At 52.0% G+C, this 277,498-nt stretch overlaps 13 protein-coding genes, 1 non-coding gene and 1 pseudogene across 22 annotated transcripts; 7 read left to right on the top strand and 8 right to left on the bottom strand.

Moving 5' to 3' along the window:
* Window positions 1-17,325: 17,325 nt before the first annotated feature.
* NFILZ (NFIL3 like basic leucine zipper) lies at window positions 17,326-18,180 on the bottom strand. Its single transcript, XM_069491441.1, has one exon. It carries the CDS (start codon window positions 18,178-18,180, stop codon window positions 17,326-17,328), a length of 855 nt encoding a protein of 284 aa, XP_069347542.1.
* A 34,043-nt stretch (window positions 18,181-52,223) lies between these two features.
* ADAMTS10 (ADAM metallopeptidase with thrombospondin type 1 motif 10) lies at window positions 52,224-72,383 on the top strand. Its single transcript, XM_069479393.1, has 26 exons — window positions 52,224-52,248; window positions 54,345-54,450; window positions 55,795-55,980; window positions 56,238-56,584; window positions 56,948-57,104; window positions 58,812-59,029; window positions 60,741-60,824; window positions 60,912-61,057; window positions 61,475-61,518; window positions 61,662-61,767; window positions 61,861-62,007; window positions 62,115-62,256; window positions 65,228-65,335; window positions 65,746-65,891; window positions 65,983-66,046; window positions 67,341-67,443; window positions 67,730-67,863; window positions 67,956-68,079; window positions 68,488-68,568; window positions 68,654-68,817; window positions 68,922-69,048; window positions 69,144-69,273; window positions 69,730-69,934; window positions 70,134-70,310; window positions 70,392-70,551; window positions 71,639-72,383. Exons 3-26 carry the CDS (start codon window positions 55,893-55,895, stop codon window positions 71,746-71,748), a joined length of 3,312 nt encoding a protein of 1,103 aa, XP_069335494.1. The 5' UTR covers window positions 52,224-52,248; window positions 54,345-54,450; window positions 55,795-55,892; the 3' UTR covers window positions 71,749-72,383.
* Window positions 72,384-73,584: 1,201 nt separating this feature from the next.
* MYO1F (myosin IF) lies at window positions 73,585-104,675 on the top strand. Its single transcript, XM_069496419.1, has 28 exons — window positions 73,585-73,631; window positions 84,401-84,538; window positions 84,881-84,970; window positions 85,058-85,152; window positions 85,533-85,620; window positions 85,749-85,838; window positions 88,613-88,744; window positions 88,909-89,043; window positions 89,301-89,433; window positions 89,595-89,791; window positions 90,638-90,718; window positions 90,842-90,928; window positions 91,491-91,577; window positions 92,061-92,228; window positions 93,191-93,276; window positions 94,580-94,661; window positions 96,027-96,133; window positions 96,484-96,582; window positions 96,675-96,819; window positions 99,394-99,508; window positions 99,611-99,780; window positions 101,370-101,515; window positions 101,891-102,037; window positions 102,156-102,304; window positions 102,772-102,855; window positions 103,444-103,639; window positions 103,731-103,900; window positions 104,547-104,675. Exons 1-28 carry the CDS (start codon window positions 73,629-73,631, stop codon window positions 104,621-104,623), a joined length of 3,297 nt encoding a protein of 1,098 aa, XP_069352520.1. The 5' UTR covers window positions 73,585-73,628; the 3' UTR covers window positions 104,624-104,675.
* Window positions 104,676-107,849: 3,174 nt separating this feature from the next.
* ZNF414 (zinc finger protein 414) lies at window positions 107,850-112,032 on the top strand. The gene is made up of 8 exons (XM_069496413.1): window positions 107,850-107,952; window positions 109,192-109,501; window positions 109,885-109,992; window positions 110,089-110,194; window positions 110,701-111,053; window positions 111,134-111,184; window positions 111,618-111,791; window positions 111,886-112,032. The coding sequence occupies exons 1-8, from the start codon at window positions 107,950-107,952 to the stop codon at window positions 111,957-111,959; spliced, it is 1,179 nt and encodes a 392-aa protein (XP_069352514.1). The 5' UTR covers window positions 107,850-107,949; the 3' UTR covers window positions 111,960-112,032.
* A 10,153-nt stretch (window positions 112,033-122,185) lies between these two features.
* Window positions 122,186-127,416, top strand: PRAM1 (PML-RARA regulated adaptor molecule 1). Its single transcript, XM_069491426.1, has 10 exons — window positions 122,186-122,194; window positions 122,271-123,852; window positions 123,945-124,011; window positions 124,110-124,186; window positions 126,340-126,397; window positions 126,529-126,637; window positions 126,780-126,942; window positions 127,027-127,060; window positions 127,157-127,191; window positions 127,289-127,416. Exons 1-10 carry the CDS (start codon window positions 122,186-122,188, stop codon window positions 127,324-127,326), a joined length of 2,172 nt encoding a protein of 723 aa, XP_069347527.1. The 3' UTR covers window positions 127,327-127,416.
* Window positions 127,417-128,270: 854 nt separating this feature from the next.
* On the bottom strand, window positions 128,271-167,232 carry HNRNPM (heterogeneous nuclear ribonucleoprotein M). 4 transcript variants are annotated; one of them, XM_069479371.1, is made up of 17 exons: window positions 167,079-167,230; window positions 157,350-157,519; window positions 150,431-150,483; window positions 149,505-149,512; window positions 149,326-149,419; window positions 148,223-148,261; window positions 148,070-148,105; window positions 147,197-147,350; window positions 146,062-146,111; window positions 145,129-145,189; window positions 142,741-142,842; window positions 141,403-141,447; window positions 140,862-140,939; window positions 133,531-133,584; window positions 130,852-131,654; window positions 130,181-130,232; window positions 128,271-128,693 (listed from the first exon to the last, which is right to left on the bottom strand). In XM_069479371.1, the coding sequence occupies exons 1-17, from the start codon at window positions 167,189-167,191 to the stop codon at window positions 128,530-128,532; spliced, it is 2,076 nt and encodes a 691-aa protein (XP_069335472.1). In that variant the 5' UTR covers window positions 167,192-167,230; the 3' UTR covers window positions 128,271-128,529. The 4 variants fall into 4 exon arrangements, with proteins under 4 accessions (XP_069335472.1, XP_069335463.1, XP_069335480.1 ...); XM_069479353.1 differs by adding an exon at window positions 137,302-137,400 and having other exon boundaries at window positions 128,278-128,693; window positions 148,070-148,261; window positions 167,079-167,232; XM_069479362.1 differs by having other exon boundaries at window positions 148,070-148,261; window positions 167,079-167,231.
* A 2,691-nt stretch (window positions 167,233-169,923) lies between these two features.
* MARCHF2 (membrane associated ring-CH-type finger 2) lies at window positions 169,924-182,106 on the bottom strand. Of its 3 annotated transcripts, XM_069496395.1 has the most exons (6): window positions 181,991-182,097; window positions 181,305-181,440; window positions 177,717-177,944; window positions 173,215-173,410; window positions 172,206-172,415; window positions 169,939-170,544 (listed from the first exon to the last, which is right to left on the bottom strand). In XM_069496395.1, the coding sequence occupies exons 3-6, from the start codon at window positions 177,890-177,892 to the stop codon at window positions 170,386-170,388; spliced, it is 741 nt and encodes a 246-aa protein (XP_069352496.1). In that variant the 5' UTR covers window positions 177,893-177,944; window positions 181,305-181,440; window positions 181,991-182,097; the 3' UTR covers window positions 169,939-170,385. The 3 variants fall into 3 exon arrangements, with proteins under 3 accessions (XP_069352492.1, XP_069352501.1, XP_069352496.1); XM_069496391.1 differs by lacking the exon at window positions 181,305-181,440 and having other exon boundaries at window positions 169,924-170,544; window positions 181,991-182,106; XM_069496400.1 differs by lacking the exons at window positions 172,206-172,415; window positions 181,305-181,440 and having other exon boundaries at window positions 169,924-170,544; window positions 181,991-182,106.
* A 5,544-nt stretch (window positions 182,107-187,650) lies between these two features.
* Window positions 187,651-198,126, bottom strand: RAB11B (RAB11B, member RAS oncogene family). Its single transcript, XM_069496379.1, has 5 exons — window positions 197,853-198,126; window positions 190,358-190,553; window positions 189,334-189,527; window positions 189,013-189,093; window positions 187,651-188,511 (listed from the first exon to the last, which is right to left on the bottom strand). Exons 1-5 carry the CDS (start codon window positions 197,890-197,892, stop codon window positions 188,366-188,368), a joined length of 657 nt encoding a protein of 218 aa, XP_069352480.1. The 5' UTR covers window positions 197,893-198,126; the 3' UTR covers window positions 187,651-188,365.
* A 5,632-nt stretch (window positions 198,127-203,758) lies between these two features.
* Window positions 203,759-209,560, bottom strand: ANGPTL4 (angiopoietin like 4). Of its 2 annotated transcripts, XM_069496357.1 has the most exons (7): window positions 209,089-209,560; window positions 208,811-208,921; window positions 208,561-208,678; window positions 206,438-206,551; window positions 205,737-205,832; window positions 205,366-205,647; window positions 203,759-204,386 (listed from the first exon to the last, which is right to left on the bottom strand). In XM_069496357.1, exons 1-7 carry the CDS (start codon window positions 209,419-209,421, stop codon window positions 204,205-204,207), a joined length of 1,236 nt encoding a protein of 411 aa, XP_069352458.1. In that variant the 5' UTR covers window positions 209,422-209,560; the 3' UTR covers window positions 203,759-204,204. The 2 variants fall into 2 exon arrangements, with proteins under 2 accessions (XP_069352458.1, XP_069352469.1); XM_069496368.1 differs by lacking the exon at window positions 206,438-206,551.
* Window positions 209,561-216,355: 6,795 nt separating this feature from the next.
* LOC138381070 (U6 spliceosomal RNA) lies at window positions 216,356-216,462 on the bottom strand. The gene has a single exon (XR_011233017.1). It is a non-coding gene; the product is annotated as a U6 spliceosomal RNA (small nuclear RNA).
* Window positions 216,463-220,853: 4,391 nt separating this feature from the next.
* On the top strand, window positions 220,854-233,386 carry KANK3 (KN motif and ankyrin repeat domains 3). Its single transcript, XM_069479339.1, has 11 exons — window positions 220,854-220,891; window positions 224,234-224,295; window positions 224,964-226,226; window positions 226,310-226,409; window positions 226,609-226,803; window positions 226,898-226,982; window positions 227,371-227,587; window positions 231,198-231,343; window positions 231,468-231,668; window positions 231,752-231,850; window positions 233,111-233,386. The coding sequence occupies exons 2-11, from the start codon at window positions 224,262-224,264 to the stop codon at window positions 233,261-233,263; spliced, it is 2,493 nt and encodes an 830-aa protein (XP_069335440.1). The 5' UTR covers window positions 220,854-220,891; window positions 224,234-224,261; the 3' UTR covers window positions 233,264-233,386.
* Window positions 233,387-233,608: 222 nt separating this feature from the next.
* On the bottom strand, window positions 233,609-234,494 carry RPS28 (ribosomal protein S28). The gene is made up of 4 exons (XM_069496345.1): window positions 234,430-234,494; window positions 234,296-234,343; window positions 233,868-234,002; window positions 233,609-233,692 (listed from the first exon to the last, which is right to left on the bottom strand). The coding sequence occupies exons 1-3, from the start codon at window positions 234,466-234,468 to the stop codon at window positions 233,880-233,882; spliced, it is 210 nt and encodes a 69-aa protein (XP_069352446.1). The 5' UTR covers window positions 234,469-234,494; the 3' UTR covers window positions 233,609-233,692; window positions 233,868-233,879.
* A 117-nt stretch (window positions 234,495-234,611) lies between these two features.
* NDUFA7 (NADH:ubiquinone oxidoreductase subunit A7) lies at window positions 234,612-240,441 on the top strand. 3 transcript variants are annotated; one of them, XR_011236411.1, is made up of 5 exons: window positions 234,612-234,686; window positions 235,067-235,116; window positions 237,611-237,760; window positions 239,666-240,150; window positions 240,253-240,314. XR_011236411.1 is itself a non-coding variant. In XM_069496332.1 (4 exons), exons 1-4 carry the CDS (start codon window positions 234,636-234,638, stop codon window positions 240,341-240,343), a joined length of 342 nt encoding a protein of 113 aa, XP_069352433.1. In that variant the 5' UTR covers window positions 234,612-234,635; the 3' UTR covers window positions 240,344-240,441. The 3 variants fall into 3 exon arrangements, 1 of the variants encoding a protein (XP_069352433.1); XR_011236410.1 differs by having other exon boundaries at window positions 239,539-240,150; XM_069496332.1 differs by lacking the exon at window positions 239,666-240,150 and having other exon boundaries at window positions 240,253-240,441.
* Window positions 240,442-242,942: 2,501 nt separating this feature from the next.
* On the top strand, window positions 242,943-247,238 carry CD320 (CD320 molecule). The gene is made up of 5 exons (XM_069496318.1): window positions 242,943-243,080; window positions 245,473-245,586; window positions 245,999-246,223; window positions 246,481-246,630; window positions 246,779-247,238. The coding sequence occupies exons 1-5, from the start codon at window positions 242,954-242,956 to the stop codon at window positions 246,919-246,921; spliced, it is 759 nt and encodes a 252-aa protein (XP_069352419.1). The 5' UTR covers window positions 242,943-242,953; the 3' UTR covers window positions 246,922-247,238.
* A 20,390-nt stretch (window positions 247,239-267,628) lies between these two features.
* LOC138401055 (zinc finger protein 333-like) lies at window positions 267,629-271,016 on the bottom strand (annotated as a pseudogene).
* Window positions 271,017-277,498: the final 6,482 nt, after the last annotated feature.

The following is a 277,498-nucleotide window of genomic DNA, read 5'->3' as shown; positions in this document are numbered from 1 at the left end:
CACACCAAATCTACCTCTTCATTGGTTTCCCCCAGAATCTCCCCCCAACAAGGGCTGAACCCCCACATCTGCCACAGAGACTCATGTTCTGACTCTTGAGGGTCCCCCCTACAATGACTCACTAAAGGATACCCCTGCTACCCAAAGATCATCCCCAAGTTCCATGTTCCCCCAAAATTCTCCCCTGTGTCCCCCCACCCCACCTACCAGGTGCTCCCATAACCCGTCCTCCATCCATACTCCCAAAGCACACCATGTTCTGAGACCCGCCCAAATCCCCTGGATCATCCCCGTTGCTCTGAGACCACCTCCTTGCCCCACATCTCCGCCAGAAATACTCCCGCACGTTCTGTCTCACAGAGCCCATTCTCTTTCCCTCAAATCCTCCCAGAAAGGCACCAGCCCCCAGGACCATCCCATAATGACTCCAGGAGACCCTAGGCCCTCCAACTCCCTCTCCACAGACACCCTACAAAAATGCCCTCCCAGGGCCACTGCATGATGAACCCCAAGACAGCCCACACTGGGGCTTTCACAGACTCCCCAGAGCCCACCCACAAGACCAGTCCCCAGTCGTGACTTGGACACCAATGGGTGGCAACATTCCTAAGGACAGCCCAGTCCACTTGAAAATGCAGGTGAGGGCCTCACATGGACACTGGCTCTCTCTGACAGCCCCTTCACAGGTGCCTAGGGGACGCTCTTCCTGGGCCCACTATCCCCATCTCCCTCCATCCCACTGGAAGTTTATCACTCTGCCTATTCCTGCGACACGGCCCCAGGGGCTTTCTCTAGGACCTGCCCTGGAGACGCTACTCAGGATAAGGAGTCTGGGCATCCTCCCCCCACGGTGCCTGGGGTCTCCTCCAGAGGCAGGACCCTCTGTCTTCCCGCCCTCCTGGGGGACGTCAGGACCCCCAGCCAACAGTCTGGACACGTTTCCTCCAATTTATCAACACGATAAACAGGAACCTCTAGAGCTTACCTTTGTCCATGCCGTGCCCTCTTCTCCCCCAGCCCAAGCTTTGGGGGCTGGGGCACACATAAGCCAAGATACCCAGATCACAAACATGCAGGGTTGGACCTGTCATCCCCTTCTCCCTGGAATGGGCACCCTCCTCCCAGGTTGCAGGGTGTTGAGACACTTCTTCTTCTTCCCACCAGGGGGCAGCACCTCCAAGCTCAATGTTGGGAGGGCTGCATCGAATTTAGAACCACCATGCTTGAAGCAAGCCAGGTACCCAGACCTCAGGGGAAACCCACACATGCACAGAAAGAGTGTGAGTCAGGCTGAATCTCAGACGCCACAGGAAGTGAAGGGAATGCAGAAAAAAATCCCACCTCCCCTTTTGCTGGGAAACCTCAAAGACCCTCAATTGCGACCAAAGTTTCCCCCAATTCCAAACCTTCCCTGGGGCATAAATTTCCCCCACAACCCTCTGGACATGTGTCCTACCCGCTTACACACTCCCAGTGATGGGGATCTCACTACCTCAAAGCTGTTGTTAGAAATCTCAACTCCTTCTACAAGCCATAGAGATGCTTCTACACACCACCTGCTCCCCCAACCCCAAGTATCAAGCCCCTCTCTGCCAAGCCAAGTCCCCAATTTCTTTAATTTCTGATTTAAATCGTTCGTGTGCTCATCAAATAAACATTCATTGATTACTCACCGTGAGCCTGGCACAGTGCCAAAATCTAAGGACACCACGGCAAACAAGACCTGGGATCTCTGCCCACCATACCCTCCTTGAAGGCTCTGAGCAGAGAAGGTAGATCGATCACTTCCCTTTTGCAGACACATTTCTTCTATCAACTTCCAACTGGTTCCTGTCTGTTTCACTCCCTGATCCACAATGCCTTTCCTTCTAAATGCCCCCAAAGCTGTCCACCTCTCTCCCTCTTTCCAATACCAACCCTGGATTTATTGCTAACCTGGATGATAGTAGGAACCTCCTCCTTGGTGTCCCAGTCACCCTCTCAGAGGACCCTTGCAGAGGGCTTTTGCAAAAAGTAGCTTAAAACATATTGTTTTCCACTCAGAACATGCTGGTGGTATTTCATCACATGCAAACAAAACCAAGTGTTTCCTACGGCCCTGAACCCTCTGCCAATCTCTGCAAACCTCTCCTTGACTATCCATCTCAGCCCCCTTCACCCTGGCCAGACCAACCACCTTTCTCTTTCCATTGAAGGATACATTTTGGTCCCCCAAAATTCATATGTTGAAGCCCTAACCCCCAGTCCCTGAGAATGGGACTATATTTGGAGATCAGGACTTTAGAGAGGTAATTAAGTTTAAATGAGGTCATTAAGTGAGCCCTACTCCAACAAGACTTTATAAAAAGAGGAGATTAGGACACAGACACACACAGTGGGGTGACCATGCAAAGACAGAGAGAAGATGGCCATCTACAAGCCAAGGAGAAAGGTCCCGGAAGAAACCAACCCTCCTGACACCTTAAACATGAACTTCCAGGCTCCAGAACTGTGACGCAATACATTTTTGTGGTTTAAGCACTTTGTCACGACAGCCCTGAGTAAACTGAAACAGATTTGGGTACGAGGAGTGGTTCTGAAAGGAGTTATAAGTACCAGCTACAACCACATGACCAGGTACAAAAATGAGGACTGAAATTCTCACCCATATTTCTTCCCTAATTTGTCATGAATATGTTCGTACCTGTGTGTACAAAATATCTTTGTTTTCCTCCCTCTCTTATCCCCTGTCATGTAACATGAGATGCATTGACTGTGTATCATAGCATTTGAGTATTGTTAACTTTACATCACACCATTCAAGTTATAAATCAAGGAGAGGAGTGAACATCACCGAGGACTTCTGAAGAAACCGTGTGTTTCCGGTTTACGCAGGATAGCTGTATCACATTAGGTGGAAGTATGAGGTCATTATTGTCTTTATTTGGAAGTGAAGCATGATTTAAGGAGATGCATATGGGTGCCAAGTTGACAAGGGGTGGATGTGTGCTGGTGAATTTTACGTGGCAATTTGGCTGGGCTACCGTACCCAAATATTGCATCAAACGTTATTCTAGATGTTTCAGTGAAGGCATTTTTTTTTTAGATACACTGAACATTTAAGTCAGTAGACTTTGAGTAAAGTAGATTACCCTCCATAATGGGGGTGACTTTTACACAATCAGTTGAAGGATAAGAAGGAATTCTGCCAGAAGCCACCTTTGGACCCAAACTGCAGATTTTCCTGGGTCTCCAGCATAGCAGCCTACCCTGAAGATCTTGAACTTGTCAACGTCCACAATCACATGAGCCAACTCCCTAAAATAAATAAATCTCTCTATCTCCCTCTCTCCCTCTTCCCCGCCTCCTTCCCCCCTGTATACAGCCTGTTGGTTCTGTTCCTCTAGAGAACCCTGGCTAATACACCTGCCAAGCCTCTTTCTACCTCAGGACCTTTGCATCTGCTAAGGGGCTCCTTCCCACCTCCCACCTTGATTAAAGGTAGCCCCACTTCTCAGTAGGACACAAAGCCCAGATGCCACAAAAGAAATGTTTAAAACAGTTGTCTTCATGTAAACATCCAAAAAAAAAAAAATCCGCAAAGTTAAAAATCACCCCCACATGAAGTCAAACGATGATTTAAAAAAAAATAACAGATAATTTTTAAAGACACATGACAAATGGAAAAAAAAAACTATCTGTAATTCATAACCCAAAGGGATAATGTCTGTCATAGATAAAGAGCTCTTGGAAAGAATCAGCAAGAAAAGTTAGCAGAAGACATGAATGGAGAGCTCCCAGACAAAGAGAAACAAATGGTTCTTAGACACAGGAGATGTTCGATTTCACAAGGGAAATGAATATTTTAACTGTAGTGCGATATCAGTTTTAACCCGTCAGGTTGTCAAAGATCAAGAGGTTTGATTACACCCACCGTTGGTGGGGTTCTCGGGAAACTGGCACGCATTTACCTTGCCAGTGAGAGCGGAAATTGATACAACCCCATGCAGGGCATGTTACCGTGTCTATTGAAATGACAGATACACACACCTGGCCCAGCTATGGCACTTCCAAGAATTTCTCCTTCAGATACAATCAGCTCATTTGCAAATTGATGTCAGTGCAGTTTGCCATTCTGCGTGGCGGCAATTTCTGGCGGCAAAACGTTGGAAACGAGCTAGACGACCATCCGCACAAACTGGCGTCCAAAATTGCATCCTGACACAGCAGAAATACTACCAATAAACCACCAAGCTTTGTTTATTGATGGGGAGTGATCTCCAAGATATATTTTAAGTGAAAAGGAAAAAAAAGGAAGGCCCAGAACGGTATGTTATCATTAACATAAAAAGAGGAGTAAATGGGTGTGTGGACGTTTGCTGCGAAATACCTCCAATATCTCTAGAAGCTCACAAGAAACCCAAATGGTGGCTACTTCCAGATCAGTGTTTCTCAATGTTTATTTCATGATTTCTCACTAAACAACCTTTTTTACACATTTTTTCCCTAAATGCCGCCCAAGAAAGTTTAATGGGATGAACATATTGGAACTATGTGAAATTTTAACCATGTAAATATGTTTTTTAAAGTAGGGATAGTCCTCAAGCATCCACCTAGACCACTCTGTTTTCTTTGTAATCTTCTCCCCATCTGTGATCGCCAGACTCATATCAGATTCCTTGTTCATGGCTGGTGTCACCCGCTCCATCGTGAGTTCCAGGAGGACAGGGGCCACCAGCACATTCCCGGCTTCCCACACAGTACTCACCACACAGCGAACATTTGTTGAATGACTGAAGGACCCACAACGTTCAGACATTTATCAAGCAGCCAAATGAATAAGCCATGATGTTCAAACGTTTGTTGAATGACTGAAGGAAGGAGCCACGACGTTCAGACATTTGTTGAATAACTGAAAGAGTCACAGCATTTCAAACATGCATTGAGTGACAGAACGAATGAACCGTGACTTTCCGACGTTTGTTGAGTGACTAAATGAATGAGCCAAGAGGAATCCTCCTCTGTGAGGGGTGAGAACCCCCCTACTCCCTCTCCTCCTCCAGCATTGGAGTCAAACAGGCCTGAGTTCAAGTCACCTTCCTCACACATTGGGTGACCTTGGATGAGTGATCCGAGCCTCACCCGTAAGTCGGAGCAATATCAGTGCTCAATTCAGGGGGATTTTAGAAGGATGAAGTGAGATCACCCAGGCACTCCCGGAAGTGTAGAAGAACACATCTCAAATTTCAGTTGCCTTTGAGATGTGTTTATGTGCTTAGTACACAGCAAGCACCTACACATGGTATCAACATGCTGCTGCAACTAGAACATGCCAAAGACAGCCCTGCAGTCCAGCTGCAAACTCCCCGTTCCAACAGCCAGCCACCAGGGGCCCGGAGACCTTCCCCTGAGGGTTTGAGCAGAGAGAGAGGCCCCCATCCTTTAAGGGACCCAGGAGAGGAAGTATTTGGGGTCATCCTACCAGGCAAATCATGAAGTGATCTGAGATGATGCTGAAGTGAGTGACACGGGGTTAACAAACACGGGGGCAGAGCTTGTCTTCCTTGTAAAATCTGACACCTTGTTCATCATAGAACTTTCCGAATTCTTTTTCATTTTTTAAATATTGCATCAATTCCAGGGGCTGGAGGTAGGGAGGAATAGAGGGTAACTGTAGTGGGTAGAGATTTCTTTTTGGGGTGATGAAACTGCTCTGGAATTAAGTAGAGGTGGTGACATTGCACAACCTTGCCAATGTCCTAAATGCCACTGAATTTTACACTTTAAAAGAGTGAACGTTATGATACAAGAAGTAATCACAATTTAAAATATTGTCTTGGAAGAGCAAGATGGCTCATAGTTAGCCCAGGAATAAATTCACATGCAACATAAAATAAAAATAAAATAAAACCTGTTATGGACTACAGAAAGAAAGAAAGAAATTGACCTCCGTTACTGAGATTTTTGATGCCCTCTTAAATTTCGCTTGGGTGACAGGGAAGACTCACTGCCCTCGCCGCAATCCCAGCCCCAGGAGGAAGACACCAAGCAAGTGGACTTGCAAGTGTCATCATTGGAGATTCAAGGAGCTGAGCCCATCAGAAGTGGCATGAGGCTGGCCCAGAAGGACTTGTCAAGAGGCAGAACTGTAGAGCCAGCTTCCCATGGAACCCAGGAAATCCCCCCCCACCTCCACTTGCAGCAGGGGAAGCTCCAGCTCCTGGGCCCACTCCGCCCAGGCCACTGTCCCAGGAACAAGAGGGACCCAGCCAACACCTCACCCCAGCACAGCAGAATCAAACCCAACCTGGGGAGGAAAAGTGTAATTCCCAACAGACAGGGAATTCTGGTTTTATTTTTGTTATGGGGAAGTTTGTTTAGGGAGAGCATGGGTTTTTTTGAAATGGGGCATTGTTCTGTCGCCCAGGCTGGAGTGCAGTGGTGTCATCATAGCTCACTACAACCTTGAACTCCTGGGCTCAAGCGATCCTCCTGCCTCAGCCTCCAAAGTAGCTAAAGTAGCTGGGACTACAGGTGCCACCACCATGCCGGGGTACTTTTTTTCCTTTTTTTTTTTTTTTTTTTGTTTTTTTGTTTTTTTGGTAAAGACAGGGTCTTGCTATGTAGCCCAGGCTAGTCTTAAACTCCTGTCCTCAAGCAATCCTCCTGCCTTGGCCTCCCAAATTTCTGGGATTCTGGGTTCAGCAGGATCATTCTCACACACAAACACACACACACACACACACACACACCCCTATACCCTCACCCTCAGCTGTGCACATAGGGTCTCCTAAAACTTCATTGGACAGATGTGGCTGCCAGATGTGGGGAAGAAAAGAAAGATCTGGAGCTAATGGATTTTTCCAGAACCCCACTGATGGCTGGCCAAGGTGGGCAGTGAGTAGAAGCCAGGCCTATCGCACCTGGTTGGCAGTTACCAGTCACCCCCAAGGGACTCGTCTTACCTCCTGCACCTCCATCCCTTCCATCCCCTTCTCCCCAGCCCCACACCTCCCCCTAGACCAGATTAGACCTCCTCCTCCTCCTCCTGGGCACCCAGAACCCCTTCCTTCCCCTTTCAGTCTACCCCCCACCTCACAACTTTGTGAATCTCTTCTCCAAAAGCAGATCTGACCATGCATCTCTCCCGTTCAGTATCATTTAATGGCTCTCCATGGCCCTGGGGCTAATCAGTTTTCCCAGAGCCCCACTGATGACTGACACCCTCCCTGTTCCCCACTGCATTCTGCATTCCAACCCCCTCCCTGGCCTGCTTTTATTTCCTCAAACTCAGCACCTTCTCACCCACCTCAGGGCCTTTGCATGTGCTGTTTCCTCCACTGGGAATATATTCTTTCCTCCCTTCTGTCCCTAGTTCACTCCTATGCCCACTTCAGATCTCAGGGAAGCTCTGTGTGACCATCCAGGCTGGTCAGGTCTACATGGCACCAAGCTTGAGGCCACCCTAACATTTATTAGGATGGTACATTTTGCCTACACAGGTGATCCAAGTCAGGTCAGCCTCTGCCAGCAGACTACCACTTCCAGAAGGGCACAGGCTGTGGGTGCCTTGTTCACTACTGTGTCCAGGAAGTTGCACTTACTTGTAGACAATCTCAGAGCTTTCCATCCAGTGAGAAGCACAGACAATAAACATGGAAAGAAGAATTTCAGGTGGCAAAAAGTTCCCTGAGGAAAACTGAAATGGGACAATGTGACAGGTGATCACAGAGGACCTGAAAGGTTGAAGAGGAAGAGATTTCTAGGCAGAAGGAACTAAAAGGGCAACAGTACAGGGGTCTTTGAGAAACAGGAAAGGGACCAGTGTGACTGGAACAGAGTAAGTGAGAGGGAGAGAGGCAGAAGGTGATGCCAGCAAGGTGACAGGAGCAGGTTGTGGGGGGCCTTGGGGGCCATGACAATATTGAAGTTGACCCAAGCCCTGTGGTCCCAGAAAACAGTGAAGGTTAAGAATTCCCCCACCCTTTGTGTTCTGAGAAACCGTCTACTGCACAGAACACACATGCCCACTGTGATTGTTAATATTATGTGTCAACTTGCCTGGGCCATGGGGTGCCCAGATATTTGGTCAAATATTATTGTGGGTATTTCTGTGAGGGTGTTTGTGGGGTAGTTTAACATTTGAATCAGTAGACTGAGGAAAGCAGATTGCGCTCCCTAATGTGGGTGGGCCCCGCACAATCCGTGGAAAGCCTGAATCGAACCAAAAGGCTGGCCCTTCCCCAAGTAATGGGGAATTCCTCCTGCCTGACTGTCTTTGAGCTGGGTCATCAGCTTTTTCCTGCCTTCAGAGTCAAACTGAAACAGGGGCTCTTCCTGGATCTTGAACTTGCCACTCTTTCAACTGGAACTACACCATCGGCTCTCCTGGGTCTCAGGTCTTTGGACTCAAGACTGGAACCATCAGCTTTTATGGGTCTCCAGTTTGTTGCCAACTGCAGCCTCCATAATTGTGGGAGCCAATTCCTTTTAATAAATCTCCCCCTTCCACCCCCCTGTTCTGTTTCTCTGGAGAACCCTTTATTTTCCCATGACAAGGCTAGACCCAAACCCTCCAAATTCCCATTTTTGCCTCATAAATAAATACCTGAACTGCTTGTCTCCACTGATCAACTGGAACAAAACGTTTGTCAACCAAACTTTGGTTAGGCTTCCCTCCTTCCCCAAACCCCTAAACTTTGGTCTATCCTCACTCTGAGCTAGCTGATGGCCCCTTCTGAGAACAAACTGTCCTCTGGGTAAAATAGCCCCTGACGGACTATCCTATCACATCCTCTCATCCCACTTCCCCACACCTGGTTTTTTATAGCCTTGCTGACTCCTTTCTGTAAGAGAAAAACCCTTTTGCCTGATTTTTGAGATGCTTGCAGACTTTATAGTCAGAAGGTTTCTGCTATTGCAATAATACACACACACACACACACACACACACACACGCACACACCCCTTGCAATAATTTTTTGGAATAAAGTTTCCCTTTACTCAGCCCAGATTTGTTTTTTATTTGGCAGCCATAGGAAGGACTTTGGATTTTTTCTTTTCTAGGAGCAATAGGAAGCCATGGGAGGATTGAGAGCAGGAAGTGGCGTGGCCTGCAGCAACCAAGTGGATTCAGGGAAACCAGGAGGAGGGAAGAGGTAGTGGCAGAGCTGGGAAGCGGGCAGACTCTAGCTGCATTTTGGAGGGTGGCTGGGCAGAAGGATGAGAGTTAGAGGCAGGTCTCTGGAAGTCCCCAAAACCTCTAGCACAATAAACTTTACCAGTTTCACGATTTGATAGCTACAAGCCCAGCCAACGACAGCGGCTCAGCACTGGAAGAGGGAATAAGCTTGAGGTGGAGGGTGCAGGGGGAGAGCCCCCTGGAAGGTGTAAGATCATAGAGCACTGAACCCAAATGGGGAAACTGAGGCACACAGCGGTGCAGTGCCCTGCCCACAGCCATTAGCATGCCCGTGGCACAGCTGGTGTTACCGAGCAATCGATGGGCTCGTTTCCCAATATGCATAGAAACCAAGACCATGGCACCAGCCTTTGAGCAAAAGAAAAGCTTTACTGCAAGTCAACTGGCAAAGAAACAAAAAACACTCAAATCTGTCTCCCGGAGCTGGGCGCTGGGGCCTGCGTTGGGTTTTATATGCATAGGGTAATAAGGCGTGATCTGATTGGCTCTCGCAAAGAGGGGATACCAGAAGGCATGATCTGATTGGCTCGTGCCGTGTGCCATGCCGTATCCGCTTCTTAATTCAGTCCCCGCTGCTCCTCCGCCGGTGAAGCACTTAGGTTCCACCTATGATTGCCAGCTTAGTTCATCTGGGTATGCCCAGGTTACCTGGCCTTCAGCGTGGTGGGGGTGGTCCATGGTAACTGACAAACAACTCGCAACTTTGTTATGTAAAAGTTGAGCCAGATTGGTCTGATGTAGTTACACTGGGGTTCAAACCCAGGTTTCCTGCCTCCCAGATCTGGCTTGTCCCGCCACCCTCCCCTGTTTCCTGAGCAAATAGGATTTGAGCCAGGAGTTGCGTTATTGCTGGGTTTGCAGAGTGGGAGAGGGATGAGGGCATTCTGGGTGCGGGAACAGAGGGGCTACAGGTGTGGAGGCTGGAATGAGAGAAGCAAGATGCAGGGAGTGAATAATGGTAGAGCCAGCGTGCAACAGTCACTGCCGGACTCTGCTGTAACCACCCCACAGCCCTCTGAGGCAGGAACTATCAATGGAAAAAAGCCAAACGCTGTAAAATAATTTAAAGAGATTTATTCTGAGCCAAGTTTGAGGACCATGACCCGGAGCCACACCCAAGAAGCCTTGAACAAGTGGACTCGCCGTGGTTGGGTTAGTTTGATTTTATACATTTCAGGGAGACAGGGATTACAGGTAAAGTCATAAATTAATGCACAGAAGGCATACCTTGGTTTGGCACAAAAAGGTGGGACATCTCAAAGTGGGGGCTTACAGGTTACAGGTGGGTTTAAAGACTCTTTGACTTGTAATCGGTTAAAGAAATGAAGCTTTGTTGAAAGGCTTGGAATGTTTTAAGTTAAGACATTTAAAGCTTAAGGAGAAAGAGAGGTTGCAATTAAAAAGATGTTCAAATGAATATCAGTAAAATACTTATAAAGTTATTATAATTTTGGATCAGACAACATGGGTATGAATTTCAAAGGATTACTGGAGACTAAAAATGTCAAAAAAAAAAAAGAAAAAAAGGATAAGGAAGTCTGTTAATCAGAGACAAGCCATATATTTGTTGTGTAAACTGAGGACCTGCAGTTTTGACTTGCACAGCCTTAGGCCTGTTAATGAGTTACAAAGGTGTCTCCGAGAAGGCAGGTGGGCATGATGAGGCATGTCTGACCTCCCTTCCCATGACAGGCAACTCAGTTTTAGGGTTCTCATGGCCGAGAGGGGGTCCATTTAGTCAGCCAGTGAGTGGGGAAGCCTTAAGGTTTTATTTTAGTTCACAGAGCTATGATTGTCCCCATTCTGCAGATGAGGAAACTAAGGCCCACAAAGGTGAAGCAAAGTTGTCAGGAGCAGAGCCCTCTCCCCTCTCTCTGGGGACCCAGACTGGAATGAGGGTTCCTAGTCTTTCCCCCACAACCAGGCCCAAGACAGGAAGATGGTGGCCAGGGCAGCCCTGCTGGGTGTGGGTGCCGGCAGGGAGGAGCCAAGCCAAACCACAGGACAGCATTTCTCAGAATTTACAGTATGGGAGGAGGCTGGGGCTGCCCCACAGCCTTCACAGCGAGCGGGCAGAGATGAGATGATGGGTGACCACACTAGTGGCCTTAGGGGAGAGGGCTCTATTCTCCCCCCCTGCACCTCATCCTTGAGGCTTCAGCCCCACCACAGGGCATGGGGAGAGCCACATATGGAGACTTGAGGGGGTTCCCTGCACAACCAGGCTGGAGCACACACGTGTGTACGTGAATATGTGTACACATATGTGTCATGCCCGTACCTACACACCCTGACCTGAGAACACATGTGTATATGCATGTGCTGTGTCACACGTGTACAAATGGGCCAGAGCAGGTATGTGTGTGTGAGTCACATCCCTACCCAGGCAGGTCAAGGTGCTTCATACCTGATCACCCATGCATGCCCACAAAGCCGGGATGGCTGGGGTCCCTCAGCCGCATCCCCGAGTAGGGGCCAAGGAGGGGCACCTCTTCCCACATCTTTGTCACACTCTGCACCCAGTTCCCTTATCTCTCTGTCCCTTTTGATCTCTCAGATGCCCATATCATCAGAGCATGGCAGACTCACTTGAATTTTTTTTTAGTTAAGATGAAATTCACATAACATAAAATTAAGCATTTTAAAGTATACAATCCAGTATGGTCTTTAGTACATTCACAATGTTGTGCAACCAGAACCTCTATCCAGCTCCAAAACATTTTAATCGTCACAAAAAAAAAAAAAAAAAAAAAAGCCAGCCGGGAATGGTGGCTCACACCTGTAATCCTAGCACTCTGGGAGGCTGAGGCAGGCGGATCATTTGAGCTCGGGAGTTTGAGACCAGCCTGAGCAAGAGCGAGACCCCGTCTCTACTACAAAAAAAAAAAAAAAAGAAAGAAAGAAAGAAATTAGCTAGACAACTAAAAATATATAGAAAAATATTAGCCAGGCATGGTAGCGCATGCCTGTAGTCCCAGCTACTCGGGAGGCTGAGGCAGGAGGATCACTTGAGGCCAGGAGTCTGAGGTTGCTGTGAGCTAGGCTGACGCCACGGCACTCTACCCCGGGTAACAGAGTGACACTCTGTCTCAAAAAAAAAAAAAAAAAAATCACCATCCCCATGAGCTGTCACTTCCCATTCCTCCACCCCCTGATAACCACCAATCTGCTGTCTCTATGGATTTGCCTGCTTTGAGCATTTCGTATAAATAGAACCAGGCAACATGTATTCTTTTGTAACTGCTGTCTTTCACTTACTCATGTTTTCTAGCCTTGGTTCAAATGTCACCTCCTCAGAGGGACCTTTGCTGACTTGCCCAGTCCCTGAATGTCCCAGCCATCAGCTCACAACCCTCAGTGCCTCTGACATAAACCCAATCATCTATTTGTTCACACAGACATTTGTCCATCTCCTTCTCAAAAGGGTAGGTTCTGAAAGGCAAGGTATAGGTTTCATTCTCTCTGGAAAAGTTGTGAATGAATAAATGGATGGATGGATGGATGGATGGATAAAGGGATAGATGAATGAATGGACGGATGGATGGATGAATAATTGAATGAGTGGATGGGTGAGTGAATAAAAGAATAAATGAGGGATGAATGAAGGACCTAGGTGACAACCTCCTTTCTTATCTCCCTCTGCCCCATAACTCGGTCCCTGATTCCTTCTCAAATCTCAGATTCATTTTGACAATGTTTATCCCACACCCCCTGCATGACAGGTCCTGTCACAAATAGGGGAGCTTTTGCTGTGAACGTGACAGACAGCATCCCCATTCCCATGGCACCTTCATCCTCCAGGCGGAGACAGACCATAAAACCTGGATTTAGCTACAGTCAAAGCTGATACTAGGAGGATCATCTGATCCTTTTCAGTTCATTGACTCGTTTAGCAAATATTTACTGAGCACCTACTATGTGTAGGGTCGATGCAAATAACAGGCTATTTCAGAGTGGGCGTTCAGGGAAGGCCTCTCTGAGGAGGTGGCATTGGAGCCGAGACCTGAAGATGGAAAAAGAGAGTCATTTAAAGAATTGGGGAAAAGCATTCCAGGAACAGGGAACAGCAAGTGCAAAGACCTGAGGCAGGAAAAGACTTCAAAGAACAGAAAGTTGGCCAGTGATGCTGGTGTGGTAATAACAAGGGGAAAAACAGCCCAATCACCGACTATGTGATGTTAGGCAAGATATGTAACCGCCCTGAGCCTCAGTTTCCCCTCTGTTAATGGGTAACATAATAATGAAGCCTTTTTCAGAGGGTCCAAAAAAAAAATCCAGGACAAATCACCGGCACAGTCACTGGCCCAAACCTGACATCTGGGAAATGAGCCCTCCTCTACCCTTGTCATGGGGGACAGACTCTTGGGAGTCACCATAATTTTAGGGCAAGTTTAAGCCTCTACCTCCTTCCTACACCCAGGTTTTGTGTGGCCACTCCTCCCAGCGTCACCAAGTTATCTCCAACTTATCTTCCTGTTTACCTGAGCCAACCACGCACCGCCGCATGGGCTGCCTATTCCTGGCCACTTCCTCACTGACCACCCTTCCACTTCAGCAGCCCTTCCCCCTTCCAGCATCCCCCGCGTGCACCCAACGCTCCCCCCTCCCACGCTCGTCAAAAATGTTTATTTGATGGGAGGCTGCTGTATAACGAAGACAAGAGAAACATTGGTGGGTTTTGGTTTTTTTTTCCATGATTCCACTTCATGGAGCAGCTATACCTGCCCTTCCCCTCATATCTCAGCAAGGCTCAGAAACAGAGATGGGATGACGGCAGAGAGTGTGCGGCCACTCCTGAGGAGATGAGTCACAGAGACACTGTGGTTGGTCACCCTCCTCCCCCACCCCCAGACAATGAGCCAGCTCTCTCGCACTTCTGTGGTGGATTTATTTATTTTCACTCAACCTCACGCACCACAGGATGGGGGTGGGAGGATGGGTACAGCAGACATATGCTCAGAAACTCCTCCATCACCCCCATCTCACTCAGAAAGGAAGCCAAAGTCCTCACCTCGGCCCATGGGGCCCTGCACGACCTGCCCCCATCACCTCCCTGCCCTCCCCTCCTCCCTCTCTCCCCCCCACTCACTCTGCTCCTGTCTCACAGGCCTCCTCGCTGTTCTTCCGACATGCCAGGCACCGTCCTGCCTCAGGGCTTTTGCACAAGCTGTTTTATCTGCCTAGGAAATTCTCTTCCCCTGACACATGCATGACATATTGTCTATGGCTGCTTTCATGCCACAACAGCAGAGTGGAAGAGTCACACCAGAGGCCATCTACCCCGCAAAGCCAAAAATATTTACTCTCTGGCCCTGTACAGGTAATGTCTTCCAACCCATACTCTGGAATAAGGCTTCTAAAACTTGTAATGGGCATGTGGATCACTCGGGAATCGTGTTAAAAGATAGTTTCTGATTCAGCCATTCTGGGAGGAGCAACAGAGTCTGCACTTCTAATAAGCTCCCAGGTGATGCTGGTCCGTGGACCCCAATTTGAGTATTGAGGATCCAGGTAACTCAGGGTTCATCCGGGATGTGTCTGAGAACCTTTGTAGACAAGACAGAAAAACACGACCCCATCAGCATCTTCAACTCATTTTCACCTCTCTGCCTCTGGCGGTCACCGAGCAGAGCAGGCAAGAACTTTCATTCAACATTTATTGCACAGTCTACATGGACCAGACACACCTGAAGCGAGAAAAGAATTTGACACATTCATATCCAGAGAGATCTCACCAGACTGGAAGGCTGGATTGAAGAGGAAAGGTAACATACGGTTGCATAACATGCTAATATTCCGTTCCCATGTCAATCATGAATCTAATAGACATAACTAGAGGGTCATGTGGATGTCCCGGTGGGAAGTGGCTCCAGAGTTCTTACGGCAGCAGCTTCCAGTGGCTCTTGGAGGGCAGAGGCCAGACCTGTGGCCCCAGGGCTCAGCACAGGAGGAGAATAATTGACATATCTTGGACGAATGTTCTAGATTTGTGCAAGTTTCCTCTTCCTGAATCACTTTTTCCCTCACCCAGTTCCTGCTTGACACATAGTAGGAGCTCAGAAATATTTATTGGAAAAAATATATATATTTAATGAATGAAAAAATGATTCATATTCCATTCCAGGAGCCATCATAGATAAATAGCATTGACAAAAAATAATAAGAGCCAGGCCAGGGTAAAAGGAATGAATTTTCAAGAATGAGTGGACATTTCCCCTGAAGAGAGAGCACTACTCTGGGGATGGGAACATGAGAGCTTTCTAGAAAGGAAAGAAAGGGGAGTTAACATTTGCTGAGTGCTTACTGTGTGCCAGGCTCTGTACAAAGTGCTATGCACAGAATAAATGAGACTTAATCTTCTCAAACCATCTGAGGTAAGTGTGGTGGTCTCCACTTCAGAGAGGAGGAACTGCCACCATGCCAGCCATCTCCAAGCAGGGGAAAGGAAGAGGGACATGGGGTCTGAGTGAACCCCTGTATTAAGAACAGAATCAGAGGTGGAAGTTTGCAAGAAATGGGTTTTGGCTCAAGAGAAGGAATAGTGGGGTGACTTTGGAGGAAGTGAGTTCTCCATCTCTAGAGGTATTCAAGTAGACTGGATGACCACTCATCAACAGACCTTAGGGGACCCCTTCAGATGTGGAAGTTCTGATTTGCTTTAGATGGATCTTTCTCTGGACTTTTCCAACCCGGACCTACCCACATCCCCAGTCTACCCCCTCCCAGCTGTGGATGCTGGCTGGGGCTGCCCCCTCCAGGCAGGCCTCCTTCTTGCTTCCCTGGGATGCTCTGGAGAGATGTGAGTCTCCAAACCAGGACCAGAGGTAGGGGATAAGGCAGGAGACTGAGCCCCTGTCCTACGCACACCCAGGGCAACAGTTGAGCTGGCAGTGCACGTCCTCAGAGGGGAAGGGGATGACCACTGTAGCTGTGACCAGCACAAAGTGCAGGGTCCTGGCTAGGTCTTTGCTCTCTGCTCCCGCTGGAAGGCCACAGATGGGGCAGGACGTGAGGCCTGACCTTGCCCAGTTCTTGCCCTGGACAAGAACCAAAGGGTTAGTAGGCAGAGGAGGGCCCAGCAGTGATGTGCAGTGTCCCAGGGCCGCCCAGTGAGAGAAGGGCCCCTGGTGACACTGCCCACCTATTGTACCAGTGAGAGGGAGGCAGCCCACATGTCCCCTCCTGCACATGTTTATGACAGTGATAAGCCAGGAAAGTGTCCTCACACTTTCCACTAAACTGGGCACAGAGGGACTGTCCAAAGTGGGTGGGTGAGGGGACAAGTGAATTGTAAATAAAAGGAGTGGGAGAATGAATGAATGATAAACAAATGAGCATACGAGTGAGTGACTAAAAGAATAAATGAAAGGATAGGTGAACAGATGGATGGATGGAAGGATGGATGGATAGAGAGAAGGAAGGATGGATGAATGGATGGATGGAAGGATAGATGGGTGAACAGTTGGATGGGTGGATAGATAGAAGGAAGAATGGAAGGATGGATGGATGGATGGATGGACAGATGGGTGAACAGGTGGATGGTGGGTGGATGAATGGACAGATAGAAGGAAGGGTGGGTGGATGGATAGATGGATGGATGGACGGATGGGTGGATAAAAAGATGGTGGATGGATGGATGAATGGACGGACGGACAGATGGGTGAACAGGTGGGTGGGTGGATGGATGGGTGGAAGAATGGATGGATGGATAGATAAAAAGATGAAGAATGGATGAATAGATGGATGGTTGGATGGACAGATGAGTAAACAGGTGGATGGATGGAAGGATGATGGATGGATGGATGGATGGATGGTAGGAAGGATGGATGAATAGATGGATGGATGAACAGATGAACAGATGGATGGAAAGATGGAAAGATGGAAAGAAGGAAGAAAGGGAAAAAGTGACAACCCAAAGCATAGATTTTAGGGCAGGGCATGAACCATGGTAGAATCCAAGGTGGGACCCCTAGAGGGCCTCCTAGAGGCCTGGCCTGGAACTGAAAAGTGGACCCTCACAGCCAGGGGACCCCCCCCACCCTTCCTACAGGCCTTGCCCAAGGCCAAGCCCCTCATTCCCCAGATAAACCCACGCTCATCCCCAGCTACACCCTTGCAGGCCTGGCCCTGCCCAGGGAAAGCCCTCAGAGGGTGCCACGGCCACCCTCTCTTCCGGAGGCTTGGGACTTAATGCGCAGTTTGTGGGGCAGAGAGGGCTGAGTCAGACCCTCAGGACTGTTCCCTGGGATAGGGCAGGTCACCCCGGGAGGCAGCCCCATGGGGTCAGCAGTGGGTGTCAGCAACACACCCGAGGGCCCTGAGGCCTGGCATCCGGGGAGCATGGGTGACCACAGCCCCCAGCAGGGCCTGAGCTCTGGTCTGGGCCCCACATGCCTATCCAAGAGGTGATAGCTGAAGAGGGCGGCTGGAAGGGCAGTCTGCAAGGCCATGTCAATTCTGTTGGGGACAGGGGATGCAGGGTCCTGGGGGGACCTGGGGGACGCAGCTAGGCCAGTCCACCTGGGAGCCAGCACACAGCTCCGGCATCCCGAAAGCCCAGCATCCAGGGAACATGGCCTTAAGAAGCAGCTGTGGGAGGCAGACAAGAGCGAGAGCGATTCAGCCCCAGGGCGGGGGTCCCCAGTCCAGGGGGATTCCCATAGCAGAGTCTGCAGGGGCAAAGCCCGGGGGCCACCCGTGGGCTGCAGGGGGCCAAAGTGAAGCTTGAGCGCCCGCAGCTCAGCCCTGAGCAGGGTGTTCTCCTCCATCAGCGCGGCCAGCCTGTCCTCAATGGCCGCATCGTTGAGACGCCGCTTTTCCCGGGATCTCTTGGCTGCCTCATTGTTCTTCCTCCGCTTCTCCCAGTAAACCGTGTCCTTCTTCTCTTCCGGCATGAACTCCCGCTGCCGACGCATGGCGGGGCCCCTGCCCCGAGCCCCCCACAGGGTCTTGCCACGACCCTGAGATGCGTCTGGCAGGTCCAAGAGAGCCACATCCATAGCTGCTTGGGGGACCTGGGGAAGAGGAGAGAGGTCTTGGAGTGGATGATCCTTCCCTCTAATCCAGCCTGTGTCTCCACCACCACCAAAGGAGGGGGCAGGTGGAGTGGGAATTGGGCTGGAGAGCAGGGTGCAGACAGAGAGGGGAGCAGTAAAGAGAAAGTGGAGCTGAAGGGATAGTTTGATGCCCAGTGAGGAGTGGCTGCTTGGCTGGGAGAGACTTAAGAGCAGACTACAGTCACCCCAGAGAGCTGGTTCAGCCCTATGTCCTCAGGAGGACACGGGCTCCTTCCGGGGGCATTCTCCTTACCACTGAGAAGGTCAGCAGATAGGCCAGGGGCTCAGTTCAATCAGAGCTCCAGGGCAAGATTCTTGGAGGCCCAGCGGGAGAGAGAAGGAAGGCTGGACCTAGACAGAGACAATGTGTGTCCACGGAGTTAAACTGGGCCAAGTAGAGGTCAGAAAATAAACTGCTACTCACCTGAGCAGTGCCCAGATCATACCCCAAGATCTCCTCAATCTATGGCCAGAATTTTGTACCTACCCATCCATCCATCCATCCATCTACCCCTCCATCCATCCATCCAAATACCCACCCATTCATCAGATCATCCAATCACCCATCTACTCACTCATCTGTCCATTTGTCCATCCCTCTACCCACCCACCCAACCAACTCACCATCCATACATTTATCCATTCATTCACCCGCCCACCATCTTATTTTTCATCCATCCACTCGAACATTCACCCGTCTCCCCATCTAATTGTACAATCAATCATCACATCTACCACTCACTCTCCCATCCATCCATCCATCCATCCAACTGTTCATTCATTCACTGATAGAGTCATTTATTAAATAATATTATTCCTTTATTAGGTATCTTTTCATCCATAGATTCATGCACTGGTTCCATCCATCTACCCATTTTTTTATTCATCCAAATATCCTTCCTAAGTATCAGCCATCCTTCCACAAATCCATTCATTCATCTATGTGTCCATCCATGGGTCCATTCATCCAACCAACAAGAAAGCAACTCTTGAGAACCTCCCGTGTGCCTAGTGTTGAAGAACCTGAGTGTTAAGGTTCTTAACCTTAGGACAGAGAAGAGAATCAAAGTTATAATATTAGATTCCCAACTCCCAGGGTGGAGCCCAGAAATGATGCCCAGTGTCCCAGGGATGTCCCAGGGATGTCCCAAGGATGGGGTATCACCTCCTTTGCCTTAGCCAAGTTTCCCATATTGGTTTCCTGAATATTCTAACACAAAGATCTTGGTTCCCTGTGACCCGGATGGTGATGTCAGCACCTACTATGATTTTGATACAAAACAAGCGGACAGAAAAACTGCAGCAAGATGAAAGGGTTCCACCTAAGAGTTCAGAAGAACTTCAAGAAAGAGGGGACACTGAAGGCTGGCATCTTTATTCTGAACACCCCATGACTGTAACCTCTATAAGGGAAAGTATTACATCACTCTGACCGTGGTCCTAAGTCCACATTTCCCAAAGTATGTTCTCAGGAACCCCAGTGATGAGGGTGTTCTGCCAAAACAAAACAAAACAAAAAAAAGCAAAAAAAAAAAAAAAAACAAAGATATTTGAGAAATACCACATACCTTATTCCTTATTCCTTCAGGGAAAATCACAAAGTACACTAAAGGCTCTGAGAAGTCCTGCAAAGAAAAAAACAATGATAGTTTTGTTTGACTTAGAAGTTCTCAAACTTATTTGCCCATAAAATATTTATACTTTACAAAACACCTGGAGTGCGTATTTATTCATTCATTCATATAACACCGTGCCATGTCCTAAAGTGAACACTTGGACAAAAGAGGAAAATCAAACTGCCTCGCTGCCTTCACAAAGCCCCCAGTCTCATGGAAAATGTAAGAGTGAAATAATGAAAGAGAAGGAAATAGGCCCAGAGAAGGTCTTTTTATCTGCCCAACTCACACGGTAAGTCAGTGGCAGGGCTAAGATTCGAACCCAAATCTGCCTAATCCATGAGTTGATTCTGCCGCACCACGTGGTCTGATCATGTGTTCAAGAGACCTCCATGTCTGGAAATCTTGGCTGGGCTTGAAGAATGAAAACTAAAAGCCTTGGTCAGGCGCGGTGGCTCCGACCTGTAATCCTAACACTGTGGGAGACTGAGGTAGGAAGATCGCTTGAGCTCAGGAGTTCAAGACCAGCCTGAGCAACAGCAAGATCCCATCTCTACTAAAAACAGGAAAAGTAGCCAGGCACGGTGTTGTGCACCTGTAGTCCCAGCTACTTGGGAGGCTGAGGTGGGAGGATTGCTTGAGCCCAGGAATTTGAGGCTGCAGTGAGCTATGTATGATGACTCCACTGCACTCTACCTGGAGCAACAGAGCAAGACTCCATCCAAAAATAATAAATAATAAAAGCCTTGTGAGGTTCTGTAGTCACCTAAATCAGTGAGAACACCTAGTCACTGGAGGGTGTCCAACACCTGTGCCCTGGATCCCCTCTGGGAAATCCTAGCCACTGGGGAGACCCCAGTGCCCGATTGCAGCACCCACTCTGAGGCCTGACAGGCGTCTGGGCCACCTCTCCACCTGCTGTGGCAGGCAGCCTCACACCTGCCCACATCACGTGGGCTGAGGAAGCATCTGCAGGCGCCGGGTGGGGCGCCCTGGGTTTGCACTCGCCTGTGGCCATCCCTGGGCTTTGTTCCCGGCAGCCAGGCTAAGAACACAACTTGGCTCAGGTGTCCAGGTTCACGGAGCTCTTTGACACCTCAGTCAGCACATGCCAGGGCCCCGGGGCCAGCGTTCAGAATGCACCACCTTGGCTCTCGGAGAGAGGACAGGGCCAGCAGGCAATCCCCGAGATGACCAGACCAGAGCTGGGCTGGAAAGGGAAGGTGACATAGCCCGGGGGTCGTCAAACGCCAAGCCGGAGCCAGCTGATGCCTCAGTAAGAAGGCCAAGCGTGGGATGGTAGACCAAGGAGGGACAGGCCAGAGCAGCTCTGGGGCAACGAGCTCTCACACCAAGCCAGGGAGGAAGGGGAAGGCTAGTCTCGCTGTGGCCTGAGTCCCTCCTCTCTGTGGCTTGGCCTGAGCCCCCGTAACCACCGCCCCCAACACCTCCACAGGAACCCAGAGGGAGATGGGGCAGCAGATAGCTCCGCTGCCCGTGTTTATTTAGAGAAAACGCAGTGAGAGCTGGGCTGGGCCTTCCTGTGGTCGCAAAAGCGCTTATGGAGGGCAGTGAGACCGGGGCTGGAGGGGGATGAGGAAACAGGAACAAAAGGCTCCCTCGGAGATGGCCCAGGCTAACTCCACCTCAGCCTCAACAGCCCCGCAGCCTCCCTGACCGGTGCAATCAAAGTTCTGCTTGGTTCCCTTGTGTGACAGGGAGCTCACCCCCTCTAAAGTCAGCCTCTGTCATGACCTCTGCCTGAGGTAGTGCAGCCAGAATCCAGGTGCAACAGTCTCCAGAGTGCAAACCTTTTCTAACATACCAGGTTAAACTTCCAGAAATTTCCACTTCTGTCACTGAGGACACAGTTTTGAGTTCAGGTATCCCCTCGGAAGGGTAGAGGTTCATCTCCACAGAGGAAAAAACAGGAGTCCAAAAACCACACAGCTAACAACAGGGCAAGGCTGAGATTAGCACCCACTTTGTCGGGATGTGACGGAAGGGTCAAGGTTAACACATTAACTGCCACGCGAGTTGTATTTAAGTCACACTACTTTTGAGCCCGGGGCCTCGAGAAGCATATGTAACTCACACATATCTTCACCTTGGGAGCCGTGAGAACTATTTTTCAAGTTGCATATAACTCATGCACAGACAACAATAAAAAAAAAACAAATTTTTCATTAAATTAGAAAGGGTCATTTTGTTTTCGAAGTTTTTATTTTATTTTCATGATAAAACACCGTGGCTCCAAAGGAAAAAAAATTTTTTTTTTCCAGCATGGCAGTCAATGTGTTAAGGGCACCTGCTTTTACCAGGTTCAAATTCTCTTTCCTGGCTGAATTTGCTTGGGCAAGTCAGGTCGGCTCTGTGGGCTTCCAAAACCTCACCTATAAAATGAGAATAGTAGTACCTATCTCATGGGTTATGGAAAGAACAGAGGTTACATGTGTTAAGGACTGGTACCTACTAATAGTAAATGACCCACTTGGCTATTTTTAATTTGTTATTATTATGTTATTATTGTTAGAATCCTCTCTCCCTAGAGTTTTGCTGCCAAACCCTGTGTTATCCGTGTTGAAAATATCTATGAGGGCCGGGCGCGGTGGCTCATGCCTGTAATCCTAGCACTCTGGGAGGCCGAGGCGGGTGGATCGCTCAAGGTCAGGAGTTCGAGACCAGCCTGAGCAATGAGCGAGACCTCGTCTCTACTAAAAATAGAAAGAAATTATCTGGCCAACTAAAAATATATATAGAAAAAAAAAAAATTAGCCGGGCATGGTGGCGCATGCCTGTAGTCCCAGCTACTCGAGAGGCTGAGACAGGAGGATCGCTTAAGCCCAGGCGTTTGAGGTTGCTGTGAGCTAGGCTGACGCCACGGCACTCACTCTAGCCTGGGCAACAAAGCGACACTCTGTCTCAAAAAAAAAAGAAAGAAAGAAAAAGAAAATATCTATGAGAACCTTCAGCGATCACCCAACACGACTGTATCCGTTCACAGAAGACGACATCAGACTTCCATTCAAGATGGCCAGCCGGGCGCGGTGGCTCACACTTGCATTCCCAACACTTTAGGAGGCAGAGGCGGGAGGATCACTTGAGGCCAGGAGCTTGAGACCAGCCTGAGCAAGAGCCAGACCCTGCCTCTACCAAAAATAGAAAACTTAGCCAGGCGTGGTGGCGCATGGCTGCAGTCCCAGCTACTGGGGAGACTGAGGCGGGAGGATCGCTTGAGTTCAGGAATTTGAGGCTACAATGAGCTATGATGCCACCACTGCACTCCAGCCTGGGCAACAGAGAGAGACTCTGTCTCAAAAAAATAAATAAAAATAAATAAATAAATAAATATATGAGAGAACGTGCACAGGTTATATGCAAATACTATACCATTTGCTACCAGGAATCTGAGCATCCCTGGATTTTGGGATCCAACGGAGGTCCTACAATCCCTGCAGCTACTGAGGGCTGACTGTAGTTGCTAGAACACTCGAGAGATGGGCTGCCTATAGAAGGGAAAAGACCCAGCCCTGGGAAAGGACTTACCAAGCTCACATGGGATTTAGGTGGTAGAGACGGAACTAGGACCTGGAGCCCAGAGGGAAGCAGCCCAGAACGAAGGTCTAGCCCAGGAGCTCAGCCTTGGGGCCATTTGCAGCCCTCTAAGGGTTTTCTGTGGTTTCCCCTCCCTCTTTCCTGTTTTCTTTTCTTTCCCTGCATCATAAGGTGGATGCTGAGCTGGACAATGGCTACAGAGAAATGGCCAGTCTCCTCCCAAATTAGAATTGAATTAAATCTTAATGTCAGGCTGGGTGCGGTGGCTCACACCTGTAATCCCAGCGCTTTGGGGGGGCCCAAGGCAGGAGGATCGCTTGAGCTCAGGAGTTCGAGACCAGCCTGAGCAAGAGTGAGACACCATGTCTACTAAAAATAGAAAAAATTAGCCGGGCACGGTGGTGCTCAACTGTAGTCCCAGCTACTCAGGAGGCTGAGGCAGGAGGATCGCTTGAGCCCAGGAGTTTGAGGTTGCAGTGAGCTATGATGATGCCACTGCACTCTAGCCCGGGTGACAGAGCGAGACTCTGTCTCAAAAAAAAAAAAAAAAAGAAAAGAAAGAAAGAAAAGAAAAAATCTTAATGTCAGAAAAGGAGTTGATTGAATGAATCTAAGAGAAACAACCAACACTGGCCGTGGGTTACCAAGTTGGTGACTTAGTTTCTCTGAATCTCAGCTCCTCATCTATAAAATGGGTTGGAGAATACCATCACATGCAGACTTTGCTTTAGAATTAAATGACAAGGTGTGTATAAGACACCCAGCGTCTCAGTGTGGTCTCCCTGGGGCTTGCCAACCCTCTGCCTTGAGCCCTAAGATACCCCAGGTGAAGACAAAGCAACAGTTACTTGGAAACCCAGTGGCCAACAGAGGAAAGAGAAATGTAAAACTTTGAAAGGACAAAAAAAAAAAAGTGAGGAGGGGAAAAAAAGGTCTTAATAAATCAAAGGAAAGGGGTGCCTCTCAAATTCCCCACCCATGCAACCAGAGGGCAGCCCACAAGCTTTCCATTTGCTCTAGGAGGGGAGTTAGAAGTGACCACAAACTCTCCAGTGGGTGTCAGCCTTTTTAGCACTTGCAGGCAAGAGGTGGCATTTGCGAGGCCAAGGCCCATCTGGAGAAACTGTTTACCCTTGTCATTTTCAAGAGAAATGCTCGTTTGTTTTTGTTTACACGAGATACCCATTTTTCCCCCTGAAATGGGCAAAGATTTTTTTCAAAAGCCCAGTGCTGGCGAGGATGCAGTGAGATGGGCACTTGTGTATCTAGAAGGTGGGGGTATAAATTGTTTCCTGGAAATGCAATCAAGTCATATGAAAGGAAGTTGTAGGAGGGCATTGCTTCCCCCCTACCTAGGTCCCTACTCCGAGTTTGCCCCCGTTCTTTTTTCTGGCCTCAGCAGCCCCCATATCCCTCCTCAAACACACCACTCCAGCCACTTAGACCTACTTCCATTCCTAAAAGGATATTATCCCCTCACCCCCACATTAGATGTTACCTCCTACAGGAAGGCCACCAGCTTGACTCCTACCAGGTTGACCAGGAGCCTCTTGTAGGTTCCCAGGACCCAGTAGGATTCCAGCCATCACTCTGGGTCTGCCCCCTGTGTGCACAGATCTCCAGAACAGGCACTCAAATAAATATAGAATGCGTGAAATATTTGAAGGATAGGGTGTGCTCTGTGTGGTCCCAGGAGGCTGAGCCACGGGGGGGGGGGGGGGTGTGAAGGTACAGGTTTGAGACAACATCTGAAAGAATCTTCTAAGAATTCTGTCTCACTAACCCAGCAGAGGTTGCCTGGATAGGTAATGAGCTGCCCATCACGGGAGGTATGCAAGCAAAAGGTTGGAAACTACTTCTCTAGGTCTATCTCTCTGTTTTCTCCACCCTCCTGCCTGGATCCAGTGCTTTTTAAGCTCTTAAATTGTGGTGCATAAAAGGCAAAACTTATACCTGAGATATATATAGTATTTCCACTAAAAATTAACCACTGGCCTTTTCAGGGTAGAAAGGAGTCTAATGTAATCTCCGTGCCACCAAGTAAACTGATTTATTTCCTTCCGGTAGGATGCTATGTCCAGACTTGTTGGTCTTTGGGTCGGGCAAGGTGGATGTTTAGCAACAGGTGTAACTAAATCAGATTTGTTGAGTGGGAACTCATGCAGTTGGCCCCTGCATCCTTTCACCTTACCGCCCTGGGTCCTTCGTGAATGCATCGTGCCTGCTCTGGGGCAGGCAGTGACAGAGGCTGGCTAAGGCGGCGTCACTAGTCGAGTAATCCTGCCTTCCCAGTGATTTAGTGCCCGTTTTGCAGCAGATACTCTTTGGTGGGCGTTAATAAACAAGAGGGGGGCAGGATGGAGAAGCTGCCTTCCACCCCAAGCTGTTCCACGCTGGTTCTCCTCTGACTCAGAAGGCTGCCCAGGGAGGACAGGGCACCCACAGGGGACTGTTCCCACGGCCCCGGGGCAGCTCAGCCAGGTTCCCAGAAGGGCCGCAGAGGCTACACTCTCCCGAGGTTCCCAGGAGCCCAGCAGAACCTTGAGGCTCTGCCTCATAAAAGCCCCCAACGAAACCGATCTCTAAAACCGAGAAGCTTCGTGGGAACGCAGATCTCAATGCAAGGCACGCCGGGACCTGTGGCCGGCCCACCCCCTCACCTCAGCCCCCTCCTGGGGCTCGGGGGAGAGGCCGGAAGCCGTTGGTACCTCCTGTGCCCAGCCCACAAGCCCAGCTGGAGTCCTGAGTGCCAGGAACAAGCTGACAAGCAGGAAGCGGGGGTGGGCAGGAGTCCGATCCCTGCTCTGCCCGTGACAGATTCAGGGAAGCGCCTCTTCTCTTCTCTGAGCCTCACTTTTTTCAACTGTCCAATGGGCACGAGGTTGGCACAAAGGCCGAACAGTTAACCCAGGTGCATGCTTCGTCTGCAAATGCAATAGGTGTTCAGTTCTTGGGCTCCCCAAGCTCCAGGGAAACACGCCCAAGGGCTCAGGGTGTCTGATCTAGTGACAAGACCATATCACCTGATGGAAATTCACCTCTCAGTCCCTGGCCAGACGGGTCCTTCTTCAGCCCAGACTGCACCAATCCCCCAAAAGAGAGAGGCCCTGGATTCCCTCCTGGCCCCAGGGGTGGGCCAGGATCCTCCGAAGGACAATTATTAAGCGCCACCCAATGGGCCGGGCGCGGTGGCTCACGCCTGTAATCCCAGCACTCTGGGAGGCCGAGGCGGGAGGATCGCTTGATCTCAGGAGTTCAAGACCAGCCTGAGCAAGAGTAAGACACTCTCTCTACTAAAAATAGAAAAATTTAGCCAGACGTGGTGGTGGCACCTGTAGTCCCAGCTACTCAGGAGGCTGAGGCAGGAGGATCGCTTGAGCCCAGGAGATGGAGGTTGGTTGCAGTGAGCTGTGATGACACCACTGCACTCCAACCTGGGTGACAGAGTGAGACTCTGGCTCTTTAAAAAAAAAATCTAAAATTCTTCCACCTGTCACTGCCTCCTGGGTCCCCCTTACAGCTCGCCTGGACTGCTGTGGTCCCCTCTCCCTGCCCTCCCTCCTTTCTCTCTTCCCCTCCTCACTCTACTCCAGCCACACAGGCCTCCTTGCTGTGCCTCCAACACACCAGGTACAGTCCTGCCTCAAGGCTTTTGCATGGGCTGTTCCCTCCACCTGAAATGCTGTTCCCCACATACTCACATTGCTCCTCCCTCACCCCCTTCAGGTCTCTCCTCGTGTCACCTTCTCTGCGAGGCCTGCCCTGACACCCAGGCTAAATAGCCACCCCCGCCCCCCCCCCCACACACACACACACACTTACTATCTCTCCTTACCCTGCCTTGTGTGTATTCAGGAAACTATCACTTCCTTCCTTTATTTTATTTTTGTTTTTTTAACATTTTTAATTGACAAATAACAATCGCATACACCATCCGGAAAGTATCCAGCCAGATAGAGACCTTGATTCTACCACCAGTGGCTGGGATGCTTTCCAGACAGCCCTTGTGTGTCTGCAAGGTACGAAGTCCTGTTTTGACAGACGTCTGCAGTTACGTCTGCGTGTAGGACGTAGGTTTACAGGTGGGATGCTCAGATCAGGCTGATCTCAAATGCAGCACATACTGCAATCGGTAGGAAGAGCTCTCTGCACTCCCCTGTTGGTTGCAGCATTATTCACAATAGTCGACATGGGAGCAGGCTAGGTACCCACGAATGGATGAAAAAAATAAAGAAAATGTGATGTATATTCACAGTGGAATATTATTCAGCCATCAAAGTGGGGCGGTGGGGGAAGCCTGTCATTTGAGACACCATAGATGAACTTCCTTACTTTTTAATTATTGACTGATAGATGTGCTTGAAGTCTGTCTCCGCCACTAGAACGCCAGCCCCTCTGCGCCCTAGGACAGCACCTGGCACACAGTAGGTGCTTAATAACTAGTCGTTGAATGAATGAATATAAACAATGTTGTTTAATTCTCACAATGCCCCTGGGAGGCACCACACCTCTTTTTCTTTTCTTGCCCAGTGTCACACAGCTAGTCCTCAGGTGGATTTGGGACCTGGGCAGCTGGAGCCCAGAGCCTGCACTCTCAAGCCTGAGATGGGACCAGAGCTGTGAACAGGTCCCCAAAATGCCTTCGAGGCCCAGACGCCACTCCTCTGGGACCTCCTAATGAGGCAGAGCGTGTGGCCGGCTTTGCAGTTCCGGACTCAGTGCCCATGAGTTCCGGGGCCTCAGTTCTCCCCGCGGTGAAATGGTCCCAGGGAGCGCGCCGAGAAGAGCGGTTTCCGGCCCTCGGAGCCCTGCCCCGCACCCCAGGGCTGGCTGTCCCTCCCCCATCTTCAAAACTATGCTCAAAACAGGAACATCCAACTTTTCCAGCCCCCCGCTCCGAGCCTAGAAAACATCATGATTCCTGGGGACAGGCCGGAGCTGCTTCCCCAAGGACCCAGAGGGAAGAGATGGGACCCTGTGACCTCGCTGAGTCCCTGAAATAGCCCATTGGCATCATCCAAGCCCTTTCTGGGCGCCTGGCACCACCTGTGCTAAGCACTTTACAGACACTATCTGCCAGAGAGATCTTTTCACCATAAAGATCAGATTATGCCACTTTCCTGCTTAAAACCTTCAGCAGCTCAAGGCCACACTCCCTCTCCCCACCCCGAGGGCCGTCGAGGTCCAGAGCTGGTCCCGGCCCCGCTGTAGCCACGCTGGCCTTCCACCCGTCCCAGCTCACCACAGAACCTTTGCACGTGCAGCCCTCCTGCCCGGACAGCTCTTCCTCCCTTCCCCTGGTCTCTTCATTCTCATCCTTTGATCACAACTTCTCGGGGAAGCCCTCTAGGAACCCCCAGGGTAGGTCAGGTGCCCCTAATGAGCACTTACTGAATACCAAGTGTAGCTGCTTCTTAGCATTTACTATCACAGTAATGCTTTGACTAACGTCTCTCTTTCATGACGCCAGTGCCTGTGTTTTCTGCCTGTTCTATCCCCACCACAGGGCCTGGCACATAGTAGGTGCTTGATAAATGCTTGTTGAATGAAGTGGTTCTAAACCCAGGGGATATTTGTGCATGTCTGGAGATGGTTTTGGTTATCACGACGTGCAGGGTGCTACTGGCATCTGGTGAGTAGAGGCCGGAGCTGCTTCTTAAACCTCCTATAATGTACAGCACAGCCCCCCAGGACAAAGGGCCATCTGGCCCCCAAATGGCAATGGTATGTGGCGTAGAACCCCTGCTTTAGGGGAAGCGCCCACATAGGAGCTTGTTAGAAAGGTGTGCCCCCCAGGTTGGCCTGGGCCCGGGGCCTGCTGGCTCAGAAGTGGTGGCTGTACCTCTGAACTCACCAGCTACCTCTGGGACCCTCTGTTCCCGCCATATGGGCCTCCTCCCTGTTCTCCTAGCAGGCCAGGCACAGCCTGCCTCAGGGCCTTTGCACAGCCCAGAACACCCTCCCTATATTTATATAATATCTGCAGGGCTGGTCCCCTTTCCTGAGGCCTGTAACCCTCTCTGTTCCTCCCCACCAGGGGAGAGTCTCTGCACCCACCCAAGACCCCCAGGCCTGCCAATGTCCCCAATCCTGTCCCCCAACCTCAGCAGTCTGAGCCTTGAAATTTGGAGAATGAGGCCTGGCCAGGGTGCGGTCTCTGAGACACAGACATCCAGCCCTTTTGGTCCAAGTGAACCGATGATTCTCACCCTCAGTGTCGACCACAGGTGGTGGGGAAGGGAGGGGGTGTCTCACCTCCTCTTGTCATCTGAGCAGGGCCCAGTGCCCCCCGCAGGCTGCGGAGGCCAGGTGCTGGCCACACAGTAGTTACTGCTCGACAAATGTTTGAATGAAAGTGCAGCATGGAGGGACAGAGAAAAAGAGGTAGAGATGGAGAGAGACTTACAGAAAGGGAGAGGGAGAAAGAGGAGATTGCCACTAACCCACTCAGTACAACCCCACACACGACAATCAGACCCCAGCAAACAGCGGCTAAAAGTCTGTAACCACCAATTTGCCTGCAACAAATACTCCCGATCTCTGTGGCAACTGGGACCTCACAGCGATCACGCTCGTTCCCAACTATCAACCCGGGAACAACATGACCCTCCAGCAGCCAGAGCCCCCCATCAGCCCCTTGCAGATGAGAGCAATCACCCGCCTCCCCCAGGGACGCTCCCCACTGGGCCCAGACCTCCCCACACCGACAAAACCACCCCAGAGGCTGAGTGCAGTGGCTCACGCCTGCCATCCCAGCTACTCGGGAGGCTGAGGCGGGCGGATCCCTTGAGCCCAGGAGTTCGAGGCTGCAGTGAGCTGTGATGACGTCACTGCACTCCAGCCTGGGAGAGAGAGCGAAACCCTGTCTCTAAAAAAATAATAATAGTAACCATCCCAAAGGGGCAGAGGATCCAGACTCGTGCAACAGCGGAACCCCCAGAAATACCCCCAAATTTTTACAACAACTGGACACCCACAATAGTCAGATCTCAACAAACCCTGAGGACAGACACCCTGCACATGGCAGCTGGATCCGCTAACCTCCAGATCCCAGCACAGAGCTGGACTCTCCAGCCCTCCCCTACAGCAGGCCCCAAGAATAACGACCCCCTAAGGCCACACAACAGCCAGACTCTCCCTGGTCCCCGAAGCATCCTCTTGGGAGACCTTCAGACACCCCTCAGGTTCCCCCACTGCCACACGCACACACACGCACACGGGCCTCGTCACCCGGGAGGACCACAGACATTAGACGCTTCGCAGAGGTGCATGGAGCCTGCACTTCTCCACTCAAGCAGGGCGACAGGCTACAGCTGGTGACCAGCGGCGACAGCAGCTGTGCTGTGTGGGAAGCCGGGCTGGGTGTGAGGGCCGCACCCACAGAATAAGAAAGACGCAGGACAGGAGATCAGAGCCTGGTGACAAGAAAGGACAAGGAGAGCAGTGGGGAGAAGGTAGGCTTCAGGGGGAAAGTGGCCCACTCTGAAGGGCCTCCCCCAGTGGAGGCCAGCACGGGGGTCCTCCGGAAGCCGGATGCTGCCTCCACCGGCCCCGTGGGGTGGGCCACACTCAGCGCCCAGCCCTGGGCCCCCGCCCCACCCAGCCAGCCCTTCTGGCCCCTTCCTAGGGCAGCGCCTTGTTCTCTCTCTCAGGGACCGGGTGTCAGAGGACACGGAACCCAAGAAGAAAGAGGAGGGGACCCTCGGAGCGGGTAGAAGCCTGTTCCCCACACCCCAAGAGAAGGGGCCGGCTGGGCAGCAGAGACAGTGCTAAGGAGGAAGACAGAGAGAACCGAAGACAGACAGAGACTCCCAGAGACAGAGAGGGAGACACAGAGAGTAAGAGACACAGGAAGAGGGAGGAAAGGTGTAAGAGAGGGAAAAAGACGCAGGCAGAGAGAGACAGCAACGCAGGGAGAAGGGACAGAGCTGATGGGGACGGGAGGAAGAGACAGAGAGACAGGGTGGGAGAGAGGGGGGCTGAGAGTGGCAGGGGGACGTGGTGCGGGGTCCCCGAGGTCCTCCCCCTGCACGCAGGGCTCACCTCCTCCGAGTCGCTGTCGCTGTTTCCCCAGCGAGTGCGCGTCAACCACATCAGCCCTGTGGGGCCTCCAAACTCCCCCACGGTGGAGGGAGTCACCAGTGCTTCCGTAAAGGTGACACCCGGGCCCCCAGCCTGCAGCTCGTGGCCTTCCCTCTGGGGCTGTCCCCCCCACCTGGTGTCTGCCCAGGGAGCAGGTGCCGTGGGCTGGCCCAGGCTCTGGGCGATCACCGAGAGCAAATATCCCCACCAGGAGGGTACGCAGGGAGGGTGACAAGCTGGTCTAGCCCCTGGGAGCCTGAGGAGCAAGGTCTGGGCTGACCAAAGCTAGAGTCTCTCCTGCCGACCCCCTAAGACCTAGAAAGGTCCAGGGCCAAAAGGAAGAGGGCTCTTTGTCTCCTTCCATAGGAGGATGCTCTCCTGTTCAAACACCCTCTATAGCTCCCCATTGCCTTTCAGATTTTCTAATTCCTGACCCTGGGCTTTCCCTGGATAAACCCTCTCTGTCCAGCCTACCCATCAGAGGAAACTGAGGCATGGAGCAACGAAGTAATGTGCCCCCAGGGGAAATTGTGGGTACATCGTTAAGTATAGTATGAGTTTTCCCATGGGCATTCCAGGCAGATGGAACAGCACGTGCAAAGACCCAGAGGTAAGAGTCAGCATGGATATGTCTGGGGAACCCAGGAAGAGGTGGACCAGACTGCAGGGGCAGGGTGGGGGCCTGGGGCTGAGGGAGGAGCCTGAGCCACGCTCCAGGCTGGAAGAGGCCGGGCTGGATTTGAGGAAGATGCCGCGCTCTGCAGCTGAGCGGGCCTTTACTTGGGAACAGCGGCTCCTGGTGGGCGATTTGTAGAACTGCACTCTCCCTCATTGATTCATTCAACAAACGTTTATTGCCAGCTCAGAGCGTTCCCGGTGAATTTGACATCCAGACGGGGATCCCTTTTTAATTCCCCCTTCCACTAAAAGAAATTCATCTTCCAATAAGATGAAATTAAAAGAAAAAAAAAGAAAGTAAAAGAAAAGATGAATAATTTCATTACACAGAGAGGGTAATTGGGACATTTTTAGGATGATAGTAATATTTTGTTTCTTGATCTGAATGTAAATATGCATCAAGCTGTACCCTCATGATTTATGAATATAGGTTATATTTCAATAAATAATTTATTCTTGAACAAAAAAAAAAAAAAGAAACTCATTTCCGAAATAGTCATGAAACAAAACCATGAGCACACAATAAAAGCAGACACTGAATATTTCGTTCATGTCTGCTAGGAATAGTATTTTATGTAAATAACTGCCCAGTAAGTGAACTTTCATAAAACTTTTATATCTGCAAACAGTACCATTTGGGCAGCTATTAAATCGATGATGTATAAGGATGACAAAACATTTTATTATCTTGCTTCGTTCTTTAGTGTTAAACAATGAACAATTTTTTAAAATAAGTTTCCACGTTAAAGATATTTGAATTCAGTACTATAGTTCACGTAGGAACTAAAACTTACACTTGCAAACAAATGCTATATCTCATGGTTTGCAATGCATTGCTGTTTTTAATGCAAATGAAATCTCGAAGGGGTCACAGCAAAACACAGAATTTAATTCGTGCAAGTTCCGTGTCTCTGTCAATACAATTACTGTGCTCTTTCATCTAAATTCAGGAAGATGTGGATGAACTATAATGAGGGTTAGAGACACTGAAACCATTGTGTTGCCCCAAATCAAAGTGGATAGTTGAGTCCATGTGTGTCTGGGCTGCCTGTATAACTGGGAGTTCTCAGAATTAATTTTCATGCAGAACACAAATTCAGTAAGAATAAGTAAAAGAAATGTGCTCATTTAAAGTTTACATATAAATTATTCAACCTCAACAGTCACTGGTGAGATCCAAATAAGGTCTGTACCTGAGTGAATAGTATTCTATCAACATCAATGACCTGATGTTGATGGTGGAGTATAGTTATGTAAGATATCGTCATTGGAGCAAGTTGGGTACCAGGTACATGGAAACTCTCTACTATATTTGCAACTTCGTATGAGACTTAAACGATTTCAAAATGTAAAAGTTATCAAAACAAACAACAACCAAAAAAGAAAACCCTCCGCTGTAACCATAGCAATTTTTTTAGAACCAAGAACAATAAAAAAAAAAAATTGTTGCGGGATATTTTATCACTAACATTCTTCAGAATTGTGCGCACATTTGAATGATAAAAAGTAGACTGCCTGTTGAGGAGTTTGATGACTGCTTTTCAATTCTTTACAGACACTGTTATGGAGAAATCTGCTCCCACCACCCTGCCTTTGCTAAGTTGCCCGGAGCCCTCTTGCATTCCGATCACTAGGGGAAGCCCAGGAGAGACAAAAATAAATATTAATAAAACAGGTCCAATGCCTGTCCCCGACAAGTTCAGAGTCAAGTGAGTAAGACGGGAACTCATCAAAGAATCATGCTTTTAAAATGCTTAATCACCGGGTGAGGTGAGCAGCTTGAAGGAAAAGATAAGAGTTTCCCAAAATCATTACTGTTACTATTATTATTAGCTGCCTGAGTGACTGCTAAGTGCCTGGCATTGTGCTAATTCTGTTACTCTTAATAATAACCTCCTCTAACCCTCGCCCAGACCCATAAGACAGGCAACTGTTATTATCCCATTTTGCAGATGTGGAAACTGAGGCACAGAGAGATCAAAGTGCTGAACCAAGTCAGCAATGGAACCAGATTTGAACCCTGCTCGGCTGCCTGCAGGGCCCGTGTTCCTGATGTCTGGGCTCTACTGGCGTAGAACGAGGGTCATTAGGGACAATTCTCTGAGGATGTGCAATTGCCCTGGGTTTAGGATGTCCAGCCAGCTTAGCCAGAGGGAATAGAGCAGCCATCCCCAACCTTTTCGGCCCTGGGGGCCAGTTACAGGGAAGACAACTTTCCCACAGGGGTTGGGGTGGTGGCGGAGCTCAGGTGGTGATGCGAGCGATGGGGACTGGCTGGAAAGACAGATGATGGAGCTTCGCTCGCTCACCCGTCACTCACCTCCCGCCCCACGGGGGTAACAGGTCACGGACCAGTACCCGTCTGCGGCCTGGGGGTTGGGGAACACAGGGGTAGATGAGGGGCATTTTAGGCAGAGGGAACAGCGCAGGCAAAGTCCCCAACGCTTTTGGCAAGTTGGAGAAACAGAAGAGGAGCCCGTGGGGGAGGAACAAGGTGGGAACAACAGTAGGACAAGAGACGGAAGGTGACAGTAGGAGTCCCACTGCCACTGCAGGGATTATGGTCTTTACCCCAGGGGACCCAGGGAGCCACTAAAGGTTCTAGGCAGAGGAGGAGTGGCTCTTATTTCCTCTCTCCCGTTGCACAACTTCTGGCACCACCAGGAATCAGTCAGGGCTCCTTTGGGGGTAAGAAACAGAAACAGGAGGCAGAACTGAACTCCAGGTGAGGGGTCCAGGCATCCTGACTCTGCCCTCCCCACCTGTGCAGTGGGAATCATAATGACAACAGTACCTACCTCAGAGCGTTGTTGGGAGAATTAAATTAGTAAGTACATGTCAAGTGGTCAGAATAAGGGTTTCAGAAACAGTAAGACCTATAAAATGTCACATATTATTATCATTATTATCACAATTAATATGGACTCCCATTACTGAAAAGTCCACAGCTTCAGGCGGGGCTTGATCCAGGCACCCACAGGATCTCGCCAAGTCTCTGGTGTCTCCCCTCTGCCACCACAGGCTGCTTGGGCTTTACATTCAGGTTCCGATCCCACCCCTGTGGGCCACAGAGCAGCCACTGCCATTTCTCCCATCCTCATCCCATACCATCGAGGACCAGATTGGGGGCGGGGGGGGGGTCTCTTCCAGTAGCTTCCAAGAAAGAAAAAAGAAAATATGCCGTCCCGCTGGAATCCCCAGCCAGTCTCTTTGCCTCCCATTGGCTCTGAGGGGGCTAAATGCTCACCCCTGAGCCAGCTGACCAGTCCTTGTGGCCATGAAGGTGAAGTGTCAGCCGGGAGTCGGGGTTGGAACAAATCGTAGCTGAAGCTGGGGGAACGTGGTCGGGAAAGAAAGGCGGGTTCTGGCTCCGCTTCACCTGACCTGATGGCTTCTGTGCTGGAGTCACAGAAAGAGATTCCAGCTCTCCCATTTAGGGAAACTAAGGCAGCAAGAGTTCAGGGACTGGTTTTCTCCCGAGCAGGACTGATCAGGTATTTGGGGCTACAGGTGGTGAAAAACCCAGCTGTGACAGGAGTCGGGGGTCTGTGTGGTAGAATCACCTGAAGAGACTCCAAAATGCTTCAAAGTATTTCCCTCGGTCCAGGGTGGTGGTTCGGGGGCGGTGGGAGAGGGTCTGCGTTTGTTAGCAGCTCCCCAGGGAACCCTAACATGCAGCCAGTGTGGAAAACTACCCTCTTCATGCCGCTCATCCATTTCTGCAAGTGAAGAGGCTGAAACTCGGCAGAACGTGACACCCTTCTGTCCCCTGTTAACTGAAAAAGAATCACATAACATATATCTATTGAGGTTGCAGTGAGCTATGATGATGCCACGGCACTCAAGCCTGGGAGACAGAGTGAGACCGTGTCTCAAAAAAAATCCAGTAGTAGCCCATTGTAGTACTAGGTGTTTTCTGATGTAGCTGAGTTAACAGGCATTGGAGAAGGGAGCGCACCCAGAGAGCTGGGCCTTGCCCATGCACACGCATTCACTGGACAAATATTGATTGTGCCAGCCACGTGCCAGGTGCTATTCTAAGGCAAGTGGTGGACAAGACAGATGTCCACTCTCCTTGCCAGTGGGCCCTTTCTTAAGCCAAAGAACAGAGAAATAGTCCCTAAATCACCGTGGCAGGACCTGGGTGGAGGATGAGACTATGAGTGTGACATTATCATCTGTCCCTTAGCAGCACGTTTCTACTGAGAACAATGCAGGAAAGATGACAGAGATCCCAGCTAGCCCACAATTTAACCCATAAGGAGGGTGAAATGTAGCTCTCTAGGGCAGGGAATGGGCTGGGTGACAGGGGAGCACAGAAGGATGAGGAAGAGAATCCCACAACAAAGAAATGCAAATGTCCCATCGAGAGGAAGTCACTTTTCATATGGAGACTAGTGGGCTAGCTGGAGTTTATGGTCTCTGATTATAAAATCCATATTAGTCTGCTCGGACTGCTATAACAAGATACCATATGCTGAGTGGCTTAAACAACAAAAATGTATTTTCTCACAGTTCTGGAGGCTGGAAGTCTGAGATCAAGGTGCCAGCAGGGTAGTTCTTGATTGATTGATTGATGGATTGATGTAGATCTCCAGAATAAGATTTATTACAAGGAATTGGCTCATGTGATTATGGAGGCTGAGCAGTCTTAGGATTTGTTTGCTGTCTGCAAGCTGAACACCCAGGAAGCCCAGTGATGCAGTTCAAAGGTTGGACAGGCAGAGATCCAATGGTGTAGATTTAGTCCAGGTCTGAAGGCCTGAGAACCAGGGACACTGAGGGCAGGAGGGGATCGATGTCCCGGCTAAACAGTCAGACAGGGAGAGAATACAATCACCCTCCACGCTCTTGTTCTATTCAGGCCCTCAACAGCTTGGGCGGGGCCCACCCACATTGGGGAGGACTCTCTGCTTCACTCTGCCCACCAGTTCCACTGCTAACCTCTTCCAGAAACACCCAGAAAGGTTTAACTACATATGTGGGCACCCTATGGCCCAGTCAAGTTGACACATAAAATTAACCATCACATTTCATATAGAGGAAGTCATTTTCAATAATAAGACCGGTGGGCTAACCTGAAAGTTATGGTCTCTAATTACAAGTTCTCTTCTTTTCAGATGTGAAAACATCTCTTAGGAGCCAAAACCCTTTGTGTTTTAAACTGCCAACTCTATGGCCAACTGTTCACCAGCAAACGTGTGGTAGGTTGAAGGGGAGAAAAAAAATAGCCACCATATTTGACAGTTTGTTCCATCCAGAGATAGATTCTGTTTCTCTGCCTCCCGAGTCTGGGTTTGACCATATGGCTTGTTTTAGCCACTGAGACATTACTAAATGTGACACAAAGGGGAGTGTTTGCACACTGAGGCTGCTTTTCCTGGCAACTCTGCACCCACCATGGGAATGAGCTCCAGCTAGCTTACTGGAGAGGCCACATGGAGCAGAACAAAGCCAGCCCAGCCAACAGCCTGCCACTTGCCAGACATGTGAGTGAAGCCATCCAGGATCATCAGCCCCAGCCAACCCGCCAGCTAACTGCAGCCCCGTGAGTGAGTCCAAGCAAAGCTAGCAGAAGAACCACCCAGCTGCACTCAGCCCATCCACAGAATCAAGAGTTCATAAGTAGCTACTGTTTCGAGCCATATGTGTTTTGGGCATTTTGTTACACAGAAAAAACTAACTGATACAATGTATAAACATACTGGCTTTGGAAAGAGAAACAGCCACTAATTCCCCAGCAATAAGCACACAGGCAAAGACATGGGTGTGTTTCAATGCCACAAGGTCTACTTTATTCACCACAGAACCACTAGTTCAAACTTCCAGGGCAGCTATGGCTAAGGAATGAACTTAAGTCTGTACTTAAAAAAAAAAGAAAGAAAGAAAGAAAAGAAAACAAAAAGAACTTGATTAAAAGAAAAGCTACTCAGCTGGGTGCAGTGGCCCACGCCTGTAATCCTAGCACTCTGGGAGGCCGAGGCGGGAGGATCGCTTGAGGTCAGGAGTTTGAGACCAGCCTGAGCAAGAGCGAGACCCCATCTCTACTAAAAACAGAAAAAATTAGCTGGGCCTGGTGGTGCAGGCCCGTAGTCCCAGCTACTCAAGAGGATTGCTTGAGCCTGGGGAGTCTGAGGTTGCTGTGAGCTAGGCTGACGCCACGGCACTCTAGCCTGGGCAACAGAGTAAGACCCTGCCTCAAAAAAATAAATAAAATAAAATAAAATAAAATAAAAGTAAAAGCTACCATTTATCAAGGCATTCATTCTAAATGCTTCATGTGTGTGTCATATAATCCTCATAGCATCCCCTCCAAGTAAGTACTATTACTTTCCCAATTTTTCAGATGAGGAAACTGAGGCACAGAGAGAATACATCTCCTGCCAGAATTTCATGAGCTGGAAAGGGGGTGGATCCAGGATTTACATCTAGTTCTGACTCTGAAATTAACTGCTACGTTGGACTGACACCCAGCTCTGTCACTGACACCCTGCGTGACCCTGAGCATGGCTATATGCCCTTTGCCTGTTTCCTCATGTGTGAAATGAGAGAACCAAACTAAATCAGAGGTTCTTAACCCGGAATCAGAGTGGGCTCCGTGCATGAGGTTCCAGAACAACCGTGATACTGTATAACTGTCTACAAAATCTTTTGGGTAAATACATTTGGTGGGGAATGGGTGGGAATTGGGTCAGTGTATCACAGGGGTGGTCTTCAGATTGGACTGGATTTCCAAATGAGTCCGTGCTCCAGAAATATCAAAGAAGTACAGGGAAATATATTCTTAAAGGTCCATTCTGGGGGTCAAGTTTTTTTACACTCAATGCTGCAATTACAACGGTGCAGGAAAAACCAAGCCCTCCTCTGCAGAGAACAGTCTTGGGTAAACTGCCATCCCTATCACAGCAGCGCTGAACTGAAGTCAAGGTCAAGAGCAGTAACCTTGGTCTTCTTCCAGACCTGAGTGGAATGCATCCTTCCAACACACCCCGTGCCCTCGTCTTGGAACCCAACCAGTTGTGGGCTTGTCCCATGCATCGTAACCCGCCCAGGGAGGTTCTTCTCACCCCTGCACCGTTCAGTTCAAGGTTCTGTTGCTATAACCCTGACCTCTGGTCCCTGACTATGCACACCCTGAGAAAGCAGTCAGTGATTACAGGAACTGTGAAAAGGAATCTACAACACATTCCATTGGCACAGCAGCCTTTGCTTCACTTCCCAGAAGTCTGGCTCAGCGTGGCTGGTTTCTGGTCTCTTGATGTTTGCCCTGGCGGGGACATGAGTTGATGTCCCTTATAGCACCACTACCTCTGCTCCTCTGGACTGTGCCAGCTTCTATATGCCTCCCACCGCCGGGCGCAGCATTCCGAGCAGTTTGACAACCAGAGCACCTCCAGCTGCTCGCAGGCAGCCTTTGGCCCTGGGTGTCCTGGTGGAGTTTCCTCTTCACACGACAGCCCGGTGAATGCTAAGCCAGTCACAACACTCTGCTGTGTTATGCAAGAAGCGGTGCAAACTTTTCCTGCTGGTGTTGGAATTCTCTGTCAAGCAACATCTTACATGCAGGAGCTCAAACAATGTTTTTAAAAAAAAAAAAATCAGCATGGCAGGATCTTAGGGAGGGCGATGCATCTTGCAGGGGACCCACCAGCAATCCGGTGCCCTTAAGAACACAGGGTTGGTTCCCCCAAAGGATCAACCCGGGGAAGGTGGGTGAGAGCAAGGGTTCAGCAGGGCAGGAACTCGAGCCAAGAAGCAACCATGAGAACGGAGGCCCTGGGAATTCACAGACATCTCAGGGAGGGCACTGGGCTTCCCGCAGGTCGTGGGAGAGAGGCAGGCGCCAAATCTCTGAGGCTCAATTGACCCCAGCTGACATCTGGGGAACATCTGGTATACAAAGAGCCCGTCCTGGGGCCAAAACGCAGCAACCTCAGCAGGGCCTTCAGACACCCGGCAGGGTTTTTAAAATAGCGTTAGAGAGATTCTTTCTCAACAACAAACTCACTAATGGCCACCTGGCCCGGCTGTGGCTGAGACGCACCCCAACACACACACACACCCCCACCACACATAATAATAGCCTCATATTCAATGCATGTGTAGTATACGCCAGACACTGCTCTGTCACTCTACACCTATTAATTCATGTAATCCTTATAACAACTCCTCAGGGCGGCACGATTATCACCCGCACAGCAGACAGAGGGGGGTTGCTTCAACACATCCCAGGGTAAAAGCTGGAGTCCTCTCTGCAACTCTTTTTTTTTAATTTAAAATTTTAAAATTTGGCTGGGTGCGGTGGCTCATGCCTGTAATCCCAGCACTCTGGGAGGCCGAGGCGGGTGGATTGTTTGAGCTCAGGAGTTTGAGACCAGCCTGAGCAAGAGCAAGACCCCATCTCTACTAAAAACAGAAAGAAATTAGCTGGACAACTAAAAATATATATGGAAAAAAATTAGCCGGGCATGGTGGCACGTGCCTGTAGTCCCAACTACTCGGGAGGCTGAGGCAGAAGGATCGCTTGAGCCCAGGAGTTTGAGGTTGCTGTGAGCTAGGCTGACGCCACAGCACTCTAACCTGGGCAACAGAGTGAGACTCTGTCTCAAAAAAAAAAAAAAAAAAAAAAAAAAAATTTAAATTTAAAAAGTTCAGAATATTATGGAGGTACAAACATTTAGGTTACATATATTGCCTTTGCGCCACCCAAGCCAGAGCTACAAGCGTGCCCATCCCCCCGACAGTGCACACCGTACCCATTAGGTGTGAATATACCCATCCCCTCCACCTCTCTCCCACCTGCCCAGCACCCGATGAATGTTACTACTATATGTGCACATAAGTGTTGATCAGTTAGTACCAATTTGATGGTGAGTACATGTGGTGCTTGTTTTTCCATTCTTGGGATACTTCACTTAGTAGAACGGGCTCCAGCTCCATCCAGGATAATACAAGACGTGCTAGATCATCATTGCCTTTTGTAGTTGAGTAGAACTCCATGGTATACATATACCACATTTTATTAATCCACTCATGTATTGATGGGCACTTGGGATGTTTCCACATCTTTGCAATTGTGAATTGTGCTGCTATAAACATCCATCTGTCTTTATGATAGAATGACTTTTTTTCCTTTGGGTAGATGCCCAGTAGTGGGATTGGTGGATCAAATGGTAGTTCTGCTTTTAGTTCTTTGAGGTATCTCCATACTACTTTCCACAGAGGTTGTACTAGTTTACAATCCCACCAGCAGTGTATGAGTGTTCCTATCTCTCCGCATCCACGCCAGCATTTGTTGTTTGGGGACTTTTTGATAAAAGCCATTCTCACTGGAGTTAAGCAATATCTCATTGTGGTTTTGATTTGCATTTCCCTGATTATTAGAGATGTTGAGCAATTTTTTTTACATGTTTCCTGGTCATTATTCTGTCTTCTTTTGCAAAGTTTCTGTTCATGACCTTTGCCCACTTTTAAATGGGGTTGTTTGATTTTTTTCTTGTTGATTCTCCTAAGCTCTATAGAGAGTCTAGTTATCAGCCCTTTATCGGATGTGTAGCATGCAGCTCTTAAGATCCTGCAAGCTCTGCTCCGTCCCCTCCCTGCCCTCCCCTCCTACCCGCCCCTCTGCTCCAGCCACGTGAGGCCCCCTCCTTGCTGTTCCTGGAACAGACAAGCAAATTCCTGCCTCAAGGCCTTTGCACTTACTCTTCCCTCTGCCAGAAGGACCCTCCTGTTCTCACCACCAAGCACTGCACTTTCTTCACGTCTCAAAGTCACCCTCTCAGGGACCTCTACCCAATCTAAAACTGCAACCGCCTCCCCGCACAGCACTAACACCATCCCATGTGCTGTGGACTTGATCTATTCTACCTCTTTACCGTCTGCCTGCCGGGCCCACCAGGGCAGGGATTTGTGTCTGTTTTGTTTGCTGCCGCCACCCCCAGTGCCTGGAACGGAGCCTGGCACACAGGAGGTGTTCCGTCAATATTTGTTGAATGAATGAATCCACACTGAGAGAGGAAACAAGCAGGAGAGCAGTCGGGCAACTTGCCCAAGGCCCACAGTCCTTGAGTGGCAGAGGCGAGCCTGGAACCCGCACAGTCTGACTGCACATGCTCCCTCACCACCGTGCAACTTTTCCCCTTTGCACACAGGCAAATGCACACAATGGCTAACACACGTGCTCACTCGTAAACCACGGGGCTCCAATACGTTAATTGTGGAATCTAGGGGTGGGTGTGCCGGTGGGCAACTCTTCCCACTTCTCTGCATGCTGGGAAGGTTTTCTAATGTGGAGAAAATTCGTCTCCTCATAGCAGCGACAGGTCACTTCTCTGTTCAGGCGGCCCAGTGAGGCACAGAGCTGCGTTGGGGGCAGGTCTGTGCGGTGCTGCTCAGTTCTGCGGGTGTAAAGGAGATAGGAGGAAGCTTCTGTAGATTGCTGGCCCCCGGATGCCGTAAGACATGCAGGGTTGGAGCCAGAGCTGAGGGGAAGATACCGAAGCTGGAGTAAGGCAAGGTCTGGGTTACAGGAGCTACAAGAGGGGCTAGAACCATCATTCTAACCAGATCTTTGCCCGGTTAAACAATATGGGCAAAGGATCTGAATACACATTTCTGCAAAGGAGGTACACTAACAGCCAACATGAACAGAAGTTCAATATCACTGGGAAAGGTGATTTAAAACCTTTCCCATTAGGGAAAGACGAATTAAAACCACCATGAGATCCCACGAGGACGGTCATCATTGTCAAATAGTAACGAGTGCTGGCGAGGACGTGGAGAGATCAGAACCTTCCTGTACTGCTGATGGGAACGTAGAATGGTGCAGCCACTGTGGAAAACAGGCTGGCAGTTGTATTGTATGAATATATCTCAAAAATGAGAGAGAGAGAGGTAGGAGGATCACTTGAGGCCAGGAGTTCCAGACCAGCCTGAGCAAGAGCAAGACCTCATCTCTACAAAAAATAGAAAAATCAGCCAGGCATGATGGTACATGCCTGTAGTCCTAGCAACCATGGAGGCTAAGGCAGGAGGATCATTTGAGCTCAGGAGTTGGAGGATGCAGTGAGCTATGACGGCACCACTGCACTCCAGCCTGGGCGACAGAGCGAGAATGTTTAAGATTCATCTATGTTGTTGGCATATCAGTATTTTGTGGGGGTTTTTTTCCCTTTTTGTAGAGACAGGGTCTCACTGTGTTGCTCAGGCTGGTCTCAAACTCCTGGGCGCAAGCGATCCTCCCACCTTGGCCTCCCGAGTCACTGGGAGTACAGGCACCTGTCACGGTCACCCGGCTTCTGTGTATTTTATTGAAAGAAAGAAAAGAGCTAGGAGGAAAAGACAACAAAATAATAACAACTGAATAGGAAAGGAAGGGTTGTCTATACTCCCCAAATCCACTTCTTCCCCTCCCACCACCTCCAAGTCAGGCCCCGTCCTGCCAACTCTGCTCCCTTGACTGCCAAGGTGGGGGGCTTGTCCCACAGCAAGAGTTGGGGACGGGAAGAGCTCAGCTGGTCTTCAGGGAAGGAAGTGGAGGCACAGTGTGGGGGGCATTTCTCCCAGGCTGGTAGCAGGCGCACCTCCAGGAGCCAGAGGAGGGGGCAAGCGGACAGACCAGCCCAGGGCCCAAGGTCAAGGTGTCCCAGAGAAGATGCATTCCCTGTCCCACGACCACTAACACTGGCATGGCCCTGTATCTGCCTCTGTCTCCTCCAGCATGTCCCTGGGCCTGGAGTGACCATGTCCCTAGAGTCCCCACAGCCAGAGATGTTTGGAAAGGCCAGAGAGGGCGGACAGAGGAGGCAGAAAGTGAAAGGCCGGCAGAGGTTGAGCTGCTGCCGCACAAACGGGGCTGAACCAAAGCCTGGCAGCCGGACCCGGGGGACGTCATGCCAGCATGGCCTGTTTACTTTCGGAAGAGCAAGAAGCAGGGGCCAATCTGTGGTCTCCTGCCGTGACCCCGGCTAGGGAGGTGGGGGGACAAGATTCAGATGTTTCTCTGCTGAGCTAATCCCTGGGCTTTGTCCCAGGGGACTCCGCCGCAGCCGTCCCAGAAGACACGCCTGCCTCCGGACCCCCCAGAGATCAAGGGTTGGGGACCGGGGCACTCTGTCTGCACCACCCTGTGCACCCCAAGCCCAGCCCCCAGCCCTGCCGGGGCTGACCCCAGCCAGCCTCCCCTTAAGTTCCTAATTTGGCCTGCCCAGAATTTGCAACCCCACTGGGCCACCCGAGAGACAGCCGCAGGGTGCCAGCCTTGTTCTCATTACCCAGGTCCTGGGAGGAGGAGGAGGAGGAGGAGGAAAGCTTTGATGCTTAGCCAGAAGTCTCTGCCTAAAATCCCACCCTTCTAGCGCCCCCTTTGGGTTAAAGCAGTATTTCCTGTCTCTCTTCCAGACATCCCTTAGGACCCCAAAACTGCTACAGAGGGGGACAAGATGTCGAGGGGTCAAACAAGTGTTGGAAAGCTGAGCAGAGAGCACAGGAGTGTATTAAAGGCTCTGAGAAGAACTGCAAGGTACAGTCCTATTTAAGCTTTGTTTAATCCCCTGCCTTGGCTGAGGTTCGATGGAGCGTACCCTGAGCCTCCAAAGTCCCAATTAAATGCACGTCATGAGAGCCCAGAGGGGAGGCGGAAGCAGGCAGGCTGCAGAGAGAATGAGCCGATCCGACTGCGCCCAGGTAGGGGCCACCCTGAGTCAGAGACCAGAAACGTCACCCCCACGGCACCAGCACCAGAAGCGGGGCTCAGCCCCTCACTGCTACCACCTTGCTGCCTGCCGCAGCTCCTGGCTCTCTGAACAGAGCTCCAGTCTCCTTCCCAACCCCTCACGTTGATCCAGAGCCGTGTTTCCAGCTCCTTAACCCCAGCCGGGGCAGAAAATCCTGTGCCCATCAACAGAGCCATAATGAAGGCATCAAAGGCGTTGTTGCGGTGATGGTGACGCACATATCAAAGCCGGGGTTTGCATTTAGGTGAACACAGGGCTCATAGACAGTAGGGACACCCTCGTATATCACTCCTGAAACCAGGAGGGCACACGGGTGTGGATTCGAGTCACGGATCCTACCGTTTGGTAGCTTTGTGACCCTGGGCAGTGAGATCAACTCGCCAGACTTCATTTGGAAAACAGGGAGAGAGAAGAAAGTGTCCAACGTCAGGGGATGGGGGGATTTTACTAGATCCTGACTCCAGGGCCTGGCCTGCCTTTAGTGCTATCCTGTCCTTCTCTGGGGTTTTATGTCCTTCCTCTGCCTACAACCCTCCATGACTCCCACCTCCCACAAGATAAAAGCCCAAGTCTTCCTCATAGCCTAAAACGCCCTGTACCACCTGTCCCTGTCACCTCCTTGCCCTCACACACCACCCCGTCCACCACGCTCTAAAACCTAAACGGGGTTAGTGTCTCCTCCCCCAAACCCATGCCCACTTATAACCTGTGAATGGGACGTCATTTGGAAATACAGGTCTTTGCAGATATGACCAGGTTAAGACGTGGTCATTCTAGCTTAGGGTGGGCTCTACTCTAACATGACCGATGTCCTCGTAAAAAGAGGGAAATTTGTTTTTTAGAAGCAGAGAGGCATCCCTGTCTGTCACCCAGACCGGAGTGCAATGACATGATCATGCCTCACTGCAGCCTCAAAGTCCTGGGCTCCAGCGATCCTCCTGCCTCAGCCTCCCGAGTAGCTGGGACCATAGGTGCAGCTGCCAAGTCCGGCTCAGAGGCGGGATACATAGACACAGACACACACAGACGCACACGAAGACAAAGTCTATGCAACCACGGCGGAAGCAGAGGTTGGAATGGTGTAGCGACAAGGCAAGGAACACCAAGGACTGCCAGGCACCCTCAGAAGCCGGGGGGAGGCAGGGAAGGATTCTCCCCACAAAGCCTTCAGGGACAGCCTGGCCCTGCCGACACCTGAATTTTGGACTCCGGGCCTTCTGATCTGTGAGACAACGAAGTTCTGTTGTTTTAACTCACCGGTCTGCGGCATTTTGTTACAGCAGTCCTGGGAAGCTAACATACGCCCCCTCTCCTTCTCTCTCTGTCCCCAAACCAGCTTCCTTCCTCCTCCCCCCTGCCCCCCACACAATGATCATCACGAATTGGCCCACTCACTAAAATGTATTTGCAACCCCAAAATCAATGCCCGCGGGGTTTTCGAGGTCATTCTCAGACACGCGCGGGAAGAACTGCAAAAAATTTGAGTGGCCCAACACGCACGCTCCCAGCTAAGGTCAAACCAGGCGACGCTCTGTCATCTTGTGTTAGCTCTCTTGCTGTCAACAAGCGTCCCCTTCGAGGCCTGTTGAGTGTCACACTTTTTGCATATCGGTGCTTTCTCTCGGTGATGCCGCTGTTGAAACTGGCGCTCCCAAGCTGAACGATGATGATCCTGCGTTCCTAGGCACAATGTCTTAGTCCCTTTTGCATGGCTGTAAAAGGATACCACAGACTGGGCAATGTGTAAAGAACAGAGATTTATTTCTTCTCGTTCTAGAGGCTGGGACGTCCAAGGGCCAAGGGCCGGCATCTGGAAAAGGGTCTTCTTGCTGTGTCATTCTATGGCAGAAGGGCAGAGAGTAAGAGAATCACAGAGATCGAACTCATAGCTTCAAATCCTTTCATAATCAGCACTAAGCCAATCACGAGGGTGGAACTTCATGGCCTAAACACCTGCCCCGGGGCCCACCTCACAACACTGTTGCATGGCGGATTGACTTTCCAACACATGCTTTTGCGGGGCACATTCAGGCCATAGCACACAAGAAAGCTGTGAGTTGCCTCGCAGAGAAAGTATGTTCATTAGAGAAGCCCGGCTTTGTTTAGGCCGCGCACAGTGGCTCACGCCTGTCATCCCAGCACTCTGGGAGGCCAAGGCAGGAGGATCACTTGAGGCCAGGAATTCATGACCAGCCTGGGCAACATAGTGAGATCAAAGAACAAAAAATTTATATATATATATATGAAAGGCATAGTCCTAGCGTTGCTGGGTTGGGGGTTAGGGGTCACTTGACAATCAAAACAGTCTTGGGCTGGTCTTACAGAAGCCACAGACACCACATACCTGGAAAGATAAAGATATGTAGCCCACTGGGATGGGCCAGGTCACTTCTGGGTTTCTCTAGAAACTGTGCCTCATGGCAAAGGATGAAAGACCATGAGGGCTTCCATAGCTTAGGGGTGAACAGTGGAGCCAGAGACTTCCTCCAGTCATGCTGAAGATGTTGTACAGGCTGTTCCCTTACACTGCCTGGAACAGTACTCACACTCTTCTCTGGCCTGGCCACATGTTTGAGGTCCCCCAGCTCAGTAGTCACCTCTTCCGGGAAGTCTTCCCTGATTTCTACTCTTCCTTCCCCACAAGCTGAACTAGGCATCTCCTCTGGGCTCCCAGGGGGCCGTGAGGGGCACATACAACCAGGGCTCATTTGCCCCTCTGTCTTACCAAGCAGAGCTCCCAAGGCAGAGCCCCTGGCTATCTCAATTCCCACTCAAACCCCTGTTTCCTCCCAAGAAATAGCTGTCAAATGAACAACAATCATTATAATAGGCTGGGCACAGTGGCTCACGCCTGTAATCCCAACACTTTGGGAGGCCAAGGTGGCAGGATCATTTGAGGCCAGGAGTTAGAGAACAGCCTGGGCAACATATGAAGACCCCATCTCTAAAGAAAAAAAAAAACAGGCCAGGCGCGGTGGCTCACGCCTGTAATCCTAACACTCTGGGAGGCCAAGGCGGGTGGATCGCTCGAGGTCAGGAGTTCGAGACCAGCCTGAGCAAGAGCGAGACCCTGTCTCTACTAAAAATAGAAAGAAATTATCTGGCCAACTAAAAATATATAAAAAAAAAATTAGCTGGGCATGGTGGCACATGCCTGTAGTCCCAGCTACCCGGGAGGCTGAGGCAGTAGGATCACTTGAGTCCAGAAGTTTGAGGTTGCTGTGAGCTAAGCTAACGCCACGGCACTCACTCTAGCCCGGGCAACAAAGCAAGACTCTGTCTCAAAAAAAATAAATAAATAAAAATAAAAATAAATTTAAAAAAATAGAAAAATTAGCCAGGCATCATGATGCGCACCTGTAGTCCCAGCTACTCAGGAGGCTGAGGTGGGAGGATCCCTTGAGCCCAGGAGTTCGAGGCTGCAGTGAGCTATGATGATGCCACTGCACTCTAGCACAGGTGACAGAGTGAGACTCTGTCAAAAAAAAATTTAATAACCCATTTATTCCTCATAGCCACCTATAATTAGGCCCATTTTCCAGATGAGAAAACTGCAGCACAGGGAAGTTTAAGTAAGGGGTGAAGAATGGCAAGGTGAGATTTAAACCCTTAGCCCAGGGCATTGAAGAAGGAAATATTGGTTGCAAAATGGTAGAGGGGGCTTGAGAACAGGCTGCAGGTGGCGCTGCAGGTTGGAGACTTCCCGCCACTGGGACCTTCTAACCTCCACAGGGCACTGGCCCAGCAAGCAGCCACCAAACGCTTTTGGGCCCCAAAAGTGCAAGGGAGAAGGGGGAGCGAGACGGAGGAAGGGGACCCAGCCCTCAGAGCATCCCGGGTTCCGCCTGCAGCGATGATCTTCCGCAATACCCGCGCGCAGGGAGACGAATGTGCCTTTTGAGTTTCTAGAGGAGGGGGGCGGGAAGAGTTATATTGCCTTTGCCAGGAGTGGGTTGGGGAAATATTTACTGCAGGAGGAATCTCAGGGGAAACTGACCACCTGCCCTTCACCATCCCACCCCCCAGGCCTTTGCCCATGCTGTGCTGAGCCTAAAAACTCTATCTTACCCTCTTTAACTGCCCGAGCCTTCCCTGACACTCCCCCCTCAAACTGGGAGTGGGAAGGGGGGTTTGTCCATTCCACCTGACCTCAAGCAGGCACAAGTTGTCTCAACATTTAAGGGGGATACCAAGCCATGCATCTGGGGAAGAACATCTGGCAGATGGGCTAAGAGACGGGAAGTCCAGCCACTTGGGGAAGGGGTCACCCCTCGCCACAGTGATCCCAGGGCCCCTGCAGGGTTTCCCCCAATCCTGGCAGTTAGGGGGCAGGGCGGGGTTCAGCCTGGAATTTCACCCGCCTGCCACCTAAGTCGTCAGATCATTGGTGACTTTTATCTTGGTTGTCCTGTCCTCATTCTGCCACTCCTAGCTGAGTGAGCTTGAGCAAGTTATTCAACCTCTCTGGGCCCGTTTCCTCATTGGGGAAATGGATGCCAATCTCATAAGGCTGTTTTGAAGCTAAAGCAGTCCCCAAAGCCACTTCTCCATCATCACTATTATCATAAAGATCATTATTATTAATACTTCCTCTATTTTCCCAGTTCCTACAGCCTAAAGGTAACAATGGGGTTCCATTGCGCCCTCCTGTGGCAAAACTGGAGTACTGCATCCCCTCGGGCCCAGCATCACTCAGGATTCTAAAGGTTACACCCCCCCGCCTCCAAAAAAAATTTTTTTTTTAAGTCAGTCCAAGCTGGTTTAAATCAAAAGAGAGTGTAATGGAACCGCTGGAACCTTGGACTCACTGTGCCCTCCTAAGCATGCCTTCACCCCGGCTGCCTCCTTAACATTCAAACCACAATGTCAATGTCACCTCCTCTGAGAGCCTTTTTCCAGCCTCCTATTTATTCAGTACCGAGCACCGACTTGTGCCAGACCCTGCTCTAGGTACCAGGGACATGGCTGTGGACCACACAGATGAAAAGCCCTTCCCTCACGGAGCTGACGTTCCCCGGGGTGGGGCGGTGGGGAGGGATACAGAAAAATCAACAAAAATAAGTTTTCCATAGAGTATGTCAGGTAGGGACTCGTGCCAAGAGTAAAATAAATCAGGAAATGGGAGAGGAGGTGTGTGGGTGGTGTAATACAGAGGTGGTGAGTCGGGGTAGGGGGGTGATATCTGAGTTGAGACTTAAAGGACAAAACAAAGCTGGCCAGGGGAACATCCGAGGGAAGAGTGTTCCAAGCAGAAGGAACAGCAAGTTCAAAGGCCCTGAGGCACGACAGTTGATCTCAGTGGGGTGGAGACTTGCTGTTCCTGGTCATGTCCCCCATACATATCAGCACATATGCGATATAGTGTCAATGAGAGTGTGTGAATGGATGAAAGCCCAGCTATGGGCTTCAGGAAGGGCTTGCTCAAGGCTCAAATGGCAACCGCCCCAGGGTCATTACCTTCCTCCACCTGGTGATTTCATTCTTATTAGAGGCCTCCCCCTGTTGTCTAAGATGGGGACTCATTTTCCAATCCCACCCAAGGGTCCCTGCTTAGGTGGGTACCATGCCATCCCCTAACCAATCTGTCAGGCCACATGCCCCAGAGGGGAGGAGACCCCCACAGGAAGTCCGGCGCTGTGCTGGGAAGGAATGGATACAAACAGCCCAAGTTTCACAGAATAATTATAATAAGAGGTTTCACAGCTAGTAAGTGGCCTGGGAGTGCCTGGCTCAATGCAGCCCTGAAAACCCCAATGCGGTCTGGAGGCCACCCATCACCAGACTAGGGACAGGTGGCTGGACCAGTCACTGGGCTGACAGTGGGAGCTTTTAGCACTGAGGGCAAACTGAGAATGCAAAGGAAGCCACCTCTTCAACGGAGGAAGAGGGACCTGGAAGGCAGCCCAGGACCAGCTCCCAGGAGGCCAGCAGGTAATGAAGGAACAGCTAGCTGAGGCCGGGCACAGTGGACTTGGACTTGTTCCCCAAACAGGGCGTCGAGGGGCCCTGGGAGGAGGTGGGAAGCAAACACAAGGGTGGGCTGCCCCTCTGGTCTGGCCTGGAGTCCCAAAGAGGCTGGGGTGAGGTAGGGTGGTGGGAGCTCCAAGAGGAGTCTGGTATTTGTGGAGCGCCTGCTGTATGCATGAGCCCTGATTAGATTCAAGTTCAAAAGGAAGTTCAGGGTTGGGAGGCTGTGCTGCCTGGTCTGTTACTACCCCAACTCGGGGTGAGTAAGCCCTGGCTCAGAAAAGGCCAAGACTCTGCCCAGCTCCCTGGAGGACATGCCTGGAAAATGCCTGGAATTGTGTGGTTTGGGGGTCACTGCCACCCTGCCCCTTCCTGGCTCCAGCCAGGCATCAACCCTGGCTACCCGGGGTCGGAATCCCACCCTCATTCATGTATTAGCTCGTCATTTTTCGAGCACAGACCCAGGGATGACCAAGACCCCAGAGGACACCTGCTCTCTGGCCTTACTCTCCTCATCTGTGAAATGGGACCAGCCAAAGCCTACATCACAGCAAAGGAGTTTAAAGCACCCAGAGAGGCCAAGGGCAGGCCCAGGGGGTTACATCAAACCCCCCAGAGGGGAGCTCTGGGAGGGTGGGGCCCAGTTGGGACTTACTTGCTCAGCCCCGGGCATCGTGCCTGGCACACGGGAGGCGCCCAATAAATGCTTGTTTGAGTGAGGACCAGCCCTCAATAAATAACAGCTGTTGTTGATGCTGCCTAAGCTGGCGAGGAAACGGGCTCTCCCCTCCCCCACCCGCCATCCCGTTCTCCCATCCCCCTCCTGCCCCATTCCTTCCCCGGCCCCATGGCTGCTTCCCCTAGACCCCCACCCAACTTTGCCCCTTCCTCCACGCCCCCACCTCCTCCCACCCCTTTCCATTGAAACTTCCCCTCCCCCAACCACCCCGTTCTCCTCTTCCTCCTTTTCCCCTGAGCCCCCCACTTCCCCCTCCCCCTCCCCCACCTTATTCCTTCTCCCCTCCCCCCGATCCCCGCCCCCACTCGGTCTCCCCCACCCTCCCCCGCCTTCCCCGCCCCCTGTGACTCTTCTGCCCCCCCTGCCGCGGCGGGGCGCCGGTCCCGGGCGGGCCGGCCTGCGCTCCCGGGCCCCTGGCTCGAGTCCAGCCCGCGGCCCAGGCCGGGCGGCGGCGGGCGGCGGGCGGGGTTTCTGGCCGCGCGCGGTTTGGGGGTTTTTTATAACCCTGGCAGGCTGCTCAGGAAGTGCCTTCCCCGCGCCCCCTCCCCCGGCCACGCCGCCGCGCTCGCTCGCTCCCTCCCTTCCTGCGCGCGGGGCGGGAGTCGGCGGCGCGACGGAGGCCCCGGGCGCCGCGCAGGTAAAGGCGCGCGATCGGCGTGGGTGGGGGGCGCGGAGGGGGCGGCGCGTGGCTTTGCGTGACTTTGCGTGTCTGCGTCGGCCGGTGTGGCCGTGGCCCACTGGACTGTCCCGCCCGCGGAGTGCGTGGGGACGGTGCGTGATGTCCCCAAGGGTGCGCGCCACGGAACGCGCCGGGGCTCGCGGGAGCGTCTGCCTGGGTTTGTTGTGTGTGTGTGTATGTGTGTGTGGCCATCCACGTATGTGCAGATGGTCGTGCAGGACATGTGTGTGTCTGTCAGTGTCTGGAGAGGAGTCTCTCGTGTGTCTGCCTGAGTGTGCGTGTGCACATAGGTGTCTGCTGTGTGTGTGAGTGTCGAGGTGCGTGTCTGTGTGTCGGGGTTTGTGTGTCTGTCTGCGGGCATCCCTGTGTGTGTGTGTGTCTCTGAGTGTGATGAGCATGGTAATGAATGCCTGTGTGTGTGTCTGGTGGGGGGATCTAGGTTTGTGGGACTTGTAAATTTGCCTGGTGTGAGTGTGTAAATGAGTGTGTCTGCGTGTAGGCCCCGGGTGTGTGTATGTATGTGTCAGTGTGTTTGACCTGGGTTGTCGTGTGTGTCTGTGCCCGAGTGTGAATGAGTGTGTATTTGCACACAGAGGTCTGGGCAGTGTGTAGTTGTGTGTCTCCATGTGTTTGTCTCTCAGTGTGTACTGAGTGTGTTTGTGTGTGTGCTGGAGGTGAGAGGGGGTGCTTTGTGGGTCTGGGGTGCCCGAGTGCCGGTCCCTGGCTGTGGGGGGGGGAGTGTTGCTGCCAGTGTGTGTTTGTGTGTCTGGGTGTGGGAGTGGCGCCGCCCACTTCCCCTGAGTCTGTCTCAGGGTGTCTCCAGTGGTCAGGCTCAGGGCCTTTAATTAGCGGCTGGTTTGGGGGGGCGACCAGTCGGGGCGCGGGGGAGGGCCGGCCCCCTCCTTGCACAGGCTGCCGCTGCGCTGGGCCTTTGTCTGCTCTCCGGGCAGGGGCTGCCTCCCGCTGGCTGGCCAGATGTGCAGGAGGCCGGCGGCCGGGCCTCTGCCTGGGCAGAAGCGGCCTTGGCCTCCACTGGGATGTCCCGCAGCCCTGTGCCCCGGGAGCCGGGCCGCAGAGGGCTGACTCTGGAGCTGGTGGTTCTTCCGGGATCCCCAGGACGGGACGGAGGGAGCGGAGCCTCAGTTTCCCAACCATTTCCGTGAGGCATTTCCTCCAGTCCTGGCACCCTCCCCCACGCAGGCCACCTCCCTCCTGCCTTCTGGGAGGAGGGCCTGGGAGGGTAATGGTGGGGCCTGGGTGTACACACAGGCACACACACCTGCAGCAGTGCACATACGGCGCCGATCCCTTGCTGACATCCTGTTGCTCACATGGTCTCTGCCCCTAACTGGCTGCCCCCGCCCCACCATCTCATCTCCCCCAGACGTACCCCAGAGCCACCACCTTGGTTGTAGTCCCCCCCACCACCAGCCAGCGCTCTGGGCTATGTGACACCTTTCAGCTGCCCTGGGGACTGGCCCCGGCTCAGACACCTGTGAGCCCCCTGCAGACCCATGTCCTCCCCATCCTGTGCACAGGGGACTCCCCGACCCCCGCCCCCACCCACCTATTCCACGTCCTTCCACGCTGTTCCCTAGCCCCAGGCTGAGCCAGAAGCCCAGGAGGGGGTATGAGGTTTTTGAGAGGAGAGTCTCCCTGCCCCACAGGAGGAAGCTAGGGTGCCAGGCCTGGCAGTGGCAGAGAGGGGAGACACAGCCATGGGCTGGAGGGACAGCTCCAAGCCTTGCCATGCTGCCACTTGGGGAGGGTGTGATTTGAGACAGGAGTGGGGCCAGGAGAGCCAGACCTGGAAGGGCCCTGATCCCAAAATTGGTTGAGGCCTCCAAGGAAGGAAGAAGGAAGCAGCAGCAAGAAGGGATGGATGGGGGAGGAGTTTTGGGGGAGCAGGGGTGAGGGAGGGTATTAAGAAGAGAAGATAAAGTCCGAGAAGAGGTTCCCCGGGGCAGGAAGAGGATCAGAGATTCCTGAGCAACCCCTGAACTACAGACCCAGCTCAGTGCTCCAGACCAGCCTGGCGACTCCTCGTTGCCCAGGGTCTCACGGAAGAGGCGACTAAGGCCCAGAAAGGCTCAGGGAGCAGCGGAGGGAAGGATCCGCACAGGGGCCCCACACCACGCCACCAACCGAAGCCCCCACAAGGTAAAAGGAAAACAAGGAGTGGACATTAGCCCAGCCAAACAGAGCAGCAGGGTCACACAATATCCGTGAGTGAGCTCCCCATCACTGGAGGGGTCCAAGCAGAAGCGGGGAATGTAGGGTTCTCCAGTCAGCAGCTCAGAAAAAATACCCAGTCTCCCTCCCTCTGGGGCCAAACTGCCCTGTTTGGGGATCGACTCTCAGACTTGGCTGGGCTGCAAAAAAAACAAGACAGTGTGTGATTAAGGGGGATTTTGCACAGAGAAGGAGGAGGAGGAGGAGGGCGGAGACGGGAGGGCGTGGGGGAGGAGGATTTGGCACAGGGTGGTGGCCCAAAATGGTGTCTGCTGCAGGCTGGCCTGGGGCAGATGCCGGAGAAACAGATCTGTCCAGCGGGCCTGGAGGTGGCTCGGGGGACAGTGGTTTCCAGCCCCGCCGGTGGGGTGAATGGTGCTACCTGTGGCAGAGGATCCAAGGACAGGGTTGAGGACGTGGATGGGAGTATGGAAAGCTGGGGGACCTGAGCACTGGCCGTGGCTTGAATCGGCCTTGAAAATTCACACTCACCGCCCCAGCCTTCCAGTGTATCCCATGCCAGCCTCCCCTTGCCCCGCCCCTTGCACCTGCCCCGCCTGGGTCCCTGGACGCCACACCCCACCTCCAAGCCTGTGCCTTTGCTGCTTGCCTGCCTGGTGCACCTTCTGTCTCTTCACACGATTGTTCTCTTCTCAGCCTTCCAACCTCTGTTTCCCAGTCTCCCCATTAAGATCTCCTAGAGAACATGTCAAAATCTGGACTATTCTCCATTGACCCGTCTGTCATCTGTGGCTCCCAGGAGACTGAGCCCTACAGGGCCAGGGCGGTGGTGGTGGTGGTGGTGGGGTACAGAGGGTGACTGTCCCTATCATGCACAGCCGCCGTCCCCCTAAAGCTCATCAATAGTGCTTCCCCAAGAATGAGTCCGAGGGTTCACTGCTTTCTAGCCATGTGACCCTGAGCAAACTCTTATCACCCCAAATCTGTTTCCTCATCTATAAAAGGAGAATGGTGCCGGTGGAGCTCTCAGATATATTTTGGAAACAGAATGCAATGGTGTGAAAACTTTGGGGCCAATAGCTGGCACCTAGGAGGTACTCATGGTGACATCCCGGTCCCTGCCTGTCCTCATCTGGGAGTGCAGGGAGCATTGGATGGGGAGATGGGGAGAGGGGGTCTGCTGAGAGAAAAAATGCATCTGGAATCTCAGGGAGGGGTGCCTTGGCCGGCCTCGGCCTCGGGGCCTCGGCACTGGTTATGCTGGCCAGAGGGACCAGGCCCCCACCTCTGACCTGGCTCTCCCCTCCCAAGACCCCAGTGATGCTGCCCAGGCTGTGAACAGGGGAGGTGGCACCGTGGGGGCTGCCGGCAGCCGGGGCTGGGGAGAGACATGTGGACACGTGGCCTCTATGGCTCCCGCCTGCCAGATCCTCCGCTGGGCCCTTGCCCTGGGGCTGGGCCTCACGTTCGAGGTCACGCATGCTTTCCGGTCTCAAGGTAAGAGCGGTCTGGGGGCGGCAGTGGGGGAGGAAAAAGAAGTTGAAGAGGCCAGTCTGGCTCCAAGAGAAAGAGGGGTTGATGGGCGGGGATGGGGGTCGTGGGAGGAAGGCCCTGGGGTCACTTAGACTGGAGCCTTACAGCCGGTGACTTGCATTCGGGGGTCAGTAAGGCCAGCACCACCTGCGCCAGCAGCCAGGACGCAGAGGTCAGCCGAAAGCAGGGCCCACCCAGTCCTCTCTGACCTTCACCCACAGATGAGTTCCTGTCCAGCCTGGAGAGCTATGAGATCGCCTTCCCCACCCGCGTGGACCACAACGGGGCACTGCTGGCCTTCTCGCCACCTCCTCCCCGGAGGCAGCGCCGGGGCACGGGGGCCACAGCCGAGTCCCGCCTCTTCTACAAGGTGGCCGCACCCAGCACCCACTTCCTGCTGAACCTGACCCGCAGCTCCCGTCTACTGGCAGGGCACGTCTCTGTGGAGTACTGGACACGGGAGGGCCTGGCCTGGCAGAGGGCCGCCCGGCCCCACTGCCTCTATGCCGGCCACCTGCAGGGCCAGGCTGGCAGCTCCCATGTGGCCATCAGCACCTGTGGAGGCCTGGTGAGCTGAGAATTCTGGAAACAAGGGGAAATTCCCACAAGTTTGAAAGTTAAGAAAAACCCTTCTAAATAGAAGTCAGAGAAAGACTCATAGTGGGACATTTTTTAAGTATTTTGAGCTAAGCAGGACTTTGGGGATGCAGCTAAAGCAGTACTTAGAGGAAAACGTATAGCCTTATGTAAGGCTGAAAATTAATGAGCAGACCATCCACCTCAAGACATTAGAAAAGGAATAGCAAGATAAACCCAACAAGATAGATTAGATAGGTAGATAGGAATGAAATGATAAAGACAGAGAGAAAATCCTGGGGTCCCAGGATTCAGAACCTGATCTGAGCTTTCTGTCCCACTCCTCAAAACCCAGCATGGCCTGATTGTGGCAGACGAGGAGGAGTACCTGATTGAGCCCCTGCAAGGTGGGCCCAAGGGTCCCCGGGGCCCAGAGGAAAGTGGCCCCCACGTGGTGTACAAGCGTTCCTCTCTGCGTCACCCCCACCTGGACACAGCCTGTGGAGTGAGAGGTACATCTGTCTTTCTGGGGATGAGCAGAGGGAAGGTACAGCATCTTCCCCTTGAGGCAGAGGCAGACAGGTAAGCAGTGGGGTGGTTGTATCAGATACTCAAGCAGTTGTACCGTCAAAAGGTCAGATTTACAACCAGACTGGTAGAAGGACAGTTGTACACTCAGACATTTAGGGAACAGGAGAATAGGAAAGTTATACAGCGATAAAATATTTACCAGCACCGTCATACAGTTAGAAAAACAGATCAATGTTGGGTGGAAAAGCAGAACAGTGAGACACTGAATGGGTTGTATAACTGGATAGTCTCTGAGTAGGACACTCGGATAGACATACAGCCACAGTTGGTTGTGCAAGCAGCAAAGGCAAGTGATGTCACAGTTGAGCGGTCAGTGGGACAGTCCGGTTGTAGTACAGTCAGGCAGTTGGGCAGTGCGCTGATTGGAAAGTTGGTTGGAAGGACACAAGTTGGACGAGTGCGTAGTTCAGACAGTGAGACAGGCTGCTGCACGCCAATACATCAGGCAGTGGAATTGTCAGGGGGTCATATGATCATGCCAATTGTAATGGGACGGTTGTTCAGCCAACTAGCATGGCAGCAGTACAGTTCTGCAAGTGTTCTTTGTTTGTTTGGTTGGTTGGTTGGTTTTTTAAGACAGAATCTCACTCTATTGCCCAGGCTAGAACGCCGTGGCGTCAGCCTAGCTCTCAGCAACCTCAGACTCCTGGGCTCAAGCGATCCTCCTGCCTCAGCCTCCAGAGCAGCTGGGACTACAGGCATGGGCCACCATGCCCGGCTAATTTTTCTATATATATTTTTAGCTGTCCATATAATTTCTTTCTATTTTTAGTAGAGACGGAGTCTGCTCTTGCTCAGGCTGGTCTCGAACTCCTGAGCTCAAACGATCCTCCCGCCTCGGCTTCCCAGAGTGCTAGGATTACAGGCGTGAGCCACTGTGCCTGGCCTCTGCAAGTATTCAGTTGGACATTTGGGCGTTGAGGCAGTGTAGTTGCTGAGCAGGTGAGCATTCAGGCAATGGGACAGCTGGATTGTTCTACAACCAGACAATAGGGCCGGGCATGGTGGCTCACGCCTGTCAGCCTAACACTCTGGGAGGCTAAGGCAGGAGGATCGCTTGAGCTCAGGAGTTCAAGACCACCCTGAGCAAGGGCGAAACCCCATCTCTACCAAAAATAGAAAAAATTAGCCGGGCTATGGTGGCATGTGCCTGTAGTCCCAGCTACTCAAGAGGCTGAGGCAGGAGAATCACTTGAGCCCAGGAGTTTGAGGTTGCAGTGAGCTATGATGGCACCACTGCACTCTTCCCAGGGCAACAGAGTGAGACTCTGTCTCAAAAAAAAAAGAAAAAAAAGAAGAAGACAATGGGGAAGTCAGTCTCGTATTCAACCCAACTATTTGGCAGTGGGACAGTCATTGTAGACCCAATATTCAGGTGGTGAGACACTGTAGAACCAGACATGGTACTGCCAGGATGCCCGATAGCAAAAGAATGAGGTGTTTGGCAGCCTGTTGGGCGGATGGACCATCAGACAGGTAGTCGGACGACAAGAGCAGGCAGCAGAATGGCAAGAAATTGTCTGTCCAGCTGTTGAGTGGAGAGTCAGGGGTTGCACAAGGCAGTTGTCAGGCAGCTGCGCACCCCACTAGCAGTGCATGGCTCAGTTGCTCTCTCCTGGGTTCCCCAGACGAGAAACCGTGGAAAGGGCGGCCATGGTGGCTGCGCACCCTGAAGCCACCGCCTGCCAGGCCCCCTGGAAATGAAACAGAGCGCGGTCAGCCAGGCCTGAAGCGATCGGTCAGCCGAGAGCGCTACGTAGAGACCCTGGTGGTGGCTGACAAGATGATGGTGGCCTACCACGGGCGCCGCGACGTGGAGCAGTACGTGCTGGCCATCATGAACATTGTAAGTGCCTCCCCCTCCCCGGGCACGGAGCCCTGAGGACCTGGGGCCAGCCTCCAGGTGGCGAAAATGGGTGGCACCATCCCACCCCCAATCCCTGACCTGGGGACAGGGTGAGGAAGGAGGGTTGCACTTGGCAATGGATGAGGAAAGGTAGCACAGCACCACGGCTAGGAGCAAAGGTCCTCTGGGACAGAGGTAGCCTGCCTGACCTTAAGTCCCATCTCTGCCACTTTGTAGCTGAGTGCGCTTGAGTGACTTACTTTACTTCTCTTCCTTGGCTTATCCATCTGCAAAATGGGGGTAATAATGGTATCTACTTCATAAGGTACCTACCTCGTAAGGCTAAGGTAGATTCAGTGCATTGATAAAGTGCTTGGAACAGTATGGTTGGCACACAATAGGTGCCATATAAGTGTTTTCTGTGTATAAAAATAAACATAGACCAGGTACAGTGGCTCATGCCTATAATCCCAGCTCTTTGGGAGGCCAAGACAGAGGGATGGCTTGAAGCCAGGAGTTTGAGACCACCCTGGGCAACATAGCAAGACCCCATCTCTACAAAAAATAGAAAAAGTTAGCTGAGCATGGTGGCTGCATCTGTAGTCCCAGCTACTCAGGAGGCTGAGGCGGGAGGATGACTTGAGCCCAGGAGTTTGAGGTTGCTGTGAGCTATGATGATGCCACTGCATGTTAGCCTGGGCAACAGAACAAGACCTTGTTTCAAAAACAAATAAACAAACACACACACAGCTTGCAGATATTCCTTGAGGTTAGCCGTACACACACAGGCACACATTGGTATGCATGCAGAGTTCTGCCCAAGCAACCACTTATAAATTCATACAGGCTGACCTCCGTGGCCCACTCAGATATACTCAGTTCCCATCCTAGATCTCAATCAAGACCTCTCTCAGCCTCAGCTTCCCCCTCTGTGAAATGGGGTTATAATGGTATCTACGGCAGAGGGAAACCCAAGTATGGCACTTGGCACACAGTTAAGGGCTTGATGAATAGTGCTCGTCTTTCAGTGAAGCAAAAGGGAAGACAAAATGTTTAACACACAGAGACACCGCAAGATGTTGACATGACATCATCTCTGATACCATTATGTTCTGCCCAAGCCTGGCCTCCCTCCCTTGGGCTCTCAAAGTTTCCTAAATTCCCGGGGGTTTCCAGACAGGGCAATGATAGCCCAGGGCTCCAAGATCCCTGCACATCAGCCGTGCACACTCATACCCCAAGACACTTCCTCTTTCCCTCTGACCACTGTCTCCAGAGCATCCTGCCCCCACAGTTCCACCTTCCTGTGGTGATGCTCAAATTGCTACCTTCATAAAGCCGTGGGGTGAGCCAGGCACATCCCTCAAGCCACCTCTGGGCAAAGACATTCAAGGCAGTTGGGGATGAGCAGGGATTGGAGGATGAGCAGACAGATAAGCTGAGCCCCAGGGAATTGGAAAGAAACGTGCTGGTACGCAACAGACTTGGGTCCCACTTATGACACCTAACCTTTCTGTGCTCAATTTCCTCGTCTATGAAATGGGGATGAAAATAGCATCTACTCATGAATAGATAAATACAGCAGGTGTAGTCTAGGACCCAGCATATAATGGGTACTTGATTAAAACAAGCTGTTGTCATTGTTTTGCTTTTTTGTTTTCTACTCTGGGCTCCTCTTAAGACTCGGTCTCTCTTGTTTCTTGGAGGTCAGGTTGCCAAACTTTTCCAGGACTCAAGTCTGGGCAACACCATTAACATCCTCGTAACTCGCCTTATCCTGCTCACAGAGGACCAGGTGCGGGGGTCGGGGGGCCCCTCCCGTCCCCTCCACGCCATGCCCAGGGTGGTGGGCGCTCATGCACCTCACTCCGTCCACCCCCAGCCCACTCTGGAGATCACGCACCACGCCGGGAAGTCCCTGGACAGCTTCTGTAAGTGGCAGAAATCCATCGTGAACCACAGTGGCCATGGCAATGCCATTCCAGAGAACGGCATGGCCAACCATGACACAGCGGTGCTCATCACGCGGTGAGGGGCAGGGAGGGGCTCCAGGACTTGGGCAGAGGGAACAAGTGGTCCAGGGGACTGTCACAATCCAAGCAGAGATCACTTCTGCTGGGGGGCTAGGAGAGGGGTAAGCTTTGGCCACCCCTGGGGGAGCCAGGGATGGAGAGGGGCTGCTTGCAAGTGAGGGAAGGGAGGTATTGGATCATCCGGGCACTGATGCACTATTCACTCCTTCTCCCATTCATTCATTCATTCATTCAGTCATTCCCATACCCCCAGCATGCACACTATCAGCTGATTGGCTCCAGCTGCGGGCACAGTGTGAGCTAGAGGCAGGTGACGCCTCCAGGCAGGGCTCAGCCCCCAGAGCTGGGCATGGTGGCATCAGCCGGGCTTAGGGAGGCAGCCCAGAACCCTCACCTTTGTCTCCTTTTGCAGTTACGACATCTGCATCTACAAGAACAAACCCTGCGGCACATTAGGTACCTGAGCCCCGTAGGTTTCGGGCACCTGTGAGGGATGAAGGCAGTGGGCTGGGGTGACCTTGGCCCTGGGGTGACATAAGACCTGGCAGGGTGGATGGGGCCGGCTAGCACGAGCCCACCCCACACACCCGTTTTCCCAGGCCTGGCCCCGGTGGGCGGGATGTGTGAGCGAGAGAGGAGTTGCAGCATCAACGAGGACATTGGCCTGGCCACGGCGTTCACCATTGCCCATGAGATTGGGCACACGTGAGGCTGGGGGACACAGGACGGGGAGGACGGGAGGAGCTGGGCGGGTCCCCCGCTCCCGGCGCCCGGCAGAGCCAACACCCCTCTCCCCAGATTCGGCATGAACCACGACGGGGTGGGGAACAGCTGCGGGGCCCGTGGCCAGGACCCAGCCAAGCTCATGGCCGCCCACATCACCATGAAGACCAACCCGTTCGTGTGGTCATCGTGCAGCCGAGACTACATCTCCAGCTTTCTAGAGTGAGGACGCACTTCCCTGCCCTGCCTCCAGGGTTGTGCTCGTGTGGCAGGGCCAGGGAGGCTCTAGAAACTGGGGATCCCCTCCATCCGGCTTTCTCTCATCGTAGCTCGGGCCTGGGACTCTGCCTGAACAACCGGCCCCCCAGACAGGACTTCGTGTACCCAACCGTGGCGCCCGGCCAAGCTTACGACGCGGACGAGCAGTGCCGCTTCCAGCATGGAGTCAAATCGCGTCAGTGTAAATACGGGGTAGAGAGAGCCTTCCTGCTTTCCTTCCTGGGAGGGGATGGGGCCGCAGGGGGGCCGGGAACTCCACCAAGACACCCCCCCCCCCGGCTGGGCATTTGAGGGTATGGGAAAGCTAGCGGGAGGGTAAAGTGAGCCCCGTGGGGACCTGGGAGGGCAGAGGTGCATGGGCTGTACAAAGTGTCCCAAGCAATCCGACAGTGCCTGGGGACAAGATTGGGACCTCCTGCTTCTTCAAATTGAAAGCCTGGGCTTGGGGGGGGGGGCCACCTTCTGTCTGGCACATCAGCAAGACCAAAGTCCCAGGACCTGTCACTGGGCAGTTTTTAACTAAACATCCAGACTTCATTCCCTGGGGCTGGTCATCTTCCTCACTTGACAAACAGCCGGACAGAACCTTCCAGGCACTCCCTGTCTTCATTCCCCACATCCCCCACTGACTGGTTCACGAGCTCTCCCGGCCCCAGTTCACCGCTGGGTGGGCTCTGAGCTTCCTGACTTTGCCTCATTCTTCCCCACGACTTAGGCTTCCTAAGCCCCACCCGTGCACAGGGCAGTGAGCAGCGAGGGGTGGCGGGGTCCCACCTCCAGCTCCCCCACAAGACGCTGAAGACCTGCTGGCTTCCGCCTTCAGCCTCCAGGGCTCAGCCAGGGTCTGCCCCTCCTCTGCCCACATTCGCTCGGTTCTCTAAATACACTCCCCGCACAGCCTAGGGGCCCGGAGCCCAGGCCCAGCTCTCCACACCCTCGCGACTCAGAGGGATCTGAGTTCGCGTGGCCATGTGCAAGCTATTGCCATGTCAAATGCAGAGCTGCCAAAATGCCCTCACTTCATTCCACTGCAAGACAAGGAACCAAACCCTGAAATGATCTCTATTTCATTGATTTTCCACTCTTGCCCCCTGCCCACACCACCGCCCTAATTTAGCTGGTAACCACCCTCTCATGAGCTCCTAAAGAATTCCGAAGCTACCCCTGAACGTGTTCTGTGTCCCGGGCATCCTAACAACGACGACAATGTCTGACACTCACTGTATGCTCAGTATGTGCTAAGCATGTGGTATGTTGTCATCTCATCCAGACTCCTGGCAATCCTGTTACCCCCGAGTTACAGACGAAGGGCATGAGGTTTAGGGAGAGTGACTTGCCCACGGCCACAGTGTGAGAATATGGCAGAGCTGGGATTTCAGTCCGGGTCTCTGTATGATCAAATCTTATAGGGGTGGAAGGGGAGCAGCTGGCAGAATATTAAGTGTGGGCTGTCACCGGCTATATACTGAATTGAGCCTGCCTTTTGTTTTTTGAAGGAACATCTTTCTGGCCCTCCTTGCAAAGGGAGGAATTACTTGTAAACTGGTTAATATATGTAAAGATCTCAGTGCAGTGCCTGGTCCAGGTATAGCTGTGGTCATTGTTACCCCGTAACAGGGCATTTATACAGCCCTTTCCTATGTATCCTGTCACATGCCTCACAGCTGTTTATGCAGGCAAGGCAGGCATTAGGCTGCCCATCTTGGAGATGAGGAAACTGAGGCCCAGAGAAGGGAAATGTGTTGCAAGTCAGTGGCAGAGTTGAGGTCTCCCAGAGTGGCTTAGGGCTCATTCACATGTACCACAGCGCCTCCCTGTGGGAAGGAGGTCAAAAAGCAGGACTCATAGTTCTCTTTAAGAGGCGTCAGAAGGGAGACTGGGGCTGAATTGAGGTGTCAGAAGTGGGATTGGGGCTGGAGTGATGTGATAGTTTTAGAAATGGCCAGGAGGACACAAGCCAAGTGAAGCCAGAAAACCAGGCTCAGTTTATAGCTGAGAAGTGTCCTCTGTGAGGCAGAAGGCAGGGACTCTCTGGAGGAGGTTGGAGGGAGTATGTTTGAGGACAACTCTTCAGACTCTCACATGTGTGCAGGTATCTTTCAGGGGCTGACTCAGGAAGGGTCCCTTCCTATGGCCATGGATGGATCCAATCCCAAATCATCAAAGCTTACAAGGATTCTGTTTGAAGAGGGGCTTGTGCCTGATTTTAAGAATGAGACAGAAGGATCTCTACTTCTCAGGGAGAAGGCCCTGGGTGGTTGGTCAGGATGGACACCAAGAGAATCCTAGATTTGGCCACCTTGAACCCAGTGGAGCTTCTCCAGGGATTTTAACCTGGACCTAAAGGGTCAGAATGAGTCCCTGGGACTGGTCCAGCTTCCTGCTGTGGACAGGGCCTGGGCCAGCCTTAGCAGAAGTCAGGCAGGAAGAGAATTGGGCTGACTTTTCACTGGGGGAAACAGAAACATCCCACACAGACCCAGCCTGGTGGTGTCCCCTCCCAAACTCCCACCACCCTCCCCTTTCAGCTTAAAAGTGTGGGGGGCTTCTCCAGTTGAGGTGGGAGACTAAAGAGAACCATCAGATGGAAAAAAAAAAATTAGAGGTGGGGCCCTTGACCTGAGTCACCAACCAGGCCTGATTTCTCAGAACCTCCACTCTCCCCTGGGCTGCTTTGCCGCTTCCAAAAAAAGAAGCTAGAATCCTTCCTATGCATTCCTCAGCAGGCCCCAAATTTCCTTCTAGAAACTCCGAAGTTGTCAGAAGCTGAACTGCAGAGTTCCTTAGGGCACACACCCTACATCAAAGATCCAGGGTTAGACTCCAGGCTGCCCCTTAGTAGCTGCCTGACCTACCTAGCGAGTGACCTTACCTGTCTGCAGCTTGGTTTCCTCGCGGTAGGATGGGAATAGTCATGCCTACAGGAGTTGGTGGCATACTTAGGTGGCCCATAAATGCAGCTTATTGGCAGAGGATAAGGCCCAGGCCATGTCCAGCAAGGGAATCCAAGACGACTTGTTGAGACCCAGGAAAAGGAGCGCTTTGGGGGACAGCCCCCAGCTCCGGGCCTGCAGTGAGCGGGGCGCCTGGGTCCTCCCGAGCCGGGCGGGCTGCCCCAGGGAGGAGGGAGGGGGCGAGCCTGAGCGGGTGCCTCGGCCCGCAGGAGGTCTGCAGCGAGCTGTGGTGTCTGAGCAAGAGCAACCGGTGCATCACCAACAGCATCCCGGCCGCCGAGGGCACGCTGTGCCAGACGCACACCATCGACAAGGGGGTGAGCGCGCCGGGAGACCCCCAGCCAGGCCCCGCCCCCTGCCCTTGGGCCACCCCCCCTCGAGCCCAGCCACTTCCTGCACAGGCTCTGCCCGCCCGGGCTGGTCTCGCTCGGCTCTGGCCACGCCCATCGCCCGCAGGTCCCGCCCCCGTCTCAAGACACGCCCTGAGAGCTTGTCCTGGTACCATCCTCACCCCACACCCCGCTGTTCATGACCCTAAGGGTAGGCCACGCCTCTAGCCTGAGCGGTGTCCGGCTCCCTAGCTACTGCGCCCCTGTCCCCAGCTTCGGACCCGCCTTTGTCCAGGGGCTGAGACCCTTGTCTGGGACGTGGAGCGGGGGGAAGGGGACACGGAGCCCACGCGTGTCCGCGGAGCCAGACCCACTCGTCTCCGTCTATTCCCACCCAGTGGTGCTACAAGCGGGTGTGTGTCCCCTTCGGGTCGCGGCCAGAGGGCGTGGACGGAGCCTGGGGCTCGTGGACCCCGTGGGGCGACTGCAGCCGGACGTGTGGCGGCGGCGTGTCCTCTTCCAGCCGTCACTGCGACAGCCCCAGGTCAGCCTCCTCCCCCTCCCCCGCCATCGCCCACGTCCCCGTCCCCACCTCCCCCTGCCTCATCTCTGTCCTGGCCCCCCACCCCTTCCAGGCCAACCATCGGGGGCAAGTACTGTCTGGGCGAGAGAAGGCGACACCGCTCCTGCAACACCGACGTGAGTGCCCCCAAGACCCCTCTTGGTGCGCGGAGGAAAAACGCATTTTAAAAAGCTAGCAAAACCCACTGCTAAATTTGACTGGCTTTAAAAAAAAAAAAAAAAAAAAAAAAAAGCTAGCAAAGGCCGGGCGCGGTGGCTCACGCCTGTCATCCTAGCACTCTGGGAGGCCGAGGCGGGAGGATCCCTCGAGGTCAGGAGTTCGAGACCAGCCTGAGCAAGAGCGAGACCGTGTCTCTACTAAAAATAGAAAGAAATTATCTGGACAACTAAAAATATATAGAGAAAAAAATTAGCCAGGCATGGTGGTGCATGTGTGTAGTCCCAGCTATTCGAGAGGCTGAGGCAGGAGGATCGCTTGAGCCCAGGAGTTTGAGGTTGCTGTGAGCTAGGCTGATGCCACAGCACTCAACAGAGTGAGACTGTGTCTCAAAAAATTAAAAAAAGCTAGCAAAGTGCTTGGCGCCTGCCACCTTCTCGGGAGCCTGCTGTGGCCACCCCTCTCTTCACTGCCCTCCCTCTGCCACCTGCTCTGGACACCCACCATGCACCTCCCCAAAGATGTGGCTCTTTCCTACTCTCTTTTCTTCCTGTTTTCAGACTCCTCCAGGAGATGAATCCCCCACCTCGAAATCGTTGCTGGGCCCTTACAACACCCTGCAATCCAGTCGGTCCCCTCCCTTTGCCGGCCAAGTCCCCCCTGAGAGCCCTGCTCTCTGTCACCCTCCAAAGCTGTACCTGGGTTTCCTCTCACCAAGCCCAGTGGCACATTTCTGTTCTCTTTTGCTCGTGCCCTCATCTGACCCGGCACCACCTGCCATCACCTTTCTGAAACCCCTGGCTTGCCTGCCTCCCCGTTACAGCCTCTCTTGGGCTTCTCTGCTGCTCCTTCCTTGAATGTTGGGGTTCCCCATGGCAGGGCCCTGGGTGTAGTAGACACCCAGGTACATACAGAATAAGCAAGAGGCTCACTGGAGGAGGGGGGTTCAGAGGGCAGGGAGAACTTTCGGGTGGGCAGTGGCTTTCCCAGCTCCCCAGCTGGGGGAAGGGACTCGTATCCCCATAATCTGAAACCAGAAACCTGGGTGTCATCCCCAGCATGCCCCCAGACCTCGAATGCATCACCCAGGCACCCTTCGATCCCTTGGCCAAGTCCATTCTCACCTGGTCCATCAGAGCCTCCTCCCTGGCCTCCCTGCCTCCAACACATCCAGCTCTGAGCGCCACTTCTCTGCCCTAACTCCGTGCCCCACGCACACCTGGCATCCCTCCCTCTCCCCTCTCGTGCCACCAGGACTGTCCCCCGGGCTCCCAGGACTTCAGGGAGATGCAGTGCTCTGAATTTGACAGCGTTCCTTTCCGTGGAAAATTCTACACGTGGAAGACGTACCGGGGAGGTGAGCGGGGCACTCTGGAGGCCAAGGGCGGTGTCCGGCGGCAGGTGCATGGATACAGCATCACGGGATCTATCCGGAACCCTGTCCTCACCCAGAGAGCCAGCGTGCCCGGGACATGGTTCCACTGTGCCTTGTCTGGACGCTGGGAGCCCCCTACTCCCTCTCCCCGAGCTGCCCATTCTGTTGGGTCTGGGGTCTGTCCTTTTTGGCCTCACATACCCCCAGGGAGTGAGCAGAGGGTCCCAGGGCGGTCTGGCCCACAGAGTGACGGAGCCGTGCCCCCCAGGGGGCGTGAAGGCCTGCTCGCTCACGTGCCTAGCGGAGGGCTTCAACTTCTACACGGAGAGGGCAGCGGCTGTCGTGGACGGGACGCCCTGCCGCCCAGACACAGTGGACATTTGCGTCAGCGGCGAGTGCAAGGTGGACTCCCGGGGAGGTGGCGAGGGCATGAGGGGGTCAGGGAATGGGGGGCCACCTTGCTCACCCCCACCCCCACTGCCCTCTCCATGCAGCACGTGGGCTGTGACCGGGTCCTGGGCTCCGACCTGCGGGAAGACAAATGCCGAGTGTGCGGCGGTGACGGCAGTGCCTGTGAAACCATCGAGGGAGTCTTCGGTCCAGCGTCACCTGGGGCTGGTGAGCGGCCCTGAGCTTCCCTCCCTGCCTGGACCAAGGGACTCGGGGCTGGGCTGAGCCCACTGCATTAGCAAAGATCAGTAACTCTTCAGAGCCCAGGGTCCCTGTGGGGTAACTGGGATCCCAAGAAGTCCCGGAGGCACAAACATCAATGCCCCAGATCTGGGTCAGGAAGAGCCCTGGAGACTGGCTTGGGCTCTGGTGCCTAAACCTTGGCAGTTAGAGTGTCATCTGTCAAATGGGGGTGCTGGTACATCCGTCACAGGGGTGGGGGAGGGACGCAGTGGGATATCCCTCTGTGCACTTAGCGCAGTAATAGTTAGCTGTTATCATCGCAGCCAGGGACTGGGGAGACAGGCAGGTCGGGGGGACATGCCAAGTGGGTGACATCTGGGCTCCATTGTCCAGGGTATGAGGACGTCGTCTGGATCCCCAAAGGCTCTGTCCACATTTTCATCCAAGACCTGAACCTCTCCCTCAGCCACCTGGGTGAGCAGATGGGGGAATGAGGGGCGTGGGGAGTGGGAGAGTCAGGGTGTCTAGAGTTCTGACCCCTGTGCTGTCCTCCCCCCAGCCCTGAAGGGGGACCAGGAGTCCCTGCTGCTGGAGGGGCTACCTGGGACCCCCCAGCCCCACCGCCTGCCCCTGGCCGGGACCACCTTTCAGCTGCGACAGGGGCCAGACCAGACTCAGAGCCTGGAAGCCCTGGGACCCATTAATGCCTCTCTCATCGTCATGGTAACAACGAGGCTGGGCCTAGGGGTGGCGAGGTGCATCCTTTGGGGATGGAGGCTCCATGTGACCGTGCGGCTGGCTGCCACCTTCCTCCCCCACACGCCCAGGTGCTGGCCCAGACCGAGCTGCCCGCCCTCCGCTACCGATTCAATGCGCCCATCGCCCGCGATGCTCTGCCCCCCTACTCCTGGCACTACGCGCCCTGGACCAAGTGCTCTGCCCAGTGTGCAGGGGGTGAGGCGGGGGCTGGGGCACGGGGCACTGGGCACAGGGGCTGAGGTTCTCCGGGCCCAGCAGGGCTGAGCGGGCCTCTCGCCGCCCTCCCCCAGGTAGCCAGGTGCAGGCAGTGGAGTGCCGCAATCAGCTGGACAGCTCGGCCGTGGCCCCCCACCACTGCAGTGCCCACAGCAAGTTGCCCAAGAGGCAGCGCGCCTGCAACACGGAGCCTTGCCCGCCAGAGTGAGTGCCCACCAGGGGGCAGCATTGCTCAGGGTGGGGTGAGGGTGCTCCCTGGGGTCAGGGTGAGTGCTCCAGGGGTGGAGAGCAGGTGGATTGCAGGGATGGGGGGCGCCCAAGTGCTGGGGCGATAGTGCTACAGGGCTAATGGGAGTCGGGGTAAAACTGCTCCCCCAGGTAGAGGTCAAGTCTGGATGGCCCCGTTGTCAGAATGATGGTGCTCCCTAGTCGAGCTAATTGTCCAAGGATTTGTCTCTCCTGAGGGTGATGCACCTCCCTGCCCTCAGTCTAGGTTTAGGGTCATGATGCTCCAAGTATGAAATGGGGGGTCCTCCCTGCTGGGGTCAAGAGCTCCCCAAACTACTGCCAGTTCCCATGTGATGCTGGTTGTTGGGAAGGTGTGGGTAGCGTACTAACCTCAGCTCCGGGGGTGGGACCCCCTGCCTGCATCCCCCACAGCTGGGTTGTAGGGAACTGGTCCCGCTGCAGCCGCAGCTGTGACGCGGGCGTGCGCAGCCGCTCGGTCGTGTGCCAGCGCCGCGTGTCAGCCGCCGAGGAGAAGGCGCTGGACGACAGCGCGTGTCCGCAGCCGCGCCCGCCGGTTCTGGAGGCCTGCCAGGGCCCCGCCTGCCCTCCCGAGTGGGCGGCCCTCGACTGGTCTGAGGTCAGCCGACCCCCTCCTCTCAGCTCACGCATAGCCCACGCCATGTGCGGAGAGGGGCAGGGACTGGGATGGCCCTGTGGGGTGCCACCGACGCGCCTCTCCCGCAGTGTGGATATTAGCTGACCCCCTCCGCCCCTCCCACTGGGCCTGCACCCTGCCCACCCACTAAGCATGAAACGAACGCCCCCTCCAACTGCAGTGCACCCCCAACTGCGGGCCGGGCCTCCGCCACCGCGTGGTCCTTTGCAAGAGCGCAGACCACCGCGCCACGCTGCCCCCTGCACACTGCTCGCCTGCAGCCAAGCCGCCCGCCACCATGCGCTGCAACTTGCGCCGCTGCCCACCGGCGCGCTGGGTGGCAGGCGAGTGGGGCGAGGTAGGCGGGCAGGCCCTGGGGGGCGAGAGCGGGCACCCGGGCCGGGGTAGGGGACGGCGGCTCAGCAGCGCCTCTCCGCAGTGCTCCGCGCCCTGCGGCGTCGGGCAGCAGCAGCGCTCCGTGCGCTGCACCAGCCACACCGGGCAGCCATCGCAAGAATGCACCGAGGCCCTGCGGCCGCCCGCCACGCAGCAGTGCGAGGCCAAGTGCGACAGCGCGCCCCCAGGGGACGGACCCGAAGGTATGTGGGCGCCAGGCCAGCGCGCACCGGGAGGGCCCTTGGCCTGGCCAGAGGAAGCCATCAGAGGGCGTGGAAGTCCTCACCGTTAGTCCTAGAGCTTCTCCAGCCTCTGAAATGCCTTGCTCTGGCTCCACCTGTAGCATTATTTGCCTATATTTTTTCTTTAAATCAGAGTTTCTGAACCTCAGGTGCCACTGATATTTTGGGCTAGACGTTTCTTTGTTTGGGGACGGGGGAGGCGGCCCTGTGCTTGGTGGGATGTCTAGCAGCACTCCTGGCCTCTACCCACTAGGTGCCAATAGCAGCCTTCCCCCAGTGTGACAACCAACAATGTCTCCAGACATTGCCCAGTGTCCCCATGGGCGTCAAAATTACTATCCCCTGAGCACCACTGCTTTAAATACACCCTTTGTTTTTTTTGGGTTTTTTTTTTTTTTTTTTCTGTATCTTCATACATTTATTTTCTATAAAGAGCACTGTGCTCTGGGCACTGGACTCAAAACTATCCGGTTCACCTTCCAGCTCTGTGCCTAGACTTCCTTATCTTTCAAGGGGGAGGAAATAATATATTCATGGGGGGGGCATTAGGGAGATGGAATTAAATAATCCACGTGAGGCTGGGCACAGTGGTTCACGCCTGTGACCCCAGCGCTATGGGAGGCCGAGGGAGGAGGATCACTTGAGCCCGGGGGTTCAAGGCTGCAGTGAGAGCTGTGATCGTGCCACTGCACTCCAGCCTGGGCGACAGAGCGAGACCCTCGTCTCTAAAAAGAGAAAAGAAAACGAATGGGGCTTTACAGCCCCAAACGCATGTTCTCTCCCGTTGGTATCAAAAGGATCTGTGGAACAGGAATACTTTTCTCGGTAATGATGAGTCCACGTTGGTCCAGACCCTGCACTTTGTAAATCCTCCAAACAGCCTCATGGCATAGGTACTGTCATAAGCCCCCTTTGACAGTTGGGGAAACTGAGGCACGGAGAGGCAGTCACTGGCTAGGAGGCAGTGTGCAGGTAGCAGCGGGCGCGCCCCTGCGGGGAGGGCGGCGCACACCTGATTTTCCCCGTTCTCCTGCCCCTCCTCACCCAGAGTGCAAGGATGTGAACAAGGTCGCCTACTGTCCCCTGGTGCTCAAATTCCAGTTCTGCAGCCGAGCCTACTTCCGCCAGATGTGCTGCAAAACCTGCCAGGGCCACTAGGGGGAGCGCGCGGCACCCGGAGCCACAGCTGGGCGCCGGCTGGGGGGATGGGGGAAATGGGGGGGGGTCCCCGCTCCTCCCCTCCCCCAGCCCTGCCGCTGGCTGGAGGGGGCCCCAGGAGGGCGGGAGCTGGAAGCGAAGGGTGAGATGGAATCGGAAGTTATTTATTGGGAACCCCTGCAGGGCCCCTGGCTGGGGGAAGCGGAGGGGCTGGTTATCCCAAGGGGTCCCTCTTCAGCCTCTCTCCCCGTCCACATAGTGAGACCCCCCCCTCCAGGGTGGGTCTGGGGAGGGGACAACCGTTCACCCCAGCGCCCTTTGCGCCCACCCTTAGGGAGTCCTGAACACTCCCCCACTCCCACCCCTGGATGGGATTATGTACTGTGAAGAGTGGGGGTGGGGCGGGGGCCTGCCAGTGCCCTGCCCCCCAGCACTGCCCTAACCCCCCCCACTCTGAGCAGAGGGGGGTCTATGTCTGCTATGGGGGAGGGGAGTTAGCACCACCTCCCTGACACCCTCCCCCTCTAGTCCAGGGGGAAGATCCACCCCAACTTCTGCCCTGCCTGCCCCAGGGGGACCCCAACATCCAAGCCACCCCCTCATGGTGCTACAGACCCTGTCCTGGGGCCCACACACTCCTGCCAGGAAGCCCTCCATCAATAAAGTTCTGTCTTGTGTAGACTTCCACGTGTAGGTGTGTGTGTGTCACCGTGTCCACCTCTGGCAGCCCCCGTCCAGGGTTGGAAGGGGGGAAGGGGTCACACCCAGCAGCCAGAAGGGGGCTTTTAACAATGCAGGCAAGAGCCCAAGGATCTTACAACGAAAGTACAGTTTCTGAAGGAGGTTCCAGATGATGGTCTCCTGCCCTCCCAGCTGTGGCCACTGCCAGACGCGGTGTCTAGGCGACCTCTGGGAGGAAGGTGTGCGCGCACGGCCCGGTCCTAAGACCTGGGCCACAGATACATCTGAACACACATGCCCGCCCGGCTCTGCCAGGGTCGGGTTCTGTCTCAGCCACCCCCTCGCTGGGTGGCGTGGGCAGGTGAAAACCTCTTGGAAATGTCATTTCCTCCAGTATCAAGTAGGGACTTCTACATGGTCTGCTGCTCTCCCAAAGATCAGGACACGGAATGGGCATTGCTGGGGGGACTGGCGTTCCCGTTTTACAAAGAGAGAAGGGGGTGGCCGAGTCAGACAGGAGGCAGGAGAGCTTCGGGTTGTTAAATGCACATCTGACATCCAAAGCTGGGGACCTGAAAGGTGCACCTGGCTGCTGGTACCCTCCACTCCCCGACACAAGCGCACATGGTCGTGCTGGATCTCGGGTCGCTCTGGAGCCAGGACCAGCAGAGAGGCAGACGGAAGAGAGGGAGTCTGCCGGGGCCGCCTGCGGGAGACACGTCTGAAGTGGTGTTTCCCTGCCCTGGTTTTGGAAACCGGACGGCCCCAAAGCGTCCTGGGATTGCCCTGAAAAGAGGTGGTCAGCCCTGCAGCTGACCCAAATGCCCTTCACCGTGGTCCTTGTCCCCAGGGAGATGGGGAAGGGGCCTTCTGGGGTCCGGGAGTGGCTACCGTCCATCTTTGACCTCTCCCCTCAGGCTTAGCACCCCCAAAAGCCAGCTCCCCGAGCCCTGCCAGAGCTCTCTCCCCGCCCCTCCCTGCCCCCAAGGCCGGCTTCCCTCCCCCACGGGGCGCGGCCCCTCCCGCCAAAGGAAGTGAGAGAGGGGCTGTTGTAAGAGGAACTAAAGCCAGGAGTCGGGTTAAGGAACAGGAGTACGGCCATGCCCGAGCCGCCCCCGAGAGCCCCCTGAAGCTGCACCCCTGTCACGACCCGTTCGGGTGCACCCCCCACCCCAGGAGCTCAGACACCAACTCTCAGCATGGTAAGTCCTTCAAGGGTGGGTTCTGGAAGCGCAAGGCTGCGGTGCAGCAGCCAGGGGGAGGCGTCCCGAAAGCTGCCATCGGAAAGTAGGGCAAGGGAGAAGGTCATGGAGGACCACCTGGGGGCTCCCTCGGGGCAGCTCACCTACCCCCTGCATCCTTACCAGGGACCGAGCTCCCATTGTGATGGCAGAAAGGATGCCAGGGTGGTAATGGTGACCAAAGATGGAGCAGTGACTAGAAGACACAAGTGGCCCTGGCAGAGTCACAGAATCTGCAGAGATGGGGACATACCCCTTGGCTGGGGCTCAGGGCAGATGAGGGACTCATCTCCCTGTGTGGCCTTGGGCAAGTCACTTCCCCTCTCTTGGCCTCAGTTGTGACAGACAGCATATTTGGAAGTCACTCTAGATATAGAAGTTGTTCTTCGGGGGGCTTCGGGTTGGAACATTCAGAGGGTCTGGGAGTTCGGCCTCTCCGAGGCCACACTGAGAGAGGAGACTGTGTCTAACAGGCAGTAGGGGTGCAGTGACAGCCTGCCTGTGTGGGGGATGGGGCTTTGACTGTAGCAATCCCAGAGGTGGGAGATGGTGACGCTGAGTGCCATCCCTGGTTGTCATCCATGCGGGGATGGCAGTGGAAAATACCGAAGCCAGAGACGTCGATGCCTGTCGAGGTTGGGGTCTGTTGGTGACAAGGTCGGGGAGATGGTCGTGATCCTGCGCGTAGACCCTGCAGCAGCAGAGCGCGCACAGAGAGAGGCAGCCGGGCTGTCTCTAAACTTCACCCCACAGCTTCGTGCATCCACAGGCCACTTCAGCTTTCATTTCTCGTCATTCTGTCAAGGAGGACGAGGGCGTGTGCCTGGGACCGGGACAACTGCAGGGTTCTTGGCAGTTGCAGGAGACAGCTAACCGGGGCAGAGGCAGGGAGGTGGGGCAAGAGGTAGAGGTCCTGTCAGTCCGAGAGATAACGTCTCCGGCTTGCAGCAAGCCAGTGATAAATAGCATATCCTTGGCCAAAGACTCCTCTGGGTGATTCACAGCCAAGCCGGCTGCAGCTCTGAGCGTGGGGTGGGAACACTCCCAAGCCAAGCCAGGGAGGCTCAGGCGTTCAAATGGGCAGATTTGGATCAAAAGAACACAGGAAGAGATTTGCTACTTTAAAGAAAAGCAACCCCTCCCTAAGGAAGCCGTGTAAATGCTTAGTCAACAGTCTACTAGGCAGATCCGCTCTGGGAGGGAATAAATGCATTGAAGAGGCCGGTGGGAGAGGTAAAAAGTGAAGCCCATCTGTGAGGCCGGGACTTCTGTCTGGAGGTGCTGGAACCTTCCTGGAGGGGCGTGGCGGATGCCAGGAAGATTGTTGAAGGATTCAAAGAAATGACGTTTGTAATGTCCTTTACAGAGCAAGTAACATGCACCCGATATGTGACAGCTGCCCTTACCAAGGACGCGCATGCACTGCTGCCTTTAGTGACGGGGATGGGTGGAGGTGACATTCTTGGTTATTGCGCAGAGGTTGCTGTGGGTGGTTGTGTGTTGGGCTGTCGGTGGCATTGGTTATGATGGTGGTCGTTGCTGTTGGTTGCTGGGCGTTGGTGATAGTGGCGGATGTCTTTGGTGACAGCCAGTACTTGACACTGGTCATTGGTGGTAGGTTGTTTTCAACTGGAAACATTGGGGATGCTTGGCGGCCGACGGGCGGAATGATGGCAGTCAGCGGGTGCTGTTACTTGCAGTTGGATGGTGCTGGTAGTAGTGTTCATTTGCTGTTGGTAGTTAATTGTTGGTAACAATTAATAAATTAATTAATCACCGATTAATTAACCACCAATTAATTAATCACCACCCAGTGATGGTGGTAGTGATTCAGTGTTGGGTTTTTGAACAGGCTATGGCTTCACGGGGTTGCTAGTGGTAGTCAGTTGTGTGTAGTTGTTGATGGCTAGTTTTGGGGTCTTGGGGGTTTTTTGTTTTTTGTTTTTTGAGACAAGGTCTTGCTCTATCACCCAGGCTGGAGTGCAGTGCCAGGATCATAGCTCACTGTAACCTCAAACTCCTGGGCTAAAGCGATCCTCCTGCCTCAGCCTCCCCAGTACAGTAGCTGGGACCACAGGCATGTGCCACCACACTCGGCTAATTTCTCTATTTTTTGTAGATACGGGGTCTTGTTATGTTGCCCAGGTTGGTTTCAAACTCCTGGCCTTAAGCCATCCTCCAGCCTTGGCCTCCCAGGGTGCTGGGATTATAGGCGTGACCTAGTTTTGTTGATGGTGGTTGGTGGTTATGGGTTGGTGGTGGTGGTGATGGTGGTCGTAGGGGAGGGTGACGGTGGGATTGGTTATGGTCTCTGTTCAGTCTTGGCTAGGGGTGCTGGCACTCAGGTTATTACCAGTTTCTGTTTGGCTTTGTGGGGGGCTGGAGAGGGTGAAAGGGGCACATAGTTGCCCTTGGTTGTTTGTGATGGTGGTAACAACAGGGTGATGGTGGTTGTTTTTTTGTTTTGGTTTGGTTTGGTTTGGTTTTTCTTGAGACAGAGTCTCCCCTCTGTTGCCCGGGCTAGAGTGCAGTGGTGTCAGCCTAGCTCACAGCAACCTCAAACTCCTGGGCTCAATCGATCCTCCTGCCTCGGCCTTCCAAGTAGCTGAGACTACAGGCGTGCGCCACCATGTCCGGCTAATTTTTTCTATTTTTAGTAGAGACGGGGTCTGGCTCTTGTTCAGGCTGGTCTTGAACTCCTTACCTCAAATGATCCTCCCGCCTCGGCCTCCCAGAGTGCTGGGATTGCAGGAGTGAGCCACCGCGCCCGGGCGATGGTGATTGTTTTGAAGGTACAGTCACAAAGCAGGGAGAACAGTGACGTGGCTGCTTGGTCCAGAGGCGGTGGCCGTGAGGAGGGACAGACGAGGGACTTAGGAGGAAGACTCAGGAAAACCTGCAGTTCATCAATGCAAAGGCTAAGGACAGCCATGAGTCGGGACAGGCAGGTTTCTGCCTTGGGGATTCGGGGGACCTCATCCCAGAGGCCCTTCCCGGAGAAGCAGACGGAGTGAAGCTGGGGTTCCCCAGCTCCAACCTCTGCGTGGGGATGTTTGAAGAGGTGGTGACTGACCCTTGGGAGTCTCCAGCGGCTAAACAAAGAGCTCTAGAAAGAAAGCACAGCCATGTTGGATAATGACCTCCAGCCAAGTCAAAAAAGAAACTGAGCCCCACCGCTCCCCCAAAAGAGGAGGAGACCCTGGGAGTCCTTGGGGGTGAAAATATTGTTTGCACAGTGCAGAGATGCAGGGTGTGGCCTGAGAGCCCCGCTGAGCTTCAGGGGCACACCCCGGGGGGAGCCGCGGCAGGGCCTCGGAGCTGGGAGCTGCTTCCAGCCGCAGCTGCTGCAGGTTCACATCTTCTGCCGACAACCACAGCTCGCCGGACCCCGGCGAGGAAGGAAGTGGCTATTTCGTTGCTCTCCCCAGTCTGAGGCACTTGTGCATCACCGCGAGGAGCAGTTGAGGCGAATTGCAAAAGCTGCCTCGTCCGGCCCTTCCTCCTGGCCCCTGGGGCCCGGGCCAGTGCGACTGGCCGGCTCGAGTTGACGCTTGAAAACCTTCGTCTCATTGCATCCTCACAGCAGCCCCGTGAGGTCTGCGACCCTCCGTGTCCCCATTCTCCAAATGAGGAAACTGAGGCAGAGAGGTTAGGTAAGGGCTGCACAACCCAAAGTGGAAGAGGATTTCAACGCCATGAAGGTCCCAAGGTCACCCCGTTATCAGCCACCTTGACCTCCTACGAGATAAGAGACCCCTGGGGTTAGGAGCTGACCCCCCTACACAACCCGGGTTGGTCCGTTCCTCCAGCCTTGGACCTCTCGGCTGATGGTTCCTGCTGTCACCACCAATTCTGCCTGGGAAGTTCATGTTGGAAGACCTGCCTCCTACAGGAAGCCCCCCACCTCTCCTCACTACTCCCTTGGGCAACTCGAGACACCACTTGTGAGACACTGAACCCCCCAAAGACAGGGTCCAGGCCCGGTCCACCTAAGCCTGGTCTCCACCTAGCTCCATGCACACAGTAGGGGCTCGGGAAGCGTGTTCACTGCAGGGCTTGAGTGCCCCAGCCCCACAGAAGCCATCACCTTGACCGCAAACAGCCCCTCCCCCCTTTAGCACCAGGAAAACTGTCCCTTTCTGCCCTGGGCTAAGGAGACCTCTCTGAAGAGCTGAAGGAAGAAGCTACCCCTCCTTCCCACCCCAGCCACCTCAAGCCCCTGACAGCCTTTCACAAGAGCCCCAGCAGGTTGAGTCATACTTGGCTTGTGGTCTACTGTGACCACAACCTCTTCGTTGCACCCCCACCCCCACCCCCAAGGAAGGGACTTCGGAACAAACATTTTCAGCTTGACCCATGGAGACTTGAGGGCCACAGGGAGAGAGATACCTATGAGACAGGGCACGGGGCAGCCTCATCCTAAGGGTACTTCATTCGTTCATTCATTTATTCAACGAATATGTACCAACCAGCTCCTATATCCAAGCCCTCTGTCAAACACCGATCACTTAAATGTTTTGGGGGTCATTGGCTGCCATTTCCTGGCTTCTTGGTGACTCCCATGGAGGAGATCATTACAGAAACCATTTGACAGATGGGGAAACTGGGGCTAGCAGAAGTGAGGTGGCCTCCCCGGAGTCACATAGTCAGTCAACTATCAAGTCAGGCCTGGAACCCAATCCATTACACGCCAAAATTCTTGACTGTCTTCTCCCATAGTGTGCTAACTTGCACAAAACTGCCTCTCTCTCCTTTTGATGCAAACAACCTGTAATTTTTTCTTTCTTTCCTTTTTGTTTTTTGAGACAGGGTCTCTCTCTGTCGCCCAGGCTGGAGTGCAGTGGTGTCATCATAGCTCCCTGCAGCCTCCAACTCCTGGGCTCAAGCGATCCTCCTGCCTCGGCCTCCCAAAGTCCTGGGATTACAGGCGTGAGCCACTGCACCCAGCCACCCTGTGATTTTTATGATTGGCCGGAGCTTGGAGTAGCTGGGCAGCCTGGGGGCCTGGGACAGGATAGAAGGGAGAAAATGGTAGATGCCACAAAAGCAGAGAGCCACACAGCCGGATGAGGGAAAAGGGGAAGGACTGGAAGAGGAACCAAGTTCTCAGGCCCCGGGGAGCCAGGCGGGCCAGTGGGCCCACACGGACGCAGCTGGCCTCAGGGCCTCTGACCCCAGCAAGGGGAAGTGGCCTCGGTTCTCAGCTCAGCTCGAGGGACCTAGTAGTGACAATTGGGCTGGGGAAGGACAGCCTCGTGTGTCCTCCCCTGAAGGTCCTCTCTGCCTGCACCCTCATGTTCCTGCTGTGTGACCTTGAGGAGGACACCTAACCTCTCTGTGCTCTGGTTTGCTCTTCTTTAAAACGGACCCACCCATAGGACTGACCTCAGCATTTGCGTTGAAGGGATGAAATGAAGTTATTCACCTCAAAAGCTTAGACCACCAACACTTTGGGAGGCCGAAGCGGGAGGATCGCTTGAGCGCATGAGTTTGAGACCAGCCTGAGCAAGAGCAAGACCCTGTCTCTACAAAAAATAGAAAAATTAGCCCGGCGTGGTGGTGCGTACCTATCATCCCAGCTACTCGGGAGGCTGAGGCAGGAGGATCGCTGGAGTCCAAGAGTTTGAGGTTGCAGGGAAAAAAAAAAAGGCCAGAGATGAGAGTGTCTGCCCAGAGTAAGTGCTAGCAGGGTGCTGACTTTTGTTGTGCCATCTTGTTGTTGTTTACCACTGTTACCATCCAATCTCCACCCTCCTGCTCTTCAGAGAGAGAACCCACTTCCTGTCCTCCCCGCCCGCTTACGGGGCTGAGCCTGTCCGTGCCCTCTCCCCAGATACCCGCTCAGGGAAGAAGCAGGACCCCCCCACCACCTGCCCCACTGGGCCCTTGAATGACACCATTTCACCCCCAAGCTTCCCCGTCTCTCTTCACCAACACACTCTGGCCTCCCCCTCTGAAAACAGGAAACACAGACCTGACCCCACCTGTCCCCCTGCCCACCCCCCACCCCCGGCCTCTTCCCCTCCTCCCCTTCTCAGCCAGATAGTCTGAAAGCCATCCTCTCTCCCCATCTACACCTCCTCACTGCCCAGTCCAAATTCAGACCCTGGGGCCACCAACACACCCCCCCCCTCCGGGTGCCTCTGAGCCTGCAGGAGCTTGGACGCTCTCTGGGTTGCACTGGATGGTTGTCCCCGACCTCCCTGGAGGCTCCCACTTGGCCTGCCTGCGGTGGGCGACATCCTCAGCCCCTGTGCCCAAGCTGCTCCCCATGGCTTTGTTCCCTGCCCCCTTCTCAGTGCATGTGCAGCTCCTAATGCGTCCCACCCAGCAACCCCTGCTAGTGACAAACACATTGTCAGGCCCCTCTAAGTCCCTACGTGAACCAGGCTGCAATGGTTCATGCCTGTAATCCCAGCACTCTGGAAGGCCAAGGTGGGAGGATCACTTGAGGCCAGGAGTTTGAGACAAAAATTTTTTTTTTTTTTTTTTTGAGACAGAGTCTCACTCTGTTGCCCGGGCTAGAGTGCCGTGGCGTCAGCCTAGCTCACAGCAACCTCAAACTCCTGGGCTCAAGCGATCCTTCTGCCTCAGCCTCCCGAGTAGCTGGGACTACAGGCATTCCCAGCTAATTTTTTCTATATATTTTTAGTTGTCCAGCTAATTTCTTTCTGTTTTTTTAGTAGAGACGGGGTCTCGCTCTTGCTCAGGCTGGTCTCGAACTCCTGAGCTCGGCCTCCCAATTGCTAGGATTATAGGTGTGAGCCACTGAACCCGGCCAAAAAAAAAAAAATTTTTTTAAATCAGCCAGGCATGGTGGCACACAACTGTAGTCTCAGCTACTCGGGAGGCCGAGGCAGTATCGCTTGAGCCCCAGAGTTCAAGGCTGCAGTGAGCTATGATGAGGCCACTGCACTCCAGCCTGGGCAACAGAGCAAGAGCCTGTCTCAAAAAATAAATAAATAAAAATAAAAAATAAATAAAAAGAACTTAAATCCTGACATGAAATCCTCAGACAATGGAACACACTGATCGATGGATCCCCTGTAATCTGGACCTTAAAATAAAACGTGTGTGCAGATAGGAAAAAGTGCCGAGGCCAGGGGACCAAGAAGGCCCAGGGGAGCCTCCGCGTGCTCCCACCTGTACACAGGTGTGTCTCAATAAGCGCAGCAGCCACTACCCCACAAAAGCCACCCCCAAAGCCACCAGCACCCTGGCCTTCAGCGATGAGAGCTTCCAAAATACTGACCTCTCAGTGAAATCTGAACAAGACTAAAATCTCCCTTCCTATGTGGTACTCACAGTCCTGTAAAATGCAGTGGGTATCAACTGTGTGAAGAATAAATAGGTTTTCAGCTGGGTGAGTGGCTCGCGCCTGCAATCCCAGCACTTTGGCAGGCAGGAGACCAGCCTGGGCAACATAGTGAGACCCCATCACTACAAAAAATTTAAAAATTAGCCAGGGTTGGTGGTACACATCTATATTCTCAGGTACTCAGGAGGCTGAGGCAGGAGGATCACCTGAGCCCAGGAGTTGGAGGTTGCAGTGAGCTATGATGACGCCACTGCATTCTAGCCTCAAAAAAAAAAGAAAAGGAAAAAAAAAAAGAAATTATCTGACCTACTTTGTTGGCTTGTAGACCCCCATACCAGAGAGGGCCCCGCCGCACACCCAGAAGGAAGGGACACATGCTCAGAGAGGCCTGGAAGAATGCAGGCACACAGGCCTTGCTGGGATCCGCCATGCAGCCTGTTGGCATTACATCATACTCTTTCCATCCAATCATCTTTCTACACACTGTCCCTACTTTGTTGAACCTACCCATAAAAATGGACAGCCTCCCCTGTTGCCTTGGGTCTTCCTTCTAAAGGCTCCCGTGTAGACGCATGAAATAAATTTGTATGCCATTTTGTTTCCTATTAATCAATCTGGCTCGTGTCAGTGATTTTTCAGAGAACCTTTAGAGGGCCAAGAGCCTTGGTCCCTGCATTATCAAAACCCTTCTCAGCACAGCACAGCCTCTGGTGGGTGAAAATGCAAGATCCTGTTCTTTGCTGCCGGGCGGATCTGGGTCCAAATCCCAGGTATTTGGGAACGGTATCGCTGTGTCTTTAGTCGGGTGTCCTTAGTCAAGCCACGAGAGCTCCTGAGCCTCACTTTCCCTCCTCATTTGCATCACACTGAGATGACCTGTGACAGTCAGGCATGACTAGGTGCTTGGCGAATGTTAATTCTGTCAGATGCTCCTCAGCCTGTCAACTCCTCAGGCAGGGAAGGGGCCCAAGCCCTGCACCCCAACTTTATTCCCCAGAGTGGTTCATCCTCACAACAACCCTGGGAAGGGGGGAGGCTGCTCCTCCCATTTTGTAGATGACGCCATTAAGGCTAAACCACAGCGTCAAGTCAGCCAGCAAGGATTAGAACCCAGATCTACCCCCGCACCAAAGGCTGGGCTCATTTCGTGTGCATAGGCATTCCTCAACAAATCCTGCTTCTGGCCGTCGGCATGTCCAGAATCTGACCGTGCACCTCCCCTGCTCAAGAATGTTGCATGGCTCCCCAGTGCCCCACAGGAGAGACTGGCTCCATCTGTGCCCTACAGTTGCCCACACTCACTCTCCTGCTTGTTCCCAGCCTGTGTCCTCTCTGCCCAGGACACCCACCTCCTTTTTCTGGAATCCACTGGCAAACACAAGTCCTCTCTAAAGAACTGATTTCAATCCCCAGCATCCTTTGCTCTAGGGGTTTTCCTCTGAAGCTGGGTTTCTTTCTTTGCCTTGTTCCCTTGTTCATTCAACAGATCCTCCCTGCTAGGGCTGAGAAAAGACTCCCCTGTTCCCTGCCTCCATGAGCTCCTGTTCTGGGGGTAGTGGGGCTTCCTGAAGGACGACATCTTATCTGAGCAGGAGTTCATCAGATGCAGGTGCTCCGAGTCGCCTTGGTTAGGGTGTGAGTTCATCCGTGGGTTTGAGAAAGAATTCCCAACACAAAGCTTGGAATAGAAAGAAGTAAAAAGTTTATTTTACGAGAGAGAGACCAGGTGCAGTGGCTCACGCCTGTAATCCTAGCACTCTGGGAGGCCGAAGTGGGAGGATCACTTGAGGTCAGGAGTTTGAGACCAGCCTGAGCAAGATCGAGACTCTGTCTTTACCAAAAATAGAAGAAATTAGCCGGGCATGGTGGCTCATGCCTGTAGTCCCAGCTATGCAGGAGGCTGAGGCAGGAGGATCGCTTGAGCCCAGGAGTTTGAGGCTACAGTGAGCTATGATGATGCCACACCACTCTAGCCTAGATGACAGAAGGAGAGTCTGTCCCAAAAGAGAGAGAGAGAGAGAGAGAGAGAGGTGGGCACGGCACACGAAAGGAAGAAGGGGGAAGGGGATGTACTGGGCTCCAAGCAGGAGAGGCTCAGAGTTTTTATAGGGAAAAAGGGTAAAGAAACAGTCAATGTTCTGAGCTGGCAGCAGAAGAGAACTGAAGCAGCTGTGTCTGGTTTTTTCCTTTTTCTTTCCTTTTTTTTTTTTTTTCTTTTCTCCGTGAGGCTGGTTTATCAAGGTCCTTGAAATGTGGTTCTGGCAGGAGGCAGAGAGCTTGCACCCCTCCTGTCTGCTCAGGGCTCTTCAAGGCTGTTTAAAAGGAACTCTTAAATAAAACAATTTAAGCCACAGGTGCTTGACCAAACAAAGGGACAGTTGTGTTGAGATATTTCCCTTCAAAGGGGCAGTTAGGTGCTGTGAGTCTGTTCCTCTCTCTTACTGTTACATAGTTTATTTTTTTCTGTTAGATGATTTATTAGCAAGGCCGTCCTTTCAGCCATCCTTCCCCCTGTTTGCTGTGCTCCTCTCTTGCAGCAGTGTACTGAATGGGGACAGCGTGAGCCTGAGAGAGTCAGGGTGTTTAAGGCACTAAATGAATTCAATCAGTCTAAAAGGAGAGAGCATCCCAGGCAGGCTTCCTGGAGAAGGGTTTTTTTTTGGAAAGGCCCATGCCTGAGTCTCCTCCACCAGGCCTAAAGTGGGTGTCGTGATGAAAAACGGAGGGAAGAAAGTGAGAGCCTGGGAAAGTGCTGGAGTTTCTGAGGGACAAGGCAAAGGCACCCGCAGACAGGGAAGACCTTGGCAGAGGCGGCAGGGACACTGGGCCAGGAGTGGAGGGTGGAGCTGAGGAGCAGGGTCACCGGCAGGCAAAGAGGGCAGAGGCCACAGTCATATGATGGCCTGGAGGAGCTCGGAGTGACAGGCTGGGTGGCAGGACCACAGGAGAGGAGGAGGAGAAGGAGTGGGAGGAAGGAGGCCATCTCACAGCAGGTCAGATGCCACCGAGAGGTCAGGGACTCAGCCCAGGCCTGGGGAGGGAGAAGGGAGCTGGGGAAGTGAGACGCAGAGTGGGCCGACTCCCAGACAAGCCTTCCTGTCTCCCTCGTCCCCTGCCACAGCTGTTGGAGCCACCGACCAAGAGCACCCTGTGCCCCACCAAGCCTGGCATCCTTCCTGGTGGGGCAGTGGGTGTAATAAGTGGAGGGATGGACAGAGGGACCAAAAGAGAGTGCTGAGGGACAGATCTGAGCCGTCCTTCTGTCTGGGGCAGGGAGCGTGCCCTGGACCTTGCCCACCTCTTAGTGTCCCTGAAACGGGGAAGGAGGAACAGAGGTTGTGGAGGAGGAGAGCCAGGCGCCATCATGCCTCCCTGCGGGGACTCACCCCCACCCCGCCATCCCCACCCCCAGGGCAGCAAGGAGCGCTTCCACTGGCAGAGCCACAACGTGAAGCAGAGTGGCGTAGACGACATGGTGCTGCTGCCCCAGATCACCGAGGACGCCATCTCAGCCAACCTGCGCAAGCGCTTCATGGACGACTACATCTTTGTATCCTGGGCCGTGGACAGAGAGGCTGTTGAATGAACAGAGGGAGGGATGGGCAGTGAGGGCACCGGCTGGTGGGGTGGGGGACAGATGGAGGGACAACAGGGCTCTGGTTGGGGGCCACTGTGGCTGCCACCGATCGCTCTGCCCTGGGGTAGCCCAGCTGTACGCTGCAAATCCCATTCCCCTCCGTCCAGACCCAACCATGGGAGACTTGAGGTGCATCTGAGTAACCCCATCTCTTCTTCCAAGCCATGGGGCTCTAGGAAGCCCCAGGGGAGCAGGATGAGGGGACAAAAGTCCAAGGGAGTGACATCCAACCAGGACACCTTAACCACCTCCCAGACGTACATCGGCTCCGTGCTCATCTCTGTAAACCCCTTCAAGCAAATGCCCTACTTCACTGACCGCGAGATCGACCTCTACCAGGGCGCGGTGAGGCCAGGGGCCAGATGGGGAACACAGCCCCAGTACCCCACAGCACCCCTGAACCCTGGGCTGAAACCCGATCTCCCCCGCCAGGCCCAGTATGAGAACCCCCCGCACATCTATGCCCTCACGGACAACATGTACCGGAACATGCTCATCGACTGTGAGAACCAGTGTGTCATCATCAGGTACAGGGGGGAGGACATGAACCCCGCTGCCTGGGCCCTCTGCTCAAACACCATCGTCACCTGCAGGGAGATGTGCCTGGAACTCCCAATCCGAACAGAGCCTTGCTGTCCCTCTCTGCCCAACCCCCCATTTTACTTTCCTTGTCACCATCTGACTCATGATATATTTTGTTTATTCATTCTGTTATTATCCATCCATTTCCTCTAAATTTCAGCTCCATGAGGGCAGGAGGGCAGGGATTTTTATTTGTCTTGTTCAGTATTATATCTCCAGTATCTGGAATAGTGCCTGGTACACAGTAGGTGCTCAATGAATGACTGAATGATCAGGCACTGAATGGTCAGGCACTAAAAAGGGCCCTTCCTCCATCCGCCCCCAGTGGAGAGAGTGGAGCTGGGAAGACGGTGGCAGCGAAATACATCATGGGCTACATCTCCAAGGTGTCTGGCGGGGGAGAGAAAGTCCAGGTGAGGCGAGGGAACGAGGAAGATGGGTTGGATCTTCTACCCAAGTGCACGGTAGTTCAGCCCCACCCATCCCCACCCACACGTGCCCCAGCCTGACCTCCTGCCACCTGACCCGCCTCTGCCCCCAGCACGTCAAAGACATCATCCTCCAGTCAAACCCGCTGCTCGAGGCCTTCGGCAACGCCAAGACCGTGCGCAACAACAATTCCAGCCGCTTTGTGAGTCTCGGCAGTCCTGCTTGGAGCAGCTGTTCCCTCCATACTCTCCTTCCCTCCCTCTTCCACCCCCCCGCCCCGCCCTCTCTCACACACACCCCTGTATTGCCAGGACAAGAGCCTTGGGGAAATCCAGCAAGAAATACTTGCTTCTGGATGGGGGACTCACTTCCTGCTTTTGGTCCGTTTGAAAAAAAGTCCCCCATTGGCAGAACAATGGAGGCCATGACACCTCTGTGTAACATCTTTAAATACTCCCCCAGTCGTGCCACATCTGTTCCCATTTACAGTTCAGATCCAATTTCTTCCCTCATTCATTCCTTCTTTGTGTCGTGTTCTGTGCTGGGTGGGCCCAATGGAAGACAGAATAGGTAAACAGATCTGGATTTATAGTCCAGTTGTGTCACTGTTTACCTGTGTGGCCTGGACAAAAACAAAAACAAAAAAATACCAGTGTAACTTCCTGAGGCTCCTCTGCTCATCCATAAAATTGGGATGACGTTAATATCCATCTATAGACCTCAGTAATTTCAGCACAAAATCTGCACGTGGAAATGGCTTAACAAATTCCCTACACTAAGACTTTTTCTAAGACAGAGTCTCACTCTGTTGCCTGAGCTAGAGTGCCGTGGCTTCAGCCTAGCTCACAGCAGCCTCAAACTCCTGGGCTCAAGCAATCCTTCTGCCTCAGCCTCCCAAGTAGCTGGGACTACAGGCATGAGCCACCATGCCCGGCTAATTTCTTTCTATTTTTTTAGTAGAGGTGGGGTCTTGCTCTTGCTCAGGCTGGTCTCAAACTCCTGACCTCAAGCAATCCTCCCGCCTCGGCCTCCCAGAGTGCTAGGATTACAGGTGTGAGCCACTGCGCCCTGCCACACTAAGACTTTTTTGTTTCCCTAAAATATTAGTTTTAAGTTATATTTTTATTTTGTAATATTTTATCATATAATTATATTTTAAGGATTTGTCCCAACATTTTATTAGAAAAATTTTCAAATACACAGAGAAGTTGAAAAAATAGTACAGTGAACACCTATGTGCCCACCTCCTAGATTCTGTCATTACCATTTTACTATACTCGCTGTGATGCCTTCCCACCTATTCATTCACGCACATTACTTTTTGACACACTGCAAAGTAAGCTACAGACACCATGCCTTTCCCTCAAACACTTCAGCATGGAGATTATTCATTATTGTCCAATATAAATGTGCAGCTCTCTTTTATTTCTTTGTATATAGCAAAATATACACAGTATCTGTAGGGTATTGACTCCCTTCTGATACAAAAATCCAAGGAGGCTCCAGTTCGTTATATAAATAGTGTAGTATTTGCATGTAACCCTCACATATCCTCCCATATACTTTAAATCATCTCTAGATACTTATAATACCTAATTCAAGGTAAATGCTATGTAATGGTTATTATACTGTACTTTTATTTGTATTATTTTTATTGTTGTATTATTTTTATGGATTTTTTAAAAATATTGTTGAGATGCAATTAGTTGAATCTGTGGACATGGGCGCTCAGATATGGAGGGCAGGCTACACCCAAAGTTGACCATTCGCTGAGTTTGAACAAATGCATACACCTACCTGTGCAACCCAAACACCTGTCAACATACAGGGCATCAAAATCACCCCAGAAAGTTCCCTTTCGTCCCTTCCTAGTCAATCTCTGCTCCCACCTTACCCCAGAAACAACCATTCTCCAGATCTTTTTCACCATAGATTAGTTGCAACTGTTCTAGAACTTCATCTATAAACGGGATCACATAATATGTGTTTATTTCAAACTACTGATATATGCAAAAACATGGATGAACCTCAAAAAAACGTATGTTTTATTTTATATAATTTTATTGTGCAATAGAATGAGCATGTGTTATATATTACAGGTGTCTAATTGTGTAGCACGATGATATAATTTGTGTAGTTATTGGAAGGAGGTGGCAGAAAGGAGAAACAGGGAACTTTCCTGCCCTTCAACCTCTGGCCAAAGCAAAATCCACACGGTGTCAGAGACTAGAGAAGGCACCGGTGGAGCCCTTGCTCTGGGCTCGGGAGGGGATGTGGGAGACACCCAGAATCATTGGGATCAGTAGCATCCCATAGACACATGGAGGCCTATGTGTCGTGGTGGAAGGACAGCAGAACTCGCCAATAAAATGTGATGTTTCTGGCGGGGCATGATGGCTCACACCAGTAATCCCAGCACTTTTGGAGTCCGAGGTGGGAGGATCAGTTGAAGCCAGGAATTTGAGACCAGCCTGGGCAACATAGTGAGACCCTATCTCTACCAAAAAAAAAAAAAAAAATAGAAAAATTAGCCAGGCGTAGTGGCTCGTGCCTGTAGTCCCAGCTACTCAGGAGGCTGAGGTGGGAGGATCACTTGAACCCAGGAGTTGGAGGCTGCAGTGAGCTACGATGGCACCACTGCACTCCAGCCTGGGTGACAGAGCGAGACCCTGTCTCCAAAAAAGTGATGCTTCTGTGTGCCAGGCACAGGGCTGTGTACCCAGAGTAAGGGCTTGGAGCATCAGAGAGGGAAAGGGGGGCATTCCTGGCCCAGAACACAAGCTAGTGGGTAACAGCCGGTAAAAAAGGCAAGTCGTCAAAAAGTGGGAGGTGGGGAGGGAAAACGGAGTCAAGGTCACATGGGAAGAGGGGAAGAGGGGCCGGCCATATAAGAACCCTCCCCAGTCCTTCCCCCACTTGCACCCATGGGACCCGGCGGGGGCGAAGGGGGAGCTGACGTGGTTCTCTCGGACTCAGGGCAAGTATTTCGAGATCCAGTTCAGCCGAGGCGGGGAGCCGGACGGGGGCAAGATCTCCAACTTCTTGCTGGAGAAGTCCCGCGTGGTGATGCAGAATGAAAGCGAAAGGAACTTCCACATCTACTACCAGGTGCAGGGAAGGGGCCATGGGGCTGGGGCAGAGGGAGACCAGCTGGACCCTGGGGGGAGATGATGGGAAGGTCGGTGTGCGGGAGCCCGCGACAAGGAGGACCGGGCGGCCACAGGGGCTGTGCCAGGCTGGCACCAGATGCGTGAGCATCACACACCCTCCAGCTGCTGGAAGGGGCCTCCCACGAACAGCGGCAGAACCTGGGGCTCATGACACCAGACTACTATTACTACCTCAACCAATCGGACACCTACAAGGTGGACGGCACCGATGACAGGAGTGACTTCGGTGAGACTCTGGTGAGCACCCGCCGCCACTCCAGCCCCCAGCCAGACCCTCAGCCCGGGGAATCCTCTCCAGTTACAGATCAGGAAACCACAGCCCAGAGAGGTGCAGGCACTTGCGCAAAGTCACATGGCAAGTGGGTGAAAGAGAGAGACAGGGGAGGTGTCTTGACACTCTGAGTCTGTGCTGTGGCCCCAGAAGCCCAACACCCGGAGGTAGGGTGGGGGCCAGGACTGCAGAGGCTCAGTTTCTGTCCCCGCTGTGCCCACAGAGCGCCATGCAGGTCATCGGGATTCCGCCCAATGTCCAGCAGCTGGTCCTGCAGCTGGTGGCGGGGATCTTGCACCTGGGGAACATCAGCTTCTGCGAAGACGGGAATTACGCCCAGGTGGAGAGTGTGGACCGTGAGTGTGGGTGCCGGTGGAGGGCTGCACGTGGGTGAACCGCTTCCTCCTAGTTCAGCCCCGGGAGGGTGAAAAAGTCACAAGGACAATGCTGGCATCACTGGGCAAGATGAGGAGGGAAGGAGGTCCCCACGATGCCTTCTTTTGTCCTGGCCTGGCAGTCCTGGCCTTTCCCGCCTACCTGCTGGGCATCGACAGTGGGCGGCTGCAGGAGAAGCTGACCAGCCGCAAGATGGACAGTCGCTGGGGTGGGCGCAGCGAGTCCATTGACGTCACCCTCAACGTGGAACAGGCGGCCTATACCCGCGACGCCCTGGCCAAGGGACTGTACGCCCGCCTCTTCGACTTCCTTGTGGAGGCGAGTGGGGCCCGGGGCTGGAGTGCTGGGTGGATGCTCTGGGGCAACAAGCATTTATGGAGCACCTGGTGTATGCCCAGCCAAGTGGAGGAGAAGGATTGACCATCATAATCTCACCAACTCCTGGGCATGAGGGGCTTTCAGGGAAGGCAGCAGATGGATCAGATGGAAGATTTAGAGACTCCTTCTGGCTCTGGGAAGAGGCGGTTGCTGGAGCCGCCCAGGCTCTGGGACTGGGATAGGCAATACCGGGACAGAGAGGGGTAGGTGCATTTGAGAGCCATCAGCAGGGCTTTCAAGGGGACAAAGTGAGGGATGGAATGAGGGAAGAGGGGAACAGGAAGTGTATACAGCACTTAGTGTGTGCCAGGCATGTTCTAAGTGTTTTATGTGCACCGACTGCTTTAATCTTCAAAAAAAAAAAGTTCAAGACCAGGCTGGGCAACACAGTGAGACCCCATCTCTACAAAAAATTTTAAAAAGTATCAGGGTGTGGTGTCGTGCACCTGTAGTCCCAGCTACTTGGGAGGCTGAGACAGGAGGATAAATTGAGCCCAGGATTCCGAGGTTGCAGTGTGATATGATGATGCCACTGCACTCCAGCCTGGGTGACAGAGCGGGACTCTGTCTCAAAATCAATCAATCAATAAAGGGGAGAAAATAGAGGCACCAAGAAGTTCAGCAGCAGAGCGGCTCCCCGGTCAGGAACCCCGATGCGCTAACACTTGGGTTTCTCCTGTGGGTGACTGGGAGGAGGGGCCATCGCCCGTGAACTTGGCTGAGAGCATATCTAGAGGGTGGCGGTCCGGGGGGTGCAGGTCTGACCTGTCCCCACCCACATCCCAGGCCATCAACCGTGCAATGCAGAAGCCACAGGAAGAGTACAGCATTGGCGTGCTGGACATCTACGGCTTTGAGATCTTCCAGGTATGGCCCCTGCCCCTGGCTGGCCCCATCCTGTCCTCCCCCGAACTCCCGGGGCAGCCCAGTGGCCACAAGAGCCTCCAGCATCAGCCCACCAAGGGAAGGACCCTTTTCTTCCCTCCGCAGAAAAACGGCTTTGAGCAGTTCTGCATCAACTTTGTCAATGAGAAGCTGCAGCAAATCTTTATCGAGCTCACCCTGAAGGCCGAGCAGGTGCGCAGAGCTGGCCAGGCGGCCAGGCACAGGGAATTCTGGGGAGGGACTGTGGGGGTCGCTAAGCAACTGGGAGACACGTCAGCACCTGCCCCACTCCCACCTCTCTCTGCCTGTCCGTCTAGGATCCCAGTGAGACTCCTCGGGGATATTTCCTTCTGCTTCTAAAGCTTTGCCAAAGGCTGGGCAACAGCCTCTTTGTTCATTCATACGACAATGATTTACTGGGCACCTGTCATGTGCCAGGCGCCACTTGGGGTGTTGGGGGAGAGACAGCCCGTGAACAAGAAGACAAGCGTCTCTCCTGTATTCCCAGGAGTTCACGGCTGCAGTGAGCTATGATCGCGCCACTGCACTCCGGCCTGGGTGACAGAGTGAGAACCCCCCATTGCTTAAATAAATAAATAATTTTTATTTAAAAAAAAAGTTAAGGACATAATTCCCTGGCACGTCACTCAAGGGCAATGAGCTCGGTTGCCAGACACAGTCCTAAGTGAAGAGGTGGGGGAGGGGGGAGGGTCGGGGGGACAAGGGCCCTTCACCCTGCCATCCCTCTCCCCAGGAGGAGTACGTCCAGGAGGGCATCCGCTGGACCCCCATCCAGTACTTCAACAACAAAGTCGTCTGCGACCTCATCGAAAACAAGCTGGTGAGGGCTGGGCCAACTTTGGGGGGGTCTCACTGGGTCCCGGAGCTGAGCCTCAGAGACCTGCAGGGACCCTCTCTCCCCAGCAGATGGAGCACTACTGAAATGCCCCTCAGCCACTTCATCCATTCATTCCGCCCACATGCTCACCTTTCACTTAGTCACTCAACAAACATTCCCCTTGGGCAGCCCTGCTCAGGGTCAGAGGGGTCAAGGTCACAGGTCCCCCACCCCCCCCATCCTGAAGGGATTTCAGTCTTGGGAAGGGGCAAAAGGGCATGGATCCCTTATGGGGTGTCCCCCACCCCCGCCTGCACCCCAGTGAGCTTCCACATCTGTCCCCCACCCACCATGACCTTTTGCGCTTGTGTTTGGAAACCCCTCCCCCACACACCCAGCGCTTCGCAACCTCCGTGCTGGCGAGCAACGGGATGGGGCAAACCGGGCCACACTGAGCCCCCGCCTGCCTCCCTGCGCCCCATGCAGAACCCCCCGGGCGTCATGAGTGTTCTAGACGACGTGTGCGCCACCATGCACGCCACGGGCGGTGGCGCCGACCAGACGCTGCTGCAGAAGTTGCAGGCAGCCGTGGGCACCCACGAGCACTTCAACAGCTGGAGCAGCGGCTTCGTCATCCACCACTACGCGGGCAAAGTGAGCCTCTCCCCGCCCGCCCCCTGCGCCCCGACAGGGTGCCTCCCCTCGGACCCCAGGGCTCCCAAGTCACAGCCCCCGGCACCCAGACTGGAGCGAGCCTGCTGGGGACCCCCGCAGCCAGGGCTGCAGAAACCGGCTGGCCCCTGAGCAAGGCCACAACTTCCCCTATGAATAGGGCAGCTCCCCTAACAGACAGAACAGAATCCCCCACCCCCACCTCAATTACCCTGACTTGGGCAGCGGACCACCAAGGGGACCCTCACCTATGCCCACAGATCCCCCCAACCCTCAATGTGAGCTGCAACCCCCTGACCAGGACACAGCCCCTGCCTTCTAATCCAAATTTGCAGAGCAAATCCCCAAGGCGCCACAGCCCACGCTGTAAGCCACCACCCTTCGAAACGGTCTGGCTCCCCTTTGGGAACCTTACCCAAGGCTACAGGAACCCACTGGCCTCTGACCCTGGCCACGGACCCCCCTCCCCAATTGCCAGGACTATAGACTCTCGCCTGGTGCTTCCATGATGCCAATGTGAGCAGCAGACGTTCCCAGGGGCACCCCTAAAATGGCTGGGGGTGCAAAAGCCCTGACCAGGACTGCAGAGACCCCCACCCTAGGCAGCAGACCCAGCCCACAAGCCCGGCCGAAGCCCCCCACCCACAGCAATCCCTAGCCAGCAATGGAACACCCCTAACACAGTCCCCCAGCTCCCTAACTGACCAGGACACAGAACCCCCACCGTCCCCTTCACCTCTGACCCAGGCTGCCACCCCCTTCCAACCTCAGCCTGGACATCAGACCTCCAGGGAGCCTAGCTCCCTACCCGCTATTGGGAGAAATCTTAGATACCCCCACCACCAGAGCCGTAGGTACCCCCTGATCCTCTGACCCCGGACCAAACCCCATGGGACCCCCGATCACTAGGGCTCTAAGCACCGCCCCCCAACTCATCCACTTAGGTCTCCTACGACGTCAGCGGCTTCTGCGAGAGGAACCGAGACGTTCTCTTCTCCGACCTCATAGAGCTGATGCAGAGCAGCGAACAGTGAGTGGTCCCGGGTGTGGGAACCAGCACATTCTCCCCAGAGCGCCATCACCTGTGCTCGAGTGTCTCATTCATAGGTCAGGACTGGGGCCCGACAATGTCTAACAAGTTCCCAGGGGATGCTGACTGCTGGCCCAGGAACCCCACTTTGAGAACCACTGCTCTAGTTCTGTACTTTCTAGTATGGCAGAAACTGGGCCCAGGAGTTTGAGACCAGCCTGGACAACATAGCGAGACCCTATCTCTAAAAAAAGAAACAAAAAACCACTAAGTTGCTAAAAGGCTAGATTTTTTTTCTTTTTTTTTTTTTTTTACTTTCTTTTAATTGTGGTAAAATACACATACCATAACACTTGTCTTTTATTCTTATTTTTTTTTTTTATTTTGTGGAGACAGGGTCTCACTCTGTCACCCAGGCTGGAGTGCAGTGGACTGACCATTCATAGCTCACTGCAACCTCAAATTCCTGGGCTCAAGCGATCCTCCTGCCTCAGCCTCCCCAGTAGCTGAGTCTACAAGTGCACGCCACCATGCCTGGCTAATTTTTTAATTTTTTGTAAGGGGGGGGGGGGTCTCACTATGTTGCCCAGGCTGGTCTCAAACCCCTGGCCTCAAGCCATCCTGCCTCCTCGGCCTCCCGAAGTGCTCAAGTGAGCCACTGTGCCCAGCCAGCATTGATCATTTTAGCCATTTTAAAGTGTACAATTCAGTGGTATTAAATGCATCCGCACAATGTTGTACAGCCATCACCACTACGTAGTTCCAGAACTCTTTTATCACCCCAAACAGAAACCCCATATCCACGAAGGAATCCACTCATTCTCTGTTAGGCAGACTCAGGGAAAGTCTTACTGAGATGAGAGAGGCGTGAATGCAGCAAAAGTTGATGGTGGACACTTAGGATGCTTCCTGTCTTTGGCTGTCACACACAGGGCCACAGCAGTGAGTGTCTCTGTACGTACTTCTTTGCACACACATGCCACCATGTACAGGTAGAGTGGCCACTACCAAAGGGACCTTCCCCTGCTTCCTGAGATGCTGTACCCATTGATGTAATTTACTATGTTTATTGTGTCATTTAACTTTATTCTGTTGCATGATCTCAGAAGTTGTAAAAAGTACATGTAAATTAAGGAACCAAAAAGACAAAACCAGCCTTTCCAGTCTCACCCATCACAGCACACACGCCCCTCGTATTCAGAGAACCGTATTTTTGCATCGCGCCACCGAGGCAGCCCCACTTCTGGAGGAGGGAGCCTCAGAGTCTGGCTACACCTCTAACCCTGACCCTTCCCCTGCCCAGGGCCTTCCTCCGGATGCTCTTTCCCGAAAAGCTGGATGGGGACAAGAAGGGCCGCCCCAGCACCGCCGGCTCCAAGATCAAGGTGGGTGCCACCCCTCCCCCCACCTGGTGTCCGGACTCTGCTTCTCTCCCCGTTCCAATGTCTGTCTCTCCCCGTTCCCCAGGGGCCTCTGCCTGTCTGTGTCATCCTCTGTCCAACGGGGTCTTCCTCCAGCTCTGGGGCTGGGGGCGTGGACCAGCTTCCCTGAGGTCACCCTCAACTCCTTAACTCCAGAAGTGAACCGTCATCCTCATGCATTTTTTTTTTTTTTTGATATTTTGGTTATTTGCCACTTTATTATAAATTGTGGTAAAATATACACGACGTAAAATTTGCCATCTGAACCATTTTTTTTCAGTGGCGTTAAGCACACTCACAGTGCTGTGCAGCCGTCACCACCCTCCACCCCCAGAACTTTCTCATCTTCCCAAACTGACACTGTCCCCATGAAACGCTCACTCCCCGCCCCCTCCCCAGCCCCTGGCACCCACCACACTACTTCCTGTCTCTGTGGATCTGACGACTCTGGGGACCTCCTGTGAGTGGAACCACACAGGATCTGTCCTTCTGTGACTGGTTTATTTCACAGAGCACGATGTCCTCAAGTTCACCCACGATGTAGCTGGTGTCAGAATTTCCTTCCTTTTTCAGGCTGAATACTATTCCAGTGTGTGGATGGGCCACACTGTGTTTATCCGTCCGTCCGTCCGTCCGTGGACACTCGGGCTGCTGCCACCCTTTGGCTCTTGTGAATAGTGTTGCTGTGACTGTGAGGTTCCCAGTTTAATAACCACTTATGGAGCACTTACTCAGTGCTGGCAACAAACATGGGACCCTTTACACACGTGAGGAATTAACTTAGCCTGACCTGGAAGATGGGGACACCGAGGATCAGAGAGGGGTGACCACTCACCCAGGCCACACAGCAGAGCCTCACTTGACGTTCTCCCCAGTGTCACCCCCTGGAATGGCTCCTTTGCTGGTCTCCCTCCCTCCCCGAGTGACTGAAATCAACAATCCAAGGCCGACCTCTCAGGGACGCATGCACACACTCGCATACACGAGTCCCGACGTCCAAAGCACCCATCTCCCGAAGGACAGGCAGAAATGTTCTCCCGAGTGCTCTGTTAGTCAGTAAATGTTTCCTGAGAACATACTATGCGCCCAGCTAAGTGGCGAGTGCGGCAGCTGTGAGCATGCCTAGTCTGGGGGTCGAGGGTCGAGGAGACACCCAACATCAGTCCCACGTGCTGTGCACTGATGGGGGGTGCACAGACCAGGGGGACACCCAGCCCCTGTGGTTCATCAGCTGCTAGTCCCCACCCCCCCCTTGGGGCGGGATCCAAGATGGGGAGAAGGGAGGGGCCAGAGGGGCCCATCTGTGTCCCACCTTCTCCTCCACCTCAGAAACAAGCCAACGACCTGGTGGCCACGCTGAAGCGGTGCACGCCCCACTATATCCGCTGCATCAAGCCCAACGAGACCAAGAGGCCCCGGGACTGGGAGGAGAACAGGTGACGGCCTCCCCACTGCCTGACCCCAGGCTGATTCCCGGCCAGGATCCAGCCCCAGACTGACTCGGCTGAGCCCGGGACCCCCACAAAACCCTTCACTGCCCTAGGGTACACCTAGAACTGACCAAGACGTCCCCAACGGCCAACTTCCAGGGACCAGCACAGCCCCCCAGCTTCCCAGGCCCAACCTCCAGAACTGACTCCCAGGCTGACCCCTGAATCACCCCCAGACCTCAGAACTCACCCCCCAAACTTCGCTGGACCTCCCCCCAGGCCCCACCTCCAGCATCTCCCACACCCCCAGGACAGGTGAGACCCTGCTGTGGGGACTCAGGCTGCCCTTCCCACAGGGTCAAGCACCAGGTGGAGTACCTAGGACTGAAGGAGAACATCAGGGTGCGCCGGGCGGGCTTCGCCTACCGCCGCCAGTTCTCCAAGTTCCTGCAGAGGTGAGGCGCCCCTGCCCCTGCCCCCCACCCCAGAGTGACCAGCCAGCCCTGTCTGCTCCAAAGCCTCACACGCCCTGGCCCTCTGCCACCAGGTATGCCATCCTGACCCCTGAGACGTGGCCGCGGTGGCGTGGCGATGAACGTCAGGGTGTCCAGCACCTGCTTCGGGCGGTCAACATGGAACCCGACCAGTACCAGATGGGCAGCACCAAGGTCTTCGTCAAGAACCCGGAGTCGGTAAGAGTGTGTGTGAGACAGAGAGGCAGCAGAGGAGAGAGAAAGACAGGGAGAGAGATGTATGAGCACTCTGGGATCCTAGCACTCTGGGAGGCCGAGGCGGGAGGATTGCCTGAGGTCAGGAGTTCGAGACCAGCCTCAGCAAGAGCGAGAGCCCGTCTCTACTAAAAACAGAAAGAAATTAGCTGAGCAACTAAAAATAGAAAAAATTAGCTGGGTGTGGTGGCGCATGCCTATAGTTCCAGCTACTCTGAAGGCTGAGGCAGGAGGCTCGCTTGAGCCCAGGAGTTTGAGGCTACAGTGAGCTATGATGACACCACTGCACTCCAGCCTGGGCAACAGAGTGAGACCCAGTTTCCAAAAGAAAAGGGAAAAAAATCCTCAAATGTCTTACCTGCCTGTTGGCCTTTATGACCCATAACCCCAGGTGTACTGGCCTGCTAGGGCTGCTGTGACAAAGTACTACAAACTAGATGGCTTCACACAACAGTTCATTCCCTCGCTGTTCTGGAGGCCACAAGTCCAAACTCAGTGTGTCAGCAGGGCCACACTCTCTCTGAAGGCTCCAAGAATCCTTCTTTGCCACTCCCTAACTTGGCTGCCGGCAACCTTTGGCCTACCTTGGCTTACAGACGCATCACTCCAATCTCTGCCTCCCTCTTCATGTGGCCTTTTTTCTGAGACAGACTCTTGCTCATTTGCCCAGGCGAGAGTGCTGTGGCATCAGCCTGGCTCACAGCAACCTCAAACTCCTGGGCTAAAGCGATCCTCCTGCCTCAGCCTCCTGAGTAGCTGGGACTACAGGCATGTGCCACCAGGCCCAGCTAATTTTTTTATATTTTTAGTAGAGATGCAGTCTCGCTCTTGCTCAGGCTGGTCTCGAACTCCTGACCTCAAACGATCCTCCTGCCTCAGCCTCCCAGAGTGCTAGGATTACAGGCGTGAGCCACTGTGCCCAGCCGGCCTTCTTCCCACTGTGTTATTCGGGTCCAAATTTCCCTCTTCTTACAGAAATCACATTGGATTGGGTTTATATTGAATTTAGGGTCCACCCTAATGCAGTATGGCCTCATTTTAACTTGATGACATCTGCAAAGACCCTGTTTCCAAATAAGGTCCCATTCACAGATTCTGGGTAGGCACGACTTGGAGGGGACACTGTTCAATCCAATATACCCCGAATAAGCTCAGATTTTTGTAGGTCTCCTGCCTCTTAAGCATGCAAAACCCAGCCTCCCATAGCAAGAAGGAGATGCATTTTAAACTCTTTAGACAATGAAGATTCATTTCCCAAACTGAAAACAGATCCTCTTCACTGGGCAGAAATAACCTCTCAGCAACCCACATGATGCACTTATGACACCTCCAGCCGTGCTACATGGGGCCCTGCGCACAGACCCACAGACTGCTGCTCTGAGAAACAGAAGATACAAACTCTGCTCAGCTCCCTGCAACCTACGAAACTGCAGTGCTGTTTTTTTTCTTCCTGGTGGGACAACTTCCCACTTTTTAGAAATACTTATAAACCCCTACAGCTTTGAAAGTCCCCTAAGATAAACATTTTAAAATGCATTTGAACTAAGTATCTCCAGGATTCTTGCAAGGAGCTCTAAGGTTTCTTGGAGACATCAGTTTGAAAACCACCTTGGCCAGAAAAGCAGGCAGCTGGGCTCTTAGCAGCAAAGTGGTAATTACGTACTTGAGAAATCCCTCTGGGTGAAATGCTAATTATTTTTCTAAATAAAGCTCAGTTTTATGTTCAGTAATATTTCCCATCTTCACTGATTGACAATGCTGTCCCTTTTATCCCTAAATTTGTTTCAATTAGGATGTTTTCCAGGCACCTGCCCTATTCCAGCTGATGGTTCTATTCTCTGGCCAGCACCTCATTGTTTTTATTAATGTAGATTTATAATATTTTAATATCCAATAGGTCCCTCTCTTTGTTCACTTGTTATTATCATCAAATACAAATGAACAGACATTCTTCACAGCGTTTCCACTTTGGCTTGTTCTGTGTAATTTATCCTTTAAGTCCCCTCCGGGCCTGGGCCTTTTCTCTGCTTTCTGCAAAAGCTTCCTTTCTGGGGCTGCCATGTATGGATGTGCAGGTTGCATACTGCACAAGCACTGATTGCCAGTCACATCAGTCCTATATATCAGATTTTCATATTTACTATATTTTATTGGTTTTCAAAGATGCATACTGGTTCTCATTTCTACCACGTCTGAAATTGGGGTGCACCTTACATGGATGGTGTGTATTAGCTTTGTTAGCAGTGTGAGAAACCATGATGTTATACTGTTTCTGGCAAGGCCACACAGCTGAGAAGTGGCAGAGCTGGGATTTGAAGCCAGAGAGACAAACTCACCGCTATAATTTAATGCAGAAATGTGTACCCCATTTTGGAAGGGTACCCCAGGTCCAGTCAATTGGAGGAAGAAAAAAAAAAATTTGACCACATGTGTTGGGGCGGTGTGAGCAAAAGCATGTGAGTGGGGTGGGCCCAGGGGAAACCAGGGACTGCAGCCCCTGGGGAGGCACCAAGACCCACCACCCAACCTCTTGCCCAGCTTTTCCTCCTGGAGGAGATGCGAGAGCGAAAGTTCGACGGCTTTGCCCGCACCATCCAGAAGGCCTGGCGGCGCCACGTGGCAGTCCGGAAGTACGAAGAGATGCGCGAGGAAGGTGAGAGGTTTTGTTCAGGTGGGAGGCTCAGGGCTGGGACAGACAGACCCGGAGAAGCCCGGCCACAATCTCCACCCCCACCCCCACCCCATGTCCCCATAGCTTGCAATATCCTGCTCAACAAGAAGGAGCGGAGGCGGAACAGCATCAATCGGAACTTCGTTGGGGACTACCTGGGACTGGAGGAGCGGCCAGAACTGCGCCAGTTCCTGGGCAAGAGGGAGCGGGTGGACTTCGCTGACTCGGTCACCAAGTATGACCGTCGATTCAAGGTGAGGCACTAGTGGGTAGGAACACCTGAGACCCTGGCTCCGGCCTGGCACCCGCACCAGAGATACACCCTCACCTGGCCCAGATGTACCTGTCCACAGGTATATATTCCTCCAGCCTAGATCCCATGAGAGATACGTTCTCACCCAGCACAGACATACCTGCCCCCCAGATACACACTCAACTGCGGTAGATACAGCTGTCCATCAAACATGCCCCCATGTAGCCCAGACATACCTGTCCACCAGATACACCCTCACCTAGCCAGACACATCTGTCCACGATTCACACATTCACCTTGCCCAGAAGCCCTGACCACAGGGCCACCCTCATCTATCCTGAACACATCTATCCATTAGGTACACACCTTCACCCAGGCTAGACCACCTGCCAATAAGATATACCTTCACCTGACCCAGATACACCTGTCTACAGGTACACTCTCACCTGACTCAGGCAGCCTAGTCTATAGGTACATGCCCAACTGGCCCAGACAGCCATTGACCAGTTGCATACTCTCAACCTGGTCCAGACACTTCTGTCCACAGGGATATACCATATGACCTGTGCACTCACACTTGGCCTAAACAGGTGGGGACCTCCACCACAGATACACCTAATCACCTAGCCCGGACATTCCTGTCCACAGGTACACCCACACCTGGCCTGTGTACTCTCAACAGGGCCAGACATTCCTGTCCGGCAGGTACGCTCTCACTTGGCCCTTACCACATCTCACATCCCAGACACTGTCATCTAGCCCAGAAACTTGCCCTACCGCCACTTTAGAGAGCCCTACGTGGGAGTCACGTGCTGAGATAACCTATATACCTTTACCTGGATAGACGCTCTCGCACGGCCTGGACACCGCCACCTTGCCTTGGACAGGTTTATGTGACAGGTACATCCTCCCGTGGTCTGTACAACCTCAGAACCCTGACCTCCTTACCAGGCTTGGGTACCTTCACCTGACCCATACATCTTTACCTGCTTTGGACAGGAGTATGTGGCAGGTATACCCTCTCAGCTGACCTGTATACATCATCTAGGATATGTGCACCTAGGTGGGTACCCAGCTGTGCCCACAGGCACGGCTCAGCAGACTTACATACATATTCACACCTCCACCAGGTACACCCTCACCTGCCTTCCTGTACAAAACCATATAGGTCAGACACACACCTGCTGCTTACTACCTTTCATGACCCAGAGGTCCTATCTAGCTACCTGACTTGCACACCCTCACCTGAACCATATCTTTACCTGAGCTGGCTACAGTCATATGACTCAAGCACTTTCACCTGCTCCAAGGGTTCTCATTGGCCTAGACACTCGTGTCCAGCAGACGCTCCACCTACCCTGTACCTGTTCACTGGACCAGACACCCCTTTCTAGCCAATACAGCCTCACTTGATCTCTTCCTATTTTTTATATAACTTAACAACTCATACACCTTCACCTGGAGGGACCCCCCCCCCACTCACCTGACCTGGACACCTTCCCCTGACCTGCCAGCACCGCCCCTCTGCCTGGGGTTGACCCCCTGGGGCCAGAGCTCCAGCCACCAGCCTCTGGTCCTGCGTCCTCACAGCCCATCAAACGGGACTTGATCCTGACACCCAAGTGCGTGTATGTGATTGGGCGAGAGAAGGTGAAGAAGGGACCCGAGAAGGGCCAGGTCTGTGAAGTCTTGAAAAAGAAATTGGAGATCCAGGCCCTGCGGGGAGTCTCCCTCAGGTGAGACCAGGCTCCTACCTGCCCCACAGTCACCCTCACCTGTCCCCTTGTGATCATAGCTGCCTTCATTCCTGTTACCCCACCTCTTACCCTGACAACCTTACCTGCTGCTATACCTGCAGGCGTCTCTTGGCCCTACCTGACACGTTCACCTGTCCCTACACTCATGATCCTTACTTGCCAACAGCGTCAGTCACCGCACCTTACCCTCCTCTTACCACACCTCACCTGGCCTTGCCACCTTCCTTCCCCTGCTCCCCGCCACCTGTGTTGCCCCCTTACGTGGCACTATCCTGTTGCATCTATCGCAGAAGTTCGTCCTCCGGCCTACCTTCCCTGTCGCTCTCACCTGCCTTTCCTCCCGCCCCTCCCCAGCACGCGGCAGGACGACTTCTTCATCCTGCAAGAGGACGCCGCCGACAGCTTCCTGGAGAGCGTCTTCAAGACCGAGTTCGTCAGCCTGCTGTGCAAGCGCTTCGAGGAGGCGGCACGGAGGCCCCTGCCTCTCACCTTTAGCGACACGTACGGGCCCCAGCACAGAGTCCCTCTCGCCCACCCCCCGGACCCCGCCGACCTGTGTCCCTGTCCCGGCCCAAGGGAACCCCCGCGGGCGCCCCCAAGCTTCCTCCTCTCCCCACAGACTACAGTTCCGGGTGAAGAAGGAGGGCTGGGGCGGAGGCGGCACCCGCAGCGTCACCTTCACCCGCGGCTCTGGCGAGGTGGCGGTGCTCAAGGCCAGCGGCCGAGCCCTCACGGTCAGCGTGGGGGACGGGCTGCCCAAGAGCTCCAGTGAGTCTGCGCGGAACCGGGAGGTGGAGACGAAGGGGCTGTCGGGAAAAGCCGGGCCCTTGGGGGGGGTAGGCGGGACCAGAGAGGGAACCAATCATGGCTGTGGGGGCGGGGCCAGTGGGGCTGCTTAAGAGTGGGCGAGGGCCATAGAGAGACTTGTAAAGACAGGAGCGGTGACCAATGAGTGGGCGAGAAATGAGGAGGGGCGCGGCCAGAGACGCAACCGTGGACCTGGCTAACAATGAGGGCTTAGCCTGTAGTAGGCGGGCCCAGGGAGCGGGGGTCTGTGATTAGGAGAGGTCGGGCGGAGCCAGCGTGCCAATAAGTAAGGGGAGGTGCGGATGGGCCAGCCAGTGTCGCTAAGGGGGCGGAGTCAGGAGGCGGAGCCACAGTGGACTGGGCTTGTGGACGGGGCCAAGAGCCTGGTCTGGCCGCCACTCAAATCCCTGCATCCTTTCCTCTTCCAGAGCCTACGCGGAAGGGAATGGCCCAGGGAAGACCCCGGAGGTCGGCCCCGGCCCCTACCCGGGCGGCTCCCGGGCCCCCCAGAGGTGAGGAGACGCCCCTCACTAAGTGTCGCTCTAGCGGGCTCCAGACCTCCAGTCAACGGAATCCAACAAGCACAACTGACCACTGTCTTCTCTGTCCAGAACTCTCCATAGCTTCAGATCTCCCACAGAATAAAGGCTGAGCTTAGCCTGGCATTCAAAGCCCTTCCAAATCCAACCCCAGCTAACCCCTGGCCTCTTCTCTCCTTCCACCCTACTCTCCTGTCAGGCAAACTACATCTTATTTTGCCAACTCACCAAGTTTATTCTTACCTCCAGGCCTTTGCTTGGTGCTGTCTTCTCTGCTTGTCTCCCGAACTCCCACTGAGTTTGTTGAGCTCTTATTCATCCTTTAAGACCCACCCACAAAAGCCCTTCTACAGAGGAGGGGAAGGGGAAACTTCCCCCTGCAAAGCCTTCCTCTAGGCCCTCCTAGCCCCCCGGGTCTCTCCCTCTGGTCCATTAGCCCTTACCACACCGTGTTGAGAGTGTGGCTGCCTCCTGCCTCAGACTGGGGGCCTGGAGTTGAGTCTTCCTCACATGTTCCTAGCACCACCCTAATAAATGCTCTCATCCTTGCTCCTGCCACAGGCCTGGACCGAAATGGGGTGCCCTCCTCTGCCAAAAGGAGCCCCTTGCCACTGGAGATCACATCTGGAGGGGGCTCCCGGAGGCCTCCCCAGGGCCCTCCATCCTCAAACCTGGGGGCCAGCAGACGTCACCGGGCACAGCCACCCTCGGAGCACAACACAGAATTCCTCAACGTGCCTGACCAGGGCATGGCCGGGTAGGTGGGGTGGTAGGGCAGCCCCAGGAGGTGGGCAGGGGATAGGGGAGTGAGTGTCCGGGGCTGTGGTGAGCACCCACTGTGCCCACAGCATGCAGAGGAAGCGCAGCGTGGGGCAGAGACCCGTCCCCGGCGTGGGCCGACCGAAGCCCCAGCCTCGGACACATGGCCCCAGGTGCCGGGCACTTTACCAATACGTGGGCCAAGATGTGGACGAGCTGAGCTTCAATGTGAACGAAGTCATCGAGATCCTCATGGAAGGTGTGTGGACTGGGGCAGAGGTTGGGGTGAGGGGCGACATCAGAACCCTGATGCAGCCACACAGCCCCCCATCAATGCACACCCCTCCCATGGGAGAACAAAGATGACCAGTTCACAGCCCACCGCCCAGCAGAGATGCACTCTTCCATGTCAGCAGCTGCACAGGCTAGGTGGCCCTGGAGGCCACCTCCTAAGCCATCCTAGGGGTCAGGCCTCATTTTTCTCACCTGTCAAACATGAGGCTTATAGCAGAACCTGCCTCAAAATCCCTTATGGGTAGGAGAGGTGTCACAGCTGGATGGCCCAAGCCACCTCCTATTTTAGTCCCCAGGGGGTCCAGAGACCCTGCTGTTGGACGTAGGAGCCCTATGACGGTCTAGAAGACCTGGTCACACCTAAGGGAGGGGGGGCCGTAGAAGGAGGTAGAAGAGGGAAGAACATAAGCAAATGCTCTAGAAGGTGACAGTGTGAGCCCGTGGCTGGGAAAGACCCTGTGTCCCTCCCTCTCTCCACCCAATCCTTCCTTCCACCACTGCCTTGTGCCAGGTCAGGAGCCTGGAGATGAACAAGATGGACAACAAAGCGGGCATGAGGTCTTTCTTCAGGGCTGGCTGGGCACCCTCTCAAGCTCTTTTCTCTCCCACAGACCCCTCGGGCTGGTGGAAGGGCCGGCTGCACGGCCAAGAGGGCCTCTTCCCTGGAAACTACGTGGAGAAGATCTGAATTGGGGACTTGGGATTCTGCCCTCCCGCATGCCTGCCCACCTGCCAGGGAGCCAGACCCTGCCCACAGGAGCCTTGTTTATCGTGGCTGCGTTAGCCTGAAAATCCAGTCCTGTGGCTTCCAGCCCAGCCCAGGCCCTCCCTGGATCTCAGGGTCACTGCTGCAGCCCCCTCCCCAGGGCCCCGGTCTCACCCACGTCACACCCATTGCCCAAGTCTCCGTGTCTTCACGTGTCAAATGGAGCTACCAGCAGAATCTACCTCCCAGTTGCCCTGTGATTATGAAATGAATCGTGTCCTGTGCTGTTGGCAAAGTGCCGGGCACAGTCGGGGGGTGTCCTGGACAAGCGTGACTTTGCTCCTTCTCTCATCACTGAGGCAATAAACGTTTGCCAGGTGAAAGCATGAGTTAGCTTAACTGAACGCCCGGCGACGCTCTCACAACCCTGTGAGGCAGGAAGCTTGAATGTTCCCATTTCACAGGTGGAAAAATGGTCAGGACTTAATGTGACAACATTTGATGGCCCAGGACGGACATTCTCAGCCCTTCAGAAAGAAGACAGTTTGGGAGAGAAGGGGACAGACTGGTGGGGGCAGGAGCAGGGGCTCAGCACTGCGCTAGAGAAGGGACAGGTGCTGCAATTGGTTCTCAACAGCCCTTTTTATCAATCATTATGTGAATGGAGAAAAATCTAAACCCTAAAATCATTTAGAGTTGCCGAATGTGTGCAACTGAATCCCGGGGTTGGGGGGACGTTCTCAAGAAGTCTTGAGAAAACGCACCCAAGGGGGTTGAATTACAGTTCAGTTTTGCACATTCATGGGGACAGGAATTACAGGTAAAATCATAAATCAATACATGGAAGGTGTACGTCAGTTTGGCCCAAAAAGGCCAGACATCTCAAAACAGGAGCTTACATGTCATAGGTAGGTTTTAAGGAGTCTTTAGTTGACAATTGGTTGATAGAGTTAAGTTTTGGCTAAAGACCTGGAGTCAGTGGAAGGGAATGCTTAAGACAGGAGTCTGGGACCAGCGCATTGGCTCACGCCTGTAATCCTAGCACTTTGGGAGACTGAGGTGGAAGGATCACTTGAAGCCAGGAGTTCGAGACCAGCCTGAGCAAGTGTGAGATCCCAACTCTACAAAAAATAGAAAAATTAGGGTGTGGTGATGCATGCCTGTAGTCTCAGCTACTTGGGAGGCTGAGGCAGGAGGATCGCTTGAGCCCAGGAGTTTGAGGTTGCTGTGAGCTATGATGATGCCACTGCACTGTAGCCCAGTGCAACAGAGTGAGACCCTGTCTCAAATAAAAGAGTCATGCTGGTCTCAAACTCCTGGCCTCAAGCGATCCTCCCACCTTAGCCTCCCAAAGTGCTGAGATAATAGGCGTGAGCCACCCCGCCTGGCCAGAACAGGGATGTTTGAATAGGAGAGAGACTTGACTTTTTACACGTTTATGTTGTTTGAATTTACATTTTGAATTTACAGCAGGAGGATCACTTGAAGTCAGGAGTTTGAGACCAGCCTGAGCAATACAGCAAGACCCCATCTCTCCCAAAAATTAGCTGGGCATGGCAGTGCATGCCTGTTGTCCCGGCTACTCGGGAGGCTGAAGCAGGAGGATCACTTGAGGCCAGGAGTTCAAGGCTGCAGTGAGCTATGATGACACCACTGAACTCCAGCGTGGGCGGCAGTGCGAGAGCCTGTCTCTTAAGATAAAATAAAATCCCTGTTCCCCTCCCCAGTTTTTTAATGTCTCCTTCTAAGGGTATTCTCTGCCCATGGGTACATCTCATTTCACAGATGGAAATACATTGCGCACAAAGTCTACACTTCTAGAATGCAACGAACACCTCTTGAATGGTTGAATAATGTATTAGAGACTTAAGCTCTGAGATGTACTTTACCATTCTGCCAACAGCCCATCCTCCATATGACTGCCAGGGATCAGATGGTGCACCTCCCTGTGCTAAAAAGTCATCAGTGGTTACAACACTGAAACCGCACTCCCTCTCTCCACCACCCACAAAGCCCTGTATGACCTGCCCTGCACCGTGTTCACTTTTTGACCTCCACTTTCACTCTGTTCCAGCAGCTCGCTGGTCTCCTCTCTGCTCCTTGACAAAGACAACCCCCCCCCCCACAGTAGGACATTTGCATTAGCTATCCTACAGCACTCTGCTCCCCTGACCTGCCATTGGCTCACTCCTTGACCACCCGGCAACAGCTCAGAAGTCACCTCCCTAGAGCTCAGAAGAGAGGCTTCTGTGACTCATCAACATGGCATCCTTCTGTTTTCTCCTTTGCACTGAATTGTTGATTTATTATCTGTTTCCCCATTTTATTTTCTTATTTATTTATTTAGAGACAGGGTCTCCCTCTGTCGCCCAGGCTGGAGTGCAGTGTCCCGATCATAGCTCACTGAAGCCTCGAACTCCTGGGCTCAAGCAATCCTCCTGTCTCAGCCTTCCCAGTAGCTGGGACTACAGGCTTGCGCCACCATGCCCGGCTAAGTTTTGAAATTTTTTATAGAGATTGGGTCTCGCTATGCTGCTCAGGCTGGTCTCAAACTCCCGGCCTCAAGCGATCCTCCTACCTCAGCCTCCCAAAATGCTGGAATTACAGGCGTGAGCCACCTTGCAGGGCCTGTTTTCCCATATTAAAATGTCGGCATGCCCCGAAGACAAGGATTGCTCTTTGTCCTGTGCACTGTGGGTCCCTAGCCCCTAGACCAGCGCCTAGCACACAGGAGAGCCACCCCCAGGAAGCACCCCTCTCCAACCTGAGGCTACATCCCTTTATTAAGCCTGAGGACTGTGTTTGTTTTCCGCCCTTCGCTATTACAATGGACCCGTTCCAACTGTAGAACTAGGTACACTGAAAATTTTAATAAATGTTGCCAATTTCCCTCCAAAGAGACGACCCAATCCAGCAGAAAGACAACTGCTGTTAATCGCCCTTCCAGAGCTGGAGACGGGACGGAGCGGGAGGGGATGAAGGTGCCCATTTTGCAGACGAGGACACCGAAGCTCGGAGAGATCCCTCACCTCGGATCTGTGCGCACGGACCCCCTGGAAGGTGCGCTGTGTCACTGCCCTCGGCTTGCACGTCGACACCGGCGTCCACGCTACGGACTAGGCCAACCTGGCCCTCGGGCCCCACCCCCTCACGGAGCGCCCCCCGCAGGCCCCGCCCCCATTCTCGCGAGAGCCGGGAGGCGGAAAATGGCGCCGACGTGAGCGCGAGCCTGCATCTCCGAGAGGGTACTCTCCGCCTCGATCGGAGCCGCCGGAGCCACCGGAACAAGAGGCCGAGCTGAGTGGAGGATGGTGAGCACGGGGGCGCGGGCGCGGGCGCGGCTGAGCAGCTGGGACTGGCCGGGAGCGGCCGTGTAGCGCACACACCCTCCGCCGGCCCCGCCCCCACATCCGGGCACCCGCCCGCCGCAGGCTGTCACTCGGCGAGCGCCCTACCCCTACTTCCGGGCCCGGCTTCCACTGGGTCACGCCCACCAGACTCGGGCTCCGCCCCTATACCTTACACCTCTGGGTCCCCAGCACCTCCAAGATCGTCTACACAGCTCGAGGCCACCCGGTATATCTCGGTCCTCAAATGATCCATTTCTGGCCCCTCCACTATCTTCCTAGCTGAGCCCAGTCCAGAGCCCCGCCCTCCTAGCCATGACCCCGCCCACTCCCTCTAGGCCACGCCCCTGTGTCATTTGGGACCGCCCACCTGCCCGAATTGGGGGCGAGAGGATGCTTCTCATATGCTGAATTAGCTCAATCCACCCTTACCCCATTTGCCCTCTCTTGTTTGTGATGCCTTAGTGTCAACGGGAAAAAGCCAAACTGTAAAATAATGTTAAAGAGATTTATTCTGAGCCAAATTTGAGGACCATGACCTGGAGCCATACCCAAGAAGCCTTGAGCACATGGACTCGGTGTGGCTGGGTTACAGTTTGGTTTTATACACTTCAGGGAGACAGGGGTTACAGGTAAAGCATAAATCAATATGCGGGAGGCATATATTGGTTTGGCCGGAAAAGGTGGGCCATCTCTAAGGTGGGGGAGGGGCTTACAGGTTATAGGTAGGTTTAAAGATTCTTTGACTTGTAATTGGTTAAAGACAGGAAGCTTTGTTTAAAGGCTTGGAATGTTTTAACATAAGGAACTGTTTATCAGAAATAAGCCACCAGACATATTTTTTGTGTAAATTGAGGACCTGCAGGTTTGTCCTATACGCTTAGGCCTGTTAATGGGTTACAAAGGATGTCTCCAAGAAAGGAAGGGGGCATGATGAGGCATGTCTGACCTCCCTCCTCATGGCAGGCAATTTAGTTTTAGGATATTCCTTTGGCCAAGAGGGGGTCCATTCAATCATCTGGTGGAGGGGTGAGCCTTAAGATTTTATTTTAGTTCACATTAGGATGGGTACTGACTGGGTCATGGGGGTGGGGGGAATGTTGAGCCCATTCAACAGGTCCTGGCCGTGTGGGAGAGATTCCCTGGCTGACCCAGGCAGACCTTGAGCCCAGAAAATTTCTCTCTGCCTCTTCCTTCCACCAGGAGGAGGAACCCTCGGGGCCCAGCCCGGAAATGCTGGCCACCGAAGAGCCCAGCTCCAGTGAGACAGACAAGGAGGTGTTGTCCCCGGTTGTGGCTGCTGTAGCCACCTCCTCCATGACAGAGGAGTCAGGCCCTGACCAGGCAGCCACATCCCCAGTGTGGGAACGTGGAGGGCCTGGAGGGACACAGCAGGGTGCCTCCCCAGCCCCAGACACCTGCCAGCCTGGCCCTGGACCCAGCCCTGGCGCCACCAGCACAGTCTCTGCGACCAGTGAGGACCTGCGGCCTCCTAGACGGCGCCCACCACCAGGTGACCTGTGATGGGGCCTTCTGGGGAGTCACAGGCCCTGGACCAATGAGGAATGAGGAGTATAGAGTATCTCCAAATTCATGGCCCGTATAGAGGGATGTCACTCATTTACTGAGCAAAAAGTGTGTGTCAGGCTGTGGCTCCAGTGATGAGCCTGACGGATCCAGTCCCTGCTCTGTGGCAGATCAGTCTGTTGGGGGAGGCTGAGAGTAAAAGCCCCAGCAGGAAACCAGCAGGGCGATTCCAGCATCATATATGATGTATTTCATAAGCCAGCAGAGTATTTCTGGCATCATATATATGCTTCCCTGGGCAGAGCCCTGGAGATCGGGGCAGCTTCGTTGGGGAAGGGACCAGTGACCCTTATTCTGTGCATTTTGCAGGGAAGCAAATACCTTGCTCCAGCCCTGGCTGCTGCCTCAGTTTCCCCAGCGTTCGTGACTTGGCACAGCATCTGCGAACCCACTGCCCGCCCACACAGTCCCTGGAAGGTAGGGCCAGGACAGGTGGTGAGGAAGCTGGTTAGGGTGGGAGGCAGGCAGTATCTCCCACCCCCACCCCTCTCCTCTGTCCTTCATCCGTGCCAGGCAAGCTCTTCCGCTGCTCAGCCCTGAGCTGCACCGAGACCTTCCCCAGCATGCAGGAACTGGTGGCGCACAGCAAGCTGCATTACAAGCCCAATCGCTACTTCAAGTGAGACCCTGACCCCCCTGACATCCAGGCTGCCACAGTCCCCACCCGTGTGTAGGGTCTGGGACTTTCTCCCTTCCTAGGCAGGGTGCAGGGGTCGCATCTGGAGGTGGGCCTGGCCTCAAGCAAGCCCTCCCCTTACCCGGCCAGAAGACAGACTGGTACCTAGAGCAGGACAGAGCTCGAAAGAGGCGGGGCCTACAGGGGTGTGGCTCTGACCAGCCTTGCTTTACCTCCCAAGTGGAAAACCGACCCCCTAAGTTAAAATCGAGACTTCTTCCTGCGTTTTCCCAGGACTCCGACCCAAAGGGGTCTAGAAGGGTCGTGGCCATAGTTGTTGGTGGGCCGGGGAGCTTAGGCAATCTCCTTCCTCACAGGTGGGGAAGCCACCATCGGCAAATTGGGCCCAAGCTCCCTTCCCACGCTCGAAGGGCGGGTCCCCCGGTGGCATCGGTAGGCCCCCACCTTGTCGGCCAGGAGGCCCAGCCCAACCCTTTGCCCGCCCCCAGGTGTGAGAATTGCCTTCTGCGCTTCCGCACGCACCGCTCTCTCTTCAAGCATCTGCATGTTTGCGCGGAGCATGCGCAGAGCCCAGCCCCGCCACCACCCCCAGCCCTGGAGAAGGAGCCACCTGCGCCTGAGCGCCCCCCGGAGTGCGACCCTGCGTCGGCCGCGCAGGGCCTGCAGTTCCCGCTGCTCGAGCCCTTCACGACCCCTGCCCCTGCCCCCACGCCCACTGGGCCCTTCCTGCCCTATTTGAACCCCGCGCCCTTTGGCCTAAGCCCCCCACGCCTGCGCCACTTCCTGGCCACCGCGCCCGGGCCCCCGGCCTCCAGCGCTGCAGTCTGGAAAAAGAGCCAAGGTGAGTGTGGGGGCGGAGCCGCTTGAGGGGCCGGGCTGGGCTTGCCCTGAGTCTGAACTTGACCCGCCCCTTCGCTGCAGGTGCTGGAAGCAGCCCTCGAAGACCCCAGGGCGGCTCCGATGCGCCCTCAGGTGCGTGCAGGTGACCACCAGGGAGGGGTGGAGGGGCTTTCTTTCCTGAGCCCTGCGGGGTCCAGAGGATGCTGGGGGGGCAACAGCGCCAACCCCCTTCTCAGGTGGCCAGAAATGCCACCCCCAAAATACAGGATTTTGCCTTAAGAATTACTGGCACCTGCGCCTTCATCTGCGCCGGCGTTCCCGTGTACACCTCTCGCGGGCCTTCTCCCCTGCGGTGGAGCCGGGGATGGGACTAGGGGATGCGAAAAAGCCAAGTTTAGTTCTCCCGAGTACAAGGGCAGACAGGTCAGGGAGAAACGGATCCAGACAGGCCTGCCTCCCTCTCCCCCCGGCGCCCGTGAGCTCACAGGGAGGCGGAAAGGTGCGACTGGCCTCTGTCCACCATGCACCGTCCTTGGCGCGCTGACGGGGTCCTGCCTGCCCGCAGGGCACGCGGCCCCGAGCCGCATCGTGTGGGAGCACACGCGGGGCCGCTACTCTTGCATGCAGTGCGCCTTCTCCACGGCCTCGCGGCCCGCCATGACGCTGCACCTGGAGGACCACCGCCCCGGCGCCCCCGCCACCCCAGCGCCCCCGCCGCCGCGTCCCGACACCCCGGCGGGTAAGGCCGAGGAACGCGCGGGTGGACAGGGCGGGGGTCCAGAGGCGAGAGGCAGCGCCGAGACTCAGGCGCCCCCCTCTTCTGCCCCACTCAGAACCGGCCCCGCTTGCACCCAAGGTGTCGCCGCTGCTGTCAGAGGGGGAGCTTCCAGTTTTCTCGCCACTCTGAACTCCGCTGCGTTGGAGTGGGCCATGGGGAGTGGGTAGTTTTGTAACCTGGGGGAGGGAGGGGACAATAAAGGAGGCGCGTTGAGCCGGCCTGTGCTGTGTCTGGGTCCCTTGCCCCTCCCATGCACGGTGGGCCAGCACCTAGCCGTCCTGGGGCACCCATACCTCTGGAGGTCACTCCACAGGTGCAGGACCTGTCCCCTCACAGCCCACCTGTGTCCATCTCCCCCTGTCACCTCAACCCTGGGACCCAGGTCTCCAGCTTTATGCCACCCTGTCTAGCTGTAGGTGGAGCAGCCAGTGCCCACTGTCCTGTACCTCCACTTCTAGAAACCAGATGGGATAGAATGTTCCAGTTTTACCATTAGGTTATTAAGTATGAAATGTCCGATTTCTTTAAGTACTAAATCTGACAGTTGATATCTCTGCCATTTCGCTTTGACACTTCTTGTTTTATGTTTATTGTGAAGGTACATGCTTATTCTTTCAAATGCACATTTTGGCTTGTGATTATCTTTCAAATTTTTTTTAGAACCATTTTTTTGTGAAACCATGGACAAGTCAAAAATATATGCTATTTTGGAAAATGAGTTCCATCGTGGAACCTATGCAGCGCAGACAGCTGGAAATGCCAACGAAGTGTCTGGGAAGGATGTGGCTAATGAACGCACGGTACGTCGATGGTTTGAGAAGTTCCATTCTGGTGATTTTAATCTTGCAAATGAGTCACGTGGGCGACCTGACACCAAGGTGGATAATGATGGGCTGAAAGCTGTAGTGGAAGCGAATCCATCTCAACCTATGTGTGAGTTAGCAGCAAGGTTTGACGCTACTATTCCAACAATATTGAACCATTTGAAACAAATAGACAAGGTAAAGAAGCTGGATAGATGGGTTCCGCATGAATTAAAAGAGCGTCAGAAGAGAGATCGTCTGGAAGCTTGCCTTTCTCTGCTGTTACCACATAAAGGCGAACCATTTCTGCACCGTGTTGTTAACGTGTGGTGAAAAATGGATTCTCTTTGACAATCCCAAGCATTTGGCACAACGGTTGGACAAAGATGAAGTGCCGAAACACAGTCTAAAACCAAATATTTATCAAAAAAAGTTAATGGTGTGTTTGGTGGTCCAGCGCTGGTATTACCAACTCAGCTTCATGAAACCTGGTCAGTCGGTTACAGCGGATGTCTACTGCAACCAACTGGATGAAATGATGAGGATGCTTGTGATTAAGCAACCGAGATTGGTCATTAGAGACAGGCCAATCCTCTTCCAAGACAACGCTCAACCGTGTGTCGCGCAAACGCTGCTCAAACTACAGCAGCTACGCTTGGAAACTCTCTGTTATCCACCGTATTCACCAGACCTTGCACCAACTAACTACCACTTCTTCCAGGCTTTGGACCACTTCTTGCAAGGAAAAATACTGCATTCTCAACAAGCTGTGGAAAACGCCTTTAATGATTTCCTCGCCACCCAATCTCCAGGCTTCTTTGCTGCTGGCATAAACGAGCTACCGTTAAGATGGCAAAACTGCGTCAATAGTTTAGGTGCACACTTCGATTAATTATACTGCTTCCCATTTGAGATGTAATAAACTACACTTTTGAGTCGAAATCGGACATTTCATATTTAATGGCCTAAAAATATTTTTGAGACAGAGTCTAACTCTGCTCTACAGGCTAGAGTTCCACGGTGCAGTCATAGCTCACTGCAGCCTCCAGCTCCTGGGCTCAAGCGATCCTCCCGCCTCAGCCTCCCGAGTAGCTGGGACTACAGGCTCGAGACACCATGCCAGGCTAATTTTTGTTTTTTGTAGAGATGAGGTCTCGATGTGTTGCCCAGGCTAGTCTTAAACTCCTGGCCTCAAGCGATCCTCCTGCCTCAGCTTCCCAAAGCGCTGGGATTCCAGGCATGAGCTACCACGCCTGGCCAGTTTTCTTGTATTTGAAAAGTACCAAGAATTGGGAGGATGGCTGAGAGGCTGGTCCTGGGAAGGTGCAGGGAGGGACTGACCTGGCTGCAGCCCCCCCGCCCCTGAGGCCAGTGCTAACCCAGGAAGGAAGGAATGAAGGAAGGAGCATCCTTTCGCAGGGCAGGGCAGTGGGTGAGCAGGGTGGGGGCCCAGGCCTTGTCTTCATCTCCCTTGCTGTCCTGCAGACCCGTGTCCTCCACTGCCCCAGCTCTGGGGAGGTGGGTGGGTCCTGGGCTCCCTCCTCAACCCTGCCCTAGCAAGGACCCTCCCTACCCCATCATGGAAAGCCAGACTGGGGTCACAGTTCAAAATCCAGGGCCACACTGCTGTCCCAGCCCGGAGCCCAACCAGTCCAGCCTCCCAGGTGGCTTCTCCTCGGAGGCTGGTCTTGCCTCCTCCAACCAGTTCCCTTCTGTCTAGGTCCTGCCAGCCCCATGGCCCCCTAGACCAGGTCTCCATTCTCCCCCTCCTACCCATCCCCTCAGCCTGAACATCCCTGGAAACAGGCTCTCTTCTTGCTGTCCCCCTTCCCTGCCCAGTACCCTTCAGTGGTTCCCCACCATCCTCTAGATGAAGACCTTGTTCTCCCAGTAGCCCACAAGGCCCCATCTTGAATCTCCCCATCCCCTCCCAGGGCCACACTCATTGTCTTCCTCATCCTCCTGGAGAACACACATCCTGTAAGCAAGAACCCTCAGACCTCCTTGGCCCCACCCCACCTTGTCCCACTCCGTACCTCCTCCTCCCCTCCCCCATCTTCTGAATCTACTTTGGAGTTGTCTGTCACCTCTTCATTGTAACTGCAGCCAAGACCCCAGGCATCCCTTGGGCAGGGTCCCCAGACCCCACCCCTCCCTCCCTCCCCTCTCACCTTCCACTTGCCACCCCCCCTCGTTATCCTTAGAATCCTGGTCCCCCAGCATGTCCACTTCAGGCTCTGGGTTGAAGCTGTCCAGGTGGAAAAACGGGGGGGCATCAGCTCCACACCTGCTCCCAGCCGCACAGCTGCGCGTCACCTCGCAGTTGGACAGTTCTGGGCTCTGCGTAGGGGTGGGAGGCGCACCTGAGTGTTCTGAGGATCCACCTGCCTGCCCTGCTGCCCGGCCTCACATCCTGGGCTGCCACATCGTCCATGGTGCCACAGCCACAGCACACGTGGCTCAGGCTGGGTGTCCACTCTGCCAGTACCCTAAGGCCCCCAAGGAGATGGTTGTCACTCAGCACCAGCTGTAGGGCGGGACAGGTCATCGGGGGACCCGGGGGCTCAAAGAATCTAGATGGGGCAGGACCAAGGGACCCATTTTACAGATGGAGAAGGTGAGGCTAGAATAACCTGACTGAGCCCTGTCTCTAGCCAGGCCTAGCTCCACGTTGGGGGTGACTGATCATGCACCATCTCGGGAGCTGGGCACAGTTACCACAGATGAGAAAACCCTGGCAGCAGGCCCATGGGACAGTCCCCTGTTGCCACACACCCAGGGCCCCTGGAGGCCCTTTGAGATCTGGCTGTAGACCCAGCCTCTCCCTCATCTCCGTCTTCCTGTCCCCTGGGACTCCCAACCCCTCTGCAGGGGACCAGGGGCCCCCAGGAGTCCTCCTCCCCATCAAGTTCTGGGCTGTGCTACTCCCTGGTCTGCCAGCGCTCTCCAAAGAGACCCGGAGCCAACACCATCATCCACAGAGACGGAACAGCCCTCCCATGGGCGCAGCGGGTCCGCAGCCCCCACGTTGCCCTCCGGACCTCGATGAAACAACTCTGCCGCAAAGCCCAGGGAGCTGGGTCAGAACCACCCTGCCCACTCCAAAAGTACCTCCTACCTCACCTCGTCCCCACTCACGCCCAACTGCTTCCCTGGGAAGCTTTACTGTGTCCCCTTCTGCGCTCCAGCAGCCGCTGCCCCCTCCCTCTGGCCAAGCTGTGACCCTGCAGAGGGGCCCCCTGCCCCCAACTCTGGGATAACCAAAAGCTGGGTCCTCTTAGGGCCCTGGCCTTGGCCAGCAGGAGGCTCCCAGGAGTGTCACACTGCGGGGATTGGAAGAGCGGGGGCGAGCGCAGTGCCGATCCAGGCGCGCACCCACCTCCGCGCACCCAGGGCGGGGCGGTTGGCCAGAGCCCGGCAAAGTGTCCGGCACCAGCTGTGTCACCTGCGGGTGCCGGTTCGGTTACCCTCACCGAACTCCCACTCGCCAGCGGGAGCCGTCTGTCGCCGTCCATCCACTGCCCGACCGGACCCCTGCTGGGAGCCGCCACGAGGGCGCCAAATATACAAAGGGAATTGGGGGGACACGCCCCCTGGCGGCGGTGCCCAGAGCCTGCGCGGGACCCCGGTGCACGAGCGCTGGGTTGGACCCTCCAACCTGCGCATTCCGGCCTGGGGGTGTCCACACGGAGTGGCCTGCCCAGGAGCCCGGGGAGTCATCAGCTGTCATTCAGTCCTTTAGTTTACCTTGATTGAGCGCCTACTGTATGCTCTTGGCTATTAATCCCTTGTTCTTTCATTCTTGCCCTCACTGACCATGGTCTTGGAGAGCCAGAGAGGACCCAGACCTCATGTTCCCTGTCCTCGGGACTCCCGTTTGGAGGGGGACCCACATCTGGAAACTGTGATGCAGGACGGAGCACAGCAGGTGCCAGAAGGGCTCGTGCTGGGAAAGCCACGCCCTCCCTCAGTCTCAGGGGACCCTTCTCATTCAAATAAGCTCAGGAAAGCACATCTTTCATTCCCAAGAGCCACCCCCACCCTTGCTACTGCAGGTGTGGTGCACGGACTGGCAGCATTTGGCATTATCTGGGACTTCACTCAGCTGAGGCAGAACCTGCACTGTAACAGCCACTCGGGTGACTCCGGGGACTGGTGCTTGTCAACTCAGCTGTGCTCTAGAATCACCCGCCAGGGTCTAAAAAACCCCCTTGCTCAGGCCACACCCCAGACTCATTAAGTCAGAATCTCTGGAAGGTTCTGTCTCTTTATAAACTGCTCAGGAGACTCCAACGTGTGGCCAAATCGAGCATCGGGGTCTACACTGTCCTAATGGGTGTTTTTTCCTTCACCTGCTGCCACTGAGGTGGTTACAAGTTCATTGCCTGCCACTCAAGAGGAAGCCATACACTGAGATGGCAGGGGTTACAGGGGTTGCAGCAGAGAAAGAGCTTAATGTCGCGGCCGAGGGTGGGTCCAGTGGCTCAGGCCTGTAATCCTAGCACTTTGGGAGGTTGAGGAGGGAGGATCACTTGAGGCCAGGAGTTCGAGACCAGCCTGAATAAGAGCAAGACCCTATCTCTACAAAAAATAGAAAAATTAGCTGGGCATGGTGGCACTTGCCTATAGTCCCAGCTACTCGGGAGGCTGAGGCAGGAGGATCGCTTGAGCCCAGGAGTTTGAGGTTGCAGTGAGCTATGATGACACCACTGCACTCCAGCCCAAATGGCGACAGAGTGAGACACTGTCTAAAAAAAAAAAAAAACCCACAGACACCGTGCCAGGAAACAGAAGGAAGTTCTCAAATCCTTCTCCCCAAGAATTTGGGAGAAAGGGTTTTTTTTGTTTGTTTTCTTGTGTTGCTGTTGTTTTTGATTGGCTGCTGCTTGGCTGGGCTCGGGGTGGAGCCACAGGGGTGTAGAAATTGCCTTCTTGTGCTGAGTCAGTTCCTGGGTGGGGGCGGCAAGACCAGTTGAGTTAGTTCCTTGGTGTGGGCCACTGGTCTCGGTGGGTCAGCCGATCCACTGCAATGCGGGGCCTGGAAGATATCTCAAAAACTAGCCTTAGGTTTCACAGGGTGACGTTATCTACGGGAGCAATGAAAAAAGTCAATCTTTGTCACCATTTGCTGTGTGACTCCTGAGTTGTAAGCACTTACAGGAAAGCAAGCCAAGGGACAATGGCAGGGTGCATATATATTTCTTTCTTTTTCTTTTTGAGATAGAGTCTCACTCTGTCTCCCAGGCTAGAGTGCCGTGGCGTCAGCCTAGCTCACAGCAACCTCCAACTCCTGGGTTCAAGCGATCCTCCTGCCTCAGCCTCCCGAGTAGCTGGAACTACAGGCATGCGCCACCATGCCCGGCTAATTTTTTCTATATATTTTTAGTTGTCCAGCTAATTTCTTTCTATTTTTTTAGTAGAGACGGGGTCTCGCTCTTGCTCAGGCTGGTCTCGAATTCCCGACCTTGAGCGATCCTGCTGCCTGGGCGTCCCAGAGTGCTAGGATTGATCACAGGGGTGAGCCACCGCGCCCGGCCTATATATAGTTCTTGACTACGCCTATCCTTTTGCACAGTTCAGGACCCTACCACAGCTCCCACCTTGTGGCCCTTTATTAACTTTATAAAGGGTGATTCCAAGGTCACCTATCTCCTGGGGATTGAGCCCAAAGCCTGATGCCTTCACCGCCTCTTGGCCTGTCTGTCTTCTGGTTCCTTCTCTGTCCTCTACCTTCAACTTCAGGGAACCTGGCGTGTCCTCAGACCCACTCCTTTCCCCAGAGACAAGGCATTTGACACCACCCATCCACCCACCTGCAATCTGCCATCCCAGCTGAGTCCTCTGCCCTGGGCGCCAGTCTGGTCCCCTCCCCATGGCCCATGAGACATCTGCCCCCGTAACAGGTAAGTCCCGCTCAGAGCTGGGAATCGGATTATGGGGAAGCGTGGAAATGAGGAAGGCAGATGGGGGCCTCGCCCGTCACACTGGCCCCCATGTCCCGGGTCCCCCAGCCTCTCCAGGAGCCGCTTACGCCCCAGAGCTGACCATACCGCTTCCCCACTGAGATCTCCCCTCCTGTGGGCTTTCCAACCCACACTGAATTCCTGAGGTCACCAGAGTCCGGCACAGAGTCCTCCCAGGTCAGGACACAAACGTGGTGGCAGCAAGGCAGGGACGGCAAAGAGTCAATAAACTAGTGACCGTGTTGGGAGCGTGCTGACACCCATGCAGGCCTGAGGACAGTGGCAGGCAGGACAGGAACTCACAGGGATAGAAGTGACCTGGCAGGATCTAGGGACAGGCTGAGGCCATCCCCGCCTCCCTTCCTTCCTCCTCTGCCTTCCCCACCCCTCTCCCCGGCAGCCCCCACCCCCTGTGCTGGCCCGTGGAGCAGAAGCCACAGTCACTTCCTGAAGGCAGCAGCCCCAGCTCGGGTCCCAATCGCCCGGTGGCCCATCACCTGCCCGCAGCCATGGTGAGTCGGGGGAAGAGGCCCGTGCTGGGCGGGAAGCAGGGGCACAGCAGGTGGCATCGGAGGGCACGTTCCATGAGTGGGGCGGCTGAGACGGGCTGGGAAACGGGAGGGTCCACGGCACAGCCTCGGAGGTCGGAAGCCGCCAGGGCACAGCTCCAGGACAGCTCATGCTCCTGGGGCCCAGGCTGGGGAGGTGACTGCAGGGGGGACAGGTGGGACTGCCTGGGATCACTCCTCCGCCCAGGTCAGCCTGGCAACAGGCAGGCAGGGCGAGAGCACGGGGCTTCCTGCGGGGTGACAAAGTAGGTCATGTGCCCGCTGCACTCTCCCCCCGCCCGTCACCCGAGTGGTGACCTGATGACCCTGACTTGTGTAGCCCTGTGGTCACCTGCGAGCACTTCCCTCAACAGCACCCCCGCTCCACGCTAGGGGCTTCCACAGAGGCCCCCGGGAATGGCCGCTTTTCCAAGGTTCGCTCCTCATGCCCGGGCCCTTGGATGGGGAGAGCGAGGCACAGACAGGGGACAAAGGCCACAGGTTTCTTTCTACCCTTCCCTCCCCAATCTCTTCGACCCACTGCAGGTGGAGCCAGCCCTGGGGGCCTGAGGCAGGGCCACCTCTGAGGGCGTTTGTGGGTCAGAGGGGGCCTGGCCTATGTGTGCATCGGCCGGCCTGCGTCTGAGACCGACGGTGCACGGCCGGCCGTGAGGGGACTTGTTTGGTGACAGCGCCCACACTTTGGGGCTGCTGGCTGGGCCTCACAGGCACTGTTGACTGTGAGCGTCCCTGACCATCAGTCCGAGTCTCGGCGACAGTGCGAGAGAGACCCCGCGCCCACATCTGCCTCCCCGTCTGTCTGCAAACACTGCTGTGTGTCTGTGACGCTCAGGCTGAGAATGTGGCTGTTTTGTGCCCTTGTGAATTATTTTATTTCAGCAAATATTTACTGAGCACCTGTTATGTGTCAGGCACTGGGAGAGCAGCGATGAATGACCCAAGTCTCTGCCCGGTAGGGGCTGAAGGACTGAGGGGACTGGGTTTAGGGAGACAGAAAAGCCAAGAAAACCCAGTCAAGGCCGGGCGTGGTGGTGGCTCGCGCCTGTAATCCCAGCACCTTGGGAGGCCGAGGCGGGAGGCTCACTTGAGCCCGGGAGTTGGAGGCTGCAGTGAGCTGTGATCGCGCCACTGCACCCCAGCCTGGGTGACAAGAGCGAGGCCCTGTCTCTAAAAAGAAAACCAAAACAACACCACCCAGTGAAGACACATTAAAAAACAAAGTTAGTAAAATAGTATGAGGCGTGGCACACGTAGGAGGAGGGAAATCATACAGGTTGGGGAGCACGGATTGTATGGAGAAGGGGGAATCCACAAAGTAGGGTGGTCTCAGGACGCCACTCTAATGAGGAAATGTTAGCGCAGGGACTTAGCCGAGGTAGCAGAGCCCTGCGGGGTCCAGAGGAAGTGTTCCCAGCAGGTGAGGGGCCGGGCAGGGGCCCAGAGAGGGGAGAGAGGGTGCTCAAGTGTTCAGGGAGCAGCAAGGAGGAGGAGGAGGAGGAGGAGGAGGAGGAGGAGGAGGAGATGGCTGGGTTGGGGAGGCCTTAAGCTTGAAGGGTGGGGACATGAGGAAACCGCTGCCAGACTGACTGAGAGGAAGGACACAAAGACACTCAGGGCTCAACAGGCTTCTTCCTCCAGCTGCTGTGGGGGAGACTGACGGGAGATCGCGTGGGGGGCACACGGTGGACCAGGAAGGAGCCTGTTTCAATCACCCAGGCCAGCGGGGGATGGTGCCTCCAGCCGGGCTGACGGTAGCAGGCAGTGAGAAGTGGGTGGATTCCGGATGTGTTTTGAAATCAGCACAGAAGGGACTGGGGACATGGCAGGGATGTGAAAGAATGAGGGGGTTGAGGATGCTCAGCAGGCATCGCCCACTGCGGGGAGGGGCGTCAGGGGCTTGGGTCCCGCTGGGGGGAGGCTGGGTGCAGATTCCGGTCCCACTGGGGAGGAGGCTGGGTGCAGATTCGGGTCCCACTGGGGGGAGGCTGGGTGCAGATTCGGGTCCCGCTGGGGGGAGGCTGGGTGCAGATTCGGGTCCCGCTGGGGGGAGGCTGGGTGCAGATTCGGGTCCCGCTGGGGGGAGGCTGGGTGCAGATTCGGGTCCCGCTGGGGGGATGCTGGGTGCAGATTCGGGTCCCGCTGGGGGGATGCTGGGTGCAGATTCGGGTCCCGCTGTGGGGAGGCAGGGTGCAGATTCGGGTCCCACTGGGAGGAGGCTGGGTGCAGATTCGGGTCCCACTGGGGGGGATGCTGGGTGCACATTCGGGTCCCGCTGTGGGGAGGCTGGGTGCAGATTCGGGTCCCGCTGGGGGGAGGCAGGGTGCAGATTCGGGTCCCACTGGGAGGAGGCTGGGTGCAGATTCGGGTCCCACTGGGGGGGATGCTGGGTGCACATTCGGGTCCCGCTGTGGGGAGGCTGGGTGCAGATTCGGGTCCCACTGGGGGGGATGCTGGGTGCACATTCGGGTCCCGCTGTGGGGAGGCTGGGTGCAGATTCGGGTCCCGCTGGGGGGAGGCTGGGTGCAGATTCGGGTCCCACTGGGGGGATGCTGGGTGCAGATTCGGGTCCAGCTGGGGGCAGGCTGGATGCAGATTAGGCAGCTAGAAGTCAAGAGGGTGTGGTTTCCAGGAGTAGAAGGAACAGGGTGGTGGTGGTGGTGATGGGTTGTGTCTGACGGACCCCAGGTCCCTGTCACTCCATGACGCTTTTTTTTTTTTTTTTTTTTTTTTTTTGAGAGAGTCTCGCTGTGTTGCCCGGGCTAGAGTGCCGTGGCGTCAGCCTAGCTCACAGCAACCTCAAACTCCTGGGCTTAAGCAATCCTTCTGCCTCAGCCTCCCGAGTAGCTGGGACTACAGGCATGTGCCACCATGCCCGGCTAATTTTTTTCTATATATATTTTTTAGCTGTCCATATAATTTCTTTCTATTTTTAGTAGAGACAGGGTCTCGCTCTTGCTCAGGCTGGTCTTGAAGTCCTGACCTCAAGCGATCCACCCGCCTCGGCCTCCCAGAGTGCTAAGATGACAGGCGTGAGCCACCGAGCCCGGCCTCCTTGATGCTTCTATGCATTAGAGCCCCTGCCTGACTGGCCCCCGTGTCCCCTAGGAGGGCCATCAGGACTTCCGGAGCCTCCAAGCAAAGTTCCAGACCTCTCAGGCCGAGCCCAGTGAACTCCCCAGAAAGCCCCCGAAGCCTGACTTCAACAAGCTCAAGAAGTGTCCCCAGCCTGAGCTAAGCGAGCAACCCAAGAAATCCCCGCAGTCTGAGTTCGGTGCAGTGTCCTTGAAGCCTCCGCAGCCTGAGCTCGCTGACCTCCCCAAGAAGCCTTCCAAACCTGAGTTCAGTGAAGTCTCCAAGAAGTTCCCACAGTTCGAGGCCACTCAGTTTCCCAAGAAGCCCCCGCAGCCCGAGTTTGCCGACCTCCCCAGGAAGCCCCCGCAGCCCGAGTTTGCCGACCTCCCCAGGAAGCCCCCGCAGCCTGAGTTCAGTGAACTCTCCAAGAAGTTCCCAAAACTCGAGGCCACTCAGTTTCCCAGGAAGTCCCCGCAGCCTGAGGTCGATGAGGCCCCTCGGAAGGCCTTGCTGCCGGAGCCCAGCACACTTGTCCCCAAGCCCCTGCAGCCCGAGTTCAGCAAACCTGCCAAGCCCCCCTCAGAACCCAAATTCAGCGCATTCCCCAGGAAGTTCCCACAGCCTGAGTCCAGTGAGACCACCCTGAAGCCCCCGCAGCCCGAGTTCAGTACCTTTCCCAAGAAGCCCCCGCAGCCCCAGGTCGGAGGCCTCCCTAAGAAGTCCCTGCCGCAGCCAGAGTCCAGCGAAGTCCCTCAGACGCTCCCCTGGAAGCCTGAGCCCAGTGAGCCCCACCCCCACTCCCCGAAGCCCGACTTCAGTGCATTTCCCAAGAAGCCCCCGCAGCCTGAGTTCAACGTGTACCCCAAAAAACCCCCGCAGCCCCAGGTCGGAGGCCTCCCTAAGAAGTCCCTGCCACAGCCCGAGTTCAGTGAGGTCCCTCAGACGCCCCTCTCAAAGCCTGAGCCCAGTGAGCCCCACGCTCACTCCCCGAAGCCGGACTTCGGTGCCTTCCCCAAAAAGGCCCCACAGCCTCTTCTGGGTGACCTCCCGCAGAAGCCCCTGCAGCCCGCGTTTGGAGACCTTACAAGGACGTCCTCGGAGCCTGAAGTCAGTGTGCTTCCTACGAGGCCACGGCAGCCCGAATTCAAAGCGCCTTCCAAGAAGCCCCCGCAGCAGCCTGAGCTGGGGCTAGGCGGCCTCCCCAGGACGTCCTCGGAGCCCGAGTTCAATTCTTTCCCCAGGAAGTTTCCGCAGCCCGAGCACCGAGGGTCACCCCGCAAGTTGTCACAGCCTGAGCCCAATGCTCTGCTCAAGAGGCACCGGCAGACCGAGCTCTTCGGTGACCTCCCTAGAAAGCCCCTGCTCCCTAGCTCGGTTTCGGAGAGCTCGCTGCCCACCGCCGTTGCGGGCTCCAGCCACCGGCTTCTGTTCAGCCCTGGGTTTGGAGCCCCTGGCACACCTCGTTGGAGGTCAGGAGGCCTCAAACCCGGCCAGCCACCCCGGAGGAGGCCTCTGCCCTCTGTCAGCAGCCTGGGACCCCCTCCAGCCAAGCCTCCGCTGCCCCCAGGCCCCTTAGACATCCAGCGCTTCTGGAGACCTCCCAGGGCAGCCGCAGGTGGGTGAGGGCGGGCAGGCGGCACAGGCAGGAAGGGGGGCTGCTGGGGGCCGTGGGCAGAGCGGTCTCCCTCCTGCACTCTCTCCCTGCAGATCTACGCAGGACCCGCTCTTCTGCCGGGGTCCATTTCCAGGCCCGACAGCCCGAAGTCCCCCCGCAGTGAGTGTGGGGAGTAGATGCGGATGGGTGCGAGCTGGGTGCGAGCTGGGTGCGAGCTGCGGGGCTGGGTGAGGCCTCATCTCAGGTATCCCCTGCAGGGACCCGGATGAGATCTACGAGATGTACGACGACGTGGAGCCCACAGACGACTCTGGCCCCAGCCCCAGGGGCAGAGGTTTGTTGCTGGCCTGCCCGGGCACAGGCGTGGGCTGCCGGCAGGTGTGGCAGCTCTCACGCTGTCCAGGTCCCCAGGCGGCCCCGCCTTCAGGGAACTGTCTGCTCTGAGGTCCCAAAGGACCCTCTCATCTTTCTTCCAAGTGAGGCGGGGTGGGTAGGCCTGTGCAGGGTTAACGCCTTGGTGAAAACACAAAGGGTTTCCGTGCAAGCACTTTGTGTGCGCGTCCCCGAATCTCGCCTCCCACCAAGGCAGTATCACCCCCATTTTACAGAGGTGCAAGTGTGAGCATCTGGGAAGCCCCAGCGCACACAGCGGGTACACAGAGCTCTGTCATTAGCATGCTACTGCTCTCGCCACCAGCCCGAGGTCCCGCTACAGAAACCCGGCTGCACTTGCTGCTCCTTCCTGGGCCCCTTCTGCTTCTCCTGAGGTCTCCCCAGGAGCTCCTTGCGACACCTCCCTGTTAGCACACAGCTTCCTGGCAGGGCCACTCCTGCTTCCGCTCCAGGGCAGGCTCTGTGGCCTGGGGTCTGGGGGCCACTCTGGAGGATGAGGATGGCCAGGAGGGCAGCTGTCATGCGTGTAATACCAGCACTTTGGGAGGCCGAGCCAGGCAGATTGCTTGAGGCCGTAAATTTGAGACCAGCCTTAGCAAGAGTGAGACCCCATCTCTACAAAAAATAGAAAAATCTAGCCAGGCGTGGTGGCTCACGCCTGTAATCCTAGCTACTTGGGAGGCTGAGGCAGGAGTTTGAGGCTGCAGTGAGCTATGATGGCGCCATTGTACTCCAGCCTGGGTGACAGAGCAAGACCATCTCAAAAACACACAAAAAAAAACAGAGCCTGGACCACTCCCAGACAGCCTCGGGCCACTCCCAGCAGCCCTGCAGGCACGCCCCACCCTCCCCTCCAGAGGTTCCTGGACAGTGGGGGGGCTCCTCTGGAAGGGGGCAGGGCCCAGCCTCTCCCAGGAAGTCAACAGGCCCTGTGGGGAAGGCAGGGCTTGCTGAGAGTGGCCTGCTCCGGTCACGGTCACGCTGCAGGTAAGTGCTCCTGGCTGTGCTGGGTCTGCAGGGGCCCTGAGCCGCCAAAGCCAGGCTTGCTCCTGGCTGGGTGACAGAGAGGCCCGAGCAGTTGGAGGGACTGTGGATGGCTGAGCTCGGCATCTGTCAGGGTGGACAGGTACGACCCAGGTACCCCTCCGAGTCATTCAGAGAGGGAAAGCTGGGGCCTCAGGTTCCGGATCCTTCACCCACCTGGGGTTCCTGGAAACCAAACCTCTGCCAGCAGGGCTCGTACCGGGAAGCTTGGTGGTCTGCCAGGTAGTGACAGAAAGGGCACACGTGGGCCCTCACCCTGGGAGACCCCTCGATCTACAGTCTCACCATTGGTCACCAGCCCAAGAACCCCACCCCGGAGGCTTTTAAAAAAAGTGATTTTTAAAATTGACACACGGTAACTGTACACATTTATGGGGCACTATTTGATGGTTTGATACATGTCTGTGTTGAGGTTATCCATCGCCTCACGCAGTTATCATCTTTTCGTGGAGAGAACATTCAAAAGCCTCTTTGAGCTGTTTTGTGATAGGCAACATTAACCCTCATCACCCTGCTGTGCAACAGAACACCAGAACTTACGCCTCCTGGTTGTGCCTTCGTGCCCACTGACCGCTGTCTCCCCGTCCTCCCGCCTCTGCCTCATTTTCCACCCAGGTCTCATTATAGCTCCAGAACCCAACCTGCTCTAAAAGGCAGACGTCAAATGGACCTACAAATCAATCCTGCCTCCGCCACTTAGCTGCTGGGTGACCTTGGGCTGCTTCCCTGACCTCTCTCTGAGCCTTTATTTTCCTCACGGGTGGGATGGGAATGACAGCATCACCTACTAGCGAGAAAAACGTTGCTCCGAGGGTCACAATGAGTGGTCTAGCAGTTCCCGCCATGTCTAGCACACAGCAGGAATGAAGGAAACGGGTGGCAACCCACTAGAACTGATAACCCCCCAGAAAGGCCTGGGGAGAAGGTGGGCAGGGTGGGGCCTGGGAGGGGGACCTGACACAGGAAGGGCTCACTCAAGATCCAGCCACCAGGGTACAGGGTGAGCCGACGACGGTGCCTGCCCTGACTTCTCGTTCCCACCACCCCCAGGAGAAACGCCACTGACCCAGCAAGCCGCCAGGAGGCCGCCACAAGACCCGGCACCCAGGTGCCACGGGGCAGAGCGGGGAGGACAGGGTGGGGCCGAGTTCTGGGAGGACAGTGGAAGGAGGAGCCCTGGGAAGAGGATGAGCACGTTTTGCTCATAGGCACCCCGATTCCTTGGGGTGGGGGGACCAGGAAGGAGAAGGCCTCCCAGCCACAGCAGGTGCCGCCCACGGACCCAAAGTTGCTGAAGCAGATCAGGAAGGCAGAGAAAGCCGAGAGAGAGTTCCGGAAGAAGTTCAAGGTGCTGATGCCAAGCCAAGCCAGGCCAAGAGTCCTGGGAGGGCTGGACCCCAGGCCCCGTGATTCCCGTCCTCAGAAAGAAGACGGGTGGGTGCCCAGGGGTGACGGCACGAGCATAAGCTCTGATGTCTCTCACCCTCCAGTTTGAAGGGGAGATTGTGGTTCACACGAAGATGATGATCGACCCCAACGCCAAGACCCGGCGCGGGGGCGGCAAGCACCTGGGCATCCGGCGCGGGGAGATCTTGGAGGTGATCGAGTACACCAGCAAGGAGGAGATGCTGTGCCGGGACCCCAAGGGCAAGTGTGAGTGAGCCTGGCCCCGCAGACCTGGGGTGGCCGCCCTGGATCCCCGGGCGGAGAACCCACCCGCGCCTGCTCTCTCCACAGATGGCTACGTGCCCAGGACAGCCCTCCTGCCCCTGTGAGTGCCCTGGCCGTGGGGGGCAGGGGGCAATGCGGGGGGAGGGGGGGCAATGGGGCAGGGGGCACGTGCTGACCCAACTGTGCTTTCTGCCAGGGAAACGGAGGTGTACGACGACGTTGGCTTCTGGGGTATGTGCTGGAGGGGGCACGGTGATGACCTGGGGGGGGCTGCTCACAACCCTGCTTCTGGAGAAGGGGGTCCATGGGAGTCACCCTTCCTTGGCAGACCCTCTGGAGAGCCAGGCACTGCCCCGGGGACCGTGAAGCTGCAGACGTGGGCACCCAGGACAGCCGGCAGCCCAGCACCCAGGAGCCCCACATCCCGGTTTGGCAGAGTCGCAGGGATGCCCAGGCTCCGTGTGGCCGCATAAAGCCCCTCTTTAAAGCAAGCCCTGCTTCCTGTCTCTTCTTGCCTCCTGACTGGCACGCACAGTGCAGCAAAGGCACAGGAAGCCACCTGGTCAAGCACCGGGGACGGGGTGTGTTGGGGGGGCACCACCCCCATGGTCTCAGCCCTCAGGGATCAAGGTGGGACCATGGGTGATCAGACCGACCTGTCACCAGGAAGGTGGCAGGGAGGGAGCTGGGCAGGACGTGTGCCCACACCTTGCAATGCTCCACATGCAAGCAGGACAGCAGCAGCCGGGGTTCCACAAGGCTGCACACACCTGTCTGCCCTGGTGACCTAAGAGGGCACTTCACAGTGTGGAGAGGGGACAACAACCAATCCTGACAGAGCCTGGGTTATCAAATTCAGCCTGAACCTCTGCCAGAGAGGAATGTGCCCGGAAACTGCATACTGCTCAGTCTGTTTTGGCAAAGAAAGGCCCACCTGGAAATGAGCCTGACACAGGGCCTGTGTCCCAAAGAAATGGCACAGGAGGGGGACAGGGTGGCTTTCCGGACAGCTCTAAACAGCCAAACACTCCATTATCAGCACTGGGGAATTAAAGATCACTCAGAAGGCAGTTTCCACAGAAGAGTTTTTTTTTTCTTCTTTTTCATTTTTTTTTTTTCTTTCCACCAGCGATGTGACCATACACAGACGAGTTTTCCAAGGTCCTCCCACCCCCAGGGCCCTTGGACAAGCAACAACGGGGAGAGATCCCTGGTGGTCACTGCTCCGAGCGAAGCCGGGAGCCCCCGTGGCTCCAGCTCCCCAAACTTCAGATGGTCGTCCCCAAAACACAAACACATGGGCACGCCCATTTCAGGAACTGGTATTTATTATCAAAGTCATATTTGATGTCAACAAGATGCCACAACTACAAAAAAAATTGCGCACATTGCAATCTCAATGCAAACAGTCAAATGGAACCCCAGTCATTAAAAAAGTAATTCAAATTACCCCAAAAAGCAACTGAATTTTTTAAACATCTTTATACATCCAGCCAACAAATTAAAATGGTTAACAAGAAAAAATACAAATTCAGAGGTCTGGTATCGATGTTTAAAAAAGGCAACTGCTTAAGCATTTCTATCGATTCGCACGTCAATCTCCCGGCCACTCAGCTTCATGCCGTTCATCATCCGGCAGGCTCGCTCGGCCACCTCTGGAGACTCGAACTTCACCACTCCGCACCCCTTGGACTTCCCGTTCTCCATCTTGATGTCAGCGTACAGCACGTGGCCTGGCACAGGGAGGAAGAAGAGACCACACTCATCAGGCAAACCCAGAGGTCAGCCTGTCTGGGCTCCACTCAGCCCAGAGCACCTGTTGGATTCTGGTTGACAAAGTCAAAAAGCAGAGAGGCCCCCACGCCTGGCGTGTGAATGCTCAGAACACAATGGCAGGAACCAGCGACCACGGGCCCTCAGCCACATTGCCATGCTCCTGCTAACAGGACAACAGCCCGAGTGTACCATGATAAAACCTTCCTGGAGGCTTCAAATGTATGCTTTATGTTCCAGAAGGTTCAAAAAAGAAGGGGCCACATAAAGCCAACTTCATGGGCAAATTTTACAGAGGCTTCATTTTCAACACGCCGCCACCCCAGTTATAAAGCCATGGCCAATCCAACTGACACCTCTGCACTGCCCCGACACAAGCCCAGTCGCAGCGAGCAAGCAGGCCACACTTACTCATTCAAGCACCTATCAGTGTTGGGTCTGTGTCAGCACTGCAGAGGCAGGTCAGGTCTACAGCGTTCTAAGTGAGGGCCAAGGACACCACTGTACAAATGGAGCTGGAGGCCCACGATTCCAGCAGCACTAGCTCTGCCAAGGAGAGGACCAACATGGTGGTGGTGGTGGGGGGGGTCCTCTCAGGGAAGTTCTGAAAGAGCTTAAGTGGAAATTCACCAGAAGCTGGCACTAGAGCATTTTGGGGACTTGCAGCACTTGTGTTCTGCTCAGATTGAGGGACAGGAGGAAGACAGAGGATGGGACCAAGCCTTCAAGGGCCTGGAGTTTGGACTTCCCTCGTAGGCACAGGGCCCCCCAGGCATCTCCGAAGCAGGGGGAGTGGCGTGATCCCATCTGACTGTTTGGAATACCTCACTAAAGTGTGGGAACTGAGGAGTTGGCCGTGACTCAACAGCTTGCCCGGAGAGAAGACCCAGGGAGAAACAGCAATGATGGTGAAATCCGAGCCACTGCTGAAACAGGGACAGAGAACCCCGAGGCAACCGCCAGGAAGCCTGGGCTTGGCTTAATGTTGATGTGGCTGAAAAGAAGCCCGAGCCTCACCTCTACACAGTGCTGCAGGTGCTCAGGGCCACCGAACTAGCTATGCTGGGGGAGAAAGCGACCCTGTTTGGGACATGGTTATTTAGCATTGCCACCCAGAAGCCATGCACCTTTAGGAAGGTGACTGTCTGACATCTGTGAAACTGGGACAACACTGACTCCTTTCAAAAACCCCAAATAGGAAGAAAAAAAGAAAGCTAAGGATGCACAGTGAGAACACAGGTGAAAAAAAGCGTGTGACACATAACAGGACGCTCAACAACCTGCCGGAGTATCTGCACAGGCAGAAAACTGGCAAGGCCCAGCGATCCTCCGGAGTCAATGCAGTGCTGTGAAGACCAGGGAGGAAGCTTCACTGCTTGACTCGGCGGTGTCACCAACAAGCCACAGCACACAAAAGCACCTAGCAAAGCCCTTTCGACACACTTACCACATTCGTTGAATTTGTCCTTTAGCATCTTCCATGTGAAATCAAATGGGAGCTGGGGGGAAAAAGAAGACTGATGTACAATCCGACCAAATCCTACCACAGGCCTCACAGCTGGCTCAGAGGCTACCGCAAGGATTTCTTACTCACAGAAGCTGGCTGCCCTGCAGACTCAGCAGGGAACAAAACAAGTCTATCTGGGACAAGACAGTGAGGCTGCACAGCCAGTTCACTCCTGGGACTCTATCTGCGACGCTTTGGGCCTGTGCTGTGTGGCCCACAGAATCCCTCAACAGTGGCTAAAGGTGGCTGAGTTGGGACAGATAATTCAATTCCAGCAGCCTCTTTCTCTGAATCATCCTGCCAAGACTTAGTGGCTCTTCAAGCCACAGGATCACAAACTAGAGCCTTTTAGCTCACAGTGCTCTGTAGTCTAGCAAGTTGGAAAAGCCCAGGCTCTCCCAGAACCCAATGTTCTCGCCATACAAGTGCCAAAAATTCTCACACTCCCTCCTCGTCCCACCAGCACCAGCCTTTGGGGGTGAGGTGTGCTATCCATGTTACCTGGTTCCCCATCGGGGACATCACCAATGACCTGGACCTGCCATCATTCAGTCCCACCAACCCCTGCCTCCCTCCTTCCTTCATGCATAGCAACACCAAGAGACACTCACATTTCTCACAAATATCTGGCAGGCCTTCCTAGCCACCCCAGGAGCATGGCCTCCAGCTCCGCCAAAGGAACCTGCGAAGCTTCCTCCAAAGTTGCCACGCTCCATCTCGATGGCGCGGTCAAAGCTGGCACCGCCACCGCCACCCATGGCCAGGCCCATGCGCTCAATGCCAGCGCCCAAGGCTGGGCCCATGGCAGGGCCCATGCGCTCGAGGCTGTTGGCGCCCATCCGCTCCAGGCCCATGCGCTCCAGACTGTTGGCGCCCATGCGCTCCAGGCCCATACGCTCCAGGTTGTTGGCGCCCATGCGCTCCAGGCCAGTGGCCATGCGATCCATCACGGGGCCCATGCGCTCCAGGCCAGCCCCCATGCCTGCGGGCACCATGCGCTCCATGCTCAGGCCCATGCGCTCGATGGCAGGGCCCATGCGCTCCACACCAGAGCCCATGCGCTCAATGGTTTGGCCCACGCGGTCGATGGGAGCGGCCATGCGCTCCAGGCCGAAGCCCATGCCGGCGCCCATGCGCTCCACGCCAGAGCCAATGCGCTCCATGGTCTGGCCCATGCGCTCGATGCTGGAGGCCATGTGGTCGAGGCCCAGTGGGCCCATGCGCTCAATGCCAGAGCCCATGCGCTCCACAGAGCCCATGCGGTCCATGACCAGGCCCATGCGCTCGATCTCGGAGCCCACACGATCCATGCCATGGCCCAGGCCTGCGCCCATGCGCTCCATGCCAGCACCGCCAATGCGGTCAATGCCAGGGCCCATCCTCTCAATTCCGGGAACGCTGCCTCCACCTCCACCTGAAACAGGGACACAAAACACAGGGGGGTGTCAGGGGCTGGTGCACGTGTGTGCACACAATGCCAGGCCTGGGCACTTCAGTTTACAAGCACAGATCGGGAATTAAGCCCCGCAATCATTTCCCACTAAGACACCCCTCAAATGTTGACAACTGTTAAAAGCTGCATAGTAAGTACACGGGGTCCTTAAATTGCAATTTCTGTAGTAACATTTAGAAAGAGCAAAATCCCACCTCTGTGTGGCTTCCCAGGTGCTACTATCTGTGACAAGCTCTGTGAGCCACACATGTCAATTCCTGAGACCTGAGGTTTCCCCTTCATTAGACATTGAGAAAAGCTCTTGGGGAAGGTGTGGAAACCCCACACTCAGGAGGGCCGCCCAGTGTAATGGACAGGAGTCATATGGAGATGATGCAAAGTCACTCACAACCTTTACCCTCCCCCAGCTGTCCCTCTAAGGTGCTCTGCTGGTGGCCAGTCTGGCTGCATTTCCTTAGCACTTCCAGGGCACAGACAAGTGACTAGACAGCCACATAATCAAGCAGAGAGAAAGAAAACAAACAGAAGCACCAAACCAGATGCTCTGTACACAAATGCACACAGCTGGCCACTTCCAGGAACCTCACTGTCAGGGACACCTGTGTCTGATTTTGCTGGCTTTGGAAGGAAGACGTCAGTGGCACTGCAGAGTAGGCTTGGGAAGAGCCCAGGGTCAGTCAGCAGTCCACAGGGACCCTTGGCTGTGGTGCTGGCAACTCCGGAGAGGGAGGGCCTGGCTCCCCCAGCAAGGCCACCGCCCACCACTTTGCCACGCAGAGCGCAAGGCCCCTCTCTCAAGCTTCGCCACCACGGCTCCGCTGAGAACGGTGGTCCAGTCCAAAGCCAGCCCATTACTGACCAAGCAGCCTAGTCCAAGATGCAAATCCATCAGGTACTCTAACTGACCAAGGCTGTGACCTCGACAAGTCACTCCACTTCTCCGTGCCTGGTTCCTTAGCTGAACAGCAGCATACTCAGTGGCAAAAAACAAGCCCAACTTTAAGAATATCTGACTTTCAGAGCAGAAATGTCTCAGAAACTACCTGACTTCCTCTCATTTTAACAGGAAAAGGTAAGGGACCTAGCAAGGACGGGCAGTTTGCCCAGTGGCCTCAGAAAGGAGGCAACTCCCAATGCTAACAGCAGAGAATTAGGAAGCAGCGGAGCCGGTCTGGAGCTGTAGAACCAGCCCACCACAGCAGGGGAGATGCTAAGGAAATACCAAGACACTCAGAGCCTTGAGGAAAATTGGGCATAAAAAGCATATTTAGTTCTAAGTACGCATTAAACTGAATTAATGGAAGAATACAGACCAAAATGTTTACCAAGAATATAGGCCAAAATTCATCACTGGGCATCACTACTTTCTTCAAAAATTTTCTGAATTCTAATAATGAGTACACGTGTATATTTTAGTAAGCATTTGTCATCTATTACGTGTACTTTCACTCTTATAATCAAGTTTAAATAAGGAAAAAATATTTACTTTTAGGAATTTACAATTTTGGAGTACGGAAAACAAGAAAGTCTCCAAATCACAGGGGCATTATAATAATGACAGTGGCTAACACACAGCACTTACGTAAGTGCACACGTGCATTAGCTCATTTACTCTTCACAACAACCCAGAGGTAGGTATTATTACACCCCCATTTTACAGATTAGGATGAGAAACAGAGAGGTTCAGTGACTTGCCAAACGTCACACAGCTAGGGGAGGGAGAGATGGCCCCACCCTGGGAGTCTGTCAGAGCCCAAGCATCTCACCGCTACACTCTACTATCCCCAGCAGTAACAACCTATTCTAGAAAACAAACATCAAACTAAGCGTGTCCTACCTCCTCCCTGCTTTGCAATGATCTCTCCTCTCTTCAGTGCATTACTTAGGATTTCTAAGGAAATCAGGAAGAAAAAAAAATTAGCCAAATTTCTCTATGGTAATAGAAATTTGCTCATTATAGATTCCAGAGTAGAAATACCACTAATAAAAAATGTAAATAAAAATAGAAAAAGGGAAAGGGGAAGGGGAAGGGGTTGAGAAATATACACATACAGACAAGATCATTTTGCAGAAAACTAGAAGAGTCCTTGATGGGTCACAATGCTAGGATCCCATGTAGCTCCAGAGTCTGAGGCCCAGTTTGCGGGGTCACCTGCGAATGCGCCCAGCAGAGCTAGGAACCGTGTGCGTCCATGGACTGAACTTAGGCAGTGCGAAAACAGGGCTGTCGGCCCTTGCCCAGTGGCACAGTTTTCTAAACTGGTCCAGACCCCTAGGACTGAGGGTTCCCATCTCACCTGAGCCGGGAACTAAGGCCCCTTTCTTTGGAACTTCCTGTTCAGAAGGCTGAAGCCTACACCCGCCCACCCAGAGCCAATCAGCACCTCTCATTGCCCTAAAGCAAATTAAATCTTCAGCTCCACTTACAGCTTCAATGGCGAAGCCAGTAAGCACCTGCACACAGCGCTGGGAATATCACATAACTAATGAGCTGTGTGTGGAAATATTTCCGCAACCTGAGCATGCCAGCCCTGCCTGAAAAAGTGGGTATAACAGTGACTAACTGACAAAGCTTTGGGAAAATAAACACCCTCAACCCAACACACATGTGCGCGCACACACACACACACACACACACACACCCCACAAACAGAAAGCACTGCTGCTCTCTTGCCCACAGCTCATCCAAACCTCTTTAAAGATTGTCAAATGGTACTAATGTTACCATTTCTGGTCACTCTTTTGTTATGTAGAAGATACTCACTTGTACCCACCTTCTCTGGTCCTAGAGTACATGCTCAGCAACCTGGACACCGGCCACAAAAGCACATTTTGTATTATAACCACAAATCAGCTGTTTCCTGTACTCCAACTAACTGCTAAGGAAGGAGGTGGGGAAGTACACTAAGAAACAGAGACTTTAGGGTGGGCAGGGTGGCTCACGCCTGTAATCCCAGCACTCTTGGAAGGCTGAGGTGGGAGGACTGCTCGAGCCCAGGAGTTTGAGGCCAGCCTGAACTTTGTAGAGACCCCATCTCTACAAAAAAGTAAAAATAATTAGCCAGGCATGGCGGTGCATCCCTGTAGTCCCAGCTACTCTCAGGAGGCTGAGGCAGGAGGATGGCTTGAGCCCAGGAGTTCCAGGCTACATTGAGCTATAAATGAAGCCATCGTACTCTAGGCCGGGCAACAGAGCGAGACCTTGTCTTAACAAAACAAACAAAAAACCAGACCAAACTTCAGCCTGCTAGCAAGTACGGAGTTATTCTTCCATGACACCTGTGGTGCTGTTTGTTGTGCCCAAGCTTAGGCTGGCTCCCCTAAGATAATACTTAGATTAAATCATCCCCTGCAAGGGCTTTCAACCAGGCACTGATTTGAAGAGAAAGGCCAGATATCTCCCATGGGCATTCACATGCCTCCCTGCACTGACTCCCAACAGGAACCTGTTCTGCCCCTGTTCCCTCCAACGGGAACCTGTGCTCACTCCCTGCCCCAGGCAGACCCTCACCTTGAAGCCTCTGCACCCGATGGCATTAGCCACTCCACCTGCAGCACATCCACAGACTGTGCCAAGCCCATTTGGACCCTCAGCCCCTCCAGCTGCAAATGCATCTCTGGCACGGAGATCCTGCGCTCCTGCAGATCCAGTGCTTGAGAGCAGAGCGTGTCAACTGCCATCTAGAGCACACGCTTCCTCACTAGGACACTTCGATGGATGGACTGGCCTCAGGCGCTGTCCTGAGCCACTTCTAGTGTGGTGTCCTCACTGCACCATGCCCTCCAAGATCAAAGACCACAGACCTATCTATATTTTTGAGAGACCAAGTGCAGCTGTTTGCATAAAGAAGTGCCAAGATCTACTGCCTTGATGTAAGAGAAGGGAGGCACCCCAGAAAGCAGCACCAGTGATTCATTTTCAGGTAAACAACCCAGAAAAAAGAGATCGAGAACTGAATTTGAAATCCAACCCAGGCAACCTCCCTAAAAACCCAACTTCAATATTTTATTTGGTACAAAGACCATTTTATTCGCTTCGGTCTGATCACACGTGGCAGCAGGGAATTCCAGGACAGGACTCCATCGTCCCAATCAGAAAGAGGGGGCAAAGCAGCAGGAGATAGCAAGCCCTGCAGATGTTTCTATTCAGGTCAGAACAGGACATTTCCTGTTGCCACCCGAGGTAACCTCACAGGCAAGAAGCCCACATCGACCTCCTGGTGTGTGGCTCATGCACACCAGGCAGGACAAGGCCACCAGAGACGAGGTGCTGCAGAGTGGCAACAGCCTGAAGGCTCACAGCAAGGAAGAGTTCCTGTGGGAGGACAGTCACGTCATCTGTTCTTGCCATAGGCACCCACAAACTGGTATGTGCAGTCAAATGATAATTTTAAAATATTTTTTTAAATACCCTACCATTCCCAAACATACAAAAATGAAGCCAGTCATGGCAGTAGGAGACTTTGACCAACCTAGTCACATAAAGATATGAACCTGCTCCTGAAATTCTAAAGCTTTAGAACAATCTGGAATAAAGCTATAGGCAGCCATAGCAAGCAAGATGAAAATAAAGTCAGTCTTCACTAATGGCCTAGTAAGACGAGAATCATTCACATCTAACCATGGTCACCAAGAAAAGAGAAACAAGTCTCCACCAAACAACCAACAGCCCGCTCTGAGAAACAGATTCCAGTAGTGCCTGACCCTCAAAAAGGACACAAAGCAGACAGGAGGCCTAAAGACAACTTGAAGAATTAAGAATCTTGCCCCACTCATGAACTGAAGGGTGAATCCAAAGACAACCTTTGTAGGGCCTCCCTAAATTCTAAGAATGTAGCTATCAGAAACTAGACAGAAACAGCTGAGCACCCTCAAACCCTGACCCCAGGCATCTACGCAGGATGAGAAGCAGAGGAAGGTGGACGGAGGGGGGTGTCCATGCTCTTACAGCCTTTCAGAGAAACAACTTCAGAGCACACGAATGGCCAATCTCCTCACTTCAACAAACGACAGAGAATTAAACTGAGATTCTCAGAAACATCGAAACTCTAAATGGAGAAAGACAGCCACGAAAAAGAAGAAACGGCTCTGCCATGTACCCAAAACTGTAAAAACAATTTCTCCGCATTTCAGTAGGCCCAAATACCCAAGGCTTTCCAACGTGAGAGAGCCTCCGTCAGCCCAGACCTCTTTCAAAAGCACCAGACTCCATCCTGCTGACTCAACCACAACACCGCAGCGCCCTGCAGAAGGGGACTCCTGCCCCACTTCTGAGGGCCTGAAAACCCTGCCAGGGCTAGAGAGCAAGCAGGGTTATGCAAATGCAGCAGTTTTCATTCCTACAGCATGCAAAAACCTTATGCCAATTTTTAAAAAGAAGCCATTTGAAAAGATCAAAAGACAGATGGTGTTATTGACAGCAACAAAAAATTAAAGGACCAAAAGTTTTTATCTAGGTCTAGAAAAAATACACGTTTTAAAAGCCTACGGAAAAACAGCAGACTTTGCCTAAGACAGACCCCTGACATCAGGGTAATGTCAGGAAGCCTGGCAGCCTGTAGCCCAGGGGGAGGACCCCGCCCACGTGGGGCCCATGGGGCCTTCTTACCCATTCCTCTGCCAGGGGGCTCTCCAAAGCTTCGAGACATTCCCATCTCGTTTCTGGCAAAGTCTCTCTCAAATCCTCCACCCATGCCACGCTCCATCTCTGTGGAAAAAAATATTACCCTAGGCCTTTCCAGGAATGCCATCACGTTTTAGACATTAAAAACAAAACTACAGACACGCAATAGCCACCACCGCATCAGTGTGCCGAATTCTTCTACAGGAAGCCATTATTCATCCTTAATTCCTTAAAAAAGAAAGTCACCACAAGTGAACACCTGAAAACCACCTACCTACCTTTAGTCCCTTAAGGACTAACTTACAACTTCGATCACAGCCACATGCTGGGTACGCCAGGCACTCACTGCTACAGTCATGCCGAGTGAGAGGCTGCAGAAGGGCCGCAGCAGGCACCACCTACCGGGCACCCAACGCGCACCCTGCGCCAAGGGCTTAGTTTGCATTATCATGCCGATTCCTCACAACCACCCCACACACCTGCTACCACTGCCCCTTTCTGAAGAAACTGAGGCTCAAATGATTTAGTAACTTCACCAAGGTCACATGCCTGGTAAGGGGTGAGGCAAAGGCTGGGACCCAAGTCTGATACAAAAGTCCATGCTCTGATACGAAGCACACCCAAATGGAGAAATGTGCCCACAGATAAAGATTCTCTACTGACAACTGAAGTGGTTTCATCTATACAATGAATGGGGTTTGGGTAACAATGTTGTCATTTTTTACAATGTCTTTTAAAAACAAAGCTCTTAGCTTCTGTGGGGAAAGGCCCACCATAGCTGCCACCCGCTTGAGAAAGCCTTTCAAGATTCCTGTTGCTGGCTGCTTCTTCCCTTGTTTGCAAATTATACCTCAATAAAGCTGCAAAATTAGGCATTGCTGTGTCCCATTAATTATAGGCTTCTAGTTCATGGGCTATAGTTTACTGGCCCGTGGTACAGACTGGGCAGTCCATTGTCTGGCTTGCCTCCAGAGATGGAATATTCTATAACTATCATTCATTTCGGATGGTAAAGTACCACCAGCCGTTCCCCATTATGTCAGGACTATCTCTTAAACTAACAAGGACTGGCAAGGGTGAGCTTCATATTCATAGTCTGACTCAGCCCACGTGAACCCCGCAGGTTAACAGCATGTTATCTGCTGGAAATACACCTGACTCCTACTAGCCTGAGGGTGGCGGGCAGCGGGCACTCAGCTTAACAGAGTGGGCAAAAGAGAAATGCCAGAATGGCAGCATAACGGAGCTCTGCTGCTCTCCTTTCACTGTAAGCTAAACCCACGAAGAAGGCAACGTCCCCACTCTTCACACAAGGTGGGCAAAGGCCTCGGAACCCCGTGGAAACTTCAATTCACTCACCTCGCTCCCCTCAAGAAAACACAGAATCAAATATTGCCTCAAACCAGTCTGGTATTTGACAATCTTTTGATTTTTATAACTATCCTATCAAGATTTGACCTACACTGATTGGCCCTAAGAATGTGACTTATCATCAGTCTAATGTTAACACCTGTGACCATAACAGCTGCATTACGGTCACCAACTAAACACTAAATTAAATCCAAAATGTCCACCAATTCTTTTCCCAATGTGATTTAAACTTTCCTAAGGGCTCTAGAGCTCATTTCACCCAAATCTCAGAATACTGATCAAGTGTGAGAGGTCCCTGTTCTCTGGAGAACAGCAGGACAAAGACGGGTGACTCAAAGTGTACCTAGGAACACAGCACAAGAACACACACGCATTTGTGACTCTTCTGTCACCAGGCTCATATCTGGACTACTGAATTACACCTGCCAGTTTATAAAGGACTTTGTCATGTGGTTCCCAGGCCCTCCCACTCTGGTTTTCATTTACTTCTAAATTGCACCACTCCACTCCTCACAGCAACCATCCAAATTCCCTCTCTAATGACTAATCTGTTGAGTAACATTTTCTCAAGCCAGATTCCTCAAACTTACTTTTTGTTAAAATCCCATGCACACATGAGCTACCGGCAAGCCTGAACACACATGGATACACAGACCTCTGTCCCTCTGTTACTAATCATGACGACCTTCCTACACCTTTTTACCAGAACAGGGAACCCATGAAGAAGGCAACAAGCATCCTGCCCCCCCACTCCCTGTGCTCCGGAAGAAGCTCATCACGAGATACCCTCCTTCAAGTCTGACAGTTAATGTCTATCCTTGTACGGTTCCTGCTTGCTGTGTGCTATTGTCACATCATACCTTACCACAGACCAGCAAAGAAACATGTAAACCCAAATCCCAATTTCCCATTCCAGGAAAAGTTTCTATGTATAAAAGAAGCTGCTTTCTTGCAGGTGGGGGTCCAAAGAGTCAAACAACAGAGGATTTCAGAAGGAAAGACTTCTGATTTCTCTCGCACACTTTACAGCTCCAATGGTGCCCCAGGGGCAAGCGCTGTGCTGGAGGCAATTCTAAAAGGCAGGATCTCCCACAAGAGGAAGAGGCAGGCTCTGGAGCCAGACAACCTGAGTTCACATCCAGGCACCTCCAGTTACTAGACACGTGACCTTAGGCAAGTCACTCTCTGTGCCTCAGTTTCCAAAGAAATGGGGAAAACAGTACCTACATGTTATGTGGTTCTCACAAGGACTAAAAACACAAATTGTTATTATAATATTATCATAATACTTCTGTTAAGAGGTGAGGAGGGCTTTAGGATTTGAATAGCAAACCAGAATTTATGAAAACTTATATAAATGCTAAATCAAAGGAGTCTGTAGGTGTTTTGTTGTGGGTTTTTTTTTTTTTTTTGAGACAGAGTCTCACTCTGTTGCCCGGGCTAAAGTGCCGTGGCGTCAGCCTAGCTCACAGCAACCTCAAACTCCTGGGCTCAAGTAATCCTCCTGCCTCAGCCTCCCAAGTAGCTGGGACCACAGGCATGCGCCACCATGCCCGGCTAATTTTTTCTATATATTTTTAGTTGTCCAGATAATTTCTATTTTGTTTTTAGTAGAGACGGGGGGGGGGGGGGGGTCTCGCTCTTGCTCAGGCTGGTCTGGAACCCCTGAACTCAAACGATCCACCCGCCTCGGCCTCCCACAGTGCTAGGATTACAGGCGTGAGCCACCACGCCCGGCAGAGTCTGTGGTTTTTATTAATGCCTCTGCCTACAACTTGTAGCCAGGGCAGATGATTAAGAACTACCCATTCCAGCACTCCTAGGGAAACATAAACCTGATCAAAATCTCCAAAGAATCCCTTTTACATGGAGACCATTTTAAAGTGTGCAAAACATAACCACAAACGCGCACATGCTTTTTTGTGCTGGAGGCAAGAGAGATTTAAAACTTTACTGGACAAATACTGGGGAAATTTGGAACATAGGACAGAGTTTAATGACTAAGTGAATTAAGTCTAGCTTTTGAAATATGTAAAGCAATTCACAGACATTTGACTGAGTAGAAAAGTGGAAGTGAGAAATCACTTATTAAAAGTGGGCCTGCAGCTCGGAAATCACCTGAGAGTCAACAGCCAGCAAAGGGTAGGTGAAGGTTGGAAGGAAACAATTCTTACCATTTATTCTGCCCATGTTCATCCCAGATCCAAATCGACCCATGTTTTCCATACCACCACCAAACGGTCCCTCCATGCCTGCAAGAGAGGTCTGCATTTCAGCACCATCGCAACAAGACAGCTTAGACTGACAGGGAAAGAAAAAGGTTTTCACATGTTCCAACTAGGGCATTTTCTGCCAAGAACTTTCTTATCAAGGGCTTTTGAGAAACAAAAAATGCTGGGGCCCTTGTTTAAACATCACATCTTCAAAAAACTGACCTGATCCAACCCCCTCAATGAATAGACAAGCAAAAAGAGGACCAGAGAGATGGAGCGATTGCCCAAGGTCACAGAGCTAGTTAGTGAGAAAGCCAGAACCAAAAGCCAAGACACCCACCAGAAGTGATGCACAGGTAAGAAAAGTAATTTCTAGACTCAAACTTTTAAGAAACCAAAGTGACAATTTCATGCAGAGCTTAAAAGACAAGAAAGAAAAGAGCAAAGAGAGAAAACTACACCTAAAAGTGGTAACATTTGTACTTCATTTTAAATTTCTTACCTCCCATTTTATTTATTCCAAATCCTATGCCTTCCATTCCCATTCCTTAAAAAGAAAAAGTCAGTGCAAACTAAAATTACGTCAAAGCAGTCAGTAACGTTTGAACTTAGAACGCACAAGAAATTCCAAACCAGGAAATGAACAACAAAAAAAATCCCTGATGATGAATATATTTTAACTGTCAAGAAAAGGCCCTATCATTTCAACTATCAAAAGATCACATTCCGAGAAAGCTAATTAAACTGTTAACAAAATAATCATTGTGTGGCTTGAAATTCCGTAGGGTCTGCCTAGTTTTTTTTTTTATTCAATGGCCAAGTCAGACAGTGTTAAACATGAAATACAATTATCAGACAGAGTATGGAACATTCACTTGAAAGATTATTTTAGGGAACAGAAATGGACTTTTTAAAAAGTCTGTTAAAAATAAAATCCTCAAAATAAAAGGCAGTTCCTAAAAACACTGAGGCTTCCTCCCCCACCACTAGCCTTTCTTTTTTGGCGGCAGACACAGGTGTGTATGAGGTCAGGGTTCAGACTGGTGGAGCCATTTAAGGTTGTGGCCCAGGGCTTTGAGGTCAGCCAGATTTGACTCTGGAAGAGAAACTAGGGACATGCAAAACTGTCAGTGGTAAGAGATAGGGGCATCCATACTGTAATTTCAAAGGATTCCAAGAAAGACCTAAGTCTGAGCTCATAAAAATGAAATAGTCCTTAATAGCATAGAAATACCTCATTACATTGAATTGAAAATGCTAAACAGCAAAATTTAAGTTTATTCTAAATGTTAAACCTTTCATCCTTAGCTATTCCTTGTCTTCTTAAACAAAGACAACACTGTCCACAGTTTTCCCCGTGACAGCTGTGTTGTCACACACTGAGGCTCTCCCCACCCCTCTGCATCTATGGATGCCCCACCTCTAGAAGCAGCTGTGCCAACACCAGGTGAGAGCCCAAGGGGGTCTGGACAATGTACTTAGTGTACTATGGCAGTGCTGTGGTCCCATGGTCAGGAGACCTGCAGTCTCCATCACTAACTGACAGTGTGACCTTGAGCAAGACCAACTCTCTGGCTTGCCTCCTAAGTGGCATGACTATCTCAGCTCAGGTGGCTGTTGTAAGGATAAAATGAAAAGGTATAACAGCTTTTTTAAAAAAGGGACTCAACTCAGTAAAAACACCTTTATCAAGATCAAGCCGAGATGAATGAGAGAATTTTGTCCCAATTGAATCTTTATTCCATTTCAACTACTCAAGGTCCAATTATCCCAATAATTAACTTTTAATAACTTTAACTTCCCCAGAAAACCCCCAAGCAAGGCGCACTGTAATTCTCACCTGCAGGCCCTAGGTTTCCCATTCCAATGCCTTTATTCAGGTGATTGGCGTCAATAGGCTGCCCTCCTGGCCCTAACCCCATGCCAATACCAGCAAGGCCGTCTGGAAGGAAAAGAGAGAGTCAGCAGTGTAGATTCCCCTAACCCACAGATACCCAGCCCACCCTCAGCTCCAAACCTCACAAATGCAAACAGGGACACAAGAATACAGAATGGACTCTGGAAACAGCCAGCAAGGCCTGACACTGGCAATACTGTGGATACTAGGCTTAAACCAAGACCAGGTGAGATTTAAAAAATGAAAAATGGGCACAGTGGCTCACTGTCTATAATCCCAGCACTTTGGGAGGCTGAGGTGGGAGGACGGCTTGAGGCCAGGAGTTCAAGACCAGCCTGGGCAACAGTGAGACTCTGCCTCTACAAAACACTAAAAATATTAACCAGGTGCCTGCCTGTTGTCCCAGCTACTTGGTAGGCTGAGCCAGGAGGATCACTTGAGCCCGGCAGTCTGAATTTGCAGTAAGCTGTCATGATGCCACTGCACTCTAGCCTTTAAGACAGAGTGAGAGTCTGTCTCAAAAAAAAAAAAGAAAAAAGAAAAAGAAAACAAAAAAAAAAAAACAAAACCCAGAAAGAGAGAGAGAAACTCCGAAGGATACATCTCAGAGAAAAATGAATTTAAAAAATTTAAAATGGAAGCCAGGCACAGTGCCTCATGCCTATAATCCCAGCACGGTGGGAGGATCCCTTGAGCTCAGGAGTTTGAGACCAGCCTGATCAAGAGCAAGACCCCATCTCTCCTAATGATAGAAAAATTAGCTGGGCGTGGTGGCTGCACCTGTAGTCCCAGATACTCAGGAGGCTGAGGCAGGAGGATCCCCTTGAGCCCAGGGGTTTGAGGTGCAGTGAGCTATGATGACGCCACTGCACTCTACCAAGGGCAACAGAGTAAGACTCTGTCTAAAAAAAAAAAAAAGATACAAAATTCATTTAAAAAAAACCTGCCACTAGTTCCCAGGTATTTAATCTGATTTTAACATCCCCATTTTTAGCTGCATAGCAACAGCATCAAGAGATTACCAAGGTTACTTAATTCCCCAAAAGCACTGAAGGCTTTGAAGTCAACACTCTGAAATGTGCTAGGAGACCAAGACCCAAGGATAATGGGCTCCCTGGGGCCCAGTGAGCTCTCCTCCTCCCCGGGGACACAGGGTGCTGCTCCTCCTCTAGCACAGGAGTCAACAAGAGCCACGGCCCTGGTCCTGGGTGATCACTGCTCAAGCAACCACACTAAAAATTTACTTGGGAAATGGGTGTGTTATGACCAGGAAACATGGCCCTTCTCTAAATAATAGTACCTTTCAATCAATAAGCCTTCTCCCTCTCTTAAAGCCACTGACTTCCCCGTCAAGATCCGCCTCTATTATGCTGCCATACCCTAAACTGCAAAGGCACTCCAGAGTCACTATTTTGGTTCAGGCTCCTGTTGAACTCAATCTGTCAGTGGGGTCCTTGGCTTGAGCTGCTGCCCCAAACCAGAGGCCCTCACTGCCCCCCCAGAGCCCCCAGGAGAGCACATACAGGCCACATACAGGCCCCCTCACCCATCTTCCTTCTCCAAGCTGGCCTTGCCTACACCCTCACCCCCACTGCTGTCTATGCTTAGGCTGCACCTTCCAGCCCCCTGCTCATCTAGAACTTCACATTAGCACAAGTCACTTCCACCACGGAGCGAACAATCAACTAGCCTTCCCTGTCACCAGATTTTCACATGGATATTGCAAATAGCCAAGCCCTCTTCTCTCCTCTCATAAAAATTATTTGACTGATACACTTCAGATACCATAAAATCCACCCAAAGTATACAATTCAGCAGTTTTTAATATATTCAGAGCTATGCAACCATCACTACCATCTAATTCCAGATCTATTTTCTGCCTTTATGAATTTGCCTATTCTGAGCTTGTCCTATATGGAATCACGGTTCACCCATGTGGCAGCATGTGTACTTCGTGCTGTTATGAACATGTGTACAAATTCCTATGCACATGTACCGTTTGAATTGCTTGGCAATACGGTAATAACCAACCTTTTAAAACCCAGTGTAGCCTGGCTTTAATTCCCTTTGCAGTTTCTGATTCTTCCGTCTCTAGAACACTTTCAAAATGCCTAATTACATCTTCTACATCCTGCCTCACCACGAGGTAGCCTAACAATCCTTCTGTTGTGAATCTCTCTGCCCATTTCTCATCCTGGAAAGTCTATAGCAAAGAACTGGCCAAGAGGATTGCAGGCCAACCCGGTACAAGTTCAAGTGAAATTGTACTGAAGTTTTCTGTTTAGTATAACTGAAATCCAAAATCTCAGCCATAATCACCGAAACACTTACGGGGAAGTTGTTGTGGACGCTCAGGAGGGAAAAAATCTCCCTTTGGTAAGGCCCTCTCATCCTGAAAGAGAAAGAAAATGGAGTAAATCTCAGCACCCAATGCAGCACTGTTTGTAATAGCAAAGGGTGGAAATGACCCCCACCAACAAAGTCCTGTTAAATCAATCATGGTACATTTGTGCCAAGGAATAACACTCAAGGTGAAAAGGCATTTGGGAGCGTGCTTGCCGCCTTCTGTGGCAAGAGGTGGGATAAGACTACACATGCACATTATCATGGGACACAGTAGTGACCTGAGCAAGAAGTATGAGCGGGACTATCTTTTCATGCTTTTTGACTTCAGAGTCACATGAATCCATTTATCTATTCAAAGCACTGAACTGAATTATTTGAAGTAATTAAAAAACTGCTTTATGGTTCCTTTTATCTTCTTCCTGAATTTGAGTCCCAACTAGACTGCCCTCAGCAGGTTCCAGTCATGATTGTATTAACTATTAATCTTTGGCACGGCTACCGCAGGGCTTATGTTTACTAAGACTGAACACTTCAATAGACCTTTAAAAGCTGTCTGAATGGAAGACTTAATTATGTTCAATTCAATGCTAACTAAACATTATACCGCAATACTCTGAAAACTGGAAACTCACATATATAACCACTCTTTGAAATGGATCACCTGCTCAAGGATACTCAACTGACTTCCTGAACACGCCACTAACAGCCAACTGTGCAAAGAGAAAAATATCTAAAGAAGCCAAGAGCTGTGTGTGCAAAAGGTTATTTCTGTCACAGATTTGCTTGATGTATCGCACCCTATATAACTTAGACTGGTCCATAAATATTGGATGTGGCTATGTGTGCACTCTTAATAATTCCAAGTTTTTGTTAGACTTATTTGGGTGTATCATGGGGAAAGAGATCTTACTGACTTACCATTTTGACGTGCATTGGTCTATCAAATAGCAGTTGGCCATTGAACATAGCTGGAAGTACAATTAAGGCTATTTCTTGCAATTCTAAAAACATACACAATAAGAAAGAAACACAAAAATAAAAAAAGAAAGAAAGACAGAAAAATATGCCAACTGCTACCAGCCCAAGTGATGACTGTATGAGCAATTTCATTGTTTCATCATACTTTCAAGTTATCTGCCTCTACAGTAAGCATAAAAGCAGTAACTTTTCACCAACCCAGCCTCTTGAACAGTGGCATCGCAGTCTTCTGTATGTGGCCAATGGGCTAAGTGTCCTACCGTTCCCTGAAGGACATTTTCTGGGTAAGAGACTCAGTGGCAGTCTTGCCTTAGTTGAATGACTGTGTTCATGTGTGGTACTTTCCATGTGATTAAAAAAGATGTAACTCCAGGGGTAAGCCTAAGGACTGGAAGAAGTGCCTCTTCCAAAAATGATGTCTACCCAGAGAGAGGACCCTGTAAGGACTTATTGTGTATGAAATAACAGGCCAGGTACATGGCTCACACCTGTAATCCCAGTGCTTTGGGAGGCTGAGGTGGGAGGATTGCTTGAGGCCAGAAGTTTAAGAACAGCCCTGAGCAACTTAGCAAGACCCCATCTCTATAAAAAATGTAAAAATTAGCCAAGTGTAGTGATGCACACCTGTAGTCCCAGCTACTCAGAAGGCTGAGGCAAGAGGATCCCTGAAGCCCAGGAGTTTGAGGATGCAGTGAGCTATGATGATGCCACTGCACTCCAGCCTGGGTGACAGAGTGAGACTCTGCCTCTAAGTAGAAGGAAAGGGAAAGGGAAGACAGACAGAAGGAGCAACCCAATTTCTCTCTAGTGGTGCATTTTTTGGAGTTCCCCCCTTTGAACTCAGACTCCTCTGAAAACACTGGAAAAGATCACTTGTGGGCAGGAGCTTCTATCCACACTGTATGGAATCAATTCTACCCCAGAGAACTTTCAAATTTCACAGTAATGCATTCCCTCTAGTCACACAAAAAACATCAATACATAAAGTTATCTCTCCCTCACACAAACCTATATTACTAAAACAGCAATTTAGGTCAGACTGTTCCCCATGAGTTGAATCCCTGCAAAAGGATACATATAGCTTGCACAGCTTCAATGGACTGTTCAAAAGTAACAGTGCCTATTCCACGACTTTTTCCATCTTTATCCTCAAGAATGTCTGCCCGGACCACCACACCAGCCATACTAAATACTTCTTTCAGTTTCTTCCAGCCAACTTTATAATCCAGCTAATTGAGAGAGAAGTAAAAACCTCAATGTAAACATCTTTTAAAAAACTTACAACATTTTTACTACACGAATGAGACATGCTTTGGTTGGAAACAAGCATTAGGAAATAATGTAACAAAAACTAATCAGCTGCAGAATTTTTCAAGTTGGATCATAAAGCCTAGCCTTAACTGTGCTATTTACTGTCTCTTTTCTCAGAAGGAACAAGTTTAAGTCACCTCAAACTTTTCAAATTAATAGTTATTTTCTGAACATTAAAAAAAAATTGTTCCTCTGCTAAATAAGGTTTACCTTTGCCTCCTCCCCGCTCCCCCTTTCTTCTAGAAATATTTCCCTCTGCAAATGGTGAAGGCATTGCCATTACCCCAGACACAAGAGAAGGAAAGTGTCAGGGCACTGCCTCTGCTGATACACTTTTACCTGGCACCTGAACCGCACAAAACAAATCCACAGAGAATGCAGATCTTGTTATCGCTTTTGTAAACACCTGCAAACCTCAGTAAACGCAGCCCAATGGGACCACGTTCTAGTTTTGACTCAGGAATGCAGTGGTCTTTCATGAACAAAGCCAACCCCAAGGCTGATATTTAAATCAAGAAGACAACATAACAAACATTAAATTTTTCCTTGCAAATGTTGGAGTTACTTTTAAAATATTGACAAGGTCGCTTCATAAAGTTCTGATTTTCTACTTTAGATAATGGTTCCATTTACTTACATTTGCTACAAATACTGTGCTTCCAAGTCTTCCAGCCTGTAATGCATGGATAATCTCATTTGGGATGTTAGGGTTATTTAGGATACTGGGTGGGATATTAATCATTCCTGGGCCACCTGGTCCCATACCCATCCCACCAGTCGTAGCCATCACCTTTTGCATTGCTCTCCTGGCATGTTCACCATCAGGATCCTAAAACAAGCATAAAAGCGTTACATTTAACCGATCCAGTGACAACTAAAACCATGCCTGCACAATACATGATATTCTCAAAACTGGAGATTAAAATGTTGTTTGGAAGCAGCTCTCAAATCTGTTAACAAGACAGTCAAATGAACTAAACCACCAGTCTAGGAAGAGTCCAGCTAAAGGAACAAGAAAGGGAGAAAGGGCATGAAATCTGGTCCTGAAACCACAGCTCTCAATTGAACTAAGTAAAAAAGAAAAGGGAGAAGGGGAGGGTGACATGATTACTAATTCCATGGGGTTTTGTAATTTCTGCAACCCCCATTAATGATTTTTCCAACAGTTTGAAACACAGTTCTAGATCACCCAGATACCCCCATCCTCCAAGTCCTTCAGGTGTTTGACTCCTATGTATAAAGTCTGGACAGTGTGACAACATCTGGGCAGGTCTGTGAAGCTCTGGTATTGACTCTTCTTGAACTTTGTCCTGTCATTTACCACCATCAGCACTAAAAGAGACACCATGGACACGTAAGACACCTTAAACCCTACCACACTCTCCTTTCTGACCTTTGAAAATACTGATCTTCCTCGCCAAAAGGAGGTAAGAAGTCAAGAAGAAATTTAATGTAATCAACGACAACAAAACCCTCTTGCTCCAGGAAGAGAAGGAAAGATATATGATTTGGATCGGACAGGAAAGAGAATTTGAGTAATGACAAACTCACCTTAAAAAAGAAAAAAGGTGGGCCAAGAACAGGGTTCAGACCGGGTAAAACTGTAGGTGCAAAGTCCTTTAATTGCACAAACCCAATTAAAAAAACCATGGGATCAGTTTGAGTGTCCCTGAGACAATGAAGCCTCAGACAAATCACAGAGGACAGTCAGCAGTCACCCTGCTCAGTCTCCACTCCAAAGTTCTTGCAGGAGTGGCTACTGAAGGCTGTGACCAGCCCCGCTCATTAGGAACAGGCCGGCCTGCTCTGCACAGTGCAGTCAAGGACCGTTACTATCTTTCCCTAACTCTCAACAACCACACACGGTACCCACAGCATTAATCGAGAGCTTACTTCTTTGACTTTCAGTGGTCTTCCACTCAGACTATGCTTGTTTAGGACTTCTGCGGCTTTTTTCATGCTCTCTTCCATCTTGAATTCAACAACGCTATAAAGAGTCAAAAGGAAATGAGTGAAACCAGTCCTACAAGTCGGAAGGCTCAAATGCCAGTAAGTAACTAGACAATACTTACGCACATCCCTTTGAGAGAAGCCACAGACCAGTCAGAAGAGCAAAGAAAGAGGAAAAAGAAAAGAAAAAAAAACCAGTAAATATCAATGACAGTTATAAACCAATTATGATTTATGTAACAAAGTTAGTTTGTTTTAAATTAACCCTTCTATGGGGAAGCTGACAGAAGCACCTCGCCTAGCCTTCCTTATTAAAGCTGGGCTCCTTAATATCCCTTTTCCCTACACATTACCAGCATTGCACTGTGGTTGCTGAAGTTATAATAAGCAGACCTAAATTCAGGTTCTCCAAGAAATCACACAAACTTTAGATCTGCTTCCCTTTGTACTCAATCAATTCCTTAGCATACTCCTCCTAAATCCATCCCTTCCATAAATTAAGCTCATCCTGTTGATTATTCTAAGCCATTCTATTGCACGACAGAAAATAGTTTATGTTCTCTTTAAACTAGGCCAATTTTGAACATTCAGGTTTTTAATATTTGGTTTACAATTTACTGGCACAAAGGCAACTTTTCAGAATCTTTGGTTCACACAACTTTCAAATTCAGCAAACAACCAAGAGTAACATTTTCTAGACAAGAACACACGTTTTACATTAAATTATACCACCGCTAAAATTCCATGCATAATTCACACACAGCCAATTCCTCTGTTAACAAAGAGACAATGCTGCTGTTGGTCCCCAGTTATCCAAATTGGGCATCCAAACAGAATACCAAAAAGCTCTTTGGCCAGCCATTTGGAAAAGCGGGACTCCCGTTTGCAAATCCCCTCCCACCCCACTCGAATGTTTGGCAAAAAAATCAAACATAGCTACTGTAACATGAGCACTCACTGCCTTCCTGATTTCATTCGATTCCACGCCACCATACAGTTACATTTTTCATGTAGTAAATCCACAGAAGAAATTCTCTCAGACACTTACCCTTGACTTTCCTTCAGCGTCCATTAAGAGCTCCACGTATGTTACCTCACCAACTACAAATCAGTTTCCAGACGACACATAAACCAAGGGAGAAAAGCCAAGAAAACAATGGGAATTTAGAACAATCATCAGCAACCTTGTATGGAGCCTCTGCCTTATAAGAAAGCCCAGAAACACTCCATATTCTCTAAACCACCACACTAGGCATTACAGGTGTGCAGTAAAAGTAGGCGAAACACGTTAACAATATGTCCTTGATTTTCCTCCCACCACAAACAAGCTATTTCCACAGATTTCCATATCAATTTCCGTCTGGAAGACTCATTCACGACTAGAGGCAATCCAAATCTACAGGAAAGAAGTCTGCAGGATTCACTTTTTTGGGGAAGGGAGGAAAACAGTTTTACACATACACTCTTGCTGGTGAAAGTACCTACAGAGCACACAGGCTGCAAGGCCACTGCACTGAGCTCACATGCTATAAATACAAGGAAGCCTCTGTGTGTACATATAAGCTCAAAGGCACACACACACGGCCACAGGGCCAACTTTACGAGTGTGCAACCTGTACAATCACACAGGGCCCCGTGCTTAGGAGGGCCCCAAGCTTGGTTTTAACACTGTTATTGTCGTAGTGAAACATCTTGATTTTTAACAAGAGGCCCCCTGTTTTCATTTTGCACTGAGCCCCACAAATTCTGTAACTGGTCCTGCACACAGCACTGGGCTCCACGAGTGTTAGAAGCAGAATGTTTGAATATAAGATCACAAAACCAGAGCAGCATCTGGATTCTCTTCAGTGAATTAAGCCAGGCTTTATTTTTGCTGCTTTCCAAACCTCCCCATAAAAGGACACAAATTCAAATTTAGGGCTCAGTTTTTGCATCTAAACAGTTAAACAGACTCACGTGATTCTAACCTACACAAAGGGGGAAAAAAACAAAGTATTTCAAAAGTTTCTGCAGATTTTCCTCAAGGTTTGGATTGCCAATTCATGACCACCATGACCAGATGTTAGAATCCATCAAGACAACCACCAAAATGGCTGCTGAACTTGAAGATGGCACACACACAAAGCAGAAATGTAAAGCTTTGACTTGGAGGAAACTATCTCTAAGCAGGCTCAACACAGGGCTTTTGTTCTCAGGAATAGCTTTTTTCCCTTGAAAGATTGTTTTTATGATGTTAAATCCTTCTCCAATTCAGTTTTCAAGTTTGGTTTAGCAGTAAAAGGGTAAAAATAACACACTTAATGGCCTCCACAAGTTCTGCCTTATTCCAACTCCTTTGTTCAAAGGACATTAAAATTATTATGAGGATTTTCAATTAATATAGCAAGGAAAAATTGAAATCAAAAACAAGAAAGATTATTTCACAAATAAAATTAACAATTTGAAGGACATGTTTATTAATGGTTTTGCACAGAGGCTGAAGGCAAGAAGGCCAAGCGTTCAAAGTTTTAAGTCTACAGCCTCACCTTCCTTGTCCTTTCCTGAAATGTTACAAAAGCAAACTGGCACTTTGCACAAAACAGGAAGGGAGAGAATCAGTGCACAGGAACTAGGAGGGACTAGTACAGTTGAACTTTTGGAGTATGTACTCGTATACAGCAAACTGAAAACTGACCACAGCCAAGGGACAGTTGTACAATTGGCTTCATTTCACCCTTACAAGAGTAAGGCAGCTCCAAGCAGCAGGGGCCCTTCCTGAAGCCCAGTTAAAAGCCATTTGCTTCAACAGCAGCAGCCATTCCAGGACCAGCAGCCCTTGACTCCACTTTGATGAAAATGCCATGTAGTGTCCAAACAATGAAGAGACCCCAAGTTTATTTCCTACCAGCTGTGACTACCACCTAATAACCCTTAAAAAATAAAAGAATCACAAAATCTAACTCAAGACAGCTGTAACTATATTATCAAAATTTAAATACTGTCCCATGTGAAGTTTCCAGGGCGTGTCCATAAAGACACTTTAATCAAAAAGCTGTTATTGCAACTCAAAAACCAAGCAATTCCAAACTATACTTATTCCCATGGTCCTAACCACTGTAATAGAGAGGTTTAAAAATCGGGACTTTTCCCACATAACATTCTAGTAATGGCACACACCTGACTTCAATCCTTTACACTAGAAATTTGCTTAAAATGTTCCCCGTTTCTTTCCCTGCCAAATGGTATAGTTGTTTAACAGTCCTCCGTGGCGTCAGCATGAGCAGTGCTGTCCCAGAGGTCACCAATAATGACAATGCTCCTCACAAACTCATAAAATTCCCATCTCTACCCTGAGAGACTTCATCAAATCAGTGTTATGGGATCTGCAATAGTTGCTAATTCATATTTCCCTACAGGAAAATAATTATGAAGCCTTTAAAAGACCACCTCTCTTTTTATTCCACAATATTGAACACTTGTTTCATGTAGTCAGTACAACTATCAACAAGAATGTGAAGGCAAAATATGCCAAGTAATCATAGTCTGGTCACAGTCCACGAAATGAAGTGTACAAGAGCAGACCATCCAGAGCAGGTTAGGACCCGGAGGCAGAGGCAACAGCCCGGCAGTAGCAGCAGTTATGAATGAAAAAATACTGTTGCTCCGCTTCCTTTCTGAACATGGGTGGAACTTATGGACTGCCAATCGTAGGCTGCTAACACAAATTCTACTGCAGCTTTAAACATCAAAACATCGAAATGAAAACATTAAGACTTTGAAAAACTTAATGCCAAATGTTATCTACCTCTATTTAAAATGTTCCAAGAAATCATTTTAACCAACATTTAAGTGGACTATTTAAAATATTGGCCTTAAGAATAAAATGCATCATAGGAAAGGTAGACGAGCAATCCAAAAAAGAACTCAGATAGTCCCCGATAGAGCTATTCTGATTTTACACACCTGCACAAACTTTTATCAGAATGAGTGTTTTTGTGCTCCCATTAACTGCTCAAGTCTGAAATGGACAAAAAAGTAGAGGGAATACAGAGACCGAAGCTTCACTGAAGAGAATTCATATGTGACGAGGCCTGCAACTTTTTAAAAGGGAGGAGGAGCTTGAAAGTCAGCTATGTTGTCAGCTAACATTCTTCACCTCATAATAGTTCTCAGGCAGCCAGTCTAATGGAGGGGTGCACAGAATAGATGCACATTCTTTAATACAAAGACAACTTGAAACATGCCAAAATCATTATTCTACAGGACTGCTTGACTCATGGACAAATTAGAAAAAGACTGAGCCCACACTTGTTCTTAACCCCATGGCAAGAGCAGAAGAGCACTACCTCTTTAACTAGACCAAACACCAGAGCAAACCGGACAGGCTGCACTTCTGCATTCACACATGTGAATGCTTTAGCAAAACAGGCCTTTCTAAAATGCAGGCTGAAATTACAACAAAGGAAAACATGAGGGACCGAATAGACTGGGTAGGGATTTTATTTAAATAGTTCTGCCTCACAGACCCACAATGCAAATTATCTCCAAGAGCCAAAGAAGGCTTTCTATTGGACTACATTTGCCCTCTGGGCCTCAGTTTCCTGTCAGCTGGAATTTGAAATTTACTTAAAGTGATGCATTGAATAGTAACAGAAGGATTAAGTACTTAAAGAAATCTTTGCTTACACAAGTTAAACTGACTGCTGCTAAACTCCAGATCGATTTGAGTAAACTACATCACTGACCTTCCTTTTCTTCCTGAAACTGGGCTCCGTGTTTACTCACTACTGGGGCAGCACAGTCCTGCCTTGGTTGTGGCTGCCCCACCCCATGCTGCCAGTCCCCAGGTTAGGCCAGGAGAAGCAGCAGCCCAGCGACAAGCTTTCTTCATCCACATGGCATTTTAGGGTCTCAAACTAATGTAGCACAATGCTACTTAAGTTTAAAATGCCTAAGATCACTTTCTGCTCACAGCAATTTTTTGGGTTTGTTTGTTTGTTAAGACGGTGCCTTGCTCTGTTGCCAGGGCTAGAGCTCTCTGCAGCTTCAAAGTCAAGTGATCCTCCTGCCCCAGCCTCCTGAGTTGCTGGGACTACAGGCCGTGCCATCACCACGCCCAGCTATATTTTTGTATTTTTTGTAGAGACAAGGTCTCACTATGTTGCTCAGGCTAATGCTCACAGAAATCTTCACTTTTCCTGCCCAGTCCTTATAGTCAACCACTTTAAGATATGTATCCCACGACCTATCAGAATAGCTGTGGACTGGTAAGTCACTTCCAAAGGCCTAAGTGACCAGTCCAGGTAACAAATGGATTATTAATAGGATCTCCAAGAATGCTGCTAAACGCTAAAATTAAAGATGGAGGATATACACCTGGTGTCAAAGACGGGAAGATCAGGAATTAGGGAGGGTGTGTGAGACAGTCTCACACATAAGTACCTTCAGAAAAGTCCCCCCTTGCCATGTCAAGGCTAGCTACATTAGTTCTGAGAGGCTGCAATTAGACACTGCTACAATAACAGAAAATTTAAGTTGACAACTAAGCTCAGTTCTTGTTCTACTGGTTTCCTGAACTATGATTCAGGAACATGCGTGGACTCTTAAAATGCAGACCAATAAAGAGATCATGACATCCCAAATCTCTGTGGTTTGGGATGATTTTAAGACTAACGCCTTTAGGGTAGGAGTGCCTCTCTCTGCCATTTTGTCCTGTGCAGTAAGTCTTCAAAAAACTTAAAATTTATTGGCAACAGATTTCAAGTAAATATTTCAGATTTAAAATAAACATTTAAACATATTTTTTTCTACATCCAGTCAGGAATAAAAATGTATTTTTAAAACCTCATAATGAAAAGAATAACATTTCCTATGGAGTCATATGCATGTAAACACAGTAAATTTCTTTAGACTTCACATACTGAATGTAAGTATTACCATAAAATGATTATCTCTTATGAATCACTTTACCCACAATCCAATACAGCTAATAATTTAATTAAACAGCAAAGTAATTAATTTAACCAGTACTGGGGAGCTCTAAACAAGAACATTTTAAGGCTCATTAAAAACAACTGATTTACTGCACACCTGTAATTCTAAATTCACCACCAAAAATACACTGAAAGGGCTGAGCCTGGGCATTCGTAGCAGTATGCCAGGGGAATATGAGAACCAGTTTGGAAGTATCCGAATAAACCACCAGGCTGGCTCCACGCTTAGTAAGAGTGCAAAATAGTAAATTGAGGTGAACTGCTTCTACATCCAGAAACGTCATGGCTGCTGCTGCTACCAGCTTTAAGGCTTCCCAAACTGAATTACTGAATGGTAAAGCAGTAAAAATGTCACCTACTTTATCCATCATGTCCCAAAACTGGTTCACACACTCCTAAAAATAAAAAAATAATTTGGCCTGCAATCTCTTACAAAATTCTAACAATTGCATTTTCAAAGCCACATTCCTGGTTCTTGGAACTACTATACCTTATTATCAATGGAAATAGCAATTCAGCGGTTCAACCAAATCACGAGAACACAAATTTGGAGGTTATTCCAAAAGCTAATTCGAATGAGACCCAACTGGACTGTACAGAAACCCCAAGCTTGTATTGAAGCAGCAGTCCCAAAAACCAAGAACACTGCATCTGGGATGCCACATGACACGCCCTTCAGACAAAAAGAAGAAACTTCACTCTTGCCCTAGGAGCATTGGCAGGATGATTTGGCTGATCAAGGCAGGGAAACAAACCTCACACCAGAACATTTTCCCATCTGTGTTATCTGGAGAAATACCGCAGGGGAGCAGCACACATGACTGTACAGAGAGGTTCACGGTGCCTAGTGCTTCTTGCATGTCATGGTCAAAGTAAGTGATGGGACAATGATGGCAGTGCCATTCATAATTTCAAAACCCAATTCGGGGAGCACCAGTACACATACCAAAATGGCCTATCCAGAGGGCATCTCTGTCACTGAAATGTTAATCATTTGACAAATCAAGCTCACATCTCTTTTCATTATGAATGCTCCAGAAAACCAATACCTTTCAGTCCTTCAAAGACTCCGATAAGCGTAATTTGATTCTAGGTGTGGGAGCTGAGGGTGCAGGCCTCAAGGCATTATACAAATTGTTCTCTATCAATATTTTTGTCTAAACCAGAGCTGAGCAATCTCTTGAGTCCTAAGTGCCACCAGCAGGGCCAAGAGTCAGGAAAGAAAGGAAGACAACAGCAGAACAGGAGGAAAGATGGAAAGAAAGAGGACACATGTAGTGTGTACAGAGGTGAGGCAGAGGACCATGAGGGCAGCCTCCTCAGACCTCCTGGTGGCAGAAGAGCTTGGTTGCTTCCCCGGCACTAGGGTGGAATTTGGACACCTGGGCTGTAAACAATGTGCACCTTAAGGCACCACATTACAAAGCAGATACCTAATATTTTGAGCTCTCCAACTGCCAATCTATTTTCCTCCCCCCTGGGGTGGGGGGGGCGAGGAGTGGGGGGGCCAGGGCAGGAGAGCCTAACAGTTAAATACACGCTGACATGTTATAGTTTGGAATGCGAGCAGCACAGGTCCAGCTACCAAATTTTGATCCCAGGAAGACATCCACAAAATTTAAACAATCTTCCTGCCCGATTTAAAAAGCTTAAAAAAAAAGAAAGAAAGAAAAGAAAAGAAAGGAAAAACCTAAGGTGAAGAACTTGAAAAATTTTCTTAACACAGAAAGGCTCCCCTCAAAGCCTTATTAACCATGTTAACCCAGTAAAATTATCTGTAGGCCAAGAGACCATACAGACCACCCTGCTGACACACAGGGGCATGACCACAATAAAAGTGGGGTTGGATAAGGGGGCTTAACTCTAAAGCCTGGACAGAACACACGCTCTACCCAGAACAGCTTCCACTGACAAAAAAAAAAATAACCAAGGAATTAGCCACAGAGAAGATGACACACCAACCTTCTTACCCTACTCCACCACCAGTACCATTACCTTTTTCTTTAACCAGGTCTTTAAGTGACTGCCATTTCACATCAAAGGGTATGTTTGTAATGAAGGCTCTGTATCTTTTAGTTGGATTAGCATATGGCTCAAAGCGATTGCCTCCTCTTTTTATGTTTTTCTCCTTCCTCTTCTCATTCTGAGTAGGTCGTTCTCCTTCACTAAATGCAAAAGAGAAGAAATAAAGGGTTTATACGTTAGTACAATGTGAAAGATATTTATTTGATCTGCCAGGTTTATAATTCCACACAAAATTATATATGACACAAGACTAATATTGGTTTCTATTTGAGACATTCAAACTAAAGTGTTCCACAGGGCAGAAAGATGTAGCAGTGTTCCTTAGAATCCACCTGCCAAGAAACCATTCCCAAGAAGACAGCACTCTTCTTAGGCTTACGAACATTCATATGGGCTGCAACCCAAACAGGGTGAGACCGAGCTGCTGCCCCAGCTGCGTTAAATCCAAGACAGAAACAAGAAAAGAGAAAACTTCCAAGATTTCACAGAACAGAAAAACCATTTAAGTTTTACAAATAAAAGCATCTTTTGTTGTGTTAAAAAAAAATTATGATCAAAAGGAACATGTAAAAAAAAAAAAAGTGGAAATGTAAAATGATGTAGCCACTATGGAAACGTTTGGCAGTTACTCAAAATTAAACACAGAATTACCATACGACCCGCAATGCCACTGCTAGGTATATATCCAAAAGAATTAAAAGCAGGGACTCAAATACATGTACATCAATCAATGTTCATAGGAGCATTATTCTTAAAAGTCAAAAGATGGAAAATAGTCCAAGTGTCTATCAGATGAATGGAATAAACAAAACGTGGAATATCCATGCAATGGAATTCTACTAAGCCACAAAAAGGAAGAAAATTCTAACACATGCTACAAAACATGGATGAACCTTGAAGACATTAGGCTCAGTGAAATAAGCCAGTCACAAAATAACAAATTCTGTCTGATTCTGCTTATGAGATACCTAGAATAAGCAAATTCATAGACAAAAAGTAGACCAGAGGTTAAGTTATCAGGGTCTAGGGAGAGGTGGAAGTGAGGAACTTATTAAACAACAGGGACGAGGTGTGGTGGTTCATGCCTGTAATCCCAGCAACTATGGAGGCTGAGGCAGGAGGATCGCTTGAGCCCAGGAGTTGGAGGCTGCAGTGAGCTATTATCAACTGCACTCCAGCCTGGGTGACAGAACAAGACCCAGTCTCTAAAAATAAATAAACAAACAAAATAAACAATGGGCACACAATTTGTATTTGGGAGGATTAAAAAAAATTACAAGAATAGACAGTGGTGATGGCTGCACAACACTGTACTTAATTGTATACTCAAGACAGTTAAAAGAGTGTATTTTATGTATATTTTAACCATTATTTTTTAAAAATAAAAAAAACCAGGGAAAGACACCATTCTCTACACAACCCTACTATTAATACTCTGAAGCCAAGAAACTCCAAGTCTGAACAATCCAGGTAGGTAAAAGACAGCATGCAAACAAACAATTCCACTTTCAGCACAGGGCGGATGCTTTTTTCCATATGTAGTACTCTTTAGCTTTTTGTGTTAGGTTGCCTCCACGCTGTAACTTTTACCTCTAAGCACCAGACACCAAGCTTGGAAGCCCAGGTGTGTATACTAGCCAGGGCAGGGCTGTTCCTTCAGCTGCCGGCTAAGTTCAGTTCCCTCCAACTACCGACTACCAGGAGGCCCTGAGAGCTGACCAGGAACAAGTGGGGAGCCAGCAGAGCCCAGCAAATTTCTCAGGCCACTGGGAATTTTCCAAGCCCTGTGCGTTCCACCAGCGAGAATCCAGCAACTACCAAACCACAGGTGCTAGCAGAGTTGTGATCCACGACAAAAACAGAAACTAAAAAGCCAAGACTATCATACTGATGATTTATAAAACTACCTTTATTTAATTAAAGGGCTGATCTTTACTCTGGAATATGCCTTCCTTTTGTGGGGAGGGGTAGTGTTCAAACACCTAATGGTAGCTGGATGACTTTCTTTTAATGCATTGGAAAAATTTTAAAGTTAACAACTTTTTATAGTACCCAGAGTCTCTTTCACTGATCCCCCATATCCAAACACAAAGGTGCCAAGTGGTATCCCAGTGAAGGTATCATGCTAGTGTGAGCTACACCCCCTCTGACACAAGGTAAAACTCGGGAAAGCAGCTTGCTCCATGATCTGAACTACACTCATACAAAATCAATAGCTTCCCTTCGCAAGGGCTGGTAGACAAGTTGATGCTATGGCTACTCCAACCCCCAGATGCCTAGAGTGCAGTCTCCCAGAGTCCACAAGGGTGGCTTCACACCACAAAGCAGATCCCAAAGGGAACCCACCACTGTTACACAGGCCACCTGTCTACTCCATAAGAAAGTCCTGGACCAAAGGATGTCAAACAGAACATATCTGCCAAAGTGTCTCACTCTTTCTTGGCAGATGATGAGGAATGTGTTAGAAAAATTCATAAAACATAGACCAACCTACACATGGTCCACCAGAAAGCCCATAGATGTATTTTAATATAACTTACTTCTAAAACCCCAAATAGTTTAAGATTTACAAAATAAAAAACATTATTGTGACACAGGGTCCTCGACACAGTAATATTTCCAGTCTGTGTTTTCGTAAACTTCTCAGCTCACCTATTAGTTACAAAATGTATAAATTAACCAATTACAGCCAAAGCAGGTAACAAAGTAGCCCATATTCCGCTGATGCATATTACAGCTAACAATAAACTACCCTACCTAACCACAGAAGCTGGGTATTTGGTATGGGGTTAATCCACATCACATGATTACACTAGCCACTGAGAAAGCAGTTCATTGTGTTTAATGCCCAAAGTAGGGGCACAGCACCTCTGCAAACAAATCCTCTGGCTAATCATTTCCTCTCTCCAAGTTTCCTCATACGTACTCTTGCCCAGGCTGGAGTGGCTCAATGATCAAATAGCTCACTGCAGCCTGTAACTCTTGGCTCCAAATGATCCTCTCACCTCAGCTTCCCAAGTAGCTGGGACTACAGATGCCACCAGGTCTGGCTAATTGTTTTTTTTGTTTTGTTAGACATAGGGTCTTACTATGTTGCTCAGGCAGGTCTCCAACTCCTGGCCTCAAGCAATCCCTCCCCCTCAGTCTCCGGAGTTGCTAGGATTACAGGCATAGGCCACTGCGCCCAGCACCAATTCCGTTCTTAGTAGAACTGTACAGAATGACCCTCAAATCTTACTCAAGACACACATTCAAGTATAGACGATATGACAGTGTAAGAGGAGCATCCTGATAAGTTTCTTTTTCTCATGTCTAATCCTATTTTCTCACTATCTTCAGTATAAAATTAGGGGGAATATCCCTCTCTAGCCCTAAAATATATATAATACTTAACTCTGAAAGCTTTTTAGAAGTACATTTAAAAATTTTTTAAAACTGGAAATCCCTTTATCTTCTAAACAAAAAAAAAAAAAAAAAAAATTTTTTTTTTTTTTTTTTTGAGACAAGGTCTGGTGGCTCTGTCCCCCGGCTGCAGTGCAGTGAGTGACCCAAGCATAGCTCACTGCAACCCTGAACTCCTGGACTCAAGCAATCCTCTCGCCTCAGCCTCCCATAAAATTACATTTTTTATAGGCAGATTATGATTTGGCAACACTGATAAAATAAATTCCTTTAACCTAATATACCCCAAATTTGGAATGTTAAGACATTAAAAATGAGGTTTATAAAGAATCTATAAGAGAAAAATGCTTAAGTTAAATTTTAAAAGGAGAATCCAAAATTATCTGACCACACATCCTAGCACATAACCTTGTAGCTGTTGGCTATTTTTATGGAAAATAAAATTAAAGCAGTATTTAAGGAACTTAGAATTTAAAAGTCTCTTATAAAAGTTTTACCTATATGCAAAAAAATGAACTTAGATCCATACCTCATACGATATACAAAAATTAACTTAAAATGGGTCATAAATCTAAAAAAGGAAAATTGATTTAAGTCGGTCTTCAAAATTAAAAACTGCTGCTCTGTAAGGCCAGGCGCAGTGGCTCATGCCTGTAATCCCAGCACTTTGGGAGGCTGAGGCAGGAAAACTGCTTGAGGTCAGGAGTTCGAAGTTACAGTGAACTAGGATCACACCATTGCATGCTAGCCTGGGCAAAAAGTGAGAGCCTGTCTCAAAAAAAACAAAAACAACAACAACAAAAAAAACCCAAAACAACCCCAACACTTCTCTGCGAAAGACAGTTCAGACTACGAAAAGATAATGCCACAGACTATAAGAAAATATTTGCAAAGCATGTATCTGGATATTATCCAGAATATATAAGAGAAAGGAACTCTCAACACTCAGTAATAAAAACCCAATTTTTTCAAAAGGGCAAAGCACTTAAAAACAAATCACCAAAGATACATGGATGGCATGTAAGCACTCAACATCACCAATCATTAGGGAAATGCAAACTAAAACCAAGATGCCGCTATACATCTATTAGAATGGCTAAAATTAAAAAGAATGACCGTACCAAGGATTAGCAAGGATATAGAGGAACTGGTGGAAATGTAAAATGGTACAACCACTTTGGCAGTTTCTTAAAAATTTAAACATAAACCTACCTGTGACCCAATTATCCACAACTAGCTACTTACCCAAGAGAAAATAAACCATATATCCATACAAAAACTTGTACCTGAAAATACACAGCATTATTTGTAATATTTCAAAACTGGAAACCCAAATGTCTAAAAGGTAAATAAACTGTAGTATATCTATATAACAAAATAATACTGAGCAACAAAAAGCAATGAGCTACATGCACTACCCTGGATGAATCTTAAAATAATTACGCTCAAAGGAGTCAGACAAAAAAGGGAGTTATATACCATATGGTTCCACATACTCTAGAAAATCTTATCTAGCAAACTATCTGTAGCACAGTTTCTCAGCCTCAGCGCTACTGACATTTTTAAGCCAGATGTCCTTTGTTGTGGGAGGCTGTCCTGTGCACTGCACGAATGTTTAAGAGCATCCATGGCCTCTACCCAAGATACACCAGTAACTCTCACACCAAGTCAGGAAGGTGAAGATCAGAAACATCTCTAAGACACTTCCAGATGTCCAAGGGTTCCCTGGGGCGGGGGATGGGGGGGTCACCCATTGAGAACCACTGATGTATACAGATGGAAAACTGATCAAAGGTTGTCTGGGGGAAGGAGAGTAGATGTGGGGAGGAATTGGGGGAGATAAGGATTACTAAGGGGAAAAGGCTACTTCTGGAGGTTATGGATATGGTTAGCTTGATTTCAGTGAGGGTTTCACGTGCCAGCACTTATCAAACTGTACATTTTAAATATGTGCAGTTTATTGTGCCAATTATACAGCAGACTTGCTTTTTCAAAAACAGTTTCTACATTTGTTAAATTTCAAACCTAACCCAAACTCCACTTAGTAGCATATTTGTAATCTTTCAAAGAAACTGAAGCCACAATAGGCAGATCTACCTAGGCCAGCTAAATGTCTAAACGTCTTACCAATATTTTCCTAAACTGGCTAGATCTGGTTCTAGCACCCAATCATTCACCTGAAGTTCTAAACAGACCCAGTATAATAAAAACCTTTTCTTCTTTTTCTTTCTCTTTAAAGAGACAGGGTCTCGCCCATGCTGGAGTGCAGTGCCATCATCACAGCCCACTGTAACCTCAAACTTAGGCTCAAGCAATCCTCCTGCCTCAGCCTCCCAAGTAGATAGGACTACAGGTGCAAGCCAACACACCTGGCTAATTTTTAAAAATTGTTTGTAGAGACAAGGTCTCTCTGTGTTGCCCAGGCTGGTCTCAAACTCCTGGCCTCAAGTGATCCTCCTTGCTCAGATTCCCAAAATGCTAGAATTATAGGCATGAGCCACCATATCCAGCCAAAAACCTTTTCTGCCATTCCATCAAGCTACTGTTTCACAACATATTGATAAAGACAAGCCCAAAATATTTGCCAAGTACCTTCCCAGACATTAAAACACAATTATGTTTAATATGGCGTTGAAATTGTTTCATTGAGTTCTTTGGAAATTGACAAGTTATCATGTTCCACCATACTAGAATTACACCGAACATAAAGATCACAACTAATAAAAAGACTGAGTGCCTACTGCACAAGAGACTGCTACATTTACTATGTAGAACAGTGATTCTCAACCCTCTAATGCCTCCGTGCCATTCCGATGGATAATGCTCATCGCGTTGGAAGTTTCTCAATCAAGGGAAGGGTGCAATTTGAAACAGCAATCCCAATACCTTGAAATTGTGATCACTGAGGGACAAGGTCCCCTGCCCTTGTGAACTATACCTTAAGTGATTCTTCACAGAAATCCTTTAAATCCTGAGCTTCTCTAATGCATTTAAGATGTGGAGCACTATTCATAGCTCCAGCTCCAGGTCCACCACTTAACTACCCATGTGACTCAAGCTCTTTCCCTCTCTGGTTCTTTGCCAGCAAAACCAGCATAACCTGTACCCATCTTAGCGCTAAGGGATGCTGTGAGAATCAACAAACAGAACAAAAAGCAGCTTGGAAAGTATGGAAGGGAGAGTACTGCAGGTGATTAAAAGCTAGGGTCTCAGCCCCAAAGTCACCTTATCTTCACTAGGCCTCGGTCTCTTCATTCGTAAATGCAGGTTACTACCTACCTTACAAGTTTAAAGGAGAGGTTCTTGGCACACAGTTAAGTAACTGTGGCAATGATATATTTTTCCACCAGTAATTTTCTTGAGAAGGGTAGGGAGACGGATTGATTCACTCCTAGGTTCTAATGTTGCATCTACCGCCCAGATTTTAAAACTAGCCAACTAGAGCCATGGCTGAGGACAAGTTCCTTAACCTGATTTTCTTAATTATGTTTTTAAGAAAAGCTTTCTTGATTGTAAAAGAGTCAATACTAACAGTATCTCCTTGGGAATCAATGATAAATATAAATCTTTTTTCAATTTTTTGAAGAAAACATTTCTATAAGAGATAAATTTTTATTTTTAAAATATCCAATGTTTTCTGATTCAGCCACAAAAATTAATCAGGAAGTAAAGTCACTGATTTTGAATATATGATGCAACCTTTATTTAAAAAAAACCAAACAAAAAAACCCCCTAAACCTAAATGAATGTTTTTTCCCCCTGACTAAATATATCCTAGCTCTAAATCTTGACTGACTTTAAATGGAATAGATTTCTTATCCAAATAAAGCAAACCGTTCTCTCACACCCAGGAAAGAAGTTAACTGCAAAACATTTCCAAACTGGGGTCCTCAATCAAACTCACTAGTCCATGACATCTTTTTGCTCTGCTGCACACTCCACTTCTGGTGGAGACAAAGGTCAAAAGAACCAAGTTTCTATTTTCTTTCTAGCTCTTAAAGACTCCAAGATAAAAATCTAAATTCCTTAGCCTGGAATTCATTGCCTACCAGCTGGTCTCCAGGGCTCCAACCTTAAAGGCTACAGTAACTTTAATTCTGTATAAATAAAGCATATACCCAAATCCCTGATCTTTGGATACTCTCCTCTTTCTCTGCCTCTCCCCAACCACGTTCTCCACCACATCATGGTCCTTGTCCTACTGAACATGTCCCAGACCACAGCAGTTGTGGGGAGGGTCGCCTCCTTCAGGCCCCCTGCCATGCAATTCCACTTAACTTTATCACAGCACAATTATTTTACTGAAAAAAAATGTCCACTCTGGGCAAGGGCTTCTAAAGAGCTTTGCTTCCAGAGCTTTGTAACACACACACACAAAAATTCCTGAGCCCCCTTAAAAAAGATCTAAGTGTGGCCAGCTTCCTAGAGTATCCTCTATTAAGCCACTACTAGATTGAGGTTTTTTTCCAACAAGGACTATTTCATTTGTAAAAACTCCAGGTTCTAACAGTCCACGTGTGTTTGTCAAATGACTCAGTCACAAAATGACTATCTGAAAATGGACAGCAGACAATGGAAAATTTGGAAAACGTACCTCAGGTGCTATAATCTGTAACTAATTCAAACTGTCACCTAGCAACGTTCTAGCAGCACTCCATCATGTAGACAGGAAATAAATTTACCTTAAAGCCCTCAAAATATGGCCCTCAGAAATTCTACTGAGTTCCCCTAGACAGACAGTTGAAAAAGTCCAAATGAATACATCGCTTTCCAGAGTTTTCAACAGTAAAGTGTTGGGAATAATCAAAGGAAGCTTTTCTCTTGATTTCTAAGGACCAGTAACCACGGTATTTTGGTCCTCCCCACCTAAGGGAAAAAAGAACCTGAAAGCTTTTCCAGATTTGATGTCTAACAATATAGCTAGCATTTAGTGAACACTAACAGAAGTGCTTAATTACATTCACTTGTAATCCTCATAAACTCTTAACTTTCACACATTAAAACAGAAGGGAAGGCAAATGTATACAGAGAGAACGTAGACTAGACATTACCAGGGGCTACAGAGGAGGGGCACTAAGGGGAGTTTGTGTTTACTGGCTACAGTTTAAGATGATGAAAAAGTTCTAGACGTGAATAGTAGTGACGATTGTATAACACTGTGAGTGTACTCAATGGCACTGACTTGCACACTCAAAAATGGCTAAAATGGAAAATTCTATGTTATGTATATTTCACCATAATTTTTTTTTAAGAAGTAAGAAACACAATGTGTGCCCTGGCTTCCCCCTCCCAGCCCCCCGGCCGCTGATCTTGGAACCCCACCATCCTTCTCAAGTGGCTGTAATCAGGACGCGTGGGTTTCAAGGGGGCACAAGCTGATGCTAACTCCTTTAAGTAAACTTTAAAAACCAACGAGCCCAGACAGTGCTCCCAGCGGGACTCGAGTCGTCTGGAAGTGGTGAGCACTCCTAACGACAGGACAGTTTCCCCTGAAACAAGGAAGACGGTATTTGTTCCTCCCCCACCCCGACTTTTTGCTTGTTTGCAAGGGTGAACCCTGAGCCAGCACATCCCATCTGTCCACTAATTCCTACTGCGCACCTGGGGAGGAGGCGCGGGAAGCGGCGAGGGACGTGAGCCGGGGCCAGAGCGTGGGGCGAGGGGCGGTTCCGAGGGAGGCACTTCCCGCGGGGCGGGGAACCGGGTCGGGACGCACAAGGGGTGGGGGGCGAGGGGGACAGAGGAGGAACCCCCGACTCGGCCTCGCGGCCCCTCCCCAACACTTCTCCAGCTGCCCTACCGGTTACCCCGCTGACCGCGCGCTGAGCCCGGGGGCGCGCGCTCCTTCCCCTCCCCCCACTTTACGGATCGGGAAACTGAGACCTCCGGCGGCGTGGGGGTGGCGGGTGAAACCACGCGCCCAAGGTCACCCGCCCGGCAAGCGGCAGGGCTGGCCTCGGACTCGGAGGCGCTCCGGGCCTGGGGCCCGCGCCCGCCCCCCGTGCTCAGGGCCCGGGCCTGAGACCTCGGTGATGGGGCCGGAACCGGCCCAGAGGAACTGAGGGAGAAGAGGCTCGAGGCCTGGGGCAGGGAGCGATCCCGGAGGCGCCACTAGGACCGCCTGGCTTCCCCCCAGTCGCGGCCTGGGCCGCCCCCACCCTCGGCAGGCCCCGCGGGAAAGGCCGGCGCCGAGGCCGCGCCGGGGGTAGGCCGCCAACAGACCTAACGGAGCCGCAGCCGGCCGCCAACCGCCGAGACGAAACCCGCCCCGGGTTTAAGGGACCGTGGCATGCTCACCCCTTAGGGCCCGGAGCCCCGTTGCCGGTCGGCACTCCGGGCGCGCCGCTCTCCTCCTCCATTTTGATCTCCGTCGCCGCCACCTCCGCCGCCGCTTCGACCCCTGCCGCCATTTTCTCCGCGTCTAGGCTTTGTGTGAGGGAGCGGGCTGCGCGGTGCTGCGCCTGCGCGCTCACGTGACCCAGTGCGACCAGTAACGCCTGCGCGGGCGTCTGCGGGCTCCCTCTTTGGCCCCCTCCCACTTCGGGCCACGCCCCTACTCTGGGCCACGGCCTCGCCGCGCGCAGGCGCAGACCGGCAGCTGTGGATTCATTCATTCCTGAGACCAACTCGCGTTAGACACCACCTAGCTGAGCCGCCCGCCTGCCCTCGGGGTCTCGTAGGGGAGACGTCTCCCCACCGACCCCACACTCACCCACATAGCCGGACCTACTCACTCTCAGCTTTCTGCAACCAGAACTGGGCAGAGAGAAAGAGAAAATTCTGTCTGGGGGGTTCCTGGGAGGTTTAGGGGATTATTAAAGACATTTTAATATTATCAAAAATTATTAAAATTTGGGTAACGCCAAACTAAAACTATTTTTTCTTTTTTCTTCCTTTTTTTGGGATGTGTGTGTGTGTGTGTGTGTGTTTTCTGTGTATCCCTGTTGATTTTCTAAAACTCATAGGGAAGCCAGCCAAACTAAAACTCTTCTCACTGTAATGGAAAGTATTAGAAGAGGTGTGCAAAGAAAATGGCTTTCTCTCTTCTTGATGGCATGTCCTGGAGTATCCTTGCATCATCTCCCCAGGCACCACACTCCAAAGTCTACTTGAGGAGAGGTGGGTGCCAGGGTGTGGGGGAAGTACAGGTGCAGGAATGAGGCTGGCCCCCAAGGGCCAGCAGAGTTAACACACCTGTGTGTGATCCTGTGTTCTGGCAGACCACCAGCCCGTCAGCCACCCTACAAGGCCCTGCTCATCTCTGTGAGCCCCCTGCCCCTCCAAGGCTACTCCAGCCATGTGGTCCTCCCTACTGCTCTTCCTACAGGCTAAGTAGGTTCCAGTCTCTGGGGGACCTTTGCACTTTGTGCTTTCTTTCACTCTCACAGCCACATTGGCTTCACCTTGCCCTTCCAGTTGGGGCAGAAAGTGTTTTTATTCCTCTGTGGGCGAGCTACATGCCAGGCAGGGATTCATGCAGAAAACAGACCTTGAGCGAGTGACCCCACCACACTGAGATTGCTCATCTGCAAATGTAGTTATTACGAACCCCCCAGGGGCCAGGGGTGGTGGCTCATGCCTGTAATCCTAGCACTCTGGGAAGCTGAGACAGGAGGATCACTTGAGGTCAGGGGTTCAAGACCAGCCAGAGCAAGAGTGAGACCCTGTCACTACTAAAAATAAAAAAAATAGCTGGGTGTAGTTGTGCGTGCCTGTAGTCCCAGCTACTTGTGAGCCTGAGGCAGGAGGATGGTTTGAGCCCAGGAGTTCGAGACCAGGCTGGGGCAACATAGGGAGACCCCCCTCTCTAAAAAAAAAAAAAAAAAAAAAGAAATTGTGTTTTAATTAGCCAGGCATGGTGGTGGACACCTCTAGTCCCAGCTACTCGGGAGACAGGAAAACTGCTTGAGCCAAAGAGTTTGAGACTACAGTGAGCTATGCTCACACTCATGCACTCCTGCCAGAGTGACAGAGCAAGACCCTGTCTCTGAAAAAAAGAAAAAAGAAATACCCAGAACTCCCCTTTCAGAGCCACTGTGAGCATTAAAAGCAGGCAGATGCCAAAAGTCCTTAAATTTAAACAGCTCACCACACAGAAAGCACTCAAGGAGTAGGTGTTGTCCTTAGCATGAACACATTCTGAACCTTTCCTGAGTCCTCATGGGAGATGGGCCACGAAGCTCAGCACTGGGACAGTGCAGACCTGACCTGGGGTCACCCCAGCTCTACTTCCTACAGCTGTGGGACCTTAGATAAAGGCTTCTCTACCCTGGGCTTCAGTCCAGGAGATACCATTCCTTCCCCCAAGGGTGGTAGCAAGAGTCGGAAGAGGGGAGGTAACCCATGATGGCTCAGAAGTGGCCCTCACCCATAATGACCCTTAATAAGTGTGGATACTATCACCGTAAGTTGTTAGTGAGTGTAAGGGGTCCAGCGTGGTATCTGGCCTTTGGCAGATGCAAAGTAAGTGGAAATTTTTCTTCTTACATATACTTGTAAAATCAGGCCAGGCACGGTGGCGCAGTCCTGTAATCCCGGCACTTTGGGAGGCGAAAGCAGGAGGATCACCTGAGATCAGGAGTTTGAGACCAGCCTGAGCAGGAGTGAGACCCCGGTCTGTACAAAAAAATAGAAAAATTAGCCGGGCATGGTGGTGCACACCTGTGGTCCCAGCTACTTGGGAGGCCCAGGCAGAGGATCGCTTGAGCCCAGGAGTTTGAGGTTGCAGTGGGCTATGATGATACCATTGCACTCTAACCCAGCTGACAGAGTGAGACTTTGTCTCAGAAAAAGAAAAAACAGAAGAATTAGCCGAGCATGGTGGCTCATGCCTATAGTCCCAGTTACTTGGGATGCTAAGGCAGGAGAATCCCTTTAGCCCAGGAGTTTGAGGCTGCACTGAGCTATGATGATGCCACAGCACTCCAAGCTGGGTGACAAAATGAGACTCTGTCTCAAAAAAAAAAAAAATTCATTTATTATATAACCCTGCTACCTGCTCTTCACTTGAAAACTCACACTTTGCTTCATCCTGTGGGCTTCAAAACAGATCCCTCAAAATCAGCTGAGTGGTGTTTGTTTTTTACCTCCACGTGGTCCCTCACCGTGAGGCTTTGGTTCAGAAATGTAACTGACAAGTCCCTTTTGTCCAGCAAGGGCTCCTTTTATTCAATCAGGGGTGGGTTTTTGAAACACAGTGCAACTTTATATAAAGTCGAGGGTGCCAGGAAAGCGAGCCTGCCAGGTGTGGAGAAGCGCAAGAAGCTTGCTGGAACCTTCCAGCCCAAAGGGTGGCCTGGACACACTGGCCATAGTTGCTGGCCTGCGAGGTGCCAAATGGACCTCAGAATGAGATCAGAGCGCCTGTTCCATCCGAAGCAGCCCAGGACCACTGTGTCCATCTGTCTTGTCATGTACAACAGTGTGCAAAAAACCTGAAAATAGATTCACACACAGGATCACAGAATAGGTTCCACTTGGCATCTCTTGGCCTAAGAAGCGCTCTGGCCGTGCAGGAAGGGTCGGGCAGTTTCCGTCCTTCCAAATGCCAGGGCATCACCAGCTACCTCTGGCCTCTCTGCCGCAGGGCCCCGCCAGCCTCTCTTCACACGGGTGTCTCCTCTGCCACCTTCTTCAGGAGTCCAGCTGCCAGTGGGGAGTGCTGGGGGCCCTCAGAACCATCCACATCCCGGATCTTCAAGCGAACCTTCTGGTTGGTCTTTCTCCACTCCGAGTACAGCTGGCAGTGGTAGCGGAAGGAAACCTGCAGGGCAGTCCTGTGGTGAGCAGGGAGGCTGAGAAGGTCTCCACCCCCAAGGAAGGAAAACAGGCCCCCATGGCACCCACCTTGGTCCAAACCAGGGCTGTGCTTGTGCTGCCAGAAGCAGAGCTGGCATGTGGGCATTCTCTGCACAGGCTGTCTCACTCACTCACACACACACACACACACATTCACCCTCCTGGAGACTCTCCCCACCAGCTTTCAGTGTCCTGCAAAGGCGAGGCACCCTTCTCGCCCCGGCAAGGAGATCCCTTTCTGCTCCTGAGGGGGAAGGGAGTGAAATAGCCTCTTGGGAGGGATTGAATGTCAATCAGTCACACAACTGCCCAAACATGGCAATACCCAAGATGTTCCTCTGTAGAAGCTATGATGAAGCCACTGCACTCTACCCTGGGCAACAGAGCAAGACCCTGTCCCCAATGGATAAATAAATGGTGGCACAACCAGAAAATGGAATTTCACTGGGCACTAAAAAGACATGAGCTCTCAAGCCATGATGTGGAAAGCTGGGCGCAGTGGCTCACACCCGTAGCCCCAGCACTTCGGGAGGCCGAGGTGGGAGGATCTCTTGAGCCCAGAAGTTTGAGGCTGCAGTGAGCTCTGGTGATGCCACTGCACTCTAGCCTGGGCAACAGAGTGAGATCTGGTCCCCGCAAAATAAATAAATAATACTAAATGTCAGTGGTTCATACCCTTTGACCAAGCAAGTTCCAAAGAAACATTTGCACAGGCGCTGCCCAAAGCACTATTCATAACATCAAAAAAAAAAAAAAAAAAAGGTTGCGGGGGGAGAAAAGCACACATTGGAAAGCATCCCAGCCTCTGTCAAAAGGGATTGGTTAAATAAACACGGTACACCCATACAATGAATGCCTGCTGAGGGGCTGCCCTGTTGTTTTTCTTTTTTAAACAACACTAGCAAAATGAAAACAAGTAGACTGCAACATGGTAGCTATGATTTCATCCTATTTATATTTTAAAATATATGCCAGTGGTGGGCGGGGCTCTTTCTCTTTAAGCAAAGGTTCTAATTTTGTCCAGGAGTCTAGGACAACCCCCCAACCTCAGTCACTCTGTCTCTGCCTTTCCTGTCTCTTTCTTGCTCAGTCTTCATGCCCTTTTTTTTTTTTTTTTTGACAAGGTCTCACTCTGTTGCCCAAGCTGGAGTGCAGTAGCATGATCATAGCTCACTGCAGCCTTAAAATCCTGGCCTCAAGGGATCCTCCTGCCTTGGCCTCCTAAAATGCTGGGATTATAGGTGTGAGCCACCGCCCTTATCTGATTTCTTACTATCTACCCATTCCCTGCCCATCTTGCTCTCTCACTCTTTTGCTCCTCGCCTCCCCACCACCACCAGCCTTGGGGGTTCATGGATGGGAGGCGTGTGTTGCACTCGGGACTAGCAAGCAGGTGCACTTGGACCCTTAGAGCACAAAGCTCATACCTAGCTCAGGGCTTCTTTGGCCCTTTGTCAAGCTTGGTATGTGGAGCTCCATGAAATGCAGGGTGAGCTCAGGGGCTCCCTCCTACCCGGGGAGGGAGGCAGAGGCAGGCAGCCAGGGAGCCTCATGCCCCGCCCCTTCACTGAGCTGCTGCAGGTGGGAGAGCCCCAGACGCCTGCCCCGCAGCTGGCGGCCACTCACCAGCGTCCAGAGGACGTAGATGGTGAAGAGGGCGATGGTGAGAGCAATGAGCCCCACGGCCTCGAGCCGGCTGTGCAGCCGCAGGTGATCCTGGGCCCCACGCAGGCACAGCCAGCCGGAGATGGCGGCCAGCGGCGTGATGAACAGGAAGCACACCATGTCGCAGCACAGCGTCCGCTTCTCCGTCCTGGGCCCTGGGTCCTTCAGCCACTGCAGGGGGAGCCGATGGGGGAAGGGGCTGCTGAGGGCTTAGGGACCTCCAGGCTCTGTCCTTTCCTTCTTTCAAACACTTATTGAGCCTACAGGAAGCCAAGCCCAGCCAGGCAGTTGGCACTTTTGCACTCATGTTACAGATGGGGAAACTGAGGCACAGAGGGGGTTAACTCATTGGAGCAAACTCACACAGCCAGTAGTCTGCAAAGCCAGGGTCGGAACCCAGGAAGTCTTGCTCCAGGGCCTGAGCACTCTTGGCCCATATCTTGCTATGCTTAGCCTCCCCCACATGATGGGCGAAGAGAAATGGGCTTTGCTCCTGAAATCCTGGTGCTGGGGACTGAAAGGGTCCCTGCCCTCCCATGCTAGCCGGGGGAGGTATGACGTGGTATTGCCCCATATGTGCCCCACTGTCTGCAACACATTCCCATCACAGCACCATTGCTCCCAGCAACCACTGCTTCGTTGGTTTACTGGACTTAAATCTCCGTGAATACCAGCCTTATGTGTCTTGTTGGTGGCTGGGTCCCCAGTGTATAGCAGAGTGCTGGGCACCCTGGAGGTGCTCAGGAAATACTTGCTCATGAAAGAGTAAATCCAAACATCGTGGGGGTACTGGGTTTGGCAGATCTAGAACCTCAGGCATGGTCCCCCACCCCCATCGGCAGAATCTACCTGGGGAGGGGTGTAGGGAGGTCCCTGGCCCACCAGAATCCCCCAGGGTAGCTCCTGCCTCCAACCCCCACGCATGCTTTCTTCCCCTCTGCCCACCCCAATCTCAGGCTCCGAAGAGTACCTCTGTGAGGGGCCGGGGCCGCTTCTCCACCGCAAATTCTGTGTGGCACAGCTCACAGTAGCTGGTGTTGGACGAGGACAGCCATCTCTCCAGACAGCTCTTGTGCACAGCTCCCAGTGTGCCAGTACAGCCACATGGAGATAGCAAGCTCTCCCCGTTTGCTCCCTCATGGCAGATCCGGCAGAAGGGACCATCACTGGACACAGAGATAGGACCCGTTAGCAATGACTGGGCTTCTTGCCTGCATCTGCTTCACTGCCTGCTAGATCACGAGCTCGCTGCTGTCTCCATGCTGCCACTTGGCGAACTCCTACTCATCTTTCAATGCCCAGCTCCCAATGTCCTCTCCTTTGGGAAGCCTTTCGAGACTCCTACAGGTAGAGCGATGTGCTCCCTTCCCAGGACTCCTGTGGCACCTTTTTAAGCCCAGGGCCAGCATCTCTTATACCTGCCTACCCAGTATCCTCTCCCTGCCCTACAACACCACCCTGATTGTCCTGGGCAACTACTCCACTCTCAACTCTTGGTCCTCAAAGACCAGAGCAGAGCTGGTGACATCCCTGATGACCTCAGGCCCGACAGTCAGGACATCACACACCCCTGGTCATGGGGACCGACTCAGGGAAGGGCTTGTGTAATGCAATCAGAGCCACTGGGAACCAATTCCTAAAATTCCTTTTTTCCTTCCCCTAAACTCTAGAACCGTCAGCAGCAAGGCTGACGTAAGCTTGGAGCTGCTGGCAGCCGCCTGGTCTCTGCGCAGAGCCTGTGAATGATGCCAACACAGAAGAAAGCAGAGGCACGAGACAGGGAAAGGTGGACATCATCAGAGGCCCTGGATCTAGCCACACCTGCAGGCCACGCTGCCTGAGAAACCTATGCGTCCAGACAGAAGTGCTCACCTGCTCCTTTGCTCTTGTGAGAGGGAAACAGACATAAAAAGCAGCCACAGAAAGCTGCCTCGGGAAAGTCTCCAGTCCCCAGGGATGCTGTGTTCTTCCTGGGGTGGCTCAGGAGGGGGGGCGGTGGCCTTGGCGGGCCCAGCGCATGAGTCATTGTTTCCCAAACATTTCTGCCCAGAACGCAGACATCAGAGCACAGAGAAGAGCTATTTTCCAGATAACACCGTTTCCCCTCGGAAATGACTGTCTTCTACCCTCTTCTCAGACTCTCCTGCTGTGGGGTAAGGCGTGGCTGTCGTTAGAAGAGCCTGCTTTCTGGGCAGACCCGTGCCTGGGCTCCTATCTCCTCCCAGAGTGGCCAAAGGGCATGCACGCCCTGCTCTGGTCCCACCCTCTCTCCCCACCACACACACACACACACACACACACACACACACGCAAAAAAAAAAAAAAAAAAGTTAACAGAAAAAGAATTGCTCTGGAAACCAATTCAGTGACAAGAAGTGTCAACAAATGACAAGAACCTTCAGGAAGAGCCATGTCAGTTTGGACTTTGTTCTGGGAAACCCTGGAAAACTTTCAAAGAGCGAATTCAGAGAAAAGGAAAAAAAAAAAAAAACAAAACCATAGCTTAATATTTATTGAGCACTTACTATGTACTAGGTACTATTCTAAGAGCAACATCTGCGTTCATTTATCTCATTCTCACAATGAGCTTAGGAGGAAGATACTATTTTTTCTGTTTTTTAAGACAGAGTCTTGCTCTGTCGCCCAGGCTAGAGTGTCGTGTCATCATCATAGCTCACAGTAACCTCAAACTCGTGGGCTCAAGTGATCCTCCTGCCTCAGCCTCCCAGAGTAATAGGATTACAGCCATCAGCCACCACACCTGACCCTTTTTTATTTGTTTGTTTTTAAGAGACGGGATCTTGCTCAGTAACCCAGGCTGGAGTGCAGTAGCGTGATCAAGATCTCACCTGTACAAAAAATAAATAAATTAGTTGGGCGTGGTGGTGCACACCTGTAGTCCCAGCCATTCAGGAGACTGAGGCAGGAGGATCGCTTGAGCCCAGGAGTTTGAGGCTGCAGTGAGCTATGATGATGCCACTGTACTCTAGCCTGGGTGACAGAACAAGACCCTGTCTCTTCAAAAAAAAAAAGGGGGTGGGGAATGGAGAAGGGGTGGGGATGCAGACATACTCGAGAAAGCTTTGAAAAGGGCTCAGCTCACTCACAGCCTGGTGGGCAGAGAGCTCAGGACCCTGAGTCCTAGGCTTTGTAGACTGTTCTGGGCCCTGGAGACGCCTCCTGGGCCTTCCTCTTTGACCTCTGTAGATTTCAGAGTCCAGAACGCTCCACCTCACCTAGTTTCTGCCAAGGTCTCTGCCATGTGCCCCCAGGAATCAGGGTCTGCTTGGAGGCAAATGGAAGACTTGATTTCTATAGTCTTGGAACCAACCAAGGCACTAGATGTGACACCTTTAAGTCCTACAATAGCTCTCCAATGTCAGACGCTAAGAAGAGGAGTTATAGGGTCAGCAGGGGACTCTGGTGACCTGCTGTGTGTGGCCTCTGCCAAGCCCAGCTCCTCCCAGAGGTAGCAGGAGGCAGGATCCCCATTTATTTCTTGAGAGACTGGTTGGGAGGCTGGAAGGAAGGCCATATCCCTGGGCCTCTAGCCTGGGAAGGTTTGGGTTGAGATGTGTCCAAAGGCAGAGGGGAGAAGGGGAAATGAGACCCTCGGGCTGCGGAGCTACCAGCTACCTGCAGGGACAGAAGCTGCCAGCAAAGGGGCCAAGGAGCAGATCCAGGGGGGCCCTGTGGCCGCAAGGTGCCAGGCAGTCCTGCCCACCAGCCACGCCTTGATTGGGCCACACCTACGAAAGGGTCCCTGAGAAGCGGCACGCAGTGGCCAAGACAAGAGAGGGGACATCCAGGATCACAGAGGGGCCACTCTTGCTGCCTGCCACATGCCTGTGGGCTCAATGGGCTGGTGAGCTGGTGGGACCAAAGGAACTTCCCTCCCCTGAGCTGGGCTCAAGCGTCAGGTGTGCACAGTAACTGTGGCGTGGTGGGTGTCTACCTCCCTTGGGGCCTGGGTTTCCCCAGGTGTAAAAAGGGAGGGTGGAGCAAGGTGGGGTCATGTAGGGAGACCCCAGCTACAGCCAGCCTCCTCCCCTGCACCCAAAAAGGTTCCCCTCACTTGGGGCCTGGCTCGACCAACATGGACCGCTCTCTTGCCTTCTAGCTAAGGAGATGGAAACATACAAGCCAATGCCTGGGAAGACGTCACAAGGAGAATATCCCATCGGATCTGGGCTCAGGCAAGGCTTCCCAGAGGAAGTGACAGCAGGCAAAAACTTAGAGAGCAAGTTAAAAGTGCCTCAAGGCTTCCGTCGGCTTATTTTTATTTCTGAATAAAAAACTTCATCAATTGATTCTGACGCTTGCTACAACACGCATGAACCTTGAGGACATCATGTTCAGTGAAATAAGCCAGACACAGAAGGACAGATCCTGTGTGATTCCACTCACACGAGGTCCCCAGAGTCGTCAGGTCCACAGAGACAGGAAGTAGAGTGGTGGGTGCCAGGGGCTGGGGAGGGGGCGGGCAGTGAGTGTTTCATGGGGACAGAGCTTCAGTTGGGAAGATGAGAAAGTTCTGGGGGTGGAGGGTGGTGACGGCTGCACAGCCATGTGAGTGCGCTTAATGCCACTGAACTGTGCCCTTAGCGGTTAGGATGGTAAATATTATGTATATTTTATCCCAATTTTTAAAATTTGGGGGGAAAAAGCTCATGAATTAAATCGTATCAAATAAACTTAATGACAATTCATAAAACTCAAAAAACTGAAAAGAGAAAGAAATCATTTAGAATCCTATCCCCCTAGCCAACCTGGTGGCTATTTTAAATTCAAGCGAGTTAAAATGGATTTCAACGTGGGAGAAGTTTTCTTAAAGACTCTTTCCCTGGGAACTGATAAAAAGTTGGCGAAGCAGACAGATTCAGCACACAGATGGATCTAGAAGGCCAACACGGAGTTTTAAATAGATCTATTGCAGGTTTACCGGGTATTGAACCAATGCCCTTGCAGACACTGCATGGGGATGATGGCACTGTCTTCTCCCGAGCAACTAATGAGGAAGGTTGTCCCTTCAGAGGCTACGGCGGTGAAGTGAGTTGGCCCTGGTCACTCTGGGAGAGAGAGAGAGGCGGCCACTCAGGATGTGAGCCCAGCGCTAGTTGTCCATAGCTGGTGCGCCTAACCACTCCCTGGCCTGTCTCCCCAACGCCTGAGTTACTTGCCAACATCTGACCTTCAGATTTCATGTAATAATCTGGAATTTTGGCTTTTCCTGGAGAATCAGACCTGGCCGGCCTGGGCCTCTGTTTCCACGTGGTGATTACTTTTTATTTTTTTAGTATTTTTTTTTCGGCTCTTAGCTTCAATGCGTGGTGATTACTGTTTGGGCCCCTTTCTCTGGCAGAGTTATGCATCTGGCCTCCCGAGATGGTTGGATTTCTGACCCCGGACTGGGAGGCCCAGAAAGAAGAGGGAGTGAAGGCCAGGACACCAGCCTGGTCACGACTCACTCACCTCGGCATGTCCAAGGCCCGGATGACGGTGGAGAGGAGCCGGCCATCCCTCGAAGTCACCTGTGCCACATACTGGGGTGGCCCAAGGCCCGTGGCCTCCACGACCTTGGAGAAGGCGGGGCTGCCAGAGCAGTCGCACAGGGAGCCGGGCAGGTGGCAGCAATCACCCGTCGTCATGGCCACAGGGAACCCCGTGTCATCAGGGCCTGAGGCCCATGGTTCCAGGAGCCTGGGGAGAGGGCAGCGGGGAGGTTAATGAGCCCAACAGACCAGGGGTCGAGTCCCCTCTTGTCAAGGCTCTAGGGACCACAGGCAAGGACTGGCTTCTCTGAGCCTCAGTTTCCCCAATCTGTAACAAGGGTCTTTGTGGGGGCCAGGGATGAGTCAATGAGGTGACACATGCAACTCAGCCCAGGCCTGCCGCACAGCGAGGGCTTGGGTTATATTACATCTCACTGTCCTAAGAAAAGCTAGGCCTGCTCCCGCCATCAAAGGCCACCTTCCAGTCAATGTCACCAATATCACCTTTCCAGATATGATAACAGCATCTGACAGTTATTGAGCACCTCCTGTGTGCCAGGCCCCATGCTTGGTGTTTTCTGGGGCCAGAATCTGTCCTGTGCCCACCATCCATGTACAGACTTGACCTCCAAGGATTCAATTCCTGCCCGGGGCTGGGCCGGGGCACACAACTCTGCCTCTGAGTGGAACAGAGCAGAGCTGGAAAGTTGGCTCTACAGACCAGAACGGTGAGTCACCTGGACCCTCCTAGTTCGTGGCCTTTTGCAGGACTGTGCACTCCTTGGTAGCTCAGGCCATCCGGGAAGTGGCAGCTGGCTGGGGAGGATGGTGGCAGCCTCTCTCCCCACCACCAGACCAGCTGCTCTGAGCCACACCTCTGTGTCCGAGGGGAGGCTATGGGAGACGGTGGGAGCCTAAGTCAGCAATTCCAAAGTCTGTCTGCTCTGGGAGATGACAAGAGGATCCTGCCCTCTGCTCTGGGGTCTGACCAGCAGAAAGAAACCCTAGGCAACCTCCTCCTCCGTCCCTGTGCTAGCCAATGAGGTTTGAAGAATAGCCCACAGATCCCGATGTGTGTTCCCCTCTGAGAATTTCATGAAAGTGACAGAGGCCTCTCTAGAGACCTCCTTAAAGCCAACACAGGTGCCCCAGAGCCAAGGATCTCTGTCACCAACTTGTCCAATCCCCGGGCCTTTGCTTCCAAGAGTGAGAGTCCAAAGCTCCGGCGGCAGGCCCTATAGTTTGAGAAACTCCAAGCGAGGGAAGCAGACAGGTGCTCACTAAAGTACCCCACCGCTCCCCCAAGACAGCTTTTACCAATTCCTACCAGGCAAAATGAGAGCCCCAAAGCAGGGAGGAGCAGTGTACATTATCATTATCATTTTTAGAGACAGGGCCTTGCTCTGTTGCCCAGGCTGGAGTGCAGGGGCACAATCATAGCTCACTGCAGCCTCCAACTCCTGGGCTCAAACAATCCTCCTGCCTCAGCCTCCCAAATAGCTGGGACAACAGGTGAGTGCCACCACGCCTAGCTAATTATTTAAGTTTTTATTTTATAGAGATGGGGTCTTGCTATGTTGCCCAGGCTATTCTTGAACTCCTGGCCTCAAGCGATCATCCCACTTTGGCCTCCCAAAGCACTGGGATTACAGGTGTGAGCCACAGCACCCAGCCCTGTAGGTTACTGACTAAGTTTTGCACCAGGACACTCTGCCAATGGACTGACAGCTCTCTGAACTCAGCCAAAAGCCCTCCTGGTCCGATATGGCCTTCTGAGCGCCCACGGTAGGGCCCCTGTGGGGCCAGATAAGCAAGTATCAGCCAAAGGCAGGAAGAGACTGGGAGGAAGGCTGCAGGCCTGAGATAACAGCCCCAGGACAGTGGCCAGGGCTGCCATGTCTTACATGCTGCTGTCCCCCCTGTGCACCTGCCACCAGAACCTCCAGCACAGAGGTCAGAATGGAAGCCACTTGGAGGTTGCCCTCCAAGGGAACACAGGCACAGAGGAGTCCGTTCCTCCTGCCCTTCTAAGGATCGGTCTTAACATTCCTGCAAAAGTTGTGCATTACAAGAACAATCACAGCTCCTATATGTTATGTTCTATCATTTCTTTTACTATCAGAGGGGGAAAAAAACCCCACTGGTGAATCTGCTAATGCACGGTCTGCAAATGGCCAAATAATAATTGCAGTTTCTGTTTATTAAGGACTGCGTGCTGCTCCAAGCAATCTGCATATGTGTTAATCATCTCACTGAGCTCTAAACAGTCATTGTAAGTGTCCCCTTCAAAGGTCACCTTCCAGGAGGAGCCATGCCCAACCAGGCTGGCTGAAGTGACACTGGGGTCCACATTACTCCTCTCATGGCATGTGCCCATCTCTGAAATGCTCTATAATGCATATTCATCTACTCATTTAACCATGCATGTCATCCCACTCTGCAGTGAACTCTGTAGAGGGGGGGACCCTGTGAGATTGCTCCCCCCTGTCCCCAGCACCTGTGTCTGGCTCAGAGTTACTGCATCCATCGCTGCTGCTGCGTTTGTTGTCGCTGCAGTCATTTCTCAGCCCCCACTCCGTGTCAGAACAGAGTGGGAGAACCACATCTCTTGGCCTTCAGACCCTGGGCTGCCAGCCCCCGTGGTGGCAATCAGAGATACTTAGAGGAGAGAGGTTCATGTAAACCACCCAGGTCTGGGTTTGGAAGAGGCCACACTCAGGGCTGGGCACAAGAAGACAGTGGCTGCAGGCTGGACTTGGCTCTGGGGCGTCTGGAATGGGGGAGTGAGCCAGTGCCTTGGGCTAACTTGGCCTAATGCCCAGGAGACGGATTGCTTAGAGTCTTCACAACCAACCGTTACCCCCATATGATAGGTGACAAAGCTGAGGCTCAGAGCGGGACACCTACTTGCCCAAGGTCACACAGCTACAAAGGGACAGTGCCAGGATTTGACCTTAAGGCAGTCCAGTGAGTGGATCTGGGTCTTCAAGGCCTGGCTCTGCCACTGCCACGGCCACTGTGGGTCCTGATTCAAGTCAATTTGCTTTTCTTGGCCCCCTCCTTCTCCTTTGTCAAACATCCTCTTCGAGCAGGTGGGCTGTGTCTACCGAGGGTTCTCTGGAGAAGGAGCCTCCAGCCTTAATTCCTCCACCAAAGCTCACCCTTGGCTAGGTTTGGGGTGGCACTGAGGCACCCCAATCTTTTCCATGCCTTCCCAGCCTCCAGCCTCCTTTTCCTGAGAACAGGAAACTGAGGGAAGAGGAGTCAGAGGGCCCTAACTCCCTACAGTGTGATCTCGAGCAGCTGCTTCACTCTCTGAGCCTCAGTTTCCTCATCTGTAAAATGGGTGTCATAATGATACCCTGTTCATGCATCGGTAAATATTAAGAAGTCAGTAAATATTAGCTCTTGTTATAATTACCCTTATCAGCTTACAGAGCTGTTGGGAAGGTTTGAAGAGAGGACACACAGCACCTGCCACACAGTAAGTGCTCAATAAATTCCCACTGTTATTATTGTTTAGGATAAATGTGGAGTCTGGCAAACGCATTCACTCCTCTTCACTCACCCAGAGAGGCCCGTGTGTGTCCTCCAGTACTGGATGGCTCTGGATCAGAGGCCAGGTTCCAGTCCCAGCGCTGCTCCTTGTCTGCTGTGTGGCCTTGGGCAAGAGACTTAACCTCTCTGAGCCTCGACTTCCTCATCTGCATAACAGGGAACATTTTTAGGACTTCCACCTAGTTAGTAGGGTTCCTAGGGGGCTGAACGAGCTAATCCTATCAAGGCTGACTACCCTGTTTTGAGCACCCACACAGCACACAGCATCCTGTTGGAGCATCTTTGTGCACAGTGCCTGACTTGTTATAATATTTACTATTTTCCAGGCAGAGCCCCCTCTGAGAAAGAGGCTGGGGAAAGACACTTATTGACCGACTACTGTGTGCAGGGCGCTTTTCCTCATCAGCCAGCCACCTCCTGAAATCCTCCCAGCAGCCGCATCCGGTTGGCAATGGAATGACCCAGTTTCACAGATGGGGAAATCGAGGCTCGGAGAGGCGCCTACTGTGTGCCGGGCTCCAGATACCTCTCACCGGCCTCGAGACGGGAATTGCAGTCCCCGAGTCGGGGAAGGTTGCGGCCAAGAGTTCCAGCCCGGCTGTCACGCCCGGCGGGGGGGGGCCGAGCTCCGGCCTCGAACCCGGGTCAGCCCCGCGGACCGGCGTCCTCCGGGTCTACCTGTCGGCCTGTGCCTACCTGATCCGCGGCCGGGCCGGGCGGCCGCGCAGGCCCCTCGGTTCACCCTGGCCCGGGTCCCGGCCCGGCCCGGCCCGTCAGCTCCGCTAGCTCCGCTCCAGCCGGCACCTGCGTCCGGGCACCGCCCGCCGAGCCGACAGCGCCGCGGACCAATGGTCAACGCCTCTCGCACGCATCGGCCAATCACCACGCACGTCCCGCCCCTGGAGGCGGGGCCGGAGGCGACGGGGACGACCTAGGCCGCACAGGCCCCGGGACGCCGCAGCTGCTAGCTCCGCCCCCGCCGCGTCCTGACTCCGCCCCCAGACAGGGCTCCGCCCCCCGCACTGGCCCCGCCCCAGCCCAGCCCAGGGCGTGCGCGGAGTTGGCTGCGCCCCCTGCAGGCCGCCCGAGTGCCTTTTAATAAATAAAACCGTTGCAGAATTCAACTTGACACCAGGCAAAATGATTTGTAACTGTTCTTCACCTCCCTTACGCTTCTCATCGATCCTCGGGGAGGGAGAGACCGTTTGATCACATTTCACACAGGCGAGAAGCCTACAGGGGTTAGAAAGCCGTGCAGGAGCCTAAAGCCAACATCATTTATTCATCATTCATCCATTCATTCATGCAGTAGATCCATTCAATAGATTTAGTAAACATCAGTAGGGAGGGTCTGTTATGAACCAGGCACTGTGCTAGGCGCTGGAGACACCACGTTGAGTGAGACAAAAATTGCTGCCTTTGTGGGCCTCTAGGGAGTGAGACAGAATTAGTAATAAAAATTTTAAAACGTTAAAACCAGAACATTTATTGCATTGTTGAAATTCTTTTTTTTTCACCAAATGCCTGAATGAAATTCTTAATCAATTATTAATTACAAATGTGATACAATGCAGGAAGTGTCCGGGCGCAGTGGCTCACACCTGTAATCGTAGTGCTCTGGGAGGCTGAGGCAGGAGGATCACTTGAGGTCAGGAGTTCAAGACCAGCCTGAGCAACAGCGAGACCCCGTCTCTACTAAAAATAGAAAAAATTAGCCAGGCGTGGTGGTGTGCGCCTGTAGTTCCAGCTACTCGGGAGGCTGAGGCAGGAGGATTGCTTGAGCCCAGGAGTCTGAGGCTGCTGTGAGCTAGGCTGACGCCACAGCACTCTCCCGGAGAACAGAGTGAGACTCTGTTTCAAAAAAAAAAAAAACCATAAAAATGCAGAAAGTAAGGGTAAGGAAAACGTATCATGTTATGAGAACTTGGAATAATTTGGGAAGTCCAAAAATATTTCCTTGAAGAAGGAGCAATTGAACTGACATATAAGGTATGAGTAAAGATTAGTTACCTAGGAGAAAAGGATCCTAGGCAGAGAGTTCTGGAACACACAAAGACCCTGAGATAGGATGGAGAATTATCCAGTACTCTCTTCCCCTTCTGCCCTGCATTTATTGAATATACATATCTGCTCAACTACCTCAGTTAAATTCTGTTATATTGTCCTAGCCTATATTTTTTATAATGGAAAGATAAATCATAACGCTTTTTAGAAGATTACTCATAGAGGGAAGGAGTAGGAGGGAGGGGACAAAGGATGGAAGCTAGGCTTTTAAAAATATATCTTGTTTTATATATTTGACTTGACATCCCTGTAAATATTTTATATACAGTCATCCCTTGGTATCCATGAGAGATTGGTTCCAGCACCTCCCTCAGATACCAAAATCCACGGATGCTCAAGTCTCTGACATAAAATCGTGTAGTAGTTGCATATAATCTATGTACATCCTCATCTTCCTGCATACTTTGTTTTTTCCTTTTTGTTTTAGAGACAAGGTCTCACTTCATTGCCCAGGCTGAAGCGCAGTGGCGTCGGTCATAGTGCACTGTAGCCTTGAACTCCTGGGCTCAAGCTATCCTCCTGCCTCAGCCTCCCAAGTAGCTGGGACTACAGGCATGCACCCCTACACTCCGCTAATTTGTAATTTTTTGTAGAGATGGAGGTCTGTCTCTGGTACCCAGTCTGGTCTGGAACTCCTGGCCTCAAGCAATCCTCCTGACTTGAGAGGAAATACATATAAAAAATATATATATTTCCTAAGTATAAACACACTTTTCCACATAATCACAGTATAACCTTCAAAATCAGGAAATGAATACAGATCCAATATTACCACATCATTCTCAGAGCCCATTCAAAGTTTCCAAAAATTCTATCCCAGGATCAAGTGTTGTATCTTGCTGTTGTGACTCTAATTTAGTCTCTTTCAGATCTGGTACATTTCCTCAATCTTTCCTTGTCTTCATGACCTTGATACTTTTGAAAATGACAGACTCGTCCTTTTGTAGAAAGTCATTCCATGTGGAGTTGTCTAGTATTTCCTTATGATTAAACATTTGTGGCAGGAACGGTAGAAGTGATACTGTATTCTCAGGATGCATACAACGTTGATTTCGTCCTCTGTTGATTATGCTAACTTGGTCGAAATAGTGTCTGCCACTTTCTTCAGTATGGGTATGTTGTACTTATTAATAAGTGCTTTATGGGAAGACACTTTGAAACTAATTACATATCCTGTTCTTCAACAAATTTAATATCCACCAATTTAATATCCACTGAAGATTCTTGTGTGAATCAATTATTATTATAATGGCTGCCAAATGATGATTTTCTAATTCCATCTTGGAGCACTTCCTTACTAACTTGTTAACAAAGGTGTTCTGGGCTGACTCTTCTTGTATTTTTCCTCGACCCAGCCCTGGGATCCACTATTTCTTCAAGGAGCCCTGGTTTCTTTTAGTGGAAAATGATATTTAGAAACGAAGATCTGGGTGCCCGGTGTACTCATTGCTACCATGAAATCATTAATTCCTGGCTTTCTCATCATAATACATATGCATGTATAACACATTTACATATCTATCTATAAAACCATGAGTAAACACCAATACCTCTAACCATGCCCTGCCTGTTACGTGAATTTTATCTCAAATTTTAAAAAAGAAAAAAAACATGACACCATCGGAATGCCATCAGCAAAATTCAGACTGAGAAGCTGCAATATAAAGGATGCATTTCTTTAAAAAAAATTTTCCATTTTTGTACGTTTAGATTTTTCCATAATAAAAATATTTTTAAAAATTTTGGTACGTTCCTCCCAGTCTTTTATCTGGGCATTTTATCCACATCTTAGAGCTTTCTGACTCATGGAAGGTGTTCAATAAATACGGGGAAAGGCCTCATAACTTGGAACAGCTCTGGGTTGGGAATCTGCTTGCAACTTACTAATTGTCGGACCTTCCTTGGGTGAGTCAAATTTCTGTTCTCTGTCTATAAAATGGGGCTGGTACATTATGCCCACCACCTAGGGTTGTTGCAAATACCAGCTAATGATTTGGCAAAGATTTAACATGCTTCCTGAAAGACAGTAAATGTAGAATTGCCATATGAACCAGCAGTTCCACTTCCGGATATGTACCCAAAAGAATTGAAAGCAGGGACTCAAACAGATATTTGTACACTGATGTTCATAGTGGCATGATTCATGATAGCAAAAAGGTAGAAGCAACCCAATGGATGAATGGATAAATGCAATGTGATGTTTATGCAATGGAACATTATTCAGCCTTAAAAAGGAAGGAAATTCAAACCGGGTGTGGTGGCTCACACCTGTAATCCCAGGGCTTTGGCAAGCCAAGGTGGGAGGATCACTCGAGGCCAGGAGTTCAAAACCAGCCTGGGCAGCATAGCAAGACCCTGACTTAACCAAAAATTCAAAAACTAGCCAGGCATGGTGGTGCAAGCCTGTAGTCCCAGCTACACCAGGAGGCTGAGGCAGGCGGATCGCTTGAGCCTGGGAGTTCGAGGCTGCAGTGAGCTATGATTGCACCACTGCACTCCAGCCTGGGTAACATAGCAAGATCCTGTCTCACAAAAAAAAAAAAAAAAACTCTGACATGTGCTATGACATGGATGGACCTTGAGGACATTATGCTCAGTGAAATAAGCCAGTTACAAAAGGACAAATCCCGTGTGATTCCACTCATAGGAGGTCCCTAGAGCTGTCAGATCCACAGAGACAGAAAGTAGAACGGTGGGTACTAGAGACTGGGGACGGGGTGGAGAGTTAGTGTTTCATGGGGACAGAGTTTCAGTTGGGGAAGGTGAGAGAGTTCTGGAGACAGAAGGTGGTGATATTTGTACAACATTGTGAATGTGCTTAATGCCATAGAAGTGTGCACTTAGGAATGGTTAAAATGGTCCATTTTATGTTATGTATATGTCACCATAATTATAAAAGACTAAAAACAGAGCCTGGCACAGAGTGAGCATGACATGCTTATTAAATCACTGAAATTGGAGTAATTAAAATAGCATCACTGGCCTGTGACTCCCAAGGTGACAGACAGCATGTCAGTCTCTGCCTCCGGCCTTGGTGAATAGGGGAGGCCCCAGAAATATTTGATCTTTTGACTGCTTGAAACTCTTTGGGGTGCTTCATTGCTTCCCCAGGCTCCCCTGGAGCTTCTGTCCACCACACGCCCCAGCCTGGGTCTGTGGGAAGTGACCCTGGGGCGTGGGGTGCCCTGGAGTGTGGGGTGCCTGGCTGTCCCTACGCTGCCATCATTAGCCTTGGCCCTCACACACCCTGGCTCCCTCCAACTCCCATCTCAACAGCCCCTGGGCTCAGAGCTTCTCTGGAGTGGCTGTGTCTGGCAGTGCCCGTCCCTCCAGGCAGGGAACCAGAGCCCAGGATCAGGAGGGAGCCAGCCCTCCTCTCCTCCGGCCTCCAGGTATCCATGGCGAGAATGGCCTCTTTAGCCAGAGGCTAAAGCTGGAGCTTCCGGGACAGCGGCTGGTTGCACCCACCAGGTCAGGAGGTCACCTGGGGCAAAGTGGAGGGCCTGGCCTCCTCACCAGTGTAGCCCGGTGCACATGGAGAAACTGGATGCTGGGAAGGGCAGAGGAACCCCAGGCCACCCACTTTGCCCGTCATGGGCGTTCCCCCACTGGGCCTTCCTCTAGTGACAGTCTAGAGCTAGCATCCTCTGGGCAAGGCCCCCCTTGCCAGGACCCCAGGGGAGCAGGTGGCCTTAAGGAGGGGTCGGAGGTGAGGTGTGCTGAGCACGGCACACTGCCCCCACCTCCACCAGGGGGCGCACCGGCCGGCTGGGCTACCGGTCCCAGGGCCAGGGAGTTAAAGGTCAAGGACACCCTCTCGGGCCACACCCCCAGCTGTCCCTCCCTCCCTACCACCCCACCCCACCTCGCCCGAGGACCCCAGTGGCCGTGCGGTGGCCATGCGGTGACACGTGGAAAGCCTACTGGTCAGCTCGGGGGCGGGTCTCCGTGTTGCCCTGGGCCGGTGCTGGAGCCCAAAGCCCCCCAGGGCTCCAGCCTGGTCTTCTGGCTCCCCATGGGGCTGGGACTGGACGGGTAGGGGAGTGGGGTGGGGGGCAGCCTGCATTGGGGAACATGCACGGAGGGGCCGCCTGGCGGAGAGAAAGAAGACAGAGGCGCTGTGGCAGGTTTCTGTACAGGAAGTCGGATTATACATTTTAGTAACGGGCCAGAGAAACGAGGCAGGGCGGGGTGGGGGCGGCAAAACAGTGCGGGGGCGGGGCACAGGGAGAATAAGAGATCCGAGAGCTGGGGTTTGGCGTAAATCTTACAAAGTGTATAAAGTATCTGTGTTTCTCTACAATAACAAAAACCAAAGGCTACAAGAGCGGTTGTATATACAAAACACGGAGATATTGCTTCACTTGCAAACAGGTTCCAGACCAGACGGGGAGACAAGACAGAAGGGGGGTGACGGGGAGGGCCAAGGGGGCGCGCTGCGTGCAAGAGGAGGGCAAGACGGGGACAGGCTTCTCCCAGCGACAATCTGCAGGCGGAGCTGGGGTCGCGCACGCACAGAGGTGGGCGGCCAGTGCGTGGGCAGGTGCCCGGAGCCAAGAGGGTCCGCCTGTCCAGGCTCTTCGGGCATCAGCCCCGAGTGGGGTTCTGGGTGGGGGTGACCGGCCAGTGGGGCCAGCTGGCCAGACAGGGAGGAAGGCAATCGTTCCTTGGAGTCTGCCGAGGAAAACAGGAGAAGCCGGCTCCATCTGCCCGTCCTCCTTGTCTCCGGCCGGGCTTGTCCATCTTGCCGCCCTTCCCAGCCTGCCAAGATGCCCGCGGGGACCCGAGTTGAGTGGGTACAGCGAGCTGGGGCTTCTAGCTTTCCCCGGGCAGGACAGGAGGTGCCACTGACTCCTGCTCTTCCTGGGCCCTAGCCCTGCCGCGAGGAGCTCACTGGGAGGGCGGAGCGAGCCGGTCACAGAGGGATGGTGGGGAGGGGCCGGGAGGACACCGTGGTGGGGGCAGGCGGAGGACGAGCACGCACGCTGGGACCGAGGCGCGGGGCGGTCACAGGTTCTGGCAGCACTGCAGCTTGTTGGGTTTCTGTCCGTCGGTGGTAGGCGGCACGCTAATGTCCACCACGTTGTTGCCAGGGGACTCGTCGTGGGCTGCGCGGTCGGCGATCTGCTTCTGTGACACGATGCGGTAGATCTCTGCAAGGGGGGAGGGGGAGACCAGGTGAGCAAGCCGCATGCCCTGCAGGCCCGCGGTGACCACCTCCCTGCAGGTCTCCAGAGCTTCCCCAAAGCCCCCAGCCATGCCCCATGTACATATCAGAGACAAAGACAGGGGCTGGGCTCCAGGGGCCGCCACCCACTTGCCCAGTAAGGGCAGGACCCACATCTGGTCACAGCCAGCCTGGCCTCTTGTTCCCCAAGACCAGAGGCCCCCACCTCCCTCAGAAGTGAACTCCCGGAAGCCAGGCCGAGGGGCTCTGGGCCGCCGTGGCACCTGCCTCCCTTGCTGGACCCACCCACAGGAGCTGGGGAGAGGGAGGTCTCTGTGTCCCGTGTGCTAGCAAGGCCTGGATCTGGCCTGACCCCAGGGAGCATGCCATGTCCGGCCTTAGCAGCTTTAACAAGTGAAGGTTCTGGAGCTGCACTACCCCCTGCGAGGCGGGCACCCTCCCAGGTCCAGCCAGGCCCTGTGGCCACCTGTGAGGATGTTCTTGAACGCTTCCTCTACGTTGGTGGAATCCAAGGCTGAGGTCTCAATGAAGGACAAGTTGTTCTTTTCTGGAACAGAGAATACCGCCCAGGTGAGCGGGGAGGTGTCTGGTGTCTGGCTCCCACCTTCTGTCTTGGGGATCCCACCTGCCCGCTCGCCTGGCTCAAGACACCAATGGCCAGTCTTCAGGGAGGGGAGGCTGGTGCTGCAGCCATGAGCCCCGACACTGTGGGGGGACCTCCTGCTCCCCACACACATCTCTGATGCTTCGGTCTCCGTCCTGCCCTCGGAGGCCCGGCCGGACTCACCTGCGAAGGCGCGGGCCTCGTCGGTGGGCACAGCCCGCAGGTGGCGCAGGTCGCTCTTGTTGCCCACCAGCATGATGACAATGTTGCTGTCCGCATGGTCCCGCAGCTCCTTCAGCCAGCGCTCCACGTTCTCATAGGTCAGGTGCTTGGCGATGTCGTACACTAGCAGGGCACCCACTGCACCGCGGTAGTACCTGCGGGGCAGGGTCTTGTGAGCCACTCTGGGCCTGGACGCCCTCTGGGGCCGTGGGCAGCAGTGGCCTCACGGAACGTGGCACACGCGTCACGCACAGGGCCCAGCCAAGGGGCAGCCACCGTGGCCTTAGGAGAGGGACACGTGTCCAGAGGCCCCAGCTCTACTCCCTGCATCCAGCTTGGGAATGTGGGGGCCTGAGAGGGAGCTGGGGGCCCCAGGGTAGAAGACACCATGAGGTCACCAAAACAAGGGGGAGAAGGAAACAGCAGCTGTGCAGAGCACCGATGGCCCCTGTGCAGGGCCAGGCACGGACCACCAAGGAGATAGGTGGACACACACCCACCAGAGGGCTGAAGGAGACAGGGAGGGAGTGCAGGAGACAGCAAGGTGGTGGAGTGACGTAGTAGGGAATGGCCATGGGTTGGGAGGAGTCCAGGAAGCAGTAGCCCAAGTGGGTCCTGATGGCTGGGAGGCCCAGACAGGCACAGGGACCAGGCCAGGGTGGGAGGACAGGATCAGTGTGGACAAGGTGTGAGTCGCAGCTCAGAGGAGAGCAGAGAGAGGAGGAAGGCTGGGGAGGTGGCCAGCCAGGGCCCTTGCTGCGCTCCCGACACCCAGTAACACCCCAGTGCCCCAGTATGGCCAGGGCTGGGCGCTGCTCTGCCTGAGGGTCCCACAGCTCCTGGGGGCCTCTGAAGGTGGGGGCTGGGCCTTCCTCCACCCTCCACTCCCATGCTCTTGCCTCATCCTGCCCAACTCCTACACATCCTTCCAAGCCCCCATGCCCATGGGCCCCACTCGGCAGGGCCCCAGCCACCCGACACGCACGCGGAAGTGATGGCGCGGTAGCGCTCCTGGCCAGCTGTGTCCCAGATCTGCGCCTTGATGGTCTTGCCGTCCACCTGGATGCTGCGGGTGGCGAACTCCACGCCGATGGTGCTCTTGCTCTCCAGGTTGAACTCGTTGCGGGTGAAGCGAGACAGTAGGTTGCTCTTGCCCACGCCCGAGTCCCCGATGAGCACCACTTGGGGGGGTACAGAGGGGTGGGGAGGGTCTATGAGTCCCCATGCGCCGCCCATGTCCACCCACAGAAGCTTCCCGGTGGCTCCCTGGGCGAATGACACAGAGGAGCCCATGGGCACTGTGTTAAGCGGTGCAGAAGTGAAACAGCCACTGTGGATGGCACAACAGCCCTGCCTGTCTCTGGTCCTCAGAGCAGAGCTGCCTCTGCTGGGGCAAGGGACCTAGGCACCCCAGCAGGTGGTAGCTTGAGATGCATCTGCCCCTGAGGTGGCCGGGCAGCCGGGAGCAGACCAAGAAAACTCCAGAGCTGGGTGACCCTGGGCAAGTCACTTAACCTCTCTGGGCCACCTTTTCCAAATGTGTGAACAAGAAGGCAGTAACAGCAGCTGTCTCAGGAGGAAGCTGAGAGCACGCATGGTCACGACCCAGCCGGCACACGGCACACAGACAGGCACACAAGTGAGCAGCTGTCGTTATTATAATTGAGGTTTTGGCCAGAGCTTGGGAAGGGTCAGTGTTCCTCCCACTTCTCACCTATGAGGATCTGTTTCTGGAGCTTTAAGTGACAGGAAATGAGGAGCCTCCCCACCCCATGCCCTCAACCCTCCAGCCAAACCCACATTCAGCTCCAGCAGAGTGTTCAGCGACCTACAAGAATGTACCCCCTGGGGCATGGAAGGGACAGAGCCAGCGGCCAACTCCCACCACCCCTGCCCCCAGGGTCAGGATGCCCTGCTGACCCGGTGCAAGGGGAGGTCACACAGCTGTGCGTGTGTGCATCCTCACAGGGATCACGCACTGTGTGCTGCCACCCTGGGCCCCTGCCTGAGAGCTGGCCTCGATGCTGGGGGAGGGATGGTCTCCGCCCAGCCCAGCCCAGCCCAGTCAGATGAAAACCCCCACCCAGAAGGGCAGTCAGGGTGAGGGGCTAGGGAGGAGACAAGAGACTGTGGGCAACAGCCCTGCTGACAGCCACTGGGAACGGGAGCCCTCTGAGCAGAGCGGGCAGGGGCTGGTCAGGCTGGGGGGACATCCCTCCCTCCCACCCCCATAAAGTGTTTCCTGCCCCAGCCTCGAAAGCACCCCCTCTAGGGTGTCAGCTGCCCAGGCTCTGGGGTGAGGCCATGTGATTTCATCCAGGAGGGGCCTGGACCCAGAGCATCCCATGCAGGGGAGATCAGTGTGTGCATGTATCCAAGTGCACGTGGTGCAGATGAAACTACAGGTAGCAGCCAACCAGATGCCCCAGCCAGACGCGCCATGGAACCCCAGCAGGTCTGCCTGGTGGCTCGGTCACCCATGGCCCCGAGGAAGGGGTATCCACTGAGCCTTGGCAGAGATGGGGAGGGCTAGCCCTCCTGGGACTGGGGAGGTGCAGGCTGGTGGGCTGAGCCCTGGCTGACACGGAGGACCCTAGCCCCCCTGGGAGTCCTGCCCCATGGAGAGAGCAGGGCCAGGGCCCACCAGGCCGCCCTCCCCTCGGCCACACTGAACTGCTGTGCTGACGGGCTCAGCATTCTCCCGTTAGAAAAGATTCACATCCCAGAGCTGATCCCGGAGAAAGGGGGTGGAGGGGTGCCCCGGGAGCTGGTGTTTCTCTTTCCTGAACTCACTGAATGATATGCTTACGTGGAGTGTTCTTTCCTGTCCGAATGCAGCTACTTGGGGGAAAGTTGTCTGTGTGCCTAGACTTCTTATCTGCTTCACTGCCCCCACCTCAGTCCAGGCCACCATCATCTCTGTATGGGTTCCGTGCCAGCCTCCTACCTGAGGTCCCTGCATTCACTCTCATCCCCAACCAAAAGCCTGTCCTCCCCACGGCAGCCAGAGGGCGACTGTGAGCACCTAAGTCAGGTCTGGTCCCTTCTCTGCCTAGAGCCCTCCATGGCTCCCACTTTGCTTGGGGAAAAGCCCAAGTCCACCCCACAGCCCACAAGTCCCTGCGCCACCTGCCCCGGCATCTCCCTGTGCTCCCCGCCTCCCTGCATGGGCTATGTCCTCTGCCTGGAACCCCCTTCCCCAGGCACCCGCCTAGCTCCTCCCTCATCTCCTTTGTAGGATTCCTCAGATGCCACTTGGCCAAGGAGGCCCTTGATGTCCCCCAACCTTCCTTGTTCCCCGGCCTGGCTTTCCCTCCACCGACTCTTGCCACCCTCTCGCTTGCCAGGTTTCACTTATGTGTTTTCTCGCCAGTCTGCCCCAAGGGCAGGAATCAGGCCCTGGCACAGCGCCGGGCACCCAGTAAGCACCCGATGAATGTCTGTCGAATGAGCAAACACCAAAGCAGCTGGCAAAGCCTCCCAGGCTTACCCCTGAGATACACACATACCCCTGGAGGGTGCTCAGGTCACCATTCCTGGGCCACAGGGGAGGGCAGATCAGGCAGCCCCCACAACCCGGCCCAGCACCCCCTCCAGCTGGCTGCTTTAGAGCCAAGTACAACAAGAACAAGAACACAAAGAACACTTAATGAGTCTGTGCTGAGGAAGTTCTTGGTGCATCACTTCGTGGAAGCCTCACGCAGCCCATTTTACAGATGAGCAAACTGAGGCTCAGATGAGGAACGACCAGCCCAAGGCACACAAGGTGGGAGGGCAGAGAAGGGGTCTGAGCCCCTGTATATTTGCCAGCTTGCCCCCACCTCCCAACTGTGCCCACCAAGCAAGCAGTGACTTGTCCAGGGCCACCTGCGTGGGAAGTCGTTCAGGCAGGATTTAAACCCAGGTCTTCTGGGTCCAGGGCCTAAGCTCTTTCCCTGCCAACTCACCACCTCACCCGCTGTCCTCCCCCACCCCTCAACATGTGGCTTGGGGGTCCTGGTTCCACCTCATAGGGGACATTGGGGCCCTGGGCACCCCAGCCTGGCAGCCTCCCCAGCTCCGACAGCACCCTGTCCCCCTGGGGCAGCCAGCAAACTCCTGCGCATCCTTCAAGACCCCCTTGGCTCAGGCCCCTCGGTTCCCTGCAGACCACCACCTGGCGGGCCTATGAGACCCGTGACGGCAGGGTGGGCATTCTCTGACGACACTGTGGGTGCCCACCAGACCGGCCAGTTGACTTCAGAGAAAGACAAAAAGAGATGGAGTGAGCATGGGCGTGTGCCCAGGGCCAGGCTGGACAGACAGTGGGGACACCGCCCGCACCACCAACCCCTCACCTCCTTCCCACGGCAGCTACAGGAGCCGGCCCACAGCCAGCGGGGGCATTGCTGAGTCCCCAGGTACGACACAGGACACTTGGGCCCTGCCTGGGTCCCCTACCACCCTCACTCCCTTCCCAGCTGTGCCCCAGTTGTACAGCCTTGGGGACCCCTTGGCCCCATCAGTTGTGTCCCGGCCTGGCCAACAATGTCCTCAGGACCTGGGCCAGGCCCAGTGCTAAGTGCTTAGCAGGCCTCAGTTTACCACGTTCTCAGGGACGCCCTTGGGACACACGTAAATATTATTATTCACACGGAACAGATGGGGACACTCTACCCAGTGAGACCAAGTCCCTGGCCCACTGGGTGCGATGAGAACGGTGGAGGCCGCCACCCAGGTGGACCGCAGGAAGGCCGCGCTGCCTGGGCAGTCCCTGGCCCAGGCTGTCCAATGCAGACAGGTGGCCCCACATGCAGGCTGGGCATGAACACGGCATTGTCGAGGGCACAGAAAACAGTCTGTTGTCTTGAGGAAATAAAGGGCCCTTCAGGACACAGCTCCCAGCATTTCCACAGAAGTTGGCGGCTTCGCTGGCCAGGAAACGACCCGCTAGACACGCCGCTTGGCTCGCAGAGCAGGCAAGCCCAGTCGTCAAAAACAAAAGGCTGGCACCTCTCAGAGCTCCAGGTGCTCTGGCCTGCCCCGTGACAGTGTGGTGCCCCCGCGCCCCAGACCCTAGCGCTCAGGCAGACTGAGTGGCCATTCAGGGCGCTGTGCCCCCAATTCAGGCAGCACCAGGACCCCCCATTCTAAATGGGGAAGGTGGTACGTTTGGGTCCCCCAACAGCAACTGAACAATAGGCCAAGTGAGGCCTGCCCAGGCGGGAGAGCTGGGAGCTGCCTGGGGAGCTGGCCTGTTCCCTGGGGACCAGCAGCCACTCTTCTCCTTGGACAGTGGTGGACACACCCAGAGCATGGGGCCTGGGGCCACCGCAGCCAGTTTCCCACATAAGCCGTGGGCCAGGGGCTCCAGGGAAGGGGGAAGGGCCCTGGGAAAGCCTCAGTGACCCTTGGGGACACAGCTGCTCCCAATGCGGACCCGACAGCACAGTGTGCATCTGAGGAAAAGTCAGGGGCACCCCCGGGATCTATGGGCAGGCTGGAAAAATGGCATGGCAAAAAGGATAGAATGTTAGGATAAATGCAAGGATCTATAATTAGGCACAAATAAACAATCGCACTCCCATGGGAGGTGGAGACTGTTCAGGGAGAAAAACAAACATTGCTCAGGGGACTGCCCAGGGGAGCTGCTGGCCTTGGCCCCTGAGGTCAAGGGAGCCAACAGGAGTGGCCACCAAAAAAACAAGGCAGTGGCAAGAGGGTGGCACAGGGAGGCAGCCAGTGTCCCAAGTAAAGTGGTGTGGCCCCTCCATGCCAAGGGAAAGCGACTAAAGCCTGGGGCAGGGAGACGGGTGGAAGAGCAGGGCGGGCCGGCTTGGCACAGGGTGGGGCAGGAGGATGGCTGTCCTCTCGAATCCTGGGGGGGCGTTCCCCACAGGCGGCCCGGCCAGAGAGCCACATGGTGACAAAGTTGGCCCCTCGCAACACTTCTGGTACAGTTGTGACATGGATGTCTCTCCAAGGCCAGCCCATCGCCCTTGTTGGGCAAGGGTGGACAGGCCCAGGCCGGAACCTCTGCAGGCCCCAGGGGTCAGCACATCTCTTTCCGAAATTGTGTTTCCACATTCGTGTTTCCATTAACCCGTGACATTATGGCAAGCGACGTGATGCTAGGGGCCTGCCTGCCACCTCCTTTCCTTCCTTCCTTTTTAATTTGCCAGAGCCATAGGCAGCATCCTTTTCCTATATAATAGGGTGAAAATCTGAACGGATTTAAAGACAAATATTGAGAGAACAGAGGGATCCTCCGATGAGGTCTACATTGTGAAGGTCACACATCAGCCGACCAGTTGGGGAAACGCTGACCTTATGGATGAGACTTTTGCTACCAAAAAGCTCGAGAAGGTCAGCAGGGCACCGGTTCCACCCAGGGAAAGGAGGCCAGGCAGGGAGGGCAGTGGGGCAGGTGGGCGCCCCCCCCCCCCCCGCCCCGCCCCATGCCAGCTGCCCCAGAAGTCAGATCCGTGTTTCCGGGAAGCGTTCCCTAGAGATGAGTCTCAGGAACCGCACGGCCTCGCTGCTGCCCCTGACCCAGTAACTGTCCTTCTGGGAACACACTTCAAGGAAATAACCCTAAGGCCACAAGGATGACTTGGGCAAACACTCGCAGGTGGAGCATTTATAACAAGTGAAAATAACAAGCAGGGAATGACCACAGAAACCTAGATGTGGCCCTTGGGAGAAATGTACCCTGCCCTGGCAGTGCCACCTCTGGGTAGGTGCCCAGCCACAACCTGGGAGCAGCTGCCCCAGGGTGGAGTGACTGGACTGGCTGCAACAGGACCAGAATCTGCTCCCCCTGTCACCAGAGGGGACCGTTCTGATCTCCAGTCCCCAAAACCTTTCCAAAGCTTCCCTTGGCCACTAGGGTGAGACCTTGGGCCTGACATCTGCCAACCACGCAGCTGCACCTGTGTCGACATTATAAACCTGCGTGCAGCTGCCAGAGTCCATGGTGTGGTGGGATGACTCTAAGCCTTTGCAGAAGCACTCCCTCTCCCTCTGCCGGGAAGCCTTTTCCCACACGGATAGCCCAGGTAGGCAGACCTCTGCCCCACTCTCCACAACCCCAAGATGCCGGATGATACCACAGACTCAAGGGTCATTCAAGGCCAGCTGTGGACACAGAGGTCACTCCTGGGGATGGCCAGCTCTCTCAATGAGGTGAAGACGTCAACAGCTGGCATAGGAGGCAGACTCTCCCAGAGCAGGCAGCAGAGGGCAAAGGGACCTGGCGTGGGCCCAGGCGTTAGCTCCCAAGAGTTGCTATTGTCAGGCAGGGAGCCCAGCATGGACAGCACAGGGCCTGGCCAAAGCCCAGCTTGGCACAGGTGCTGTGAAGCCAGTGACCCCTAAACCAGCCCAGCTGAGAAACAAGGGACTCCAGAAACGTGCAGGGAGGCTCCCCAGCTTGAGGGGCAGGGTGAAGGAGCTTCCCAACTGGCCCCAAATCGGCACAGCTGCCTGATCTGCCTGGGTCTTACTTAATGTTCCCAGAACCCTCAGTCCCTTGGGTGGGGAAGATCCCCCAACAGGATGCCAGGCCATATGCACGCATGTGTTGTGGGGAGGTGATCTGACAACCCCAAGTCCCAGATCCTGGCGGCAAGCCCCCAAGACCCACGCCCAAAGTGGTAAGGTACACAGCTGGCCTGGGCTCAATCCTGCTCCAACACCTATCAACTATGTCCTTGTTTCTCTGGGCCTCAACATCCCAGTCTGTAAAAAGACAGGCTGGACCATATCGACCTCCCAGGGATGCGGAGAGGATTTAAATGAGTTCTCGCAGGTAAAGTGCTCAGAAAAGTGCAGGTACTGGGTTAGTACTATTAAGAGTTCTAAGGGTTAAGAGACAGAATTGTTGCCCCCCACACAGGAGGCCCTCCACGCAATTCCGTGTCCGCACCCCAATCCAAAGCTTCCCTCCAAAATACACCTCGCTCCCCAACCTCGACCCAGGTACCATTGTCCGCCACGCCTTCCCCTCCCAGGCTCCGCCTCCAGACGCGCTGCCCCCAATCGGGCCAGGCTTCATGGAGCCCCACCCCGATCCGTCAGGCCCAACCCACTTACTGGACACGCCCACCAGTCCTGACCCCGCCTCCAACGGCCCCGCCCCCACGCCAAATAGCGCTTTCACCCACCCCGACCCGCCAAATACTGGGGAAGCCCCGCCCCCTCGCGAGGCCCCGCCCCAACGGCCTCTCCCACAACTCCGGGCCCCACCCCCTCTGGTCCCCGGCCCCGCCCCGGCGCATCTTGGGCCCCCAAGCTTCTCTGGGCCACCAGCTCCGCATGGCCGCACACCCCGGCCCGAAGCTGAAGAAGCCCGGCCTGGGCCGGCCTTCCCAGCTGCCTGACTCGCCGGTACCCAAGCCCCGGGCTCCGGCCTAGGCCCAGCAGCCTGGAGCGCAGCCTCGGCCCGCCATCCCGCCGACTCGCCGCCGCGCCCTGGCCTGTCTATGCCCCACTCGCCGCACCTTTGAATAGGTAGTCATACTCGTCGTCCCGGGTCCCCATTGTCCTGGCGCTTCCGGCGGGATCGGCGACTCCGCAGCCCCACCACAAATACCCGACGGGGGCGGAGCCGGCGCCGCGCAGAGCGGCGGCCAGATGGCCAATCAAAGAGGGGTGGAGTAGCGACTGGCGTCCAACGCAGCCAATCAGAGCTAGAAGCAGAGCCCCAGGGGAGGGCGCTGCCTGGTATCCACCCTCCTCGCCCTCGGTGTCCTGGAGAAAGGCGGAAGGAATGCGGACCTTTCTGAAGTGACGGCCGCGCCAGCTTATCAGAGGCGAGCTCAGGAAGGCGGGGCGGAAGACTGGAGCAATGAAACAGATTGACAAATCAAGTAGCCAATGAAAGGCTTCATTCAGACCCGACCCAAGTATCCGAGGACCTGTCCGGGAAGGGAAATGAGGCTACGTCCAGGTGATGCTACGCTGCTAATCGTCCCGATGACGTCATAGGTCAGTGCTTGCGGCTCTGGCCTCTCTACGCGGCCAGTAAATGACCGTTTCCGGGGGCCTCTGTGCGGGGTTTTTTTTGTCCAGGTTGCAGTTTCCATGCTTACATTGGTGACAAGTTACATTAGCCCTCTGTGCCTTAGTTTCCCCCTCTCTAAACAGGGAGGGAGCCCACCTCAAGGAATCTTTTGCGACTACCTAGATCCTTTCCTTGGACACATACCAAATCGACCTGCCACTTTCTGCCATTAAGTCTTTAACAAATATTTATAAATCCTTATTGGGCACTAGGCGCTCTCCAACATGACCTCCCGCCCCTCGTTGTCTCTGAACTCTGTTTTATCACCCCCTCGCATAGGATTTATCACTATCTGACATTAAAGGTTGTGTTTATTTTATGTATTTAAAGTATATAACATGCTGTGTTTTGGTTTTTGTTTTTGTTTTTTTAGAGACAGGGTCTCGCTGCGTCACCCAGGCTGGAGTGTAGTGGCATCATCATAGCTCCCTGCAGCTTCCTATTCCTGGACTCAATTGATGCTCCTGCCTCAGCCTCCCGGGGAGCTGGGACTACAAGCATGTGCCACCACGCTGGGCTAATTTATTTATTTCCAAACGCCTGACCTCGTCTGATCCTTCCACCTCGGCCTCCCAAAGTGCTAGGATTACAGGTGTGAACTGCCAGGCCCAGACAGATTTGACTATCTTATATTTATCTCTCCTGATTTCTCGGAAGGTTAGATAAACAACTTAGTTTCCGTTTGATGACCTGGAACTTTAGCATGAGTAACTCCATGTTGGTTTGATGTGTTGGGGCCTAGTGCAGGAGCTCAGTTCAAAATAATGGGCCCCTATAAGTTGTGTGTAACACGTCCCATACACAAATTCGACTCTTCCCATATCCACTCTTCCTCCTGTGTCTCCGTCCCTCTCTCCCCACTATCAAAACAGAGGTGAAGGACTCCCCTCTTTGCATCTTCTTCTTCTCTCTGTCTCCCTCCCTCCACCACCCACAAGTGCCTCCTTCCTCCTACATTTCTCCTTATTCTGAGCACTTCTTACCCCCTCCATATGCGCCACCTGATCCTTGTCCCTTTCCTCACTGCCTGAACTTGTGCAGCTGCTTTGCCCACAGCAGTCTGAAGGAGTTTCTAAAAACATTAAGTCAGGGCTGGGCACGGTGGCTAACGCCTGTAATCCTAGCACTCTGAGAGGCTGAGGAGGGAGGATTGCTTGAGCTCAGAAATTCGAGACCAGCCTGAGCAAAAGCAAGACCCCCATCTCTACTAAAAATAGCCGGGTGTCATGGCGTGCACCTGGAGGCTGAAGCAGGAGGATCCCTTGAGCCTGGGAGTTGGAGGTTGCAGTAAGCTAAGATGACGCCAGTGCACTCTACCCAGGGCAACAGAGTGAGACCATGTCTCAAAAAAAAAAAAAAAGAAAGAAAGAAAGAAAGAAACGTTGAGTCAGATCACATTACTCCCCTGTTTAAAAACATTTTAGGAGGCAGGAAAGCATCCTGGAGGAAGTGGTATTTGCACCAGGTCCTGAAAGATGAAGAGTGGACCATGGGAGGGAGAGGAAGTGGAGGGAGCAGCGTTTCAAAGGCACAGAATAGCAAATGAGAGAGACTCAGCAGGGTAGGAGCAGCCAGGAGGCCATGGTGGGTGGAGAGTGGGGCTCATGGTGCCAGAGATGAGATTAAGCAAAAAGGCAAGGCTGGAAGTCAGACGCGGAAGGACTCTACCAGCCTTGTCAGCAAACTCCTGGGCAATGGGCTTGAAGCCATGCATATTCTAGCCCAAACCCCCTGCCCTGCCCACCCTTTAGCCACCCAGATTCCTGTGGCAGCCAGGTGAGACCACCTACCACTATGCCTTTGCTCTCACAGTGTCCTCCTCCTGGAATGGTCTCCCTAGCAAATTTCATCCTTCTTAGAAAACCAACTCAAGGCCAGGTGCGGTGGCTCACACCTGTAATCCTACCACTCTGGGAGGCTGAGGTTGGAGGATTGCTTGAGGTCAAGAGCTCGAGACCAGCCTGAGTAACAAGCGAGACCCCCGTCTCTATTAAAAATAGAAAAACTTAGCCGGGCATGGTGGGTCATGCCTGTAGTCCCAGCTACTTGGGAGGCTGAGGCAGGAGAATGGCTTGAGTCCAGGAGTTTGACATTGCAGTGAGCTATGATGATGCCACTGCACTCTAGCTGGGGCAACAGAGTGAGACTCTGTCTCAAAAAAAAAAAAAAAAGAAAGAAAGAAAAGAAAATCAGCTCAAATGCCACCTCCACCATGAAGCCTTCCTTGCTCCTGTCTCTGTCACTGCACTTCCCAATCCTTCTCATAGTGATAATAGTAGTATTAATAGTAATGATGGCTTGAGTGTACTGTGTGCTTACTGAGAGGCAGGCACCGTGCTGAGTGTTTAAAGCCACGTTAACTCCCCACAGCACCATGAGGACAGGAAGGAGGTGGTGGGGTGGAGGGGTCGGGTATCAAAACCATCCCTATTTTCCAGATGCAGGAACTGAGGCCACAGAGCTTGAGTGGCCTGTTCCCGGTCCCCCAAGAGTGGGATGTGATTTAGAGATCTAGCTCTCGGATCCTCCTGCCTCAACCTCCTGAGTAACTGGGACTACAGGCTTGCACCACTGCACCTGGGCAATAAAAGAAAATTCTTTTTTTAGAGAGAGAGGGTCTCGCTATGTTGCCCAGGCTGGTCTAGATCCCCTGGCCTCAAGCAATCCTTCTACTTCAGCCTCCCAAAGCGCTGGGATTACAGGCATTATAGGCATGAGCCATCACACCCAGCACATCTCTCTTTAACACTTTTGAACTCTGGTCTCTCATTTTAACAAAGCACAGATGCAGGCTTAGGGCCTTCAGAAAGCAACAGTGTGTGGCTGGAATTTTTTCCCACCCATTTTATTGTGAAAAAATGTGAAACATTCAGCAAAATGGAAAGAATTATACAGAGAACACCCATAGCCCCACCACCTAGATTCCACCATGAACATTTTGCTTTTATCATATATCCATCCCTCTATCTGCCCATCCATCATGTTATTTTCTGGGGCATTTCAAAGAAAATTGCAGACAGCAGTCCACCTCACCTCCACACACTTCAGCGTGCATGTCATTCATTACAGATCGATACTGGGTAAGGCTCTTTCCGAAGTTGGTTATCTTTTAAGGTAAAATTTGTATACAATGAAATGCACAAATCTTAAGGGTGCAGTCTGCTGAGACAAAGGCAGACACCCAAATGACCCCCTTGTCTCGAGGTTCAGAATGTCAGGATCAATCCAGAAAGTTCCCTCATTTCTCTTCCCAATCAGTCCATCAGGCATCTGTTCAAAGACAAGTTTCCCTATCCTTTCAGGGGCAGCCATGCTTCGGGGTTTTTTTCGCCATAGATCAGTTTTGCCAACTACATTTTTTTTTTTTTCTTGAGACAGGGTCTCACTCTGGTGCCCAGAGTAGAGTGCAGTGGGGTCACCATAGCTCACTGCAGCCTCAAAGTCCTGGGCTCAAGTGATCCTCCTGCCTCAGCCTCCTGAATACCTGGGACTACAGGTGCGAGCCAGGACATCTGGCTAATTTTTCTATTTTTAGTAGAGACGGGGGTCTCACTCTTGCTCAGGCTGGTCTCGAACTCCTGAGCTCAAGTGATCCTCCCACCTCAGCCTCCCAAAGTGCTAGGATTACAGGCATGAGCCACTGTGCCTGGCCCTGCCAGCTAGATTTTTACAGCATGGGCATTGCTTTATTTTCATTGACTTTAGTTTCACTGAATTATTCATGGCCAAGGGTGTTGGTTTTCCAGATGTTTACATTTTTAGAAACTGTGTTGGTAAGTCCCCATATGTCTCGGAGTGAGTTGCTTTACATCTGTGATCCAGCTTAATTAATGGCACCCCATTTCACTCTCATAAGTGTCCCAGTTTAGGATGAGTGTGGTGTCGAACCTGTAGTCCCAGCTACTCAGGAGGCTGAGGCAGGAGGATCCCTTGAGCCCAGGAGTTCAAGGCTGCAGTGAGATATGATGATGCCACTGCACTGCAGCCTGGGCCACAGAGCGAGACCCTGTCTCTCTAAAACAAACAAAAAAAAGTGTCCCAGTTTGGATCATCAATTACAGGTCACCATCTGTAATGGGAGAGACTTTGAAGGTTAGTTCAGACAGGGCAGGGATCTCTGTGTCCACTAGAATAAATATCCTAAGCACCCGATACAGAGCTTGGCATACAGAAGTTGCTCAATAAATATTGATTGAGGCCGGGCACGGTGGCTCATGCGTGTCATCCTAGCACTCTGGGAGGCTGAGGCTGGCGGATCATTTGAGCTCAGGAGTTGGAGACCAGCATGAGCAAGAGCAAGACCCTGTTCCTACTAAAAATAGAAAGAAATTAGCTGGACAACTAAAAATATATAGAAAAAATTAGCCGGGCATGATGGCGCATGCCTGTAGTCCCAGCTACTCGGGAGGCTGAGGCAGAAGGATTGCTTGAGCCCAGGAGTTTGAGGTTGCTGTGAGCTAGGCTGACACCATGGCACTCTAGCCCAGGCAAAAGAGGAGACTCTGTCTCAAAAATAAATAAATATTGATTGAATTAATATTACCAAAAAAAAGAAAAGAAGGTCAATTTCAAGGAAACCTTGAAGAAAATTCCAGTATAGGAAATATCTAATATGTAGATATAGCAAAAAAAAGGTGAAGAATTTATTAAAATCCTGTATTTGTGTTTACAACATAATGCTGTCCATACATGACTGGTCCAAACTGAGATATGCACGATCATGAAATACACACCAGATTTAGATGACTTAGAACAACAACAACAAAAAAAAAACCCAAGGTCAAATATCTCAGTAATAATTTTTATATTGATCACATGTTGAAACACTAATATTTTGGATGTATATGGGTGAATAAAATATATTTTGAAAATTCATTTCACCTGGTTCTTTTTCTTTGTTTCTTTTTTTTTTTTATTGAGACAGAGTCTCACTCTGTTGCCTGGGCTAGAGTGCCGTGGTGTCAGCCTAGCTCACAGCAACCTCAAACTCCTGAGCTCAAGTGATCCTCCTGCCTCAGCCTCCCACGTAGCTGGGACTATAAGCGTGAGCCACCACACCTGGCTGTGACCTGTTTCTATAACAATTGAACTATATGAGGGTTTGGTTTTTTTCTTGTCATTTTGAGAACCAAACAAGGGAGATACACATCCTGAAATCGTAAATGAAGGAGATTGCAGTCAGCTGTTAAGAGGTGGGAGGATTAACCGGTGTTGTCATTAAGGGACCCGGGAGTCGTCAACCTCCACCCTGGAAACATGTTTATGTGGATTTTGAAACTGTCCACTTTTCATAACAAACCGAAGGACAAAAGAACGAAACGTTCTGAGGTTGTTTTTATTCCAAGAACTCTGTGAGCTCCGCCTGGACACCATTAGCACAGGCTCGTGTCACGGGACCCACATACAAGAGCACCATGAGGGCGGCGCCGGTGGCCCCTGGGAGCCCTGGTCCTCCAGCCAGTCAATGTGACTGAGTCCGCCAATGAGGTCGGCCTGGCCGTCCCCAAGTGGTCCCTCTGCGTCCCCCACACCTCGGGCGGGCGAGGAGTGGGTCTCAATGTCCTGTGGTCCCACGCTTCCAGGGTCAGTGCATGCCCTGTTCTCGGAGGGTAATGTGTGCAGCCCCCCACGAAGAAAGGGGGCCTCTCTGGTCATGGACTTCCTCTCTGTCCGCAGGGTCCAGATGGCCTCTGCTTGGAACCCCTGCCCGGGTAGGGAGCGGCCACCTCCTGGGCCAAAGCCAAAGTCACTGTCCTCCATGAGCCTGGGACCAGGCCCCAGCTGGGAGACTAGGAGGCTGCTGCAGCCATTGTGGGCTGGATCAACATGGTGGTGGCCTGCAGCGGGTAGTAGCGGCCCCTCCAGGTCTTCCAGAAGATTCCCTTCTTACGCTGCTGCCGCTGCCGAGGGATGGAGCGGAAGTACTGGCCGTTGAGGTTAGAGTGGCTGCAGGTGCCGAACCACCAGCCACCTGCCGGGGTCAGAGGAGAGGGAACATGGTCAGGTCCAGTGGGGCGAGGAGGAGAAGGGGATGGGGCTAGTGCTGGGACAAGGCTGAGCTTTGGACTTCACAATTTATTTTTTTTTTTAAGTTTTTAATAAATGGGGTCTCACTATGTTGTCCAGGCTGGGCTTGCACTCTGGGGCTCAAGTGATCCTCCCACCTCAGCCTCTCGAGTAGCTAGGACCACAGCCTGCTAATTTTTTCTGATTTTGATTAAGATGGGTTCCCACTCTTGCTCAGGGTGGTCTCGAACTCCTGACCTCAAGCAATCTCCCCACCTCGGCCTCCCAGAGTGCTAGGATTACAGGCATGAGCCACCACACCTGGCCAAACCCAGCTAATTTAAAACATTTTTTTAGTGACAGGGTCTTGCTCTGTTGCCCAGGCTGGAGTGCAGTGGTATCATCATAGCTCACAGCAACGTCAAACTCCTGGGCTTAAGCGATCCTCCCACCTTAGCCTCCCGAGTAGCTGGGACTACAGATCCACACATGCCTGGCTAATTTGTCTTATTTTTCATAGAGATGGGGCCTTGCAATGTTGCCCAGGCCAGTCTCAAACTCCTGGTGTCAAGTGATCATCCCGCCTCAGCCTCCCAAAGTGCAGGGATTACATGTGTGGACCATCATTTTTTGAGCCATCAAGAGGGAATTTTGTATGTTTCCCTTCACAGAGCCCGAGCTCTGCCTCTGATTTCACACATTGTCTCATTGAATTTTCCATAATAATCCTACAGAGTGGGCACTATGGTTATACCCATTTTAAAGATGGGCAAACTGAGGCTGGAGAGGTTAAGTCAGTGGTCCAAGGGCACAGGGCAAATAAGGAGGAGATAGGGGCAAGGAATAGATGCCATTTGGGGTTGAAGGCAGGGTAGGCAGTGAAAGGAAGGAAGGGAGGCCCTGGCCAGTGGGGCATGGCAAGGGGTGGGATGGAGGCCACTCACCGGAGAGGCTCTTGGCACAGTTCTTGTCCCTACGGAGGTCGTGGTCCTTGTCCCGAGTAGAAAAGGGCAGGGAGAGGCCACCGGGTGTGACCATGGTGGCACCCAGCTTGCTGGCCACAGGGGCCGTGAGCTGCAGGCTGTAGGCCGTGTCCTCACCCCCCAGGTGGACGGGGAACTGCAGAGACTCTGCGTTGCCATCCCAGTCCTGCAGCTGCACGGCCAGGCGGCTGCCACGGTCCCCTGTGATGCGGTGCACCTTCTCCAGGCCCAGCCAGAACTCGCCTAGAGCAGGAGAGGCCGCTCAGTGAGGCGGGCCCAGCTCCACAGCCCCCTCCTCCTCCCCGGCCGCTGGTCCCACAGGAAACACCCACCTTGGGGGTCCCCAAAGCCAGCCTTGTAGGCTTCCCAGGGCCTGTCGAAGTCCACAGAGCCGTCTTGGCGCCTCTGAATTACTGTCCAGCCCCCATCTGCCCAGAAAGGTACAAGGTCACCAGAAGGTCCCTCTTCACAGGGGACCCCGATCCTCACATCTGGCTCCCAGACCCCAAACCCAGGGAAGGCAACATCCCCACAGAATTCCTCAGACTCACACCGGGGAGGACTGGAGGAAGGTGGGTCCCAGGGAGGAATACTGTGGTGGCCCGTAGGCAGGGGAATCAGGACTGGACCTTTGTCCCAAGGACCCAGCAGGGAAGGAGGAGGGAGGGAGGGTGCAGCATAAATCTGCAGAGCCTCTCTGGGCCAATTGAACTTGGTTCTCCCCTGCCCTTGTCAACCACAGAACCCATCCCTGAGCTGGTGATGCAAGTCAAAGGGAAAAGGGGCACATTGTACTTCTTGTCTTTTTTGTTTTTAAAGACAGAATCTTGCTCTGTCACCCAGGCTGGAGCACAGTGGCACAATGACAGCTCACTGCAGCCTTCAACTCCTGGGCTCAAGCGATCCTCCTGCCTCAGCCTCCCGAGTCGCTGGGACTATAGGCACCTGCACTGTGCCCACCAAGGGCTGCATTTTAAAGAAAAGCAATGGGGCTCATGGCAAGAGGGCTCCCTGGCGGGCCAGCACATCCTACCTGAGGTCATCTTGCAGTTGACCAGGAATGGTGGGGACCCCTCAGGCTGGATTTGAAACAGTCCGCTCTGCCTCTCGCCCTCCTCAAACAGCTCCTGGCAGTCCCGGGGCAGCCCTGCATGTAGACAAAGCAAGGGGTTAAAAGAGAGGAGCAGGCAGCCTGTAGGGATCTAGGGAGATGCGCTGGGGGGTTGGGCAGCAGGTGACAGGGAGGTGAAGGGCAATCCTGATCTCATGACCACCCCCTGACATCTGCCTAAGCTCCTCCATGGCTCCCTATGGCCTTCCCCAGCATGGTCTACAAGGACCAGTCCCTGGGCCCATCCTTCCTCCTCCCACACTGCACCCCACCCTCTCCAGCCACACAGACGACCTTCCCACCCTGGCACCACACCCTCCTGCCACAGGGACTTTGCACATGCTGGTCCCTGTGCTTGGGACTCTCTTCTCTGGGTCTCAGCTTTGGGAAGGACGCCTTCCCTCACCCCTGGACCACACCACCCCTCCCCATATGGGCAAAGAGGACTACTTCCCACTCCCCAACACTGTGGTCATCTGGTGGGCTCTCCCCTCCACACACAGTCCCCCTAGCCCCTCCACTGAATGGGATGCGGAATGCTCCATCAGGCTGGTGACAAGGAGCGGCTCTGCCCAGTCCCGCCAGGATGAATGAATGATTGACAGAACAGGGCCAGAGCAGGGGTGGCCAGAGCTGAGTTGAACTGGGAGGGGCTCTGGTCTGCCTCGTGGGGACACAGAGGCTCTGCGCAGGGTCCCAGCTACCAGAGAGAGAGAGAGAGAGGGCAGGAGGGAGGAGGGAAGGATGGCGATGGCTGGGCAGTCCTTGCAAGGAACCACCCCCAGTCCAGCCAGAAAAGTAGGGGAAAGGTCGAGTGAGTGAGTTGCACAGCTGTGTCGGTGGGAGGTGGCGGGGAGGTGGGGTGGGGGGTGCGGGGTGGTGGGGGCAGGCCCAGAGTGACGGAGGACACTTTCTCAGCTCCTCAGGCAGCTCCCCTTTCCCCTACTTCTCCCTCCCCTCCAATCAGGACAGGCACTGGGCCAAACCACCAATGTGGCTTCCATTAGTGCCAGCTGTTTGTCTCCCCAGCTCTGAACTTTTGCCTACTTGGCAAGGCTGAGCCCAGAGTCTGGGAGTCCCAAACCCACAGGACACGCCCCCACGTCCAAGGCATCTCCCAGCTGGGACCAGTGCCTGCTAGCCTTGGAAGCCCCTCATCCCCCCACCTCCAGTGGTGGTCTGGGGAGGTGTACTGGCCCCTCACCACCCAGAGATAGCAGCCTTGGGTTGGGGAGGGAGGAGAAGGAATGTGGGGTGGGGACAGCCCTCAGGACTGCAGTGCTGGGTGCCAGCCACTGACCCTGGGGCGTGAGGGGGGATCCGAACTCTCGCCCAGTTGGCTATGGACAGCCACAGATGCTGGGGAGGAGGACCACGGGGAAGCTGGGTGCGGGGCTGTGAACTTAACACTGGGAACTGAAAGTCTGTATCAGACACACACAGACACGCTGAGGTTTGGGGTTAGGGTGGCTTTGAGACTATAGGAGTGAAAACACGAAACTTGAAACGTCTGCAGGGATTTGGGGGGAGGAGGAGGATGGGAGAAGGGCAAGGAGAGGGTCTCTGCGACCAGCAGCCCTGGATTTGTGAGATGCAAGAGAGAGTGTTCCTGGCCTGGGAGCTGGGTGAGTCTCCCTGCCTTTGTTCCCCCTGCTGGAGTCACACTCCAAGAGACTTCGGGGAGCCCAGATCTCAGAACCCCCCTACCAGGCAGCTTCTTATCCATCGCACCCTCCTAGAAGGTTCTAACCTTCAGGACTGCGTCCCCGAGCTACACCACGGCCTGCTAAGCACCCCTGCAGCTCCAGTCCCCCAGCTCCAGTGACTGGCCAGCAGGGCTTGAGGACAGTCCACCGGCTGGCTGGCTGGGAAGAAGGGTGGGGTGACCTGGTGGGGCAGAGTCAGGGCTGAGTAGGGAGATGCCTCCCTCAGCCCTTCACCAGAGACTGGGGAGCCCACAGGGACCCAAGGCGACAGCCTCTCTCCTTCTCCTTAAGGTGGACTTGACAAGGAACCCTGAGCACAGCAAAGGGCCAGACACTCACTGTGCAGGCGGCTGGCGTTGTGAGCTGGGCCAACAAGCTGGGCCATCTTGGGCAGCCTCTTTTTTGGGGCAGGCTTGGCCATCCCATTGCTCAGGTGGGTGGGGGCCAGGAGGCCGACCTGGGATGGGAGGGGAGAGGGCGGGAATCAGGTACAGCTGGCTCAAGCTGCCTGACCTGCCTGGCTCCACACTGGGACTCCCAGGTCCAGCTCTGATGACCTCCCTCCCCGCCTGGGACAGGCCTAGGGTACCTGGCTCTGCAGATTCTGGATTCGTAGGTGCTGCTTCTCCAGGTGCCGCTGTTGCTGGGCCACCTTCTGGAACAGCTGCTCAATCCTGCTGTTCTGGGCCTTGAGTTGTGTCTGGGGAGGAGTGAAAACCTTGGTGAGGACCCAGCCTTCTGCCTCCAACTTCTCTATTCATCCATCCTTTGAGGCCAGGGCAGGGGAGCGCAAGGAGCTTCGGAGGCGCCCCTTCTCCTGTCCACGCCCTACCAGGCCAGTAGGAGAGCCAGTAGGGGCGCACGTACCTGCAGGCTGCGGAGGGCTTCGGGGGCCGCCTCGCCTCCGGCCACCGAGCTCTCGGGGACTCGAGGGGGCGCGGCAGATGCCCCAGGGTTCTGGCAGGCTGTTCCGCACGCGCTCAGGCGCTGCTCCAGCGCGCCCAGGTGGCCGCGGGTGCGCTCCACGTGTTCGCGCAGCCCGTGGCCAAGCTGCAGCAGCCCGTGAGCCAGCACATTCATCTCGTCCCAGGACGCGAAGCGCGGCGACTCGGGCGGCGTGGGGTGGCCCTGAGCGCTCAGCAGCCCGGCGGTGGCAGCGCAGAGCACCAGGGCTGCGCCAGTCGTCGGCGCGCGGCGCATCCTCTCGGGCAGCCTGGCTGCAGGGACGCTGAGACTCGGGGACTCAGGGGCGCGAGGTCTGGATGTGCGACGGCTGGAGATGCGAGGGACCTGGTGGAGACTTGCTCAGGCGGGTGCAGAAGCCACTGGAAGGACTGGATCGTAGCTGCAGGCCCGCTCAGCTCAGCTTGCTCCTGGTGAAGCCCAGCGGCCCCTTTTATAAGCCCGGTGCGAGGGTGGGAGGCGGGGCATGGGGCGTGCCGGGGGCGGGGCGCGTGGCCGGGGGTGAGGTCCTGTGCGCTGGAGGCCTCGTAGTTCTGGGGGCTGGGGGGCGCCCTGGGGGTGCAAGACTCTAGCTTCCTCCGGCGCTAGGCTCTGGCGGGCCTTTTCCTGCGATCCAAGGGACAAGTGACTCTCCCTCCCGCCACAAGCCCCCTCTGGGGTCCAGAATTCCAAGCCCCCTGATCCCGCCCCTGCGGTGTTGAATGCGGGGGATGGAAGGGCCCTCGCCTTAGCTGGAACTGGACGACTTTCCTGATGCTCCTCCCCACGTAGAGAGGGCAGTGGGAGTAGCTAATGAGAAAGACCTCTTCCTGGTGCTTTGGATTAGGCGGGGCGGGGCGCGCGGGAAGCCCGGGACGCCGCACACCTCCCCGCCTTCCGCGGAGGCTTCATGCGATTGCTATCCTTCCCCCAAACCAGAAGGGACATCTCCGGGTTCCCACGCTCCTTCTTGCGCAAGGGTTCACCATTGCGGGTGTGTTTTTGACATTCTTTGATGTCCTTATGCTTCCCTGCCCCCCAAATTGTGAGCGCCCTAGAAGCAGGGCCCAGGCCTGTCTCGCCCAGTCTCCAGCTGAGGGTCTCACCCCTCATTGCCCACCCTCCACCTCTAGGGTCTTCAGTGTCGCAGTCTTTGCCTATGTTAAAGCAGGACTCTAGAGGACAGAAAAAGGGGACACGAGGAAGGCCTCCCTCATTCCCTCATTCAACACAGAGACCTGCTGCCTTCTCAGCCCAGGGCCTGCATGAAGTTCCCGGGCTGGTGGAGCGACTCCAACACTCCCAGCCTGGGGTAGAGGCAGGGTTGGAACAAAAGAAGAACTGAATGAGACTGTGGGGCTGGACAGCGTTCATGTCTCAAGGTTACACATTCATTCAACAAACTTACACTGACCGCTTCCCCCACCTGACCCATTCATTCCCCTCTACCGCATCCAGGCACAGAAAACCCGCCTGCCAGGAAGAACCCCGGGGCAGTTTGGCTCAGAGCACTGGGCAAAAGGAACCAGTTGACTCAGCCGGGCTTGCAGCCAGCTCAGCTGGAATCCGAAACTGCACGCCCCAGGGCTGACGTGCAGGACACCACTCATACGCCTGGTTCTGCCCACTGGGCCAGGTCCCAGGATGGCTGATGCTGGCAGCAGTGACAGACAGACAGGAATGGCAGGGAGGAAAACCCCGGCGACAGCAACGAGTAGGTTCAGTTGATCACCATCTGGCATATCCACTGCCCAGCCCCCAGCCTCTCTGTCAGTGGGGGACATAGTTGTCCCAGGCCATCCTGGAATGCCATCTGCTCCTCTTCCTGCACGGAGAGAAATGATGAATGCTTTCCCAACCTGCTGGCCTTTTCATGAGCCACTTTTCAGGGATTTCTTCTTAGAGGAAGTTGCTATGAGCAACCTACAAAGTAAAATGGCATTAGCAAGTTGACCAGTGAGCTGGAATCTCTCAGGAGAAAAGGAAGTTATTTTAACTTCCCAGTACGTACTTGATGGTGAACCACACAGGGATGTCTCACTCAGTGGTGGTGGAGGGAGGAAGAGGTGTCTGGCAGAGGCATGGCCTGAAGTCACGTCTCCAAGAAATGGACCATAACTTTTTTAACAAGTCCCCTATTAAAGGATATTTGTATATTTTTCCAGTTTTTTTTTTTTTTAATTGAGATGGGGTCTCAAGATGTTGCTCAGGCTGGTCTTGAACTCCAGAGATCAAGCAAGTCTCCCGCCTCAGCCTCCCAGAGTGCTAGGATTAAAGGCGTGAGCCACTGCACCCGGCCAAGGTTCACCCATTGTTAACATGTTTTTCCATTAGCTTTATTATTCCCTGTGTGTGTATCTCATATATATGTACATATAACATACACAGAAATGTATACGTAAATATATGTAATACACACAGAGACAAATAATATACACATTTATATATACATGAATGTATACACATATATAATATACACATGTACGTAGAGATATTAATACACACAGTATATATATGTAATACACACAAACATACATATGAAGAGAGCCACATTTCTCTACAGAGATATACATATATATAATATACACACATATATAGTACACAAGTACATAGATGAAATATACACACAGAGACATATATAGAGAAATATATATAATATAGACATAAAGCAAGATGATACACACTCTTTCACACACCCCCACATCATTTTTTTCTGAACCACTTGGGGATATGTTGCACACATAATGTATGTCTTTTGCCCTTTACCAAGAACAAGTACAGACTTCTATAACTGCAGTACAGTTAGCAACTTAAGGAAATTTGACCCTGACATAGTACTGTTATCTAATCTACGGTCCATATTCCAATTTTATCAATTGTGTCATGCATGTCCTTTACAGCTGTGTTTTTTTCCAATCAGTCTCTCATCCTTTGGTCCTCACTAGTCCTTTATTTAGGACACTTTTTTTTTTTGGAGATGGGATCTTGCTATGTTGTCCAGGCTGGTCTTGAATCCCTAGGCTCAAGCAATCCTCCTGCCTCAGGCTCCCAGAGTGCTAGGATTACAGGCATGAGCCACCACGCCTGTCCCAACATCTTCGATTTTTAAATCAACATCTTGCAACTTCCTTTCTCTGAGAATGCTCACCTTATCTTTTGCAAAGTGTAGATTTACTGGGCACTAATTAAAATCTCACAAAAATGTAACCATTTGCCTCACCACCTACCCCATCTCTTCCTACATGTCTTCTCCCTTTTAAAGAAATGTATAAATCCTGAGCCTTTGGAAAACTTTTCCAACAGCACGATCCACAGACATTTCTGTGACTCATGTTTTTTTTCCTTTGGGTGTGTCCTGAAGTTCTGGCTCAATAAACTGTGAGTGATTGAGGAGAAAAACCCCAAGAAAACCAAAAAGATGTCATTCTTTCAGAATTCACAGTTTTTCCTAGCACTCTGGGAGGCCAAGGTGGGTGGATTGTTTGAGCTCAGGAGTTCGAGGCCAGCCTGAGCAAGAGTGAGACCCCGTCTCTACAGGAAAAAAAAAAAAAGAAAGAAAGAAATTAGCTGGACATCTAAAAATATATGTAGAAAAAATTAGCCGGGCATGGTGGCATATGCCTGTAGTCCCAGCTACTTGGGAGGCTGAGGCAGGAGGATCGCTTAAGCCCAGGACGTTGAGGCTGCTGTGAGCTAGGCTGATGCCACAGCACTCTAGCCTGGGCAACAGAATGAGACTCTGTCTCAAAAAAAAAAAAAAAAAAAAAAAAAGAATTCACAGTTTTTAATGGATAAGATGTTTACATACTGCCAAACCAAACCGCCAAAGTCTAAAAAGCATAACCAGAAAAAAGTCTTTTTCCCCCATAGAAGTGACCACCAAAACCTTGTTCCAGAATGTTTTATCCACAATCATGTTCAAGTTTTTTGTATGCATAAACAGCTTCCTTTAAAGAACACTGGGAAAAATTTTTTCCCACTTTATAGAAGTGTAATTGATACACCATAATCTGCACGTTTCGACCACATGATTTAATAAACTTTGACATATGTATATGCCCATGAAATTATCATCACAATTAAGATAACAGACATATCTACCACACCCGAGTTTCTCTGCGGCCCTTGGGAACCCCTCCTGTGCAGTCCTCCCTCCCTGGGCAATCCTGATATGTTTTCTGTCACTGTAGATTGATTAGTTTGCATTTTCTAGAATTTAATATAAATGGAATCACATAGGATTTGCTCTTTTTTGTCGGGTTTCTTTCACTTGGCGTGACTGTTTTGAGATTCATCTCTGTTGGACTGCGTATCAATAGTTCATTTATTTTTATTGCTGATGTAGACACATAAATCACAAATTCTTTATCCATTCATCTGTTGAAAGACACTTGGGTTGTGTCCAGCCTTTGGCTAGTATGAACAAAGCAGCTATGGAAATTCATGTATGAGTCTTTGATTGGATGAATGCTTTCATTTCTCTTTGGGGGGACGATTTTTTAAATTTTAAATTTTAATTTAAATCTTCCTGTCACTTCTGTCCTCATCTGTCCCCCTACATATGCCCACAGATAGCCACTGTCTGTAGTTCCTTCTCTGTCCTTGTTAATTTTATTTATGTAGATAATAGCAATATCCCCCACTTTTTACACAGAAGATAGAATAGTACACTCACCATTTTGTGCCTTTTTTCACTTAATGTAAATCTCAGAGCTCTTTTTTTGGCAGCCTGTAGGAGCATTTTTGGTTTTGATAACTGTATATTATCCCATATTATGTTTGTACTGTAATTTATTTAACTAGTTCCCTATAGATTGGCACTTGCATTGTTCCTAATGTTTGCATGCAGTCATGAATAATCTTACAGGTGATGGTGTTTTTTTTGTTGTTGTTTTTTTTTTTGAGACAAGTCTCACTATGTTGCCCAGGCTGGAGTGCATTGGCTATTTATAAGTGCTATCGTAGCTCACTATATCTGGAACTCCTGGTCTCAAGCAATCCTCCCACTTCAGCCTCCAGTGTAGCTGGGACTACAGGCGCCCCTCACCACGCCTGGTTTACATGGCTCCCAATGGAAGTACACACCATCACCAATGCACTTGCGTTGCTGAAAAGTCAAACCTGAATCTGAAAATGTGTCTAGGATGTCCAATGTCCAAAAAAAAAAGTCCAAAACAGTAGCTATGAGTTACGTGTGGCTGCCAAGTACTTGAAATGTGGCCAGTTTGAACTGAGATGGGCTATCAATGTAAAATACACAACAGATTCCCAGATTTGGAAGACTTAGTTAAAAAAAAAAAAAAAGGATGTAATGTATCTAACTTTTAAAAATATTGATCACATGTTGAAATGATCACATTTGGGCTGTGTTGGATTAAAATTAAATAATTAAAATTAATTTCATTTTTTTAATCCTTTTGAATTAAAGTGACTACTAGAAAACATAAAATTACATACACAGCTTGCATTTACGGCTCACGTTAGACTTTTATTGTACAGCACTGGTCTCGTCTCTAGATCTATTTACCAATTTTTAGCAAGCACAAAGGCTGAGGAACATGTGAAATGACAGCATGGGTAAATTGAAAGGGAAAAAAAGATGGTGAGAGAATTTTTAGATACAAAGAGACTTAAAAGACATTTCAAGCAAATGCAATGTATGGCTATTTTGTGATTCAAGAAAATCTCTAAAATGATAAAACCAAACATTATTGTGATGGACTGAATGCTTGTACACACCCTTAAATTTATATGCTGAAGCTCTAACCCCCAATATTGGCTATATTTGGATGTAGGGCGTCGAGGAAGAAATTAAGGTTAAATGAGACCATAAGGGTGATAGATTAGCTTCCTTATGAGAAGAGACATCAGAGATCTCTCTCTCTCTCTCTCTCTCTCTCTCTCTCTGAGCCAGTGTGGAGAAAGACCCAGTGAAGATATAGCAAGAAGGCGGCAGTCTGCAAGCCAAGAACAGAGCCCTCACCGGAAACTGAACCCTGCTGGAGCCTTTATCTTGGACTTTCCAGCCTCCAGAACTGTGAGAAAATAAATTTCTGTTGTGTAAGCCACACTGTTGTGGTGTTTTATTCTGGCAACAGAGACATACAATAACAAAAATAAATTATCATAACATTGATGAGACAAGTAAAAATGTGAATACTGAATATTGAATAATATTAAGTATAAAATACAATAATGGGCTTAACAAATGTTTTTGATTTTTAATTATTATGAGTACATAATAATTGTATATATTATGGGTATTTTAAAAGAAATAGTCCCTTATCTTGTAGAACACATACTGAAATGGTTACAGAGGATGGCAAGTCTGGGATTTGCTTCAAAATAACCCGATTGCTGAAGAAGTGGGATTTCCTAGGTGAAATATAATAGAACCGATGGGCCAGGCGTGGTGGCTAAAGCCTGTAATCCTAGCACTTTGGGAGGCCGAGGCGGGATTTTCTTTCTTTCTTTAGAGTTTCTTAATTTCCTACAATGAATATGTTATTTTTTTGAAATTTAGAAATTATTTTTATAACAATAGAGATTGGGTTTTTCCTCCTCCCCCGAAGGAAAATTCCTTCTCTCTCTCTCTCTTTTTAAAATTTTTATTTCGTTCTGTTCATTCAATTGACTCAAGAAAATTCCTTCTCTATTACAAATTTACAAGAGAAAACCCTGGGTCCCCAGGGTTTACCCGGGAGAGACGCGCCCTCTGTTGGCGGACCCGAGAGAAGCCTCCGAGGCGGCGCATGCGCGTTCCTTTCCTGCAGTTTCTGGGATCCCCGGAAGCTCAGGGGCTCCCGGCGGCTGAGCGCCAGCCCTGTCGCCGGCTCAAGAAGGCAGACGGGGCACCCGAGGAGACCATGACCTTCTCTTCCTCACCTCTTTCTTCCTCCTTTCAGGACATCTCATTTATTCAACAACAATTCATTCATCCAGTCATCAAACATTTATTGAGCACCTACTGTATGCCTGGCTCTGTTCCAAGCCCTCGGAACAAGGGACAAAGATTCTTGCCCTAATGGAGCTGACCCAATTACTGCATAGGAGTACTAAACAAAGATAAGTCAGAAAAATATACAGCATGTTACATGGTGATAAGTACTAAGAAAAAAAATAAATCCAAGAAGGAGGATAAGGGAGGTATAGAGTCGGGGGTGGCAGAAGTGTGTTTGCAGTTTTATTTTATTTTATTTTGGGCCGCTTCACAGATTTGCCTGTCATCCTTGTGCAGGGGCCACGCTAATCCTCTCTATAGCGGTGCAATTTTAGTATATGTGTTGCCCAACCGAGCACTGCAGTTTTAAATTGAGTGGCCAGGAACGAGCTCACTGAGAATAGGGCGTTTAAGCAGAGAGTGAAGGAAGTTAAAGGGCAAGCCAAGCAGATATCTGAGGAAATGGTTCCAGGCAGAGGGAAGAGCTGGTGCAAAGGCCCTGGGGCAGGATGACACTTGGCATGTTGGAGGAACAGCAAGAAGGCTCATGTGGCTGGAGCAGAGTGTGCAAGGGGGAGGGGGCATTACCGGGAGGAGATAGGACAGGTCCTTTTGGGCCACTTCAGAAGGACTTGAGCTTTTCTTAATGGTGGGAGCCATGGAGGGTTCTGAGCAGTGGGAAGACATGGTAAGCCTAAGACTTAGGTGTTAGGAGGCTCCAGTTTGTTTTTTGTTTTTGTTTTTATTTCTGTTTTTTAGAGACAGCGTCTCACTCTGTCACCCAGGCTGGAGTGCAGTGGCATGATCCTATCTCACTGCAGCCTCCAACTCCTGATCTCAAGTTAACCTCCTGCCTTGGCCTCCCAGAGTGCTAGGATTATAGGTGTGAGCCACTGTGCCCAACCAGGTTGTTTTTTTAATTTTAATTTTTATTTTTGAGACAGAATCTCACTCTGTCGCCCAGGCTAGAGTGCCATGGCATCAGCCTAGCTCACAGCAACCTCAAACTCCTAGACTCAAGCAATCCTCCTGCCTCAGCCTCTCGAGTAGCTGGGACTACAGGCATGCTCCACCATGCCCGGCTAACTTTTTCTATATATTTTTAGTTGTCCGGTTAATTTCTTTCTATTTTTTAGTAGAGACGGGGTCTCACTCTTGCTCAGGCTGGTCTCGAACTCCTGACCTCGAGTGATTCTCCCGCCTCGGCCTCCCAGAGTGCTGGGATCATAGGCGTTAGCCACTGTGCCCAGCCACATTTGTGTAACTTTCAACCAGCCTAAGAGAGACACTGCAGGGATGCATGCCAGGGATGGTGAAATCTTCCATTACTAAAGGTGGGAGACAGGGATGCATTTCAGGCAGTGAAACTAACAGGATGTGGACCAGCTGGATTTGGAACCTTGGGAGGGAGGTGGAAGATGAAACTGGGGACTGGGTGGGTAGAGGAGATGCCACCCTTCAAAGGCCCCAACTGGGGCCAGTCAGCCCTCAGGTTGGGGGTGTTAGTGTTTAGGGGTAGGCACAGCCTCTCTGGGGCACTGGGCATTCCAGACCCAGGCAGGGGCTGCTCTGGAGTTTTTAGATGGCCCTCGAAATGCTGAAGGGGCTGAAAGTGGCTAACAAGGGGTTCACGTGCATTTGGAGTGGCCAAGGGCCCACTTCTCCCTGCCTCTTTTCTCTTCTGACTCAAGTCTCAGCCTGGGACAGGGTGGGACAGAAAAGGATCATATTTTCTGCCATGAACACAGGGTATGAGGAATCCATGGGGGAAATAGTTACTTAAGAGGTCTAAGAGCATTGCATCCCTTCCCCTCACCCTTGCAATCAAAATTCCTTCTCGGCGGGGTGAGGTGTCTTAAGCCTGTAATCCTGGCACTTTGGAGGCCAAGGCAGGAGGATCACTTGAGGCCAGGAGTTTGAGATTATAGTGAGCTATGATCGCACCACTGCACTCCAGCCTGGGTGACAGAGCAAGACCCTATCTGTAAAATAAAATAAAAATTAAAACTCATAATTCATCACCTTCAGAGGATGACAGAGAATCCAGTCATTATTTTGCTTTTTCAATTTTTAAAAAATTTTTTGGGGATGGGGGGGGTCTCGCTTTGTCACCCAGGCTGGAGTGTGGTGGCACAATCATAGCTCACTGCAGCCTCAAACTCCTGGGCTCAAGCGATCCTTCTGCCTCAGCCTCCCACGTAGCTGGGACTGCAGGTGTACTACCATGCCCAGCTCAACCCTTATTTTGAAAATAGTTGTACAAAGGGAAAAAGGAAATTCTTGTCTTGCCTTTCCTCTGTGAATGTGTCACTGAGAAACTAAGTAGTACATAAGGAGAATTATCCTACAAAGGAAGAATTCTAGCTAATAAACAAGGACTACAGAGGAGAGAACATCACTATTTTGCAAGCCCAATGAGTTAATCCTCAGTGCCTGCAAGACTCACGAAAGGAGAGACAGCTGAACAACACGTCGCTCTTGTGAAAGGACACACCATCGCCCATAGCTGTGCCAAAGGAGTCGAACCTGAGTTTGATCCTTGTTCTAGAACCAACTGCCAATTTGCAGGGAATACAGAGGACAGAGGAATACCCTGAACTAATTGCATTATGAGTGTAGGATCAGCAACACCCTAGATTATGGGAAATGCTTCAATACAAGCAGTCAGTTGTGCAATCATCTTATCTTAAGGGAAGGAAAGGGATGCAGAGGAACATGCGAGTTATAAGAGGCTTCAAAGACATCGTGTTCTTTTTGAATGGGCAAAACTAAACTCCGATGTCCAGAGCGTCATATTTGGGTGATAAAACTACACAGAAGTATAAGGCAGGGATTACTAAAAAAGTCACAACCACAGTTACTTTGGGGAGTGAGGGGACAGTTGTGATTGGAACACAGCTTATGGAGGGGCTTCTGGGGGAGCTGGTGAACTGCTGTTTGTTGACCCGGGGTGGGGGGGGAGTGGTTACAATAATGTTCACCTTAGAGCTGGGTTTCTCAAACCTAGAAGAATTGACGTACAGGCCAGATAATTCTTGGTTGGAGGAGCTGTTCTGTGCATTTAGGGTATTTAGCTACATCCGGGGCTCCTACCCACTTGATGCCCAAAACACCCTACTCCCCCAGTCAACCCAAAATGTCTCTAGATATTGCTAAATGTCCCCAAGGGCAAAATCACCCTGGTTGAGAACTCCCCCTTAGAATAACTGCTTCAACTGTACATTTGTCTCCTGCAGTTTTTCTGATTTGGCTGCGTATGTGTTTGTGCGCACTTTATTTTACAATAAAAAATATTTTTAATATTCCAGTGGAGACCGGGTGTGGAGGCTCATGCCTGTAGTCCCAGTGATTTTGGAAACTGAGGTGGGAGCATCACTTGAACTCAGGAGTTGGAGGTTGCAGTGAGCTATGATAATGCCACTGTATTCTAGCTGGGGCAACAGAGTGAGACTCTGTTTAAAAAACAAAGCAAAACCTTAGCTCAAAACTCCATCTCCACTTCTCAACTATGAAGACCCCCCACCAAAAAAAGCTATACAGTCCAGGGTAGCTGGGATTGTGTCCCCTGAAGGACCTACACAGTGCCTGGCACACAGTAGGTGCTCAATAAATGCTAAATTAATAGGGGGAAAAACAATCTGTATAGTCACTTTAGATCACAATATACTCCAAATGGGTTAATGAGTTAAATGTAATGTTAAACTTTTATTATGTTTTGAGACAGGATCTCCCTCTGTTGCCTGGGCTAAAGTGTAGTGGTGTGATCATAGCTCTCTGCAGCCTCAAACTTCTGGGCTCAAACTCCTGGGCTCAAGTGCTCCTCCTGCCTCAGCCTCCTCAGTAGCTGGGACTATAGGTGAGCACCACTATGCCCGGCTAATTTTTCTTATTTTTTGTAGAGATGGGGTCTCGCTCTTGCTTAGGCTGGTCTCGAACTCCTGGCCTCAAGCCATCATCCTTCCTTGGCCTCCCAAAGTGCTAGGATTACAGGCATAGCCACCACACTGGACACTTAAGTCATTATTTTAACAAACACTTATTAAGCTCCTACTTTGTGTCAGGGTCGCTGGATAAAGCAGTGACCAAAACCAATCAGTTCCCTTTTCCTATGGCGCTGACACTTTAGTGGGAGAGGCAGATGGCAAACAAGGAAACAAATAAATGTTTAGTTTTGCTTTTCACATAGTGAAAGTAGCTATTAGGTCCATAAAGCAAAGTGATGGGGAAAATATTGACTGGAGAGGGGCCACATTAGGCGTTTAGGGGGCGGTAACACACAGGTTGAGCCTCAAAAAGTAGGAGAAGGTGGCCACATGTGCAAGGACAGACATTTCAGGAAGGTGCAACAGCATGTGCAAAGGCCCTGCGGTGGTTAAGATCCAGGGTCCTAGTACCTCACCCTGACCCTGGGAATTAAGCGCCAGTCACACAAATCCACTGAATTACTCTTCTACTCAGAGTCCTTCCATGGCTCCCTAGTGCCCTGTGGGTCAAACCCAAGCTCCTCAGCCCGGCGCTGGGCAGGACTTGACTACGGCTGAGGCAGAAATGCCGCCCGCGCGGCCACCCTCCCTCGGGGAGTGTCACTTCAGGCCACGCCCCCATCTGCAACCCACACTCCAGGCCCCGCCCATGAGTCCCGCCCCGCCTCACCATTGGACAGCTTGGAGAGCCTCGCGTGCTGGTTGGCTGGCGTGGCCGTCAATTAGCGTCAAAGCCTTGAAAACGGGTCCCAGAGCTTCGAGGGGGCGGGCTCGGGTGCAGGCGCGGCTGGGGCTGCGGCTTCAGGTAAAGCGCCAGTTTGCCGGGACAGCGACGGGGGTCCTGGCGAGGGATCCGGGGGGGCGCACGGGACTGGGCGCTGCGCGGCGCTGCGCTTCCAGCCGGTCTTCGGGCGCAGCGCGCTGCGACCGGGCGGGAGCCGTGTCCTCCGGCTGGGACCCCCCTGCGCTGGGAGCCCCAGGTGGGTAGCCCCAGGGGGGCTCTGGGTTCCTGAGTTCGGCCCCCTCTCGCCCTTCAGGAGCCAGTGAGGGGGCTTGTTCGCCCTCCAAGCGCCCCAACCGGCCCTGGGATCCTTTCCCAGCGTTGCTCCCTGACGGCTGGGGGTCCCGGGTCCAGCCCCTCGCGCTGGGCTGGGTGTGGGAGGGCGATACGGAAGCGGTGCTGCGGGGAGGGACGGATGGCCCCCGGACCTGGAGACAATGGGCAGCGGATGGGACCGCCCGGCGGCGTTTCCTGTAGGAAACAGCTCTGTCTCTGCGAGGCCGACCTGGAGCGGGGTGGGTGTGCAGCTGACCTGAACAGCCCCCCCCTTCTGTCATCAGCCTCCCCCTGTCCCTCCCTGCGCCACATCTCAGGGGTCTGAGAGTCCCCCCCCAACATTAGGGGGTGCCAACACCCAGGGCCTCTTGGAAGGCGCCCCCTCCCCAGGATTAAGATCCGCAGTGGCCCGCCTCGTCCCCCACCCCTCCGGTTTCGTTATCATAGCTCGGCGTCCCGAAATAGTCCCTGGGGCGGGAGAGGGGGCGTATGGCGTCGGCTGTGACGGCCTAATGAGGGGGTCTCAGGCAGAGGATCCGGATCTAGTGGTGACAGCCAGAGCTTGGAGACTGGGAGAGGGGAGGGCAGGGGACGGGGGAGAGGCCCCCACTCCAGTGAGTCTGCAGCCCCTGGAGCGGCAGCGGTGTGGGCCTGTCCTTCCACACTCCCCCCAGTCCCAATCAGGGATACAGGCTGAGACTGACATAGGTGCAGGCTGGAAGCGCCAAACCTCCTCAGGCTCCCTGCCCCTCCCGGCAAGGGGAAGGGGCTATTTCTAGAAGCCATTCAAGTTTAGGAACCAATTTACAGACTCTGGACTAGCTACGTGGGTTCGAATCCTACCTCTGCCCATGTGCAATCTTGGACAGGACATTGAATCGTGCCTTAGTTTCTCCATCCATACAATGGGAGGACAATGAAAATAGGAAAGCCAGTCTCAGAGGCTTTAGCTAAGATTTTAAAAAAATAACTCAATACCCATAAATTGCTTAGAATAGAGGCTGGCCCCTAGTCAATGCCAAAAGTGTCATTATTGTCATTTGCCATTCTGGAGGCATCCACCCATTTTTCAGCCCTGCCTCTGGGTCTAGCTGCTCCAGCTGGTTTAGGTCTTAGGAATGGCCCACAGATGTTTTCTGAGCTCCCAGGGGCTCAGATTTAGGTGTGACCAGGTCACCGGAGGAAGGAGCTGACCTCACTGAGTCATACGGCCAACTGTGAGAGAGGCAGATGCAGACCCCTAGGCCTTGGTCTGGGCTTTTCCCATAACCCTGTTCTTCCCTGGCAATTTCCTGAAAACAAGCTGTCATCAGAGGTACTGGCAGTCCTCCGAGACGACCTGCTGCCCTGCTGGCCTGCAGCTGGTGTGAGAGGACGGGAAACAGCTGCTTGGGGACTGGAAAGGGCTCCCCCACCTGGCCTTGGGGTGAGATGGAAGGTCTCAGGGACCCAGGGTTGACAGAGGTGGGACGTGGAAGGGGTGGAGCAGGGTGATGAGTCAGACAGGCTGATGGGTGCTCAATGGCTGGTGGTGTCAGGCACACAGGTGGACATCTGGAATGTGAGAGGTCGGAAGAGGTGGCTGGGAGGGTTGCCAGGTGGTTAGCACAGAGGGCAGTGGGCCAGGGAGAGTGTCAATCGGGTCTGGCAGGTGCCTGCCAGGGGAGGGCCGGACAAGCAAGGGGGTAGTGAGAACTTGTAGCTGGGCTCTGCTGGCAAAGAGTTCCCAGAAGGTGGGCAGAGCCCAATCCAAGGTCATTTCCCACAGGGAATTGACTTTGACTTAAGCACTCCCTGCTTCAGTCTCCCCATCTGTAAAATGGGAATGACAATATCTACCTCAGAGGATTGTAGAGGGATTACATGTAATCAGGCAGGGCATACAATAGGCACTCAATACAAGCTGCCTTCCACTCTCCAAAGGTTTTCCATATGGACTCTCCAAAATCCCATCTTTCCCACCCTGTGCTTTTTGAATCTAAGTTCTGGACTCAACATTTGTCTTTGTTAAATAGCACATTATTCAATGTTGCCCAGTCTTCCTTACTTTCTTAGAGTCGCTTTCCCCGCTGTTCTCATGGAGAGCCACAGCTCTAAAAACCTGGGTGCTTGTGGTTCCATTACAAGCTCTTACAAGCCAAGGACAAAGCCCTGTGGCACTCCACTAGAGACATTCCAGGGAGACAAATATCCACTGATTTGTAGCCTTTGGTGCATCCAGCCCACAATTCTCCATCATTCCTACAAGGGTCTCCTAAGTCTCCTTGGCAAAAATTCAGATGCACAATTACATCTTATTTGCATTTGTCTAAGGAAAAACATATTCAAATATCCTCTTCATTCATATATATATGTAGATATATACATGTGTGGAATCTGTGCAGATGAGTTTTTAACGAGTTCACGAAGGGCTTTCCAACTCTCACCTCCCTTTTCTAAAGGCTCACAGCTCACCTCTTTGAGCATGGATTTCTTTTTTCTTTTTTTCAGAGACAGAGTCTTGCTCTGTTGCCCCAGGTAGAGTGCAGTGGTGTCATCACAGCTCACTGCAGCCTCAAACTCCTGTGCTCAAGCGATCCTCCTGCCTCAGCCTCCCGAGTAGCTGGCACTACAGGTGCACACCACCACACTCTACTAATTTTTCCATTTTTTTGTAGAGACGAGGTCTAGCTCTTGCTCAGGCTGGTCTCAAACTCCTGAACTCAAGTGATCCTCCTCCTCAGCCTCCCAGAGTGCTGGGATTACAGGCGTGGGGCACCGCACCCGGTCTTGAGCATGGATTTCTAATTTTCCCTGGAAGTTAAAAGAACCCTCCCGCAGGTCTGAATGCCTCCCCAACACCCAGCTACTCTCATTTTCTTGTTCATCTTCCTCTCTTGGCTTGATGCCTTTCCTGCCTCCTCTTGCCAAGCCGGCTAAGGCCTGGGGACCCCTTCATTCATTCATTCATTCAATCCAAAGTTTCCAGATCTCTTCTTGGAGGAGGAAGGAGAGGGCATGTGTGTGGGGGGCGGGTGGGTTGAGCCCGCAGCCGGAGCCAGAGGGGCAGGGCCCGGCCCCACCCTCACCCTCTCTGGGACCCTTTTTCAGGGTCTGTCTGGCAGCTACTGGAGAAAACATGGCCAAGTTTGCCCTGAATCAGAACCTGCCCGGTGAGTGTGCAAAATGGGAGAGGTGTGTGTGCACAGATCCACACTTGGTGCCCACGTGTGTGGACACAGCCCTGCAGGTAGAGGGCCCCTCCCAAAGGCCTACTGGGCAATGTCATGGCCCTGTTTAAAACCCAGAGAGCCCCCTAGTTTGCTCAGGGCACCTGTCCTCCACCCCGCTGGGCTTCCAGCCAACCCTCCTCACCCTCCTCAATCCCACCGAGGCTCTTTGCGTGGGCTATTTTCTTCTAGAAATCATCCGTCCCCAGCTGCTTCCTCCTTGGTCATGCACAGCTCAACTTTTAAGTCCCCTCCACAGGAAACCTTCCCTGACAATCAGAGCAAAGTCTGGCGCCCTCCAGTTACTCCCTATTTCATCATCGTGCTGTTATTATTATCGCCCTAAGCACCCTTTGGAATGATTCCGTTTATCTGCTTCCTACAAGAAGGCAGAGATGTCTGCCTTGCTCACAGCTTTGTCCCCAGGGCCTACAAAATTGCTTGGCACACAGTAGGCACTTAATAACGCGTGACAGCGTGACTATTTGGGTGCAGATAGGTGTGCGAGCCTTGGGCGTGGTTGTGTGCTCTGGCAGTCATGCAGGCGCGTGGTGGGGCGGTGGGGGACACGCTCTATGACCTCCTCCACCATGCCCCCGTCCTGCCCGCAGACCTGGGCGGCCCTCGCCTGTGCCCGGGCCCCACCGGGGGCGCCCGCAGCCCAAGCTCACCCTACTCGGTGGAGACGCCCTACGGTTTCCACCTGGACCTGGACTTCCTCAAGTACGTGGAGGAGCTGGAGCGTGGCCCCTCAGCCCGCCGCGCCCTGGGACCCCCGCCCGCACGCCGCCCCCGCGCGCCCCGGCCCGGCCTGGCGGGCGCGCGCAGCCCAGGCGCCTGGACATCCAGCGAGTCCCTGGCCAGTGACGACGGCGGAGCGCCCTCGGGGCTCCTGCTGCCGCCACTGTCCCCGCGCGCGCCCGTGCGCAACCCACGCGTCGAGCACACGCTGCTGGAGACTAGCCGACGGCTGGAACTGGCTCAGGCGCACGAGCGCACGCCCAGCCCCGCCCGCACGGTCCCGCTCAGCCCGCGGGGGTCCGGCCGCAGCAGCCCCGCCCCCAGCCGCGCCCCTGCCTCGCCGGGCCCAGCGCAGCTGCAGCTGGTGCGCGAGCAGATGGCCGCGGCGCTGCGGCGCCTGCGCGAGCTCGAGGACCAGGCGCGCGCGCTGCCCGAGCTTCACGAGCAGGTGCGCGCGCTGCGCGCCGAGAAGGCCAGGCTGCTGGCCGGGCGCGCGCAGCCCGAGCCCGACGGGGAGGCCGAGGCGCGCCCGGACAAGCTCGCCCAGCTGCGGCGGCTCACCGAGCGCCTGGCCACCTCTGAGCGCGGCGTCCGCGCCAGGGCTGGTCCCCGGGCTGACGGTCCCGACGGGTTGGCCGCCACGCGCACTGAGGACGCAGTCCAGGTTCTTGACGGCGCGTCCCGGCCGCCCGACTGGGCGCCCCAGACCCGGGAGGCGGGAGCCCAGGCCATGCCCGAGACCCGAGACCAGGGTGCCCTGGCGGTGCCGGAGACCCGGGAGGCTGGCGTGGAGGCGGCCCCCGAGACCGTTGAGGCGGACGCGTGGGTTACCGAGGCGCTGCTGGGGCTGCCCGTGGCCGCTGAGCGCGAGCTGGAGCTGCTGCGCGCCAGCCTGGAGCACCAGCGCGGGGTGAGCGAGCTCCTGCGAGGTCGGCTGCGGGAGCTGGAGGAGGCCCGCGAGGCTGTGGAGGAGGCGGCGACGGCCCGGGGCCCGCCGCGCGAGGCTGCCACCCAGACCCCGTGGAGAGGTACCGAGAAGGCCACGCAGACCGAGCCCCCAGCGGAGGCCCCGTCCCTGACTCAGGAGGACGCTCCAGGATCCATGGAGGGAGACAGAGCCGTGGCCCCCGCAGGTGAGTCCAGACCCCTGGCTGCGTGCGTCCTGGCCTTTGGCCCCCGGGACTGGAACTCAGTGTCCTCGTCTGATCCCCGCCAGGCATCCTCAAATCCATCATGAAGAAGAGAGACGGTACACCTGGTGCCCAGCCCAGCCCTGGACCCAAAAGCCTGCAGTTTGTTGGGGTCCTCAACGGAGAGTGAGCATCTTCCCCCTCCCGGTCGCAGCAACTGCTGAGACGTAGACTGGGGTTTCCCAGGGCTGCTCCTTTGCTTGCAGCGTGGTCTTGGCAATCCTGTTTCCTCATCTGTGAAATGGGGACAGCCACTCCCACCTCGCAGGACTCCAGAACGGGCCTACAGAGGAGGCTCAGCAGACGCCTCCCGCCCCGCCCCCAGGTACGAGAGCTCGTCCAGCGAGGACGCCAGCGACTGCGACAGCGAGGACGGTGGCGCCCAGCTCCCTAGGAGCTCCTCCTCGGGCTCCGGGGACGACAGCGGTGAGGGATCTGACTCAGGCCCTCCTACCAGCGGGGATGTCCGGGACCCTGAGCCCGAGGCAGAGGCTGAGCCTCAGCCAGCGGCACAGGGGAGGTGAGCGGATCTAGGGGTTTGGAGCCGGGTGGCTGCACTCCTCCCTGTTGCCACTGCCCCCTGATCCCTGATCCTCTCCCCGCCGCCTCGGCAGGTGCGAGTTGAGCCCGCGGCTGAGGGAGGCATGCGCAGCGCTGCAGCGCCAGCTGAGCCGGTCCCGCGGAGGAGCCCGCGACAGCGTGAGTGCCAGGAGAGCCGTCCCAGGGAAGTCAAACGGGCCCCACCTGGACCTTCCGTGACCGGGCTCTTCAAAAAGATCTCTGCCTCAGGACAGAACCTTTCCTTGGTTACCCAAAAGGAGCCTGTCCCCAGCCCCAGTCCCCGACTCCCTAATGGCAAGCGCTCACCGTGTTCCCCAACTCCAGGTTGTGTCACAGATTGTCCCCCAGAAGGGAAGGACGCCCTCCCTCTCTGCGTTGCAGCGCCAGCCCCTCCCCCCCCAGGATAATCACTGATCTGCCTTCCCTGCTTGAACACCAAAAGGGTCTTCCGAGCCCCCACCCTGTCCCTGCCAATGCCCCTGGACCATGGCTGACGCTGACGCTGTCTTTGCCCCTGTCGCTGCAGGGCGCGGCACGCCTGGTGGCCCAAGAGTGGTTTCGAGTGTCAAGCCAGCGGCGCTCTCAGGCAGAGCCCGTGGCCAGGGTGCTGGAAGGGGTGACGTGCCTGGGACCAGAGCTGCTGGCGCACGTGGTGAACCTGGCAGATGGCAACGGGAACACGGCCCTGCACTACAGCGTGTCCCATGGGAACCTGGCTATCTCCAGCCTGTTGCTGGATACGGGTCAGAGCCAAGGAAGGGTGGGCGGGGGACCAGGGAATGGGGGGCTGCTAGGGTGAGAATGCTGAGAGGGGCTGGCCCCGCACAGGGCGCCACGGGCCCTTCTTCAGGTTTCTCGTTTCATTTCGTCGCTGATGGATTGCCAAGGGCCTTTTGACCACACCACTCCCCGAGCTCTGCCCTGACCCTGCTCCCACTTTGCCGGTGAACGGAATTCTTGCCTCTGGGCTTAGGTAGACCTCAATTTAAGGGCATTACTTAACTTTGGGGGGCCCAGGCTGGAGGGTCGCTTGAGGCTAGGAGTTTGAGACCAGCCTGGGCAACAGAATGAGACCCTGTCTCTATAAAAAATAAAAAAAAATTAGCTGGGGGTGGTGGCGCCTATAGTCCCGGCTGCTGGGGAGGCTGAGGCAGGAGGATTGCTTGTGCCCAGGGGGTCGACGCTACGCTGAGCTATGACCCACCACTGCACTCCTGCATGAGACCATGCCCTCTGTCCCTGAATCTCCAGCCCGCACACTCACAGAGTTCCTGAGCCCTGATGTCCACTCTCAAGGGGAGGTACTCACCGGGCAGGGCTCTGACTACCCTCCTGGGCTGGGTCACTGGGCCTGCTGCCCCCACTCCTAGAGCCTGAGCTGGCTCCATTTCTACAAGTTTCTATCACCTGCCTCCTGCTGCTCCTCCCTTGCCTCAACATCCCCCCTCTGGAGCAGAGAGGCACACATCCAGACAGTACTGGGGAGAGAGGGTGGGCCACCCACCTCCAGCTGCGTTCCCCATGGGATGCCACACTGGCTGGCAGGAGCATCCCTGGGTACCCTCCTGCAGGTCCAGTAACCTCTGGGACTCACTGCAGGCCGAGGCGGGTCTCACTGTCTGTCCCCCAACTCCCAAACACACAAATCCCTCTGGTCCCTGCAGGTGTTGGTGACCTGGGGAAGAATAGCTGCTCTGGGGGCTGGGGGACAGTGAGTGAATTCAAATGAATTTCCTGGGCATCTTGTGCCTTAAAGGGGGCTGGGGCTGCAGTAGGGGTGAGGCAAGCACAGGCATTGGTCACCACAAGAGGTGACAGGCTCTTTTGGGCCCCCTTTAGGCCTTGCCTTTTTTTTTTTTTTTTTTTAAAGAGACAGGGTCTTGCTCTGTTGCCCAGGCTGGAGTGCAGTGGTGTCATCGTAGCTCACTGCAGCCTCCAACTCCTGGGCTCAAGCGATCCTCCTGCCTCAGCCTCAGCCTCCCAAGTAGCTGGGACTACAGGTGCAGCCACCACTCCTGGCTAATATTTTTGTTTTTTATATAGAGATGGGGTCTCCGAATGTTGCCCAGGCTGATCTCAAACTCCTGGCCTCCCAAAGTGCTGGGATTACAGCTGTGAGCCATCATACCCATCCCCTACATTCTAATCCCATTTGGGTCCCAGCCTGTCCCCTGGGCCCCCCGTTCTTGCCCATATTCCTCTGCCCCTACCTGCTGCTGTCATGTAAACCTGGGGGCTCTCCCTCCCCGGGACCCTGAGTCTTCAAGGCCCTCCCCATGTAGGGCTGGCTGTTCCTCTTTCATTGCCCTAGAACTCCGAGCCTGGAGGTGGCTGTGTCCACCTTGCTTTGCTGTCCACATAGGGACCTTTCCCCTCTCTTCCTCCTCGAACCCCACCTTGGACTCTCTTGTTATTGACCAGATCACTACCCCTTGCCCCTTCTGCCTTCTCCCTCTGGCCTCAAGTCGCTCCTTGTTTCTTGAATTTTAGCTCCTGCCAGATCTCCCTGCAGAGCAGGTTCACTGTCACTGGTTACCACGTCAGCCCGCTGAAACTTGGGCTGCACTTTCCTGTCTGCCTAATCCACACACAACACTCACGCACACAGCAAGTTACATGCAGCGAGGGACACAGAAGCCTAGGGTTCCTGTGAGCCAACCCCCGTGGCTCAGGAAGGCGGCCTCAGGTGGATTGGATGTGCATGTGCACTGCAGGGGGAGAGACCCTGGAAAGCAGCCCACCCCAGGTTTTACGCCCTGGGTTACGTGACTTGCTGGGCTAAAGCACTGGAAGACATCCTGTTTCTAGGTGGGGGACAGGAACAGAGCTCGGGCTATTCCAGTAAATTCCTCCTCATTCCAGGATGTTGCACTCCCAGAGCCATTTAGTTATTCTTGAGAACTACAGTGAGAAAAGGGGAAGAAAATGGGTTGATCCAAGACCACCTGGAGAAATGTCTTATACTTGTCAATTTCTGTATCCTCCTGGAAGTCCCTCCAACCTCCCAGCTTCTGAGGTCCTTGGCCGGCTCCCTTCCCTTGACCTTGACCTCTGCCCCATGTCAGAGTCCAAGGTGGGAGGATTGCTTGAGGTCGGGAGTTCCAGACCAGCCTGGGCAACATACCAGATCCTGTCTCTAACAAAAAATTTAAAAATTAGGCAGGTGTGGTGGTGTGCACCTGTAGTCCCAGTTACTTGGGAGGCTGAGGTGGGAGGATCACTTGAGCCCAGGAATTGGAGTCTAGTGAGCTGTGATCGTGCCACTGTACTCCAGCCTGGGCAACAGAGCGAGACCCTGTCTCTTAAAACAAACAAATAAATAAATAATTTCCAACGGGGATAAGGACCATGACAAAATACAACCAAGGCATGAAATCAAGAAGTGGAGTGATCTTTTAGGTAAGCAAGGCCTCAGGGTAGCTGGGCAAGGGAAGATGGGTGGGGCCCCTGGTAGCCTGCAGAGACCCCACTCTGGTTATTTCTGCGTGTCCCTCTCCCCACCTGACACCCTCTACTGGCATCATGGTGGAAGGAACGGACACCCACACAACATGCCACCCAACTAGTCAATGCCCCTCCACCTTTGATGCCACTCCGCTTTGCTCCCCAGCCCACCACTATGAGACACTTTTCAAACAGAGATTTATTTTCTTTCAGCTCAGGAGGCCAGAATTCTGAAATCAAGGTGTTGGTGGGGTTGGTTCCTTCCTAGGAGCTCAGACAGTCTATTCTATCCCTTTCTCCTCCCTTCTGGCAGTCGCGGGCAATCCTTAGCATTCTTGGCTTGTGGCTGCTTAACTCCACTCTCTGCCTCCGTCGTCTCGTGTTCACCTTGTATTTGCCAGCCTCTTCTCATATGAAGACACTGCTCCTGTTGGCTTAGGGCCTACCCTAATGGCCTCTTTTTAACTTGATTACATTTGCAAAGACTTTCCACATAAGGTCCCAGTCACAGGTACTGCGGGTTAGGACTTCAACATATTTTCTCTAGGGGAGCGAGGATTGGGGCTTGGCGGGTGGCAGCTGTGAAAACAGACTTATCCGTTATTCAGTTGACAGATGTTACTGAGCACATGCTGTGTGCCGGGTATTGTAAGTACTGAGGGACACAGCAGGGAACAAATCAAAGTCCCCATCCAGTTTGAAACAGGGAGGTGCAGGGAGGCTTCCCAGAGGGAGTGAGATCTGAGCAAAACCCTGTTGAGGGAGGGACCACGTAGCTATTTTGGGGAGAGCACTGAAGTGATCACCACTGTCGGGCAGATGACATCCCTGAGGCTCGGAGGGAGGTGAGTGGACCGGGTTGGGCTGGGACTGTTGGCCTCTCGGTGGATGGGTACCCTTCTCTCCCAGGGGTCTGTGAGGTCAACCGCCAGAATCGAGCCGGCTACTCTGCCCTCATGCTGGCTGCGCTCACTTCCGTGGGGCGGGAGGAAGAGGACATGGCTGTGGTACAGAGACTCTTCCACATGGGCGATGTCAACGCCAAGGCCAGCCAGGTGCGTGACACCCCCACTCTGGCTGAGTCCAGGGGTCACTTCCACTTTGGGAGTCAACCTGTCTCTGACCTCCCTGTCCCCCAGGGTCTGCTCCAGCCTCATTCCCTTGTTCCCCACTCACCAGACAGGGCAGACAGCGCTCATGCTGGCCATCAGCCATGGCCGACAGGACATGGTGGCAGCTTTGTTGGCATGTGGGGCTGATGTAAATGCACAGGACGCGGACGGGGCCACAGCACTGATGTGTGCCAGTGAGTATGGACGCCTGGACACCGTTCGGTTGCTGCTGGCCCAGCCAGGCTGTGACCCTGCCATCTTGGACAACGTGAGCCACCACCATGGGGCCGGTGTGTTTGTGGAGGGGCCCATGCTTGGCCCAGGGACCTAACCATCCCTAATGTTCCTCAGGAGGGCACCAGCGCCCTGGCCATTGCCCTGGAGGCCGAGCAGGATGAGGTGGCCGCTCTGCTGCACGCCCACCTGAGCTCGGGCCACCCTGACACCCAGGTGAGTGCAGCCCAAGAAACACAAGCTCCCAGCTGTGAATTCAGGTGGGGAAGACACTAAATTCACCCAGGGAAGCAGGAGGGATGGGGAACCTGTGTCTGGATTCTGCCACATGGCTGGGATTTTATGTCTAACCTGCAAAATGCCTATGAGGTAGACACACCCTCAGGTAATGAGACCTTTAGAGGGGAAGTAACCTGGCTAAGGTCACACAGAGGAGAGCTGAGGGAGACCTAGCTCAGACCTCTCCCATGTGTCTCTGGGATCATGTTACCTGCCCCCAGAGAGCTCACATCAAAGGAAAAAGCAGCCCTTTGGCTTTAGGCAGGGTGGGTAAGGGGTGCAGGCTCAGAGCTTCAGGACTGGAAACTGGGCGACAGCTTGCCAGCAAGGAGGACAGGTCTGGGAGAACACACAGGGTTCGTCCCCAAGGGGTGGAAGCTTACTCTCAAGTGCCAAGCTCTGTTCTCAGCACCTTCATAATCAAATCATCTAAATCAGCCCGGCCATCTGGTCAACTTAAAACAGGCTTTGTGTTAGATGACTTTGCCCAGCTGTAGGCTAATGCAAGTGTTCTGAGCATGGCTAAACTATGATGTTCAGGAGGTTAGATGAATTAAACGTATTTCTCACAAGATTTTCAACTTACCATGGATGTATGGGGATCTAACTCCATCATAAATCAAGAAGCATCTGTACTCGCCCCTCTATGAGAGACGTGGGAAGACGAAGGATTCAAACCAGGCAGCCTGGCTCCAAGGCCCCTCCTTAGGCATGACCGCTGTAGAGAGACCTCCACCAAGTTAAACATCCTTTTCTTTTCTTTTGAGATAGAGTGTCACTCTGTTGCCCGGGGTAGAGTGCTGTGGCATCAGCCTAGCTCACAGCAACCTCAAACTCCTGGGCTCAAGCGATCCTCCTGCCTCAGCCTCCCGAGTAGCTGGGACTACAGGCATGCGCCACCATGCCCGGCTAATTTTTTCTATATATATTTTTAGCTGTCCATATGATTTCTTTGTATTTTTAGTAGAGACAGGGTCTTGCTCAGGCTGGTCTCAAACTCCTGAGCTCAAACGATCCTCCCGCCTCAGCCTCCCAGAGTGCTAGGATTACAGGCATGAGCCACTGCACCTGGCCCAAGTTAAACATCTTTAAGTCTGGTGGGGCTGAAACCTCTCCTGCACCAGCCTCCTTCCAAAGGAGACTGCAACAGGACTCCCTTCTCTCTCTAGAGCCAGTCACCTCCTAACTCCCCCACAGCCACACCTGGTGAAGGAGGATCCAGTGACAATGGTGGGGATCCCCAGCCTCAGTGAGCTGCTGGACTCACTGGACCTGGATGAGGGGAGATCTTTCCTTCCCCTACCTGAGCCTCTGGGACACAGCAAGGGCCAGGGTCCTCTGTCCAGATGATAACTCTGGCCCAAGAGCAAGGCTGTTTCTGCTTGGATGGCTGTGTCAGGGAAGGGTTCATGCCGGACCAACGAAGGTGAGGTGGAGGCTGAGGAGTGATCCAGCCCTGGTCCACTCATGTCCCCAAACTTCTTTCCCAATAAAACATTCCTGCTAAATGTGTGTTTTGTCTGGAGCTGGGGGTGTGCGTGCACATACAGACACATGGTTCCCCCTCCTCAAAAAGGCAATGCCTCTTTTGGGCAGACCCCCCCTCAGAGGCCTCACAGAGTGCAGAGAGTTGACCACCTGTGGGCCCCCCAGGAAACCTAGCAAAACTTTAGACAACCGAGATGAGAACCAGAGTTTACATACAACACAAATGCTTTATTTAACAATCGCAGATCACCCCCACTGGGCCAAGTGGTCTTGACCCTGACATCCAGGACCCTGTAAACAGAACCAAGAATGACATGCTGACAGGCCGCCTCGGCAACTGGCAAACTCCCCTCTTGCCAGTCTCTTGTACACCCTTTCTGCCTCCCGAACTTTCTCACCCATGGGATTAGCGAAGCCTCCCTATCACCAGCCCAGGGTCTAACAGAGGCCGCCTCTCCGTACTCACCAGCAGCCAAGGTCAGCGCAGCCTCCGAGCTTCTCGCTCTGACTCTAACAAGGTGAGCACGTCACCCTCGCGCACGGGGCCTTTCACGTTGCGGATGATGGAGCGGCTCGTGTCGTCCATAAATTCCACGCGCACCTACGGGCCCGACGGATAGGAGTCAGGGAGGGCCACGGACTGGCACCGCGGGGTGGAAAGCAGATTTGGATTCAGAGGACGTGCTGGGGTCGGATCACGGATACTTGTAAGGGGAACACTGGAGCCCGAGGAACGGGCTGGACGGAGCTCGAACCTGGTTGGCAGGGTATTGGTGAAGGATCAAGCGCTGGAATAAAGGGAATATGGGTTTTCGCATTCCAGCTGGTACAAGGCTGGGGCCACCATCAGCACTCAGACCCCGGGGACTCGCCCGGGGGCCCACACCCGCTCACCTGCGTGCACTGTCCCTGTGAGCCAGTCCTGCCCAGCACCTTGGTGACCTGGCGGAAAGAAGCTGGGGTCAGATCTGGCCCTCTCGGCTTCTCTACTTCCTCCCCCGAACCCCAAATTGGGACCCCCACCTCACCCTGGCCAACTTTATGGGCTGCACGCGGCTGGTGTCCATAATGGCGGCGCTGCGGCTGTCGGGCGGAGAGGAGTCACGTGGTTTGGAGAGCGACTTTATATGACGCTATAGCTCCACCCACTTCCGTTCTCGCGAGAGAACGCCGCGTCCTTCCCAGAAGCCTTCGCGGTAGAGACGTTAACGTCGCCCTTCAGCGCGGACGGAAGATGGCGTCCGCTACCCGTTTCATCCGGCGGCTGCGGAACTGGGCATCCGGGGTGCGCGGGACAAGGGCGGGACTGCGCTCGGGGGCCATGGGCTCCGTGTGCCCGGACCCGCTCCCGCTCTCACCTCCCTCCTAAGCCAGGACCCCTCGCTCAGCCTGGGATCTCCCAGGGACCCCCCCAACTCATGATCCTTCAGCCCGGGACACACCTGCCCCATCCCACCAGACCTTGATCCCCTCCTCGCCGCGGGATCTCCCTGGCTCCCGACTCGTCGTCTTGGGTCTTGAGGGTCCGGACCCCAGCTTTCCTCTTCACTTGCAGGACCCATATCCCTGTCTTCATCTGTTCAGCCCTGGGCCATCCCCGTCCCCTCGCTCGCCCTTTCCTAGGTGTTTCGCAGACTGACTTCCTCTCTCCTCCTCCTCCCACAGCAAGACCTGCAGGCGAAGCTGCAGCTGCGCTACCAGGAGATCTCCAAGCGGTGAGCAGGCCCCGCTCGCTGCCCTAGCCTGTGGCTCCGTCCTTCCTCCATCAAAAATAAAATTCATGTTCCTTTAGACCCCTGGAGCGCTGGGCTGAGATCCTGCCTCCAGTCCCCTGCCAGGCCATGGAGGCAGAGGTTTGCCTTTAACCTTGGGGAATCTGTAGAGACAGCTCTCATGGAATATCCATGATGGGCGTGCGTTAGGAGTGGGGATCATGAGTAGGTTTGTAGTCCTTATTGCGGCCATGTCAGTTAGTGTTATCCCCAAGCTACAGATGAAAAAGAGTCCCAGAGAGGCTAAGTCATTTGCTAAAAGTTACTCGGAAGCTAGAAAGTGACAGCTGGAATTTGAACTCAGAAATGTCTTGATTTCAAACTCACTTATGTCCAAAAATTCGTTAATATTTACAAAGCCCTGCCGTGTATGTCCTTAGCCTTGCGGATAGCAGTTAACACAAGTTCTCATCCACGTTCCTTTCGTGTTTCTCACTTCCTAGGGAGAAACATAGTAGGGAAACAAACACAGCAGGTACCATTGTTCTACAAAGGTTTGAAGACAAAACAAAGTGATTGAGCAGAAGCTGGACATTGCAACCTGAAGTCAGAGGGTTGGGAAGGGTCTCTGCTCAGATAGTGGCATTTGAGTCACATGAGTGTTGGGAAGAAGCCAGTCAAAGGATAATTACTGAAAAACCATTCTGGGTAGAGGGTAAGGGCCAAGGCTGTGATGCTGGATAGAGCCCGAGTAGGAAGTAGGTCAGTGTGGCTGGAACACTGAGGGAACTGGTGGTACATGAAGTTATAGGAGTAGGCGGAGGGAAGGCAGTCACTGAGTGTTATGAAAGGAAGAAAACTAGCATTAGAATAACCAAACTTATGTGAATGTCTGCATGTTATGACCAGTTCCAAATATTAAAAGTACCGAATTGTCTGGGAAGCTGAGCGAGGAAGGAGGATTGCTTGAGGCCAGGAGTTCAAGACCAGCTAGAGCAAGAGCGAGACCCCATCTCTACAAAAACTAGAAAAATTAGCAGGACATGGTGGCTCATGTTTGTAGTCCCAGCTACTTGGGAGGCTGTGGCAGGAGGATCATTGAGCCCAGGAGTTTGAGGTTGCAGTGAGGTATGATGATGCCACTGCACTCTAGCCTGGGAGACAGAGCAAGACCCTGTCTTAAAACAAAACACAACAAAACCAGAAAAACCTACTGAATTGCTTTTCTATCAGGGTAATTGGTAGGCCAGTTGAAGAAATGGTTTTGTACAATTTTCAACTTCTTTAGGGTAACAGCGCCCCCTAGTGATTCATTTGGGCCCTGGTTCTTTTTACTTTTTTTCTGTGAGAATGCAGAAAACCATGGCCTTGCATATAGAAGGTTGTTTCTGTATTCCTTAAGCAAATTCTACCTTTCACACAATATATCGCTTTTAATATTAAACCTTTCACTTTATTTATATCTGTGTTTCTTATTTTTTTAAATACCATAAGTATATCACTTGTCCTAAGAAAAAGTTAAATCCTAGCAAAACAGTTACCAGACAAAAAAGCTGTTTAAAAACATGGCTAAATGTTTTTAGCCATTATTTTTAGCCAGATCTCTTTTTGTTTGTTTAAGGGTTTCTTGAACAACTAATGCTATTTTGAAAAATTAAAAAAGAAGAGAGAGAGAGAGAGATAGGGTCTTGCTAAGTTGCCCAGGCTGGCCTCAAACTCCTGGGCTCAATTGATCCTACCACCTCAGCCTCCCGAGTAGCTGGGACTATAGGCATGTGCCACCACGCCTGGCTAAAAGCCAGGTCTTTTTACAACTTTTTTCCCCCGTCTTCTCTGCCCTGTCTCTTTCTGGGAAGTTACTCTTGTTTTGAGCTAAGCATTTCCTTTTAAGGCCTCAGGCTTTTAGGTAAATTCAGCCCAGGGTTTAGCCAAAGCCAGGACTGAGTTCTGTTTAGCCCTCCAACTTCCTCTGGCTGCAGAGAGAGAGTCCTGGTGTCTGACCACATGGCAGAAAATGCAGAGACCTGGGCAGGCGCCAAGGGCAAGGTGTTCCTTGAGCAATAAGCCTTGATCCCAGCGGTGTTCTCCAAAGAGTTCTTGTGCTAACAAGAAATCCAGGGCTTCCATACAGTGGCCTTTGGGGAAAAAACAAAGTAGGCTAAATCTGGGGCTCTACCTGCAGGTGGAAGTGAGGTGTCGGGGCGGGGGCAGGGGGGCATGTCTGGACTTCCCCTTTCCCTAGGAGACCCAAAGATTCTTCCACTCCCACATTTGGAGCAGGTGGGGGATCCTAGACCCCAGCTTTGCCTTCCAGTACCTTCATGTCCAGAGAAGGGGCTGTCACCTGCTTCTGGGCCCTGGACCCCTCCCCAGGCATAAGTCCATGCCAGTGTACCAAGGGACGCCCCTGGCCTGCAGCCTATCCCAGTGGCTGGCTGTGTACCCGCAGTGCAAATGACTGTCCCTTTGTTTCAGCGCCAATGTTCTTTTCCCTCAGTACTCAGCCTCCTCCCAAGCTCCCCGTGGGCCCCAGCCACAAGCTCTCCAACAACTACTACTGCACTCGAGACGGCCGCCGGCAGTCTGTGCCCCCTTCCGTCATCATGTCATCACAGAAGGTGCTGGGGTCAGGCACGCCGGCAGAGAGGTGAGGATCTCCAGCCCTGCTTACCTAGACCTCCCACACACCCCTTCCTGCATCCGACTCTTCCCCCCGCCCCCGTGGACAGGGTGCTTGTCTAGATCCTGTTAATCGAGTATCAACTGCATCAGGAACTGTGCCACTGGGGGCTTTCAGTCCGAGAGCTCATTTAATCCAACCCCACCCAGGGTAGGGGTTAGCGCCTTATCCGGGGGTGGGTGTCCTGCCAAGCAGCTGAAGTTCCAAGGTCCCTTCAGGGGCCCTGGGAGAAGCCCATACTTACTGTTTTTATAACTGTGTATTATTTACTTACTTATTTAAGAGGGTCTTGCTCTGTTGCCCAGGCTGGAGTGCGGTGGCGTGATCATAACTCACTGCAGCCTCCAATTCCTGGTCTCGAGCAATCCTTCTGCTTCGGCCTCCCGAGTAGGGAGGACTATAGATTCGTACCACTATGCCCAGGGTTAATCTTCATAATTAATGTTTGTAAGCTCTTAGTCAATGCCACGCCTACCTCCTAATAACTCCACAGGTTAGACAGAGATGACCCCTGTTGCAGAAGACAAAATGAAGGCTCAGAGAGGCCAAGTGACTGGCTTGGGTCACACAGCCTGTGGGTAGCAGAAGCAGGATTTCAGACCAGTTTGCCTGGACCCCCATTGGTGCCTGGGCTCTACAGCTGACTTGCTATGTGGCCCTGGGACAGTCCCACAGCCTTCCTGAGACTCAGTTTCTTCGTCTGTAAAATGAGGGCAGTAGGCATGCAGTGTGCTGAGATCTGTGAAATGCCGGGTCCAGGCAGGCCTGCTGTGTAGTTAAAACTTGGTGGACAAGCTGGGCGGGGCCGTGTGGTCCCAGCGACTTGGGAGGCCAAGGCAGGAGGATCGCTTGAGGCCAGGAGTTCAAGACCAGCCTGGGCAACATAGTGAGACCCTGTCTCTATTAAAAAAAAAAATTTTAGTTTGGGTGCAGTGGCTCATGCCTGTAAAATCCTAGCACTCTGGAAGGCCGAGACGGAGGATCTCTTGAGCCCAGGAATTCGAGACCACCCTGAGCAAGAGCAAGACTCCTGGCCGGGTGCGGTGGCTCACGCCTGTAATCCTAGCACTCTGGGAGGCTGAGGTGGGTGGATCATTTGAGCTCAGGAGTTTGAGACCAGCCTGAGCAAGAGCAAGACCCCGTCTCTACTAAAAATAGAAAGAAATTATATGGACAACTAAAAAAATATATATACATACATATATAAAAAAAATTAGCTGGGAATGGTGGCACATGCCTGTAGTCCCAGCTACTCGGGAGGCTGAGGCAGGAGGATCGCTTGAGCCCAGGAGTTTGAGGTTGCTGCGAGCTAGGCTGACACCATGGCACTCTAGCCTGGGCAACAGAGTGAGACTCTGTCTCAAAAAAAAAAGACCAAGGCTCCTTGCTCTTGTTACAAAAAATACAAAAATTAGCCAGGCGTGGTGGCGAGAGCCTGTAGTCCCAGCTACTCTGGAGGCTGAGGCAGGAAGATCGCTTGAGCCCAGGATTTTGAGGTTGGAGTGAGCTAGGATGATGTCACTGCACTATAATCTAGGCAACAGAAGGAGACCCTGTCCCTGCTTCCCCCGCCAAAAAAAAGAAAATTTAAAAATTTTTGGAAAAGCAACTTGGTGAACGGTCAGTGAAGTGGTCCCTGTCCCTGTCGTCACCTCCCAGTTCTCAGAAGTCGGGCACAAGAGTATGGCAAGCTACCCTACTCCCGCACACACCCTCACCATGCCCCTGATGTCTGCGTTTCCTAGGGCCGCTGCCTGCTGCCTCTTCCACTCTCTTGAGGTTCCCAGGAGGGTGGGAGGCCCTGGATCCCTTGCTCTTGGTGGCCTCCTTTGTCACTCAGCCCTCTTTCCCCGTTTCCTGTCTTGCTCACAGTGTGGTGTGTGCTCAGGTGGGTGAGAGGAGAGGAGAGGCTTTTGCCCTGGATTTGCTGCCAAGTGTCTCCTGAGGTGTGGTTTTCAGTCGCCAGTTGCCTGTTGACTCTTGGCTCCACCTTCCTGAGGGCAGGGCCTCGTCCTGCTAGCTCTGTGCCTCGGAGGGGCAATGCCATGTGGCGCCGAGTAGCGCTTGCTCAGTACCTGAGGAAGGAAGAGCAGTGGGCAGGGTCTCCTGATTGCCTGGCCCTTTTGCCAGTGTCCTGTCCTTGGGCAGCAGAAAATGTGGGGGGCTTATCCACCTTGGGGGCCAAAAGTGGGAAGCGGGGAGCCCAGTGGGGGTGGTTCACACAGGGCTTGGGGCACAAAGGAGGCTTGCCAGCTCCCAGCAAGAATTGGCTGACCCTCTGAGGAACTCCACTGGAGGGGACCAGGCATTCTGGAACACTCTGCTCCCTGCCTGTCACATCCAGAAAGTCCCAGCAGGTGTGTTTGCACGGGGTGGGGGGCAGGTGTGGTCTCTTTCATATCTGTCGTCACCGTTCTCTGGAAACCTGGCTCTAACTGAAGTCTCCTCTCCTCCTCCAGCTCAGCCGTGGCGGCCTCTGAGAAGAAGGCAGTAACTCCAGCTCCTCCCATAAAAAAGTGGGAGCTGTCCAAGGACCAGCCTTACCTGTGACACTGTGCCTTAGGGCCACCTGTCTGCTTTTCCTCCTTGGATTGGGTCCAGAGAGAATGTGACTTAATTTATTACAAATACATCGAACTCCAGGATCATTTCTGTTTTTACTTTTTAAGTGACACCCACCTTACTTGGATTTTGGGGTGAAGGCAGTGCCGAGTCTCCCAACTCTGTCTGCGCTTCAGGGACTGGAGAGACACTGTCCCTGGGTGCAGAGTCAGGTGACGTGGCACACAGGCCTGGGAGAGAGCACCGTCCCTCCCCTGAGGGGCTGGCTCTGCCCTGAGAGTGGTGGGAATGGGTGATCCTTCCTCGGAGTTTGGGTTCCAGGGCCTCTGTGGGTCTGGGGAACATTGACTGCAAAGGCACGTGGGAGGGGGCCGTTGACAGCAGGCCACCCGCGGGCTGCTCAGTTCTATCACTTGAGAGCTTCGGCCCTTGCCCATGTGGGCATTCAAGAACACCTTCCCACTGAGGCCCCTGCTTGACCTCTGCCACCCTGCAGCTCAGCCGGGAACACAGGACAGCCCGGGTGGCTCGCGGGGAAGCCCACCTCGGGCAGGTCAGGGAAGGCCTCCCTGTGCCAGAAGCCATTATTCGAGGGCTGGGTTGGTGAGGCCCAGTTAGCCCGGGAAAGGAAGGTGGCTGGTCCCTGGGGAGGAATGAGCAGGAGAGGAATCTGCAATCCTCCCTTTGCAAGTTTTAGGATTCTTAAATTAGGCAAGGGAGTGGAGTGGGAGAGAGGGCTGGCGCCCGGGCCCATCCTGCACAGGCGCCGTTCTGGATGCGTTACAGCCGTGATCTTGGCTGGTTCTCACGCATGTAGAGCTGGCTCTGAACCCGGCAGCTGAGGAGTCGGTGCTCGACTGCTATGCACACAGTTTTTCTATCCCCGGGCCCCAGACACCTCCGTCACCAAGTTCCTGAGCCTCAAAGGCAGGATGTTCCCCACCCGTCATCTCCGGGCAGTCCTATGGGTCACCCTTGCCATCTGTCTCCATAGCTGTACACTACTGCCTCTCCCCTGGGAACTGGGGAGATTACTATGAAAAAAAAAAACACACTCCAAAAAGAGCTATAACCTATAACATTTTCAAATAGTGAAACACCATTAACCTGAAAATAAAACCCTTTCTTTGAAGATCGGGACACCTGAATGCAGCCTCATGGGAAACTTGCTGGGGGGTGGGCAGGGAGGGGGTGCTGGCAAACATTTGCAGGCTTGTCTTAGTGCTGAGGGACATTGTTTTGTGTCCTGCTGGCAGTTGGACTGGCTGCTCCTCCCAATGGCAGAATTGTGAATGAGATATTTATTTTCAAGAAGAAAACACTGCTGCCAGATTAGATAACCTGTTTTGGGGTGTGTGTGTATTTTAAGATGGGGTCTGGCTGTGTTGCCCAGGCTGGTCTGGTACTCCTGTCCCCCAAATGATCCTCCCACCTCAGTCTCCTGAGTAGTTGAGACTACGGGCTGGAGCCAATGTGTGCCCGGCTCAAAGCTAAAAAGCCTGTCTTGTACACTTACCCCGTGCTAGAGGGAAGAGAGCCCAAAGGCTGCCTTCACATGATCTTTTTCCTGCAGGAGATCAGAATGATACCCAGACCTCCCTGGGGCCTGTGAGGACTAAATGAGGCAGTGAGGGTGGGTGGTCATATCCAGGTGAGGGGGACAGAAACCTGAATGGAAGCCAAAAACTGGACGTTTCATCCATATACTCACTAAATATTAAGAGCCTATGCTATGAGTTAGGAACCACGTGTCAGGCAGGAACTGGGGATACAGCAATGAGTAATGGAGCATCCCTGGCCTCCCGCAGATGGCATTCTAGTGGGGACTCAGACAATAAACCAATAAGTAAATAAAATATTAAATATATAATGTCAGGGGGCTTAAAAGCAGCAGGACAGCTGGGCGCGGTGGCTCATGCCTGTAATCCCAGCACTCTGGGAGGCCGAGGCGGGAGGATCGCTTGAGGTCAGGAGTTCCAGACCAGCCTGAGCAACATGGTGAGATCCCGTCTCTACTAAAAATAGAAAAATTAGCCAGGTGTGGTGGCCCACACCTGTAGTCCCAGCTACTTAGGAGACTGAGGCAGGAGCATCGCTTGAGCCCAAGAGTTTGAGGTTGTAGTGAGCTATCATGACGCCACTGCACTCCAGCCCGGGCGACATAGTGAGACCCTGACTCTCAAAGAAAAGAGCAGATGCAGAAGGGATGCTGTAGGGAGTGTTCCACCGGCGTGGGTGCCGTATTAAACAGGACCAATAGGCAGCGACATTTGCGGCAGTGTGCACGGGGAACGTGAAGTAGTGCAAGTGGACATCGACAAGTCCGTTTACAACCTGGACGTTTCTAATCTTAAGCGGGCTTCATGCCCTTCGACTGACCTTGTCATTGGGGAAAGTGGGGAAGGTCCTCGAATTCTATTTCCCTCGTATTCGGACATTTACGGTAACACATTGCCCCGGGCGCCGGGGGAGTTGGGGGCGTGGCGCCCTCCCCCGGGCTTGGGCTTGCGCGTGCGCGTGCGCGTGCGCAGGGATAAAAGCCCGGCGGGGACTGCGCGTGGCTGGCAGAGCGGAGGGGGCGGCTCGGCTAGCGGCTGGATGGCGCGGGGCGGAGCGCGGTGGACGGCGGCCCTGGGCCTGGCGCTGCGGCTGCTGCTCGGCCTCGGCGTAGGCCTGGAGGCCGCCCCGACCCGGTTCCCGACCCGGACCTCTACCCAGGCCTCAGGTGAGTGAGCCCCCCTGCAGCGCGCGCCCCCTCCCCTCCGGCGGCTCCATCCCGCCCCCGCGCGCCGGCGGCGCCTCTCCATTGGCTGCGCCGCAAGTCGGTCTCAGACACTCCCCCAGCACGTGCATCTGGATTTAGTACCTTGCACCCAGTTGGGTGTTGGCGCGTGGGAGCCCCGAATGGGGGACCCTCCTCTTGGGTACCGCCACCTGCCTTTAACTGCTCTGCCCCGGCCCTGCGCACACACGCACACCTACTGTGCTTTGTCGCGCCACCATCGTCACCTCCAAGCCGCCCTTTAGCCCAGTGTGGTCGGGAAGGCTTACAGCAGCAGCAGGCTCAGGTTGTCTGACCTCTAACCACGCAGGGCCGTTCACCTGGCGCCTCCTGTAGCTGTGCCTTAAAACCCTTGCGCCCAGGCCCTGTGGTCGTTTTGTGGGGGCGCCCTCTGCATCCCTCCTCCTTTGTCCTCCAGCCTTAGAGAAGGAAAGGTCTCTCCCTTCCTGGTATTCTTAGGCCCTTGGAGGGCCTGGGGTCACAAGCTAAATATATTCTCATAGGCATATTTGCCCTAGCTAAGTGGTGTTGGTGGCCAGGGCACAGAGGCGCCCTCTTTGGGGTCCCCACTGGCAGCCGGGAAGGTTGGAGCGGCCTCCTGGTGCACACAGATACCCCCGACTTTCAGCTCTGAGCTGAGGTTCACACACTTTTCCCAGCTCCTCTGTGTATTCCTCATAGTAGGTCCCCCGACTCGCTCTGAAGTCCCTGACTTTGCAGGCTAAACGTTCCCGGTTCTTTCAAGGAGGGAGGGTTCACATTAACCACGCACAAAACACTTTATGCACTAGTGGTTTCCTTCCTGCAGGATGCTGAGATATGGGTTCCTAGCACGCACTTTTTATGGATGAGGAACCAAGCCTGGGAAGAGAAGTCACTGGTCACTCCAACTCCTGTCTGAGCCACTGCCCATGAGCCAGGGTCTGTCCCTGGCTCTGCTGCCTGCTATATAGAGAGACACACACACTCTAGCAGGCCAGGGAGGGGAGGACAGAGGTGTCAGGGCCGTGGGTGTCTGGGCCTGGAGAGGAAGCCACGCCTGGAGGCTGCCAGACCCCCACGATCAGGGAAGGAAGCTGGCTCCCGGTTGTCCATGGCTTTTCCGGGCTCTGCAGAGCTCAGGGACGGTGTGGCTTGCAGGTACAGTTGGGCCTGAAGGCCTGGGTTGGCTGGATGTGGGAGTCGGGGGTTGGAGGCCCAGTGCCAAAGGGTGAAGGCGACCCAGACAGAGCAAAGCCAAGCCACAGCTGGATATTCGCCACCCACCTTGCCGCACCCAGAAGGAAGCCCTAAAGGCCACTCCTTTCCTCTGTCCTCAGATTCCTTCCTCCCACTGGCCCAGGTTTTGGGCCACTCTGTGTCCCTCCAGATTGGCCAACGGCCTGAGCCTCTCTGCTCAGAGTCCGGGACGTCTCAGATCTTATCTGGACTCAGCTTGGACCATTGTGTGACCTGTGTCCACTTATTGCCAAGCACTGCCCTGGGCTTAGGGCACCAGGTCGCCGCCCTGACCTCCACTGAGTGTCGGGTTTGTGGGAGTACAGGCGCTTCTGGTTCAGGGATTGTGGTTAGACATGGGAGGCAGAGCTTCCCAGGTTTCTGAGAGTGACCTAGGAAGACCCCTCCCAGGGAGTAAGCTGAAATCTGAAGGCTGAGCAGGAAAACAGAGGGTATAGAGTGGAGGAGGGGAAGAGCAGATGTCTTCTGGTGTCTTAATGGAGGTTGAGGCCTTGGGATTGGGGGTCTGGGGAGGAGGTCGTGACACATTCAGGATGGGGAAAGTGGTCAGGTATGGGAGGAACTCAGGAGGTGAGGTGACAGGGCTTGGTGGCTGAGCAGGTTCTCTGTCTAGGGCCTCGCTTTCCCCTTTGCTAAGCAGGTGAGAAAGAACAGGCCCTGCTGCTGACTTTGACAATGAACCTGACCCAGAGCCCTTTGCGAAATGGCTCCTCCCCCAGTAACAAACTTCAACATAACCTTGTAGCTTGGAGGTCACCCGGGTAGATCATCTGGCTATTTGGAGCCTGGTGAAGACCCTGGGATCAGTGAGACATGGGTTCGAACCCTGACTCTGCCACTAGCCTCCTTTTAGCATCCTCTTCTCCAGACTGGGATGGTGATAATACCTGCCTACTAGGGCTCGTGGTGAGGCTATGAACTGCTGGGCTCCAAACCCCACAGGTAGTAGGTGCTCAGCAACGGGTGGCTGCCAATGTCGCTCCTGCACCCTGGGACATTACCTGTCTCCTGGTGGTCGCAGCCTGCTCTTCGAGGTAGGTCCGGAGTCAGGCCTCCCGGGCTTCACTTGCACGTATATCGCTCGCCCCCCGCGCAGGCTCCTGCCCTCCTGCCGACTTCCAGTGCCACATCAATGGCTTCTGCGTGCCCCTTACCTGGCGCTGCGACGGCGACTGGGACTGCAGTGACGGCAGCGATGAGGAGGAGTGCAGTGAGTGGCCAGGCCCCTGGGTGGGGCTTACGGGGGTGGGGCCGGAGGCTGGGTGGGGTTTGGATGGCATGGGCCAGGCTTGTGGGGGCGGGGCTTGTGGGAAAGGCGGGGCCTCGTGGGGGCGGGGCTTGCAAGGCAGGATTGGGGTGTCTGTGGGTCTTGCATGTAAGAAGTAAGGTCTAGGATGGGCTTGTAGGGAGATAGAGCTAGTGGGGTCTTGGGGGAGGAGCTTGCAGGGAGGCCAGTCCTTACAAGGCGGAGCTAACAGAAGCAGGGGGCGGAGCCTTGGGAAGAGCAGACTTTCCTAGGCCAGGTGTTCTTAGAAGGTAGGGCTTGCGGGGTACTGGGGTCTCGGGGAGTACGTGGGCTACTCTAGGTGGGTGTTTGGGACCTGACTGACCCTGTACCCCAGGGATCGAGCCATGTGCCCAGAACAGGCACTGTCCACCACCCCTTGGCCACCCCTGCTCCTGCGATGGCATCAGTGATTGCCCCGATGAGAAGCTCCGCAACTGCAGCCGCCGGGCCTGCCCAGCGGGCGAACAGCCTTGCATGCAGGGTGACACATGCATCCCCCACACGTGGCGCTGCGACGGCCACCGAGACTGTCCCGACTCCAGTGACGAGCTTGGCTGTGGTGTGTGCGCCTTTGGGGGTGGGGAGGCCCAGTGGGTAGAGGAGGACACCTGCCACCTGCCAGTGTGTGACCAGGCTGGGGTCTGTGGGAGCTGTAAGACATCACTAAGGGCAGCAGTTCTCACCAACTTTACCCAGCCTGGGATGGAGGGTACACACCAAGGGTTCCCCTGGGCACCCCGCACCCCTAAGCATTCCCCCCCGCCCCGTGGCCTCAGTGCCCCCTCCTCAACTACTGAATGCCTGGGTTTATTGCAGGACCCAACGAGACCTTCCAGGAAGGGATTGCCACAACCATGGGGACCCCTGTGACCCCAGAGAGTGTCACCTCTCTCAGGAATGCAACAGTCTACTCCATCTGGGACCAGTCTGGAAACCCAAGTGCCTATGGGGTTATCGTAGCTGCGAGTAAGTCCGAATGACTCTCCCATGCCAGGGGTGTGGCGCTGCTGGGAGCACAGGGTCGCAGAGGGGTGGGCTGTAGAATGCCCATCCCTTCGTATTCGGAACTCCTGCCTCTGTCCTGCCTACCTTTCTGTCTGTCTGTCCCCCACAGTGATGCTGAGCGTGAGCCTGGTCACTGCCACCCTCCTGGTGTTGTGCCGGCTCCAAGCCCAGGGGCGCCTGCGGCCGCTGGGACTATTAGTGACCTTGAAGGAGTCTCTGCCACTGTCAGAACGGAAGACCTCACTGGTCTGAGGACAAGTACTTGCCACCATGTCACCCCAGTCCTGAGTGCAGCCAAGCCGGGGGACATTAGAGATGGGGCCGTGCACCCAGCTGCCGGCACACCAGCCCTCCCGGGCTCTTCTTGCCACGTGGAACCTCGAACCTGAGCTCCTGTAGACGTGGCGCTGGAGTTTGGGGTGTCCCCGGACAGCCCCCCTGGACTGGGCGAGCTTGGACGGGAAACACACCAGAGCCAGAACCGAGGGGCTGGCCCAGGCCGCTCCCAGATGGTGGGACGGCTCTGAGCTTAGACACTCCGGCTGCCCCCGTCTAAGGGTGGTGATTAAAGTTGCTTCACATCTTCTGCCTGCCTCTGGGCCTCTGTCTCCCTCAGCCAGGCAGCTCGGGGTCTCTGCTGTAGCCCTCCATGGTGATGTGCCTAGCCTAGGGAAGGGGACACAGCCCTGGGTGCCTCCTCGGCCACTCTGCCTCTTGCTTCCTGGGAGAAGGGGCACATGGCCCAAGTGGGGAGGTGGTCTGCATTAACATTGGGCTTCTTGGAAGAAGAACAGAGCTCGGGGGCTGCGTCCTCCTTCCCCAGTTTGGAGGACCCCCATCCACCATGACCTCCTCCGCGGTGAGATGGAAGCTGGGCTTCCCGGGGTGGTCTTGGCTCCCCTGGATTTATTTATTTAGTTTAGAGACAGGGTCTTGTTCTGTTGCCCAGGGTCGAGTACAGTGGTGCGATCATAGCCTAGTACAGCCTTGAACTCCTGGGCTCAAGTGAGCCTCCTGCCTTGGCCTCCCAAAGTGCTGAGATTATAATCATGAGTCACCATATCTAGCCTCCACCATTTTTTTTTTTTTTTTTTTTTTTTTTGAGACAGAGTCTCACTCTGTTGCCCAGGCTAGAGTGAGTGCCGTGGCGTCAGCCTAGCTCACAGCAACCTCAAACTCCTGGGCTCAAGCAATCCTACTGCCTCAGCCTCCCGAGTAGCTGGGACTACAGGCATGCGCCACCATGCCCGGCTAATTTTTTTTATATATACGTATATATTTTTTTAGTTGTCCATATAATTTCTTTCTATTTTTAGTAGACACAGGGTCTCGCTCTTGCTCAGGCTGGTCTCGAACTCCTGAGCTCAAACGATCCGCCCGCCTCGGCCTCCCACAGTGCTAGGATTACAGGCGTGAGCCACTGTGCCCGGCCTCCATGCTGTTTTAAAAGGTAGATTTTGGCTGGGCGCAGTGGCTCATACATGTAATCCTAGCACTTTGGGAGGCTAAGGCAGGAGGATTGCTGGAGACCAGGAATTCAAGACCAGCCTGGGCAACACAGCAAGACCCCATCAGTATAAAAAATTTTAAGGCTGGGTGCGGTAGCTCACGTCTGTAATCCTAGCACTTTGGGAGGCCGAGGTGGGTGGATCGTTTGAGCTCAGGAGTTCGAGAGCAGCCTGAGCAAGAGTGAGACCCCATCTCTACTAAATATAGGAAGAAATTATATGGACAACTAAAAATATATATAGAAAAAATTAGCCGGGCATGGTGGCGCATGCATGTAGTCCCAGCCACTCGGGAGGCTGAGGCAGGAAGATTGCTTGAACGCAGGAGTTTGAGGTTGCTGTGAGCGAGGCTGATGCCATGGCACTCTAGCCTGGGCAACAGAGTGAGACTCTGTCTCAAAAAAAGAAAAAAAAATTTAAAAATTAGCTGGGCATGGTGGTGTAGGCTTATAATCGTAGTTACCTGGAAAGCTGAGGTGGGAGGATTGCTTGAAGCCAGGAGTTGGAGGCTGTAGTGAGCTATGATGATACCACTGCACTCCAGCCTGGGTGACAGAGTAAGACCCCATTTCTAAAAATTAAAAAAAAAAAGGCCGGGCGCGGTGGCTCACGCCTGTAATCCTAGCACTCTGGGAGGCCGAGGCGGGTGGATCGCTCAAGGTCAGGAGTTCGAGACCAGCCTGAGCAAGAGCGAGACCCCGTCTCTACTAAAAATAGAAAGAAATTATATGGACAACTAAAATATATATATACAAAAAATTAGCCGGGCATGGTGGCGCATGCCTGTAGTCCCAGCTACTCGGGAGGCTGAGGCAGGAGGATCGCTTGAGCCCAGGAGTTTGAGGTTGCTGTGAGCTAGGCTGAAGCCACGGCACTCACTCTAGCCCGGGCAACAGAGTGAGACTCTGTCTCAAAAAAAAAAAAAAAAAAAAAAAAAAATATATATATATATATATATATATGTTTTATTATTCAGTCATGGTGAGGCCAACAGATCAGGAAACAATTGCCATTGGAATAATACTTTATTTATTACGGATTCCCAAGGTCGGTGGGGGGGGCATGCCCGACCTCACCATGCGGGGCCACATGGGAAATACCCGGGAGGCAGAGAGAGTGAGGGGAACACATGGGCAGGAGCCTCGGTCGTGGCTCTGCAGCAAGGAACAGGCAAGGCAGGGTGAGCAGGCTTTGGATGGGCTAGTTTGAATCATTTCACCAGGCTCTGGGTTATAGGGGCTGCCCCGAGTTGGCTGGCACCTGGCCCTGGGCTGATAGGGTTAGGGGAGTAGGAAATACTGCCCTGGAGTGTAAGAGCGGCACAAGGAGGTGGTCCGGTGGTGGGTTTCCACTTACAAGTTATTCACCATCTCTAGGAATTCGCTAGCCCTGGGAGGGGCTGTCCCTCTCTGGTCATTGAGGCCCCAGATGCCAGAGCCTTGAGAATGCAGAGGGCATGGTGGTTCACACCTGCAGCCCCAATACTCTGGGAGGCCAATGTGGGAGGATTGCTTGAGGCCAGGAGTTCGAGACCAGCCTGAGCAAGAGTGAGACCCCTGTCTCTACCAAAAATAGAAAAATTAGCTGGGCGTGGTAGCTGCCCCTGTAGTCCCAGCTACTCAGGAGGCTGAGGCAGGAGGGTTACTCGAGCCCAGGAGTTTTAAGGTTGCAGTGAGCTATAATGATGCCACTGTACTCCAGCCCTGGTGACAGAGCAAGACCCTGTCTCGAAAAGAAAATATAGTTAATGTAACCCTGACTTCTGGGTAATGGGGTAAAAAGGTCTCTGCCCCTCAGTTTTCTCATCTCTGAATGGGGTGGCGAGAGCCCCAGCAGCCTCCTTGCAGGGGAGTGACCTCCCGGGCACCCTCGACATGGACTCGGGGTCTCTGGGCTGCATCGTCTCGCAGGCAGTGAGCTGGCCCCAGATGACGAGATGGTGGTTGGGAAGAGATGGAGCAGATGCACCAGGAGGGCTTCCTGGAGGTGGTAAGGCTCAGATCTGGGACTCTGTCCCCCATGGGAGAAGTTGGACGAAGCGTGGTGTGGAGTCTGGGCCTTGGGTAGTGCGTTGGGGGCCGGGTTGTCTGCAGGGGGAGTTGAGGCTGCAGCCAGAATGGAGGGTCCTTGACCCATGGCTCAGTGGTTGGAGCCTGAACCTCCCGCCTCCTCCCCCAGTTGGGCTGCTGGGTGCTTTCTGCCTGTGCTGGGCCAACATGTCGTCCTGCACCAGACACGGAACCTTGGTGGGCTGCTTCCAGTTGGTAGGAAGAAGTTACACCAGAGAGTAGGGCTTTATTGTTTTTAAGTTTTTCTCCTTTAACATATGGTCAGACGTGTGTGTCAGGCTGCGGGGCTGGCTTCGGGTGTCACACACCACCTAAGTGGACTCCTGTGATCTGGACCTTCCTAATATGTCATTTGGGTTCTCAGTGGAGCAAATCACCAGGTGCTGGTGGGTGGCTCCAAACCCGTCTTATTCTCTCATAGTTTCAGGTTGCCCAGGCTGGAGTGCAACGGGGCGATCACAGCTCACTGCAGCCTTGAACTTGTGGGCTTGAGTGATCCTCCTGCCTCAGCCTCCTGAGTAGCTGGGACTACAGACACACGCCACCATGCCAGGCTAATTTTTCTATCTTTTGTAGAGATGGGGTCTCACTATGTTGCCCAGGCTGGTCTTGAACTCCTGGCCTCAAGTGATCTTCCTGCCTTGGCCTCCCAAAGTGCTGGGTTTGTAGGCGTGAGTCACTCTGCCCAGCCTTTGCTGGCGGTTCGTTTGTTCCACGTGATGGTGGCTGCTATGATCTGGAGGCTGGGCTGGCTGGACATTCTAGCGGGAATGTCTCTGTCATGTCTGGGGCCTACTGGAGATGGGGGGAGAGGGCAAGCTGGGACAGCTGGGGCTCTCCACGTGGCCTCTGGGGCAGGGTGGCTGCCTTCCACTGTGACTTGGGTCTTTCCAAAGTGCAAATCCCAGGCTGCCGGACCAGCATGACTTTTGCTGCATTTGTGGGTTCAGTGGAGTCCAGGTCAGCCCACATCCTGTGTGCGTGTGTTGTGGCGGGCAGGGACCACACAAGGGTGTGCACACCCGGGGCGGGTTCGCTGGGGCCCTCCTTGCAGTGGAGCCACCACAGATGTGACCAGAGGGCATGAGCCAGCCTCGAACGGGGCAGGCTGGGCTGGGGGGCTCCCTGTCCACTTGAGCCTACTGCCTCACCTGGGCAGGTGACTTTGTTTTTCCGCCACCTTTGTCATCTGTGCACTGGGGCAGTCGCAGGTACAAATGACTTGTCACGCATGAGCACGCCGGGATCTCAGCTGTCTTTGTTCCATCAGGCAGGGTCACTTTGTGCTGCCAGCCACCCCTTCTGTCCCCATACAGCCAGCTTGGCGACTCATTTCCAGGAAGCTCCAGGTTCGAAAGGGAGTGGGGAGGTGGGGGTGTGAGGATACCTCAGAGAGGGGGACAGAGCCCAGGTCTTTCTGCCCTGGGAGCCCAGACCTGAAGTGGTTCCCTTCCCCTACCCAGAGAGCAGCCCCCCAACACGCATCTCTAGCTCGGGTCCCCCGTTGTCCTCCTGGCACCGAGCAGGGAATCTGCCACCTGTTTTCTCTTTGCCCCATTCTGATCACTTGCCTTTGGGGGAAGGGTGGCTCCGCATCTCAGCCCTAACAGGGCAGGGTCCCAGGGCGCCTGGGAATGCCGGTCCCACCCCACGTCATTGGGGACTGTGGCCTGGAACCCCGAGGGAGGCGCGTTTGGGGAGCCCATGAGGATGTGGACCCGGTGGGCGCAGATCCCAGCACCTGGGCAGAGAATAAGCTCTGCACGGGCTCGGGCCGGGGCTGGCGCGGGAAGGCGGGGAGGGGACGAGGAGCCACGTGTGTATTCTTGGCCAACTCCTGACATTCCGCCTTTTTCTTTTTCCTCTTTTTTATTGAGGAAAATTCACAGAACGTAAATTAACCATTAACCATTTTAAAGCTGCAATCCAGTGGCAGTTAGCACATTCACAATGTTGTGTAACCACCGCCTCTAATTCCAAAACACTGTTGCCGCCCCAAAGGGAAACTCCATTCCCACTAGCGGTCATTCCCTGTCCCCCCGGCCCCTGGCAACCCCTGATCTGCTTTCTGTCACTATGGATTTGCCTGTTCTGGATGCTTCCTATAAAAGGAATCACATACTACATGGCCTTTTTGTGTCTGGCCTCTTTCACTGAGCATGATGTCAATGTTTGTCCCCGTTGAAGCATGTGTCAGTGATTCCTTCTCTCTCTCATTTTTTTTTTTTTTTTTTTTTTGAGACACAGTCTCACTTTGTTGCCCGGGCTAGAGTGAGTGCCGTGGCGTCAGCCTAGCTCACAGCAACCTCAACCTCCTGGGCTTTAAGCGATCCTCCTGCCTCAGCCTCCCGAGTGGCTGGGACTACAGGCATGCGCCACCATGCCCGGCTAATTTTTTCTCTATATATTTTAGTTGGCCAGATAATTTCTTCCTTTCTTTAGTAGAGACGGGGTCTCGCTCTTGCTCAGGCTGGTCTCGAACTCCTGACCTTGAGCGATCCACCCGCCTCGGCCTCCCAGAGTGCTAGGATGACAGGCGTGAGCCACCGCGCCCGGCCTTTTTTTTTTTTTTTTTTTTTGAGACTGGGTCTCAACTCTGTCGTTCAGGCTGGAGTGCAGTGGGGTCACCATAGCTCACTGCAGCCTCCAACTCCTAGGCTCAAATGATCCTCCTGCCGCAGCCTCCCAAAGTGCTGGGATTACAGGTCCGTGACTCCGTGGTCCATAAACGTAGTAGCAGATTTAAGGGCAGCAAAATCCCACTTCCCTCAGCCTCTCGGGGTCCCAGCTAGGCCTGAGAATTAAATTTACATGAGACAGATTAGCAGGAGAAAAGCACACACAGATCTATCTATTTATTTATTAATGAATTAAATTTTCTTTTTTGGGACAGGGTCTCGCTATGTGGCTCCAGGTAGAGTGCGCTGGCATCATCATAGCTCACTGCAATGTCAGACTCCTGGGCCCAGGCGATCCTCCTCCCTCAGCCTCCTGAGCAGCTGGGACTACAGGTGTGCACCACCGCGCCCAGCTAATATTTGTATTTTTTGTAGAGACGAGGTCTCGCACTTGCTCAGGCTGGTCTCCAACTCCTGGCCTCAAGCGATCCTCCTGCCTTGGCCTCCGGAGTGCTAGGATTACAGGCATGAGCCACTGTGCCCGGCCACACAAATTTATTTAATACAAGTTTTGAGTGGCATGGGAGCCCTCAGAAGGGAATGAGGACCCGAATAGCTCGAGTCCGTTACCTACATACTGAATTGTTCGAGGAAGTGTAAGTCTTGAAGAAGGAACAAAATCATGTGGGAGGCTTGAAAGATATGGGTTATTTTATCAGGGTCTACCCAAAATTCTCTCGGTGTCAACTTCCCGTCCTTGAGGAAAAGACGTATCAGGAGAACATCTTCCACATGAGAACTTCAGCTCTTGCTTTGAAGACACAGCACAAAGGTCAGAATGATCTTTTTGCACCTGTTGTTTTTCAAGTGCCTTTAACTTAAATGGTGAATATGCCACAGTGGCATAGTTTGGGTTGCATATTCTAACTTCTTTAGAGCATGAGTCACAATAGCCAAAAGGTGGAAACAACCCAGCGTGCACCAGCGGCTGAGTGGATAAATACAATGTGCTCCATCCATGCCATGGAATATTATTCAGCCACAGAAAAGAATGAGGCACTGATCGTGCTGCAACATCATGGACTTTGGAAATGTGCTTTGTCAAAGAAGTCAGATCCAAAAGGCCACATAGTGTATGATTCCATTTATATGAAATACCCAGAATAGGTACATCCAGAGAGAAAGGGAATTAGTGGTTGCCAGGGACCGGGGGGAGCCCAGGGAATGGGGAACAACCACCTAATGAGCACTGGGTTTTGTTTTGGGGTGATGGCTGCATAGCACTGTGAACGCATTGTGTGAATTTCACATCAGTAATAAAGAGATGCATGAACACATTTGTGTGCTGATTGCAATTATGCAGGAATTTGGAGAGCATTACGGGGGTGGCTCCTTGCCTAGGACAGTGGAGGCGGCAGCTGTGGCAGGGGCGGCCTGGCTCTGTCTGGGTTCAGGGCAAATTGATTCTTAGTGGCAGAGGGAAGAGCTGTTGCTGTGGGTCCCCACGCGGGTCTGCACGTTGGTGGCAGCCCTGGAAGTTCGCTTTTGCTGGTTTCTATTTTCCCAGCAATGCCACCTGTTCTGCCACAAAGATTGGCAAACAGGAGAAGGGTGTCAGCATAATGAAGGAATTGTAGGGGTTCCTATGCATGTTTTGTCCCCAGCCGAGAAAGAACACGCCGGAAGGCAGCAAATCGCCCCTAGGTGGCGCTCTCCCCCCGTTCCCCAGGCTGTCTTTGGGCTCGGTTGGACCACGCGCCTAGGTTGCCGGTCTTCCCCACCCTTATGCATTTTGCTTTTGCTTCAGTCCTTCCTCACTGTCTTTCCAATCCAGTGACCTTCAATGTTTTTTAAAAATTAAGTAAACATATAAATACATAAGTATTGTACCTAAGTATATTATAAAATCGACCGTTTTAACCAGTTCTAAGTGTGTAATTCAGTGGGATTCAGTATATTCACATTGTTGTGCAACCATCACCACCATCCATCTCCAGAACTTAAAAAAAAATGTGCCTTTATTATTTTATTTTATTTTATTTTTGAGACGGAGCCTCACTCTTGTTGCCCGGGCTAGAGTGCCGTGCCATCAGCCTAGCTCACAGCAACCTCAAACTCCTGGGCTCAGCGATCCTCCTGCCTCAGCCTCCCGAGTAGCTGGGACTACAGGCATGCGCCACCATGCCCGGCTCATTTTTCTATGCATTTTTAGTTGTCCAGCTAATTTCTTTCTATTTTTAGTAGAGACGGGGTCTCGCTCTTGCTCAGGCTGGTCTCGAACTCCTGAGCTCAAACAATCCTCCTGCCTTGGCCTCCCAGAGTGCTACGATTACAGGCGTGAGCCACCAGGCCCGGCCCCTTTATTATTTTAATTGACAAAAGTTGCGTACGCGGCATACAGCATGGTGTTTTGATGTATGCACTCATTGTGGAATGGCTAAGTTAAGCTAATTTACATAGCGATTATCTCATATTTTTTTTTTTCTTGCAATGGGAACATTAAAAAATCTTCCTTAAGCTTGTCAAGTACAATACGTTACTATTAACTGTAGTCACCACGTTGTACAATAGCCCAGAACTTTCTTCATCTTGCAAAACTGAAATTCTTGTCTCCAATGAAACACTTAACTACTGTGCCTGGACTAAATTACCTGATTTTCTAAGGGTGACTTATCTGTGCTTTTTTTGGCCAAACTGTAGGTGGCTATGGTGTAATCCCTCCACCCCCATGCTGCTAGAGTTGGGTAGCAGTATTTTATTTAGGATTTTTGCTTCTGTGGACATTACTGAAAATTAGCCTGAATTTTCCAATCTTGTTCTGTTCTCATCTGTTTTTATTTTTATTAAAGTGAAATTCACATGAGATAAAAACTAACCATTTTGGCTGGGTGCAGTGGCTCAAGCCTGTAATCCTAGCACTCTGGGAGGCCAACGTGGGAGGATCGCTTGAGGTCAGGAGTTTGAGACCAGCCTGAGCAAGAGTGAGACCCCGTCTCTACTAAAAAATAGAAAAATTAGGTGGGCATCATGACATGTGCCTGTAGTCCCAGCTACTCGGGAGGCTGAGGTACGAAGATCATTTGAGCCCAGGAGTTTGAGGTTGCTGTGAGCTATGATGACGCCACTGCACTCTAGCTGGGGTGACAGAGCAAGACTGTCTCAAAAAAAAAAAAAAAAAACCAAACAAACAAAACACCTAACCAGTTAGAAGTGAATGACTCATTCAGTACATTCACAGTGCTGTGTAACCATTACGTAATTCTGTCTAGTTCTAAAACATTTTTTCTTTTTTTATGTACGATGTACAGCACTCTAAAACATTTTCATCACCCCAAAAGCAAACCCTTTACTCATTATGCAGTTGTTCCTGTTCCCTCCCCTTGGTAACCAACAATCTGCTTTCTGCCTCTATGGATTTGTCACCGAACCCAGCTGGGGCCATTTGCCCATGTGTGACAGAAAGCCAAACACTGAAGCACTGGGTTTTTGCAGCAAGAAAGGTTTATGGTCAGGTGGCCAAAACAAGCAGACAGGAGTCGGACTCAAATCTGTCTCCCTGAACTGGTTTTAGGATGGGAGGGTAATACGGAGGGATCTGATTGGATCATACCCAGGATGGTGGATGCCACAGAAAACTTATTCAAGGAAACAACAGCAGAAAATTTTCCAGACCTGAGGAAAGATACAAATATTCAGTTACAGGAGGTCAGAATACACCAATCAGAGTCAACCCAAATAATACTACACTACATAATAAAACTCAAAGGTGGAAGAAAATAAAGAGGGTCCTAAAAGGGGCAAGACAAAAGACACGAAAAACATATAAGGACATTCAAATACACCTGGCAGTAGTCTTCTCAGCTACCGATGAAGAAAGGATGCTAACATGTAACACACAAAAGCTTAAGGTAGGAAACTCACTGTAGTGGCTACAGAGACATATTCACATGGTCCAATACTCTATCCATGGTTTTTTAATAACACATGTGTGTGCATATATGTGTATATATATACACATATATGCACGTGAAAATTAAAAGACAAAATTATTCACAATAATAATAATAATACCTTAAGGAATAGGCAGATTAAAAATACTTAAACTCTGACATCAAAAATTTAAGCATGATGACAATGCAGTAGAGTGTGTGTTTTTCTTTGTTCACCTATGAAAAGTAATGGTTATCAGTTTAAAATAACCTGCTATAATTATAAGATATTTTTGTTGAGTCTTGTGATGAGCACAAGAAAAACCCCTAACAAAATAGATATACTATACAGATATACTAAAATAAGAAATGAATCAATAGATATCACTAGAGAAAATCACTTAACCATAAAAGAAGACAATCAGAGAGAAAGAAGGGATCTACACAGAAATGAATATAAAAATAAAAAAACCAACAGCACTAAGTAATTACCTATCAATAATTACGAACAAAAATGGAGTAAATTCTTCAATTCAGAAACATAGAGTGAACGAATAGAATAAAAAACAAGACCCAGCTATATGCTGCCTCAAAAGGACTCACTTCATCTATAATTATATGCATAGCCTGGAAGTGAAGATATGGAAAAAGGTATTCCATGCAAATGGACATCAAAACAGTAGGAGTAGCTATACTTCTATCATGTAAAATAGACTTTAAGGAAAAAGCTAAAAAAAAAAAAAAAAGGAATAAGCCTCATTATAAAATCATAAATAGGTCAATACAGCAAGAAAATATAACAAATTTATATATTTATATATTTTATAAATATATATGCATCCAACTCCATGGCATCAATGTACATACAGCAAATATTAATATACTTAAAGGCAGAGATACACTGCAATAAAACAGTAGTAGGGACTTCGACATCTCATTGTCTGGAAAAGATATATCATTCAGTCAGAAGACTGTAAGAGAAACAATAGAGTTAAACTGCACTCTAGACCAAATGGACCTAACAGACATATACAGAACATTTCTTTCTTTTTTTTTTTTTTTTTTGGAGACAGAGTCTCGCTCTGTTGCCTGGGCTAGAGTGCCATGGTGTTAGCCTAGCTCACAGCAACCCCAAACTCCTGAGCTCAAGTGATCCTTCTGCCTCAGCCTCCCGAGTAGCTGGGACTACAGGCATGCGCGACCATGCCCGGCTAATTTTTTTTCTCTATATATTTTTAGCTGTCCAGATCATTTCTTTCTATTTTTTAGTAGAGACAGGGTCTCGCTCTTGCTCAGGCTGGTCTCGAACTCCTGAGCTTAAACGATCCACCCGCCTCGGCCTCCCAGAGTGCTAGAGAACATTTCTTCAGAGTGCAGCAAAGTTACACATTCTTCTCAACGACACATTCTCCAGGAAAGGTCATATGTTTGGCCACAAAACAAGTCTTAACAAATTTAAAATATCAAAACAATAACAAGTATCTTCTATCAATATAATGGAATAAAACTAAAAACCTATAACAGAAGGAATTCTAGAAACTGTACCCAAAAAATGGAAATTAAACAACATGCTCTTCAACACCCAATGGATTAACAAAGAAATAAAGAAGAAAACACAAAAGTTCTTGAAAAAAATGAAAATGGAAACACATGTTAAAAACTACAGGGTACAGTGAAGGCAATTATATAAGGAAAGTTTGTAACAATAAACTTCAAAAAAGTAAAAAGATCTCAAGTAAACAATTTAATGGGGGCCGGGCACGGTGGCTCACGCCTGTAATCCTAGCACTCTGGGAGGCAGAGGCGGGTGGATTGCTGGAGGTCAGGAGTTCGAGACCAGCCTGAGCAAGAGCGAGACCCCGTCTCTACTAAAAATAGAAAGAGATTATATGGACAACTAAAATATATATATACAAAAAATTAGCCGGGCATGGTGGCGCATGCCTGTAGTCCCAGCTACTCGGGAGGCTGAGGCAGGAGGATCGCTTGAGCTTAGGAGTTTGAGGTTGCTGTGAGCTAGGCTGACGCCACGGCACTCACTCTAGCCCGGGCAACAGAGTGAGACTCTGTCTCAAAAAAAAAAAAAAAAAAACAATTTAATGGGGTACCACAGGAACTATGAAAACAAGAAAAACTAAGCCCAAAGTCAATGGAAGAAAAAAAGTAACAAAGATCACAAAAAATAAAGTAGGGACTATGTACAAAAGATCAGCAAAAAGAATACTTAGGTTTTTGAAAAAATATACAAAATTGACAAACCTTTGGCTAATTTGATTATAAAAGGCAAAGAGGACTCAAAAAACAATATCAGAGAAAAGAGGAAACTTTACAACTAATACCACATAAAAACAAAGGATCATAAGACAATATTATGAATTATATATGCCAACAAACTGGAAAATCTAGAAAAGATGAAACATTACTGGATACAAACAACCTACCAAGATTGAATCATGAAGAAATAGAAAACCAAATAGCAATGAGTAATGAGTTTGAATAAACAAGAAAAGTCTCCAATCAAAGAAAATCCCAACATCTGATGGCTTCACTGCTGAATTTTACCAAAGAAGAAATTTAAAAAGGACTAATTAGGTATAGAAGAAATGTACCTAAACACAATAAATATACGGAAAACCCACAACTAACATCATACAGGACTGAAAAAAGTTGAAAAACATTTCCTTTAAGATGGTACACAAGTATGTCCACTTTTGAATATTTTATTCAACACAGTACTGGACATTCTACCCAGAGAAATTAGGCAAGAGAAAGAAAGAAAAGGCATCCAAACTGAAAAGGAGAAAGCCAAATAGTCCCTATTTACAGAGGACATGGTATGATATTAACATGTAGAAAAGCCTACAGATTCCAACAACAACAAAAATAATTAGAGTTTAAAAATTCAGTAAAGTTGTAAGATACAAAATTGATATATAAAAACTAGCAGCATTTCTTTTTTTTTTTTTTTCTTTTCTTTGAGACAAAGTCTCACTCTGTTGCCCGGGCTAGAGTGCCGTGGTGTCAGCCTAGCTCACAGCAACCTCAAACTCCTGGGCTCAAGCAATCCTCTTGCCTCAGCCTCCCAAGTAGGTGGGACTATAGGCATGTGCCACCATGCCCGGCTAACTTTTTCTATATGTTTTTAGTTGTCCAAATAATTTCTATTTTTTTTTTCAGTAGAGATGGGGTCTCACTCTTGCTCAGGCTGGTCTCGAACTCCTGAGCTCAAACAATCCTCCCACCTCAGCCCCCCAGAGTGCTAGGATTACAGGCGTGAACCACCGTGCCCAGCCTAGCAGCATTTCTATAGGCTAATATCAAACCACATGAAAAAATTGAGAAATAAATCCTATTTGTAATATCTAAAAAATGAAATACCTGTAAATAAATTTGACAAAAGAGTTTTGTGAAAGATCTCTACCCTGAAAATTGTAAAACCTTGATGAAATAGAAGAGAACATAGATAAATGAAAAGGTATCTCATGTTCATGCATTGGGAGATTAATATTGTTAAAATGTTCATAATATCCAAAGTAATCTGGAGTTTTAATGCAATCAACATCAAAATATCAATGAAATTCTTCACAAAAATAGAAAACAAATCCTAAAATTTGTACAGAACCACAAAAGAACCCAAATAGCAAAAGCAATTTTCAACAAAAAGAACAACACTGGAGGCATCACACTAACAGAGATCATAATATACTATAAAGCTAGAGTATCATAAATAGCATGGTCTTGGCATAAAACAGACACATAAACCAAAGGAACAGAATAGAGAAGACAGTAAGACATCCACACACTTGTAGCCAACTGATTTTTGGCAAAGGTGCCAAGAATGTACACTGGGGAAAGGGCAATCTCTTTAACAAATGGTGCTGGTAAAACTGAACATCCACATGCAAAACATTGAAACTAGACCCTTATTTCTTACCATATATAGAAATCAACTCAATACAGATTAAAAAACACAAGACCTGGTTGCTCCCTGGTGGTCTAGTGGTTAGGAAAAACACAAGACCTGAAATGTAAATGCTAGAAGAAAACATAGGGGAAATGCTTCGTGACATTGTTCTGGGGAAAACCTTTTTGGATAAGACCTCAAAAACCATGGGCAACAGAGGGAAAAATTGGCATATGGGATTACAACAAAGTAAAAGCTTCTACACGGCAAATAAAATGATCCGCAGGGTGAAGGGACAACCTATGGAATGGGAGAAAATGTTTGCAAACTATGCATCTGACAAGAGGGTATTATCCAGAATATACCAGGAATTAAAACACTCAATACCAAAAAACAAAACAACAACAAAAAAACAACCCCACCAGATAACCCAATAAATATTGGCAAAATACCTAAACAGACATTTCTGAAAAGAAGACATGAAAATCACCACCCTATATATGAAAAAATTCTGAACATCAATATGTGTCATAAAAGTGCAAATCAAAACCACTATAAGATATCACCCTATTCCAATTAGAATAATTATTTTAAAAAGACAAAAAAATAACAAATGCTGGTGTGGATGTGGAGAAAGGGATTCTGACACACTGTGGATGGGAACGCAAAGGAGCACAGGCGTAACTGGAAAACAGTATGGAGGTTCCTGAAAAAATTGAAAATAGAACTACCATATGATCCAGCAATCCAATACTGAAAATATATCTAAAGGAAATGAAATCAGTATGTCAAAGAGATATATGCATTCCCATATTTATTGCAGCACTCTTCACAATACCAAAGATACACAATCAACTTCAGCATCTATCAATGGCTGAAGGAATAAAAAAATGTAGTATATATACATAATACTATTTGGCCTTACAAAAGAATGAAATTCTGTCATTTGCAGCAACATGCATAACATGGATAATCCTGTCTATACCACCCAAAGTGACTGACAGATTCAATGCAATCTCCATTAAAATACCAATACTATTTTTTGAAGAACTCAAAAAAATAGTTTAACGCTTCATGTGTAACTGGAAAACACCCCAAATAGCTAATGCAATCCTAGAAGAATAAATCAGGAGGCTTCAAGCTATACTACAAGGCTTTAGTAACCAAAACAGCATGGTATTGGCACAAAACAGAGACATAGATCTGTGGATCAGAAGAGAGAAGACAGATATGAATCCATCTTCATATCACCATCTGATCTTCGACAAAGCAGACAAAAACATACACTGGGGCAAAGAATCCCTATTCACTAAATGGTGTTGGGAAAATTGGATAGTGACAGATAGAAGTCTGAACAGGATCTGCACCTCTCACCCCTCATAAAAATTAATTCACTGTGGATAATAGACTTAAACCTAAGTCATGAAACTATAAGAATTCTAGAAGAAAATGTTGGAAAAACTCTTATAGACATTGGCCTAGGCAAAGAATTTATGAAGAAGACCCCCAAAGCAATCACATCAACAACAAAAATAAATAAATGGGATCTGATCAAATTACAAAGCTCCTGTACAGCCAAGGACACAATCAATACAGCAAACAGACAACCTACAGAATGGGAGAAAATATGCGCATGCTATATATCCCATAAAGGCCTGATAAACAGAATTTACAAAGAACTCAAGTAAATCAGCAAGAAAACGATCAAACAGCCCCATTAAAAAGTGGGCAAAGGACATGAAAAGAAACTTTTCAAAAGAAGATAGACTAATGGCCAACAAACATGAAAAAATGCTCATCATCTCTAATCATCAGGGAAATGCAAATCCAAACCACAATGAGATATCACTTATCCCCAGTGAGAATGGTCTTTCTCAAAAAGTCTCAAAACAATAAATGCTGGCATGGATGCAGAGAGATAGGAACACTCATACACTGCTGGTGGGATTGCAAACTAGAACAACCTCTTGGGATTGCCAACTAGAACAACCTTGATCATTCACCATGTCCACGGCACAGATCAAGAGAGACACACAGGTCCTGCCTTCATGGAGCTTTCTGGGGTAGAGGGGGAATGAAGTGATTCCTGCAGCTAGAGTTGACTGGGAAGCTGAAAGATTCCTATAAATCCAGTCTCTACCGAGAGGCAACTGAAGTGTAAACCATTTTGTAAGCACCGTCTTCTTTCATCTTCACACCAAGACACAGATAGTTTCTAATCTCAGGTCAGGAACGTGCAAAAAAACTTCATTTCAAAAAAACATGACCTGTAGGACTCCTCTCTGGTCCAGCTAAATGCCCTTTCCACTGTGTATTATCTGCTTTCCTTGAACAGAAATTCTACAAGACTACAAAACCTTGAAGATGCACAGATAAAGGCTGATGAACTGTCAGCCTAAAAAAATAAAATTATTAAAATGATAAACAGAAATAGATGTGATACCAGGAACTATAACCTCTAGCTAATGAAACCCTTCTTAATCAAGAACCAAAAAGCAAAAGTAATAAATAAAAACTTGAAATGTTAAAATCCTAAAACCTCTAAGTGACAAATACCACCATAAACAAAGTTCAAAGTCAAGTAATTAAAATATTTACATTACCTTACAAAGGATTATTAAGAGCATAGGGTTTACTTAGAAGTTAGGCACGGTGACTCATGCTTATACTCCTACTACTTTGGGAGGCCAAGGCAGGATTGCTTGAGCCTAGGAGTTCGAGGCTGCAGTGAGCTATGATGACACCACTGCACTCCAGCCCAGGTGACAGAGCGAGACCCTGTCTCAAAAAATTAATTAATTAGTTAATTAAAATGTAAAAACTATTCTTACCTTGTAGGCTGTACAAAAACAGGCAGTGGGCCAATTTTGACCCACCGCCTCCTAGTCTGCTGACTCCTGTGTTCAGGAAAGCTCTTCACTCTCCACTAATTTATTCATCCATTCGTCAAATATTTGATGAGCACATGTAGACATATCTGAGAGATATAGTGGGCTTGGTTCCAGACCACCACAACAAAGCAAGTATCACAATAAAGTGGATCACACAAAATTTATGGTTTCCCAGTGTAAATAGAAGTTATCCTTATACTATACTGTAGTTGGAATGGAAGGATGCCTGCAACCAGCAGCCAGCAAGGAACTGAAGCTTGCCAATCATCCTGTGAGTGGGCTTGGAGGTGAATCCTTCCCTAGTCAAGACATAAAACAAGATCCTAGCCCCAGCAGACAACTTGACTGAAGCCTCGAGAGCCATCCTAAGCAGAGGACCTAACTATGCCACCCCAGATTCCTGACACAGAGAAAGTCATATAATAAATATGTGTTGTTTGGATGAACAGATAAAAGAAAATGTGGTATATAAACACAGTGGGATATTAAGCCTTTAAAAACAAGGTAATTTTGTCATTTGCAAATGGATGAACCTGGAGGACATTATGTTAAGTGAAACAAGGCAGGCACAGAAAGACAAATACCACGTGATCTCACTTATATGTGAAATCTACATAAGTCCATGATGTAAACCAATATATAAAATCAAATATTATATAGGACATCAGAGCTCATTTATTTCCTGCTCTGGGTGTTACACTGTAGGAAAGGGCATAATTACAAAAGGGAAAAGAAATTGTTTGAGGAGCTTCGGATTTTTATCTCAAAAGGAATAAAATCTATTTTGGAATAGATTATTGGATTCAAATTCAGTCATAACTGATTCCACTCAGAGTTGAAAGTAAGCTCGATTTCAAGTCATCACTGTGCCTTACTTAGTGTATTCTTTATGATAATAATAACAGTAAACACTGAGCACATACTACCTGCTAGTTGCTCATTTGATTCAGGCTACTGTATGAACCCTATGTGGGAAATACTGTTACTACTCCAATTTTATGGATGAGGAAACTGAGGCAAAGAAAAGCTCAGTAACCTGCCCAAAGATACACAGCCAGTGAGTGATGGAACAAGATTCAAACCCAGGCAAGCTGTAGCCTATATTCAGATCCAAGTTACTGCTTGTGTTAGTTTCCCGTGGTTGCCATAAAACAAATTGTCGCAGGCACCGTGCTCTCTCTTCACTCTGCACAGAGACTGCTAAGTGGTGGTGAATTTCAGAGGTCCTGGTTTCAACCCCATGCGGATGGGAGAAAAGTCCACAGATACCCACAGCCCAGTGGACTCACAGACCATGCACACTCCACCGGGGAACATCTGCCCCAACATGAATTCACATACACTCAACAAGCACGCTGACAGTGTGTCTCCTTCCCAGCACAGTGCTAGGTTTAAAGGAAGTCAGATCTCAGAGAACTTACAGAAAAGAGGAAGATAAAGTCCAACCAACAATTCCAAAAAGCAGTGTGATTTAGGAAGAAAAGACCCGTTTCTGGCTTCCCTCTTGCACGTGGAAACCTGCTAGGCATTGCTGCCACCCTGCGACAAGAAAAAGCTGAATAATTGACAAAAACATGACCTTTCTTGAACCCATCAGAGAGCTGAGGTTGCACGCAACCTACTAGCTTGGAATCTAGGGGGAAAGAAATGGAAGGGAACAGCAGCTCACCGGTAGCAGGGGACAAAGACAGAGTCACTAGACGAAAGGGTAAAATTTCTGCTAAAATTGTTAACAAACTGCTAAAAGCTAAGTGTGAGCTGGCGTAAAGGGGAGAGAATCCCGGGAGGCTCAGATGCAAAGGGAGTTCTCACCCACTCACAGGTTCTTTTCCCTGGACACCACCCGGGAACACTGGGGCAAAGCGGAGACGGGACAAAGTCTCCCTCCTCAAGTTCACTAAGTACACGTTGTCTCTCCCAAGTTACCATAGACAGCATCTTTGCCAGTGGCCTCCCCACCACATAACCTGGTAGCCTTTTTCTAACCTCCAGTAGCACTTTCCTTACCCCTTTTCAGCAGCTTTCTTGCTGCTTAATTTCAAAGTCAATGCCACATTTTAAGATTTTGTGGAACTCCCATACCATTTTCCACAATAGCTGAGCTAATTACATTCTCATCAACAGTATGCAAAGGTCGCCTTTTCTCCACATCCTTGCCAACATTTGCCATCTTTCTTCTTTTTGACAGCACTGTGGAGAGAGCCAGACCCGCCACCTGCCACTCAGGTGACCTGGAATAACTCACCTTAACTTGCGGGGCTTCAGCTTCCTCGTCTGTGAATTGGGGATGACAACAGTACCTACCACAAAGTGTCACTGCGAGGACGAAATTAAAGGACGCAAAGCTTCAGGCAGTGGCTACTATCTGTTAACAGTAAGCTCTAAGTAAGTATTTGCTATCATTGTGGTGAATGGTTGAACGCTCATCATTAGGGAAAAAGATGGTCACTTTAAAAGAATAGAAGTACCAATGTGCTGGAAATGTATCTAGTGTCAAAAATCTCTTCATTTGACAATCCACAGTCATGATGGAAGAGTTTAACATCTCTCTCTCAATAATGATACATCAGAGATCAGTAGTTATACATGTGTGTAAACACAAACACGATATGCTCGACCTAGTGGACGTACATAGAGTACCACACACTGATTTCAACCACCCACAAAGCATTTATTAAAAATTGGCAGCTGGGCCGGGCGCAGTGGCTCACGCCTGTAATCCTAGCACTCTGGGAGGCCGAGATGGGCGGATCGTTTGAGCGAAGGAGTTCGAGACCAGCCTGAGCAAGAGCGAGACCCCATCTCTACTAAAAATAGAAAGAAATTATATGGACAGCTAAAAATATATATATAGAAAAAATTAGCCGGGCATGGTGGTGCATGCCTGTAGTCCCAACTACTCGGGAGGCTGAGACAGGAGGATCCCTTGAGCTCAGGAGTCTGAGGTTGCTGTGAGCTAGGCAGATGCCATGGCACTCACTCTAGCCTGGGCAACAGAGTGAGACTCTGTCTCAAAAAAAAAAAAAAAATTGGCATATGCTAAGTGCATCAGGGATTGCATTTGGCTGAAATAAACCCGCCCCCTCCTCAAAAAAAAATGTCTAATACCAGTAAGAAATGCATTTTTTTCATGTAACGGGACGTCCAGAAATAAATAGTCTGGGGCTGGTGCAGTTACACAAAGATGCCAACTCTACAAATATATTCTAACTATTTTTTAGGTTAGGGAACCAGGATGGTTGTGATTTCTGGCCACACTCTCTTTACCTGTGGCTTTTACTCTCCTGGCCACAGGATGGTTTCTCTGGGTTTGCACGTCATGTCTGCTTGTCCAAAAGGCAAGAGGAGATCTGGCTAAATGAACCCATTTCTGTGCAGCATCCTTCCGTGGAGGCATATCCAATGACTTCCGATATTTAGGCTTGCCAGGACTGGGGCACATGGCCTCCTGCCCTCGCTGCAAGAAGCAGTGGGAGATGGAGGTGTTTGAATAGTCCACATTACCGACCTGAACAAAAAACCCAGGTTCTGTTCTAAGGGAGAGGGGGCAATTTTGGTTGGCAACTAGCAGGATAAGCCACAGCAGACCTAACAGCAAACCTCAACAAATACCTAAGATTCAATAACACAAGGGCTACATACTCTGCTCACCATGTAATTAAATTAGAAACCAAAAACAGAAAGGCAACTAAGAAACAGCCATATAACATACAGGAACCTTCCAGAATGACAGAAACATTCTACATCTGGAATGGGGTATTGGTTACATACATGTATGCATATGTCCAATTCATCCAACTGTACGCTTAAAATGTATGCGTTTCACTATGTCATTATACCTCTCTGAAAATACATCCATGTACTGGCATTGAAAAATCTAATTCCAAATAACGCATGGGTCAAAGAAAAAGTGATAATGGAAGTTAAGACAATGCTTAGGATTAAACCAAAATGAAAACATTATACATCAAAACATAGGATGCTGAGCATTATGAGGAAGAGTGATAGCCCCAAATGTTTATATTTCTACAAACTGGAAGTTAATTAGCAAGGGGACCACCATAGGAATGAGACACTGATGAAGGCAGGCCACCATTCCTAATGTTCCCTCTCCCCATGTGGGTCCTTTTGTGCACAGTGAGTGAGGAGCTGTGTCTGAAGGCTTTATCACACTGATTACACTGATAGGGTCTCCCCGCAGTGTGTGTTCTCATGTAAATGATGAGGTGTGAAGACTGACCAAATGCTCGCCCACATTCCTGGCATGTATATGGCTTCTGGCCACTGTGAGTCCTCGCATGTTTCCTGAGGGAAGAGGGCTCACTAAAGGCTCGCCCGCATTCCTGGCATGCGTAGGGCTTCTCTCCGGTGTGAGTTCGCAAGTGACTCTTCAGGGTCCAGAGATGACTCAAGACCTGACCACAAGTCCCGCACTCGTACAGTTCCTCCCGCATGTGTATCCTCTCGTGCACGTTCAGGTGACTGCTTGTCCAGAAGGGCTTGCTGCACTGGTTGCATTTGTACAGTTTCTCTCTGGTGTGGGTCTGCGGGTGGGTTTTCATTGACGAGTGTTCTCTGAAGGCTTTCCCACACTGGCTGCACTCGAAGGGCTTCTCTCCCGTGTGAGTTCTCACATGGCTCCTGAGGGATGACGGCTGATTGAACGCCTTCCCGCAATCCTTACACTCATAGGGCCTCTCTCCTGTGTGGTTTCTCTGGTGCAAAATCAGGTTAAAGTTCCTCGTGAAGGTTTTCCCACACTGGCTGCATTCGAAGGGCTTCTCTCCAGTATGGGTTCTCAAGTGTCGCCACAGGTTCGAGGAATACTTGAAGGCTTGCCCACATTCTTGACATTCAAAGCACTTCTCTGCAGTATGAGTCTTCTTGTGCCTGATGAGGTCAGAGCTGTATCTGAAGGATTTTTCACATTGGTTACATGCATAGGTTTTATCCCCCCACGGATTTTCTCAGGCATGATTAGGTGAGCGCTCTGGAAGAAGGAATTTACACTCTCTTGACATTCGTAGGGGGCCTCTCCCATGTGAATTCTCTGGCACTAGAAAAGTGGTTTGATGCTATTAAAACATTTCTCAAGTTCATTATATTTACAGTTTTTCTCCAGGCTTAGGCTGCTCCCGTGAATTATGGAAAATGTGAAGACCAAAGACTGTATTGCATTCACAGATATTCTTTTCCATGCAAACTGAATATAAGAGACAGACATTTCTATATTTACCACTTTTACGGTTTCAGTGAATCTGTACCATTTCTACCCCAATTTCTACCCCAGACAATGGAACAGGGTGGATGCTCTGGTACAAACAGCCATCTTTTCATTACTTTCATGGGCTTTTTAGATGCAGAGTTTTTCTGAATTGTTTAAGACTAAATTAAGTTTTAAACACTCAGTACCTCTGTCACATTTGTGAAAATGGTTACCTGTGAGAACTCCATGAAGACACAAACCTTGATTTATGTTTAGAATTTTCTGCCAATTCATGACATTCACTGACTCTCTCCCAAGAAATTGCTTCTCCTGGGCAGGCACCACTTGCCTCGAATCTCAGCTATTGTGCTTCTTTTCTAACCTCCAGCACCCCACACTCTTCCTACCATAGAGGACCAGGAATAATCCCTGGTGAACCTTACCCTTTTCATGCCAATGGACGGAATCTCCACAAAAATATCTTCACCAGGAATTGACTCTCTGGGTTGAAGCTGAGGTTCTGAAATGAGTTACGGGGAAAAATTAAGGACACCAAGAAAGAAACTGTGGGATCGAGGTGACAAAAAAAGTAAGCAACTCTGGTACATCTGGATTATTTCTTTTTAAATATTGATCCTAAACATGGGGAAAAAAATTGCAAAGTGTGGGAACATATCAAAGAGGGAAGGAAAATTTTAAGGCATTTGGCTACGTGAGGCGTTATGTAATTACAGGAATGAAAGGTGAAAATAGCAGATAGTTTACTGAGAAAGCCTTCTATGAAGATTGTGACTAATGTAAAGGAAAAATATTTGCAGGAATGTAGAGTAGGGAGGAAGGGGATAAAATATATGCGTGGAAATATTAAAGATGAAGAGGAGGTAGGACAAATCTTTTTATACAATCAGAGTAAAATATAAGAGATTAAAAGGAAAGAAAAAGAGGAAAGAAGATGGAATTGACTAAGGGCGTTCAACCAGACTTCTCAGTCAAGGGCATTGAAAATGTTTCCCTGATTGATAATTTCCCAATCTAATGCTCTTCTCACTGACCAGAGCTGGTGCCCACCTGATCCACCTGGCACTCACCTGGACAGCTGTCTGAGACATCTCCTCCCTCTTTGGTCCACCGTTCTTCTTTTTGCTCCAAATGGGCCAACATACAGGGTTTGCAGAGTTGATCTCCTGCTCATGGGAAAGATGCACAGTGTGGGTGGACTTCGTCCCGCCACAACACTGGGGCTGACATTCTAAAGTCTTTAGGGGCTCTGCAGACGGGAGTAGCAAAATGAGCCTGCCTGAATTCTGATGGACACAGCAAAGCTATTTCACTAAGGAACTAAATACAAGTTCCCTCACTGGGTACAGAGGATATTAGGGCTCCCTAGTCCTGAAAGCCCAGGGCCTAGCTCAGGAATATGTTTGAGAAGCCACACGGACAGAGTGCGGCAGACGATCTTCATTTCCATGGAAAGGCCACCAGACTGCAGGCATCGTGAGTGTGGGGCTTATCTGTCTTTTCACCCCTTGGCTTCCCCAACCCGCACAGTTGCTGGGACCCATGGCTGCTGCATGAGTGTGTGGATGCAGCCACGAGGCCAGCCCTACCCACGGAGGCCAGGTTCCTGTAGTTCTCCTGCATCACGTCTCTGTACAGGCTCCTCTGAGCAGAGTCCAGGAACACCCATTCTTCTGGGGTGAACACCACAGCCACATCTGCAAAGGTGACTGGTTCCTAAAACACACACCCATCCCGGCTCAGCCAGGCACCACCGCCACCAAGACTCAAGAGGACGCTGGAGACCAGCAGGCCTGGGGAAGGGAGGACCCGTGCGGAGCATTTTCAGACAGGCTTCTGAGGTCCTCCAGAATCTGCCCCCGGCTCAGGCTTCAGAAAGAGAACTCTTCTCTCTCTAGTCTCCGCTCCCTGAGTGACGGCAGCAAGAGGCTACAACTAACGTCAAAAGGCTTCCACTTCACGAAAGGACTTACCTACTGACAACCGGCCAGGGGGTGGGATTGTCGCCCAGGCTGCTTCCCACTGGCTGCACGAGGCCCAGGGAGTCAATAGAGTCCAGGCAGGTCACGGGAAGGCAGCAAGTCCAGCCTTTGGGCACAGCAGGAGGGTTTTATTCTTACCTGTGAACAGGTGGTCAGCAACCCAGGCGCCACGGCTTCTTCCTGTGCGCTGTCCTCCTGGAGCCAGGCGGGGCCCGCTGCAGGCAGAGCTAGTGGAGAAGAGAAGAGGTGCGAGGGTCAGTGCCCAGCCCAGTGAGCCACTCACAGGCCCAGAGGCTGCCTGCCCTGTGAGTGATCACGCTTGTGCACCCACACACGGTCATGGCAGAACACACATGCAGAGACATGCACACACATGCTCTTGCACACACTTGTAAACACATGTACACACAGACACACACCATGCACACACCAAGCACACACATACACACACACACAGACCAGCACACAAACACACACACGGGCATACACACAAAGAGAAAGACACACACACACATCCCTCCATATCCATAGCCCAAGAGCCACAGTCTCACGTCCCCAGGAGACTCCAGAGCTCCCGTGGCACCCACCATTCCCCTCTCTCAGCCTTGGGACAACTCTTCCTCCCCAGCTGCCGGCCCCTTCCTCCGCCCCCTACCCCACATGGCTGGCATCGCCCCAGAACTCACCACAAGAAGGGAACAGATGACCCAGTACCACCCTGTGATTCTGCCTAAAAAGGAAACGTCCTTCCCACCTGCCTTCAAATCTCAACTGCCCCCCTCCCCCCACACCAGGTATCCTCCCTCTGGCCGAGGACAGACAAGCCAGCGACTCCTTGGTCATCCCTGGTCCCCCTGCACCCTCACCTCTCCCTCCTGACGGAGACTTTCCCCTCAGTACTTAAACCCGACCCACAGCCAAAGTGAGAGCCCGGCCCGCAGGCTCACCAAGGATATCCTGCAGAGCGACATGCAGCCTAAACCTAAGAATGACTTCCTGTCAGTGACACAACACACATTCCAAACTCAGGAGTGGATGACATTTTGAAGAAACAAAGTTTATTACTCTTACTAGAAGGCAAATTGGAAGGAAACAAACATTTTGCCACTAAAGCTAAAATGTTACTTGTCTTCTAGAATTAACTTTTCCCCACTTCTCAGGAAATGTGGCTTTGAACCTCATTTTTTAAAAGCTCAGTTAAAACCCAGTCCATTTATAGTAAATTCAATTGTCATTTTCAAACTTGACATAATTGCGTAGTCAAGAATTTCACGTTGCCCAAAGAGAAGCTGGCCTTTGCCACAGTGGCTGAGTGGGCCCTCTCTCTCTTAACAGAAGGATCTGAGGCCGACAGTGCCCGTCCCCTTGAACACACAAATAATGAGAGGTGGCTGTAGGGGTGCTTCCCCCTGTGGCCCTGGGTGGCATGCCCTGCCCTGTCCCCCAAGACTGCAGTCCTCAACCCCCAGGCTGCAGACTGGTACTGGCCCGTGGCCTGTTAGGAACTGGGCCGCACAGCAGGAGGTGAGCAGTGGGTGAGGGAGCGAAGCTTCATCTATATTTACAGCCGCTCCCCATCGCTTGTGTCACTACCTGAGCTCCACCTCTTGTCAGATCAGCGTTGGCGTCAGATTCTCATAGGAGCATCTAGGTTACACACTCCACGTGAGAATCTAATGCCTGATGATCTGAGGTGGATCTCAGGTGATGCTAGCGCTGGGGAGTGGCTACAAATACAGATTATCATTAGCAGAGAGGTTGCACTATGGGGAGTTGTGTAATTATTTCATTATATATCACATTGTAGTAATACTACAAATAAAATGCACAATAAATGTAATTAGCTTGAATCGTCCCCAAATCATCCCCCCCCCCCGCCCCGCAGTCCGTGGAAAACTTGTCTGCCATGAAACCAGTCCCTGGTGCCAAAAAGGTTGGGGACCACTTCTCTAAGTAAGTAATAAAAATCTCCTTCCAGATGGGCGCAGTGGCTCACACCTGTAATCCCAGCACTTTGGGGAGCCAAGGCAGGAGGATCGCTTGAAGCCAGGAGTTGGAGGCTGCAGTGCGCTATGACTGTGCCACTGCACTCCTGCCTGGACAACAGAGTGAGACCCTGTTTCAAAAAAAAAAAAAAACCTCCCCCTTCCAATGACATTGGCCTCTCTGTGTCACAAATCAAAATCCCACAGGTACATTTTGTCTGATGTGGACAAATGTGTGCATCAGATTCCTTTTGACGCAGATAGGTCTACTTAAAGGCAATGTTTTTAGGCATTTAGCCTATTTGTTTTGGCAGGGCTAGTGTGGGGACTGCGAATCCCACAGAGAGCAAAAGAGGCGAAACCACAGTCTTGAGGAGCTGTGTGGTGTCTGGAGGGGAGGTAGCTGTACAGTGGCCTAGGGACAGCAGAAAGGCTGAGCCTGGAGATGCCACTTCCTCAGCATCCCTTGGAGCTTTTCTAAGAGCGGCTCCCTGCCCTCTCCTCTCCGGCCCCTCTGCTGGATGAGCTGACCACACAGCGGGGAGGCCACGGGGCCGTGGTCTGTCTCTGGCCACCAGCACTTTTTCCTGTGTGACAGGGAGGCCTGAGAGCTGCTATATGGGGCCTCAGTGATGGGGACAAGGCCCAGTGATGCTCAGCACAGCCCAGAAGGACTAGCTGAAGGGTCAGCACCTTCGACCCAGGGGCAGGCTGGGTGACCCTCAGGCGGCAGAACCTGGTGGCTGAGACCGTGGTCTCTGGGGTTAGGCCTGGGCTTGACTCCCAGCTCCAAATCCACCTCTACCACTTACAGGCTGTGTGTCCTCATGGGAGAACTGCCCAGCTCCCCTAAACATGTGGCCATGAGTGGACCTCCCCTGCCTGCTCAGAACATTCTGGAACTGCCTGTTTCCCGGGGCTCTGATGTAGTGAGAACACTTCCCCTCCCATATTTGGTGCATGCAACTGAGGGGCCCACAGGGCTGGGTGTGGAGGTCTGGGGAAGGTGCTGGAGCCCTGTTCCGAGAGGAGAAGGCCACCAGAATGGAGCGGACACCTGGCCCTCATGGCTCACTCGCCCTCCCCTCCCTGCTGATCCAGAGAGACGTGGGCGTGGGTGATGGGGCCTGGAGACGCCTTCTGCAGCGCCTCATGCGTTCACTCCTTCATTCAACACGCGTTAAATGGGCGCAATGTGATGACACACAGAATGCTCTGGAATGCACTTCACTGTGGCTACTGCCAGATGAGGCCTCTCCAACCCAGCAGCCCTAATGGGACATTTTCAGACTTCAAGGTTTAAAAACCATGTACCCTCAAAAAATTAGCCGGGCATGGTGGCGCATGCCTGTAGTCCCAGCTACTCGGGAGGCTGAGGCAGGAGGATCGCTTGAGCCCAGGAGTTTGAGGTTGCTGTGAGCTAGGCTGACGCCACGGCACTCACTCTAGCCAGGGCAACAGAGTGAGACTGTCTCAAAAAAAAAAAAAAAAAAAAAAACCATGTACCCTTTCCCAAGCAGCTACTAGAAGACATTCTCCACCAAAACAAGAATGTATTTATTAATAAACCAAGGATGGGGAGGATCTGGGGAGGGAGGAGGGGTTTCAGCTGCCCAGGGGTCTGTTGCGGCTGGGCAGGGGTGAGGGATTCAGCTGCTCTGCAGCCCACACCAGGCTGTGCAGGGTTGAGGCTGCTCTGTGCCCCGGAAGCTTCCCCAGCAAGGGAACGGAGCATGGGTCTCTACAACACGCACCACTCTGCCCCATCTGACTCTGATGCTGACACTAATCCACGACACAGGGGGACGGGTGCTGATTGAGGGGTCCGGGGATCTCCCTGGCTCTGTGCCTCCTTCTGTCCAAACCCTAACCCTAATGGGGACCCAAACTTTGGAAGGTCCTGTAGTTTGAGTAAAAGGGAATTTGGGGCCAAAGGAAGGACGATGGGAGCTCAGTGTGGATTTTTCTCATGCACTGCTGATGTGCACGCCCGTTCTGAAGGCTCTCCCACACTCAAAAGGGCTTCCTTCCACTGTGGGGTCTGGAAAGGTCTCCTAGGGGCTGAAGGATCCCTGAAAAATTTTTCCATATTCTTTACAATCAAGGTGGCCTCTCTCTTGCCAGTGCTCTCATTCAGATCCGGAATATAGTTCCTCCGGAAGACTTTCCTGCCCCGATTAAATTCACTGGGTGCCTTCTCTCCGGCTGCAGTTTGCTCCTGACCAGGAGTGAGTGATGGGGGGAAGCTCCCCAACATCTGTGCCAGTGCCCAGGGATCCTCCCTCCACCCCCAGAGCATGCTCTCAGCAGTTTTCAAGACATGCCTTGGTTAGACAGCTGGAGCTCTTCAAGTTGCGTACGTTGCTGGCTCTACCACAGGGCTTGTTCTTTTTCATAATTTTCGAGGGGCTTCTCTACCAGGAGGCACTTTTCTGGTAATTGTTGAGAAATAAATCATATTTCACATACTCAATGTCTAGCTCACATTTATAAAAATGTTGACCTGGGGGAACCTTACAGAAAAAAAAGAATCTTGAGTGACAGCTGGGGTTTGCTCAAATTCAGGAGCCACAGACGCTCCCCCGAGACACTGCTCCCCCTGCCTCAAACACCTCCCTGGCTCAGCTGATTTCTAACTCGAGTATACCTCACCTTCTCCTGTGGTAGGGAGCCAAGGATAACCCCATGAATCTTACCACTTGCATGTCACTGGATGGTGTTTCTTCCAAAATATCCCGCATAGAAGTCAACTCTTTGGGTTTAAGTTGAGATTCCCAGCCTAAAATTAATTTGGAAAAAAAATTAACTCATTTGAGAAAGAAACAGTGGGATGAAATTGAAAATATGTAATATACGTGTGTGTGTGTGTGGTGTGCATGTGTGTACGTAGGCTTTTTTTTTTTTAATATTGACCCTAAACTTGGGAAGATACTGAAAGGGAAGAAGGCATCCGTGAGTAGGGCTGTGGTGGAATTTGGCAGTCATACAGCAATCAGGGAGAAATGAGAGGCGATTTCCCAGCTAAGGATTCTGTGAGGATTCAGACTGATATTTCCAGAAATGGGGTGTTATTAGAAAAGCAAGTAAGAACCAATTAGACACAGAACAGACACAGAAATGTTAAATTTAAAGAGGAATTAGACACTAAGTGTGGGTGAGGATGTGGAGAAATCAGAACCATGGTCCACCGCTGGAGGGAATGTACGATGGTGCACCCGCTTTGGAAGGCAGCTTGGAGACTCCTCAGAAAGTTAAGCGTAGGCGTTACCACATGACCCAGCAATTCCACTCCTAAGCATACACCCAAGAGAATTAAAAGCATGTCCACATAAATGCACACAAATGTTCACAGCACCATTATTCACAATAGCTAAAAAGCAGAAACAATCCAACTGTCGATCAGCTGATGAATGGATAAACAAAATGTGACATATCCATACAATGAAATATTATTCAGCCGTAAAAAGGAATGAAGTTCTGATTCATGCTACGACATGGATAGATCTCAGAAACATGCTAAGTGAAAGAAGACAGACACGCTATAGTTTGGATGTGTCCCCCAAAGTGTTGGAAACTCAATTGCTGATGTAACAGTGTTGAGAGGTGGGACCTTTAAGAAATGATTAGGTCATGAGAGATCTGCCCTCATGAATGGATTAATGTCGTTATCATGGGTGTAGGTTAGTTACCATGAGATTGGGCTTGTTATAAAAACGAGTTCAACCCTCTCTTGCTCTCTGGCCATGTGATGTGCTCTGCTGTGTCATAGCAAGAAGGCCCTTACCAGACACAGCCCCTTGATCTTGGACTTCCCAGCCCCCAGAGCTGTGAGCCAAATAAACTTCCATTGTCCATAAATTACCCAGTCTGTAACATTCTGTTATAGCAACACAAAATGGACTGGGCCAGATACCAAAGGCCACATATTACATGATTTCATTACAGAAAATGCCCAGAACAGGCAAATCCATAGAGACAGAAAGCAGATTAGTGGTTGCCAAGCACTCGGGGTGGGGGGAAAGAGGAGTGACTGCTAATGGGGACGTGGTTGCTTTTGGGGAGGTAATGAAAATGTTCTGGAATTAGATAGTTGATGGTCGCACAATGTTGTGAACCACCGAATTGTACATTTTAACGGGGTGGATTTCATGGTGTGTGAGTTACATGTCAATTTAAAAAAAAAAAAGAAACCTGAACAGACCTTTATCAGAGACTAAAGGAAAGTATGAGAGGAGGAAAGAAAGTGACCACAGAAGAGAAGCTAAGGGAACTTGAGAAGCCGCACCCCAAATAGCCCCGGATGTCCCCTCAGTACAAAGGGCCTTTTAAAATGCTCTCAGTCTGACACTTCCCTTCCTGGGCCACCCCTCACCAAGCAGGTCAGGAGACCTGCAGCCTGCCTAGGACTCACCTGCACCCGCGACCTGGAGAAGCCCTCGTTCTGCTGCCCTTGGCTCTGCTCTTGGCCCCCGCTGGGAGATCAGACTGGGTTTGCATGGTGGAGGTCCTGCCCACGGAGACAGACGTAGGTGTTGAGGGAGGGAGGGCACAAACTCTCACCCAGCCCTGGCTTCCACACGGGCTTCAGACTGTGAAGCTGGGCAAGTACTATGAACAGCAGTGATAGTAAAGTGATGTCACCCAATTGCTAATGATTAGTAGAGCTCTTTCACAAGGACCCAAACCACAAACACCCTCCTCCCTGACCCAAGAGCTGAG

This window comes from Eulemur rufifrons, chromosome 2, assembly GCF_041146395.1.
Source record: "Eulemur rufifrons isolate Redbay chromosome 2, OSU_ERuf_1, whole genome shotgun sequence".
Classification (NCBI taxonomy): Eukaryota; Metazoa; Chordata; class Mammalia; order Primates; family Lemuridae; genus Eulemur; species Eulemur rufifrons.
The sequence above is the reverse complement of the archived record's forward strand: the minus strand, read 5'-3'. Positions and strand labels throughout refer to the sequence as shown.

Bases quoted from the DNA above. Each gene is read 5' to 3' on its own strand.
- NFILZ (XM_069491441.1), bottom strand. From the start codon at position 18,180: ATGGATGTGGCTCTCTTGGACCTGCCAGACGCATCTCAGGGTCGTGGC.
- ADAMTS10 (XM_069479393.1), top strand. From the start codon at position 55,893: ATGGCTCCCGCCTGCCAGATCCTCCGCTGGGCCCTTGCCCTGGGGCTG. The intron at 61,519-61,661 runs GTACCTGAGCCC...CCGTTTTCCCAG, and splicing joins CAAACCCTGCGGCACATTAG to GCCTGGCCCCGGTGGGCGGG. The intron at 70,552-71,638 runs GTATGTGGGCGC...CTCCTCACCCAG, and splicing joins CCCAGGGGACGGACCCGAAG to AGTGCAAGGATGTGAACAAG.
- MYO1F (XM_069496419.1), top strand. The intron at 90,929-91,490 runs GTGCGCAGAGCT...CCCTCTCCCCAG, and splicing joins TCACCCTGAAGGCCGAGCAG to GAGGAGTACGTCCAGGAGGG. The intron at 96,820-99,393 runs GTAAGAGTGTGT...CCTCTTGCCCAG, and splicing joins TCGTCAAGAACCCGGAGTCG to CTTTTCCTCCTGGAGGAGAT.
- ZNF414 (XM_069496413.1), top strand. The intron at 111,054-111,133 runs GTGAGTGTGGGG...CCTTCGCTGCAG, and splicing joins AGTCTGGAAAAAGAGCCAAG to GTGCTGGAAGCAGCCCTCGA. The intron at 111,185-111,617 runs GTGCGTGCAGGT...GCCTGCCCGCAG, and splicing joins CGGCTCCGATGCGCCCTCAG to GGCACGCGGCCCCGAGCCGC.
- PRAM1 (XM_069491426.1), top strand. The intron at 124,012-124,109 runs GTGAGTGTGGGG...TATCCCCTGCAG, and splicing joins CAGCCCGAAGTCCCCCCGCA to GGACCCGGATGAGATCTACG. The intron at 126,638-126,779 runs GTGCTGATGCCA...CTCACCCTCCAG, and splicing joins AGTTCCGGAAGAAGTTCAAG to TTTGAAGGGGAGATTGTGGT.
- HNRNPM (XM_069479353.1), bottom strand. From the start codon at position 167,191: ATGGCGGCAGGGGTCGAAGCGGCGGCGGAGGTGGCGGCGACGGAGATC. The intron at 140,940-141,402 runs GTAAGAAATTTA...CCTCTCTTGCAG, and splicing joins TGGAATAAATAAAATGGGAG to GCATGGAGGGACCGTTTGGT. The intron at 130,233-130,851 runs GTGAGTGTCTCT...TTTTCCCCCCAG, and splicing joins GCCAGATATTTGTGAGAAAT to CTCCCATTTGATTTCACATG.
- MARCHF2 (XM_069496391.1), bottom strand. From the start codon at position 177,892: ATGACGACGGGTGATTGCTGCCACCTGCCCGGCTCCCTGTGCGACTGC. The intron at 173,411-177,716 runs GTGAGTGAGTCG...CTCTGTGTCCAG, and splicing joins CGGGCCTTGGACATGCCGAG to TGATGGTCCCTTCTGCCGGA. The intron at 172,416-173,214 runs GTACTCTTCGGA...CTCCCCCTGCAG, and splicing joins GGCCCCGGCCCCTCACAGAG to TGGCTGAAGGACCCAGGGCC.
- RAB11B (XM_069496379.1), bottom strand. From the start codon at position 197,892: ATGGGGACCCGGGACGACGAGTATGACTACCTATTCAAAG. The intron at 189,528-190,357 runs GTGCGTGTCGGG...CCTGCCCCGCAG, and splicing joins TACCGCGCCATCACTTCCGC to GTACTACCGCGGTGCAGTGG. The intron at 189,094-189,333 runs GTGAGTCCGGCC...TCTCTGTTCCAG, and splicing joins CGAGGCCCGCGCCTTCGCAG to AAAAGAACAACTTGTCCTTC.
- ANGPTL4 (XM_069496357.1), bottom strand. From the start codon at position 209,421: ATGCGCCGCGCGCCGACGACTGGCGCAGCCCTGGTGCTCTGCGCTGCC. The intron at 206,552-208,560 runs GTGAGTGTCTGG...GTCTACATGCAG, and splicing joins CAACGCCAGCCGCCTGCACA to GGCTGCCCCGGGACTGCCAG. The intron at 204,387-205,365 runs GTGAGTGGCCTC...TGACCCCGGCAG, and splicing joins CTGTGCCAAGAGCCTCTCCG to GTGGCTGGTGGTTCGGCACC.
- KANK3 (XM_069479339.1), top strand. From the start codon at position 224,262: ATGGCCAAGTTTGCCCTGAATCAGAACCTGCCCG. The intron at 224,296-224,963 runs GTGAGTGTGCAA...TCCTGCCCGCAG, and splicing joins CCTGAATCAGAACCTGCCCG to ACCTGGGCGGCCCTCGCCTG. The intron at 227,588-231,197 runs GTCAGAGCCAAG...CTTCTCTCCCAG, and splicing joins CAGCCTGTTGCTGGATACGG to GGGTCTGTGAGGTCAACCGC.
- RPS28 (XM_069496345.1), bottom strand. From the start codon at position 234,468: ATGGACACCAGCCGCGTGCAGCCCATAAAGTTGGCCAGG. The intron at 234,344-234,429 runs GTGAGGTGGGGG...TCTTTCCGCCAG, and splicing joins AGCCCATAAAGTTGGCCAGG to GTCACCAAGGTGCTGGGCAG. The intron at 234,003-234,295 runs GTGAGCGGGTGT...TCGGGCCCGTAG, and splicing joins CACAGGGACAGTGCACGCAG to GTGCGCGTGGAATTTATGGA.
- NDUFA7 (XM_069496332.1), top strand. From the start codon at position 234,636: ATGGCGTCCGCTACCCGTTTCATCCGGCGGCTGCGGAACTGGGCATCC. The intron at 234,687-235,066 runs GTGCGCGGGACA...CTCCTCCCACAG, and splicing joins TGCGGAACTGGGCATCCGGG to CAAGACCTGCAGGCGAAGCT. The intron at 237,761-240,252 runs GTGAGGATCTCC...CTCCTCCTCCAG, and splicing joins TCAGGCACGCCGGCAGAGAG to CTCAGCCGTGGCGGCCTCTG.
- CD320 (XM_069496318.1), top strand. From the start codon at position 242,954: ATGGCGCGGGGCGGAGCGCGGTGGACGGCGGCCCTGGGCCTGGCGCTG. The intron at 243,081-245,472 runs GTGAGTGAGCCC...CCCCCCGCGCAG, and splicing joins GACCTCTACCCAGGCCTCAG to GCTCCTGCCCTCCTGCCGAC. The intron at 245,587-245,998 runs GTGAGTGGCCAG...CCTGTACCCCAG, and splicing joins CAGCGATGAGGAGGAGTGCA to GGATCGAGCCATGTGCCCAG.